The following is a 228,695-nucleotide window of genomic DNA, read 5'->3' as shown; positions in this document are numbered from 1 at the left end:
CAAAGTTAAATCAGAATATATCAGGGGGCCCATAGATATTCGGAGGAGCCACAGAAAATCAGACGCATTTGCAGCTTGATTTGGATTGGAGCTCAAAAATCAAGCTAAATGTTCGAGCCCCAGCTAAATTTGGGAAATTTACAACATCTCGGACCATACAGGTTACCTGTGTAATAAAGCTCAAGGACGGGTTCAAAATTTGGAAAACAGACATGACTAATGGGGCAGACCAACCTTGCAATAATTTGTGTTGGTCCATCCATAAAGATAAGGCGCATGTGACAATTCAGTTTACGGTGTGAATTTGCTCTAACGCTATTCACTTGCCACGTAATTTTCAATTATTTGTAACTAAATGATGTGATTTTTTTTATTAAAATTAAGAATTTAATATTTTATTAATAAATTATATAACTATTGATAAAAGATTAAAGAGTTTGATTTCAACTTTCCTTTTGTAGGAAATTTTTAGGATATAGAACTTGACTAATTTATTTGTCGGTTGTATTTGTTTTTCTTTTTTTTTTTTTTTCTAATTTATGGACCGGATTACGGTAAATTTTTCCCCTTGGTTCACATATTGATAAGTAATTGTAAGATATTTAATTTTTTTAATAAGATTATATATTAATAGTAAAAAATTTACTTTCTCCGGTTCAAAACTTTTGTCTTTTTTTTTTTTTAACGTTCACACATATTAAGATAAAAACATTGATTTTTGTGTATTTAATATTTTTAATTTAAATTTTTTATAATATTAATTTATCATACATTTTATTGGAAGAAAATAAAAAATTAATTTGAAATATAAAAATTTAGAGTGTTAAATTTTTTTTTTTGCCAAATAGATAAAGTATTCACAAATAGAAAAAATGATTTCATTTGGAAACATTCCAAAAAGATAACAAAAAAAGGGACGGAAAGAGTATAATCATGCTCATAATTTTTAATATATATAAAATAGTTAATAATTGAGTAAAAAAGCCAAATAAGAAAGTAAAATCTCTACGAAAGCTGTAAGTATAATCTTAAATCCCTAAAATTATATGTAAATATTAGATTATCAAATTTAATTATATTGCATATTTATTTAAATAGTCAGATAATAAATGGAACTAATTTTAATTTATGAAGAGATTAAATCTTTCTTTTCGCTTTTCTTTTACTACTAATTTTTAATAGGTAAATATAGTTAATTATAGGTAAAGAGGAGATTTTAGTCAAATATTATTAAAACCCTAAAAACTTTCTTATCAAAGATTTACTGAACTAAAAACATACATAATCGCTAAACTACGCTGATTCAATAATATATGCAAAAATCATACTTAAAAAATTATATTAAATTATTTGAGATCTTATACTTATCTTATATTAAGATTAAATTTACCAATTTATTTTATTAAATTATAAAATCACTAATTAATAATAATCCACTTGCTGAAAAATTTTAATAAAAGCTATAAGGGTATATAGAGCAGGTGTTGGAACTTTCCACCTCTAGAAGATAACAACCATTGCAATTATTATGTGATTTTCGAGTTTGAGTTCCATTTGTAAAAAAGTAGTAATAATCCACAACAAATGTTATTTTGATAATTTAAAAAAAGAAAGAAAGAAATAATTTTGGAGTAGTGTTTTTGATCTGCTGCATGGGCCATGCAGTGGGCATTATTGTAATTCTGTAGACCTCTTTCTCCTTTCCTCTTTATATATACGTGATCTGGTACTGGTAGCCAGCAAGAGCCAGTACTATCAGTTCAAAGCAAGAGTAACCAACTTAGCAAGAAAATGGCACGATTCACTCAGTCGCTCCTTTTCTTCTCTCTTTTGCTTTTAGTGGTAAGCTACCAAATTAACTTTCTCCTTTTTCTCACACCACTTTGTAGCTGATTCATTTAAATATTGGTATATTACTAATTGGTATTTATTTTGAAATGTTTGCGTTTGAAATCGAGCACGAATACGAAGATTTGATACTTCAAATATATGAAATTATTTGACAATTATGAATGTACTTTTATCTGACACATACATGTAAGAATGTATTTGTAACGTACTTGTAACAGACACATACGTAAGACTGAGTTGGATCTGAGTTGCATTAGTACTAATGAAACTGACATGCTGTAAAACATTAATTTTTACGTGCAGTGCGGCAATGGCATCGATGGAGTCAGGGACGTGAAGCCTGCTGCAGTGGCTAACCCAAAAGACCTTGACGGGAAATTTTCAATTTCCGACTTCCACAAAACAGTGAATATTGGGTCACTTGAAAGGACTTCTCTTCAAGCTCTTGTAGAGAAATACTCCCTTAGGGATCATTCCCATGATAACATGGAGAACGCTAAGGGAGGCTTGTTCACTGTGGATGAGCTACATAACAATTTCCATGCAGGGAAAATGCTACCAATCTTCTTTCCCAACAAAGACCCTGCTACATCTCCTTTCTTGCCCAAGAAAGTAGCTGATTCCATCCCTTTCTCATCATCAAAACTTGCTGAAATCCTCCAACTCTTTTCCATTCCTCCAGGTTCTTCCCTGGCCAAATCCATGGAAGATACAATTAAAAAATGTGAATATGCACCTGGTAAAGGAGAGACCAAGACTTGTGCCACCTCCTTGGAATCCATGGTTGATTTTGTTAGCGGTGCCTTTAAAGTGGGGCCTCAAGATACCAGATTCATTACTACCACTCACCCCACCATGTCAACTGCTTCATTACAAAACTACAGGGTTTTGGAAGCTCCTTAAGAGATTAAATCTTTCAGGAAAGTAGCTTGCCACCCCATGCCTTACCCTTACGCAGTATTTTTCTGCCACTATGATGAGGATTCAAGTGAGACCAGAGTTTTCAAGGTCTCAATGGTTGGTGAGAACACTAAAGACAAAGTAGATGCTGCCGCTGTTTGCCACATGGACTCCGCTAGTGCCGCCCTTCTTAACCTCACAGACAAGCACGGCAAATCTCCTATGTGCCATTTCTTCTCTGCTGGGGATCTGATTTGGGTTCAGTGATTGATGATGACCTGCCAATTATCGCCTAATTACTGGCTTGCTTATAATTTGCTGCTTCTCTGTCTTGTCATGCATGCAGATTGTCTGATATTACAAGCCTATAACGGTCCCGAAGCGTCTCTACTTAAAGTACGACTTTAGTTTGGTGTTTGTAGATATAAATATGATGTAATAAAATCTGATGATACATCCCTGAATCCTGATGTACAAGGAATTGAAGGATATCAGATTTTAAGGGGCTTGCTACTCTGCCAACTATTGTATTGTATAAATGAAACATGCATGGCACTTTATGTTGGAATATTTGTTGATTTCATGCAAGGCTGATTAATCATTTTTGCCTTTTCCCCCTCTTTTACAGCATACGGTAAAAAAAAATAACACCCAAAAAAATTCTTGAACTTTTATTAAAAATTTGAAACAAATTAACCCTTGATCTTTTATTACTTAAAATTTATGTTATAAAATTTAATTTAATTTTAATTATAACTATTAAATCTTGAAAATTGATGAATAGAAGTCCAATTGTCATAATTTTTACAATAAAATTTTCTTCAAAATTTATTATCCAACTCATCCAAATAAATTTAATCAAGCATCTTCAAAATTTTAACAAAAAAATTAATATTTTATAATATCAAAGTTTAAATTATAATAAAATATAAGTTCATAATCTTAGATTTATACAGTAAAAGGCTTGAATATTTAATCATTCTCATTTTGAATAAAGTTTTGAAGGTTTATTTGAGTATTATTAAAAAAAATATAATACTAGTAAACAAAGTTACTGCTACAATATGTTTTAAGAGATGAAAAGTTATCTTTATGTAATTATGCACATGGAATGATAAAGAAATGCTAAAAAGATAAATACATGTCAAAATTTCAACTAAATGATTGTGAGCTTGTTCAATCTATACAAGTACATATCACATCTTGTCTGTCTCAAAATAAAAAATTGTTGCCACAACTTTGTTAGCAGAAGTACACAATTAGCATGGGTCACATTTTTTTTCTTTTACATATAAAGATCAGTCCAATATTTGAGCCCCCGCAGGTCTGATCCCAAATGCTGTTATTGAATAAGAACAAATGGGAATCGAGCTTAGTGAAGAAGCCCATATATGAAATTAGTTGGGCTAATAGCAAAACTGCAACTTGATCCATTTAAGGTTCTTTTTTGTTCGTGAAGGCCCATTACTACAAGACAACCTTAACCAGCAGAATGGATGAACAGAACAAAGAACATGTCTTTGCTGCATGTTGGCCTTCTCAAATGCCTACTAAGTTCTATTCTTCGATCTTCCCATCTGTCGTCTTTCTTTCCTTGGTTTTCCTCTTCCTTTACTCCACTTTACTCCCTCTTTATACCAACAACCACTCCTCTTCACCGCCCATTAAAATGTTCCTTCGTTCGTTCTCTTCTTCTTGCAACCTTTTCAATGGTCATTGGGTCTTAAACTCCACCAAACCCAAGCCTTTCTACGATGAAACCTGCCCGTTTCATAGAAACGCCTGGAATTGTCTTAAGAACAAGAGGGACAACATGGGAATCATCAATTCCTGGAAATGGGTGCCCAAAGATTGCAGGCTGGAGAGAATTGATCCCTGGAAGTTCTTGGGTTTGATGAGGAATAGGAATATTGGCTTTGTTGGGGATTCTTTGAGTGAAAATTTTTTGGTTTCTTTTTTATGCATTCTTAGAGTGGCTGATTTAGGTGCTAAAAAGTGGAAGAAAAAGGGTGCTTGGAGAGGGGCTTACTTTCCCAAGTATAATGTTACAGTTGCCTATCATCGGGCTGTTTTGCTTGCCAAATACAAGTAAGTTTTTTTTTTTTTCTTTTTTGGTTTCATTGATAGTTTTTGATTTTGTGATTGATTGAAAATGCCATTGATGTAATTGTATGCTTTATCTTGTGATGCTTGAAAAAATTAGATGAGGAAAATGAAAGTTGCTGAAACTGTGTTGACTGTTGAGCAATGAGACGGCCATATTTGGATCAATCTACTAGAGGAAACTGGTAGAATTGCAGGCATCATGAAAATTTTACCAATTGTTTATGTTGTTTGGTTTTAACTTTCTCTTGTTGACAACATAAGCTAGACGTGCTTTTCATGATAAATATTCTTAATTTTTTTTATCTAGTGGTTTCTTGGAATTACGTTTTTCCCATCCTAATGATGTTATACTATTCTAGACCATGGATTGCATTTTTGAATTCTCTGGAACTTTTTTAGAATATGGGTTTTCATTGGGATAGCTCTATTTTTAGTATATGCAGCTTATCAAATTTCCTTCTGGTATTTAATTTTCCTTGTTGTCTTATAAGTTTTAAGACCAAAAGATATAGCTTGACAATGGAACTCAAGAGATCTGAAATGAAATGATGTGTCAGAGTTGATAATGCAGTTCCCATCCTTTGAGGGGGTATTTTGATCAGCAAACTAGCTTATTGACTTGCATGTTTCTCATTTTTTTTTTCAATGCAATGACTTATAACTGTTTTCTTGTTTTTGGCACAAGTCATTTTAAGTAATACATATTCTGCTGCTCTGTGTTGTTTCATTTATCTTCTATGGAAATTCTAGAAGTCTTGATGCCTGTATTTACTTTTATGTTTCTTGTGCTTGTGATTGACTATTAAAATAAAGGTGGAAGCCAAAACAATCAAAGGTTTCTGATCAAGATGGACTAAAAGGAATATACCAAGTTGATGTTGATACTCCTGCAGACGAATGGATCAGCGTTACCGACTTCTATGATGTTCTTGTTTTCAACACTGGCCATTGGTAATCTTCTTTTCTTTTTGCTAATTTATAGAAGATGCTGATCAATAAACAAATCTATTTTGTTATTATTTTCCGGCATCATATGTGGTTTGTATAATTTTTCTGATGTTTCATTTATGACATGTAGAGTGTCTTAATACATGTATAACACACACACACACACACACACACACACACAACTTTCATTAATGCATATGCACATGCAAAGCAATCATCTTGGGCCATTCCTCACTGAGAACATCTTGGAGTAATGCATGATTTGGTCTTAATAAGGTGGGGCTATGATAAATTCCCGAAAGAGACACCTCTTGTTTTTTATCGACATGAGCGACCAATAAGTCCCCCCTTGGGACTATCGGATGGCCTTCAAGTTGTTTTTGAAAATATGGTTCACTACATTCAAAAGGAAGTTCCTAAGAACACTCTCAAGTTCTGGCGGCTTCAATCACCAAGACATTTTTATGGTGGTGAGTGGAATCAAAATGGCAGTTGCTTGTTTGACAGACCCCTTGAAGAAGGCCAGGTATCAGTTGATAATTTTTATCCGCTCTTCAATTGCAATGCCAAGTTTGGTCTTTTTTAATACTCCATTCAATTTAGTCTCATAATATTGCCAACTTGTTTTTTTGAATTTCATTGACAAGCCTTTAGAGCAATTCAAATGCAAATCTAGTTTGGTTTGAAGATGAATTTCCTATTGGTTTAAAGAAACATCTTTTAGAATTTTAAATTATATTTGGAATATGCACTGTTATATTTACAGAGGATTTGATGCTAATGCCTGGACAGCTTGACTTGTGGTTTGATCCCAGCAACAATGGAGTGAATAAAGAAGCAAGGGCGCTTAACCATCGAATTAAAGAGGCACTGGAAGGCACAAATATTCATTTGCTTGATCTGACTTATTTGAGTGAGTTTAGAGCAGATGCCCATCCAGCAATTTGGTTAGGAAAGAAGGATGCGGTGTCGACTTGGGGCCAGGACTGCCTGCACTGGTGCCTACCTGGTGTCCCTGACACATGGGTTGATATACTGGTTCAACTAATCCATAATAACTTGGGGACAGAGTAATGAAATGTGAACAGAATCTGATCAAATTGTTTCAACATTCACTTCGGATAAAGCCAAGCAGCACCCTTTGCATGCACTGAGTAGGTGAATAGAGGATACAGGTGAATGGCAGTAGACTGGTCTGTTTGGAGATGAAAGACTGTTGGGTGTTTGAAAATTGATTGCTGCTGCCCTCTGAGATCTCTTTTTATGGATGCTTTCAGCTTTTCCTTTTTTCGTTTTTGGGTGGTGCGGAGTGGTCATAATACCAGATATTTGCCAATTATAACAGTGGATCAATCACATATTAGATGTCAATCAAGTTTGAGAGTGCAGGCGGAGTCAAAGAAGAGGATTGAAAAATGAGCTGAGAAATTCATCTACATTCCATAGGTTTAACATTCAAATGTGTAGAAAGAATACCCTTTTTGCTTTTGTACTTATTCAGTTAATTCTTTTTATGCCTTAACCTTTCTGAACTATGAAATTAAATGTCACTGCAGCTTATTTTTTAGCTCTTGTTCTCAGCAGTTATCGATACGCCATTCACTTGAGTTGAAATGCAGATCCTTTTTAAGCAAACATGTTTCATTGACAAGATACTTGCTCCCACTTTACTCTCTTCCATCCTTCTTTTTATTTTTTTTCTTGGAGAATCTTCAGCATGTAAAGTCCTGGATGGATACTTCAGCCTTTGGACAGATAAGAGGATCAAAGTCCTCTGAGAATTAAGAGTGAGGAGTCCAAACCGTGGCTGGAAACAGGGCTTATCAAATTCAAGACTTCAAAACGTGAAATTTCTTTACAGCTGTGAATCAAAGATTGCCAATCTTCAAAGGCATAAGAATAATCCTCTCACAGAGCAATTTCTATCCACTCTGCATAAGGATTGTTATGGCAAGCCATGATATATTTGATATTATTGCCCATTTAATCAACTAGGAAGGAATAAGATTTTTCCTTTCATATTTAGTTTGATAAGAATTGAAAAAAGCAGTTTATCTTCAAAATAGTAATAAATCTTGTTGTCAACAGAGATCTTCTTAAAACTAAACAAAAATTAAGAAAACAAAAAAAGTTACGACAATATTATAAATCACAAAAAAAAAAAAAAAAAAAAAAACATGATATTAAGTATTTGCTTTTGGTGGGCCGTGGATAATGAGTAAAGCCGGTAAAGGGCATATTAACCAAGCGTTAGGGCCTAACTCCCTCTGTCTTAAGAGCCTGTTCTTCTCTTTCAATATTTCCGTTTTTAATCTGCACGATTCAAAAAACGACAAAATCTCCTGTCCCTCCGACAACCTTTGCAAATGGCCATGAGGATCCCTTTGTTTCAGTTTTCCTCGAATAACCTCCCACGACCTCGGAAGTTGCCGAACCATCCTTTCACCAGCAGACCAAACAAGATCCACAACATCTCATGCACCAAAAAGAACCTCGGTGATACAGCCCTTGCATTAGATTTGGCAATATCTGTGGAAAAGATTAATACCCATTTGGAGCAAAAAGAGAAAGCCATGAAGAAAAGTATGGAGTTGCTGTTTTCAGAGCTGTGCCAGTATTTGTCATTGAAAGAAGAGGAAGTGAATATGAAATGGAGGAAGATGAAAGAAGAGGAGAAATGGGTTTTAGTTAAGGAGTTTGTTAATGAATGGGGTGTTAATTTTCATCCATTGTCGGTAAGGTCAGTCAAGGAAATGGTGGATGAATATTTACAGGATGACAAATCTTCTTCAGTATTGTTTCCTGGTTTCAAGAGAATGTTGGGGCTTTCCGAAGATACCTAAATTTCATTGAGAACTTGTAATAAACTACTAGTTTAATTGAAATTTTCTTTTCTGTTTTAGTTACCGTTCACTAACAGATCAAAATCATGGCTGGTGAAATGTTTACATTCACAGTTTATCCATTTATTTGAGACTCACTGTTGTGCATTGTTTCCTGTTCTTTTTTAAATTAATCTTCAGACTTAAAAACCTGACAAATCATATTCTTATCATTTGGCTTTAATGATTAAAAACGTTGCACATAATCAGTCTAAACTGTCTATTCAATGATTAAAAAGGCTTTCTCTCCATGGCTTCACACTTCAACCGGTGGTTTTTCTCTAACTTGCCTGGCAAAGTGGCCTTCCATGACTTTGGTTTTATGCAAATGATTAAACCTTAACCAAATAGACCATGAATGTACAAAGAATTTCTTTCTATGTATATACAATCTTCTTTAAAAAATGCTTAAAAAAGCACAAAGTTAATGACCACGACCACATAAGAAGCAGCTAACACTTGCTCTAGAATCTTATTAGACATCAGAAATAAAGTTGTCTGCATTGTGCAGCTGACGCCTCTGTTGGGCAGTAAGGACATTTAAATGTCCGAGAGCTGCTTTTTGACAACTTCATGATCGATTGCTTGCAGAGGACATGCAGACAAGGCATCAGCATTGGTGGATTCTCTTCACTGCCTTGATCTCTACTTACAGGACACACAAACACCGAGTGAAACTGAAATTCCTTACCTAACTCCACTGGCACTGGTAACTGTTTCATTGCTTGCCACTCCTGCCTCTTTGCAGCCATTACGTTAGCCAGCTTCAGCAGTGTAGGCAACCCTTCAACACCAGCTGCTATGGCCACGCTCAATGGGCTCTGATAGGACAGTCCCACAAGACTGCAAAACTGTTGGGTGATCTCCTCAGTAAATTCCTCCCAATGAGTTGGAGACATTAACTCGGCATGCGGGCATCTGTCAAGCTTTCCGACCCATATGATGCAAACCACAAGCTTCTGAAACTCATTCGTGTGCAGAGAAGCAAAAGGGGCAAGGTGAGTTCTGGCATAACTGAGTGCATCAGCTTTAGTTCCTTTCTGGATAATCTCCACAAATTGAAGCCTGTGAAGTTTTAGCTCAAGAGTTGAACCATTTTGGTTGAGCTTCTCGCGGTTGGCAATGATCCAGTTCAAAGCAGGCTCAAGGTTCTTAACCTTCAAAGCTTCAAGTATTTGATACATTTCTAAGAAATGAGATCTAATAGCAATCGCCTCTGGTTCTCCAGCTTCATTTATCAGGCAATCTCCTAGGTCAAACAAGCCTTGCTGGTAGAAGTGACTTGCAACTATCTGATTCACTATGTGGAAGTCAAAGTCAACATTTCTATATGCCTTGGATATGTCAGGATTGAATGACTTTTCAAGAAGTTTAGCGTACTTGCTGAGGTTTATGTTTCGTTCCTTCTGCAGTCCTTCTAACCGGTGGAGTGGACCGATAGCATTGAGCTTGAGTTCTAGCTCAGCAAGAATGGATTTCAGATCAATAGGGGACACGGGATCATTAATGGCCTTGATTTTTGTCAATGCCTGCTCAATTTCATAGCCAACTTGATCAACTACTTCTTGGGATTTAGAGGAAGACAATTTTTGCCTCTTAGCAACATGGTCAAATGCATCTTTTACAGTGCTTATTTCCATTTCTTAATCTTAACTTTATAACAAGTTCCTGCAGAGAATAGACAAAAGTAGTAGTTTTAGCAAAGTAGTAGTTTTAGCAAGGCATGGGGATCAACAATTTTTAAGTGCGAATATACCTCAGAAAGATGGAATTTAGACTCTATGAACATAGAACATCTAACAACTCAAGAAAACAGAAAACATTTATGGTCATTAAAGGGGGTAAATTGTTCAAGAAAGGAGAATGCTCCCTAAGCAGCTGGCTATGGTGCTTTACTAGATGATGCTAGACATACGCTTTCAGCTCTACCAGTCTATTCAACCTGAAAAACCACACCACAGGTATCACAACTCTTATTTGCTTGTTTTCAGATATGGCAAAAAGAGCGAAGAAAGTGAATCTGGGGCTTAGCCTAGATGGTTCACCCACCTCTCTTAGGAGGTAGATTCCTGCAAGGTTGAGGTCTGATTCTCAACAATTGCAAATTTCCCTTCCCTAATTTCCCTTAGGCCTTGGCCCTCTTTGTACCAGCAGAAAGAGTGACGTATTACTATGCTGCAGGTAGGATATTGTGATATAGGAAGAGACTTTTTGCAGTAACATGGAAAAATATTGATATGATATTAGTCATTGCAGTGATAAAGATTAGACTGAAAATTCCACATCAAAGCTTTAAACCTGGCACAGAGCAGAACAACAAAATGTAGCAATCACACATTTAATCATGCAAAAACAACACAGAAAAATGTGACATTTTCTTATGTTATATTATGTTCCCAGTCCATCAAAGGAAATTGGATGGTTTACACATGTGCTTGATTAAATTTGAATATGATCCTTATGCACCATTTTCTATAGGTTGACATTCTAAACGGAAACTTGTTCTCCGAAAGGTAAATTAAGATGGTCTGTAAGCAAATTGCTAACATCATATCAAATATAATTTCCTTTATCACACTCTACTGCTATTAAAAATACAAGGCAAAAGTAAAAACTTCATATCAGGTCAACTCATCTACGAAAATCCAGAACCACAAATTTCACCAATACCAACTGCAATCAATTTGAAAAGCCAGCAAACTGAACAGATAGATTAAAAACGAGGCTTTACTACAACAGTTGTCTGATTTTCTTTTTATTAAACGTGAACAATGAAATCAACTAGAAGGTTATCTTTGGAAATAACAGCACTACTTCAATAGCCTTCAGACACACAAGTTGTAGCCAACATCACAAACCAAATAGTCACTAGTATCAAAAGATGATTTTGAACAGGTTTGAAAGATTTCCTCCTTGTCTTAGAATAAGGTGAAGTTTAAAACTAGCAAAACCTAAAGCTGCCTGGTATACCAGTCCAACGCACGAAATAAAATCATCAGCATAGTCCATGCTAGATCTGATGTTCTGCAATATAGTAAACCCAACAAAAAGAAAAGAAAATTTCTAACTTCAACCACAAGATCAAAGTTTAATGTTCCTCAGCAATTGAAAAGAATAGAAAGTAACAGATTATATTTTCAATCCAACCCTGTGCAAACCAAGCCAAAATTGTAAAGGTTACTAAATGCTATCTAAAATTGAGATGAACAAACAATTAGAGAATCAAACCATCTGTAAAAACATCATGAAAATTGAAAAAAAAATTACCTTAGCTTGGAAGTTTCGGCTAGTCTTTTTCTGCATTAGAAAAAGAAATGCCACCAGTCAGACACTACAAAATGCGAAATTAAAAAAAAAAAAAAAAAAGAGGCGTTATTTGATTGATAATATATACAAAAAAAAAAAAAATTCAAAGTTTAAACCTTTTCCAATAACAGAATTCACAAAGGTTTAATTTTCAGCGTCAAAGATGATGTTTGTTGCAAAGAAACGATCCGAAAACAAAGGAAACAATAAAATAAAATTTTTTCTTTATAATTTCATTCAGTTCGGATACCAAAATTTAAAATGGTTAAGAATAAAGATGATAAATAATAACATACAAAACTAAAATTTCTTTTTGACATACTTTTTCCAGGGTTTTCTCGTGAAACAAACGGGGGGAAAAATCATGAAAATAAAAACCACAGTAAAAGATTTTCAAACAAAGATTTGAGGAAAGATACCTGATTTGAGATCGAAATTGAAGACAGGCAATCGCAGAGCGAAGAGAGAGCGCGAGAGTCTCTGGTTGGCTTTGATACCTGAGAAGGGAAGTTAAGTGAGAGAAGGGAGTCTCGAACAACGCACACGTGCGACAAATTCGGGTATCAAACAAACACTCGTGTGAAATTTTTTAATTTCCTCAAATACCCTTATTCAATAATTCTATCCTTTACTTGTACAACGTATCGTTTCGATGCTTTGGGTTTCTCTGCTCGTTATCCATCTGCCCGTTTTTTTGGAAAAGGGGGAAAAATCGATTTTTCTCTCTCAAATGGGCCTTCACATCCTCAAGGCGACACCTTTTTCTTGTTCGACCTCCAAAGCACTGCTCCTCACCACCACCACCACCACCACCACCACTGCAAAACCAGCAACTTTCTCTAGTTGTCTCAGTTCTTATTCGAAAACTGTTTCTAATTCTTTTCTTCGTTACAATACCCGCTTGAGATTTCCTTTTTCTTTGTCAAGGGCCATTACTTTCTCCCTTTCTTCATCTGGGTCTGGTAGGTTCCTTTACCAGAGCAAGCGTAGGTTTCGTAGGAGTGTTTTCGTGGCCATGGCTGCTTCTGGGTCGGTCCAGAAATCCGAGGAAGAGTGGCGTGCTATTCTCTCCCCTGAGCAATTTCGAATTTTGAGACAAAAGGGCACCGAGTAAGTTTGCTAAGCTGGTGGTAGTGTTGATTAGGACCTTATATTTCTCTCAAATTATTTAAAATTTGAGCTTTTATTGCTTTTGGACGAAATAAAGTTTGTAATGTGATAAACTGTATGAAATTGGAAAAGAAGGTAACTCATGGAGAATTGGCATTTTTGGAGAATTTCATTTGTGTCTGACAATTTTGGATTTAGGTGTTTATTGTTTTTTGTCAGAGTTTGATAGATCAATATGTAAAGATGCTTTTTTTTTTGGTTGTTATGTTCATGGAACACCTTCTGGGCAGTTTATTCAAATTGTGGTTGCTGTTTTTATTGTAATAATGTCACTCTACTCAGAGTGATATTAGATACTTCTGACAAATGAGGTTCACCTCTTAATTGCTCACTATAATTTTCTCTGAATTATTCTATGTAACACTATCCATTGATAATACCTAACATTCGTTTTGATTCTGTATAGGTATCCAGGCTCCGGAGAATATGACAAGTTCTTCGGTGAGGGTGTGTATAACTGTGCAGGATGTGGGACTCCTCTTTACAGGTCTACTACAAAATTTAATTCTGGTTGTGGTTGGCCAGCTTTCTATGAGGGTCTCCCTGGTGCCATTAATTGCAATGTGAGCTTCCTTCCTCTTTTGCTCTACCTGTTTGAACCTTCTATTCCAGTGTTCTGTATCATCTTAAATTGATCTATGGTTCAAGTAAATATTACTAATGAGAGTGACATGTTTAACCAGCCGGACCCAGATGGGATGAGGACTGAAATTACTTGTGCAGCTTGTGGTGGGCATTTAGGCCATGTATTTAAAGGTGAAGGGTTTCCAACACCCACGAATGAACGTCATTGTGTCAATAGCATATCACTCAAGTTTGTTCCTGCAAATTCTTAGGAGTAAATCCTATTATAGTAGTTATCTTAGTACTATTCATTCTGTATAAAATATGGCCTTATTGCGTAGACCATAATAAGAAGTGATGTAATTCTACCTATGGTTCCATTGTATTTGAACTTCATGCTTTCTTGCAATATATTTCAAGTAATTGTGAGTTTCTTTGTTGAGTTGCATATGGTTACCATGATGGTAATTTCCCTGGCAAAAGATGAACTGAAGATGGCTTTGGTTTACATTTAACCAGAGGAGTATAATATGTTGATAAATTTTTATTTTTAAAACAATAAAATAAAATCATATCTGTTAGTCAAAAAAAATCTAACCGTAACTTTTTAGTTTCTTCACAAAATTTAATCCATATCTTGCGTTGGGTTGACGCATGCGTTACATTACCATACTAGCAGAAACTGCCACGTGTACTTAAGTTTTCCTGTTGGACTATGTCGGTTTACGAGTTTTACTGGTTTTAAAATCAACCACTTCATTTATTTTTTTCTTAAACCGACCTCAGTCCTAAGAAATCCGCTTCTTGCCAGGCATTGCAATTCTTTCTAGGATGTTAATTCTTTCTGACGTGTCCAGTTCTTGCTTTCATACAGTGCTAACCCTGTTATTGGTCAGTTAGTGATCTGCCAGCCTCAGTAGCTGCTACGGCACCCTTTGTCATTTCTTTTCCGACTTGCGGCTCCGCGAGGAAGAAGCGAGAGAACCAAGTGGGCTGTGGTGATGTGAGAACCAAGTGGTCTTCCTTTTCCATTTACTTCAAATACTTCGACCTTTCCAGAAAAATTGACGGCCTACGAATGTGGTTTCGATCCTTTCGGTGATGCCAGAAGTTGTTTCGATATGGGATTTTATGTTGTTTCAATTTTATTTATTATTCCTGATCAGCAACCTTTTCCTTTCCTTTGGCAGTATCTCCCAACAAGATTGATCTGTTTAACGTGTTGTGGTCGCTCCCCCTTCCATTCAAATACCCACAAGAAGGTTTATATCTCCTTTTCTTTCTTTTTCAAGATTCATGAATTCTTAACTTGAATCTTTTGGGTTTATGCCTGTTTCATTTGGTTGTTGATTTTTGAGTCTTTAACAGTTTAACACCATGTTGGAGTCAATATCTTGTTGCCAAGATATGCAATCTCTTAATCTTGACATTTTCATTATGTCTTCTTGAACTACAAAGTGCAAAGCGTGATTGTTCTTTCTTTTCAAAATTTTACATTCTTGAGTTTCTTTGAAAAAGAATTTGACCTGTCTATGTTTGACATGTATGTTGTGCACCCACTTTTGAACTTTTTGTGAATCTTCCAAGACTAGACATTGCAAGTTTTACTGACTTTGTTAAATTTGAGAGGCTGAATAATGGAAAAGGTAAACTTCATAATTTTAAGTGCTTGAAGTTCTGGACATTATGCAAATTATGATGATTGAAACTCTTTTTATTTTATTTGGCTTCCTTATATTCTATTGGTATTTCCACGACACATAAAATCTGTGTATTTATAAAATTGTTTTCCAAAGTTGTTGTCTGGAAATCACTTTCGGCTTGCCAAATTTTTTAGAACTTGAATCTAGAGAAACTCTGGTTCAAGATAATTTATGGCTTCTAATATGTGAGTGTTATGTCATGGTTAAAAATTCCTAAAACGTTTATGATCAGCACTTAGATTGATCTGAGGTTTATGTTCTTGAATGGTTTAATTGCAATCTAGTTCATTTGTTTGTTATGTTGCAGGGTTATGACTTTGTTGAAGGAAAGACCCTGGGCGGTGCATACTCTCAAGCTATATCACGCTTTCCTGTGCATTCTTCTAATATGCCATATGTCAATAACATGCTCTTCTATTCTCGACCACTATCAGTAAAAGTCAGAATGAATAATTGCACTTCTGTTTTAAAGCACACATTTGGTGGCACACTTTCTCTAACTTCGTCACCATGTAATTTGAGGACTGTCTCATCTATATTCTTTTTCTTCCTTTTCTCATCTCTATGTGGAAATCTGGATGTGCTACTTGCTCTATTAGAACAAGATTCCAGCATAACAAATTAATACATTTAAAAAAAAAAAAGTAAAGTTCTTTGCTTTATGGTGCTTTTATGTGCAATGTGTTACCCGTTCATTAGATATGAGATCTAACTGCCTGGCATAGCATTATGAAGCTTACCATTATAAGATATAGCTTCTTGCAGAAAAGGGTGAGCTGCCAATATGATTTGGTTCAGCAACTGTGGAGATACTTCTTTTACATGTCCTTATTTTTACTGAACACGCTTGGCTTATTTATTCTAGTTAATTTGACATAACAAAGAAGTTACTATATTTGCTTTGACTTCCATTTGTGGATTTTTCTAGACTCATTATGAAGTAGACGTTAAAAATATGATGTCAATTATCTTTTTGGGGCCTACAGCTTGATATTTGCGGGACATAGCTGTTGTCCTCTCTTAGTCATACTTCCAGTGCTCAAGAGCCAGGTATAGAGGACTCTTTCTCTTCTGTCCCTGCTCTGTGGATTAGTTTTAGAATATGGATTTTAAAAACTAGAAATCATTTTTTTTTCTTTTTCTCTTTTTACTTTTCATCTTTAGTTAATGTGGTGTGACCTCTTCATTTGTCACTCTGAACGTTGTCTCATATGAATTATTATATATTCTCTGTGCTTATGAACTATATATGGGATGCAGCGTCATTCTTTGACCATCTATAAGCTCTTTTTCAACTATGAAGGTCAAATAGAGGAAAGCATTTGGCCAATGCCAGCTCAAGAGAGCCTGGAGGGCTTCATCTGCTTTCTCTCGGGGTATAGAACATTCTTAGGCAAGTTTTTGAGGTGTGTTGAGTTTATTATTAAGGACACAGGAAAAAAAAAAGGAAAAATAAGGACTCCAACGCATTTCATTTACTGCATCACTAAATTAGGTTTCTTAAATTTTCAGGCTGTTGCTGAAAACAAGGGGATCAGAGGCCTTTGTTGCTCTCTGGTTGCTAATGGTTGCTGGGACTTCCCTTGTCACTCAACAGTTGGGCTTCAGTGATACGGTCTGGTATTTATTCTCAATAGCAGATAATGTTTAACATTGTTGCATTTCAAGCCATTTAATAACTAAGCTGTAATATCTCTAGAAAATGATGTAAATTGAAGACAACTATTTTAGCTACTTTTTTCAGAGTTTCTTTTAACCTAAAAAGAAAAAGTACTATATCATTACAGCTGGTGGTGTTTAAAACATTTGTTACTGGATTTGCAGGCATCAAGAAAACTTGTTTTCCAAATTCTCTATGGGGATGGGTCAAGTCCAGCTGTTCTGCATTCTGCTTCTATCTCATCTCCAAAAGCTGTCATGATTATGTACAGAGGAAAAAAAGGACAATTGAAGTCGTTCAAAGGCTTCCGCTTGCCTACCTGCAGTAATGCCTGTCCCTTTCTGTCTCTCTCTCTAGTCCTGGGATGGATTTGTAAAAAGGAGACAATCAAGTATTGATGATAAACTGACAGCGAGAGCATAAAAATCCAAAAATTTTCACAAATTTGTAAAAATTTGGTTTTCTTTATCTAAATTCATTTTTCTATACTAACTGTGTATTTGAACTCATCGATCCCTTCACGCTTTATTTCATGTGCACCTCTGAAATTTGTAGCTCTGGTACGATGATTAGATTGCTATTAATTTCTATTAGTCTTTCTTCTTCTTCTTCTCCCCTTTTTTTTTTCTTGTTTCAAAAATGGAATAAACTTTTTTCCCTCTTGGACTGCTAATCTTCTCCTAAAACATGCTACTGAGAAGCTCCCAATCCTTGCAAGGGCTCAAGACCTCAAATATCTCTTAGATTTTGAAGTTTGATAGCTCTTTCTTTCTTTCTTTTATTATTGGTTGAGAAATTGATAGCTTGATTTCATTAACTAAATCAGAATTAGTAATTGTCTATAATTTGAATTTTTCTAGCAGCAGTTTACCCATTGAAAGCCGTCTGACTCATTTTCTGCTAATTTTGGTGTAAACCTCTTTAACATAGTTCTTCTTTTTGGTACAATTGTAGGTTAATATCAGTAGTGTTGATGAAGCAGCAGTGATTGGTGCTGCTCTATCTTTATCTTTTTCAGCTTTTGTTGTGCGGGAATTCTAATGTTAGATATCTAAGAATGCTTGTTTCATATTGCTGCCATTGTTGCTTTGGGTAGGTATGTATAAATCCTGGAAGTCAGACTAAAATCACGATGTGCTCATTTGCTTCTATATTTGCTAGTTTTGAGATTCTGGCTTTTTAAGTGAATACTTGTTTTCAGAAAGTGGACTTTTTCATTTATATTCTTTTTCTTCCTTTCGTTATCTTTGGATGTCCTACTTACTCCTTTATAACAAGATTCCAGCACAACAAACTAATACATATTGACCAAAAGAAAAAAAAAAGTTCTTTGCTTTATGGTGCATTTATATGCAACGTGTTTCCTGTTCATTAGGTAGGAGATCTAACTGCCTGGCTTACCATTGTAAGATATAGCTTCTTGCAGAGAAGGGTGAGTTGCCAACAAGATTTGGTTCAGCACCTCTTGGGGATACTTCTTTTACCGGTTCTTATTTGTACTTAAGATGCTTGGCTTATTTATTCTAGTTAATTTGACATACCAAAGGAGTTACTATATTTGTTATGACATCCATTTGTGGATTTTTCTAGGTTCATTACGAAGTAAACATCAAAAATATGATGTCAATTATCTTTTTGCGCCCTACAGCTTGATATTTGCAGGACATAGCTGTTGTCCCTCTCTTAGTCATACTTCCAGTGCTTGAGAGCCAGGTATAGAGGACTTTCTCTCCTCTGTCCCTGCTCTGTGGATTAGCTTTAGAATATGCATTTTAAATACAAGAAATCCTTTTTTTTTCCTTTTCTCTTTTTCTTTTCATCTTTAGTTAGTGTGGTGTGACCTCTTCATTTGTCTTTCTGAATGGAGACCAATCTATTATATGTGTTGTATCCTTCCCTTTTCCAAACAGCCGAGACAGACTACAGTCTGCATCCCTTTTTTTCTTTTTTTCTTAATTTGTGTATTAATCTTTTTTTTTTTTTTTGTTACCCTGTCTGAAGTTGTATGTTTTAAGAATAATGTTCAGTTGCTGTGCTCATCTTTTTTCTTGTTTTTTGTAATTGATACTTTCACATGTTGCCAACTTCTGTTTTTCATTTATCTGATTGGCAAGTTTACAAGCTTTTATAACTTGAGATCCTATTTCTTGTTTCCTGTTGCATACTCGAGAAATTGATATTGTGAACACCTCATATACAAGTATTATGACATTCTTATCTGAGAAAAGAGTCCAGCCATCTCATTTTTAGAATAATGTTTCAATAGGAGAAATTGATATATTCTCTGTGATTATGAGATGTTTAGAGGATGCATTGTCATTCCTTGACCAATTTTAATCTCTTTTTCAACTATGTGGAGTCCCATAGCAGAAAGTATTTTGCCAATGCTAAGAGAGTTTAAAGGTGTGAGGAGGGCTTGGTCTGCTTTCTCTTGGAGGAAAATACATTCTTAGGCGAGTTTTTGAGGTGTGTTGAGTTTATTAATTAATGAGAGAAAAAATAAAGGAAAAAAAGGACTCCAATGCTCTTCATTTACTCAAACAGTTGGGCTTCACTGATACGGTTTGATGTGTAATATCAATTGCAGATAATGTTTAAGATTGTTGCATTTGAAGCATTTAATAACCAAGTTTAATTTCATTTTCCAGCTTGGACCATTTCTGGCTGGAGCATTATTGGCAGAATCAAATTTCCGGACACAGATTGAAGCTGATATACGACCATTTAGAGGCGCACTTCACAGGCAATTTTTTGTGAGTACTGTAACTTCAATTGACATGCAGGTATAGTAATTATTTTAAAGTTGCATCTGTTTTCTTATATGCTTTTTTTTTTTTTTTGTGCATTTGAATGTTAGCAATTGAATAGCTGTTGCTTAAAAGAACTGAAAATTGTGTCAATTGTGTGATATTTCTGTATTTTTATCCTTCATCCTATGGTTCTTTCTTTTTTTTTTTTTTTTTTGGTAATAAGCACTATAGAATTTTCTGTCCTGAATTTGCTTCAAAGGAATTAAGGATACCACGCCAGTTATCTTAATTTTCGTGCTGTGGTGACTTTAAGCAGCTATGTTCTCTAGAAAGGCTTGAAGACATGAAGTTTTGTTGGCTTTACTCCTGAATGTGTAAAATGTAGCCATCATCATAAGTAATGCATCCAGTAATAATGCTTCCCAGCATTTGATTTAATGCAAGTTATATTTGTTTCTTTTGTAGCTTCTTTACTGAGGGTGGCCAAATGTACCAGTGTCACGGACGTAAGGAGAAGTATTGAATTTCACATCGGACATAAAAGGAGGGTCACTAGGATATAAAAGGGTTTACATTATTTTTTTTTTTTGAGGCGTCTTTTGTAGAACAAAATCGTGAAGTCAGGAGGGTCAGAACGGATAATATCACATAATGGTGTGTATTATGGTAGATAGGTTAATCTGAGACGTCAGATGAGTGGATGGTTGAGTTTCAAAGTCGTACGAGTTTGGAGCTTAAGTGTTGATCTGTGACAAGTGATATAGATGTATATCGTGACAATTAGGTTGATCTGAGACGTCGTATAAGTGGATGATTGAGTTTCGGAGTCGTGTGGGTTTAGAGCTTAAGTTTCGACTCGTGACAAGTGGTATCAGAGTTAGTCTTAAATCATTCGATCCATATCAAGCACCTTGAAGGAGGGAGGCAGGATGGTTAGCTTTCGTGATAAGGGTGTCCCGAGGTTAAATGGGGGAGAATGTCACGAATCTAAAAAGGAGTCTTGAAACTCACATCGAATATAAAAAGAAGGTCACTAGAATATAATAGGGTTCATATTATTTTTTTTTTGTAAGACGTTTTTGATAAGATAAAACCGTGATGTTAAAGGGATAGAGTGGATAATACATCACAAAGGTGTGAATCATAACAGGTAAACTGATCTGAAACGTCGGATGTGTGGGTTTTATAATCAGATTGATCGGAGTTTAAGTTTCGACTTATGATACTAACACTCTTAGCTGGTTTGACTGTCATCAAGCCATTGACCAGGAAAGCAAAGGTCCTCATGTTGGACTCACTTTGCAAGAAAGTATGAGTAAGATTTTTTCCATCACAGGGAGGCGAGTTTGCCTTTGTAGGTTTTTTTCTAGCTAACAGGTCGGTAAATCAATGGTGTAACTAGTGTCTTTATGAAGTCTTCTGTCATCCTGAAGCAGGCTAGGAGTGCTGCTTATTGTTGTGGTAATGTCAATGGCATTAACCCCGCTGCTTAATGAAGTTGGAAGAAGGGCTGCTGATTTCATTGATGACGAGTTCGATGCAGATGTATGTTCGTACAAGTAGTATTTCATTTTTGTCTCAATATTTTATTCTTGTTGGGATTTTAATTTATTATGTTTAAGCGACCAGCTAGTTCTGGTGGCTGAACCATTTTTGTATTCAAAACTTGATTTGAGGCTACTATCCTAGCTCTTTTGGCTGCTAAGAGTTTCATTCTCAGTTTTACAAAACCGCATCCCCCATTTATGTTTATTGAATATAAAGCAAAGGAGTAATGATTCTTGTTAGTCATTTTCATTCTCCAAGCTGATCTTCATGTTGGAAGTTTTTGTTGCTTTGACAAAATGAAGAGCAATAGTGTGTAGCAGTGATAAAAGGGAAAGCTATTTTTCAATCCTTCTCGTTGGCCATGATAAAGGGAAAGCCAGTTTTAAAGGCAACAAAGTGGACAGCAAGCGATACAATTTCCCTCGTTTGGTGGATGGAAGAACAAAACAAATGGAGACAAAAAATATCCAACATGCCTCAGAATCGGTAATCCTCGGGAAGAAAACATAAACGGAGAGTAATCTCCGGAGAAAAAAAATGGAGACAAAAATTATCCCAATTGCCTCCGCTGGAGAAAGAAATAATTACGGCCGAGCTGCAGAATCACTGATCCCGGCGAGGCTCGAACTCGCGACCTTCGGCTCATAAGACCAACGCTCTAACCGACTGAGCTACGGGATCAGTTTTGATATTTTGTTTCTTCTACTCCGATCAAATTGGCATGCTAGAAAATTGAAATGGCCCATTTTCTCTTGTTCTATAAAAGCCCAAACAGTTTACGAAGGCTCCTGAGTTGTAGCTCACATGCCACTAGACTTTCGCCAAACCGAAGTAACCAAAACAGCAAGATTCTATGTTTGTTGTTATTAACTACCATTCAAAGCCGAGTCAGGACTGGTCAGAAATCCACTTAAAACAAAACAAAATTCTATAAATATCAACGGCGGATTTTAAGTTGATGAAACAACAACAAGCTCCTTCTGCAGAGCCAAAGGCTTCCATAGATAATGAAATGGCGAGGAATTCAGTGTCATTGTCAGTTCCTGAGCCTTCCTGGTTCACACCCAAAAGGTATTTTCTTTTTTCTTTTTTTAAGCTGTTTGAATGTCGAACATTAATTTGGTGGCTGAGAAGATGAATGAGAAAGAAAATAAATGATGATTGTAGCTGTTGGAAGAGCTTCACCTAATCGTTTTGCCTTGTAAAATTTGTTGCTTAGCTGGCTTTCTTTTCTTTTTTTCCTGGAGAAAGTTCAGAAATTTCTATTGTTTTTCCCATTTTCTTTTGTCAATTCGGCTTTCTGGGATTTGTTTGAAGGTCAAGATTTTGGCTCAAATCTCTATGAGTGACCACATTCTGCAATTTATGTCTCTTTTTTTTTTGTAATGGTTAAGGTGTTCACTTGTCGACAAATGTTTAAGTTTTCATTTGTTTAGGAGATAACTGTATGCACATATACAGTTTATTTTATGACTGGGAAAGGAAAGGATGCTCTTTTTTCCTTCTCCAAGGACCAAGAATACTGGACTACCGAGAAACTGTGATATGCTATGTTGGTAACGGTGGGCACACAGGTGGAGTGACATTGAGCTCTTTTTAAAGCCAATAGTTATATATTATGGTTGTGAGTTGTAGATTAAATTTGTTAATTCAAAGTTAGGATTGATTGGCAGTAACAACTAAAGAGTTTGCTGATTTTGCAAATGATGAATGAAATTTTTGTGGTGCTTTGGACATTATGGCTTTTTTTTGCAGGTTGCTGGTTATCTTTTGTGTTATCAACTTGTTAAATTATGTGGATCGTGGAACAATAGCAAGCAATGGTGTTAATGGGAGTCTTGGAACTTGCACATCCAGTGGTACATGCACTTCTGGTAGTGGAATACAGTAAGACTCGGAGACCCTCATTTTTTTTCTTGCTTCCGAGCCATTTGATGGTGGATATTGATCCTTACTAGATTCCATTGGTGGATGGGACAACATTTGTAAATACCTGTTGATATCTCATTAATTTGTTTCATCTTCCCTCTAAATTCTTGGACATGGGAATCTTTTGAGATTAGTTTGTGATGAAGGAAAATTAAGGAATTTATAGTATGTGGTTTTGTTTCTTTTCTTTTTTTTGAATGTTAGACTTTGAGATTGTATTTCTGTTGGTTCAGTGTAAGTATTTATTGATAGAAAAGACATACAATACCAACTCATATATGTTTGATAGCTTATTATCCATTGACTGATGCAACACCTTTGACATAATAACTTGCCAGTTACTTTCTTGGACCTCTAAACTCTGACTTATTTGGAGTTCATTGTTCTGTATAGGGGTGAATTTAACTTGAATAATTTCGAAGATGGAGTTATGTCATCTGCATTTATGGTTGGACTTCTTGTGGCTTCTCCCATATTTGCATCATTAGCAAAGAGGTAAGGAATTTCAATCATCCGGAAAATTTATTAAATAAAAAATATATATGTAAATTGTAGAAATATGGGCCAAGCATCTTCTGATAATTATCATATATATATATATATATATTTAAGTTTCAACCATTTGGTTTGACTATACTTTTCATTTATAGCTTTAATGTTGAATAGAAGCCTCATTCTCTTATTGTAATGTTTTTTCAATATTTTTAAGGTGCTTGTGCCCTATGAGAATTAGTTAACTATTTCTAAAGGCTGGAATCAATCATTTTGTTTCCAAATTTATCAACAAAGATAATTGTGCATGCATGTGCACATGCATGTCTCAGATAAATGTCACTTCCGGGTATGTTTAATTGTTTTGTGCTCATATTCTTGTAGCCTCATCTGGTGTGATCAATATGAATATTGTGTTCAAGGCATCATAGTTTTCCATATAAGTTACTTAAGATTAGAATAAGAAAAGTTTCAGGTTGTAAATTTGTTTTGTATGTGAGTCCTTATGTATTCATAAAACTTTTGCAGTGTTAATCCTTTTAGACTTATTGGAGTTGGATTGTCAGTATGGACTTTGGCTACAACTGGTTGTGGTCTTTCATTCAATTTCTGGTCCATCACAATCTGCCGCATGTAAATGGGTTACTTATTTCCTTCCTTCATTTTCATTTTAATCTTTAATTATTTTACTTCTAAGATAATAATAACAAGATAATTGTGCTAATCTTATTCTTTCAAGGCTAGTTGGTGTTGGTGAAGCTTCATTTATCAGTCTTGCAGCTCCTTTCATTGATGACAATGCCCCTGTCACTCAGGTTGTTTTTCTTTGCTTTCTGATAACTGCACAGATCTTAAGTTTGTCTGAACTTTGGTGCCTAATGTAATAATAATACAAATGCCATCAGGTTTCTGGTATGAAATATAGAGGCAAGTGGGGGACACACCTGCCATGTATACCGGTTTTGAGATGTGTTCCATTTCAGTTATATAATATATATGTGTGTGTGTGTGTGTGTGTTGTGTGCATACATTTTGTCTATTTAATTTTCATCTAAATGTCAAAATTCTCAGTAATTTCATCTGATATTAATGTATTAAAGCTCTTAGAAAATTTCCATTTGGAACCAGTTTCTTTAAATTTTGGACTACTGCATTTGCAATGTAGATCACTGATCTATGGCAGAATTTCCTTTATTTAGTGAATCCTAAAGTTGATGTATGTTAAGGTAGACTTATCGGTTTGATGGAGCTATTATTGACTATTAAGTATGGAACTTATATGCAACATGCCCTTTGTGTCTATATTTCCCCTTTTATCAGAAACTTTGTGTTGCTGTTATCTCCTTGAATCTTATTCTTCTCCTGCCTTTCTATTAGAAAACAGCATGGCTAGCAATATTTTACATGTGTATACCAACTGGATATGCAGTCGGCTATGTTTATGGTGGACTAGTAAGTTTTCTTTTCTAGCTCTTTTATAGGTATTAAATTATTTTCTCTTTGTTAAAATGATCTGCGTAATTTCTTCCTAGTTTAGAACTAGAGGAACCATCCTTATTTCAAAAATGCCAAGTTTTGCTCCTGTCCATATTTTATGATGCTCTATACTCTGCCCGTAAGATAATTTGAGATAACTAGCTGACAGCAATCTTCCTTTCCTAACAGGTTGGCACTCATTTAAATTGGCGTTTTGCATTCTGGATGGAAGCCATTGTGATGCTTCCATTTGCTATTCTGGGTTTTATTATGAAGCCTTTGCAGTTGAAAGGTGCACACTGGACACCTAGCGACTTGCATTGGTCCTTTAGACTTTTTCTGGTTACTTTCTAATGATTCCTTGATACAGGTTTTGCTCCTGCTGAGTCTAAAAAATCACCGATCAACGTAGAGACAGCTGTACCAGAAGTTCAAGGTGCTTCATAATTGACATATCTGTTGCAGTTCCCTCTTGAAACTGTATTATTTTATTGACCAGATAAGAACATATCATGGCTTGTCATATGTAAATTAATTTAGAATGTCTTTACTTTCATTTTACATTCTAATTAGCTGGTCTTGCAATAACTAAATTCTAACATGAACTAGGCACTTATTTGAATTTAATGCCTTTGTGAAAAATGAGCTTGAGAAGTAATGTTCCCCTTCTACTTGCCTTGCCCGTTTTGTTAAAAAAAAAAGGATTTTTGTTGAAGTTCATAAATTTGTTTGTAGCATTGATGTTTTCTTAGCCCTAACGTGTGTGTTGTATAATCAATCTAACAGGAATTAGCCTCTAGGTTAAATAGCCCAAATAATTTATCTTAGGTGCAAAATTGTTTAATGAGTTACCCACTGTTTCTATTTTCAGCAAAAATTTCTGGTTAATTGCAAATTCTGGGTTTCAAGAGAAGTTAATCATTACATGAAGCCTCATTTCATGATCTGTCCTCTGACTTAGTTTCTTATATTTAGGTCTCTTTTTGTTGGTTGTGCTTAACAGTTTTGATGCTTGATGACTATACAGAGGCTTTCAATGTTAAAGGTAGTGCAAAATCCATTAAGGAAGAATTCAGCCACATGTTTTCCAAGTGAGGACCATTATATTGAAGTTCATATACAATTGCTTATTTATAGGCCTTTATGCTACTTGTTGTACTGAAGAAACTTCTTATTACACGTTAGAAACTGAACATAACTTTAAGCTGTGTGCCAAACTCTCTATAGCCTAGTGCATATTCAGTATGACATTCAGGACCCAGGGCAAGAACGGAACTATGCACAAACTATTCATAGCTTGAGCTTCAGTGGGTTAATATCTATGCTTCATTATATCTTTTCAAGCATAGCATTTTTTTCTTCTGTTCTTTCCCTACTACTACTATGATTATCAGCAAATCTATTCGTATGGGAAATCTATCACAGAGGTTTCTATTTGAAAATGTATCTGAATAATTTTCTCATCTTGTTTGAATATTTTTATCTGACCAGGATGAAATGTGCACCCATTAATTTGAATCAGTTTTCAAGATTTCTCAAAGACATGAAAGCACTCTTGGTTGAAAAGGTTTACGTTGTCAATGTTTTAGGTATGTTCTTTTATCCTGCTTCACAGATACAGATCAGTTCCGGTAATGCCTATTGTATCTCTGAAAAAAATCATGCGGAACTTCTATGTTAATTTTGCATGCAATCATTGTTTTTCTCCAGTTCAATGAGTTGTTTACTAGTTGAATTACTTACTCCTTGGTGAACTTTATTTTGGGACATGTATATTGTGTGTTATAATAATTTTACTATTCATGTTTTGACCAATCTCATTTATAGGCTAACTTAAAAACATCCATTTTTCAGGTTATTGTGCATACAACTTTGTTATAGGTGCATACTCTTATTGGGGGCCTAAGGCTGGTAAAAATATTTACAATATGGTAAGCTTTTAGTGTCAATGTGACTATAATATCTAAAATATCCCATAAAGCAATGTCTAAAATATCCTTTATTGTTTAAAATTGATGACTTTTCAGAAGATGATAGAAATTGCTAATGAGAAGAAGCAGCATAAAAATCAATGAATAAAATAACTTGGTGATGTTTTATCTCAAGTTAGGGTATTTTTGCAGAGTGATGCAGACATGATATTTGGAGGAATAACCATTGTCTGTGGAATATTGGGCACACTAGCAGGAGGCTACGTTCTGGATTTCATGAATTCCACAATCTCAAATGCTTTCAAGGTAGTTGCTTTTGCATTTTAAAGGAAATGCTCTAAGATGAATTTTCTTGATACATTTATATATCAGTTGCTTCATGCATAAATAGTATTACATTTTCTGCTTTCACCCTGATGCCACTTTTATCTTGTTCTACATCACCAAATTCCCTGGACTCCTTTTGCAGCTTCTCTCAGTAACAACATTTGTTGGGGCTATCTTTTGTTTAACTGCATTCTGTTTCAAGAGCATGTATGCTTTCCTAGCTCTTTTCTCAGTTGGTGAATTACTGGTCTTTGCCACCCAGGTAATAGAACCCTCACTTACTAGTTATCAATCTTGCATTCTTATTTAGATGAACTGAAATTCAATGCATTAGTTGATAGTTATCCGACCTGTAGTTTACCTGCTGCTAGCGGTAGATTCAATATCTGTCTACCAAGTCAAGGTCTTGATTTGGGAGTTAGAAACTGTTTAACTGAGGTTATAGTTTGCATTCTTAATAGAAGCAACCTAGGGTGACAGAGGTCAGATTAACCGTGTACTCTGCTTTCTTTTTTTTTTCTTTTTCATTCTATCCATTTTAGTTTTGCTGTGCTTGACACCGGTTAACTAAGGTTTTTACTCGCATAAATTATTTAATTATGAAAGATATATGGAATTATCTGGTGTATTCCATTTGCAAAGAAACTGAAAATTCTTGTTTGCTTAGAAATTAAACAGTTTGCCACTTACATTATTACCATAAAATGGCATGTTAAGAAGCCAGAACTAATCAACGAAAGACTACTTCCATAATATGAAGTTCTTAAGGTTTTCCTTTTCAGGCTCCTGTAAATTACATATGTCTCCACTGTGTTAAGCCAAGTTTGAGGCCAATATCTATGGCTATCTCTACTGTTTCAATTCACATCTTTGGCGATGTCCCTTCTTCACCGCTTGTGGGGGTCCTCCAGGTTTGTCTTTCAACAAATTCTACATATGCATTTAAGTTATACCACAAACTATTGGCAGATAAGCATTTGGTGTTTCTTTCAACCTTCTGTAACCTGTACAAAGTTCTTGGCTCTCAAAAAGTCTTTTTTTTTTACATTCATGTTTTGCCTGTGATATTGAAGACTGAACTTTAGAGAGATTCTGCAGGACCGTGTCAACAATTGGAGAGAAACTGCCCTTATTCTAACATCAATTCTGTTTCCAGCAGCTGGAATATGGTTTATAGGTATTTTCACTTTTCCAGTTCTCCATTTTGTGTGAAGTTATACACTTGGAAAAGTTCTGACTGTGGTTTTGGTTCAAATATTAATTCATGGTTACGAAATTTGTGTGGATGAATAAGTACCATATATTGCAATGGCAGGTATATTTCTGCATAGTGTGGATAGATTCAATGAAGATAGTGAAGGACAAGTCACTGAAGTTGACAGATCAAATACCACACCTTTGCTTGAACCTGAAGTTGCAGAAACACGATACTCTTCTGCTTGAACCTTGATACTCACTTCTCATTTGTATTATTTTTTGCTTTGATATTTCTTATACGTTTACAAAAGAGTTATAACTTTTTTGTAAATGCAAATTGTTGTATATCCATATTCCAAGATTACAAGACTCTTCTGCTGGTTAACCCTGCCCCAATCTTCATAGCTGAATAGTTTAATGAAGCAAGCAAAAGGCCAAAGAAAACAAGCTGCAAAAATAAGCCGACAGAGAAGTCTATTTTCAGGAAACAGTATCATTAAAAAACCAACGGCGTCCATTGGATGATGGGCTTAATTAATTGCACGTGCCTCTACTAATGTTGGTTCATCGCTTGGCTTACGTTCATTGGTCACAATTGGATATAGTCAAAATCAGCTACACTTTTGGAACAGTTACCATAATCTTGAACCCATTTGATTCCTGTTAAAATCCCAACAAAACCGACTGAAGGCCCACAGATTGTTTCCCTGGGTTCCCTTCCCCGCTAAACCAGCCTCTTTGCTCTCCCTTTATATAAGGTATCAACAGCTGACAATGATTTATAAAATACCCATTTGATTCCCAATTTCTTTAGTGTTCAGCTCCGATTATGGCACCTACAGCTGCAATGTTGATCCTCCGCCATCACAGTAAAACAACTTCACCATCTCTTCCTTCCCCGCCATCACCGCCTCTGAAGATGAAGCTCTCTGCATTAAAGTGGGTTGCACAGGGCAGTCTTCTGATGCAAGGAAGATCTAGGTCTATGAGCAAAGATCCCACGATGGAGGTTGATCGTGCTTTCTCTACTGATTCTGCCTTGGAAATGAGGTTCCTGGAAGCCCTTGAACTCAGCTGGTGGTAGAGTATTTATTAGGTTCAAAGCTGTCGGGCAGAGGCCTAACTACTATCAATTTATCATACAAAGCGTTATTCTGCAAATGACAACGTCAATTTTTCTTGTAAATTTTTTCTGCGAAATCAATTTCATATGCCCCTTGCACATGTTTGGATTACACCTGCAGATTTTATCATACAGTTACAACTATCCAGTTATCGAGATTTTTCCAGTCATTTAAATGGAAATGTCATCAAGTTCGAGCAATTAACAGGGTTTTCTTCGTTTCCCCGTACAAGTGATATTTGGCAACAAAATTCAGCTCCTATCCACATCAGAACAACCATATGAATAAGAAATGCTACCCCAATTAAAAGAGTTCTCTAATTTACTCAAATGATAAGCAGAAAGAAATACATTGGTATCAACTTATATGAGATTACCAAGACCTGCTTGCAAAAGGGCAAAAAAAAAAGAAAATCTCAAGACGATTATTTGAAATTGACAGCATTGCCGCTCTAATGCCCCTGGTAGCGTTTATACAAGTGAAAGCTCTCCAGCGGGAATCGATCTTTTGACAAGTTTAGCCCAAGACTCGTTAGTCTCCGTAATGACCTTGAGTGCATAGTCCTGTTTATCATACAGATAAAAAATTAAGAGACCAGAAGCAGGATGAAGCGGACAGGCCTTTCGGGAGCAGGGAAAAGGGTAAACCAAATACCTACCTTGTTAGCCGCCTTGTTGCCAAGACCAAACTTGTTGGCTGGTTTTCCATCAGGGATCTTATAGTCTCTAAACCAATCCCTGATTGCAGTGAGAGTCCCCTGAAAATATCACCAGATGGATGCTCAAAAGTTTTGCAATTGTAGGTGAGATAACCATGCTTAAGACTAGTTAAAATAACAAGTAACACTGACGTTTTTAAATGCTGGTAGTCATAGTAAATTAAGCTAGCAATTCAACAATCTAACTTATAATTGCAGTATAAGTCAGCTCCTGGCTTAACTATTCTTGCTGTTGACACGATCAATTAATTGGTGAAATTAAAAATTTAAAAACCCTGCAGAGTATAGAGAGAAATACCGGGAAATGCTTCTCAACATCATCGACATCATTCACAAGGGAAGCTCTTGGATCATCTAATGAGATGGCAACTATTTTCCAGTCAAGTTCCCCTTCATCAATCATGGCTAAAGCAGCCAAGGGCTTAACCTTCAGAATGTCACCAATCTTTCTCCGACTTTCACCAATCTCAACAACATCAACTACGAATTGAAAGAAACAAAAAATCAAGATTTCAAAAGCTACTTTTCACAACAAAAAAGAACGGCCTTGTAAGAAATACCAAATACTAAAACAAGTATTAAAATTACCAGGGTCATTGTCACCAAATGCTCCTTCAACTTCAGAGTTTGCCAAAGATGGGTCTTCCCATGTTTGTGGAAGCAATCCATAATTCCAGTTTATATTATACCTGAGGGAAAATGAATGGAATTATTCAGAAATGAAACCTCTTTGACACAAACTAGACTACGACAACTCACAATAGCAAGAAGTCGAAACAAAATGGATTCCAAAAATAAAGATCCTATTTTTTTTTTCTGTCTGTAACTTCATATTTACTAAGTAGAGGCCATGCTGGGTTTTTGGTTCTCTCACATGACCTTCGGATCGTTCATCACCTGAAGCCATTTGATGTGCCTTAATACAAATCTAATCTTACATCTCCTAAAATCACTTGCTCTTGTTAGAAGCAACTAAACCACTCTGGTATCTAGCACACAAGATTCTCTGGCTATTATATGTACTTGAAAGCAACTAAGTTATTTTCAATGTTCTAAGAAAATGGGTCATTTCAAAATCAATACAAGTTTCTATGGGTAGATTAAAAAGCATGGTGAAATGCAAAATCTAATTGCACAATTGTTAGAAAATTTAAACATCTTAGCACAAATTCGTGCTGAAAACAACCCAAGCATTAAAGTGAGCAATAAGCTAAACATTATCAAAACCAGAAAACCTTACGGGTAATATCGAAGCTTGCCCTTCTTTGTATCCTGCTTAATGGGAGTGTATAGCTCATCGGTAGCAACCTCCATTTTTGCATTTGATTCTTTGGGTATCTCAACAATGAAGTTAAAAACACCATCTCCCAAATGCAATGGAATACCATGCCAAGGAGAAACCTAAGCCACCACCAAATCTCAGTTACCATCAAAATATATTAAATTTCAAGGATTTTTGAGGAAAAAAAATGAAAAATACCCTTTTGCCCGAATCTTCGAAGAAGACTCTGTAGTCAAGGGTTTCGGGTTGGCCTTCTTGTTTGATCTGAACCTGAGGGTTATAAATGGCATTGCAAGAAAATAACCTCTTCGACAATCGTCTGCCGGTGGTGAAGGTAAGAGCGTTGCTGCCGCGTTTCAATGCGAAGGGGGCTTTAAGGAGCAAGCAGGAAGAGGCAGCGGCGCTCGAGTTACTGGCGACGGCCATCACTTTGGCTGCTGCTGCCATGGTTGGTTTATTTTTTGTGGTGGATTCTCAATCAGTTAAGGAAGTGTTACGGAGTTTGGTTGGTTTTCGAGTTTTTTGAGCAAAAGTGGTTTGCGTTGAGTGGCTTACCTTTTCAATGCTCTCGTACATTCCTTTTTTTTTATTTTTTTATGGATAAACAATTTTTATAATAAAAAATCAGAATTTTTCTTATCATTGAATATTTATGTTTATTTATTTTATATCTAATTAGATTATAACTCGGATGTATGAAATATTTTTATTTATTAATATGAATATATATATAAATTATTTTTTAAAAGAAAATTATATTCAAAATTTTAAAATTCACAAATATATAAATTTTATATATATAGATTTGTCATAAAAAATTAATTTTTTTTAAAAACAATAAGAAAAAAAAATATCTTTCTTCTAGATATTTTTGTTTATAATAATATTTATACACCTTTAAGATTATAACAAATAAAAATAAATTATATCTTTTTTAAAAAAATTAAAATATATATTATTAAATGATAAATTAAATAATAAAAGAAGTATTGATATACTTTTACTTTAGTAGTATTGACTAAATTATTATACAAAATATGAAAAATATTAAAAAATATGTAAAAGAAATATTTTTTAAAAAATATTTTTTTCATAAGAATGAAATGTTAATAATAATAAAATATATCTCAGAAAAAAGTTATAAACAAAAAAATAAATAAATTGTAATAATAATATAATATACCTTTAAAAAAATTATTGAAAAAATAAAAAAAATGATGTATAACATATTACATTTGTAATCTTAAATTTGTAGAAGAATTCTTTAATAGCAATTAGGATTAAATAGATAATTTTTAAATTAATTTTTTAAAATTTAAAATTGATATAATAAGTGATAAAGATAATATTAATTTTTTTTACATTTATTTGAAATATAAATTTGATAATTAGAGTTCGAATAGATATAATAATTTTGATAATCTTATTATTTAAAGATTTAAGATAAAAAATTTTTGAATTTTTAAAATTTTACATAAAATTGCTTGAATTTTTAATATCTTACATAAATTTTTTAAAAAGATAATTTTTTAAATCAAGATAAAAATGGCTGTTAAAAGATTTGTATAAACTTAATCTTTATAAGTTTTAAATATGTTTGACAGATTTTGATAATTAATTAATTTTTTAAATTAGGTTATTTGATAAACAACTAAAATTATTTATTAAAAATAAAAATTCATATTTCATATTTTTAATTTTAAAAAATATATCTCTAAATTGATTTGATTTTTAATTATAATTTGAATAAATTTAAAATTATCTAATTTGTAATTAAAAGAAAATATCTTATTCTTTTAAAAAATTATCCTATATATCATTTAAAAAAGTTGTCCACATAGGCATTCATGTAGCAAATTTATTTATATATGTTGTTATAATATATATATATATATATATATATATATATATTAGATTACATTTGTAGTTCTAAATTTGTAAAAAATCTCTTTAATGGCAATTAGGATTAAATAGATAATTTTTAAATTAAATTTTAAAATAAAAAATGGATATAATAAGTGATATAGATAATATTAAATTTTTCTGCATTTATTTGAAATATAAATTGATAATTATAGTTCAAATGAATATAATCATTTTGATAATCTTATTATTTAAATATTTAAGAAGAAAACATTTTGAATTTTCAAAATTTTACATAAAATAATTGCTTAAATTTTTAATATCTTATGTAAATTTTTTAAAAAGATAATTTTTTAAATCAAGATAAAAAAATTATTGAAAGATTTGGATAAACTTAATCTTTATAAATTTTAAACATGTTTGAAAGATTTTGAAAATTAAATAAATTTTTAAATAGGGTTATTTAGTAAACAACTAAAATTATTTATTAAAAAAATAAATTCCATATTCCATAATTTTAATTTTAGAAAATATATCTCTAAATTGATTTAATTTTTAATTATAATCTGAATAAATTTAAAATTATCTAATTTGTAATTTAAAAAAATATCTTATTCTTTTAAAAAATTATCTTATGTGTCATTTAAAAAAAATTATCCACATAAACGTCTATGTGACAAATTTATTTACGTATATTGCTATATAATATATATATATATATGTACAAAACACAAAATCTATTTTGTTATAATTGGTTTGATACATCAAATTCATTTTTTTTTATTTTTACTTAATTCATATATCATTTTCATTTAAATTTTAAAGTATTTTTGTATTATATTATTTAGTATTTAAAATTATCACGACTATAAAAAAAAGGCAATTGTTGGATAAAGAAGGTTAATAGGATAACTAGACTCAAATATGGACCTTAAGTTTTCATTATACTATAGTCAAAGAGCTTCTGCAAATACCAGCTGAAGTAATTATTAATAAACCCTAAACCCCTATAATCTTTTTTCCCGAAATTATAATATTTTTGAATTTAGAATGAATTCTTTCAGATTTTTCGGACATGGCTTCTTCAAAGATCCAGTTGGTATGGTCAGAATCAGAGCCCTAAACCCAACAACAAAACCCTGCCCAATCAATTGCTATAGTCGATGTCTTCTTGGACCTTGGAAGATCTCCGCCAACTGTTTGTCATATAAAAATAGTTTCATGGGAACAGAAGGGTTAACCCACTGTCATTGCCAACACATGCGCTCAAAGATTATGATCAACCAAACTAATATGGAGAAATATAAAATATAACTGCATATATGACCAAAACAACTGAAGAATTGCGGGCCGAAAGGGGGGGAAATAGTCAAAATTAGGATAATTATTATTTCAATCATACTCTTGAGACTGACAGTATGAAATTACCTGGAATGGATCCATCCCCGTAGGCATGGAGATTATTTGTCGTCTAAATAGTAGTATCATAGCAATAATATCGTTGCCCCACTCCTCAACGCGTTTCACAAATTGTGAATCAATAATTAATGTGGGGGAAATATGCATATGAAAATAAAATACAGGTGGATATTGGTCAGCTGTGTTGAATTCCACTCGGCCATGTCTGATTCTTCACGGGTTTCAAGATTGCTTCGACCTCGGATAGAGTTTCCTGATCTTTCCCAAAAAGTGCAACTTCTGTAGCAGCTGCGACATTCTCTACAACCTGATTATTGAAAAACTGTACGTTACTCACAGCTCAAGCAGCAAACTCGTGAAAATACAAAATTTATATATATATATATATATATATATAACCGTGTTTTGACAGGTATGAAGCAGTTGGATTATCCATATTATTTTGCTAAATGATTGAGTACGGAAATACTATTAGCAGGCATAAAACAGATTTCGGAAAAAGGAGGCTGTTAAGTCAAATGATGAACCAAAACCTGTTTAACTGAGTTCATGCCAACCAGCACTGACGAAATATCCTTATTTGACAAGCTGTACTGCATAGCTAACTTTGAAATATTCTTCCCTTTCTCTTTACAATAGGCAGCGGCAGCTTGGCAGGCAGACTGAAGAAAGAAACAAATTCCACAGCAATGACTGCTCAAACTTATGAAGATATACTGAAGCTTATATTCAAGCACATGAACTATGGAAATGACTAATTAAATAGATAATGTGAGTTCATGGTGGAATACATTTTTGAAGCATTAAATATTAGATGTGTTGTGGTGCTAACGAACTACATCATAGCTAGAGCCAAAGAGAACATGAAGCCAAATATAATCTCTCAACTTATGATGCAGTCCTGCAAACCATGTTTCCAAGTTTTACATTGATGTAAAAGTTGAAACTACCAGAAGATTTGTACTGCAACTTTCAATTCAATATGCAGTATGGTGCATCAAAATCTCCATCCACTTATTTCACATGAACACCACCAGAGGTCAGAAAACCATGCTCTTGTCAGTGAGGAAAAATCAACGTGCATATAATCTTGGATCTTGGCAATTCTTTCTTGCACTAATAGCAGATACTTCAAGGAAGGTGTTTGAATTGACAATTATTTGATTGAATTATATTTGAAATCAATTTTCATAACAAGAATTGTCACTCCTATAAATATCCTATAAAGGGTTTAAAGTAGGTACTAATGATTTGTCTTTTTCCCCCTAAAAACTTTTTCAGGTTAAAGCCCTCCATTCACACATCAATTAGATCCAACAGATTATAAGGGTATTTCATTTTCAGATACCAGATAATCAGACGGACAAGAATGCATAAATAGTTTTGCATTCTGCAGAGTGCAGCTGCTCTATCTTATCTGATGCCTAAAAGTCTCACCTTGAGTTCAGATGATGCTGGATGCCACTCTGGTGGACCAAGCTCAGTAAGAAGTCCCATGGCAAGTGGAGATGCACTTATTACACCAACACCTTTGTTCTTCAAGTAAGGCAATAAATCCTCCAATGTTGAATCATTAATGCTATAATGGCAATATGACAAAATCACATCAACTGTGCCTGGTGGAACCCTATCAAGCACATAAGTAAAAATTTCCAAAGGCAATCCCGTGATACCAATGAAACGAATCTTCCCCGCTTCCTTCAGTTTCTGAAGAGCTGGAATTGTCTCATTCACAATCTGTTACCATGAACAAACTAATCAAATTAACCAACCTTTCATTTCATATCAGATTTGCAAGACAAAATCCTTCCTAACACATCATCAGCTCTAGACCCAACAAATCATATAACATAAATGGGTCCACATTTTAATAATAATAGCTCTGTTGAATTAACAACAAGTGTGGATCCATGTCTATTGACATACCAAGTTCTAAAAACATGACAATTGGCATATCCAAATTTGGTAGTCCTGTATTCTGAGATAATAAGGCTTTTATACAGATATTATCAAATCACAATGATAATAAACCATTTAATTACTTAATTAAGGACCTGATCAAGAGAGCCGAATTCGATGTCATGGCATTGAAATATATCAACATAATCAAGTTGCAATCTTTCCAAGCTCTCATCAATGCTTTTAGTTACTCTCTCAGCACTGAAATCAAAACCTTCACGATATCTCCCACATTTTGTTGAAACTATATATTCATTTCTAGGCACCCCTACAGCTTTAAGTCCCTTACCCAGCATCTTCTCTGACAATGTCCCTCCATAATACCTTCAAATTAACAAAAAAATAATAAAATTCATTAAAAATTAAACAAAAAAAAAAGAAATTTGATTCTTTGAAGTAGACTTTATCTACTTCGTTTTGGATGAAAAAATTTAATCATTTATCCAAAAAAAAAAAAAGGAAATTTAAAAAAACCCCAATTTGTTAAATTCAAGAAAGTAGGCATTACGGGGAGGTGTCGAAGAAGTTGATGCCGAGGCGGAAGGCTTCGCGGACGGAGGCGACAGCGTCGCTTTCGGATACGGGACCGAAGACGCTGCCGAGAGGGGAAGCTCCGAAGCCCACGCTACTGAGTTTAAGGCCCGTGTTTCCGAGGGGTCTCAGTTCTAGTTTGGGAACTGCCATCGATTGAGTTCCTGGGCTTTTGTTTTCTTAGGAGAATTGGGAAATATTAGAAAAGCTTTTCCCGAGAAAATCGTAACCGTAACTACTAGAGCATACGAGTAGAAGGAGTTCGACGGTTAAAAAAAACTTGAACTTTGGGGAGTGTTGAAGGTGTGTCGTGTGGCCGACAATGATCTTGATTTTTTTAAAAAATAATTCTCCTTTTATTTTCTTTAAAATTTTGTAAATATAATAAATGAAAAATATAATACTACACATTAAAAAATTACCTGTGCTATGCGACGGGATATACAATCATTCAGATAAAATTTTTTTATTTAATTATTAATTTTGTTGTAATAGTATTTATATAATTTTTGTTAAGCATATAGTAAATGTGTATTTTTTAAAAATTTAATTAGAAAATAAAACAAATAATTATACCAATACCTTACTATTTTTTTTACTCAAATATGTTTGGAGGCACAAATTTTTTATTTTAAAAGAATATAAATAATTTGAAATTTTGTTTTAATAAAAATACATATTTATCTCAATTAATTATTTTTTTAAACTATCAAAGTTTGGATTATGGCCACTTAAACAAAGAATTTATTTTGTAACCATAAATTTATATAGTATTTTTAATTTTTTTTTGTAAAATTTATAATTTAAATAAATTTTATAAATTTATAATAATTATTATACTTTTTTCGAAAAAAATCAAACCCTACCATCCCAACCCACTAGCCAAAAAATTTCCAACCCCAAGTTTTCTTATAAAAAAACTCCAAATTCATTAAAATGAGAGTTGTGTCGTAAATTTATAATAATATATCTTAAACCTATTAAAAAATATGATTTCAAATTAAAGTTAAATTTCGAAAGAGTCTTAGTAGTAGTTTGTATCTCATGACATTTTTGATATAATAGAATTAAGTTTATCGTACTTTCATTTAAATTTAAATATCAATTTTAATAAAATTAAGTTAATATAATTTTTTTAAAAAAATAATTTTTAATCATAATTATAATAATTTTTTTCAATCTTATTTATAATAAATTTTATTATTATTTTTAATTTCATCGTAATCAATTTTCATGATTATTCAAACGAAACTTTAATTGATTTAGTACATGCAATCATTTTTAAAAATAATATTTAATAAAATTAAATGTTAAAATTTAATATTTATAATTTATTTTTTTATTCTGACTTCTTATGTACTTTTTAATAATAATAATAATAATAAGCTAAACTACTATAGATGTGAAAAGCAATAATATGCTTCCAGAAACACTGAAGAGCTGCTTCCTATAGGATAGAAAATCTTGTTTTCTTTTATGGATTCTGTAGTATAGAAACTTGGAAATGGAAAGTGGGAATTGAAAAAAAGCTTTTAGCAAATATCAAAAAGAAAGTGAGTCCCTCTCCTTTCTTTTCTTCATAATTTTGGCCGATAAGAAATGGGATTTTCTTCTGTTCAAGAAAAACACAACAAGATAAGACAATAGACATTCTTGTCCTTAATAATGGGGCAGACTAGGCAGGAGGCACTGGCCAACAACTAGACATGAAAATGCCATGGAAGGTATCTTCCAGGAAGGTTCATTAACTCACGAGCCAAAGCTGAATTCTTGTTCCTCCTTCATTCTTGTTTTTTTTTTTTTTTTTTTTGGTTTCCTTTAAATCATTGGGCATCGATATTCCAGAAATTCAACAAGGAAATAGAAATTAGACATGGGGCTGAACCATGATGAAGATAATAATAATTGAGCAAGTATAAAAAATTCTTATTTCTGACTGTGCCATAGGGACATGAAAGATTAACACTGAGCTTCAAGCTTAATCAATGCTAAATTAAGGGCAAGTTCTGTTAACGTAATTACGAGCTATTTTTTCCTTAAAATAATATTTTTGACATATGTTTCCCGACTCCCGTTTGGGATTTGAGACATTGATTTAACAGGCTGGTTGCAGGATAACCATCGATGCTTGTTTAGCCCTAGACAAACAAAAACGCCTTATTATTCAAAGAAAAACAGAGTTTTCGGTTTCATTTGGAATTCTATATCTTTCCTTCCATGCTGGTGATCTCATTTTTAGTCTTGTTTCTGGTAGCATTGTTACTGTTTTCATGTTGTAAACATGTATGATGTAATCATAGTTTATGGCTGAAAATTTTGAAGCTTCATGGGGCGTCGTCTTGATCTTGATCATTAGCCGACAACTTTATGGGTCGATTCGACGGGCCACATTGGCCCAGCTATACCTTTATTGGTGTAGTGTACATATCTAGTGCAGTAATGTTGGACAGATATCATCACCCCATTGGCTTAAAGGACAAAGAAGTCAACAGAAAGTTCTGAAGGAAAAACAGTCATCAACTTATAACTAAAAATGTAATGTTGGGCCAAATATAAGCCATATCTTCAATCACATGAATTTCATGTGAAAGACCATTGCTCATTTGCTTTGGCTTATCATCATTGTTTCCTTTGTTTTTCATTCGTGTAAAAATATTAGTAATTTATTGAGTTGGCTTGAATGATTGGGACCATAATTAATTTTGGGATCACTGGAATTTTATTTGGAACGTTGGAATCAATTTTCAATGACTGGTTGGAGATGCTCATAAAAAGTCTGCAAAACAACAAAAAGAGGGATTGTTTATGAGGCTTATTTGTCAGCAAAAACAACCATTAAGATGTAATATATGCTGTTAAGTTGTCATTAATCTACAGAAGTATAGGTTTTCATTGAGTGTGTCAAATGTCAATGGTCTTTTCACATCATCTACCCTGTGAGACTGGTAATGGTGGACTATATAACAGGCAAGAGCTCTAAAGTAGTTGGAAGAAAGTTGGTGCTGATTGGGCATTCCTGCTTTACAGGAGTTTTTTTGACATTAGAAAAGCTTTAGCTATCATTAAAGGGTGAGAATTCAGGTTACAGCTATATTCTCATTCCCTATGGGGGAATCCTACTTTCATACTTTGTTCATTCAATTAGTTCTTAATCCTCGAAAGGGTTTTGTTTTCTAGGCCTTGCGAAATATGTGTGCTAACTCATCAGCAACATAAGTGAACAAGCTTAATCATTCATATCTTTGGGTGACTGTTCCTGCCAGGGTACTTCAACAGGCTCTTTCTATCAGAAAGTGGATTCTTCAATGGAGATTTCATCAATTAGAGAGTTACCTGAACTGGTAAGACTCTTTTGAACTCTCTGGTTCATATTATTCATTGCTATATATAGGCATATCTTCTTAATTGTGCATGAATTACTGCAACACTTGTCGTATTCAAGAATGTTATTTTTATAGTCACTAAATCTCAAATCCACAGGGAGAGGAGGATCCTAACTTATTCAATCAGCACTGGCATATGAACTCTCTTGATGAACTCAGCGTCCTCCCTCTGGCGGCTGCGTTTGGAGAGAACTTGCAGCACTCTTTCTCTAATTACTATCCGGTCGCATGGAATTCATGCAAAGCTGATGCAGATGATATATCAAACCTTCAAGCTGCTTTTTCTCCAAATACTCTTTCCTTTGCCAGTTCCAACCACATGAATTCAGTGGGCATTTGGAAGCCTAAAGAAGAGGCATCATGTTCTAAGAGCATGGAGTCCTTTCCTTCTGATTTCTTGTTTTCTCAAAATCCCTTAATTGGAAGCCAAAACTATGTGCTTAAGGGTTGCCATGGAGCTAAGAGGGTTAGCACAGGCAATAGAATTTCTCAGACACAAGATCATATCATGGCAGAAAGGAAACGGCGAGAAAAGCTCAGCCAGAAGTTCATAGCTTTGTCTGCTATAGTTCCTGGCTTAAAGAAGGTAATTACTGGTATACATGTAAATTATCAATTGTTCTTTTTTTTTTCTTCTCGTTAATTTGAATTTTAGTTACACCAATGCCAATCCAATTTCTGATTTATATTGCAATGCGATGCAGATGGACAAGGCTTCTGTGCTTGGAGATGCTATCAAGTATCTGAAACAACTGCAGGAGAAAGTCAAGACACTTGAGGAGCAGACTAGGAAGAAATCAATGGAATCAGTAGTTTTTGTGAAGAAATCTCAACTATTCGATGACAATGAAGACTTTTCCTCGGATGAAAACTTCAGTTACCCCTTTGATGAGCCACTACCAGAAATTGAAGCAAGATTTTGTGATAAAAGTGTTCTTGTAAGAATTCATTCTGAGAAAAGAAAAGGACTTTCAGAGAAAATCATGTCTGAAATCGAGCAGTGTCACCTTACAATCATCAATAGCAATGTCATGACATTTGGGAGTTCAGCTCTTGACATAACTATTGTTGCTCAGGTATTTAAAATTTCTATGACAAGTGAATGTTTGTTTGAAACAAAATAATGAGAAGTCATTATTTCATCTACTTTTCTTCAATAATCTCCATTTTTTTTCTCAGATGGATATGGAATTCTGCATGACAGTAAAGGATCTTGTGAAGAAGCTACGAGCAGTTCTTAAATTGCTCATCTGAAAAATCACCCTTTTAACTATCAATCTATCATATACTATAAGCTTTAAAAGTAAGTAATAATACCCTTGTACGCATAATTTCAGACACTCCGAATCAATTGGCATTTTAATGATCCCACCACTCAAGACCATCAAGCCACTTTTAGCTGATCAGAGGTTCATTTTTGCAAGACGGTTCTTTTCAGTCAATCTTTTGCATGGTCCTACTGTTTGACCATGTTTAATTCCTTCTTGTTTTATAGGCTGATCTCATCTCAGCTCATTTGGGCTTTTTTTTCGGGAGGTTGAAAATTCAACCGAACATGTATATATGATGCATCCCTTTCTAACCTAAATTGGTTAAAAAGGAAAAAAATGTGTTTCTTTTTTTGGGTGTGTGGACAAACTGGCCTTTGTTGCAGCAGTGTTCTGTTTTGTTTCAGTGACTTAGAGGACTCCTGAATCCTGAGCCTCTTTCTCCTTGTAATTTCTAGCTATCTGGTGTTGTAATAGTACTTTGAATAACAAAAATGAACTACAGTTTCATCTAAATCATTTGCCTTGTTCTTTCCTGGATTTTGATAATGTTTGTGGTTGAGGAAATCCAAAATTTGTAAAAGCAAGACGTCAATTCGAATCAATTCGAGGCTCACAAAAGCTTGGCATGACTTGGAAGAACCCTAAAAAGGTGGTACATGATGTGGTGGTTGTACTACTCCATAGTTGTTTATGTTTGTCAAGTTGCCTTGAGCAAAGGACAAAACCAGACGCTTTAAAAGGTAGCGTTTGGCATGTTTTCATTTGCAGATTCATTGACATTGTACTTTCGTTTTCTGTTGAAAACTGCAGCTAACGTAGGATTTCTACATTTACCATATTAATCTTTCCTTTTCTTTGATCCTGTCAGACAATTGTTTAGGATAACTTTAAACCTATAAAAAAAAATATGCAATATTTTAAGACATAAGATTAACAAAAATATTGAAACAAATTCAGCCAATCACAGATTAAATATTAAATTTTGATAAAAAAATAAATCATGACCATAAATAGAGATATTATAACAGTGGCTGTGATTATTGCCGCCGGTGTAATGTTTAATTGGTTATTTTTTTTAATAACAGGAGTATACAGTACAACCTCGGACCCCACAAAAGATCCTGATCTTATCCTCCATTGTCCGAAAGATCTGCCTATCTCCCCATTAAACTGTCTTTCGTCCAATTATTTTTTTTATTTTTTATTTTTGGAATTGAGAATCATAATCAGGTTAGTGAAACTGACATCTACATGCTACAACTTCAACTCGTTTTGTTTTAAAAGTTACATACCAATTACTTCCTCTGACTACTTTTTTAAAGATAAATTTTAAAATTATTTTTTTTAAATATCTAAATTTTTATTTTTTTATATTTTAAAAATATATTTTATGATTTTTTTTTACTTTTTTAACATTAAAAATTATAAAATTTTAATTTTATAAAAAATTTAAATTTTAATATTAAACACATTAAAATCATTTTTTTAAATTTCGTAAAAATTAATATATGATAAGTATTTTGAGATAGCAGTAATATATTAAAAAAAATTTTGATGAGTCAATCTGTTTTGTTGAAGCAGAAAAAACAAAGAGTACTAGTGGGAATACAAGTCCCATACAGTAACTCATACAAGTTCAAAAGGAAAAACATCCATCATAAAAAAAATGAACTTATAATTAAAATTCAAACAAATCGAATATAAATGATTCGTGATTTATTCGTTTAATTATTAAATCTAAAATATCATTCATAAGTATTTATTAATTTTAATAAATAAAAATTAAATTTGTACATAAATTATTCATCAAATATTATGATTATTTATATCCTGTCAATAACCACGTTACCATGATGCCAAAACCCAGAAGACATTAACCAATAACCACGTTACCATGATGCCAAAACCCAGAAGACATTCTTGCAACTCCTCTTTCAAACCTTTTTCCATTAAAAAAGAGAGCACGGGTTGAAATTTATGATTAAAATATATAGTTGGTACTAATCAAATGAACTCGCTGCGATGTGAGAATAGTAGCTAGAACCGACCTACGATGCCTGGACAATTGGACATTTTTAACCCTTGGACTCCGTCAATTGAGTGTTATACTTGTCTATCAATGATTCCTTTGATCTATCCAAACACTATTTGTTCATTGAAATTTGCTTCCATTTTAGTAGCTCATAATATAATTTAACATATTTACTATATAATAGAAATACATGAATAAAATTATGCTAATTATAGCTCATCTGATTCAACCAACAAGTTACGTTACACCTGGAGACTCTCCAATAAAGAAAACAAAGAACAAGGTAAAGCGTAAATAAAAAATATATCAAACTTTTTTTTACTATAATATTTATTTGAACATAATTTTTATATTATCAATTTAAAAAAAAAATTATGATTCGTTGTTGTACTGTAGTTTATTTTATTACATTTTAAAATTAAAATAATTCAAGAAAAAGAAATCTACAACAACGACGAGATGTGATCTTACATACATAAGTTAGATATGTTTCACATTTTTTTTCATCAAATCATTGATAATTATTAAAAATTTCACTATTTAAGCAATTGCCAAATTGAATTTGAATACCTAGTTGTCAAAGCTAGAATACAGAAAAGTACAAGCATCCACGTGTCTACTATTTGCTGTTTTAACTTCTGGTTTTAAGCCATCACCCAACCCTCTCATGTCATTCAATTTATGTTAAATCCAACGTGATATTTGCATGACAGGAAGAGTGATCCGAAAGGGATGAATATGATTAATATTTATTTATTTATTTATTTTTGCTTTTAAATTTTTAAAAATTAAATTTTAATAATTGGATTTAAGTGTTTTATATTGGAACTTTTCTTTGAGATAATCTATCAATATTTTAAATTTATTTACCATATTTTTGTAAAAAAAGAAAAGCATACGAGAGTAAAAATACACAAATCATTAGTTATATTCATATAATATTTAATTTTTATTTATATAACAATAATAAATTAAGTTTTATATCTCATATTTTAAAAAATGAAGATTTACAATATTAATTAATTATTATTAATTTCCCAGAAATGCAAATCATTATTATCATTGGGGAAGACTGAAGAACAAAGTGTTATGCTTGAACGGAGCCGAGGCATAGGTTGGGCTGGTCCCAACAGAAAAGAATCCACTAAGGCCTATTACGAAAATTTTGTCGAGCAAAATTTCCTTATGGAACGCATGGATCCAGGCCGATATTCTTAAAGACAGGACCATTAGGCAGGCCTCAGTTACTCAAGGAAATAGCTGGCTGGAGGAAGTTGCTTCAGTTCATTGGACAGCAGGGTGGGACAGAAGTCAGGTATTAGATACCTAAGAAGTTAAAGGTTGGATGGGATAGATTGATTTGGTTTCCATTTCATAGTGCCAACCATGCAATGGTGTCTAATTGGAAGGCTATCCTATCCTCAACAGATTGCTTACCAAGGACTGACTGCAATCATGGGGAATGAAGATAAATGAATGAATGCAGGAATTCAGAAATAACTTTTCTTTGGGTGTAAGTTTTCCGAATGTATATGGCAGGATGTGCTTCAGCTCTGCCAGTTGAATAGATTGGGAGGAAGAGTTTAATCGGGTTAGCTGTCACCAGACTTAAAGGGCAATAATTGATATCCATCATTCTCCGGATAGCTTGGAGTGCATCCATGTATCATAAATGAAGAGAGATGGATCCTCCAAAGTAGCGTTAATGGTGTCGTGGTGTAGTTGGTTATCACGTCAGTCTAACACACTGAAGGTCTCCGGTTCGAGTCCGGGCGACGCCAAAAAATTATATTTCTTTTTCAATTTTTTTATCTACTCAAGCGAACGACGTCCTTCGATTCTTTACCTATTCCAATCACCCCGTTTAACACGGAGATGGCCAGCGAACGACGTCGTTCGCTTCTTTACCTTTTCCAATCACCCCGCTTAACACGAAGATGGGTCAATCACCCCGCTTAACATGGAGACGGGCCCCACACGGCTAGAATAATGCCAACAGAGCCAGACCAATCGCATTTGTGTTTCGCATCATTTCCTCTCTTCTGATTGGTCATTAACTCCACGTCACCTTCCCTAGATCCTCCACCTCTCATTATCTAGAAACCTCCTATATTTAAACCCCATAAAAAACCAATTTTTAAGACTTACGTCCATAAAAATAAAAAAAAAATCAAATCAAAATCTTTTAAATTTCTCCTCCAAATTCGAATCTCTCTCTTCCTCTGCGGAGTTGGTGTCGGTGGACGGACGACGACGATGGTTGCCAAATCTTCATCTTATATCGTGTCATTGATTTTCGTTTTATTTACGATTCTATCGTCTTCCGACGCCTTGGTTTCCGCTTCCTATCCTAAAGCCTTTTCTGTAAGCGTTCTTCTGCTATTTTGCAATTCATTGAATTTTTTTGTTTGTTTTTCAAAAATATAATTTGATGGGCTTTTATTATTTGGGTGTAGGATTTGAAAGAAGCAATTGTGAAGGGATTTGGATTCCAAACCGATGATTTTAAGATTTCAGGTTTTGATCTGAGGGATGCCCTTGTGGGCCATTCAGTGGCATATGAATTCGACGTTGAAATCGATAAGAAGGTGATTCCTTTTAAGCTTTTGGAGGATGTGAACCGATGGGAGTACGTTGATTTGCCCATTTTTAGGGTTGAAGACCCAGCTAGACCCGGAGTTGAAAATGGGTTGGTGGAGCATAAGAGGATATCAGATAATGGGTTACCCGTTTTAGCCCCGTTTCAGCTGGCTGGGCCGATGGAACTCTGGATTCAGGATGGCAATGATATGCGCATCTCCTTGCCCGTGAGTTTTATCTTTTCCCCGCTTTTTATAACAAAAAGTTTGTTCTTTGAAGTTTTGATAATGGGAATCTTGTAACTTGCAATCACAATATTCATAAATAAGTTGGAAATTTTAAAAAAGAAGGAACCCTAATTGAATTGGATATGTTTAGGATTTTGTTTTAGGGAATTTGCAGAGTAAAATTTTTAAGAAGGAAAAATCAGTCAAATAGTTAAAAAAAAAAGGTAGAGTTTTTTCTTGTCTCGAGAATTTAGATTTTCCCCTTCTTGGGTTGTGCTTATATAATTTTTTGAAGTCTATTTATTGATTTTGATGTTGGTTTGATTCTGCAGCATGATGTGGATGCTGGCGTCTTGAAGAAGGTAATTTTAGCTGATGGTGCCGTGGTAACTGTCAAGGGTGCGAGATCAGTTAGCCTGCGACATCCTATTGATCTTCCATTACCTCTGAACCGAACACAAAATGGATTTGCATCTGGCCTTATGGCCCTGGCTGAGCATCTTCGTCATGCTTCTCGCAGTCAAGAGGCTCCAATCCTCTCCCTCCGCATTGTTGGCCCAACTTCCCTTGCTGTCCCATCGTCTTCATCTTCAAATAATAAGTTGAAGCTTAAGCGACTTGCTCCTGGCCTTGTGGAACTGTCGTCAATGTCTAAAACTAAGGCTATGGATGCTGTTTCCACTACTGATCTAGAAGAAGAAGCCGCTACAGTACTAACCCCAAAGCACTTCGCTACAATGTGGCCTCTTGCTTCCATCAATGGTTCCAATGCCAATTTGATTGGTTTCGAGACACTGCTATCATCTGTACTGGGCCCAAAGGCAAACAAGAAAGGTTCCTTTAAGTTATTGAAGGCTGATGTGTCTGCTCAGACATTTGTGAAGATTGGTTTTGGGATTGAGAAGAAGTTGAAAGAAGGAGATGGGTTTGATTTGGAGGGTTTTCCTGAATGGAGGACAAAGCCTGAGACAGTGAGGATGCATTTTGAGGTATTGGCTAAGGTTGATGGTGAGAAAGTTATACCAGAGAGAGTGGTGCAGGTTAACCCTGTTGTTGTGGAGGATACTGTGGCACCAAGTGTGCTCACAGGGAACATTACCTTGTCAACAACTCCTGTTGTTCATCCCCCTTCCAATCCCTTCACCTTGTAAATTGTTAAAGAGGGAAAAGGGTTAAGATTTTGGCTTGTTAAAGAAACTTTAAAGATGAGATGAATCAATTATACTTAATTTTTCTTGTGATTCTGATGTGTTAGAAGAGCTGTAACTCTAATAAAGTTAAAGATGCTTTATCGCTACCCATTCACTGAGTATATAATTCTCAACTAGTTCTCAGTTTTGGATGGTTTCTTGGAGAATCTGTGGTAAAAGGTGTTAAAGCGTGAGATTGACTACATTAACCAGAAAATGAATAGATCATCATGCGATCTCAATTGATGCAGCAGTGGTTTTGTTAAATATTAGCAGATTCTTCAAAGTACCAAAACATATACAAAGCCCTGTAACAGATTTAAGCAGCTTATATAATAGAGATCCGCTCATCACCAATTCATTTCTTGATAAAGGCAATACCCTTTTGAATACTTCCTGCTAACTCTTTCTTTGCTTTCTCCAAACCAACCCTGTTAAAAATTAAACATGAATTAATTGAGTAATCTGGTACCAGTACTTAAAATAGTAAACATGTTTATATTTCTAACACAAAATATATTTGTATCTATACCTCTCGTACTCGTTTAGAGGCCCCAGTTGATAGACTTCCTCAGCTCCAGTACGACCAAGTCGTACCTTGGTTGCAAAGAAAGGGAGTTCTGTAACCTGTGATTGAGATAAGAGTATGTTGATTATAAAAAAAAATGTGAAAAATGCTAAACCAAGAAGATGTTGGCGTGAAATAAATGTTTGAAGAGGGTACCTGGGAAGCTACAAAGGCACATTCCACAATTCCTGCATCTCCTCTCAAGCCTCGGAGGCATGCATCTGCGAACTTGACAGCTGCATATGCCTATACATGTAAAGCCTTCCCTTAAGTTGCTTGTATTTATCCATTAAAATTTACAATAAAAATTTTGGTACAAATTAGAGTGAAGATAGATGGCCAACCATTGACAGTGTAGCAGATCCAGCCCCAGCTTTTGCCTGCGTAAGTGAAAAGATGCAACTCAATTTTGAATTTTTCAATTTGGATTGTGAAACTGAGACAACTTAAAATAGATAGGTCCATGTGAATCTAATACTGGTTGCCTGAACTCTGAGGTTTGAACTTGGAATCCTCTTGTTCTAACTTTATTTATTGATTCTGCATGCTCTGTGAGAAAAGGAAAAACATTATTATACCTCAACAACTTCTGTCCCACCGTTTTGAATGCGATTTGTAAGGTATTCAGTTTCTTCAGGGGTGAAGCTGCAGGGAGGTTTAACCTGCAAAGATTGACATCAAGTAAATTGAACTGATAACAGTTTATCAGAACTGAAAACAAGTGAATTTTATAGATTTTGTTGAAAACCTGTGACAAAAGAGGCAAAATTGTCACTCCTGAATGACCTCCAACAACTGGGACATTAACTTCTCTTGGATCAAGTCCCAGAACTTCCGCCTATACGAAAACATAAAAAAGATGCTTATGTAAGAAGTGAAAACTAGAAATGCAGTGCTCCATGAGCAATTAAATACATGATATGGCATGTTTTGGCCTGGTAAGAAAATTAGGAATGCAATGATGCAATGAAATGGTGAATAAAAACATTGATTATCTCATAACCATTACATTATATGGTTCAACATACCACAAAAGTGTTTGCTCTCACAACATCTAGAGTTGTAACTCCCAGAAGTCGCTTTGGATCATAAGTACCAGCCTTCTTAAAAACCTCTGTTGCAATTGGAACTGTAGAATTCACTGGGTTGCTGATCAGATTAACAATTGCATTAGGGCAGCACTTTGCAACTCCTTCACAAAGTGTCTTGACAATTCCAGCATTAATGTTGAAAAGATCATCCCTCGTCATTCCAGGCTTCCTCGGAACACCAGCAGGTATGATCACAAGGTCCATGCCTGTTAGAGCACTTTCAAGCTGCGGCTGCCCCAGGAAACCACGTACCTAGAACCCAAAAGGAACATTTCACTGTAATGAATATCAATTTTTACATGTCTAAATGTTTCTGAATTAACATGATAATGCACTCTTCATTCAAAGAACATCTAGTCTATCATATCCTAGAAAATTTGTGTTGAATAACTGTTAAAGTCTTTAGAAGAGAACAACGGGAGAAGAAATATTACCACTGCACCAGTGTCCATGTGACTGAGATCAGCTGTGACACCAGGGGAGTTCACAACATCATAAAGATGAAGAACCGAAACAAGTGGATTCATTTTCATTAACATTGCAAGAGGCTGGCCAATTCCTCCAGCTGCACCTAAGATAGCAACTTTGAATCCCGGTGCCCCTCCTTTTGCTCTGCAGTCAGCTCGCCTCAAAACAGAACTTTCCCCCATCTGTCATTTACAATCCACAAAATACATCAAACAACAGGAAAAGCTACGTTACTCATTGAAACTTGTACCTGTAGCTGTAAGGAGATAACATAGAAGAGAACCTGGGGATTTGGAGGCTGGAGATGGGCTGAGATCCTGGCAATGCGTTGGTTAGCCTCTGAACTAAACTCCATTTGATTTCTCTTCCAAGATATGGTAAGGGTTAAAGTGTAGGGTGGGTGTAATATTATGGTTCTACGTGCACAAAATGAATGGATTTAAACAGAAAAGCAAAAGAAGAGATAAAGGTGAAGTTGACGTAAATACACATATTTTCTTCGAAATTTAGTTTGTGTGGAAACTAGTCCAAGTCCTTATCCTATCTCTACTCGCAAAAGGAATGTGGCTCTCAAAAACTTGGTTTGGGTTTATTTCCAGGGTGATAAAAAACTTGAGATGTCTGTTTTTCTAATAAAAAACTAATGATGTTTGCAGTTGTTACTTGTTTCGGTGATACAAGTGGTAAATTCTATGGGTATTATTAGGAAAAAAATAATGATGTCTAAACACAAAATTATCCGAAACTATATTTATCAGCATCCATAACATTTTTCTAGCTCTCAACCAAGACCTCTTTCTTAATTTCTACAGGTTATCACAAAATTCTTTTCCTCTTTGGTCATGGAATGCCCAGCGCCAACAATTGATCCTTTAATAAAATACTAAACTTTTAATTCCAGTGATCGAGTTTGAATCTTGATAACTTCAAATATAAAAAAATGTGATCTAGATATAAATCTTTATAACTTTAAATATATAAAAACAAAACACACACAAACAAGGTACCTACACCTTGACTCACAGAATAAGGGGCAAACGTCCACGGTCGCCTATCAGCAATTGCATAATGTGAAGATGCAAGAGCTTCAGAAAACGTAGTCGTAGTATTCCAGAAAGAAGAAAAAAAGACCTTATCGTACATCAGAGAGAAAACATTCAATGGAGTGTAAACTACAATGCTGATGCAAATCCTCAGATATCATCCTCCTATTCTTGATCAAAATGGGATATCGTAACTAAACCAAATTTATAAAATTCCAACACCTTGAAACATCATGTAACATGCACATCACAGTATCAGGGCTGGAATTTTCTTCTGCAAAGTACTACAAAACATTTGAAAGGTGTACTCTGCCGTTGAAGGTTGTAGACAACAATTTTGGAGTAACAAAATTTAGTTTTCAGCCAATCTGAGCACTTGTTCCTTTAATTGTAACCAGTGGTTGTGTAAGCCACATAACTAGGACTTGGATTTCTTCCCTTTAGTTTCAGCAGCTGGTTTCGTCTTGAAAGGCAGGAAGGTCTTCCCACCCATGAATGGCTGTAAAACTTCGGGTATTTCTACACCATCTTCCTTCTGGTAATTCTCAAGGATGCAGCACATGGTCCTTTCTGTTGCTGTGAGGGTAGAGTTCAACAGGTGAACATGCTGTTTTGCCTGCTCATTGTTCTGCAACAGAAAACAATCACAAAGCATGAACCAAAGTTTCAACCAGTAAACTCAGGACTTTAGTTGATATATAATAAGGTATAAAAGTACTTTAAAGTTTAAATTAATGCTAAACTGATTTCTACTCTTATTAAAAGAAAAAAAAAGTATGAATCATGTTTATCTCCTACACACTTTAACTCTGCTGTTGGTATTCTGGCTTAAAACTTTACTCATAAATAACAAGACAAGCCAACAGGACCAACCTTTTTCTGCCCATATCTAATTTCTAGTCTCCTTGATTGATAATCTGTACAATTTGAGCAGGAAACCAGCTCTCTGTAAGTCTGAGATGCTGGAAACCATGCTTCCAAGTCATACTTCTTGGCAGCAGCATCATTAAGAGCACCAGAAACAATCACCACAACTTGATAAGGAAGCTTTAGCTACAAAACAAGATTCACACAATCCATATAAAGGTTCTTCAGCCTCAAAACTTCAAAGGAAAAATGTAAGTTTTAACAAAAAAATAGCACTTTATTTCTTATACCATATCGAGTGAGGAAGATTTTACATGCATGGTGAACTTTTATTAAAAGACAACCTAGCACCACTTTAAGTTGAAGGGCAAAGACCCCACATTCTTAATTTAACATGGGTTTGTTTCACAATAAAAACCAGAAAGATTGTCCACTGATAACCCCTTCCAGGTGGCATGGGAACAAATATGAAGCTAGCCTGATTGGGTTCATTGATACAGATAAACCAACATTCAAAGAGTTCTAATTATAGATACAAATGAGATTAGTTGAAAAAACAGGAACTATTCATGTTCAGTCATTTCATAAAAGTTATACCATCTGATAAAAATCCTCAGAGTTTTTAATCATTTCCTCGTGCATGTCCCAGGAATCATTGCCATTTGGGCTGGTAATGCAGAACTGCTCCACTTTCTCAAATTGATGAACCCGGAAAATTCCAAGAGTATCACGACCATGTGAACCAGCTTCTTTACGGAAGCAAGATGAATATCCGGCATATCTGGCAAAAAAATATTTTCATAAAAAAAGCAACAAAAAGATCCTTTACTAGAAATAGGCACCTTGCTTCTTTTTCATGATTAGAACCTTATAGGTAGCTCTGAGGGCTGGATCCAATCATCCAAGTGGTAAGCACAGAGTGGCTGTTCAGCTGTTGCAATAAGATATTTGTCATCACCTTCACCAGTCACCTATTGAACATCAACGAAACCAGTCATGCTTTCTTCTTATACAATATGAAATGCTTGGTAAAATAATGTCTGGCTAATGAAAGACGCATTCTTAACCATAAGGAACAATAACCATTTTCTTTTGTTTCTTTTTCCTAATATGTAAGGAGAATACTTCCTTGATAGGAAGTAAAGTCAATATCAAGAATTAAACCATCTCAATTCTCAAAAATAGTTAAAACTTTGAACTTGTAAAGAAATCAAGACCATCCCAGTACATGGAAAGAAGAAAGATTTCCAAAACAATTTCCACATGTTACCTTGTAAAGTTCCTCATCAAATTGTGCCAATTGAGCACACTTGGCCATAACATCTTTTCTCATGAAGAACGGTGTTTGCAATGCCGTGTACCCCCTTTTCTCCAAAAAATCTAGCCCAAAATTGATCAAAGCTTGATTGAGACGCACACCATCTCCTTTTAGATAGAAACCTCTACCTCCGGCAACATCAGCACCTATAGTACAAGACGAAGGAATTTCAGTTAAAATGATTCAACAAAGAAACAAACCAAGCCAATTTGCTAGCTAAATTCATGCATAAAACCATTCAAGATGAAATACAGCCTACAGTTCTACCATTTATCAAAAAATGGATCCACATTAGCTTAAATAGAGAATTTTCACATCTTAAAAACCAATAAGCAATGTATTCACTTTAAATACACAAAGCATATTAACCATGGAAAGTGTATTACCCTTTTTTGTATCTGCAATCCCAAGAAGCTCAACAAGCTCAACGTGGTTCTTTATCTTAGGCTCCAACCGCTTCTCATCCCAGGTTCTAATTACAGCATTATTTGCCTGCATTATTTTTTGTAAGATAAGTCATTACTCTGATTAAAGCATTCAAAACCACCGAAATGAATAAAATTTACTGCGTTATTCACCTCATCGTCACTGATAGGAACCGAATCATGCACAAGGTTCCCAATTTTCTCCAATTTAGACTTTAAAACAGCCCAAGCATCCTTAACCTCAACGTCTTTCTCAGCTATTCTCTGTTTAACCTCCTCTGTTTTCGCAATCGTCTCTGATGCATCTTGCTTAGCCTTTTCCACATCAATTCCAACACAAAAATGCAGTTAAAAAAAAAAAACCCATCACGAGTTTAAAACAAAACCAAAAAAAAAAAGGAAAAAAAACCCACAATTTTAAGTTGAGCAACTTGCTTGTTGATCTTGTTGAACTCTTTTCGCAGATTTTCAAGTTCATATAACACTGTACGAGAAATTTGTTATTAGAAAAAAAAAAAAAGAAAAACAAATCGAAACGTGAAAATGAAAGGACGGATTGGGTAATTACATTGGCGATAGACTTTGTCAAGGTCGATGATGACGTCGACATCTCCGACTTCGGCGTAACGACGGCGTAGGGATTCACGAATGATCTCTGGGTTGTAACCCTTTTCTTCTCTGAACAAATTGATGTCCAACATTTTTCTCTTTAACTTCCAGCGAAACAAGTGAAATAAAACCGAGACCGTCTAGTCTGAATGAAACCTTAAACAAGGCACGAAAAAAAAACCCTATGGTCTGTTTGTTTTCAAGGTTACCTTATTCTAACCCTGGATTTGTAGTTCTTTTGGACCCACAGCTGTTCTTTAGAAAGGGCTTTGTCCGTTTGAAATTGTTGGGTCAAGTTCACAAAATGAGGCCTCACATATTGGGTTTTGTGATGATTGGGCTTCTTGGGCCACTTTGAATCTAAATTAAATTAAATAACTATTAAATTAAAAAATGAGAATAATAATGAATCAAATTACATAATTTAATTTAATTTTTGAGAAATTATATTTGTGTGGGTTGTTAGTTGTTTCTCAGACTAGAGGCAAAAAGTCTAACTAGTCATTTGAGAATATTGGCAGGTAGACTTCATGTTATCCTTCATGTAGGGCTGGCATTGAATGGGATTCTCATTCAAGATTTGTCATCTTGTTGAGAAACAAAACATCATATTTCGTGGGTTTATTTAAAGGAATTATTATTGTATAGGTGAAAAATGGTATGTAAGGAGAAAATCATCTATATTAGTATTATTTTATTACAAAACTTTGAAAAGTGTGGCTAAAAACCCATTTCCAGATTCAAGATATACTGTATAAGTAAAATATTCATGAAAAAGCACAGTGGTGTGGCATGGATTTCAATCTTTTCCTTGCTGGGTTGGAATTGTTAGGTGGGACAATTGATTTAATCATCCATAGAAAGAAAAAATCACAACTATGAGTCAGCAATGCACTAAAAAACATTGACAGAAACAGTAAGCAACACGTTGCTTCCACACACACTTCCAAGGGTCAGATTATATTTTTTCAATCTTTGGGAACTTTTTGTCACTTTTCTAGTCGGTGACAATTCTAATGTCTGGACCCCAAAGGATCTGACTCTTCGAAAAGTTTTTAATCAAAGGAAATTTCTTCGTTTTGTCACTGACAAATTTTTCCACATGGCAGCCATAGAGACGTCAGTCAAACTCGGCGCCCGTTGGTTTTCCACTCTCTACGTTTCCTATTTCCTTACATGACGTTACGTTAACGTGACTTTAAGCTGAGATTCCGAGACTTTTTTTAGATTCTCAGAATATAGCAAACGTATTTACCTTTTTTTTAATCTTTTTGACTGAAAATGATAGAGAAAAAAGGGAAAAAAATCACAATGAGACAAGAAAGTATGTCAAATTTGGAACAGAAGACAATCAATACTTGATAAAGAAAAATATGTTTTCAATGAGATGCCTGAGATGCTGAGTGTTACTGTGATATGCCTATTATTGTAGTATTCAAAAAGTTTGGTCAAGTTAATTTTAATGTGTTGGATCGATGAAATTACAAGAAATGGTTTGGAATACTGAAGCAATCAGATCAGGGTTCACATTTGCCGACCATCTTTTTGTCAGATGAGTACTTAATTATCCTCGTTTCCCCATTTGACATTACTCTTTCGATGAAACCCTGAAACAAAGCAAAGATAGAGATAAATAAAATCAAGTTTGTAGATGGAAATGGGACAGCCAAATAAACGCAAGACAGTGGAGCATGGCCCTGTAGGCCTCTTAAAATATTCCAGTGAGCAAGTGTGAAATGTTGACCAAGAATTTAATATGATGATTATTATTTTTACTTCCTGAGATTAAACCCAGTTTTTCCCACCGAACCTGGTGAAAATCTTCATCGTGCTCTTAGATGTTAGCCCAAATTTGTTGAAGAAAAAGGAGGGAAAAGAAAAGAACCTGGCAGTGGGTATAAAGTTTTTACATGTACCTAACTAATTTTCTACTTATTTTTCTGTTTCTCTTTTCCTTCAGCTTACGTACCGTATCCTTTATTCTAATCACCTAGTGTATCTCTACGCGTGAACTGAGCTCATATTTTCAAACATTAAAGCCGCCCTCGTGTTATATGCCATAGTCTATTGCATTTCCTCATTTCTCTTACTCAAAAACTCCTCCTGCAGGCTCAATTAGCCTTCACTGGCGGCCATGTCGGTCCGGCAAATTTCCTGGCAATGGCCTCCTCCGGTGTTTCTATTTTTTCTTTTATTCATCATGATTTCTTGTGCAGAGTCTGATGAGCTGCAGATATTGCTAAACTTCAAGTCTGCTCTAGAAAGGTCAAATACTAATGTTTTCAGTTCATGGACACAGGGAAATTCTCCATGTAACTTCAGCGGAGTTGTTTGCAATTCGAATGGATTCGTCACTGAAATCAATCTTCCCCAGCAACGTTTGGTTGGTTATCTTCCTTTTAGTTCCATCTGCGAGCTACAATCATTGGAGAAGATTGACCTTGGAAACAATTCTTTGCATGGCAATATTACCGAGGACCTGAAGAAATGTGCACGCCTGCAGTACCTGGATTTGGCCCAGAATTCTTTTTCTGGAGAAGTGCCTGACTTGTCTTTTTTAAATGGATTGAAGTTCTTGAATTTGAACAATAGTGGATTTTCCGGGCTTTTCCCATGGAAATCACTGGAAAATCTCACAGAATTGACTTTCTTAAGCCTTGGTGACAATCCCTTTGCTTCAAGTCCATTTCCTCTGGAGGTCCTGAAGCTTGAGAAATTGTATTGGCTTTATCTTACAAATTGCAGCATCACAGGACAGATTCCTGAAGGAATTCAGAACCTCACTCAGCTACAAAATCTTGAACTCTCTGAGAATAGATTGTCAGGTCCAATTCCTGCAGGAATTGTCAAACTCAACAAACTTTGGCAACTTGAGCTTTACAACAACTCGTTGTCGGGAAAATTTCCAGTTGGATTTGGAAATCTCACTAGTCTTGTGAACTTTGATGCGTCAATGAATTTGCTTGGAGGCGACCTATCAGAGTTGCGATCCTTGAAGAACCTTGCTTCTTTGCAGCTACTTGAAAACCTATTTTCAGGAGAGGTTCCTAAGGAGTTTGGTGAATTCAAGAACCTCAAAGGATTAGCACTTTACCGGAACAAGCTTACCGGTCAGCTTCCTCAAAAAATTGGCTCATTGTCAGATCTCAAATTCATAGATGTTGCGGAGAATTTCTTGACAGGTCCTATTCCACCAGACATGTGCAAGAATGGCAAAATGGTTGAACTTCTTCTGCTACAGAACAACTTCACTGGCACTCTCCCAGAAAGCTACGCAAACTGCAAATCCTTGGTTCGTTTACGAGTAAATAACAATTCGCTCTCAGGTACTGTCCCTGCTGGTATATGGAGCTTGTCAAACCTCTCCCTAATTGATCTTACCATGAATCAATTTGAAGGTCCAGTGACAGCTAATATTGCTAATGCTAAGTCTCTTGCACAACTATTCTTGGCCAATAATAAATTTTCAGGTGAATTGCCCACTTCAATCTCTCAAGCTTCATCATTAGTCTCAATTCAGCTTACTTCAAATAAATTTTCTGGCCCAATTCCGGCGACCATTGGAGACTTAAAACGCCTTGGCAGCCTTTATTTAAATGGTAACATGTTTTCTGGTACAATACCTGAAACATTAGGCTCATGTGTTTCTCTGAATGATGTAAACCTTGCTGGTAACTCACTTTCTGGGGAAATTCCTGATGGTATTGGATATTTGCGTAATCTGAACTCCTTGAATTTGTCTGACAACAAACTCTCCGGTGAAATTCCAACTACTTTGTCATCTTCAAGATTAAGCCTTCTAGACTTGTCCAACAACCGGTTGGTTGGTCCCATTCCCAAATCTTTATCTATTCCGGTTTTCAAAGATAGCTTTAAGGCGAATCCGGGCTTATGCAGCTCAAACCTCGAGGGCTTTCAGCCATGTTCATCAAATCCCCGTACATCAAGTCATCTTCTAAAATTTTTATCCTGTTTGATAGCTGGAATATTAGTCGTGCTTTTATCACTGGGATGTTATCTGTTTGTGAGGGTAAGGCAGAGTAATCTTAATCATCCATTGAAGCATGGTTCATGGGACATGAAATCATATCACGTGCTAAGTTTCACTGAAAAGGATGTCATTGATGCCATCAAATCAGATAATTTGATAGGTAAAGGGGGGTCTGGAAATGTGTATAAAGTTGAATTGGAAGATGGCAAAGAACTGGCTGTGAAGCATATTTGGACCTCAGATTCTGGCAACCGTAAAAGCTGCCAGAGCAGTGCGGCTATGCTAACAAAAAGGAACTTCCGGTCACTAGAATATGACGCTGAGGTGGCTGCATTGAGTGCTATTAGGCATGTGAATGTGGTGAAGCTGTACTGTAGCATCACAAGTGAGGATAGCAATCTGCTAGTTTATGAGTACCTACCTAATGGGAGCTTGTGGGATAGGCTGCACTCATGTCAAAAGATGGAGATGAGTTGGGAGCTGAGACATGCCATTGCAGTAGGGGCTGCAAGAGGGTTAGAGTATTTGCATCATGGATGTGACAGACCTGTTATACACCGTGACGTGAAGTCAAGCAATATTTTGTTAGATGAAGAGTGGAAGCCAAGGATTGCTGATTTTGGACTTGCAAAGATTGTGCAGAATGGTGGTGGAGGAGATTGTACTCATGTTATAGCTGGAACACATGGCTACATGGCTCCTGGTAAGTTTCTTACTCTTTTGTTTCTTTTCATGTTTTTTTTTCTTCAGTGTTTTATGTTTATGTTAATTGATTCAAGTATCTACTACCCATCATTGTAGTATGAATAAATTGCAGTGAAAAATTTTATGATTTAGTTTGAATTGCTGCATAAATTTGATTGTTTTTATTTTTTGTTTTTGTGGCAGAGTATGCATACACATGCCATATAAATGAGAAGAGTGACGTTTACAGTTTCGGAGTTGTCTTGATGGAGTTGGTGACAGGAAAAAGGCCAGTAGAGCCAGAATTTGGAGAGAACAAGGACATAGTGTGCTGGATACATAGTAAAATGAAGAACAAAGAAAATTTGGTTGCGGTGATGGACTCAAACATCTCAGAGGTATTAAAGGAAGATGCCATCAAGGTGTTACGGATTGCAGCTTACTGCACGGCAAAGATTCCGGTAATTAGACCTAGCATGAGAACAGTAGTTCAGATGCTGGAGGAGGCTGAGCCTTGTAAACTTAGTCATATTACTGTTTATAAAAACGGTGAAAGTAGCCCCACTGGGGAATGGAAGAATAATGGCAAGTTAATCTGAACCTTTGAATTCATCATCGAGTAATGAATGAAGATTGATCTTCCAGCGAGTTTAAAGCAAAGGAGAGCAATTTTGAAACCCTGAGTAAGCACCAAGCACCAGAAAGATTGTTTTTTGTATATATAGCTCATAAAAGACAGCATAGTTACTTTCAACTGTAGGCTGTAGCTGCAGCAGATCTCTAGCTAGCAATAGCAGATGATAAATGCAGTTATGTTGGTGTGTTTTCTTCCTTTTTATTATATTTGCACCAGTTTTCTCTCAAAGCAAATAATGTAATCAAGGCTGTACTCTCTGTTCACCTGCAGATGTGAAAAACAAATCCTATCTTCAGGGACTAAATGCTAGTAGTATAAATACAAAGCTAAAACTACTGCATAAATCAGTGATTATGTCACTCTGGATTCCATGCCGGCCTAAGAAGAATCTCCCAATATTCTAATTCTAAAACTACTGCAACAGCTGGCATAAAAATAAAACCTGGTTGATTATTTCAAAGGGATATCAGATGAGAAAAGTAAGCCTTTTACCATATTAGTTGATATTCTTTCAACTTTAATTCAATGCAAGAATATTGGTGGTAATATTTTCTTGTGACTTAAAGTTTGAACATTGCATGTTTGCTTTGAAAGGCCAGCAAATTTGGCCGCAAGAAAGGGCACAGAGAAATATATTGAGGTCTGGTCCAACCGGTCTCTACAGCCTTCTTTAAAAAAAATCAGAAAAAGACAGTAACCCAATATTCCCAATTGGTTAATTTTATTTGCCAAGGAATCTAATTCGATGCCCCAATGCAATACTTATCAGTCAGCCTATGTGACAACTACCCATACAGTAAGAATGAGGTTAGGGTTTAAATTTGTCTCAAAATCAAATACTCTCTTCACTCACTCATCACTTCCAACAATTCCTTCTTCCCTTTCCGACTTCCCTCGATCCCTTCCTTCAGTTTCCAAAAATTTCACTTTCTCAGGTCTGCCGCTCTTGCCCCCTTTATTTTTTCATCTTTAATGAAAATATACAAAGATCTCTTTTTTATTCATTTGTGGGTATGGGTTTGTTGAAATTTGTTTGCTTTGACTCTTTGCAGGGAAAAAGAAGTTAGCTTTGTGCGTGCAAAGGGTTGGTTATAAGGCTGAGACTCAGTTAAGTGATATAATGGAGTCAGGGAAGGAAATTCAAGAACTTAACAGGAATCTTTATCCCTCTATAGAGCCATATAGCACAGGTTTTCTCAAGGTTTCTGATGTTCACACAATCTACTGGGAGCAATCAGGAAACCCAAATGGCCATGTGAGTATCCATTGGCTGTAGCTATCAATTAGGAATGTAGTGGGATATTTTTGCCTTGGTTTTGTTATCAATTATGTTCCTATTTTGCAGCCAGTTGTTTTTCTTCATGGGGGACCTGGAGGAGGAACATCGCCAAGTAATCGAAGATTCTTTGATCCTGAATTTTATAGGATCATTTTATTTGATCAGGTGACTCTTTGTGCCTTTATGTTAAAACTCATAACAATGTTTCTTTCTATTTTCAACCTCTAATAAGTTATATGTCCTGTTGCAGCGTGGTGCAGGAAAGAGTACTCCCCATGCTTGCTTGGAAGAGAACACTACGTGGGATCTAATTGATGACATTGAAAAGTTAAGAGAACACTTGGAAATTCCGGAATGGCAGGTATTGATATGTGGTTTTTGATTGCTCGATCAATGTCATGTTTGGTTAGCAATTCTTGGTGAGTTAGCTATTTTGTTTTATCTGTTTTCTGATTATCCAGGTCTTTGGTGGCTCGTGGGGAAGTACACTTGCTCTTGCTTACAGTCAATCACATCCTGACAAGGTGCTTGATTGGCTGTTATTTTGTTGGTTGGAATTCTGATACATGCAATCAAGTTTCCAGCAATTCCAATAATTCCTCCCCTTTAATTTGAATTGATAGTATCTCTCTCGTTTATTGTAAGGTCACTGGCTTGGTCCTAAGAGGGATATTCCTTTTGCGGAAGAAAGAGATTGATTGGTTTTACGAAAGTGGTGCTGCTGCTATTTACCCTGATGGTATGTTCCATGTGCATTCTTTGCTGGTCTAATTGCAAAGGACATTTGTTTTAATGTTGCAAGACAAGTTGCTAGTTTTCCATGATAATTTAATTTCAAAATACGTGGAAAGAGGTTTGATTTGAAACATTTTAATGAATTTCAAACTGTGCGTAGGAACTACTGTATGATTTAAACCCATCTCTTATTGTTGTTGTGCTGAGACTATTTTGTTTTATATTTTTCTTCCCGCTGAGTGCTGATTAAAATATTCGAAGGTAATCACTAACTGGTTATGCATGTCTTCTAAATACACAGCTTGGGAGCCGTTTAGGGATCTTGTTCCAGAAAATGAGAGGGAGAGTTTTGTTAGTGCCTACCACAAGAGACTGAATTCTGATGATTTCGAAACACAAGTAAGAGATGTCATCTGGTTTTAGATCAATTGATTTCCTTCCTGTACCGTTGTTAATTATTGAACTGGTTATAATTTGTTTTCTTCTGTTGGTTGTTTTTAAATGTTGAGAGTGAATATCAGAAATTATGCCTAAAATTATAAAAGAGTCTACAGGCCCTGCCAATAGACTAAGGCATCAATTGCACTTGGTTGGTCAAGTGGAATCCGTATGTAATTGGTGGTTGTGTCTTGTGTGAAATGTATGTCTTATTTTCTGTAGTTCTTTTTCCGTTGAGATTCTTTACTTAGTTTTTGCTTGTAATTTTATAGGCAGCGTGATGATGGTCCTTCTTGAAATGTTTAGGCTATTGGAGCATTTTAACTTGTTTTCTCCTAGTCAAATATATTACAAGAATTTTAGATCTGTTCAATCAAGCACTGTATGACTGTCTTGATATTTGGTCTTACTTCTTACTCAAATTTGTCTCTCAGTCTATTCTATATTTGTAATCATACCTACCGCTTACAGATCCATAAATTACTATTGTGGCAAGAGGTCTAATCTTTCTACAGCTCGAACTTATCCTTACAGCAATTGCTAATGGCTAGAGGTCTCGTCTTATTAGGTTAGATTTAGAATACTTGTCCAAATAAAAAAAGGGAAAATGAGAGTTTCTGTAGAACAGAGTTCTCAATAAACAGAGAAAATATATGAACATTTAGACTTTTAGGCCCCATTATGTTCTTCTGTTTAGAACCAATTGGATATTTATATATTAAACTTGCACTGATTTTGATCTTTATATATATATTTGAGCCTTAACTCCCACAGTATATGCAAGGATCTTTGTCATCAATGATCACAAAAACAAGTTAGATAACTCAAGATATAAGGATCTTTGCCCTTTTTTATTTTACACTTTCCTATAGTTCAAGTTCTGTGATTTTACTTTTGACATTATTTTCAGGACATAAATTCTGGAAAGCATTATTTTAAAGAATTCATATAAAAAGAAATTTGCGACTTAATATTGGAACTTGTAGAATACCCTAAGCAAGGTTGGGTTCTTGGTAGAGATCATTGAATGCTTGTGACTTGTGAGCTTGCATTGTTTGTTATGCCACCAATGGTTAATGCTCTCTGTTAACTCTCTGGTTAACTTCTTAGTATGCCGCTGCTAGGGCATGGACCAAATGGGAAATGATGACTGCCCATCTTCTACCAAATGAAGAAAACATCAAGAGAGGGGATGATGATCATTTTTCACTGGTAAGTTGAATGCCTAAGAAGACCTTAAGTTTGACCTAGAGCTGGAAATTATAGAGCATTCTAAGCAAGATGGCAAGGTCTTGTTGAAAATTTGACGCATTTGTCTCTTCATTGTTCTGTTTAGGCTTTTGCCAGGATTGAGAACCATTACTTTGTGAATAAAGGATTCTTTCCTTCAGATTCGTTCTTGTTGGACAATATTGACAAAATAAGGCATATTAACACTACAATTGTACAGGTATTTATATCCTTTACCACGTAAACATTGCAGCCAACCTGTCTGCTTGTTTTTAAGACACTTTAACTCAGCAGTGTTATGAACAGATGAATTTCAAGTTTCTGTGTGCTAAAATAGTTTACTTGAACGTTTCATTTGCTTTTCATGTTTTTCATATGGTATGGGTAAGCAGTTAACATTCTTTCAGTAGTTACATAGTGGCAGAAAATTAAGGACCCTAACTGCTTCCTGATAATATTAAAGGAGGTCTCAAGCTATTTTATCCTTAAAATTTTCAACTGTATGACATATTTGACGTCAGTAAGACCAACAAATTTTAGATTGTATTCTAAAAGTTTTTGAATGTGTAGCTTGAAGAATCGTTTTGAAAGGTCTACTATCCAAGTCTGATACCCTTGAACAACTTGAACAGGGAAGATATGATATTTGCTGCCCCATGATGTCAGCTTGGGATCTCCACAAAGCATTTCCAGAGGCAGATTTTAAGGTAAGAACTACTATAAGCTATTTGTCTCTTGAAGATGTGATTTTACATGTTGGGGTTGCCACTTGCCAGAAGGAATCAAAGCTTGCAATGAATTCTTGCTTGCGGCAGGCTACAATCTCATTGAGATTTAATGTTTTTGGTGTTTCTTGTTCACTCTGCATTTGCATGCAATCACCCAACTTTGGAGACTGTTCATAGGAATTTTATACCCCTTTACCTAATGGAAAAATGACTATTTTTCTGGTCAGGTTGTTTCAGATGCTGGGCATTCAGCCAACGAACCAGGAATAGCAGCTGAACTTGTGGCTGCAAATGAGAAGCTGAAAAACCTTGCCAAGAAGAATGGACCTTGAAAACTAGAGTCAGCATGGAGTTGCTGTGCCAGACTATCTTCCTAAATTGCATAGGATTGCATGTCAATGTTGAATAGACGTTCTTCATCTGTGTAGGCCTTTCATTTGTGTTGGTTTTGTTTCTTTGAACCCTGTTTTTTTTACTATTTTTTCTTTTGAACAAGAAATGTAGGACGCGGGAGAGAAATAAATCAAACAACCTTGAAATAAAAACAATATGACCTGTCTATCAGATTAGAAAAGTGATACACTCTTGAAGATGGAAATTGGTAGACAGAAATTTGATGAAGTGAATTTTCAATTTTAATGCTGATAGTGTCAGGATATGCTTCTATACGTCATTCCATAATACACTCGGACCTGGTGTTTTCTGTGTCTAGACTGAGTAGGAATTTTGAGACATTAATTCTATAAAACGAATTGAACTAAAAGGAAGCAACTACAGCTGTCATGTTGAACTTGGACGGTAATCATGAACTAGGGATGTATGGTAAGATATTGGACTATCTGACTTCAAAAGGTGTAGCCATGAAGCTCGTTAAGATCTCCCATATGTTTCCTTCAAGTATTAGCTCGGGCACAAACGATCACGACACATGTAACCTTTGAAAGTGTCTTGCTGATTCTTCTCAGTCTTGAACTTGAGATGGAGAACGCTTATTGATGGAACAATGAAGGGTTATATAAAAAATATTTATATCTTGTAAATGAATTAATACAAATCATTCCTGTATCACAAATGTTATAGCTTACAAACAATTGCTTAGAGGAACGTACCATTCCTTCAAGATAATTAATAAACGAAAACAAGGTGCTAAAAATGAATTCAAGCAGGCAAATCTAATTCAACAAAAACAGGGGTTGGCTTATGACCAAGGCGATTATGATACACTTGAGCTATAATACTCTCCTTGTGCAGCTTTTTGGCACATGAATGCTATGAAAGTTTGGCTCTTTTGGAATTGTTGTATGCCTTCTTCCCTGAGGTGATGGCCTCGAAGCATTAGAAACAGAAGCTTTAGTCGCTAAGGAAGTTCCACTCTCGTTAGGATCTGATGTTTTCCTTTGCGTATGGACACTGTAGGTGACATTTCCTTTATTACACCAAGTTGACCAGGCTTCATGGGAGAAACCAATTTCTTCCTACTTGATGCTACACTGCAAGAATTGGGAAAACAATTTAATCCTTTAGAGAACAATAAAAATTTTCAATTTAAGCAAAGGGTAGTTTCTGATTGCTACTCACCCTCGTGGTCTAACTAGTTGTTTGATGGATGGTAATTTATTCTTCTCAAATCTGCCCTCGGATTTTTGAGCTACCTTGTCTTGGCCTTTTTCCAGCAATGATGGAAATTTGGTTTTCTGATGCATAGGAACAGTACGTTTCTTTGGAGTGGTAGAAAGCTTTCTTTCTATAGTTCCTTCTGAAATCCCTGAGCTAGAGGTTTTGATAGTTTGCTGCAAAGCATAGTATCATAGAATAATTTCAGCAAAATTCCTATATGGTCTATAAACAGCCATGGAAAGCAATAGACGGGACTTTACTCTCTTTTTTCTTTTTTTTTTTTCTCCAGTTATTAGAAAATTAACTTACTGGTGGTTCCTTTAGTGTTCTTGTATCTGATTTATTGTCACTGCTTTCATGTGCACAATTAACATTTTCAATTTGTCCAGGGCAGTTTTCATTTATCTGTAATCAGGGGAAAAACCATTAGTTTAGGGCTTTATTTTATATAATAAGAGGTTTAAACTCAAAGCACTTACTTGTACATTCTGATGTTTTCTCCATGACTTTCCACCTTGGGATCCTGGAAAGGTGGTTGTTTCTTTCAATGGTGCTTGAAGATGCTTCTTCTCCAAGTTTGTTTCCTTTAAAATTCCTCTTTCCTAAACAGCCAGTAAATAATCAGATAACATGGAAAAATTTTCTGCCTTTTTTTTTTTAATATTATCTACTCAAACAATTTGCATACATCAGTTCTAAACCGAAAAGGCTTGGGATTTGTAAGCTTGGGTTTTCTGTACTTCATCCCTTGAGCACCTTTGACTGCAGATGTGGAGTTTTCTTTCAAAGTCTTGCTCATTACTTTAGTAACCTACATCATCATGAACAGATATCAGAAAAGGAGAATGACAAGGTGGCAAACGATCAAGAAACAGATATTAAACAAAGACTATGACTTTCTTATAAAAAAGCTACCTTTTGAATGCTTTTAGAAGTTTCATGTTTTCCAAGAACATCATTTTTCATCAACTTGCCGGTGGTAAAGTTCAATTTTCTGCAATTAATTGTCATGCGAATTCAATGGCGAATGCAAATAATTTAAGTGATTATAAACAAAAGCATAAAAAAATGTCATGCATTCCATACCTGTTTTCATCAGAAGCTGATGCATTTTCCTTATCGTCAATTTTGCTTTCACTTACTTCAATGTAAGATGCCAAAGCATTTTCTTTGTCATCACTCTCCGTGGCTTCAGGGATTTCCTTGTCCTTAAAACATGGTTCAATTTTCTCTTCCTGGCTACTCCTTGCATTAATTTCACCATGCCCTTCATTTTGGGATTTGGGAACATCATCATCATCTCCAGAATTCATTCCTTCAGAGTTTGAAAGGGAGTTCATGTTATTCCTTGAGGTATCAGATGAAAATTTGACTTTCTCGTCTATTACTTGCATCAAGCCCTCTGAAGGATTCTTAGAAATACTTGATGTAGAGCAAACTTCCAAAGAACAATCCTTTGATTTTGCCTCAATCTCCATCTCGGTTGAGTACTTTTCATTCAGTTTATGACACATAGGTCCCTTTGTCGGCAGCTGCAAGTCTTTTCCCTTGTTCTTTTTCTTCGAACACCTTACAGATTTGGCTTCCTGCTTCTTCTGATTCTGAAAATGCAAAGAATCATAGACCCGGCTTTTAACCTCTCTCCCTCTTAACTTTTTCCTTGAAGCATCTAAAGGTTTCTTACACCCCAATGTATTCTTCTCAGTGATCTCAACCTTCTCCATCCCTCTACATATCTTTCTTAACGAACTACTCAATTCTACAGACTTCTTCAACTTCACTGCCCTCTTTGGAGAGTGGAATACAAGAGCCTTTGCCACCACTCTATTTTTTGGTACCTCAATTGTAGTCGGTTTCGGGTTCCTAACACTTTGAAAAGTACCTGGATTTGAGAGGCCCTTTCTATTCCTTGGTGTAGTCAAGGCCTTAGTAGATGATTGCTTTGCTGCCTTCACATTTGGGGTAGTTGCACTCTGCTTAGGAACAGGTCTAACTTTCACTTTGGCTTCACCCATCTTTTGAGAAATGGATGAAATCATAGCCAATCTTGACACTCTAGACTTTGAAGATTTAGCAGGAACCGTACGGGGGCATTCCAAATTTGAACTAACATAACAATTAAAAACAAAATTGTAAATGTCAAAGCAAGCTGTCCTGTAAATCAAGAACATTTTTTTTGTAATACTTAAGGTTGTCAAAGATTCAACCATGGTTGCTACAACTAACACTTCAGCATTCCAAAACAAGAACATTTTCATATATATACCTTGAATCCTTTCTGTAAAGAGCTTTTCGAAGCCGAACACTCGGACTCCTAGCGGCCATAACCTGAAAGATTCAGTTGTTTAAGTTGATCAATCACTTACAAAATATGAGAAAATGGGAGGGAAGGACAGGGAAAATTTTGTAACTAACCCGAAGAACAAAATTTTTATAAATGGCTTCAGAATCCATTTCTTCTTCATGCTTTTGATCACATCCTAAGAAACAAGAACAACCAAAACATTGGGACATAAGTCAACGAACATTTGTTTGACTTAACTAAAACTAAGGAAACCCAAGTACAAAATTTAAGCTTATCTTATCTGCAAATTAATTACAGTTTCAGTTACACAAGAACATAAAACTGAAGTAGAAAAGTCAAAAGAAGAAAAAGAAACTCACCGACACGGAGACAGAACCAGTAACGGTCATCATTTTCGGTTCGGCAGCGATTGGGTGCGGTGAAGTCCACGAACTTAGGAGCCTCAATATTTTCGTAGAAGTCGTCGCCGATTACTTCTTCGCCGGGGCCGCCGTTGATCAGAGATTCGTCCATTTTGTCGTCGTCGTTAGATATGAGAAATGAAGGAGAAGAGCGTGGTAAAGGAAACTAGCCGTTAGAGAGTCAAAGGGTGTGGCAGTTGTGTTTTTTCTTTTTTCTGTTCGGTTCTTGGAAGCCAGATCCATACACCGAACCTGTTGTTTTAAATTTGTTGGAGGTTCTGTAAGTAGCCGTTACAGACATGATCGTAATACGGTTTGCATCACAAGGTTGTTTTGGTAAATTGCATAAACCGTAAGCTGGATTTATCTTTGCAATCGGCATGGGGGGATAACGCATACGACATGGAAGGGGGAAATTTATTTTTATATTTATTTAATAAATATGAATAATTTTCGGTGTTCATAAATTTTTAAAAAACATAAAAATCAAAATATAATTTTTTTAGTATTTTTAAATTTTTTTATCTTACATATTAATTTTTGATAAATATATTAATATATATTTTAAATAAAAATATATTAACTCTAATTAATATAAAATAATAACTTATATTATTTAATAAAAACTTATTTACTAAATATGTAAAATATATATATATATATAAATAAAGTATGAGTATAAATATAAAGCAAGTATTATATTATCTGTTTTTATTTTTATATTCAATAAAATTTAAAATTGTCCGTTGTGACCTTTTCAATGTAAGATAAATTGTTTTTCTTTCTTAATTTTCTTATCAACTATTATTCTATAAATATTCTGAACATGATATAAATTATGATTTTTTTATTAATAATTGAATAAAAATTTAGGAATAAATAATTTAATAAAATAAACATTAATATATTTTGGGATAACATGAATTTTTTTTTTATAATGGAAACATACACATTAATATACGAATATTAGATACTAATAAAACATAAATATTTTGAAAAGATAAAAAAATGTATCAATTGCGTATATAAATATATTCATTATATATATTATGTAATTTATGTATAATTATTTTTAATATATTTAATTGTTAATTTTAATTTTAAATGATTCGAATTAAATTGGTGTTGGTGACACCTAGTCCCAATGATTACACACAAAAGACAATAAATGCTGTCGTTGCCTCTCACCTTCTTTCTCCTGTTCTTTTTGATCATTCATTCCAATATTTTACAGTTTGTTCTGCATTGTTCTTAAATTAATTGCTTGCCAGTGTATAGTTGGGGGAATTGATAGCGTCTCTTCTGGGGTTTGGTTTCTTGTACTGCAATTCTTTAGCAAGAGGACTCAAGAAGACACGAACAGCTTCTATGGAGTTTCCGATGGAAAACTGTGGTAAAAAAACTGGAAATGGTGATCAGGTTGCTGAGACTACAGACATTATCATAGTCGGCGCCGGAGTTGCCGGTGCTGCTCTTGCCTATTCTCTTGGAAAGGTCTGAACATTTCTCTCTTTTCCCAGCACAGTTTTATCACCTTTTGTCTCGAGTTTCCATAAAAATCCTTTAAATTTGGGGTATGGCAATGAATCTATAATAAGTATGTACAATTTAATGTATCACAAACGTACAGTCTTCGATCTCTACTTACATTTTGCAGGACGGACGTCGAGTGCGTGTGATTGAGAGGGACTTAAATGAGCCTGACAGAATTACTGTTGAAGTTTTACTACCAGGAGGCTACCTCAAGTTAATTGAGTTTGGCCTTGAAGGTAAGCAAGAAAATGAACAATGTTTACAGTGGGATTCGTCTTCTTGTTCTTCTCTTTTTTTCCTGCCAAGTTGCTTACATTTGATTTTTGGCACAGCAGATTGTGTAAATGAGATTGATGCTCAGCGAATTGTGGGATCTGTCCTGTACAAAGATGGAAAGAATGCCAAGATATATTTTCCTCTAGAAAAGTTTCAGCCCCATGTGGCTGGAAGAAACTTTCATAATGGTAGTTTTGTACGAAGGTTACGGGAGAAAGCTGCATCTCTTCACAAGTACATATCTCCTTAATCTTCATCATTCTTCAAATATAATTTCAAAGTATAGGATGTGAGAACATTTGTTCTAATGGATTAAATAACTTGTGTCTGTTTCCATTGCTTTACTGGCCCCTGCCATTAATCACCTCCACCTTTTAGTTCTTGATTTTGAAAAAAAAAATCATATATTTTCTTCTTTTATCAAAATTTTGCCTCATACCAATAATCAACTTTGGACAAAACATGCAAAGCCAATGCAAGACGGCAGATCGATTTGGTTCGCAAAATGGAAAAAAAAAATCAAAACATAATTTTTTCGATTCTTTTAGAAGGAACGAAATTCGATCTTTTGGAACATATACAATCCACAAATTCATGTTCTTACCCTTTGATTATGCAGTGTAAGTCTAGAACAAGGGACGGTAACATCTCTGCTTAAAGAAAATGGAACTGTCAAAGGAGTGCACTACAAAAATAAGAATGGTCAAGAGCTGACAGCACATGCTCCCCTCACCATTGTATGTGATGGTGGTTTCTCAAATTTGAGACGCACTCTCTGCTACCCTAAGGTGAAAATCTTGTCAATGTCAAAGTTTTATTAAAATCAATCAAGCTTCTACAAAATAAATTAGGTTAAAAGAGATTTTAATTTTCATGAATTGCTTATTATAAAGTGGCAATGGAAGTTTTGGGAAAAGAAAAAGAGAAGCTTATGTGAGTCCATGAGGGGCACAAAAAATGGACATACAACCATCATAGATAGTACCTGAATCCGAAAAAGGTTCCCCAAAAACGACATCAAACCCATTGACTGATCTCTCTCCTAAATGGAGTTAAGGGTCCATTTGGATCTTGCTTAATCTTCTTAATTATGATGCTAAAGATCTTGATTATTTCTGAATGCAGGTTGATGTCCCCTCTTGTTTTGTTGGTTTGATTCTGAAGAACTGCAAACTTCCGCATGAAAATTTTGGAGCTATTATATTGGCAGATCCTTCACCTATCTTGTTTTTTCCCATTGGCAGCACTGAACTTCGTTGCATAGTTGATGCACCTAGCCAAAATGTACCTTCTGTTTCCGATGGTAAAATGACCCACTACTTGAAAACTCTGGTGGCTCCCAAGGTACTCCTGTCTTTGCCTTAACATCAATTTAGTAATTATGATTTTAACAATTTGGGGGATTATTTCAGATACTATCCGTAATAGAAAAAAGATGTTTCATGAAACTTTTCTGACATATTCAAATTTGGTTAGTCCATGTCTATAATAACGCATGCATGCATGCTTTTCTGAAATCAAACATTACTAGCTAGCTTTTTTCTCTTCAATTCTGCCTCTCCTGAAAATTTTAACACCGCCACTTATTTACTCCGATCAAACACATGCATTTCAGCTTCCTCCTGAATTGTACACTGCCTTTATGTCTGCAATAGAGACGAGGAAAAACATAAGAATCATGCAGACTAGAACCATGCCTGCAGCTCCACACCCTACTCCTGGTGCACTTTTGATAGGTGATGCATTCAATATGCGACATCCTCTCACTGGAGGGGGAATGACTGTTGCTCTATCTGATGTTGTTGTACTAAGGGATCTTCTTAGACCCTTGCACAATCTATATGATGCATCAGCCGTTTGCAAATATCTTGAATCTTTTCATACCCTGAGGAAGGTAAGCTAATAAATTTGCAATTCATTTTCTCTATACATTTTGTAATTTTGGAAATATAACACTGAATTTTGCCACTACAGCCAATGGCATCTACAATAAATACATCGGCTAACGCCTTACACAAGGTATTCAGTAGTTCCTCCTCTGATCCGGCGATGAAGGACATGCAACGGGTATGTTTCAACTACCTGAGTCTAGGGGGCGTCTTTTCTAGTGGACTATTAGCTCTCATCTCAGGTCTGAATCCTTGTCCATTAAGCTTGGCATTTCATTTCATTGCCATGGCAATATATGGTGTTGGCCGATTGTTACTTCCATTTCCTTCTCCCAAACGCATGTGGACTGGAGCTAAATTTATTTGGGTCAGTATCTGTATTAAACATTTCTCATTTATAGTCATTTTCCTTAATTCACCAATTGTGTTCACTGCAACTTGAGAATATTTCACGACCCAAGGATCATAATATAGAGATCTTAATTCTGATGTGTTACCTTTCCTATATTTGTCGTTTCAGGTTGCATCAGGCATCCTTTTCCCCATTCTAAAGTCTGAAGGAATCAGACAAATGTTTTTCCCTCTAACTGTTCCAGCATACTACAGGACTCCTCCCCTTAGGGGAGGTTCACAAAGAAAAGCTGAGAAGAAACTTTATGGATGAATTAGCAACATTTGTTGTGACATATGATCTGTTACTCCTAATTATCAATGATAATTGGCATCAACTCTATCTCTCATTATCAAAATTATTTGTTAGTCCTAACAATTTGTTGTGGAATATTTGATACCAAGGGGATAGCGGGGGCTTGAGCCTCATTAATCTCAAAAAATAAAAAAAGAAAAATTATGTGTTTTAAATAAAGTTTAAAAAGTTTTTATTAATTTAATTTATTTATTATTGAGATTAGTATTGATTTTATTAGATATCATTGTCACAATTGAAAGAGCATTTTCAATAATGAACATTTCAAAGACTTGTTGTGTAATTTATTGAAAGATCAATGGTTGAATGATAGTTTAGTTATATATACATTAAAAAAGATATGTTCAAAATATTAATAATTAAATTATTGTTTAACGTTTTTAAATATAAAATTACGTTAAAATAATTAAATTTTTTTTAATAATTATGATTTTATATAAATTTTTAAAATTAAAATTATTATTATTATCATTATTTTTATTATTATTGTTTTCTATAACTTAATATATTTAAATTAAATCTCCACTAAATAAAATTTTTAGCTTCCGATTTATAAGTAAATTAAAAAGTGCTTGTAAAAAAGCACAAATTAAGAATTCGAGAGAGTGAGCGTGATAAATACTTATTAATTTTTTAATTTATTTATGAAATCTAAAAAATTTCATGATTCATATATAGAATAATTTTCAATGAATTAAAGTGGGGTTCATAAATCATAATCAAACAATGTATTTTTAAATGCCTAATGGAGGACAGCCTACTTGAAATTAAATGGTTCAAGTTGTACCCACAACCGCCCGCCCACCGCTGTGTTAACCGATTCCTCCCTCCGTTTATTTCTTCATTAAATAGAGAAATTACTCTCACTCACTCTTATGGCATGGCACATTCCTCACCAACGGAAAACATACAATTAAAAGATATCAAATCAAAGGCCAAATTTTTTTGTAACTTGAAAAAATATATATATATATATATATTTATTAGAATTTAAACTCTAAATTTATTAAGAATTGAAATATATTTTAGATTCAAACTAAAAATAACGTATTTTATTTTGATTTCAATGAAAATCGTAATGGCCTAGTTTGACTTTTGTTTTTCCATTGCCATGATAAATGCATAAAGTAGTAGTAAATAGTAGTACTTGTGATCTTGGTATGCCGGAAGCTTATAAACCAAGATAAATAAGATATCATTGATTGACAAAATCGAGAGTTCACCGAAAGAAATGTATAAAAATGGCAGGTTTTATATGAGTGGATGCAGTGCTTTCTTGAACGTTAGGTATATAATTAGACTGGGAATAAGACATGTTTCACATTTTGTAAGAATTATTCAAGATTAAAAGTCAGCCAAAACGAGTATTAAAATGAATCTTGTAGGTTTTATCTTTTACCTACTACTACTACCCCATGCTTCACTTTCACAAAAGAGTGCAATCTTAAAATTAAGATTTCAATATTCTAACAATAAATTCTGCTTTTATTGGTTATTCAGATTTTTTTTTTCCTAGAGAGAGCATAACCCTTACAAGAAAAAAAAAATTTAATTCGAAACCAAGAGCTTTATCTTCTCATGAAACCTCTTTAGCCACTGAATCAAGAAACAGATGACATGACATTTCGACGTCTTTTTTAATAGTTCACTATATATCATGTTCCCAAATCTCATCAAAACTCTCCTTGACCAATTAATCCAGTCTTTCTCGGAGGGCCACTCCAATTGGATCATTTGACTAGCCGGTTTAAACAATATAAATTTTTTATATTTCAAGTTTCTTGCTCTGACAGACATCACACGTATATGTAATAGATGATTATAATTTTGTATTTTATTAAGGGTTTGAGTAATTCTTTTTCCCACTTCAATTAAGATTTGAATCTTTCTTCAATAACAAGTAAGAAAATGTTGGAAAACAAAACAATTTGACCCCATATTTTTTCAGCACAGAAATTTGACCCAAAAGTTTGATCAACTCAACTGTAGTAGAATTGGTAAAGACAAAACTATGATCCTTTACCATAATCATAATCTGTACTAGAATTGGTAATAGATAGCCCACATGGTTTATTAAGAGGCGGCAGCAAGGCATACTCAAATCACACGTAAAACAGAAAACAGAACTTCCTGGAATTTACAGTACTTTAAAAGGCTGGGGGGGAGTATAAAACTAGACGAAGTCATTCAAGTAGCCACACCTCCGACCTCTTTCCTCTATTCCCTCTTGATTCTTGATCATATTCATTGTTTTCCCATTTTTCTTCTTCCTATTATGGCCTACGAGTACATAGTTGAAGTAGTGGTAGCTTTTCTAGTGGGGCTTGTTTTCTTGTACGATATTTTAGTAAGAGGATCCAACAAGACAAAATCTGCCTATTCTTCTTGTTCTTCTTCTGAAGTGTTTCCAGGGGGAAATTGTTTGAAGAGAACAGGAAATGGGGAAGTTGATAGAAGTACTACAGACATTATCATAGTTGGCGCTGGAGTTGCTGGTTCTGCTCTTGCTTATACACTTGGAAAGGTTCATATATCTCTCTCCTTTCTCCCTCTTTAAAATCCTTTTAATTTGTCTTGAAAATTTACTCTGATTTAAACATTTTTATAAAGGGTTGCCTCTATAAGTACACTACTCCTATACACTCCAATTGAAAATTTTTTTGTTTACCTGTTTCAGGACGGACGGCGAGTGCATGTGATTGAGAGAGATTTAAATGAGCCAGACAGGATTGTTGGTGAACTTTTACAACCAGGGGGATATCTTAAGTTAATTGAATTGGGTCTTGAAGGTATCTGTGCAAGAGACTTTGGTGACACTTCTTGCTCTAATCTATATTGATTTTGCAGGATTTTCACGTTGGTTTTTGCCCCTGCAGATTGTGTAGATGAGATTGATGCTCAACGAGTTTTTGGTTATGCTCTGTACAAGGATGGAAAAAATACCAGGTTGTCTTATCCCCTGGAAAATTTTCACTCTGATGTAGCTGGAAGAAGCTTTCATAATGGACGTTTCATTCAACGGATGCGCCAGAAAGCTGCTTCTCTTCCCAAGTATTTTTCTTTCCCATAATAACAACCATTTTTACTGTTTCCCTTGCTCTGTATCTTCTCATGCCTTGGTTCCACTTTTGTCCAGATTACTTTTACTTTGCTGTTTTGACCTTTTCCTCCTGTTGTTACATATATTTTAATCAATGAAGAATTGAACATTTCCTTGCATTGTTGTAATAATTGGTTGACAAACATGAAATTTGATATATTACTATTAGCATTACTTAACAATCAAACAGTAGTTTTCTTTCTTTTTTTTTTTTTTTTTACTTTTTCATGCTAGGTTTTGTTTTGACTCAGTTTTAATTCATATGCTCTTTATTTTCAATATGCAGTGTAAATCTAGAACAAGGAACAGTAACATCTCTTCTTGAAGAAAATGGGACTATCAAAGGAGTTCAGTACAAAACTAAGGGTGGTCAAGAGTTCATAGCCTATGCTCCCCTTACTATTGTATGCGATGGTTGTTTCTCAAATTTGAGACGCTCTCTTTGTGAGCCTAAGGTGAAGATTCTTATTCAAATCTTGTCAAATATCAAACACTTACTAGAGATGAAAACTTTTATAATTTGCATGAATTAGTTAGAACAAAGTGGAAATTAATGAAATTCTTATGCAATTTGGTTTCAGTTTCTCTTAATCTTATTTTTACACTTGGAGACAACATAAAGATGTTCATTCTTTATGCAGGTTGATATCCCCTCTTGTTTTGTTGGTTTGGTTCTAGAGAACTGTGAGCTTCCACATGCAAATCATGGACATGTCATATTGGCAGACCCTTCACCTATCTTGTTTTATCCTATTAGTAGCACTGAGGTTCGTTGCTTGGTTGATGTACCTGGCCAAAACGTACCTTCTGTTTCCAATGGTGAAATGGCCCATTACTTAAAAACTATGGTGGCTCCCCAGGTACTTATGTCTCTCGTTTATCATTTATATTTCTTTACATCTATTTTGATGTTAAAGGGATGGAAAACTATGGGGGTTTTGAGATACTTTGTGAATTGAACAAGATGTTGCTTGAAATGATTCCAAATACTAACCAACTGATCTTGCATATATCAGATTCCTCCTGAACTGTACACTGGCTTTATCTCCGCAATCGATGAGGGGAATATACGAACCATGCCAAATAGAAGCATGCCTGCAGCTGCGCACCCAACTCCTGGTGCACTTTTAATGGGTGATGCATTCAATATGAGACATCCTTTAACTGGAGGGGGAATGACTGTTGCACTATCTGATATTGTTGTGCTAAGGGATCTTCTAAGACCCCTGCACGATCTATATGATGCATCTGCTCTTTGCAAATATCTTGAATCCTTTTATACCTTGAGGAAGGTGAGCTTCCAATGCATTGTTGAATCTTGATGCTCCAAAAACTAAAGAATGAGGGCAAATTATCTGCTTTATTGCTTCAAAAATTATACAATTTTCTGCTTACTAGATGGTTTTGGTGTTATGATTTGCAGCCCGTGGCATCTACAATTAACACATTGGCTGGTGCCCTATACAAAGTATTTAGTGCCTCCCCTGATCCAGCAAGGAAGGAAATGCGCCAAGCATGTTTTGACTATTTGAGCCTTGGAGGCATATTCTCAAATGGACCAATATCTCTACTCTCCGGTCTAAACCCCCGCCCCATCAGCCTAATACTACATTTCTTTGCCGTGGCAATATATGGCGTTGGCCGCCTGTTACTACCATTTCCTTCACCCAAACGCATCTGGATTGGGGCTCGGTTGATTTCGGTCTGTATCTCTATTAAACATTGTCATATATACCTTGTTTCTTTTGCCATTTTTGTCTGACCTTCATAGTTTCTTTGTATTTTCAGGGTGCATCAAGCATCATCTTCCCCATTATCAAGGCTGAAGGAATTAGGCAAATGTTCTTCCCTGTAACTGTGCCAGCATATTACAGAGCTCCTCCAGCTGATTGGGATTGAGGGATACAATGAAAATTCACAATATAACAAGTTGCCATATATATTTTTTTATTACTTTCGAGTTAGGAAACAAATCAAGTGTACAATAGGAATCATGTTACTTGTTTTGACATATCATTTTACTCTTTTTTTTTTTTTTTTAACTTAGTACATTCTTAATGTAGTAAAATTTAGACAGTATTTTTAATTAAATTCAAATGTTAATTTTAATAAAATTTATTTAATAAAATTTATTTATTAAATTTTTTTAATCACAATTATAATAATAATAATTATTATTTTTAATCTCACTAAAATTAATTTTTTCCATCAACAAAGCCTAAATCTGGTTTTGCATTAAACATGCATTGAATGTGCATGGTTGCAACTGCTTCATTGGAATAAGATTTTAATACGATGATGTTAACTGCTGAAAATCAGTCCAACTGATCTAATAAATGAGTTCTTTTTTTATCAGACAAGATTAGATACCAACTGAATTGTCCTGATGCCTTAAATTCAATTGAATACTTAATAGTTTTTTTTTTTTAATTATTGTTGCAATTTTAATTGTTTTATCTATATTCTTTAAAAAAAGATTGTTGTTATTTATTAAAAGTAAATAATAAAAAATTAAATGATTAAGAGCCAAATATAATAAATTTATATCAATAATTACGTAATTTATTAATAATAAATTGAGTTATTAATTTCGATAATTCTCGTAATTTCAAGTAAAAAAAATCAAATCTACCATTACTTTTGATTGTAATGATTAGATAATTGACGGGCTATTGTGCGTCATATTCAAATCTATTGAGCTTTTATCTTCATCAACTTCCCTTAATTGCAATGAATTTCCTTCACAACAAACCATTAGATTTGCTGATGTGACACTTACCAATTTTCCAATTACCAATATTCATTTCAATTGTAAATTGTAAAGTAAAGGTAGCCTTTTGTTAAGTCAATTTACATGAACTTCCCAAAGGAATTTTTTTTCTTTCTGAAAACCCGTGTTGTTTTTGTCATGATTACCCACCAATTCAAGAGATTTCTTCTTTCACGAGTAATATAATTAATCAAAAAAATTTTTTTTTAAGAAAATAATGTCACCATTAAGGTTGACATCGAATCATATTCGAAATAAATTTTGTTTGTTTCGAATTTGATTCAATTTTATGTATTATTAAATTCGAATTTAATTTTATTTAAATTTTTTTTATTTTTTCATGTCTGAACTTATACTATATAAATCGTACTCGATTTCGATCTGACTCGAAATTAATAAAATATTATTTTTTAAATATAAATATTTAAAAATATAATTATATAAATATATATATATAAATAAAAAATAATTTTTTATATAATATCGAATCGGATCAAATTTATCTAAAATTCGAACCCGACTTGACTTTGATTGTTTCATAATATTATCCAACCCGACCGAAAACTCAAATTTAAAAAAAAAAAAAATTGACCTCATATGGTCAGATCGGGTCGGATCGAAACCCGTCGGAGATTGATTAAATTACCGACCATAGTCACCATTGCAAAAAATAGAGTATTAGTAATCTAAAAATAATGATCACTTTAAGTTATTTTTTCTCTCAACAAAAGTTTTTTTTTTTTAATTTTGAATTTTTATCTTTAACAAGTAAAATTTACTTGAAATTAGATCATTTATCACTGAATCAACACTTCGTTAGATATAATTAATCAAAATTGAAAATTACCTTCAGTTACTTTTTTTTTTGGGGGGTTCAAAGTAGTGAGAAATAGTAAAAAAAATTATTAAAATGAGTTCAAATTAGTCAAAGTCAACCTCATCTTTGTCCAAAATTGGAGTGGGTAGTTCTTGTAGTAGGATTATCATGAGACAATTAGTAAATTATATTCAAGAATAGTGAGATTCAACAAGGAGTTTTCCTGTCCCTCTTCCATTTTCTATTATCTAAAATTTCCAAGATCATGTTTGTTCCTATATATGTGTTTTCAAGATCTTGACAAAGAGTAAGTATATAAAAGTTATTTTGGAGTTAATACTAAATAAAAATATATAAAAATTTTGTAATTGGTATCAATAAATAATATATATTTTTTTCAAAGAGTAACTAATAACTTTTATTGAAAAACTTGTAAGAAATTCATTCAATTCGAACTCTTAATTTATTTAAAAATTAAAAATAAAAATTAATTTTTAATTATTGAAAACTAATTTTTTTTAAGTATTGAAATATCAAAAAAAAAAAAAAAGATCGAACTAAAATAGAACTTTAAATATATAGAATGCATAAAAATAATTGTTATTTATGTCTAAAAAGTTTAAACGAACTCAAAATATTAATTTAAATGGCACTAAATATTAATTATATTTATCTATAAATAATTAAGTTCATAAATATCATAAATTTAAAAATAATTAGATTCATATAACTAAAAAAATAATTAAATTAATATAAAAAACTGTTCATGACTGTCAGGTGAACCTCTTCATGAGATGATTATAACATAATATATAGATTTCAACCTTACGTGAAAAAACATTGTTGACTAAGTTCAAAACACTAAGCAGAAGAGTGGACATTACTTATTATCCTTCATAATTACGTAAACAAAAAAATTAAAAGTGAAGCCTATGCGATGAGGAGATAAAATGTTGGATTCTTAATTTCGTTTATAAGGTCTTAAATCCGAGCAAGTTCAATGAAAATATTAGAAATAAAGATTAATAAGTCAAATAAAGCAACTGTAAAAATGAAAAGATTGACCATTAGCACTGCCTTTCTTTGGTGGAGGCTGACTTAACACAACCTTCATTCTGCCCAAATTTCCCCAACTTCATGTCAGTACTAGTTATGCTATGATTTGTTTGCTACTTCTTGCAGTGGAGAAATTTTTTTTTTTTTGTCTATTTTCAACCCCTGTTTGGCACCCATTGTTTTGAAAACTTGATAAATTATTGACTATACTTCACATTTAAATCCTTCTTTAATTCACTGTTAGCATATAAGTTTTCTTTTAATATGACCATCTGTAATCTGTCACCCCCTCTTTGCTCCCATGGTTTTGGAAAAAACCCTGAAAATCATTGTTGCTAAACATTTTATTATGCCAATCACACCATTCCCGCATGTCACTAAACTCTTAAGGAATCAGGATCAATAATTTGGATAGCTATTCTATTGCTATTCCTTTGACCAACAAGTTTAAATTATGCCAGCTATCATGTCTTCCATTTGAGACAAATACGGATTCTTTGTTTTAGGCACTTTTAAGAATTGTTTTGAGTTAAACCATACCTCTGGTTTTTACTTTTTCAACATTGAACACTAGCACAAACGCTGGTCGACAAAGGGTCGAAAGAAGTTCAAAAAATCCCAACGCCAAGCTTTTTCTGAGCTCGATTACAATCCTATAAAAGGCAACATAACTAACAAAGTAAATCACAGCACAAACAACCATAGAGAGAATCCCAGCAAGAAAAGAAAGGCCACATTAGACACTTTTCTTCATAACAATTTTTATTGCACTGATTTGAAGATGGTTGATCAGTTTATGCTGGGAGCAGTTATAGCCTCTCTTCTGTGGTTTGTTATGTTGTACCTAATACGAAGAAAAAAGATGAGTAGAGCTTCTTCAATGGGGATTCAAGGGAATGAGTGTTTGAAGAGTTCTCTGAATGAAATGTTACGGGGGCCAGATGTAACCACAAGTACAACAGATATAGTCCTTGTTGGAGCTGGCGTTGCAGGTTCAGCCCTCACATACACTCTTGGCAAGGTAATGATTCTAGAATCTATCTTCTACTGCTGTTAATTTATTAATTAATTACCAGAAAATAAATGCTTGTGCCTCATTGACAATGCTTTCAATGTTAAGATAATGCATCCAAAATCTCATTAGCAATATTTTTGGAAATAGTGTCGTCTGTTAATTGGATCAATTAAAAGTTGTTAATAAGACATCTTATATTCTTCTTCACTCTCCAATTATTACAGGAAGGACGTCGTGTGCGTGTTATTGAAAGAGATTTATCTGAGCCTGATAGAATCGTTGGCGAACTGCTACAGCCAGGAGGCTACCTAAAGTTGATTGAGTTGGGTCATGATGGTAAGCAACAAAACTTCGGTGACCAACATGAACTTAAAAGAGTTCTATTCTTGTGAAATACCAATAGTTTCTGTTGGTGAATAACTAAAAATTTTATTTTATTTTATTTTTTGTTTTATAATTATGGTTAATCGTGTACTTGTAGATTGTGTGAAAGAGATTGATTCTCAGAAAGTGTTTGGATATGCTGTTTACAAGGATGGAAAAAAAACTAAACTGTCCTATCCATTGGAAGGCTTTGGATCCGATGTGTCTGGTAGAGGCTTCCATTGTGGACGATTCATACAAAGGATGAGAGAGAAAGCTGGTTCCCTCCCCAAGTACTATTCCTTCTCCATGCAATCATGTATACCCATCTTTCCTGTCAAAATTCATATGGAGATTTCCTTATTTGGATCATATAATTCTTAATTTTGTGTGCAGTGTAAGTTTGGAACAAGGTACTGTAACATCTTTAATTGAAGAAAAAGGAACTATCAAGGGAGTGCATTATAAAACCAATGAAGGCCAAGAGCTGGCAGCAAATGCTCCCCTCACGATTGTATGCGACGGATGTTTTTCAAATTTGCGATGCTCCCTCTGCAACCCAAAGGTAAATGTGAAATCAATCTGTCAAGATTTTATTTCTTCATATAAATATTAGTGTAGTAGGTGGATTAATCATTCTATCTATAAACCTTTCAGGTTGATATTCCCTCTTGCTTTGTTGGCCTGGTCCTGGAGAATTGCGACCTTCCATATCCCAATCATGGGCATGTTATATTGGCTGATCCTTCACCTATCTTGTTTTATCCTATCAGTGGCAATGAAATCCGCTGTTTAGTAGATGTACCTGGCCAAAAGGTCCCTTCAATTCCTAATGGTGAAATGGCTCGGTATTTGAAGAATGTGGTGGCTCCACAGGTGTCTATTGACTACTACCATTTGCTCCACGGTTAAATTTTACATTAACATTCAACCAGAGTTTTTTTATACTGAATATGATGATTTAAGAATTTACCTAAAAGTATATTTTGATGCCTGATTAATTCCTACTAATGCTTGAGAGTTGAGACTTTAAAATGATTAATTTGAACATTTCGATCAGATTCCTCCAGAGCTGTACACTGCTTTCGTATCAGCAATTGACAAAGGAAACATAAGAACAATGCATAATAGAAGCACGCCTGCTTTTCCTTATCCCACTCCTGGAGCACTTTTGATGGGGGATGCATTCAACATGCGGCACCCTTTAACTGGTGGAGGAATGACTCTGGTTTTATCTGATGTTGTTGTTTGTAGAGATCTTCTTAGACCCTTGCATGATCTCCATGATTGTTCTGTCCTCTGCCGATACCTTGAATCCTTCTACACACTGCGAAAGGTAAAATCTAAAAAGGAAAAGGCACATATTTCCCATCATATACATCAGCTACAAGCACATTAACAAGATGGTGCATCATTGCTTTTTCCTGCAGCCAGTGGCATCTACAATAAATACATTAGCTGGTGCCTTATACAAGGTGTTCTCCGCATCCGCTGACCTGGCAAGGAAAGAAATGTGCCAAGCATGTTTCGATTATTTGAGCCTTGGAGGTGTATTTTCAAATGGTCCAATAGCTCTACTGTCTGGCCTAAAGCCTCGTCCTCTGAGCTTAGTTCTTCATTTCTTTGCTTGGGCTATCTTTGGTGTTGGACGCTTGCTACTTCCATTTCCTTCACTAAAACGTGTTTGGATTGGTGCTAGATTGATTTCGGTATGTATATCTCTAGTCTCTAATTTCTTTTCTTCCTTGTAACAGAAACTAGGAATTGTTCAATCTTCTATCTAATCTGATCTGATTACCCTTTTGATCCAATTTTCAGGGCGCATCAGGCATAATTTTCCCTATACTCAAAACCGAAGGAGTCAGACAGGTTTTTTTCCCAGTGACCGTCCCAGCTTACCACAGAGCTCCTCCCATTAACTGAGATTGTCAAAGCTGGAAAATGGGATAAAATCCAAAGATATAAAGAAACAGGCTAGTCTCTGGATAATGGAGTTCCTTCATTTTGTAATTGAAAAGCTGGGGTCAATCATCAATGTAATTGCTATGTGAAAAAAGAAAAAAGAAAAAGTGAGCATTTGCAATGTGCCAATACTGTGCAACAAAATTTTCCCTCGAATTTGAAATTGTTTTTTTTTTTTTTCCATTTATTTTTATTGTTATTGTTATTTCATACAAGATGAAGCATTGCGATTAAAAACTAATATTTGTATCCAAATCGTCAATTACATTATATATTTGGTCACCCCAATACACAGAGGATGGAGGATAAATGAATCGAGATGTTTCCCGACGAGTTCCTTTTTTATCAAGAGATTCTCATGGCATAATTATCATATAAACACATGGACGGCTAACCAGCTGAATGACCTTTTTGCTTAAACAAGAAACCATATCAGGCGACATTAATGGCTATCCTGAGGCCTGACCCATAGCTATAAGCCTACAATGGCTTGTGTATAAAGTCTAGACTTGGTCTGCTTCGTTTGCTCAAAAATATGCAAATCTTGGGGTCAGCTTTGCATGACTGAGCTAATACAGGTGCTCGGAACAACCTATTCCATTAACTTATTACATAAATAAAAGCAGATTTCCGTAGATGAAAATACAAGCCAGATTTACATGACAAACGCTCCGGTTTCTAGCATTTTCTAAACATAGAATCCAAAGAGGTATCATGATAAATGTTAATCAAAGAGAAGAGAACAAGAATCATAAAAGCAGCTGGTCTTTCATCTCAGGTCCAGAACCGGGACACCCTAAACCAGTCAGATGCTCTTGATTCAATTGTAAAGCTGCTTGAATCTTCTGCAGGCTTCCAAGACATTCTCCCGGTGACCAAATGCACTGACCCTGATGAAACCTTCACCCCCAGGTCCAAAACCACTTCCAGGTGTGGTAACAATGTGAGTCTTCTCAAGTATCTCACTAAACACATCCCACGAGTTTTGGCCAGGAAAGTGAACCCACACATATGGTGCATTCTTTCCTCCATACACTTTAAAGCCAAGCGAGTTAAAGGTATCTACTATAATGTTAGTATTTTCCTTGTAGAAGCCAATCACCTCCTGCATCGCCTGCAAGGAAACGGACAGCAAAAATCAGAGTGCTGGCATTGAGAACATCAGCTGTATATGAATTTTCAGAACATAACAAACTTGGTGAAGTAAAACAAAAAGCATTGGGAAATTTCATCTCTTGCATATTTTGATAATAAAGCCAGGCAAGAACACTAACCTCAAGCCCTTCAAGTGAAAGGCAAGCCAAGCCACCAGCTTGGGCAATATTAGAAGCACCATTAAAGCAAGTGCAAACAATCCGGTTGAAGTCCTTGGCAACAGGAAATCCATCTGAAAATAGAAGCTGTTTTGGAACTACAGTCCAACCAAGACGAACTCCGGTAAACCCAGCATACTTACTAAAGGAAGATGTTTCAATTGCGACCTACAAAGGAAATTTACACATTAAACATACATTTATCCTTTACCACTCTAGATAACAAGCAGTGGTGAATGAAAAATCATTAACTCCAGAATTACCTCTTTTGCTCCGGGAATTTCAAAGATAGAGCGTGGGTTATCATCTAACATATACAAGGCATACGCAGAATCATAGACAATGATAGACCCATTATCTTTAGCAAACTGAACCAATCGAATCAATTGCTCTCTTGTTGCAGCAGCACCAGTAGGATTGTTTGGTGAACAGAAAAATATAATATCTGTTCTAGCAACAGTGGATAAATCAGGAAAGAATCCATTCTCTGGGGTACATCTCATGTACTCAATATTTGCATACTTCTCAACGTCCTTTTGAAACTGTCCAGTCTGACCCATGATAACACTGGAATCTACATAAGCCTGCATAGAATAGCAAATAATTAGAAAGACACAAGAAAGCCATTTTTTTTCTTTTGCAGCTAGGTGTTTTCCTCTTCCCCCACTCCATTATTTGTTTCTGTATTTTTCTTTTCCATTGATTTCAATCAGAAAATAACTCTGCTTTGAAACTTGCAAAACAAACCTACCAACAGAATGTGAAAGCTGGTGCTAACACCATCCAACAGTTGGGACAGTGAAAAGATGTTTGCTTTCTTACCATCTGGTAATTCAGTCATTGTTACAGACCCATGACCCAACCTAACTAGTGCCAATGTGGTCTCACCCAGACAAATAACACACCTAACCTAGTAAGCTGTCAAAACCTAAAGGCATCCAAATTAACATGTCCCAATTTTAATGGGGTAAACTGAGTGACTGGATGTTTGCAATAGAGAAGGGAGCTGGAGTAGAAAAATGAGTATTTGACAGGTCCACCTCCCTTTCAAATAAAGTAACTGAAAAATTGTTGGTTGAAGCTTCATAAAACATAGGAACAGGGCAACCCAAAATCATCGTTTCACATAAGAATATGATAAAATAGATTGAAAAAAGATTGGCATGTTAACACAATAAAGAAAAGTCCTACTTCATATAAATGAGAATTACCGGGTATGATGGGTCTTGTACTGCCATTGAAACATTAGATCCAAAAACAACCTGGCCCAAGGTGAAAACAAAACGACCGAGATTAATTCTGATAGAAAAGTTAACATACAAAGAAACAACTAATTCAAGAAAGGAAAGGCAAAGTACTTGCAAAGAAATCTCATAACTAAACCAAACCTGAAGGCGTGATATATCACATTTAGCACCATCTGAGACAAATATATCATCATCCTCAATGCCAAGTTTTCTATAAAATGTTGAAGCAAGTGCTGCTCTCAAGGCCTGCAGACATTAATATTTTAGTTGTGTTTTCAAACATAGTATTTCACATAAAAAATACAATGAAATGCTGTGTATAACATTAGTGAACTTAAAAGTTATCACAGTTCAATCCACATTGTGTCCTAGTTTATAGTTGACAAATAAGCATTAGCAATTTTTTACTGCTCCCCCCGGCTATTGGGCATCTACTAGTAATGAAATCAAACAACTTTGTTAATCAACTTCCACTATGAAATATCTATAAAGACTCAAACTACAACGTACTTTTTCACCTTGTTCAGCCCCATAACCACTGTAACCCTCCAGCGTAGACAATGCACGAGATCTCTGCCAAATAGAAAAGAATTCAAATGGATATCAGCATAATATCTTATTAATTATAATCATCCATCCATTCAAGGACTACTTGAAACATAAATGCATTTCCTACGAGGTAGAATTGAATAAAATTTGTCAATAGTAGTGAGAAATCTTGGCTGGAACCAAAGAATAGAGATTAAACCCCAAAAAGAAAAAGAACATGGGAGACTTACCTTAGCCATTGCAGAGGTAATAACTTCTGGAATAGGTTCAGTAGTATCACCAATCCCAAGGCTTATCACTTGTGCATTTGGGTACTTCAGCAAGTGGGCCGCCCTTCTTCTGGCAACCTATTTCGGAAACCATTAAGAAAAAGTACTTTCACCAGCACATAGATAAAAGTATGGCAAACAGAATGGAGCAAGTATTATCTTCTTACTAGTAGAAAAAGGGAAAAAAAAAGCATTTGTTAAAACAGGACATAAGAAACATAATTTGTATCTCGCGGGAAAAAGTTGATGAATAACACTAAATGGCAAAAAAGACAAGCATTACAAATAATTGGAAGTGCCACAAACCTCCGGAAACAGGTAACCAGCTTGAAGCTTGGCGATGTTTGCATTGCGAGAAACATTAGTTTTGTAAGCTTCAAAACAAAACAACCAGCACAGCGCCATTTAGTTATAAAATTATCTAAATTCAAAAGTTACTACTCATGAATTGTCGCTCTTAGTACAGCACCAACTCAAGGCATCAGCTTTAAAACCAAAAAAAAAAAAATTAAATACCCAAAAATGTATTACAATAATAATAGAAAAGGCTCTAATAAATAGGAAAAAATAGAAAAAGAATAAGCACCAGTCTGCTGTTCTTGAGGAGTGGCAACGCATTTAACTATATTGATGCTTTTCACTGGAACTGAAACAGTCTGGGCTCTGTTGCATTATCACCAGAAAAAAAAGAAAACCCATTAAAGCACTTCAAAAACCGTAAAAACTAGGAACCTTGTTCAATTGAAATGATAAAAAGAAGAGAAGTGGCATTTTGTTTTCCCAACAACCACACATAGCCAAGAAAATGAAAATGAAAGAAACAAAGAAGTACCTCGAATTGAAACTAATTGGAGCTAAGAAAGCAGAGGAAGATGAAGAAATCATTGAAGTTGATAGATCGCTCATCAGAGGCATTTTCAGATTTTCCTTTGTTTTTCTTTTTTTTTTTTTTTTTGGAAAAAGAAGAGCCGCTTCCTTTGATGGCTTTGTTTTGTTGAGCAGAAGATTAAAACCCTAGCATTTGGCTCGAAGTCGAACGCAATCAAAATCAATTAATATCACTTAGTTTGTGCCACGTCATGTGCGGCCCATTTCTTTGGCAATTTATTAACTGACATGTCATGCACCCAACCATACCATCCGGGTCGGTTCTTCTTCCCGATCGACAGAGCTAGGGTAAGGGTTTTCGATTCCAAAGGAGAAACTGTTTGGTTACCTCCATTGAATCTGAATTTTAATTTGGCACTGCATCGATTCATTCTTAATTGGGTAATTTTTCTATTTTTCTTGTTTTTCACATCTATTTTACCGAGAAATCTATTGTCTATGCGAATGTCGGTTCCGGGGAACAAATTTTGGGAATATTGAAAAGAGAAGAAATCTAAAGAAAAATCTAGAGATAAGAAAAAGAAAAGGAAGGAGGCAACTCAAGATTTTCTTATTAAGAAATATTTTAAGAAGGAAAAGGGTGATATAAGAGTGCGAGCGGTCGTACAGATGAGATGAGCAGCCATATGCGATCAACAAACATTTATGATATTCACATTTATGCAAATCTATTTTTGCCCCTTATTGCTCAGCAATTTGTCTCTTCCATCTGTGATTATCCCTGCAAAAATATGGTTTCTCTTTTCTCACTCAACTGCTGATCGTATATGCCAAAATAGAAATAACAAATTTTTTTCATCACTATCTGTAAATAGAAAACTTCGCCACAATACAAAATGTCACGAGTCCTCGTAATGGTGATCCGTCTCGTCAAAGATCTCCTCCTGGCCAAGGTCGCACGTAAGGCAACTGAGTGAGAAACTGTTGACAACAATGAAATCAGAAGCTTGCTAAACATAGTCAGAGGTACCTGTAAAAGCTCTTCAATGACATCTTCCATTGTTATTATGCCGACGGCTTCCTCTTCCTCAGGGAACTTAGGGAGCGGTTTGCCATTTAGATGTAGGATGTCTGAATCAATATCCTTGGTCCACTTCTTGCTCCGAGAACCACCCTTAAACGAATTACTTGTAGCGGGAAAGCTCTTCCATTTCTTAAGAGAACGCTTAAGTCTTAAGGCATTCTCTTGTGGATGTTTGTCACCATCAATGTCAACTCTCACTTCCGGCAAGGGACCTATTTTAAGAGAGGAGAGATAAACAAATAGATAGAGCAATAAATATCAAGATGGCTGCCAGGCATAAATAGAGAAATTGCATCATAAATATGTTTCTATGGACTGTTGTCATGGTGTAATTGGAAATTCGGATAGAATATGCCAATGAGAGGCTGATACTTACTCCCGGCGGAGTTACTAGAAGGCGGCTGCTCCGTATTGCTGCACTGTCTTACAACGACAGCCATGTGGCTATGACCTTTTTGAAATTCATTTAATATATCATACAATGGCAATGTTTCTTGAACCCTATAACGTGCAAATGTATATATAGGATCAACCAATGAGCAAAGGGTGGACAGTGAATGCTTTGCAGAATAGTACAGATACAAGTTGTCCATTTACTATAAGATACCTTGGTATCCTTCGTATAGTAACACTCTTCACAGGTATTTCATCTTCAGGGTGAATTGTCAATAAATTCTTGACCTTTAAGATTAAAAGATAAATGGTTTAATAAATACACAATTAACACCCAGAAACTTGAAAAGAATAAAAGCCTAAGGAATAGGAAAACAAACAAGTAACAAAATTGTTAATATTCTTATATCAAGAAGAGGGCTCATATTAAATGTACTGCCAGATAATAAACACTTGAGGGGAAACTTAATAAGGGAGGATGCATGGGCAGTGGGGTGCATTACATAATTCATGCAACCATTAGCATCGTAAACTGGAATGCCCATCATATCACAGAGCATCATCCAGTTTCAAAATTTCATGTTAAAGGGAACACTTTGAAGGAGAGGAAAATGATAGGCTTAAATAAGTACGGAATAATACTTAACAAACTGTAAACAATATTAATGGTAGCCAAAGAAAAATGATTACCAGAATGAGTCCAATAATGTTTGTAGGATGCTCATAATAAACTGGCATTCTGCTATGCCCATTCTCCAAAATTAAACCCATCAATTCCCTGTCCATGTAAAGCATGTAATGGTAGCTTATCAATGAAAGCTGAAAAAGATATGCAAATGCTATCTTTCTTGATAATTTACAGAAAATCATACCTGTCAAGCTTGGCGTGAATATCAATCGTAAATGTCTCAGATATAGGAGTCATGGCATCTTTAGCTGTTTTCTCAGTAAGCTCAAGTGCTCCAGCTATAATTGTTGTCTCATCATGCGTTAGTTCTCCCCCTTTTCCAGCCTAATAAAGGTCCAATAAAAGGATCATAAATCTGAAACTTGCAATGAAAGAAAGCAGATCCTCTGAAAGAAGGCATTGCAATTCAGAAAGCAAAGATGCATCAATTACAAGGGCAGTTAACCAAAGTCAGAAACTAACAAGTGTAATAAATTAATGGCATGACGGGTGAAATTAATGATAAAAAACAAGCATTGATTCGATAAATGGCAACAGCCAGGTAATAACAACTAAGTTACAGAACAAAATGATGAACAAGACTATAGGAAAACTAAAAACCTTTTTATAGTATTTCTCAAAATATTAAGAAGCTGTTAAGCACACCTCATTGCCATGCAAATTTACTAGAGTTTTCAACTCAGCTCTTCGAAAAAGTGCTACATGTCCATGGCCCAGCAGAAAGTCTAACAGCTGAAAATGACATAAGATCAGTCAAGGGAGATATTTGCAGGAATTTAAAAGCTTGATTGTCTTTCTCACTGTTAAAAAGGCATTAATGGTGAGTAATTATAGCAAGATTCATCACCTTGCTTATTGGGTAGGCAACAGGAAAACAGATCCAAACAAGAACTTGAACGATTGGAGCCACTGTTGCACCAATTGCCAAACCATGTCGAGAACAAACAGATTGTGGTATTATCTGGACATACAATTAAATTGCAATTAGGACATGCACAAAACCTGCGGCCTTTTTATTAAAGCTATACCAAATTTCACCTTCCAAGAGCTAGTCTTAAGCCAAAATGATTGGAAGACAATTTTAAAACCAACCCTTTATGAAAAAGTTGCTCAGCCAAAATTTTAGCAAATAATATCTAACACACATCAAAATAGTCGTATCACAAATCATCATGTTCAGGGTCCAACAAGTATTTCTACTCGTGCTGAATCCAAAAGTGCTTTCAATTCAAATAATCTAAGGTGGATTCTCACCTCACCAAACAGAAGAATCAAGGTCACTGATATCAGGATAGCACCCCAAGCTGTGACCAGACTATCAAGGAAAATAGGAAGCGCCTGATAAAAGTAACAAAAAGTTGCAAAACATTAACATTTTCCAACACATGTAACCAAATCACCTGTTGAAGATGTGTTTACATTTATGTACCTCCATTGCGGCAGCATTGCATATAAGTAGAGTACAAAGCAACAAATGCTGTTTTTTGACAACCGGCAATATCTTTGCTGTTCCAACAAGGGATAAAGTTAGCATAAGCAGCATTTAATCTCAATGTTTAACATGGATTATATAAAGCAATATCTGAAAATAATTTAATTAACTTCATTATTGGATCAATATTCAGTTTTCTCATGTAATTCCTAAATCTATCCTTCAAAGTTTGCTGCATTTTAGGAACAAAATTTTCTATGCAGTAAAAACTTTACTACTTAAAATTCATAGATTATGTTACTTTATTTGCTAGAGTTCTTTAAAAAAAAATATGAATCATAAATTACAAAGAAATATAGATAACTTCACATAAACTCGCTCAAAAAGTAATTATTATATCATTCAATTAAAATAAAGCAAAGATTTCAAGTAAAGCTAAGGCATTTATCCACATCATTGCCATCGCCAACACAATAAAAGATATATTATCAACATTTTGATTCTTTTATTTTCTTTCCTTGATTCCAAAATAAATAAATAAATAAATAAAATCCGCATTAGATCTGATTCTCGAAAAGGAAAAGAAACAGAGGAAATACCAGCATGTTTACGATCCTTAGGAGTACCAGACTTAGCAAGAACCTCAAGATCAACAAGACTCATGGACATAAGGCCCAAAGTAAGGCCGGACATCATCCCAGCGAACACCACTAACAATACTATAATCAATATGTGAATAAAGAAATCCGCCTCGCAACATTTGTACTCCACCGCCATTCAATCTCTCTTCCTCAGTTTCTCTCTGTCGAAAAACAAATAAAAAAAAAAAAAGAAACGCTAGAGCTGTCGTTAGAGAAACGATAAACAGAGGTGAAAAACCACCTCCATTGCTAACAGCTGGTCGTTTCTTTTTTAGAAAATGCAAAAAAAAACCTCTTTTTTGTTTTTTTTCTTTCTTTTTTTTGTTAATAGAAAAGGAAGGAGAGAGAGCATAAAAGTATACGACTCGCCGGTAAAGTGAAAAAAGTGGAGTAAGCCGCCGATCTGGCGTGAAAAGGAAAGGTTGGAGTTTGGGTCCGGTTAGAGAGCGACCTGTGGCTAATGGCTTGTGCCTTGTGGATGGAAATGGAAATCATATACGGTTCCAATCTATCCGGTTCTGAGATTTGAGTTTATCGCTTTTCGTGTTGTGTAGTAATACTTATCGAGAGAGATGAAGTTTCTATTATAGGAAAACAAGGAAAGCATCTTTTTATTACCTAAAAAAAAGGTTAAAATATTTTATTAATTTTATTTAAGTGAATAATATATTTTAATTACATTTAGAATTAACATATATATAAATCTTTTTCTTTTTAATTAATTTTATTTATCTTTGAATTAAATTTAATATCATTAAATCATACATTTATTTAATATGTATTATTATTTTTAATAAAATAATAAAAACTTACATTATTTTTTAAATAGCGAAGAAGATTATTTTCACTCTACTAGCTTAATACCAGGAAACAAAAATACTAGTCCAACAATTTGACCCATTAAATTCGGGGATAAAATTAAACAAATTACTTACGCTTCTTCGCATGGAAATCACAATTACGCTAAATATAATTATCTTTTAATTTTTTATTGATTTTATATATTAATGCATTTTTTCTTTTTTTCAAAAATGCAATTTACAAACAATTTAATTTAATTTTAATTTTAAAGCATCTGGTTTAAACCATTTTATTATAGTTTATAAATGATTTAAAACATTTAGCTCTTTTTTTTTTTATGGATCAAGTTCAATGGGACTTAGAATGCAAGTGCAACATGGCACGAGACTTTGATTCTACACTCAAGTAGAACACAGGTGAGCCAGGTGGGGGGCACCGATAAGTGATGTGGATTATTAGTTAATAAGATTAAATTTTTGTAAAGCATGAAATGAAAAAGAAAGGTTACACAGGAGCGTGGCATAAACAACTCTAATGTGCATTATGGCAACAAGCAAAAAACAACAATTTGGTATTCTGTCGCCATTCACTTGCCTAGCGGGCCAGCCCTATCAGATAATCTTCAACAGCGACAACCGCATGGCTTTGCCTTGTGTGCTTTTTCTAGGGTCAAAATATGTTTTGTGGTGTCTTCTAGCTGATATCATACACAAACTTTATTTCACCTTTACCCTTGTGGTGATTAAGGCTAAGCTGTGGTTCCCATCAATTTCAGGTTTAAGATGATAAACGGATTAAATATGAATGGATAAATGTATATTTATGATTTATTTATTTAATTTTAAAATTAATTTAATTTAATTTATATTTGATAAAAAAATTAATTTAATCATTTGCATTAGTTTGTTTATAAATAATAAATAAATAAAATTTAAATAAATTTATTTATAGATATAAATACACTAAATAAATTTTACAGGCCTTTTTTTATATTCAACTTATTTAATAAATAAATATAAAAATATTATTTAAAATTATTTATTAAATTTAATAATTAAACAAAAATTAAATATATTTACGAATAATTTATTAAAAATTTTATTCATTTACATAAGTTGTTTTAAGCCGTTGTCAGTGATCTTTGTCACCGTTTTTTCTTTGATTCTGCAACGTTCGAACAGCCGGTTAAATATGCACCCAAAAACAAAAAAAAAGCCGGTGATGTGGGGACATCGTTACATACTATAGGTTTCTTTTGACGTATTTGTATTTTGATTGTATTCTGATAAACAGTTGATATGATAAAAAAGATTTTTATAATAATTTACTAGTAATTAGATATGATTAATTTTAATGTATCTATTAAAGGAATTATACAAATGATTAGCTATGAAAATACTTTGTCTTACGCCTTTGAGATTAATGCAATAAAAATTTTTAAAAATGGGATTATAGTTAAACATTAGTTATAAGACAATCAAATTAAAATTATTAATAATTATATGATTTATTAATAAAATATTAAAATTTTAAAATTAATAATCAAAATTAAATTTTAATAAACTCAAATAAAAAACAAGAATTACTATCAGCCACTGCCAAGATCTGTACTTAATTTACGTTTAAGAGAATCTTAAGTACCGTTTTCATTAATATTTAATGATTAATGATGTTACAAGGGAAATGGTCCAAGAAGATGGCTTGGCCGCTCAAAGCTGTAGCTCATAATTACACTATAATCGACTAGACACTTCGGAGTTGGGCGAACTTGCTTTGTAGATCCATCGATAGCATTAGTAGATATAACCCTACAGGTTGGCTCGTGTTCAGCATATTGATACAAAATGGTCCCTCTTTACAATTTAAGCTGGTGCATAGTCATTAATGATTAATCTCCATTTTTTTATTAGTATTAATCATACTAAAACATAATTATGAGTTTTTTATAAAAAAAATTATAAAATTTGAAACTTAAAACTATTAAATTTCATATCCAAACAATATTTATATAAATTAATTAAATTACATTTTTAATTTATATTTTTTTAATTACACCAAATATCCGTAATATTCAAAAACTAAAAATGTCACAATTAAATAAAATTAAAAAAAAAACACAATTATCAAATATATATCCAAATCTACTTAAAAATAAAAGTGGATAATCCATTAAAACTTTATTCACGCCTTAAACTATAAAATATTATTCGTTTTAATTTAATAATCTTATAATTTAATTATTACTAAAAAAAAAAAAAAGACAACAACAACAACGCTTCAGGGTGATACTAGATCTCTATTTATGCCACTGGGCCTTCGCCCAAAAAATGAAAAAAGGCCCAGTTAATGGTTAGCTCTTTTATGAAGTGTAAAATGGTTAATTGATAATCGCCATGGCAGCAACAAAGAAACTCTCATCTCTTTTTCCTGTATTATCTCTCATCTGCTTCGTCTCAGTCTTTTTCCTTCTCTCTCTTTCCAGAAAAGCCTCCATTTCCTCTTCTCCAACTCATTCCCAATTCCTCCAATTTAAACCCATCAACGCCACCAATAACGTCCACGCTAATGCCACCAGTGGATCCGACCCCTATGCGTCGGCCGATTCTTCATGCGATTACTCCGACGGGTCGTGGATCTACGACCCGGATGCGAGATTCGATAGGTATGACAGTAGCTGCAAGGAAATATTCAAAGGATGGAATTGCATTTTGAAGAACAAATCAAACGGTCGAGATATCGTTAAGTGGCGATGGAAGCCTCGTAACTGCCATCTCCAGCCGTTCGATCCGCTCAAGTTTCTTCACACTTACAGAGATACTAACATTGGTACTCTCCTCTCTCTATCGAGGGAAATCACATGTGAAATTTAGTTGCTTGTTAGTATACTTTTGAAGTTATTTAATTGAAGCAGTTAGGGTTCCATTATTAAAAAAAGGTTCATTTTTTTGAGGAAAAAAATTACATTTTTAGTTATGTTGGAGTTTATGTTGAGATATATTATGGTTTATTAGTAGGTTTAACCAATATTCAACAGTGCAGGGTTTGTTGGTGATTCCTTAAACAGAAACATGTTTGTTTCTTTGTTTTGCACTCTGAAACGTGTGTCTGGTGACGTGAAGAAATGGCGTCCCGCTGGGGCTGATCGCGGCTTCACCTTTCTTCGCTATAATCTTACCATTGCATATCATCGAACTAATCTTTTGGCACGCTATGGTAGGTAAGCTGTTTTAAGGCTTTTCCTTTTATTAATATTGCTAGTAAGGTGTTTCGGGTTTGTGTTTTTATTCCATGGTGTCTTGGTTGAGTTTAAAGTTGTTCTCCGTCTTGTTTAATGCAGTTGGTCTGCTAGTGGTAATGGTGGTAAGTTGGAAGCTCTTGGGTATAAAGAGGGTTATAGAGTTGATGTTGATATTCCAGAAGGCACATGGGAAAAGGCCCCAAGATTCCATGATATACTAATCTTTAACACAGGACACTGGTAATTTTCATTTTCCATTTTAGTATGTTGCAGACTGTTGATGACTTGTTGAGATTTTGGTTCTATATTTTTTATTTGCATGATATGGTAGCATATGTTTATGTGATTGTTTGTTTGTCCTAAGTTGTTTTTAGCATGTTAAATGAAAATGACCAAAGTGGATCCTATTGACGAGTTAAATTGCCTAAGTTGGATGTGGTTTTGTCAAGTTACATGCACTCATCAAAGCATTTTGGCACTAGCTGTGTAATTTGTGGATGTGTTATATATTTATGTTGGTTCCTGGTCACAATTTCCTGTGTTTCTAATCCATATGTTTCCATTTTGTTATTTGAGATTTCTTGAGTTAGATTTGCGATTTTGATTTTTCTTTCATAGGTGGTGGGCTCCTTCAAAATTTGATCCAGTCAAGTCACCCATGTTTTTCTTTGAAAAGGGTCTGCCTGTTATCCCTCCCATAGCCCCTGATGTTGGCTTGGATAAGGTTTTAAAACACATGGTATGTTATTGCACATTGTGTTTAATGGACTTTTTAATAAGATGCACGTAGGGTGCTTAGCTTATTTGGTGGCTGCTGCCTACATGAGCTGACATACAGCTTGAACTGGCTAAATGCTTCTATACTTTGTCAGGTTCTCTCAGAGGCATGCAAATTTTGTTTACAGAACACTCAGCTTTGGCGGAGTTATAGATACTATTTTTTCTTTGTTCTGATCATTATTTCTTAGTACTTTGGAAATAACAATATACTCCATTAATGTGAACATTACCATTATTTTTTTCTTTTGTTTGTGTGTGTTTTCCCTTTCATAACTTGTTTTATTGTTGATGGCAGATACAATTTGTGGAGAAAACCATGCAAACAGGTGCTATTAAATTTTTTCGCACGCAATCACCCAGGCATTTTGAAGGCGGCGAATGGGACCAAGGTGGTTCATGTCAGCGTTTACAGCCTTTGTTACCTGAACAAGTGAGTCTCTTTCAGTTATTACTACTTTTTGCTAGTTATGTTGAACACTATAATAGTTTAATCTAAATGCGACTTGCATCTTATTAAATGCTGATTGCTTCCATCTTTTTTTGAGGAAAACAAACTACTTTCTCTGTTGATTTTTTTCCCCTTTGGATCAAGGTTAAAAAGGTTTGATTCGATATATCCTTTTTTAGGTGGAAGAACTCTTCTCATTGAAGAATAATGGGACAAATGTGGAGGCACGCCTTGTGAATCAACACCTATACAAGGCCCTCAAGGGATCTAATTTCCACATCTTAGATGTTACTCGAATGAGTGAGTTCAGAGCAGATGCCCACCCTTCTACGGCTGGAGGAAAGAAACATGATGACTGCATGCATTGGTGCTTACCGGGAATTGCAGACACATGGAATGACCTGTTTGTAACCCATCTAGACAGTCTTAAAATTACAAGCTGATGTATTATACTAACATCTTGTTATTTAAATATTTCCAAAATTGTATTCCTTCTGTGTTTCTGAAGCAGTTTGTTAATTTTGATTCATTTTTGGCGATTGGTCTAGAGTTTAACCTAATCGGTGGGCCATTTTATAGGAGTTACAATTCTCAACTTGTATTAATTATACTCCTCTTTTTTTCATTTTCTTTCTCTACCTGGTTATTTGTAATTGACTGTTGAAGTTCTAAGATTTTGCCTTTAATGGGATTATAAAGAAGTCCTCTGAATCTGATGGGTTGAAGCTTTTTAAGATTTTGCTCTCTAATTGGATTGCATGAAGAGTGAAGGCCTTGATCAGTTTGTAGGCCAAATAACAAAGAACTTTTGATTTTCTGATTTTGGGTAATAGGATTTTTATTGCAATTTTTAAGCAGAGGAAACATGCAATTTTCATTCTGTCAAATGGTCAAGTGCTCTTATTTATTTTATTTTTTTCATGGTGGAAGTAGCTTAATTTTATTCATTGACGAATTTTAGGCTATTATAACATTTCTTTCAGCGTTAAAACTAAAGAGATGCTCTTTCTCCTAGGTACGATTCGGTATTATCATAAAGGAAGGAGGTTAATCGATCTCAATGGTCCATCCCATCTTGTCCTCGATAAGGCCAGTTTGAATTCCTGTTAGTGTTCCATACAATTTCTGAGCCTCTGTTTCTGCTCCCATTTTGTATTTAATCCTGCATTAATATGAACAATAAGCAAATTTGATATACAAATAGGAACTAAAACGAAAACCATTATCTCAGACGAGTGTAGTTACATGGAATGGAAGCATAATTGCAGATGCTGCGAATGTTTAATTTGAGCAATGGTTCTTAGATTTTTCCTTACCTTTTACCCTGGTAGGTTATGCTTGCAACAGACTTGAGAACCATAGCTGTCCCTGTGCAAAAGACTTCTTCAGCATCAAACACCTCCTCGATTGGAACAGGTCGTTCCTCAACCTGACAGCCAGAGGTTCACAGTTACTAGGTAGGTCAACAAATATGAAACAGCTTTTTATGAAGTTTAATTGGGCATAAGTTAATAGTAATCTCTGATCGGTTACCTGGTAACCAAAAGTTAAAGCAATTTCAATGATGCTTTTTCTTGTAATTCCTGGGAGAATTGTCCCATGAGCTGTTGGAGTTGAGATAACATTTCCCTGAATAAAAATACATAATGAGTTTTTTGAATTATCATATGAGACTGGATATGCTTCTTTTTGAGGAAAAATTCTCTATCTTTTCACTGAACAAACTACTCTTATACCTGTCAGTCTTACCTTGAGAATGAAGATATTGCATGCAGAACCTTCCTCAATGTTTCTTCTAGTCAATGCATCGAGAAATAAGACATCGGAGAATCCTTTGGCTTTTGCTTGAGTTAATGCCTTGTAAATCTGCATGTGCAACCAACTAGTATATTCGAGAAAGCCCCATTGACAACTTTGAAAATCATAATTCACATTAACCATTCCCTGTAAACGAGTCTAATATAACTTAATTATGCAGAAAAAGGAAATCATACTGGTGAGTAATTAGCGACAGCTTTGACGCCTCCTGTACCACCAGGAGTCGCTCGATAGAGATTGTCTTCAACGATCAGGTTCAGACCACCCTTCAAAATCAAAAGTTTTGGTACTTAACAACAAACCTCCTGATTTCTTTTCATTTTTGCTTACAAAAAGAAAGAGAAGTAAATAATAAAGAAAATTTCCATGCTTGTTTTCGACTTTTGATGAATTATCTGAGAGCAGCGTACCTCGTGATAATTGCCCACGGGGGAAGCATACGCTAAAAATGTGTACTCAGACGCTGGTTTCACTCCCAGGTTTGGGCCAGTTCCCACGAGCAGAGGCCTGATATATAGTGCTCCTCTCCCATGCGGTGGTACCTGTAATGGTATTCCCAATTTTTACTGCACAAAAATTCTTTGGCACGAACAAGAAATATATATATTTTCCTGGCAGGGTGTCACTGTCAAGTCTCAAGATTAATACCCAGCATTTGTTGGCCAGGACAGTCTTTTTGACAGCATCGATAAATTGCTCAATGGTTGGAGATGGCATGCACATTCTATCCGCACCAATCTTCATCCGCAGGGCATTCTCTTCTGGCCTGAATAGCAAAATTCCCTCATCTTCCTTCCTATACGCCTTCAGTCCCTCGAATAACCCCTGATGTCACCATTTTTCATATAATTTTAGCCTTGGGTAATTAAAATTGGTTGTAAACGATTTTTTTTCATCACAAACTTAATCGAAGCTGGTGATGCTGATGAGTTATCTCACCTGGCCATAGTTTAATATTCCAGATGAAGGGCACATCTCGATGTTTCCAAAGCGAGTTAAGATTCCTTGGGAAAACTTTTCTTCTTCTTTTGACCAATTCATTACATACATGTAATCAGTTTTAGTTAGAGCAAATCCAAGTTCATCCCAGTTCACATTGGCATATTCTGCCTTCTCCCTTCCGTGATAACAAAGGATTTAAAGGTTACAAAATTATATATAAAAAAATGAAAACCCAAACAACAGTGACAATCAACAATAGAAAATTATTTGGTCAACTTTCAAATCAATTATACACAAACCATGTTTTCAAATCAATTATACACAAACCATGTTAAACATTGAATATTATATTAGACTTAATAGCCAGCAAAGAGGTACTACTACAAAAATGCTAATGGTAGAAATCTTGGCCAACTATATTATATACCAACAGGCTGAGTCAAATGTTCTAATACAATTTTAATAAAAATTTAAGAACTCCAACCAAAGATTAATGAAGTCTTGTATTTTTTTTTTTTTTAATTTTGAAGCTTTCCTATATTTTGTTGATAATAGTACACAAAACGTGGGAATAAAATTAGGGTTGTTTTAATATTAAATAGAAGTAACTTATTTAAGAGTATAATGCTCAATTATGATTTAATTTGGCCAAATTTATTTATCTTTTGTACTCATAAGAATAGTAATTAATTATCTCACTGTAAGAATCATATAACACCTCCAATATTTGGCATCTTTTGTATAGGTGAGAAAAAAATCGAGAAAATTAAAAATCAATTTAAAATTGTAGTGTTTAGCTTGATTTGGATTTTTTTTATTTGATTTGTCTTAAGTTTAGATATTAAATATAAATATATATGAAATCCGGATTAAATTTAAAATCAAAAATTAAAAAAAATCAAACTAAACAGAATTATATATTTTATTAGTTTTGATATTTTTTTAAATTTTTATAAAATAAAAATAATTGTTTTATACTTAAATCTATTTAAATATATTAAAAATTATATTAAAATAATATATAAAAAAAATAAATTTAAAAAACTTATGAATCGAACCAAACTGATGAAATTTAATACGATTTGGATTAAATCACATGAAATTCGATTCGAATTCGAATTAAATTTTAAAAATTTATAATTTTATTTATTGTTTAGAAAAATTAAATCGAATTTGATCCGATTCATTGTCATCTTAATTTTTTTATACTTTTTAGTGCGTTGACTAGGAGAACAAATATATTGACTTTTCCGAATCACTTGAAAATGCAAATAATACAAATATTTCAAAGTGAAAAAGAAATGGCATATTAATTTTCATGGCATTACCTGTAATTTCTGGGTTCATAAGTTTCCATTGCACCTGTGACAAGTCCAGCCCAACATCTTAGCTGCAAAACAGAGGAATATAAAACAAAATTAAGACTTAAAAGAAGAAAAAAAGAGCATAAACATAAATCTAGGTGAGTCTATTTTTCACACATGTTTCGATTTCTTCAATGTAAATGAGTAAGAAGTATGATTGATTTGGGAGGAAAAAATGTGAAAATTCGAGCACTTTATACAAATAATTATTGTAATTTTATTTTTTTTTCAATATTTCATGATATTAGTTTTCTAAAACAACCGCAGGAAAAAATTATTAGAGTATTATATTTTTAAACAAAACCTGATAAACTATCAATTTAGTGATATTGAAAATCAATTTTAAAATTCAAGATTTCGGGTTTGAAATCTAATCATGACCAAAAAGAGATTACTTTTTGAAGTTTAATAAAAAGGCAAATTATTTCATAATTTTTATGGCTTTGGCATCAAAATAAGAGCAAAAGAAAGCGAAAAATTAAGAAGTTTTTTAGGTTATGAAATTGAAGGGCCAAAGGGATAACAGAGGAATAGAAAACCACCAACACAACTTTAATAAATCATTGTTGACTAATATTAACCACAAATAAAACTATATGTTAGGAGAAAAATAACAAGACACTTACTTACCTCTGGCTTTGAGATGAGGGTTTCAATTCTTGAAAGTTCATTCAACTTTGTTGCACAAATGCCTACCCTGAACATGGCTTTTGCCTACTTCAAAACTATTGAGTTATGCAAATGAGATACGAAGTTCCAACACACCAAATGCTACGCATGCAAACTTCTGGTTTATAAATTTATAGAGTCAAGTTCAAGAAATAAAAATTTATAGACCTTAGAATTGTTAGGAATGTGGGGTCCAATTTCAGTCATTTTAGCCGATTAAAGGTCGTAGGTTTGGTTTTTTTTTTTTAATTTTATGGAGACCTAGCTAATAACTAAAAATGGGGGCTGTTTAGGCATAAAAAGAAAAAGTCAAAAGTCAAAAAAAAAAAGAGAAAATAGAGAAGAGAGTTGATTAAACAGAAATCGATTTATGGTTTAATTGAGTTAAAATTTTATCAACAAGTTTATGATTTAGTTTTTTATATTTTGAATGGTGAAAATCGGGTTTGAAACTCTTTAGAAATAAATTCAAGGCGCATTTAAAAAGTCATCTATTTGGTGAAATTTTTGTAATTGTCTCTCTAGTTTTAGCTAGAGGAGAACTTTATATATCATTTATTTGATAGTAGAGATTTTTGTGGTGGTGTATGATTTTTCTCTCTACATTAGAGAGTTTTTTAGGTAAATCTTGGTGTGCTTTAATTTTTTTACATTTTGGATTATTGATTATTGTTTATTGCAATAGGTTTATTTCGATATATTATTTCTGCATTATTGTGTTTATTGCTTTAGGTCCAATAAGTGGTATTAGAGCGAATGTTATTTTTGAGATATCAATACAAAAGCAACCTAAGACATAAGTTAATTCTATTTGAGATCATGGAGAGTGATACATGTTCCATGATAAAAATGATAACATCAAATTATTCAATTTGAAAGCCTATAATAGATGATCATTTATACTTCAAAGTTTTTTATATGAGTTGGTATTGAGTGATTCGACTAAACCAATAGATATGAAAGATAATAGCTAGAAGAAGTTTAGTAAAAAGACGCTGGTTACAATTAAAAAATGGGTTAATATCATTTGTTCCATCATGTAGTATAGAAGACAGATGCCCATACTGTTTGAAAAAAATTAATAGTATTGTATGTGTTAGCCTTGAATTGATCCTTATTTTGATATGACAAAACATTAAAATTAAATAAACTTGATCAAGATTTAAAAAAATGATTTATTTAGTACATGTTCTTAAGTTTTATATTTTGGTACTAAATAAATAATATGATTTTCAAAGTTTAAACAAACATTTCTTGGTGTCATATTTCTCAAACCAAATCTATCTTTAAAGATTATTTATTTGAGCTTAAATGAAAGTTCAATTGTTGTTTTTAAAGTGAACTTATTTATTTTGGACTTAATACAATTTTGATAAAATTGGTTTTAAGAAATAGATTAACTTAAGAAAGCTGTTTTACAAGAACAAAGTTTTTCAACATTGAATGTTTTATTTTTCTGTATTAATTCACAAAGTCTTAATATTTAAATTTTATATGGTTGGAAAGCTATTTGAGTCTACTTTCTAATGTATCGAACAAAATCAAAATCCAAATTTTCTAAGAAAAGATTTTGAATTTTTACTAGACACTCTGCAGTTGTCAGAAAAACTGTACAAGGTGTAACTTTTAAAATTCACTATAATTCGTACACAGTGAATTAGGTGACGAAATTTATATGATAGAAAGCCTTGTAAGTCTAGTTTCCAAATCATCAAACGGTTTGTAATTTGGATTTTTATAACTCAAGTTATGGTCAAATTAGTTAGTAGAGTACAAAACAGGAAACAACCACCCAACAGCTGATAGGATCGATCCCCTCATGGAAGGGATCGATCGATTATGGGCGTGGGCACTCCGACGATTATTTTTTCATCATTCCAACAGGCATTTCTTCTCCCAAACACTTCCAACGGTTACCTCTTCAATTTGTCTATAAATTGGGCACTCCAACACACCAAGAAGATTGATGAATCAAGAGAGCAAAAGCCAATAAGCCACATTTTCATTTTTTCAAAGAATCAAGAGTTTTTAAAGCTTCAAAGTCTATATCTTTGTTTTTATTATATCCAATTTTTATTTGTTGTTCATTCATCATTTTCTTGTACTTAAACTTAGCAAACACTTAGCCTTAGAGAGGCTGTTCTATTGTTTGCAAAATTACCTTTGATATACAAGGGTGGAAGAGAACAAGAGGTGAGGTATCCTCTTGAGAGCTTTATAGTGAGATTGGGTAAAATACTACAAAAGGTAAAGGTTTCTATCTTAAGCCTTAGAAAGAAAAAGATAGGTTGTATTTTCAATTCAAGAATAGTGGATTGAAGCTTTGGTGTGGACAAGAAAGAAGAAAGGACGTAGGTGCCTTGAGGAGAAGGACCGAACCTCTATAAATCATTATGTTTGATTTCTCTATCCTTATCTCCTTACAATTTATTGTTATTTATATTTGATTTTAGATTCATTAATTGTTATTGTTTTCATTATATTTTCATCAAAAGTGCTTATTATTTTAATTTTCATTCAATAATATTGAAATCATTTGTTTGAAAAGAATTTAGAGAAATTCAATTCACCTCCCTTCTTGGATCACCATCTAACCTATAAAGCTAATAATATGAAAGGAAAACAGGCATGAATAAAGTCATGCTTGTTAAAAAGCTTGCAATTTTACAATACAGGGATGAACGATCGATTACAAAGTACTTGAGTGATTTTTAAAATATATTTAATCGAATGACTATTATGGAGCTCAAGATGGATGAAGAAATGAAGGCGATATTTCTTTTGGGTTCATTGTCAAACAGCTGAAACACTCTTGTTGTGATTGTTTTTAATTCAATTCCTGATTATAAGATGACATTAGAGATAGTAAATGATAGTATGCTTAATGAAAAAGCAAGGTGAAAAGATTTAAACATTAGGAATCAAGCTTTTGTCACAAAAAATAGGGGTTGAAACATTGACAGAGGTTAGAACTCAAAAAGTCATTGTAAATCTAAATATAGATCTAAGTCTAAAGATAAAGTGAAGTACTTTCATTGTGGTAATGCAGGTCATATCAAGTGATATTACAAAATCTTAAAGCAAAAGTGGAAATATGAGAAAGACAAGAGTTTAAATGATGACAATATTACAATAGTGAATTCATATAGTGATTCAGTTATTTTAATTTGTACACATGATGACTGTAATCACGTTAGTGATTTTGACATTGAGAGAATAGTTGACATAAGAGCAATATATCATTGTGTTTCTAAAATGGAGTTATTTATAACTTATAAAGCAGGAGGCTTTGGTTGCACTAAGATGAATAACAATAGTGTGTTATAGATTGTTGGGATCAATGATATTGTTGTACAAATTATTACAAGTTACATGTTAACTTTGATGGATGTCAAATACATTTTGGATATGAAAATGAACTTGCTTGCAATTAATATCCTTGATAAGAAAAGATATGAAAGTCGACAAAAGAATGGGTAATGAGAACTTCTTAAAAGATCTATGATAGTTACAAAAGGAAAACCATGCAGCACAATGTATAAGACATACATGTAATTGAACGATAACTGGATAAATACTGTTGAGGATGATGTTTCAATAAATATGTGGTACAAGAGGTTGGTACACATGAGTAAGAATGGATTATAGGTTTTGGCAAGACGGTCTCTCATTTTCTTAACTAAATGTATGTCTCTCGATTCATGTGATTATTGATTGTTGGGCAAGTATTACAGAGTTTCTTTTTATAAGTGCTCTCAAAGAAAAGAAAATAAATTGGAATTGATTCATTTTGATGTATGTGGTCCCATTGAGATTGAATCATTGAGTGATAGTAGGTATTTTATTATTTTTATTGATGATGCTTTTACATAAGATTTGGATATATATATATATATATATTGAAAAACAAAAGTCAAGTATTATAGTACTTTTAAAAATTTTATGCAATAGTGGAAAAGATGATAAAATTGTCCTTGAAGTGTATTCGAACTGATAATGGTAAGGAATACACATCCAAAGATTTTAAAAAATATTGTTCAAAGCATAGGATTAGGCATGAGATGACAAAACCTAAAACACTACAGTATAATTATGTAGCTGAAAGGATGAGCCACATTATTGTGAAAAAAAATCAGATGTATATTGAGGATGGCAAAATTAGCAAAGCCATTTTTGACTGAAGCAGTTAACATAACTTGTTATTTGTTTAACAAATCACTATCAATTCTTTTGGGTTTTGACATTCTAAGAAGAATGTGGACAGGGAAAGATGCTTCATACTCTCACTTAAAAAGTTTTTCAGTGTAAAGTATTCATGCATATGTCGAAAGAGCATAGGTCAAAACTTGATAGTAAAATCACATAATGTGTGTTTATATGATATGATGATGAAGAATTTGGCTACAGGATATAGGATCCAGTAAAGAGAAAGATAGTAAAAAATAGATATGTGATCTTTCATGAAAAAAAATCATAACAGATCTTAAAAAAAATAAAAAGACTACACAAGTTATTATTGAATATGATATTTTAACATCGATAAGAGTTTCATTGAAAATAGCCACATATGGTGAAAATGAGCAAGAGACAGAACATATGGATATGAATGAGCCAACCACAGTTAATAATGAGCTAGATACAATCAATTTTGAGTAAGGTGAGTAGTCCTTTCCGTCAGAAAGTGTTGAGTAGAAGAAGCTACTTTTGACATCAGGTAGTGTAAAATTTTAGCCTAAAAAATCTACTTTAAAGCATAGGCCATCCATCAGATATCTAAATTCAGATTTTATTTTAGTTACTAGTGAGAGAGAGTCAGAAAGCTTCCAAGATGTGCAAATTACTTTGGATAGAGAGCACTGGGTAAAAATAATTAAAAAAAAATATGGACTCATTACAAAAAAATGGTATATATGATCTTGTTAAACTTTTGAAAGAGAAAAGGCCATTGAATAATAAATGGGTGTTAAAGCTGAAAAAGGATAATGACAAGCTAGTAAGGTACAAAGCTAATTGATAGTGAAAAGGTTTTTTCAAAATCTTAGTATCGATTTTGATGAGATCTTCTCTTCAGTTGTGAAGATAAGTTCCATTAGAGTGATACTGAAATTAGTAGCTAGTTTGAATATTAAGCTTAAGTAACTTGATATGAAGATTATATTCTTGCATGATGACTTACAAAAAGACATTTATATGGATTAACATGAGGGTTTTAAAATGAAAGAAAAAGATCACTTAGTTTACAAATTGAAGAAAAACTTGTATGGCTTGAAACAAGCTCCACGATAGTGGTATAAAAAGTTTAATTTTTTTATAGTAAGCCATAGTTATAAAAGAATGGCAGTAGTTTCTTGTGTGTATGTCAAAAAATTCTCTGATAATAACTTCATTATTCTATTATTATATGTTAATGATATATTAAATGTGAGACAAGATATTGGTATAGTTTACAGGTTAAAAGAACAATTGTTTAAGTCTTTTAATATGAAAAATTTAGGAACAGTAACATAGATTCACGGTATGAATATTATTCAAGATAAGATAGCTGAAAAGCTATGGTTATCACAAGAAAAGTAAGTTGAACAGGTGCTTAGTAAATTTAACATACAACATACTAAATCGGTTAGCAGTTCACTTACCAACTATTTTTATCTAAGTAAGAAATCATGTCCGATGACTAAAGAAGAGCAACTAGTTATATATAATATTCCTTATTATTTTACAGTCAGTTTGTTGATGTATGTTATGGTTCGCACATGGCCCAATATTACTCATATAGTTGGTGTAGTGAATAGATTTCTTTCTAATCTAGAAAAAGTTCATTGAAAAACAGTGAAAGAGATTTTCATATATTTGAGGGGTGTTTTAAAAAAGTGCTTGAGTTATGAAGTTTCACAACTAGTTCTAAAAGGGTTTATTGATGTTGACATCATAGGTGATCTTGATGGTAGAAAATTTACTTAAGGTATTTGTTCACTTTTATAGAAAGAACTGTGTCACTGTAGTTTAGATTAGAAAAGTGTATATTACTTTATCAACTACAGAGGCTGAGTATATTGTAGCAATCAAAGTAGGTAAAGAAATGCTTTGGATGAAACATTTTTTTTTCTTGAATTAGAGTTGAATCAAAAAAGTATGTGGTATTTTGTGATAGTCAGAGTATTTTAAATTTGAGTAAAAATACCATATACCATGCTAGAACAAAGCATATTGATGTTGGATATTACTGGTTATGTTTGGTGAATGAGAAATAGCAGATGCAATTGAAAAAAGTTCATACTAATGAGAATGCAATATATATGTTGACTAAGATACTTATCAGAGAGAAGCTTAAACTCTGTAATAACTTAACTGGAATGGGTTCTTTGGTCAAGGTAAGTTTCAAATGAAGTTGTTATGGTAACAAATATATTTCTAATAGGGTTAGAAGGGAAGAAAAAGTGTGAGTGGTGAGCAAATCAAGAAAAGAAAAACAAAAAAAAAATAGAAAGAAAAGAAAAAAAAAAGAGTTAGTTGAACGAAAATCGATCCGTAGTTCGATTGAGTTAAAATTTTGTCAACTGATTCATGATTCAGTATTTTACATTCTGAATAACGAAGATCGAGTTTGAAACTTTTTAGGAACAAATCTATGGTGTATTTGTTGATTCAACTATTTAATGAGATTTCTCCAATTGTCTTTTTAGTTGTTGATTAGCTTTAGTTTTAGCTAGAAAAAAATTTTTTATATCCATTATTTGATAGTAGAGATTTTTTGATAGTTTGTGATTTTTTCCTCTATACTAAATGATTTTTTATGTAAATCTTGGTATGCTTTATTTTTTTTTATATTTTAGATTATTTATTGTTATTTATTATTGTAGGTTTATTTTGATATATTACTTTGACGTTATAGTATTTCTCACTTTGGACCTAATAAAGATTCTACTAATTTGCATACCAAACAAGGGATTTTAGCCTTTTTATGTTTTTCTTGTATTCAACGTTTCTGTTTAGTATTTATTGCCACATCGTTGTATTGTTGGATTAGAATAATGACAAAAGCCTAATTTATCATTGTTGTTGTGGTTAGAAAAAGTTTAGGTTTAGAAAAAATCAATACCTACTAATTGCTATATGATTATATCAAATAGGGGCATTCTGAAAACAATGATGTTTGATGATTTCCAGTCTTTAATTTTTTTTTCTTGTCAATAAATCTCTTAAACTTCTCGAGAAAAAGGATGATAAGTCATGTAGTTACCCAATTTGGTCCAAGCTCGGATCAATTAGGCCTGGTCCAAATGGGTAGGCCCACTTCATTTTGTATTTTTGTATTTATTATATTTTTATATTTTATTTTACTTTATTTTGTATTTTATGTATTTATTATTTATTTATTTATAATTACTATTTATTAATCTATATTTATTTTATTTTATTATTTTATTATTTATCTGCTGATATATATATATGTATTATTATTTATCTATTTATCTATTATTATTATTATTTATCTATTTATATATTATTTATCTATTAATTAATATGTTATCCTTATTATTATTATCTTTTTTATTTTATTATTTTATTATTTCTTTTCTTTTCTTCTTTTTTTTACCCGATTGAAGCTGGATTAGGATAGAAATTTGAGTGTGGGATTCAATCAGAATCTAGATTGGATTCAAAGATTGAATCCCAATCCAAAAGGGAATAGAGATTGATCAAAAATTCTTCTGATCAATCCTTATAAATAGATCCACGGATCAAAGGACTGGAGGACAGAAAAAAAGGCAGACAATGAAGAAACAGAAGCTTAAAAGGGTTTTGGTGCATTAGAACAGAAAAAAAGGCAGACAGTGAAGAAACAGAAGCTTAAAAGGGTTTTGGTGCATTAGAATAGCTCTAGGAATCAGTGAAAAATTTTTGAAGAATTTTTTACGAATTTTTTTTGAAAATTTTTGAAAAATTTTCAGATTTTGATTGAATTTTTAGGCGAAGATTAAATTTTTCGGTGACTATTCCGACCAAGTTTAAATTTTTTGACCAACTTCCCAATTTTCGGTAACCATTTCCAAAAATCGATCAATTTTTCGACAAACTTTCGACAAAAAACCTAGATTCTGGCAAAAATTTTCAAAATCCGACGGACATTCAACAGGAGTTCTTCAGGTTTTAGAGGGAAGGGAGAGAAGAGGAAGGGAAGAAAGAGAGAGGGAAGGAGGGTTCTGCTGAAAAAATGACGTCATTTTTGCGTTAGTAACCCAAAAGATCCGTGCGTTTTGTCAAGATGCGACCTGACCTGAGCGTCGACCTGTTTTCGAACCACGTTCAACCTGAGTGCGAGTTGTTTCTCGAGCCAAGTCGATCCAAGCCGAGCCGCGTCTCCAATCCGTTTTTCTTTCTCAAGCTGAGCCGAGCCAAGTTGTTAAGCCGAGTCGTTTTCAGGTTTTTTTATTTTTTTATATATTTATATATTTATTATTATTATTTATTGATTAGATTAGATTTGTTTAATATTTTTTTTTATTTTTATTTATTTATTTATTTTTATTATTTTTATTATTTTCTTTAAATAAAATTCAAAAAAATATATTTTTGAGGAAAAGTTGAAAGCATAAATTTTTCTTGAAAATAAGCTTTCTAAAAAATATATTCTTGGGAAAAAGTTAAAAGTATCAATTTTTCTTGAAAATAAGCTTTCTAAAAAATATTTTGAGAAAAAGTTGAAAGTATCAATTTTTCTTGAAAATAAGCTTTCCAAAAAAAAAAATTTTGGAAAAAGTTGAAAGTATCAGTTTTCCCTGCACAAAAGTAATATATTTTTTTATTTCTTCCTTTTTATTTTCTTGAATTTTCCTTTAATGTTAAATAATCCGACGATAGAGCCTCTGCAAGCAAAACAATAGTTTTCTTACATACTCTTGAGGTGAAGAGATTTTTTCAATTTTATAGTAAAAGTATTAGAGTCAATTAAGAATAATTTCCAATAACTAATTACTTGGTAAAATTTTAAAGCTTATTGGATAACACAAAATTAAGTTGATACCATCTTTTGATGGGCGTTGTGAGGGTGCTATAATCTTCCTCACACGTAATCGAACTCCCGAACCCTATTCTAGTTATTAGACCCGAACATATTCTTTTAGGGACCCTTAAACTTAGGTGTTCCCTAAAAGAATATATTTCTTAGGTGACCAATCAAACCTAGATTAAAAAGATTGGTGGCGACTCTTTCAAGTTAATGACTAGCAATAGATCCCTAGATCTAGACGTTACGACAACTTGACGACTCCGTTGAGGACCTCTGAGAGTCAGGCCAGCAAATAAATTTGTGTTATCCAAAAGCCTAATAAAATTGAACCTTTTGTATAGATTTTTTATTCATTCATGTTTATTTACTTTATTAATTATGTCATTCATATGCATATACATAACATGAGCTCTATACCCAAGCTCCGTCCCTCTAGGAGAGAGTAAAGTACCTATTGCTTTCGTGAGGTTTAATGCTTCCGCAGTGACTAACGAAATACTCCCATTCAAATTGAACATTTTTCGTTTGTAGCTTGTAATGGGTGAGGATTAGGGTGCCTTACTAGTCTGTGATGGACAATGATGTAAGAAGTAATTTGAAAACATTTAGATTTTAACCTTGAACCATATATAGTGAACCTTAGAAGTGCCTAAACCTAAGATAGAGCCATTTTCACCAATGATAGGTATACCTTGAAACTAGGACACAAGAAGAATGTTTATCTAATCATTTTGATTGTCTGGCTTTGTGCATCATTTTCATTATCATATGTAATATTATGCATCGACTTTACTCTCAGTTCATCTGTGAAACTAACCATGTTGTTAGTCTGATTTTGTGCGTCTGTATTATTTTCATGATCATGTTTTAACATTATCATTTGCATCCATTTCATATTAGATTTCATTCATGAAAATGTACATTTCATTCGTACATCAACATATTATACATAAAGCATAGCATAACATTTTTAATCATAATTGTGGTGCTAAAGGTTCAAGGATAGCTTTATCTAGCGAGAACTCTGTCTATCGATACAATACAAGAGCCAGAGCCAAACAAATGGAGCAGAAAGACTCTCATAGATTTGAAAAGCTAGAAAAAGCACAAGAAAAGATTGAGAATGAGTTAAGTAAAATTTTAGATGCTCTTAACAAATTAAATAAAGAGAAAATAGTAAAAAAAAACAAAAGCCAACAAGGCTCTGTATCGTAAGAAGTCACTAACCCCCTATATCTACCTGGTTTTAGTCCACCTCAAGCTCAGTCTACACAAGAGGTTCCACCACAACATTTCACATATCCTACATATCCTGAAATACCATCAGCTTCTGATCCAAGACATTACCATAGCTATGTGAATCCTATCTTTACTGAAAAGATAGTTGAACCAATTTAAATCCTTGATTTGGATGAACTGAAAAGAAAAGACAAGAAAAAGATAAAAGTGAAAGCTCAAAAAAACTTTAAAATTAGTATGCTAGAACAAAAGCTACGGGCTATGAAAGAAATTGGTTTCTATGGTTCAGTTGATGCTGTTGGGCTTTGCTTAGTCCTCGATGTGGTCATTCCTCCTAAGTTCAAAATACCAAAATTTGAAAAATATGATGGCATAAAGTGCCTAAAAACTCATATTACCATGTATTGTCGAAAGATGGCAACCCATGCTTATGACGAAAAGCTACTAATGCATGTTTTTCAAGATAGTTTTACTGGTTCTGCTATTAGGTGATATATCCAGTTAGACAGAACTTGCATCCGTTCCTAGAGTGACATGACCCATGATTTTATCAGTTAATATCGATATATCATGGATTTGACCTCTGATCGTTTGTCTTTACAAAACTTGGAAAAAAAGGCCAATGAGACTTTTAAAGAGTATGCCCAGAGGTGAAGGGATATTACTTCTCAAGTACAGCCTCTTCTGACTAAGAAAAAAACTACAGTGCTGTTTGTCAGCACTTTGAAATCACCGTATTATGAAAAGATTATAGAGAATGCAACAAAGAATTTCGTCGACATGATAATCTCTGAAGAAATGATTTAAAATGCCATCAAGAATGACAAGTTGAAAGGAGGAAAAACTAAGAAGACATCAAAAAAAAAAAATCAAAGCTCAAGCTATGAGCTTTGATAGACAATAATTCAGGGGTTATCAACTTTATCCATCCTCAGGTTACTCTCTGTACTATCTTACTGTGAATAATGCCTCATATTACCCATACCAGCTAGTTTCACAACCACCTTATTCATCCACACACTGATCAATTTTTAGCCCTCAAGATCTTATATATAGCCTTAACATTCAAGCTCCTGTAAGAACTCAAATTCACCCACTAACCCAGCAAGTGGTTCACGAGAACAACGGATTACTCGAAAAAAATTTATATTTGATCCAATCCCTATGACTTATACGAAGTTATATCGAGAACTCTATAATAGCCATTTGATTGCCCCCAGCCATGTGGAGTCGCTTAAGCCATTCTATCCTAAGTGGTATGATCTTACAGTTCACTGTGACTACCACTATGAAATTACTGGCCATTCTACTAAAAATTACACTGCTTTAAAGCATAAGGTGTAACGGTTGATCAATGATGGAATGGTAAGTTTTGATCAAGGAAAAGCAACAACACCTGATGTTAGTGCTCTGAGTGACAATCAAGAAAACATTGGTAAAAAAGGGTCTGGAGAGTCACAATGAATTGAGGGGCAAGATGTCAATAGAGATTTTTCACCTGATCGCATAGGGGGACAATTTTAAAGAATGAAGATAAGGCTAGTTGAAGTTTTTTTTTTATCATTTTAGGATTTCTTTTCGAGTAATGTTAGATTTTTCTTTTCAATATGACTTCACTTGTTATCATTTTAATAAAGGCAAGTTAAGGCATTTCATTACATTTTTTCTTTCACTCGACCATTACTCCATGCTCTGTTACCTTTCATAAATTTATATTCCCATTCTCAAATTTCAGATGATGAATAGTTAGACAATGATAACAATAATTTTGAGATTTAATTTTGAGAACTCATTTACATTAATATGAGGAGATGATTTGAGCAAAAAAGTAAGCTGTTATCGGAGGTAAAATTTATATGTCTTGAAGATGTGTAATCTTTTATATAGGTTCATGAGCTTTGTTCAATATATGATGTTCATGAAAAGTATTCACAATTGAAGTGAAAAATGACAATCTTTCTTTTACCATTTGAAAAACCATTCATTGTTACCCTTTTGAGCCTATTATGATTTCTTTTTCTAAAGAACCCTAACCAAGGATCACCTTTTACACTGAGGGGGTAATTTTTGAAAAAATATCACAAAAGGTCTCAAAGATGGAAAGAGAAATAAAAGCAAAAGAAAGAATAAATGCTACACATGATTTGGGGTAAAATAATGAAAATCTTTTGTGTGAAAAAAAATAGTGAAATGATGTGGGGGTAAAATACTAAGTTGCATCAAATGATCTTTTGGTCTTGAACCTTTTTAATACATGTTTTGACCCTATTATATCCATTTCTTTTATGAACCCTTACCTTGAACAACCTTGAAAAGTCCATTTGGATCAAGTGTGAATACTCAACTTGAATGATCATATGTTAGGCGAATGCATGCTCATGATGAAACAACGAAATCATGCTACATTGCTCTAAAGTTTTATGTGTGGAAAGACATCAACAATTGATGAAAAATGAGAAAAAAAGAAAAGAAAATGATGAAAAATGAAAAAATGAAAAAAAAGAAAGAAAAAAAAGAGAAAATAAAAAAAAGATTCAAATTGAAAACCTGAAAAGGTGATTTAGGTAGAAAAAGATCTAAATCAAATGGTTCACATAGATGGAAGATCAAAGATGATTGAAGATCCCTCAAAGACTGGGGTAAAGTTCGCTAAGCTCAAAATGACTTTAACAGTAAATGAAATAAGTTTTTGAAAAAGAATCCTAGATTAATGTTGAGAGTTGTTTGAATATTCATCGTTTGGACATACCATTCATCCCAATAACATGTATCCAATTTATTTCTTTTCCCATTTGTTTTGTACCAAAATAGATCTTCATTGATTATCTTTACCATAATTCACCTTGTGTTCTCTTATTGTTGCATTCCTAGAATAAATTGAGAAAATACTTGATTGCATTGTATTTGTCAAGAATTGAAATGATAATGAATGAATGAATATGTGCTTAAAAGAGTCTTGCATTTATTTTAAAAAAAATCTAAGATGATGGTGGTAACAAAATGAAGAAATGGTATAAACCTAAAAGAGATGATTTGAAAAGACATATGATGTGACCAAATGAAAAATATGATGATGGATTGGACAATAAAATGAAGATGGGGCAAATCTTGAAAAGTGGTATAATCAAGTGATGAATATGGGGATGTATTGGTCGATATAACGTATGAGTTATGATTAAGTGATGAAAATGATATGGAGCAATAGTGAAACTGGTGCTGAGAAGCTTATAAACGATAACCAAGTGACAGAACATTAAATTTATTTTGAAATGGTTAGTGCTGATAAGCCTGGCATATAGGGTAATAGGTAAAATTTGTTAGCGCTAAGAAACTTTCGGATGGTGATCAGGTAATGGAAACAATGATGATCAGTTGATGAAGCTTGTTTCAAAATGTTGAAAAGCTAATAAAGGGAGAATGTGAGATGGTAGGGTCTTGAGGATCATATTCCATAATTATTTAAGATTTCATGACATTATTGACATTCGCATTACATGTAACATGTTGGCATCATTGCTTAAATAGTACATTCACATAATTTGATGTTTGGACATGCATCGTACTATGAGAATCTAAGTTGTTGCATTTGCATCATTAATAAGGCATTTGTATTTTTGATCATAACATTCATTCATGCAAATTTTTGAGTCACTTGAAAAACAAATTGTGAATATTTGATGAGCATTTTTGAGAATTCAAATGAGAATATTTGAGTTTCAAAATGAGAATCTTTGAGTGAAACTCTAAAGTTCATCGAATGTGAATTTTTGAACAAATGAGAAGTTTAAACTTTTGGATGTGAATCTCCAAAATACAAAGCCTCAACTTTTTGGATATGAATTTCTAATGTTTTAAATGAGAACCTTTGAACTTAGGTGCGAAACTCTAAGTTTTATTGTATGTAAGCCTTTGAACTCAAATGAGAAGCTTTGAATTTTTAGATGTGAATCTCCAAAATTCAAATGAAAAGCTTTAGACTTTTGGATATAAATTCCAAGTTTGCCAAATAAGAACCTTTGAAAAGCCTTGAACTTTTGGATGTGAATCTTCAAAATTTAAATAAGGATCTTTAAATGTTGGATGCAAGTCTTGTAAGTTGCAAATGCAAATCTCGAGATATTACAAATTTGAATGAAACAAAATTTTGAGAATCAAATTTTAGTAAATTCTTATGAAGTTGAAAGATTTGTGCAAATCTGAACCTTTGAATGTCAAACTCAAATTGTGAATCTTTGAGTTCCCATTACAAAATTCCTTCAATCACGATCTATAACTCCTTTGGACATGATTGTCAATGAGCAATTTATTTTTTCAAAGTTTCATTGCCTCTATTTAGATGAGCAATTTACTTTTCAAAGTCATGGTTGCCTCTATTTAGAGGAGCAATTTACTTTTCAAAGTTATTGAGCCTCTGATTAGAGGGGCTTTTTTTTTTCAAAAGTCGTTGAGCCTCTGATTAAAGGAGCCTTTTATTTTTCAAAAGTTGTTAAGCCTCTGATTAGAGAAGCCATTTATTTTTCAAAGTCGTTGAGCCTCTTATTAGAGGAACCGTTTATTTTTCGAAGTCGTTGAGCCTCTGATTAGAGGAGCTTTATTCATTTTCAAAGTCGTTGAGCCTCTGATTAGAGGAGCATTGTTTATGTTTTTCAAAGTCGTTGAGCCTTTGCTTAGAGGAGTTTTGATCAAATCTTTAATATAAAAAAAATAAAAAAAAAAGATCGAGTTGAGTCTTGAATTGGTATCTACATTTTTGCGCAATTTTTGTTTCACAGAAAATGTGCAAAGAGAGACAGTTGTAGACACCCAATTTGGTCTAGACCCAGATCAATTGGGCCAAGTCTAAATGGGTAGGCCCACTTCATTTTATATTTTTGTATTTCTTATATTTTTATATTTTATTTTACTTTATTTTGTATTTTATGTATTTATTATTACTATTTATTAATCTATAGTTATTTTATTTTATTATTTTTATTATTTATCTGCTGATATATATATGTATTATTATTTATCTATTTCTATATTATTATTATTATTTATCTATTTATATATTATTTATCTATTAATTAATATGTTATCCTTATTATTATCTTTTTTATTTTATTATTTCTTTTCTTTTGTTTTCTTCTTTCCTTTACCCGATTAAAGTGGATTAGGATAGAAATTTGAGTGCGTGATTCAATCAAAATCCAGATTGGATTCAAAGATTGAATCCTAATCTAAAAGGGAATAGAGATTGATTAGAAACTCTTCTGATCAATCCTTATAAATAGATCCATAGATCAAAAGACTAGAAGATAGAAAAAAAGGCAGACAGTGAAGAAACAGAAGCTTGAAAGGGTTTTGGTGCCTTAGAATAACTCTAGGAATCGGTGAAAAATTTTTGGAAAATTTTTTACGAATTTTTTCTGGAAATTTTGAAAAATTTTCAAATTTCGGTTGAATTTTTTGACGAAGATTGAATTTTTCGGCGACTATTCCGACCAAGTTTGAATTTTTCGACCAACTTTCCAGTTTTCGACAATCATTTTCAAAAATTGATTAGTTTTTTGGCGAACTTCCGATGAAAAACCCAGATTCTAGAGAAAATTTTCAAAATCCGACGGGCATTCAACCGGAGTTCTTCAGGTTTTAGAGAGAAGGGAAAGAAGAGGAAGGGAAGAGAGATAGAGAGAATAAGGGTTCTGCTAAAAAAATCGACCTTCAACCTTATATACCCTCCCTAAAACGACTTTGTTTTTGCGTTAGTAACCCAAAGGATCCACGCATTTTGCCAAGATTCAACCCGACCTAAATGTCGACCCGCTTTCGACCCGAGTGTGAGCCGTTTCCCGAGCCGAGCTGAGCCAAGCCAAGTTGTGTCTCCGAGCCATTTTTCTTCCTCAAGCCGAGCTGAACCGAGCCGTTTTCAGGTTTTTTTTTTCATTTTATTTTTTTATATATTTATTATTATTATTTATTGATTAGATTAGATTTGTTTAATATTTTTTATTTTTATTTTTATTTTTATTTATTTTCCTTTATTTTATTTTTTTATTTTATTTTCTTTAAATAAAATTCAAAAAAATATTTTTGAGAAAAAGTTGAAAGTATCAATTTTTCTTTAAAATAAGCTTTCTAAAAAATATATTCTTGGGGAAAAGTTGAAAGTATCAATTTTCCTTGAAAATAAGTTTTTCAAAAAAAAAATATTTTTGGAGAAAAGTTGAAAGTATCAATTTTCCTTACACAAAAGTAATCATTTTTTTTATTTCTTCCTTTTTATTTTTTTTAATTTTCCTTTAATGTTAAATAATCCGACGATGGAGCCTCTGTAAGTGAAACAATAGTTTTTTTATATATTCTTGAGGTGAGGGGATTTTTTTAATTTTTTGCTAAAAGTATTAGAATCAATTGAGAATAATTTCCAATAACTAATTACTTGATAAATTTTTATGGCTTATTGGATAACACAAAATTAAGCTGGTACTATCTTTTGATGGGCGTTGTGAGGGTGCTATAACCTTTCTCACACGTAATTGAACTCTCGAACTCTGTTCTGGTTAGTAAACCCGAACCTATTCTTTTAGGGACCCTTAAACTTAGGTATTCTCTGAAAGGATAGATTTTTTAGGTGGTTAATCACATCTAAATAAAAAAGATTAGTGACGACTCCTTCAATTTAATGTCTAACGATAAATCTCCGAATCTAGACGTTATGACAAGTCATATTCTTATTGGTGGGGACAAGAGGTGTTACCAATTTATGGACTTTTCGAGAAGATATGTATGCTATTATTGCAAAAATTAACGAACTTGTTTGTTATCACTAGTATTACGTCCAATTGCAATAATGGTTAACCCTGGTAATAAGCCAATTAAACCCATCACCCACCACATTTATTGGAAGCCAACCAAATTAGGTTGGGGCCGTTGTGGGAATTAATGCTAATTGATCAGATTCAAGAAATCCAAGAGCTCTGTGAGGCAGGAGAAGTTAGCTGCAATGGAAATCATGATAGATGCCAGTGGCTACTGGCTAGAAGGCATCTCAGCGCCTGCTGATACGCACGTGTTTGTTGAGCTTTGGTATTAACCATAGTGTTTGGGGAGTGAGATTTAATAAACTAATTGTAATCTTTGATGAAAAGGGTATATAGTGTAAATAAAATTGAACCCAACTAGAATGAAGTAAATAATAAACAATGTTCATTTCAATATGATGGATTTATTAAGTCAAGCTGTTAATAGTCTTTTGCTGATAAATAGCCTCAAAACAATCAGATAGAGAGAGCAGTTTTCAACTCTGCATTGCAAAAAGGAGAAGGAAGAGCTCAATCAAGAACAACAGTCCATCCCTTCTTGTCCTCGATAAGACCCATTTGAATCCCGCTAAGCATTGTCCGCAGCTTATTTGCTACTGTTTCTTCTCCTGTCTTGTATTCAGCACTGGACAATATTCACACAATCATATCCATTTAGGCAAGAAAATCCAAGATTAAAAGGATTTGGAGCAGCAGAAGAGGAAGAGAAACACTAAAAAAAAAAAGAACTGCAAAAATGCTAGCTTACTGTACAGTATCTCTAGAATTTCATGATATCTATTTTGTACCTTTCATATTGAGAGGTTATGGTACCAACAGGAGTAACAATCACAGCCGTTCCTGTGCAAAACACTTCATCAGCATTCATCAAATCCTCAACTGGGATATTCCTCTCCTCAACCTGACGCAAATTCACAAAATAATTTCTAAAAAATGTTATTGTCACATAACAATATGTAAAAAAAAATCCATGAAAACTCTCTTAATTAATCAAATGTTGAAGTTGAGAGAACTTTTCTTTGGTTAGCAGAGAATTTGCCGGTTGTAAGAAAGGATGATCACCTGATAACCCATGTCAAGAGCAAGTTCTATGATGCTTTTTCGAGTTACTCCAGGCAGAACAGTTCCTTGTATTGCTGGAGTTGAAATAACATTGCCCTGTAACATTGAGGATTTTAATTTAATCCGAATTACTCTTTTTATTTTAATTTCAAACAACCTTTAGAAATTGAGTATATGGAAAAATCACAGAAGAAAATTAAGCATAAAAAAACAAATTGGGAGGGAGACATAGCAATTAGCCTAGATATGTATTACCTTCACAATAAAGATGTTGCATGAAGAAACCTCCTCAATGTATTTTCCAGTTGCTGCATCCAAAAATAGCACATCAGAGAATCCTTTGGCTTTGGCTTTAGATACTGCTTCGAAAACCTATAGCAAAGTGGGGGAAAAAAAGCCAACAATTACACATAATATTACCCTAGTCAAAAACTGTGAAGGCTGAGTGCGGAATTAAACTTACTGGTGAGTAATTGTTGATACTTTTGATGCCCCCAATGCCACCAGGAACAGCACGGTAAACCGTATCCTCCATATACAAGTTTGCAGCTCCGCGATTGGTCTGACATAACAAAATCCAGAACTAATTAAGCACTTTAGAATGAGAATCGACTCTGTTTTAGGTCCAACCGTCCAAGTATGGCCAACAACCTACCAAATAATGGTTACCAATAGGAGTGGCATATATCAGAAACGTGCATTCAGGAGCTGGAACAGGTACCAGAACAGGTCCACTTCCCAACAACAGAGGCCTAAGATACAATGACCCTTTTCCATGAGGCGGGACCTATTTCCAGTCGAAGCAAAAATGTTCATATATACACAATAAAATGTCAATGAAAAATAGTACTAAAATTAATAGAAGGAATAATTAAGGAAGGGGAAGGTCTAGTACCCAATGCTTGTTGGCAAGTGTAGTTTGCTTTATGGCTTCAACAAATTGCTCAACAGATAGGGATGGCAAGCACAATCTTTGTGCACCAATTTGCATGCGCTTAGCATTCTGATCCGGCCGGAACAGAAAAATTCGACCATCTTCTCTCCTGTATGCCTTTAGACCTTCAATCAATCCCTGAAGCCACAACCAGATTTGGGCTTGTCAGGATTAATAATGGTTAATTTGACATAAGACAATCTTCTGAAAGACAACGCTATAACGTTGATGGATGCAATATATACTTGTTACTTTCATTACAAGTTTGGCTGTGTGCTTACCTGTCCGTAATTCAGGACTGCAGCGAATGGGCTTATCTCAATGTTTCCATAGCGGACAAGATGTCCTTGAGAAAAGTTCTCCTTGTTAGAGCTTTTCATTACATACATGTAATCTGTTGGAGTTGGAGCAAAACCTAGTTGGTCCCAATCGATGTTAGCATATGTTTCGTTACCATCCCTGCTTTCAAAGAAGCACACCCAGGAAAAGGTCCAAAAAACTTAGATGTAGAGCCAAACCGGAGGAGACAATACAGTTGTAATAGATAACCTTAGGTCCTTTTGCTTGTCTGTTTTGTTTTAAAAGCAAATTTTGGAATGTAAAAACAAGCTTTGCCTACTGTCTTCAGCTTAACTTAAAAGACCAAACAATGAAAGATACCTGTTAACGGGTTTGAGTGAGACTGACGATGGAGCCATAATCTTAGCTGCAATGGAGAGAATTAGGTTAATATCCTCAATGATACTTCAGGAAGCAAACAGGTTGCTTTGATGCAGAGTACGAAATTAGAAATAAAAAACTTATGGAAGGAGAGTATTATTAATACATGTTAGAAAATTTTAAAGAAATAATAAAATAAGAAATAGGAAGAACAAAAGAAATTTGGTTTTGAACGGTTAAAACACTTTAAATTTATTTTTCACAACCTACTGCGAATTTGAATTTGGATAATAAAAAAATGAGTACACTATTTTTACCACCTGAATAAATCATTTGTCCGTGAGTACTCATATGATTAATTACAATATTCTAGTGACCTCAATGCACTTGAGTCTTGACCTATTCCACAGCACTTGGTCTAATTGCTAAAGGCAAAGAAATTATCTTATTTATAGCTCTTATAAGTAACCTTTCATTTTAATATGAGATAGAGTATCCAACACAACATTTTGAAACTATCAACAATTAGATTCAAATTTGATTAAAAAATGTGCATGGTTGATCTGATCCACTATAATCTACCAAGCATTATGGCTAGAAGTAGAATTTATTAAAAAAAAAAAAAGGATCTATTTTTATAGTAGATATTAATGATAATTTATGGAAATACCCTACTACTAAATCAAAGTTAATTTCTATTTGGAAATAGTAATCTAACTAGATATAAGTTAAATACAAATTTCATCAAATTACAGATATTATGATTAGACCAAAAAAAAAAGTTGAACTGAACAACTTGCATTCAGAAAGCGAATGCTATATATTTTGTTGAAAAAATATTGATAAAAATTTTTTATCCATACTTTAATTAAAGATGAACATGATATGTATAATTAACTATGTACACTCTTTATATAAGATTTCATTGTTTCTTTGAAGACTCACAACCCTGGAAATCGATCATGAAACATAGAAAATTGCATCAATAAACTAAAACCAGATTGAGATGAATGACTCACCTTGGAGAGAATGGAGACTCAAACCTTGAAGGGTGTCCCAGAAAAGAGAGATAAAAATTGCAGGACTTAGTGTTTACTAATGAAAGCAAGCCATTGACATTTTAACTTTGTAGGCGAGGAGATCTCGAAAATGAAATTGTTCCCTTGATTTTCCCTGCTTCTAATGTCTAAAAGTGTAGTAGAGAATCTGAAACAAAAATCCCTTAAAATCAGGGAATTTGGAGATTCTGAAGTTGAAATTTATGCCACCAAAAACTATTGCATTAGTGATTAATTGCTGTTATATTTTGTTCTCTGTTCTGGGTTGCTATTTTGGCTCCTGAATTGATCATAGCAAAGACTTTTTCATGTTATTACTACAGGAAATGTGACAAAATCCCTGACAAAAACTTTCATCAGATCATCCGTGAGTATATTATATAGTAGTAGTTCATATATATATATATATATATATATATTTTTTTTTTTTTTTTCTGAAGAAGTCAAAAGAAGCATAATTAACCCCAAAATTGTGTTGAATTTTGTAAAATTACCCTTTTCATGATTAATTCAAACATTGACCTGGCTGGTTAGTACTTGCTTGTTTAAAAGTTTATCTTTAATTATTGGGGAAAAGGACCTAATCAATAATCCAACCATTTGTTTGGGGTTCAGAATGAAGAGAGAACATGAAACAAAAGAAAGAGTCATTACCTGGAAAAGGAGAAAAAAAAATAATGATTTGCAGCTCACCTGCCACATTTTTTAACTTCAAAATCCTTGAAATTTAGTATCCACCGATTTTTCTCTTTTTTTCTTGTAACATTCCCATGGTTTAGTATCCTTGAGAGCTTATTCTTAAAATTGCAAGTCGTCTAAGCAAATTGTAAAGCAAACAATAACCATTTGGTCGGATATTGATTATTAGTTTACCTTCTATGCGTTTCAATTATGAAATGATAGAAATCAATGGAATTATAAATGGGTACCATCTTGAAAATTGGTTATAAAAATTTGTTTCCTGAATTTCAATCATTTGGAAAGAAGACCGATACATTATTCACCGAATATAGAGACCAAAACCAAATCTTTTATTAGAACAAAAAGAAGAGAGAAAGACTTGGAAATTAGTAAGAGATTGAATCCTTCTTTATCATTAGTAAACAAATAAAGATCAGAACTGCAAGAATAGTATATATAACCTTTCACTAATTAAAAAAGGTTGCCGAGCAAATCGGCATTAGAGCCAGACCAGACAATAGGACAAAAGTTGAACAAAAATGGATCGGCCGTGGCAAAGAAACTGACCCATACTTCGGTGCGTGGCCTGTGCCATCCATAAACCATAACCACACTCATTTGGGTTGTCAGAGAGCCCAATGAATCAATCTTCGACTTGCATTCCAGGTAGCGTTCAAAACGTGGGAGCGTTTCAATCATTTAGAAGCCCAAGTTTAAAGTGTTGAATTTCTGACATCAACCCATCGTCATTTAGATTGTGGCAATTGCCCTTTTCTTTTTTCGGCTTAACAATGGAAAAATGAAAGTGTTGCTTGTAAAAGGACGTATCCTGATTTCATGCATCAAACTGCGGCATCACATGAGAAGTTCTTTACTTACCATCGGGTCAAAATGTAAACTTTACTAACTCATCAAAGCCTTTTTCTTTCTTTTTTAAAGGGGGAGAATTAAAGTAGAGAAATCAAAAAGCCGGGCATCGCCATCTTATAGCCGCTAATTCTGTAATTACTTACTTACTTAATTCATTAAGACTAATTATATTTTTAGTCTAAATTCCCTTTTATTGTTAAAATAACTGAAAAAAATCCAAAATTTTAAAATCTATCATCGACCAAAATTCAATATTCATCCGTGAAATGATGGGTCTAAATCATCGTGTTTAATTTTGTCTGTAATCACTTGCTTCCTCAATATGCTATGAAACATTAGAGCTCCTGATCATACTTAAACTTATTAATCATTAACTATCTACCCTTCGATTTCTATAATTTTAATTATAGAGTGAGATAGTGAAATGTGTTCACGTGATTACACTGTTAGAAGAGTGACAAAAGATCAGGCTGAGAAGCCTGAGATTTTTGACTTTTGACCTGCATTCTTTTTTCTTTTCCTTGAGCTATTTTGAAGGCCCAAGATTGGCCTTCAAATCCAAGCAAGGAATGGGAAGGAAAGTTTGAACTCTACCGAACTTTACCATGAATTCTAACCACATTGATTGGAAAGTTAATTAATCGGAATCCTAGCCTAGCTAGAGAGTGGATTTGGCCATAAAACTTTTTCTAGAACATATCTTTCCAATTAAATTTATGAGATTACTATTTGATTTATAGACTGAAAAAAAAAAATCAGATGTAATCTTATCTTATTTTTTTCAGTTAATTTTGAGTGAAGCAATTCGGTCCAAAGTGGACAAAATGCTAACTGTTCTTATACATTGCATGTGAATTCTGATTCATATTTTAATCTTTCGGAAGCCCTGTTTGCTTCTTCTTCATTATATTTTATTGATCAAATCACGGCAAGATTTATTGAGCACAGTCAGGTTTCTTAACTCCCTTTTAAGCTATGCCTTCCCTAGCTCGGATATTGCCTATAAATACCCTAAACCACCACTCATTACATCAAAAAACATCAACAACTTTGTTCTGTTTCTTTGTTCTAAATACTAGTGAAAATGTGGTTCACCAAGCTTTTCTTAGCCATATGCTTCCTGACCCTAACGCTAGCTCACTTCTCCCTAGCCCAAAATGCCCCTCAAGACTTCGTGAACGCACACAATGCCATTCGCGCCAAGGTTGGGGTCGGTCCGCTCGTTTGGAACCACACGGTGGCTGCCTACGCCCAAAATTATGCCAACAAAAGGATTGGAGACTGCAACCTGGAGCATTCCTATGGACCCTATGGTGAGAATCTTGCTGAAGGCTATGGCAACCTTAACGGCGTGGACGCTGTGAAAATGTGGGCTAGTGAGAAGCCAGACTATGACCATGGTTCCAACTCGTGCATTAGTGGTGATGATGAGTGCCTGCACTATACTCAGGTTGTTTGGCGCAACTCGGTTCACCTTGGATGCGGCAGAGCCAAGTGTGAGAATGGGTGGGTTTTTGTTATTTGTAGCTATGATCCTGTTGGAAACATTGAAGGGCAACGCCCTTATTAAGAGCCGTTGTTCTGCTGTTTTTCTTCTTCTAAATCTCTCCTGTGTTTCATTCTTTGTATGCTACAGAGAAGGAGGAATTAATGGTGTTTGCCATAATTGTCATGTTAATTACTTTCCTGTCTTTATTTCCTCATCTCCTTTCAAATTTCTAACATTGTTGGGGACATTATCAATAAAATCCGGACATATAAACCTGGAACATACTCCAGACAAGTTCAGCTCCCAATCAATTCTTAACAATTTTAATTTAATCGAAGAATATTGAGTATTCTTTACCTAATCTAATACTATAAGATGTTGGTTAAACACATTTTGAATAGTGTTCTGTTGCACAGGTGACAATTATTTTAAAGCCGTTTTCTTTCTTGAGAAAAGACAAATACTTGGTTAGTAAATTAATAATAGAACATCATATTTGATTTGATTTTTAATTAAAAACTGAAGAACACTTTAGGCACCAGAGTTCTTTTTGCCTCCTACCACATGGGTTGTCTTGTTATATGTGTGATATGACGAAAAAGCAGCCAAAACTGTGGGAGAAGTCTCCATATCATGGAATCTGTGGTCTCCATATGCATGGAAAAACATAAGCATAAGTATATATATATATATATATATATCTGTGTGTGTGTGTGTGTGTGTGAGAGAGAGAGAGAGAGAGAGATGCTGTTTTGGATAATTAAGTACATACAGATGAAGAATGATTGGTATTAGAGGGGTGAAAGAAAAGCCACAAATGTCAAATTCATGCAAACTTTTTCCATGTGCTTTTGGCCGGCAAACTTCATAATCTTCATCTCTCCTTGGTCATTTGCACATGGGACAGGAAAGTACTGACATCATTAGGACCATGAAAAATTTATGGTAATTGTTTGACGTTTGGAGTTAGTTGATGTTGGAGTTGGGTTGCTTAATTTTTTGTATCCGTGCAGCAGGAAGAAGGGGGCTTTACATATCGGCTAGATATATATAATGTTTGAACACAAATTAACTTTATTTTTTTATAATCATTAATAAAAACAGAAATGCTTGCCTCAGTATATAGTAAATATTTCTTAGAATTATTATAATTAAGATCTATCAGTATTCAGCAGTGAAATCATTTAACTCTACACAAGCAAATTTAAAGAATTGACATGTCTAATTCCATTTCACCTTGAAAAATTACTTAAATTTTGTACATATCATTTGTCAAATTGTTTATTGGTGCATCATTTATAGTCAAATGAAATCTATCAATCACTTAATATTTATCATGCATATAATTTATATAAGATGTATGAAACATACGTGTACTATACACATGGACTTTCTAATATTTTAAGATAAACCAATGATTTGGAGAATATGGAAGGCTTAATCAAGAGAAAGGGGACAGAATTAATTAGGAAGAAAAGAAAGAAATTAAGAAACAAAAATGGTGCTCTAGCTGGAAAAAGAACATTCCATATTGAATATGGAAATGGAAACATTATTGCTAAAAGAAAGGATTTATAAAAGGGAACATGGATCCTAGATATCTCTTCATGATTTCCAACTGTTAATAATTTGGAAAGGAAGGATGGAGTAACATTAATATTTAATTAATGTTCATTGACCAAGTTCCATCACTAATTCATTTGATTTCACACATTAGAAAAAATAAAAACAAAAAGACTGAATCATAATTTTATCAATTAGATCACCTTTCCAGGGAAGATGTAGAAATTAGGGAAGAAGGGTTGAGAAATACAAAAATTTATTGCTGAAATTCTAATTTCAAGGTTCTTTTTGATACACAAAAATTTTCAATTTAGAAAGAAAAGGGGAAAAGGGAAAAAATTCGATGCATCAATCTATATATAGTAAGCTATCTGTATATATAGTAAGCTATCTATCGGTAGGATAATTAAATTCTTTTGGTGGGTCACTGATATTACAAATTTCTTTATGGAATGTAATATTTCAGATAATAATTGTTAATCTATCCCTATATAAACCAAAATTTGCATGTAAAATTGCAATCATTGCCTTTTCGAAAGACTGGAAAATGGGATTAACCAAAGTTTCATTAGCTATTTGCCTTTTAGGTTTAACTCTAGCTCATGTTTCCATGGCCCAGAACTCCCCTCAAGACTACCTTAGCGTTCACAATGCAGCCCGTGCACAAGTTGGGGTTGGACCAATGACTTGGGACGCCACTGTTGCTGCCTATGCACAGCAATATGCTAATAAAAGAATTGCAGACTGTGGATTGATTCATTCAAAAGGACCCTACGGTGAGAACCTTGCCGAAGCCTCTTACGCCATTACTGGTGCAGAAGCAGTGAAATTGTGGGTTGATGAGAAGCCTCACTACAACTACGCTGCCAACAAATGTGTTGGTGGAGACTGCTTGCATTATACTCAGGTGGTTTGGCGAAACTCAACTCGTCTTGGGTGTGCTAGGGTTAAGTGCAACAGTGGCTGGTGGTTCGTGACCTGCAACTATGATCCTCCAGGGAACTATGTGGGAGAACGTCCATACTAATCATTTAGCTAGTTTGTTTGTTAATTGATCTTTTAAGATATTCAATTAATAAAGTAACACAATGTTACGTTTAATTTTCTCAAGAAGGGGCGTCGCTTTAATTTTCTTATTACTTTGGTCTATATTCAATGGTATCAGAAAATGAAACTTAATTGATCAAATTAGCCAATAAATTATATTTTCAATATCCCGACATATAGCATATTAGATTTGTGAAGATAAATTCAAACTCCAGTTGAATGTATATGTCCATGATAATCCCTTCTTGCCAAGATTCGTGTACCTGTTTAAAGAGTCAAATTTCGGCCATCATGCCAATGACTATTATTCTAAGCAGGTTTCAAATTCTTTGGATAGGATACAAAGTAGACCAGCTCAAGACCCGACCGTTTGTCCAAAACCTCGAAATTTTATCCAATGCTAAAAGAAATTAAGAAAACAAAAATGGTGCTCTAGCTGAAACAAGACATCCCATATTGAATGTGGAATTGGAAACAATAATGCTAAAAGAAAGGATTTATAAAAAGGAAACATGAATCCTATGTATCTCTTCATGATTTCCAGTTGTTAATAATTTGGAAAGGAAGGATCGAGTAACATTAAATCTGATACATCAATCTATATATAGTAAGCTATCAATTTATATATAAGCTATATTATATAGTAAAGGAGAAAAGAGAAAAAAATCTGATACATCAATCTATTTATAGTAAGCTATCAATTGGTAAGATAATTAAACTCTTTTAGTGGCCCTGACATTACAAATCTCTTTATGGAATGTAATATTTCAGATACTAATTGTTAATCTATCCCTATATAAACTTCATGATTTATGTAAACTTGCAATCATCGCCTTTTCGAAAGATTGGAAAATGGGATTAACCAAAGTTTCAGTAGCTATTTGCCTTTTATCTTTAACTCTAGCTCATGTTTCCAGGGCCCAGAACTCCCCTCAGGGGTACCTTAGCGTTCACAATGCAGCTCGTGCACAAGTTGGGGTTGAACCAATCACTTGGGACCCCACTCTTGTAGCCTATGCAATGGAATATGCTATTAAAAGGATTGCAGACTGTGAATTGATTCATTCAGATGGACCCTACGGTGAGAACCTTGCCAAATTCTCTTACGCCATTACTGGAGCAGAAGCAGTGAAATCGTGGGTTGATGAGAAGCCTAACTACAACTACGCTGCCAACAAATGTATTGGTGGAGACTGCTTGTATTATACTCAGGTGGTTTGGCGAAACTCAACTCATCTTGGTTGTGCTACATTTCAGTGTAATAATGGCTGGTGGTTCGCGACTTGCAACTATGATCCTCCAGGGAACTATGTAGGAGAACGTCCCTACTAATCACTTAGCCAGTTTCTTTGTTAATTGATCTTTTAAGATCTACAATAAAGTAATAATACTATGTTTTGATTGATGCAATATTGAAATATATTACGTTTAATTTTTTCAAGAGGAGGCTTTCGCTTTAGTTTTCTTATTACTTCGGTCTATATTCAAGAGTATCAGAAAATGAAACTTTACTGATTAAATTAGCCAATATATTTTCAATATCCCAACTGTGAAAACTGAATGTATATTAAAAAATTGCTTATTTTTAATTATACAAGAATCTTAGGTTTATATACAACTAACTAGGGGTTAAACTAGGAAACTAAATATTTCTTAATTCTAGGGATACAAATACTTAATTCTAGAGATACAAATATAAATATACAAATTACAATATTATAATCAGCTGTAAATAAGTATTTTCTCACACTCCCCCTCAAGCAGGTGAATAGGTGTTGTCCATTCCCAACTTGAAAATAATTTCTTGAAATGTTGAACTGCTGAGATCTTTAGTCAACACATCTGCAAGTTGACCCTTGGTTGATACATAAAGTGTACAAATCAACTCACTATCTAGTTTCTCCTTTATGAAATGCTGATTTACTTCAATGTGTTTTGTTCTGTCATGTTGCACAGGATTGTGTGCAATGCTTATTGCAGATTTATTTTTAATTATACAAGAATCTTAGGTTTATATACAACTAACTAGGGGTTAAACTAGGAAACTAAATATTTCTTAATTCTAGGGATACAAATACTTAATTTTAGAGATACAAATATAAATATATAAATTACAAGATTATAACCAGTTGTAAATAAGTATTTTCTCACACTCCCTCTCAAGCTGGTGAATAGGTGTTGTCCATTCCCAGCTTGAAAATAATTTCTTGAAATGTTGAACTGCTGAGATCTTTAGTCAACACATTTGCAAGTTGACCCTTGGTTGATACATAAGGTGTACAAATCAACTCACTATCTAGTTTCTCCTTTATGAAATGCTGGTTTACTTCAATGTGTTTTGTTTTGTCATGTTGCACAGGATTGTGTGCAATGCTTATTGCAGATTTATTTTTAATTATACAAGAATCTTAGGTTTATATACAACTAATTAGGGGTTAAACTAGGAAACTAAATCTTTCTTAATTCTAGGGATACAAATACTTAATTCTAGAGATACAAATATAAATATGCAGATTACAAGATTATAACCAATTGTAAATAAGTATTTTCTCACACTCCCTCTCAAGCTGGTGAATAGGTGTTGTCCATTCCCAACTTGAAAATAATTTCTTAAAATGTTGAACTGCTGAGATCTTTAGTCAACACATCTGCAAGTTGACCCTTGGTTGATACATAAGGTGTACAAATCAACTCACTATCTAGTTTCTCTTTTATGAAATGCTGGTTTACTTCAATGTGTTTTGTTCTGTCATGTTGCACAAGATTGTGTGCAATGCTTATTGCAGATTTATTATCACAGTAGAGTCTCATTGGTCCATCCCACTTAATCTTCAAGTCTTCTAGGATAATTTTTAACCATAGTAGTTCACAAATTTCTTGAGCCATTGCTCTGAACTCTGCTTCAGCATTTGATCTTGCCACCACATTTTGTTTTTTACTCCTCCAAGTCACAAGATTATCACCTAAAAAAGTGCAGTAGCCTGAGGTGGATCTTCTATCAGTTACTGAACTTGTATAATCAGCATCTGTATATGCTTCTAGAACTAACTTCAAATTTTTTTTGAATAAGATACATTTCTCAGGATTAGCCTTTAAATAGTATAATATACAGTAGACAGCCTGTAGGTGCACTTTTTTGGGACTATGCATAAATTGACTTATCACACTCACAGCATATGCTATATTAGGTCTAGTATATGAGAGATAAATGAGTCTTTCAACTAATTTTTGATACATCTTTTTATTTACAGCAGCATCTTCATTAGCTTCTCTAATTTTGTGATTAGGATTTATAGGGATATTTGTAGGTTTACATGCAAGCTTCTCAGTTTTTTTCATAAGATCCATCACATATTTCTATTGTGAGATAAAAATATCATGCCGTGAGTGAGCTACTTCAATTCTTAGGAAGTACTTCAATCTTTCTAGCTCTTTTATCTCAAATTCTCTAGCCAAACACTATTTTAGAGATTCTCTCTCTTTTTCATCATCTTCAGTTATAATTATATCATCAACATACACTAATAGAACTGTGACTCTCTTGAATTAGAGTGCTTGATAAATAATGTGTGATCTCCTTGACTCTGTTTATATCCCATTACTAGCATCACTTTGACAAATCTCCCGAACCAAGCTTTAGGAGACTGTTTAAGGTCATATAAAGTTTTTTTCAACATGCATACTTTGTTTGCTTCTAAATGACCTTCAAATTTCGGTGAAACCTTCATATATATTTCTTCTTCCAAATCACCATGTAGAAAAGCATTCTTTACATCAAATTGTTGAAGCTGCCAATTGTAATTTACAGTCAATGATAACAAAATCCTAACTGTATTCATCTTGACAACTGGAGCAAAAGTTTTCTGGTAATCCACTCCATAGGTTTGAGTATAGCCCTTAGCCACTAACCTGGCTTTATACCTTTCAATAGTACCATCTGCCTTGTATTTTACAATGAAAACTCATTTACACTCCACTAAATTTTTTTTTAGGCAACTCTACCAGTTTTCATGTCTAATTTTTTTCTAAGGCCTCCATTTTTATTTTCATGGCTTGCCTTCATTTCTCACTAGATAATACCTCGGATAATATAGTTGGAACATAAATAGTATTTAAGCTCACGAGAAAATTTTTATGGGATGGTGAGAATTTTTCAAATGACATAAAATTAGATATTAGGTATAGTGGATGCTTGGTACATTCTCTGGTTCCTTTCCTAATGGTAATAGGCAAATCATAATCACTAGTTATAGTTTTAGGAGATTTAATGCTCATTTTGAGAAACAGAGTCAAAAACTGTAGTTACCTCATTTTCAAAGTTAGGATCAGGTTCTTGGACTGGCATTAGTTCAGGATCTGAAACTTTCTTTCTTGAGTATACTTGTAATTTCTTCATAGAATCAAGAACAATATTATCCTTTGTCACATCTTCTGTATTTGGAATGGGTTCAGACTCAAATTCAATGTTTGACTTGGGCTCAGCAGAAATAGGTTTTGACTCAAAAGAATTAATGGGTGTAAATGTTGAAGAAGGGGGCAAATCAAGCAAAAAGAAGTCTTTATCCTTATCTTCCATGAATGAAGTATCCCCCTGAAGATAAGGTTGAGTAAAAAATAATTTATTTTTTTCAAAAGTGACATCTACAGACACATAAAATTTTTTGGTAGGAGGATGATAGCACTTATATCCTTTTTGAGTTGAAGAATACCCCACAAAAATATACTTAATCGCTCTTAGATCCAACTTTCTCCTGTTATGACTGTGAACATGAATAAATGATGTACAACCAAATATCTTAGGCGTGAGATTGTTTGTGGTATTGAGGTTGAGATAAAATTGTGAGAGTAGTTTCATAGGAGTTTTAAATCTCAAAACTCTTGAAGGTAACTTATTTATAATGTGTGTGACAGTGAGAACAGCTTCCCTCCAATAAGATTTAGGTACATTTGGTTGAAAAAGAAAAGCTCAGGTCGTAGCTAGTAAATGGCTATTTGTCCTCTCTACCACTCCATTCTGCTGTGGAGTATTAATACAATATGACTCATGGATAATCTCTTCTTTTTGAAAATAGGTGGATAGACTCTGGTTGAAATAATCTCTTGCATTATCAGACCTAAATCTCTTGATTCTCATTTCAAATTAATTTTGGATCATGTTTTGGAAGCTTAAAAATATACTATTCACATCTGATTTGGATTTAAGTAAAAAAACCCAAGAAACCCTAGTACAATCATCTATGAATGAAACAAATCATCTCGCACAAAAAATATTAAGAATTGTAGAGGGACCCCAAATGTCACTATGAATCAAGTAAAAGGGAGTAAAACTTCTTTTGTTATTGATTGAAAAAGACACACATCCATGTTTTGTAAATATCACAATGAAAATCTTTAACATTTAATCCTTTGAACAAAGAAGGAAACATGTTCTCAAGGTTCCAAAAGAAGGATGTCCAAGATGAAAATGATAAAGCCAGATTTTGTCTTTATTGAAAGATTTTTCAGAAAGAAATGACAAAGGTAAACTATTTTTTATACTACTTGTGTTATTTAATGTCTCAAGATAGTATAGTCCATCATTCTCCTTAGCAAGTCCAATCATCTTTTCCGAACGCTGGTCCTGAAATTCACAATAAGATGGATAAAAAGTTACTTTGCAATTCATATCTCTGGTAAGTTTTTGTATAGATATCAGATTAGTAGACAATCTAGAAACATGAAGAACATTTTTTAGAACAAACGAGGGATTAACTTGAACATCTCCTAATTCTACCACTGTGGTAAGTGAACCATCAGCAACAACAATTTTCTTATTATTAGGACACATGTTATATGTACTAAACTTTTATGAGGAATGTATCTTGTGATCTGTGGCTCCTGAGTCAATAATCCAAGAACTCGTAATAGGCTTAGTCGAGACATTTAATCCATGAGAACCAGAAGCTTTACTTGAACTAGAAACTTTATCCAAAAAACATACCATAGTAGGCTTTTTAAGGATTTTCAATAAGTTTCTCAGCTTTTTAATCTCTTCCCTGTTGAACTCTCCTTGTTTCTGAGACATCTGTAGTACTCCAGTAATTTTTTCAGTTAACATTTCTTCAAATTGGGTGGTAGTGATATCTTTCTTTGAAATGGTTCAACAATGAAGGCCTAAACAGGATTTGGCAATGAAGGCTTAAAAAAGTGAGCAATGAAGGCTAAAAATTTTGCTTTCCAAGAAGAGCCTAAAACTCTGATACCATGTGAAAACTGAATATATATTGAAAAACTATTTATTTTTAATTATATAAAAATTTTAGGTTTATATACAACTAACTAGGGGTTAAACTAGGAAACTAAATCTTTCTTAATTCTAGGGATACAAATACTTAATTCTAGAGATATAAATATAAATATACAAATTACAAGATTATAACCAGCTGTAAATAAATATTTTTCCACACCAACATATAGTATATTAGATTTGTGGAGATGATAAATTCAAACTCCAATTGAGTGTATATGTCCATGATAATCGCCTTATGCCAAGATTCATGTACCTGTTCAAATAGTAAAATTTTGGCCATCATCACGCCAATGACTATTATTCTAAGCAAGTTTCAAATTCTTTGGATAGGACAAAAAGTAGGCCTGTTCCAAGAATCAGACTGTTTGTTCAAGCTCGAAATCTTGTCCAATATTTAGAAGGGTTGGAGAAACATATTATGCGCGAAAAAATGGGTTTAAGCAAAAGAAAAAGGCTTCGCTTCAGGACTTCGTTATTTTGACATTCAACATCCAAATCCAATATTATTTAGATCAACCCAAACTTGGTCCAATCCTACCTTTTTTCAATTATATGATTTATGATTTATAATTATTATGTAATTTAGATCATATATACGATAAATATATAATATTGCTATGTAACTATTTAAAAAAATGTTAATCTATCCATGTTTTAAAACTTAATATATGAAGGTAAAATTACTAAAAATTAAATAAATCAAATAAAATAACTTTATTTTTAATTTTTTAGAAAACAAAAGTAATCTCGATTGGCTCTACTTGAAGAGCCGTATCCAGTTTATACAAATTTGAGTTGACATGAGAAAATTTTGAGGTTCAAATAGTATGATTCAATCGAATTTAAATAAATATATATAATGTTGATATCATATTTAAATTTAATTCAAATTCAATCTAACTTAAAAACACTCTTAGTAAAAAATCTAAATCTTAATAAATTCTTTTTAAAAGCATATAAAAATTAAATGGAATTACAAAGTGGTAATAGATTTTATCTAATGGGCGGCTATAAAAAACTCATCTGAATAATAATAAACATGCAAATTTTCATTTGAAACCTATTATATTTTCTCATATTTACTTATTTGGACCCAAAAACCTCTCATTTGGTTGGGTTAGCCCTTATAAGGCGGCTTTTCATAATCTGATCATCAATTTTTTTTTTTTTTTTTGTTAATTTTAGAAGAAAGGAATTCAAACTCACATGTTGAACGGGAAATACATGTATCTATCATTAAGTCTTTAAACTTAGACTATAGTGCATTGACCATAAAAAAATTTCTATCTTCACAAGTCTAACATGTATAGCCATCCACGGGGATATCCGTGGGAAACAAAACAATTTCGTTGCGCCACCAACGTTTCTACACATGTGTTTCCTGTGTTTAAGATGAATCTGTCTAAAATTCTCCCGTAATTAGCGAGCGGCGATGGAGACCCTTGTGGAATAATAAAAAGTTTTCTAGAATTCAAGCTCCGTAAAAGCAGAAACCTAGCTTATTTTATCTGCATTAATTAATACTATCTTTTACATTTTTTGATGTAACAAACATAAATTTATTTACAGTTTGAGTTTGCTAAAAAAATGAATCAATTTATGAACCCTAAATTCGCAAGTATTAGATGTTGCTAGAGGTGTTGGGGAACTGCATAATCGAGCCTGTTAGGTTCGGATTACATTTTTTTGGTTGTTGTAATGGATAACAAAGCAAATGATAAGAATGACATTTTTCGTACGAAAATGACAGAGAAAGAATATTCAGGGCTTAATTTGATTTGGAGCAGACATGAGCCAAGAGGGAGACTAACGATCTTTTCGTTTTCGCAAAAGCCAAGAGGAAGACTAGCAATCCTTTGGTGTTAGCAAAAAACCCTTAACTGGAAGATCATGATCATGACCATGGTCATGAATTTGCTGAGATGTGTACAATTCTAAGAACGTATTTGCAGAAATATGAAGGATCATGAAAATCAGTAGAGAGGGAAAATGGCACACCAAAGTTGCCCAGTATTGCCCTACCGGAAAAGTCACATAAACTCAAGGTGTAAGGCTCTATTTTTTCAACCACGTCACTTTTTGCGTGCTTAGATTATGTTCCTAAACTAGACGGTAACATGTTTTTCATACAAAGGTACAAATATCTTCCTTATTTTCCTTTTCCTTTTCCATTTTGGAAAAAAAAAATTCAAAAAGACTTTTCAGTTAAATAAAGTTAGACCAGCCAATCTCAATATATGCCCACAAAAAAAAAAAAAAAAAGACTTTGGTAAAATCGATTTTTGTTGCAGCCAATAGAAATGTAACTTGCAGGTGGGTGTTAAATTTTTAATTGTAATCAATAAATTTAATTTTTGATAATTTCATTTGTAAAAAAATTATTTTTTGTTATGCTGAATAGAAGATTAACTTAAAAAATGTGATTTGCCTAATTACCGGATGATTATATGCAGGTAATGAAGCAAGGCAACCAAGTCATTCTATCCTTCAGGGAACGTGGTGCAACACTTAACCTTTTTTTTCATATGAAAATCTAAAGGAATGACATCATGCCATTCTTATCGTAAGAGAAAAAAAAAAAATCAACCATGATAATTAATTAGGCCAAGTAAGAGAATATCCTTTTCCAGAAGGGAATATATGACCACAAAAATAAGATATTTGGGTTTTGAAAATGACCGGTGTCCATCCTATTTGTAATTTGGTTCAGAAAATCGTTAATACAGGGCATTTACATGTTCCATGATAAAGACTATGGCTTATAAATAAAGACGAAACAATTATACTAAAGAGGAAACTTCGCAATTAGGCAGTTTACATATAAAAAGTAAAATATATATAATAGTAATTTGTATAAAAAAATTTAAAATTTAATTTAGTTGATTCTTTCGATTATTCTTAAAAAATAAAATTTAATAAATATATAATTAGAATTCTAGTGCTTGTAACTTTTTTTTTTTAGACTACAACCTTTTTTATATTAAAAAATTGTGTAAAGAGAAATTGGAAGCAAAATTAATAGAAAAGGAGAATGATAGGTTAATTGGTGCATGCATGTCTTCCAATTATTAGAAATTTTTTTGTGTGTAATTCTTATATAAAAATTTGAAGGTAAATAGGTTGCCATTAATCTTGTAAATTAATCAAAGTAAAATGTACTGTAAGTTATAAAACTTAATTATTTAAGATTAGTGTCAAAATCTGTAACATCGTAATTTAAAGGCAAGTAATAGTCAACATATAAAACTACCTCCACACTTTTTTTCCGATTAAAAAGAAAGTTTATTGGCTAAAAAAGTTTAAAATAAAAGTAAAAAATCAACGGTCGCATAAGCTATTCATATAGTGCTAAATTTTTAATTTGTATAATTAAAATTCAAATTTTAACAACTTCAAATGAAAAAAAAAAACCCTTAAATTACAAAATACTTGGAAAGCATCAACCGTATATGTCATTGATTTTATTCCAGATAAGAATTGTTGAACAGTAACCATGGTTTGAACATTCAACTGCCAAACTAATTAGTTGCCTATAAATATCCCCCTCAAGCGTATTCATCTTTCACATCAATTGCTCAACATTTCTGGATTGCAATCTTAGTTATAGAATACAAACCCCTGGCCCTGATGGAGTTTTCTAAGGTTTCTTCCTTAGCTGTTACTTGTCTTATGGCCTTAGCCATAGTCCTTCCCTCCCATGCCCAAGATTCGCCACAAGACTACCTCAACGCTCACAACACAGCCCGAGCAGCGGTTGGTGTTGGCCCTATGACTTGGGACAACAACGTAGCTGCCTATGCACAAAACTATGCTAACCAGCGCATTGGTGACTGCAACCTTGTGCACTCCAGTGGACCTTATGGTGAGAACCTTGCTTGGAGCAGCGGTGGCCTTTCGGGCACCGATGCTGTAAGAATGTGGGTTAACGAGAAGGCCGACTATGATTACAACTCTAACACCTGTGCACCAGGCAAGGTTTGCGGTCATTATACTCAGGTGGTTTGGCGCAAATCGGTTCGTCTCGGGTGTGCTAAGGTCAGGTGCAACAATGGTGGAACTTTCATTGGTTGCAACTATGATCCTCCAGGCAATTTTATCGGCGAAAAACCTTACTAAAAAAGGTTCCAAATCCGAATACAAATTTCCAATCGCTTTTGCTTAAAACCCTTCCAAATCAACTTATACATCTACAATAAATATGCTATGTACTGATCAGCCTACTGCAAGGCTAATAATTATGAAGAAATGCAATTTTGTTATTACGAGTTGCTATTCTGATTTCTTATTGAAATGAAAGATGATAATTATATCTTCTTTGAATTTTTTTTTTTTTCAATTTTGGATGAGTTGATTGTACAATTAGGCGGACGTTCAAAAGAGAAACCATGCAAATATTGCCATATGGACCAAATGAAAACTGGAAAAATCTTAAATTTTGTAAGTCAACTACGATTATAATTTAATTTTCTAAAAGAGAAAAGGTGGTTCATGTATATCTTAAATTGCTAATTTTTCTTTTTCCTAAAAAATTTTATTAACATTAATTAAGCCTTAAATATTAATTAATGATCACATTCACATCCTTGGGCATTTGGTCTATATTATATGCAGCAAAACAAAATCGCTTCCCGGTGGAATGAGCTTTGACTCATCGACATTGCAAGCAAACTACAAATTAAAAATATCTTTCAATTTTCAACTCTTCACCGTTTGGTAAAGTGATTTTTGCTTTTGATTTTTAATGATTTCTTAAGATTGATATCCGAAAAACTATGAGATTGATGAATTTATTCTATCAAGTTATTTGATTTATCGAGTTATTTAAATGTAAGATAGATTAAAAAAAATTAGTTTATTTGAGTTATTTATAATATTCATGATATTATTAATTTCTTATTAATTAGAATAGAAAACTTTAGGTTAAAAATAAATTTTGAAAAATATTCCTCACCTTAAAAAAAAACGACAATAACAACGTGTAACATTCGTATGTATGTAGGACACTCATTAAAGGGGATGTGAATCTGAAATGTTTTGGTCAATCTAAGACGACATATTTCATGTATGCCTTTTGCTTTGATTGGAGGAAGACTTAGACTTCTAATAGGTAATCCATTAAACTTGCTGTTTCAGGGAGAATCAAGACTTGAACAAGTGTTTAATTACTTCGTTGATTAGGCTATTTGGGGAAATTGGTGGGGAAAAAAATTTTCTATCTGGAAGAACATTAACAAGAAAGGAAATTTTTACAACTCTTGGTAAATTAAAAAATTAAGATAAAACAAGGCCTATTGAGTTTGAATTTAGGATAATGATTTATATTTTTCATCTTAATTTTTAATTTAAATTTGGATAATCTTTTTCGTTTTTATAATAAATACATGATAAATCCAAACACTCATATATATGTATAATATTAAAATGATACCTAACTTATGTCATAGTACTCTTGATCACAAGTCCAAAGTCCACATTCACATTGGCTTTGTGAAGTGATTAAGTCCAAGCGAGGATAGCAGTCTTACCAGACTTTAACATAAGTCATGCCATCATTTTAGTAGAAAATGAACAGGAAATTCAGGATCTGGACATCTACTACATCAAATAAAGCGCACTAACTAGCCAAAGTTTGTCTTGCACTTATCCAAAGACGACCATAGCCAGTAGTTTTATTTTTTGTCCAAGATGAAGGTTATTCTGCCAGCCAAGAAAATTCAGAAACAAATTAAATTAGTTTGGTTTAATGTACAAATGGAACGTTCATAGCAGCTGCTGCTACTACTTTAAGTCTCTAAAACAATCAATGACAAACAAGGGAAATAAACTGGTTAACTTGATTTAATTCTAACATTACTGTTGTTTTGTAGGTACCAACTTTTCTTAAAATTTGGTTTGGTCCAAGTTCCTCAGGATGACCAAATTGGTCTGCTTTTGATCTCATCTTTGATTTTTCTTCAACATGTCACTATATATATAAGCCCCTCAAGCTTTTCTTTCATATCACTTCATTTCCTTTGTAGAAAAAGAAAAAAAAAAAACCAAAAATGGGGATAAGTAGAATTTCATTGGCAACATTCTTCTGTCTCATTGGCTTAGCAATAGTTCAACTCTCCCAAGCCCAAAACTCCCCACAAGACTACCTCAATGCTCACAATGCTGCTCGTGCAACGGTTAACGTTGGCCCCATGAAATGGGATGATAAAGTGGCAACCTTTGCAAGCAACTATGCCAACCAACGTAAAGGAGACTGCAAACTTGTGCACTCTGGTGGCCCTTATGGCGAAAACCTTGCAGGGAGCAGCGCTGATCTTTCGGCAACGGCTGCCGTGAACATGTGGGTGGCGGAAAGGCCTAAGTATAACTATAACTCTAATTCATGTGTTGGTGGGGAGTGCAGGCACTACACGCAGGTTGTATGGCGCAACTCTGTTCGTCTAGGGTGTGCCAAAGTACGCTGCAATAATGGCGGTACTATCATCACTTGCAACTATGATCCTCCAGGCAACTATGTCAATCAGCGTCCTTACTGATTTGGAGATTCTAGCTCTCCAAAGTTAATCTCTAATGAAAGTTATACTACTATACATGAGAGCTTTTGAATGTTAATTCTTACAATAAAATAAGTATGTATGTTTTTAAACAAAAACTCATGTATTAACGATTAGCAATAAAACGGATATGATAATTTGCTTAACTGGAGTTAACCATGGCTCCATAGGAGTTGGTTCAATCAATATTGGTGACCCATGTTTTTAAACCCAGATGGATGACTGGGAATCTCGACAGATAAGTCAGTTCTCTTTATTCTCTACGGCATATCATATGAATGATCCCACTTTTATCATTTACCATTTTGGTAGAACTACTTCCAGTGTTTAGTTTATCCAGTTTCTCAACGTACGCTTTCCTCATTAGATATCTGCATTCTCAAATCATCTGAATAATAATAAACATGTAAATTTTTATATGAAACCTATTATATTTTCTCATACTTCACCCAAAAACCACTCATTTTGTTGGCCTTAAAAGGCGGCTTTTCATAATCTGATCATCATTTTTTTTCTCTTTTGTTAATTTAATAATTTAAGTAGAAAGGGATTCAAACTCACTTGTTGAACGGAAAATACATGTATCTATCGTTAAGTCTTTAAACTTAGACTATAGTGCATTGACCGTAAAAATTTTTCTATCTATACAAGTCTAACACGTATAGCCATCGATGGAGAGAACCGAGGGACACAAACAATTTCGTTGCTCCACCGATGTTTCTACACATGGGTTTCCTGTGTTTAAGTTCAATCTGTCTAATATTCCCCAGTAATTAGTGAGTGGCGATGGAGACCTCCTGTGGAAGAATAAAAAGTTTTCTACAATTCAAGCTCCGTAAAAATATAAACCTGACTTATTTTATCTGCATTAAAATTTTCTTTTTCATTTTTTTTATGTAATATACATAAATTTCTTTACAGTTTAAGTTTGCTAAAAAAAAAAAGAATCAAATTATGAACGCAATTCACAAGTTAGATGTTGCTAGAGATGTTAGGGAACTGCATAATCGATCTGTCAGGTTCAGATTACAGGATTTTCCCCCGGCAGCAAAGGTTTCTCTTTGTCAAATTGTAGATTTTTCTTTTTGGTTGTTGCAATGGATAATAAAACAAATGATAAGAATGACATTTTTCTTATGAAAATGACAGAGAAAGAATATTCAGCGCTTAATTTTATTTGGAGCAGACATAAGCCGATAGGAAGACTAACGATCGTTTGGTTTTAACAAAAGCCATGAGGAAGACCAGCGATCTTTTCGTTTTAGCCAAAAACCCTTAACTGGAAGATCACGATCATGATCATGATCATGAATTTGCTGAGATGTGGACACTTCTAACAACGTATTTGCAGAAATTTGAAGGATCATGAAAATCAGTAGAGAGGGAAAATGGCACACCAAAGCTTCCCAGTGTTGCCCTGCAGGAAAAGTCATCGAAACTCACCGGTACTAGCAATTGCAACGGGTTGGAGCAAGATTTTTCTCGTGGATCTAATTTTATATTTTTAATTTTTTAAATTTATTCCACCTGATTTTTTTATATTTGATTCAACATTGTATAAAATTGTAAACTTGATCTAAAATTAATAAAATTTTATTTTTAATATAAATATAAAATATATATAATTAAATTAAAAAAATTTATATATATTTTGGATCGAATCAGAATAGATTTGTCTAAAATTTAATTTTTTTTATTTAAAATTTAATCTGATCTGAAACTTAATTTAAACAAAAAAACCTTATAAAACTTATTGAGTCATAACCTAACGGATACGAATTGGACAACTAATCGTAACTAGCACTAACCTTTCGAGAGTCTTGATGCAGGGCTCTATTTTTTCCACCACTTCACTTTTTGCGTGCTTAGATTATGTTCCCAAACTAGACGGCAACATGTTTTTCATACAAAGGTAAAAATATCTTCCTTCTTTTCCTTTAAATTTTTGGGAAAAACAAATCAGTTAAATAAGTTAAACCAACCAAGCGCAATCGATTTTTGTTGGGGCCAATAGATATGTAGCTTGCAGATGAGTTTTAAATTTTTTATTTTAATCTATAAATTTTAATTTTTGATAATTTCATTTACAAAAAAAAAAAATCGATTTTTGTTATGCTGAATAGAAGATCAACTTAAAAAATGTGATTTGCCTAATTAATGATTATATGCGAGTAATAAAACAAGGCGACTTATAAGTCGTTCAAGGAGAATTTGTCCAAAGTTGAGTGGTATCTTTCAAGGGACGTTTTCATATGGAAATCGAAAGGAATGGCATCAGACCATTCTCATCGTAAGAAATAAAAAAAAAAAAATCAACTATGAAAATTAATTAGGCCAAGTAAGAGAATATCATTTTCAAAAGGGAATATACGACCACAAAAATAAGGAATTTTACTTTTTTTTTTTATTATTATTAAAAAAATAACTATACAAAAGAGGAAAATAATTCGCAATTAGGCTGCTTCCATAAACAGCAAGATACATGCAATAGCAATTTGTAAATAAAATTCAGAATTTAATTAAATTAGTTCATATAATTACCGTTAAGTAATATCTAATAAATTTATAATTAAACTCTTAATATTTATAATTTTTTTTCTATCCCCAGTCAACCATGTCAATCAGCGTCCTTGCTGATTTGGAGATTCTAGCTCTCCAAAATTAATCTCTAATGAAAGTTATACTACTATATATGAGAGCTTTTGCATGTTTATTCCTATAATAAAATTAGTATGTATGTTTTTAAACAAAAACTTATGTATCAACGTTTAGCAATAAAAGGAATATGATACTTTGCTTAATTAACTGGAGTTAGCCATGACTTTGGTCAATCAATGTTGGTGACCCATGTTTTTAAATCCGAAGGGATGACCGGAAATCTCGACCGATCAGTCAGTTCGCTTTATTCTCTACGGCATATCATATGAATGATCCCACTTTTATCATTTACCATTTTGGTAGAACTATATCCAGTGTTTAGTTTATCCAATTTCTCAACGTCCGCTTTCCTTATTAGATATCTGCATTCTCAAATCTATGAGTTGGCTGCCCTTGAGCAATTTGAATGTGCAAACGGTTGCAGTACAAGTGCATAATCAACTCAATATATACTGCATGAATGAATGATCAACATTAGCAACTCAGTTATAACTTTCATCTCAATACTTCAGTTTAAGTTTAACACAAAACTAAAATTCAAGGAAACTGCAATTTCAAATAGATCATTCCCCAACAGTTTCTACATTACTTCTTGATCGACTTCTTTCAACCAAAAAATTGTTTTCAAGAGAGCTCGACTATCCTTGACCTCTTTTTTGATTGATTCTTTCTTGCTACTTCATTAACATTGCAGTCTTTGCCTGTGTCGGATTTTTCAAGTTTCCTACGAGAGGATGTTTCGTTATCACCAGTATCATCATTATCCCTTTCCTCATTATGATCAGTATCATCACTGCTATCATCTGATTCTGTTCCACTGCTACTACTACCAGCTAACATAATCGCTGGCTGATTACCAGCAATTGCAGATTCAGCAGCAGCTAGAGCCTCTGGGGTGTGAAGATCAGCTACACCCAACATCAAATCCTGTTGTACAAAATGCAACAAAAAATTACAACAAACTCAAAGACCACATGATTTGCACAATGCGAGAGAGTGCCAATTATAAAGTTACCATTTCAATGACTTCAGAGTGATTTCCATTGAGTACTTCAATATCATATGCTTGAGAATTATTCTACATTTTGATAAATAAAAAGATAAGTTAGAAATTAAAAGAGCATTTACTGATGTCCAAAATTTGACAGAAATTCTAAACAAACCTTTGCATCAAGCTCCAGCCTTTTATTAGCTTCTGACATGACTCCCAAGAAATCTTTCACTTTTCCCAAAACTGCAATATTCAGAAGCACTCAACAACAGCTACTAATACCCAAGAAACATTTTCCTCTAGAGATGTTGAACCTCTTATAGTTTCAGAAATTGCCAATTATGTATCATAAACAAAATGCCAAAAACAGAATACTAACAATTTGTAGTTTTTATACTCCTCAAGAACCTCAAGGCTCAAACAATGATCAGTATCCAATTCCGCCAAGATTACATAACATCAGTTTCAGATTTTTACAAAATTAAGCAAAAATACTAGTTCTCAACAATCCATAAAACCCAGATATTTCCAGATAAGTACTTCTAACAAAAAAAAAAAGATGGAAAATAGTTTACCTTGGCTTTTAGGCATAGAAGTGATGTTGGGTTTCTTGGTAGGATTAGACTTATGGCTTTCAGATAATGAGTCCTTTTTGTTACAAACAAGCAGCGCAGATTCTGTTGTACAGTTTGCAACCCCCCAAACACAAAACACAGTCAGATGATGAAATTTCAATGGCTAAGACAACAAAGTGAGTAGAAATTTACATTTGGACAAAACAAGAAAGAAAGCACAGTACCTAAGGGTGAAGTAGAGGAAGTCTTGTGCTCAAACCGTAGGAGATCTTTGCTTGTGCTTCCCATCTCTCTTTAGTTGGGGGACTACCGCTGCCGACTGCCGAGGTTTATGGGAAGGGAATAGGGCTTTCGAAATTGAGTAAAAAAATATCCTGTCGGTTGTTGATAGGCTTTGGAAAAATCTAAAAGGCCCAAGTGTTTGCTTTCTGGGTAGAGCATATAAGCCCAAGTTTCTGACCTAGCTCTTATTCATGGGCTTGAATTTTTGTTAAGAAAATGTAAAATAATTTAATTAGATTTAGAGAAATTATTTCATTAATTGTCATTAGAGGTGTTAGTGAGGCTTATATTAATCTTTTAATTTCGTTTGTGAAGTTAAAAATTACACGAAATATTAAAAAATGAACTTTTACGTTAATAGCTTAACAAATTGTTGCTTCTTTTTATATTTTTGAGTTAAAAAAGAGATTAGATCATGCATACAAAGTTACAAGCTGTTGGGTGGTGATTGTTGGATTAAGATCATTGATATTTCACCATTTATATAATTTCTCTACATCTATAGGGAATCTAAGTTTGAACCTTGGCCAATTTATTCAACAATCTGAGCCCTTCTCCACCCATTGCCATGAAAATAGCCAAATAAGTTTCCATTGCATACATAAACATTTGGATCAAAATGTCAAAATTATTATCTAAATTTTCCTGACAGAGACTAATGATGCATTTGAAAGCGCAGTGGATATATATTGCTTTACTTGTAAGGATTGACATACCGTTAGCCAATGAAGCTTGGAATTAATTGGAATGGAAAGGGTTCTATCTATAATACTTAATTCATAATCAGAAGAATTTTAAAAGAAAAACAAAACAAAGCCTATGCTGAAACGATGTAAAAATGATGTACTGTTTGTATTAAGAATACTTGGGAAGGGAGCATTCCTTGGGAAGATTGTATTGGAATCTCCGGTAATCTTGGCAATAGTCATAAACCATGTGGTACTTCCTAACCCATTTGAACCATCTCTTCTGGACCCTTGTTAGAGTTCTAAATCTGCGTCTGTTCCACCAATTGGCTGAGCTATCTGCCCTACAAAATCTTGGATTCCCATTCCATACACAGGCATCAATCTTGTAATCACTGAATGAAGCTATGAAGGGACCCTTAGACCAATCAATTTTATCCTGACCGCCACGTGTCGCCCAGCTGTCCCCATTCCATAGGCTAATTTTGATGCTCATTGGCTGCCACCTTGGGTATGCCACTCCCTTGTCTGCATTGTTTCTATATAATCTAATAGGAATTGAATCTACCATAAACCTGAAAAAGAAGAAAATCATACCATCTAGATGAATAGTGATGAACAAAAGACCAAAAATGATAGTATTCTAAAGGGTAACTTACACAATTTGGTGAAGGTTCCATAGTACAGAATATGTATGGAAGTCCTCTGTTGGATCAAACCATAAATAGATCCTCTCTTCACGGTTGTCCAAACCATCAGCATAAATATTTGTTTGCACGATATATGGCTGGCCACTAACATTGCCAAGAAACTCAAAATCTATCTCATCTCGATTAGGCTGATCTGATGTCAACTGCAATGTCAAAGCTATTTGGTTAATCGAATTAGACAAAGGATCAGAAACACTGAAATGGAAGAAACAAAGAGTTAAATGTCGGTTACATAGTAGGCCAACACTGTTCCTGCTGAATTGCCAGGTACTAGTTTAATTTGCATGTCTATTTGACCAAACAAGAACATCTGGGTTGATGTAAAACCGGACCCTGTATCAATTAAAACTAATAAGAAATATGAATACTTAAAAAAAAAGGAAAAATCAGAAGTTTCCTTTTTCCTTTTCCATCATACCAGATTCTTGATCAAGTTTCAAGCTTCTTTCTCTGCCATCAGTTGAAGTGTTGACGTGACTAGGAGCCCACATCACAAAGAAGTCATTGTTGAAATTTCCGGTGGAAACAACCGAAGCTACTGAAATTCGAAGAAGATTCAAGTAAAGAAGACTGATGATTAAGGCTCTCATGTGTTTGAAACAATGAGTCATGGCTCTATTAGTCATGACAATATGGGATGACAGGTTGCTGCAGGATATATATATATATATATATATATATATAGGCATTACATGGGATTACAGTGAAAATATAAACAGGAAGGCAATGCTTTGTCTAAGCAAGAATATCTTTAGGAAGAAGCAAAGAGGAATATTAGGCTGTTAGAATGTGTCAATATGAGTTCTTAAGGGGCTTGCTAGGCTTACCATTTTTCTAGCTGTTGGTGTTTGAATTTCTATTAGAAAGTGCTGACAAGTATTCAATAAAGTACTTGCATAACAAGCTCATCCTTCTCTTAGGCTTGGACCAGCCTGAACAAAGATGTATTTGGCAAAGCCAGCAACCCCTTGCCGCCTAAAAAAAAGAGCATTTGCTTATTGAATTTAAAGGTCTTGTTTAGGTGATTGAGGATTGAAAATCCAATAAATGTTTAAACTGTAACTTAATAAAATCCCATAAGAGTTCTAGCATATGTGAGTAAGCATTTTATTTTAGATCAGGGGCATCAAAATAAAGTTTTCTTCAAAAAGTAAAAAGACTATATATAATTAATATTTGTAAGGCACTATATTCCAAGCTTTGGGAATACCCTAAGGCTTTCTAGACAAGAACCTTTTTATCTGTTTGGTTAGCAGAAAGTTTGCGAAAGTCAAGAAACTGACAAGAGTTTTGGTTTTCTTTGTCCTGTGTTTTTCCATTTAGAATAACTTGGTCTTTCAAGCTACCTTTTGTGCATCTCATAAGACTTTTGAGTTTATTCCTTACCTCCTCGTGTTGGGGTATGTGTGGTTTGTTAGGCCATAGCTGGCAGTGATTTTGGTTGTTGGATTAGATGACTGTGGATTATCTTCAAAGCAAAACATTAGAAAATCATTAGTATTACTGCAATCTGATTGATCCATTAAGTTTTTTATCAGCTGATCTTTGTCCATGAAAACATTCAGCATCATGAGTTTAAAATTCTTTATTTGTTGGCTAACCGTTCCTTAAATCCAACTTCAAATAATGAGCGGTTTAAACAAATCAATTACTCCAAACACTTTCACAGGCAGAGTTATATATATAAAGAGAATGCATGGATAGATGTCTCAAAGATGGTTAGGCTCTATTTTATTTCCCATGGCAGTTGAAAACCACATATCCATCTATGACGATGGATTGCTCTTGTTTTCTTCTTTCTTTTTTTTTAAAAAAAAATCTTACCGCATTCTTAAAAGCAATGGCCTGAATAAGATGGGGATCATAGCAGAAGGAAACTGATACTACATGGGACAAGTTCAGTCCATTATGTGGCCCATGAGATAAAGGCTTGAACATGAATCTTGATGGTGATACTTATAAAATTTGCTCTTTTTTTTTTTTTGTTTGGAGTTTCAAAATGGAACATTTCAGATCCAATGAGACAGCTGTTTGCCTGTTTATGGTAGGCCTTTGGCCCTTCATTAATATGTACAAACAAAGTTAAATAAATTAGTAAATGTTGTGATGGTGGACCTATGGTCCTGTCCCGTGGGACATAAAGGCCCAAAAAATAATAAAATTTCTAGTTTTATAATCTTAAATAATCACTTGTTTTAACATTAAAAAAAAAAACATGTACCATGTCGATGTCTGTCGATGTGGGTCTCTTATAAACATGTTCCAAATCTTACCAAAACTCTGATTTTATCAAAATATTCAAAGCTGTTTCCCCTCCTGTAAAATGATGATGATGATGCCGAATTTGGTAATGTATAACATCCAAAGAGTTGGCCAAGAAAAACTCAAGTTGAAAAGAAAGATGAATTTTCAGGCTGACTTTAATCCAAAACTTTTAATGTATGGTCAGATGACCACATTTTAGGTGGTGAAGAATAAGTTTTTTAGTTCCTTGATTGCTCTCCACTTTAGAGTTTTTTTTTTTTGGTTATAAAACTTAACTTTAGGTGACTTGATAAGGATTTTTTAGCTTCATTTTACACGAAATCATAAACCCAATCATATAATCATCTCACTCATGTAACTCAATAATTTAAATGGTATCTCAATATTTGATTTAATTGATTAATGTCTAATTTTTTATTTTTAAAAAATTGAATATTTTTGTCTTTCAAAAAATATATATTTCACAATTGAGTAAAAAAAATATTTAATATAATTAAAAATTTGTTTCACCTTAATTTTATATAGTTGAGTGATTTTATTTTCTCAAAATGAAAATTTATTAAATTTAAAAATTTTATAATGTAATTAAAGATATTTATTAGACAACAATTCAACATCCACAGTAACTTGGGTATCCAATGCTATTAGTTTCACAAATTACAGCCACCATGCTTATATTCAGTTTTTGAATTTCAAATGTAAATTAAATTAAAATTAAAATTAATTAATTTATATAATTATTTTAAAAAATAATATATAACGAATTTAAAATTAAATCTTAATTTTTGTAATTTAAATTTTTTCTAATAGCCTTCTTTATTAAAATTTTTTTTAATAATATAAAAATTAGATAATCGAAGATCATTCTTAAGAGAAGAATTAATAGTAATACCCAACATAACAAAATAAATTAAAATAAAATAAAACAAGACCACAATGAATAAACAATTAAAGACATCAGATATTTTCCAAAAAAATTAAGACATAAAAAAACGTTTTTGTCTTAAAAAAAAAAAAATCGATATGAGCAATAAGTTTTCACCATTTAATGATCAATTTAACACCTAAAATTGGAAAAAATAAAATCATTTTTGGGTGAGGGACCAAAAGGTAAATCTGGTGGCCTAGAATTGGGGTATGGTAGAGGCCATTGTTGCTTTTGTATTGGATCCGTGAGAAGGCACTGAACACTGAAGACTTTCTTTACCATCTCTCTCTCTTCTTGACAACTTCAACTGCTGCTTTATCTTTTGTCTGATTCTCTTTTTCTCCAGGTATTTCTTTGCTTTATCAACCTTCTTTCATTCTAGGATTAGTTTGTTAGGTTTTGTTTGAACCTTGTAGTTTGTTCATCTTAAGCAACTTCTTTATTTGTAGCTACAGCATGTATTTTTATCTTTTCTTTCTTTGTTTTATGTTTCCTGCTGTTTTGGGCAAATGGGTTTTGTTTGTAAATCTCAAATTTTGAGATTTTTCATTCAAGCTTGATGGGTATTGTTTCATTGTGTTATTTTCCTTTTTAGTTAGGGCTTCCATGGATTTTCCTCTTCGTGGTTTCCTTTCATTTGAACAAATGTGTCGTCTTTTTAGTAAATTTTTTTAATAGCTTGGGATAGGGATTTGAACTTTTGCACATTCTTTATAGGGGGAGGTGTGGTTTAATTTCGTGTTTTTTAATGAGAAAGAAAGGGGTTTTCTTCATTTGATGAGGAACTGTTATTTCCCCCGATTTTTTTTAGGTAACCAAGCTATTTATCCATATCTGAGCTTCTTTTATATTCTAAAACATTGTCTTATTGCATGAGAAATTAAGAGAGTTTTATATTCTTTCCCCTGTTATTTTATGGGAGTTGGTCTTTATTCGGTCAATGTCATGCATGGTGCCAAGATTAAGACAAGAGGGAACCTAATAGAATCTGGATTAGTTGGATTCTTTGATTGTCAAATGGGATGACTTGATTCTATAACAGTTTGGTCACTCAAAAACTATGAAATGACATGAAAACCTATTTGTTAATGATATTGAAAATATTTAGACAAGCAGAAGGAGAGATAGTTGAGAACATGTATGGCTGGTTTTAGCAGAGCTAGGATTTTCTAATTGTTTCTGTTTTCTATTTCTGTTTCTTCCTTCTCTTTTGAAGGATTCAGGAAGTATCAACAGAAATGTTAAAAGCACAATTTTCTAATATCCTCCTCCCCATTCCCCCCCCCCCCCCCATTCCAATGTTTTGTGTGTTTATGCCACTAATGGGTGGTTAATAATGAGCTTAGAAAATAGGTGGTTTCAATTATATAAGAAAGAGGCTAATGTGATAGGTTTCCAAAAGATGACTGAAAACAATTTGGAAAGTTTGCCTTCTTTTGAATTTTTCACATTTTTTTTCTTGAAATGGACAATTCCCCTTCAGGAAATCATCTTCGAATCTGAAATCGAACATGTTATCTTTTGTTTGTTTGTTTGTTTGACCTCACTTGTTTTGACTCCTAATTTCACAAGTAACTCAAGAACAAGTACACTTTTCCTTTATATTTTGCCAAAATAAAGTGGAGCATTTTGAATTCAACTGGTTGTGGTATTGTGGTCTTAAAGTCCATATTTTTTTCATCCTTCTTGATTTTAGTTTTTGAAAGTTTAGACTTACTTCTGAATTGGTTATCTTAATAACATTGCTGATGTTTTGGATTCTTTGTCATTTAGCATTCAGGTTATGATTTTGGTCACTGGGGCATGGATGAAAAAATTTTTTTTTTCTTTTTGAGAAAAAGAGTAATTTTGAATTATGATTATTCTTCAGGTATGCAATTTTATGTTTTAAATGGTTGATTAGTCTCTTTTAATCATTCAGTATTATATGTTTCATCCTAGGCAGGATTCAAGACAGCAACTTGATATTTATAAAGAGAGAAAGGAATCAGAGTAGGGGGGATCTTTGGATTTCAATCATGTTCAAGAAGTCACCTAGTAGAAACCAAAGATCCAAAGGTATCAAGGCAAGGCATGTCCTTCAGATTTGTCTGCTACTTGGGGTCTGCTTCTGGTTGATCTACCAAGTCAAGCGCTCCCATGATAAGAGAAAAGAATTTGATGAGAATGATGCTAATGCCTCTGTGAAAGCACAAAGTGATGATGTGATTCTAAAACTTGGGAGGAAAGACCTTCCTCATGAGCAGGAAGTATCTAAGAACTACAAACATGAGGAAGAAGAGGAAGAAGAAAATGGAGCAGGGGATGAAAATAAGCATGATGAAGAACAGGAAGAGAAAGCTAAGAGGCATGAAGAAGAGAAGCAAGAAGGAGCTAGCAAACATGAAGAAGAGGGGCAGGAAGAAGCAAGCAAACATGAAGAAGAGGAGCAAGAAGAAGAGCAAGAAGAAGTGCGGGAAGATGAAGGCAGCAAGCATGATGATGAAGAACAAGAAGCTGAAATTAAGGATGAAGAAGCAGAAGATGAGGGAAGAGGAGATGGAGATGATGAGGTCGATGAAAATGAGCAAGAAAAAGTAGATGGTGAAGCTGATCATGAAGAAGAATTTCTAGATGAGGAGAAGGAGAGAGAAGCGGAGGGTGATGATAAAGAGAATGAGGAAAAAGAAAATGAAGAAAAAGAGGGTCAAGAAGAAAGTGACAATTTATCAGATGAACAGAATCATGATGGAGGCGGCAGGAATGCACAAGAGGCGAGAGAGGAGCATTACAAAGCTGATGATGCTTCCAGTGCAGTGTCCCATGACACCCATGACACCCAAATTATTAACTCTGAAGCCAATAAATTAGATATGGAAAATTCTAATGACAACTCGACAGTGAATGTTTTGGAGCATGAGAGCAAAGCCAATACAACTGAGGAAACTAATGGTGATGAAAACAAGCCAGAATTGAAGGTTGATGAAAGTAAACTCTCTGAAGGTGGTGGTTCCTTGAATGAGACTGGATCATCCAACTCTGAGTATATCTCTCTTCCAAATACGACAAACACAACTGTCTTCATTGACCAAGCAAGCAATAACTCTATGGAAGTGAGTAACGAAACAGGCAATAATCCTGCAGTATTGAATACAGAAATACCAGGTGCACTGCAGAATGGAACTTCAGCTCAACATACAACAGAAGATGGTCTGGTAACTGAAGAAAAATATAAAGAGCAAGCCAATGAGGCGATTTCTAATAACAAGCAGCCTGATTCCAATACAGTAGATTCAAGTAAAATTGAAAATGTAGATTCAGCCACAAGAGATTCCTTGAATTCTTTTACTGATGCAGAGTCTGGTATGTCTGAGGATATCACCAAGATAAATACAACAGCTAGAGGGGACAGTTTTGGGTCTTCCATGACTAAGGAGATTGCTGATTCAACTCAGAATGAGAAATCTGAAGGTAACAATGAATCAGGTGGAACAGATGAAAACTGGGATGGAGGTCAGCATGATCCCATTGATTCTTCTGACAATAACCTCCCCCAAGAAGAGAAAGATGCTCGTGTGGATCTGAGTACATTGCCAGATATTAAAACTGAAGGGAGCAACAACGAAGAAGCTGCAGCTGAATGAAAAATCTGATTAATGGCTGTCCCGTTTTCATGAGTGCTCTAAAGTTGCTATCTTTGCACTCTATTTTGATACATAGACAGGTACTGGTTTTTAGAGTGTTTTACTTTATTAAAATATCAAACTTTGTTTAGAGGATACGGTTTCAACTTTGAAGGCAAATTGTAGGCTAGTTGATGTTTTCAGTGGATGCAATCTGTATAATTTATGGCAACTTCCTGTATGTCAATATTTTTTTAATTTTCTACTTCCAATTTCTGGCATGGCTTAATGCATGACCAAAACTAGTCAGTTTATGAATGTTGGAGGCCTCCTTTATGGAAGAATATTATGAATGCTGAGAATTGACAAACGTCTTTTGATGTCTTTGAATGCAATGTAGCCAAAAACAATCCAATTTCTGAAATGTCAGTTTTTCTTGTAGTTTTAATGGATTCATTGACTGTAGTTGTAGATTGTATAACATGAACATGGACTGCTGAAATAACTTTGTTTTGACCCCCGACTAAATTCTTGGCATATGCAAGGAAACAAAATCCTTTTTGCTGCTGACTTTGCTCTGCTGCTAGCGGGAACTGGGAAAAAATGCAAGCAAAAGTAACTTTTATGTTAGAAGTAGGATTTGAACCCACGCCTTCTCACGAAAACCAGAACTTGAGTCTGGCGCCTTAGACCACTCGGCCATCCTGACGTCATGCAATGTAAATTAAAATTATCCTATTTCTGCATTTCATTGTGGCTACAAATCCAATATCTACTTGGTTTGGCAGCAGATTTAACCTGAGATAATCTTCACCAAAATCTTACAGGTCAATTGTTGTAGTAGGTCTAATTTTTATTACAGTATAAGATACAAAATTCAATTTCAAAGATGTATCATACAAAATTCAATTTCAAAGATGTATCATACAAAATTCATGTTTCATAGCAATCAAGTTTAAATTTGTTCAAATTTGATTTTTTGACTCAACCTGTAAATGAGTTCAAATCAAAACTGAAAAGTAGATGTTTTTCATATAATTCTTTTACTTTGATCAAAAGCCTTTGGCTTTCACTGAACTCAAGGAAAGAGTTCAACAAAGTATTTGTTTACTGCAGTTGGGTGCTCTGCAATATCTTATCCAATAACCACATCAAACAAATGTTTCACCCAGTAAAAGCCCCAAATAAACTTGATGAAGACAAATCAACTGTTTGCCTTATCTTATATTTATTATCAACATTCATAAATCTGAAAACTTCAGTTTTAATGAAATTCATGAACATTTGGTTCCCTTGCTTGTACTTGCAGGAAACAAAAATTTCAAGTTCTTGCAACAAAAGTTGCTAAACATGACTAACAAATGGTACCTAACTAATAAATGTTGCATTATTAGATTGAAGGAGCTTTGGAGGAAAAAGAACAAGAACATATTTAAAACATTGATGTTAATCTATGGCTTGCCAATCTGCTTCAACATTATTATTATTATTATTATTATGAAAGGAAATTTCTCCCTTTGAAATAGAAAGGCCCTGGTCATATCCAACTTCAACTATTAATGCATATAAAATCCAATAAAAAAAAAAGTAATAGTGCATAACACCTGATAACCCTTCCTTATTGTCCTTATCCAGACCAATTCTATCATGAACATGAATCTCTGCATCTTGAAAAATGGATTTACTTCAATTCAACCCTTCCACATTTCCAACATAGGATTCTCAGACGAAAGAAAGCACACACACATATATAAACAACAAATATAAAGTACAAAAAATGAATTAAACAATGAATAAATTTACCAATCACAAGGAAATTTAAAAGAAAAAAGAATCCTGCCTTGTCATTTCGCACTGTACAAAGTAATCGTTTACATCCAGCTCAAAAACTGCTGGTAGTTATCTGCCGAAAGAATCCCAATCCAAAAACACCTATCCAACTCATCAAATCAGTTGATCACCGAACAACCTAAAACGACAAAACCCCACCACATTAAACGACAAAGTTCTGAGTTTGCTGCCTCAACTCTTTCCTTAGCTTTTGAGAGAAGGACCGACAGGCATCCATGCTTAGATCCATAGCCGCAGCCAATGCCACAAAAGCTGCTGCATCCTCCGTGCATGTCACATGCTGTACCCCTACTTCCACTTCCGGTTTACTGCATTTCCCCACACCTTCCACCGTCGATGACATTACGAACCCACCCCTATACAAACTCTTGGGGGAAAGGGATAGCCCAAACCCGAAATCTGACCCTGATCCAGATCCTGGTCTTGACCCTGAACGTGAGCTTGACCCGAAGTCACAGCTGCTTTGCCGGCTTGTTGATGGGGTTGCTATGTTGTTAGTTGTCATATCCATGCTGAATTTCCCGCCAAGTTTGGTGCTGATGGTGGAACTGGCGACAGCGGCGGTTGTGCCTGTGGTGGCGATATCGTCGTCGAAGAGATCAAATCGGTATCCAAGGGCGTCAATGAAACCAGGCTCACGCCAGGCCTCAAGACGGCCCCATGGTTTCCAGGTTCCATATCCTGGACGGAGAATTAGCCAAGCTCCTGGATTGGACCGGCTGACCCTGTCCGAGCCAGGGGATGGGACAAATGGGGTCACCATTGATGCCATTGCTACGGGAGAGCCTGAGAGGTCGTGGACTGTAATTGACCATCCTTTTCGTTCTTTGGAGGATTGGTCTTTATCTGTTTTCAGAGAAGGTAACCAATTTCTTGAAGTGTTTGATTCTGGCAAAGATGATCTGCACAATTATATAACAAATAAAAAATTTCAGAAACACTTTTGACAGCAATAAATTAAACAGCAAAGTCAAAGCTTTTACTACTACTTAAAATACTTAATTTGTTTAGTTCATAATGTAAAAGAAGATCTTTCGAACTTTATATAGTAAAAAATTCACTTTGGAAGAATGAGAAACGTCTACTAGTCACGTTTTCTGTTTCCTAGAAACGAAAACGATTTTGAAAACAGTGTTAATTCCTGTTTTCCCCTAAATCTCACTAATCAGCCAAACATAAATGAAATTAACAGAGATCGTGAGGAAAAAACTAACCTTGATCCCAAGTTCCGATCGCTCGAATTCCTGAAACCAAACTTGCAAGTGAAAACTGCCTGTTTAACACTCCCTTGAACCTGCAAAACCTGAGGACTACACTCAGGCTCCCCACCGAACTGGAATACAAATCTCGGATCAGGTTCAGTCCTGACAGTTAAACACAACTGTGCAGATGATCCATTCTTGTTGCTTCTATTTCGGCCTATAGCTATCCATCCATTATGAACAACAGACGGCCTTGATTCCGCTCCACGAAGATCCAACGGCAATGAAACCTTCCCCAATAACTTCCCAGATTTTAATCCACAAGTACTGCCATCAGGGTCAGCGTAAACTTCGATAGAAAGTTTATATGATGAACCTCCTCTCGAGATGATTCTATCGATCTGGGACTTGCTTAAACTGAAACAAGCAGCGGGCGATTTATGAAAAGAGTTGTTGCTGTCTGGGTTTATACCGTTTCTGTCTTGTTGTGATTGGATAAAAGGGATTGCAGCCACTTGATGAGGGAAGTTCTTGAGTTTAATCTTGCAATAACATGAAGAAGTAAAACGGTGGATTCTTGAAAGTGAGGGCTTTGTTGATACTGGGAATTTCAGGGCCAAATTACCCACCAGGATCCGTACAAAAGGGCACGGATCCATTAAGTTCTTGTTTCAGATATTGGTTGGGGGGTTGAGTTTTTTCTCTTCTTGTTGCTGCTGCCGTAGCTTGTGAATTACTCGGTGTTGAGGTATTGGGGCTTTCAAAATAAAGAGTTTGCCGACCAAACGTAGAGGAAGAGATATCTACAAGCAAAGGAAAGTTGAGAGAGACGGAAAAACTGGCTGTAATATAGCTGGGTTGCTGCAGACAAGAGAGAAGAATATGGTGCGGTCAAACTTAAGTCACGCTCACACCTTGAAATCAAATACTTAGATTCAATATTTAAAATTACATTTATTTCGCCAGCCCATTATTTTTGTTTCTCATTTATTTTTTACAAACAAATGTGACATACATGAAGAAAATTCTTAATTGACACCTCAATATTTTTCTGTCAACAGCTATCCAACCTTTGCTTAGTTATAAAGAAAGCAGAAACTATATAAATGGTAATATAAACATAATCATCTTAATTTATGGACTGGCAAATTGAAAATAGAATTACTGTATTTAATTTTTTTTCTTCTAAATTGGTTGGTTTTGACATTTGAACATATGTTTTAGTATATTAATCAAACGTCTTTTTGCCATTCATAAATGATGACAGCATTTGTTGCCATCAAATGCAAAATTTCAAGATATTAAATCAAGAAGCTCAAGATTAAATCTAAATTTTAATTTAATTAATTTATACATTCATCACTAAAAATTCAAATCCAACAAATATAAAATTTAAATTTAAAGATTTACAATATCTTTTTTTTTTATTTTCAAGTTTTAATCTCTTTTATAAAAGATACTATATTACCTCTAATTAATAATGAAGAAAACATTCACTTTTTTCCTCAATAATTAAAGTTTCCTGCATTCAAATGAAGATAAAAGAATTCAAATAGAATTAATTAATGTAATTAAAGAGAATACAACAACATAAATAAAATTTTGACAGTGAAATTTCATCTAAATAATTCTAATGATTTAAGATGACTTCGAAGATCAAATTAAGAAAAAAAAAAAAACCTCAAACTAGAATCGGCCACAGAATATAATTTCTGGTTGGGCATGCACGGAGTTGATTACAAAAACATGAGCTGGCACGTACAAGAAGCGCACGTACAACAACAAGATGCCAGCGAGGAGCATCAATGCTCAAAAACTATGCTAATCTTCTGTATCTTTTTCTGTCTTTCAGTTTCCCCACGTAGGGATTTTTTTTTAAAAAAATTTTAAACGTTTGGTCGTTTGATCATCAATTTTTTAGTGTGGGAGGTGCGATGTGGGCTGTCGGGCAGTCTCAACTCGACTGGCTCACAGCTGTGACCACTGAGAACATTGAATGGACGTTTGGAGCAGTGGGTCATCATTCTGACGGAAACCAGCCACATATGATGAGGTCCCACATTCCCACTCATCTCAATTGCCTCTAAAGAGATATTTTGATTAAAATATTAAAATTATTTTTAATAAATTTTTATATTTTTACTATATACAAATGAGTTTTTATTTTCGATTTGTATTCAACTAAATTTTTATTTCAATTAAAATATTAATCTATGTTAAAAATAAATTAAATGATAATAATTTATTTTCATACAAATTAAAAATAAGTAATGTATGGAGCCGATGGGTGGGTTCTGGGACCTTAAAGGTTTGGGCCTTAGGCTGATTATAACAAACATTATTACTTCTGGGACAGCTGAAACATGTTGCTCGTGCCACATGTTTCCTATGGATGGGTTTTCTGGAGCCTTAGACATTTGGGCCTTAGGCTTGATTATAACAACGGCTATCATTATTCACGTAAAAAAAAAATAAAAGTTATTAATATTATTTAATAAAAGTAAAATTAAATATTTTTTGTGTCAAATTTAAAATTTAATTTAATTGATTTATATAATTATTTAAAAAACTTTCATTATTTTTTAAATTCAAATATCAAATTTTTTTTTATCTTGATATTGTGGCATTTTAAAAAAAAAAAACCATACTTTGTGCGGCAAACAAATTGTTTAGAAATACCAATAGGAACTTTGTTTCAATGCAGAATTTCTCTTAAGATTCTCTAAAATATACGATTGTTAATTGTCAACTTTATGACTTTTTTAAAGGTCAACTTTATGATCTTGATCTTACATTTATAGTGCCAAAATTTTCTCTTAAAACTGTAACAATCTGCAAACCAACACTCACTACCTCTTGATTTTCGATCTGTCGATCTCCCAACTTTATGCTTGGTTTACGACAAGATAATTAAAAACAAATTAAACTAAAGTAAGACCAATTTAATTCGAAATAAAAATGAAATACATTTCAGTTAAGCAGCTCCAATTATATAAAGATGTAATAATTAAAAAAAAAATTTGAGTACAACAGAGGTCGAAGCAGCGAAGTTTTAAGTAAAAGAAAAAGGAAATTATTGTAAGTGGTAGAAATTAAACTTTAATCTTATTTATTTCTTAAAAAAGTTGGACGAGTCACTTTTAAATTTTAATAAAAATACATCAATTTTTATTTAAAATTATCAAGTATTAAATATAATAAAGATTGTCAAGTATAAAATTTTAATCATTAAAATTAAAAGTTTAATATTTTATCGAATATAATCAAAATACTATTTAAAAAAAGAAAGAAGATAATCAAAATGAATGACTATGTAGTTGGCACAAATTTTTCGTTACTATAATATGCTATATCATGCAATTTTAATCTCAACCTAATTCTACTAAAAGGATCGATCATACAATCCTACATTCTTTATCAGCTGTAATTATTCAAATGGTTCGATTAAATCCTTTTATTCCCTACATGCATGCATGAATCTTCTGATAACTTTAATCCAAACAAAATGTAAAGCCATATACAAAAAAAAAAAAATTGCTCATTGGAGACCAATAGATCATATCAAAGCTATATAAGCATATCCTACCTTCAATGATTAAAACAAAAATAAAATCATGTCCAAATGGAAAAAAAAAAATCATCGCCATTTCAAAATTGTCCCCCACCTCCAAAATGTAAGCCAGGACCATGACCAAAATTAAAACCATCACCTCCAAGACCAAAATCACCATAACCACCACCAGAGCCAAAACCACCATTTTGATCAGCGAAACGATGCCCCAAACCATCAGCATTAGCCACGGTAGCCGACGCGAAAACATCTCCCATCAATTCATTAGCCCTCCTAGCCACGTTATTCCTCAACTCCTCCATGGCTTTAACGTACGCCTCAAGTTCCTCTAACCCCATATCATCAATAGGCTCATCCCACCAAAACTCTCCCTTGTTTTTCTTCTCTTCTTTCTCTTCTTCAATCTCTTTAGTTCGCTTCTTCTCTTCCTGTAGCTTCTCCAATGCCTCCCGGCACTCCTCATTGAACTCTTCAAAACTTGGGGTAGCGCCGGTTGTTGCTGAACCATCCTCCTGGTCATGCATAGCTGGGTTTCCACTAAGATAACGATCCACTATAGTTTCAACATTAGGGTGACCAAAGCAAAAAGGTTTTCCTTTGGGAGAGAAGACGATGATGCCAATGTTTGCACCACACAAAACGCAAAGCTCACTGGCTTTCTTGAACAAACCATTGCGGCGCTTTGAGAAAGTGACTTGGCGGCTGCTTTCGTCTTCAAGTTTCTTTATCTGAATCTTCTGGCGGCCTCTCGTTGCCTTGGTGGTGCTGCTGCTTTTGTTTTCTTTGTTGTTGGTTTGCTTTAGAGTAGCCATTGTATAAAGGGTTCAGAGAATTCGGATGCTTTTAACTTTTCTTTGGCTTCCAATGGGAAAGAAATTTCAAGTTAGGAGATGGCTTTATTATGGGAAAGATGTTCAATGCTTAATTGGGTTTTTGTTTTGAAAAAAATTCCAAAAGACAATTAATTGTATTAATTACAGATTCATAAAAAAATTCTAAAAAAATACAGATTCTTTTAATTTTCAATGAAATAAATATTAATTACTTGTCAGTAATTTAATTATTATTGGTTGGGTGTAAAGTTGCGGTTTTTAAAAATTAATTTGTAAAATAAAAAAAAATCTCGGATTAAAATATTTATAAAAATGGTAAGTCAGAAATATATTATCAATAGAATAAACCTATCACCCAAATATAAGGAATTAACTAAAAAATTTTCAACTTCAATTTTAATAATATCCCTAAAATTACTATATTAACGATTCTCATTAATATTTTATTTTCAAACAACATATTTATATATATGATCATATGTATTGTTTTCCCTTTCAAATAAATAACAATTCTCAATAAAAAAACAATTCAGAGTTGTTTTAAAAGAAGTCTATGACATTGTAATGCTGTAGTGATCGAAATGGGTTGTTTCTTGTTCAATTTGTAACGTTGTAATAATAGAAAACTTGTGAAAAAAAACTAGCAAAGATCATCTATATTCATGGTGTATGAGGCCCACAAACTAAAGTTCCCTTGCTTGCTTTCTTCTGATCAACATAATATACAAATAAATGAAATTAACATTATTAATTCCTTCAAAAACTCGTTATATTATATTTCCATTATTTTGCAATTAATACAAAGTTATTTAATACCATTGAGTTACTATCTTGTAACTGTCTAAATAAAAGATAAAGGAGAGACTTAAAAATATAGCCTATGAGGACCAAAGCCATACGCTTGATGATCAGTGACACTGCAGTGGAGATTGGTCTCATTGAATTTGTTCTCAAAAGGATTAACGTGTCGTCCAATGCCATTGACTGCCAGAAATTGCCACTGATTATTAGCTGACTCAACCAAAGCCTTGTTGGCTTGCTTTGCTACAATCTTCTTCAGCTCTTCAAGTGCAATTCTCAGCTGTTCTAACTCATCCAATCCAAGTTCATTAATAGGAGCCTGCCACCAACATTGATTCTTCTGGCTAGCTTTCCTAATCTTATCAACTGCTTCTCCCCTCCTTTTTTCAATTTCTAGATGTTCAAGAAGCTGAGTTAATTGGATGTTCAGTTCATGGATATTAGCATTTCGATGTGCTTCAACCAGCCGGCTAGTAGTAGAGTTTCGAAAAAGAAGGTTTCTGGAACTGAGAAAGCGATCAATGATAGATTCAACTCGAGGATGTCCGAAGGAAAATACCTTCTTGGCAGGTGAGAAGATAATTATTGCAACATCAACCCCACAAAGTGTGCAAAGTTCACTAGCCTTCTTAAAAAGTCCAGCACGACGCTTGGAGAATGTTACTTGTAGATTATTCTTCTTGGCTATTTTTGCCATTGTGATCTTTTGGCGACCCATGTTAGGATTCTTGGTCATGGTGAACAAAACAAAGGAAGAACTGAAAACAGACTGAAAAAAATACCAAATACAAGATGATTTTGGATGTGCAAAGGGAGAAACATGGAGGGTATTTATAGACTTGTTTCCCTTGTATGTTACTATAATCATGTTAATTATTGTCCTAAGCTATCTTTAGTACTAATAATTAAGTTACTTTGTATGATTAATCCCTGATTTTGGAGGTTATCAAAATCTTTAGTCTTAATGTAGAATTACTATGAAAATAATTGTATGTATATTGGTTGGCATTATGAAATATAAGCGTTTGATCTTGGAAAACACATTCATGATCAGCTTTTAGTTCCTTTTTCAGTTTCAATATTGCTTTGTCAGAATTAACCATTTATTCCTTCAAAAGACACCAATGAATTTATTGATTGTATTTTACATTAATTTGCATCGAATTATTCCAACGCATGGCATTGTAACAACAAGCTAACTGGTTATACTTTTTCCTGGAATCATTAAAGGCATGCCACAACCTATAAGGGGAAAAAGAGAAGTGTCAAGATTATTGATATAGTAATATCAGAAATGAATTTAACTCTTCAATAAACAGAGAACTCTTATTTGCAAAGTGACCAAAAGAAAAGGCCTGGCCTAGTCTGGGGAAACGACCACTATTGCAATATCATTCCCAACTCAACTATGACTTTAGAAAATGTACCTTGCAGTTATAAACGATTTTCTTGGTTATGTTTTCCATTGCCATCATTTTTTGGGCCTGAATCCAGCTAATGAACCACAGCAACATGATATAAGTACCAATTAATTCATTGTTGAATAGAAATCACCCATTAACATCAAAGGAAAGTTTATCATATATGGATATGCACAAGGTGCAGACAATTTAGACTACAACCGGGCACCAAACACCAAAGATTCACCTTTCTTTCTTTATTAGTTCATACCATTTCTGGATGAAATTCGTTGTAGAAGTACAGAATATTTTCCCATTTCAAAAAAGAAACATTGATACTGAAAAAAAGTCATATATGGGATATACAAAATGTTTTCATTTTACCTTTTCAGAGCTATTTAAAAACAATGCCAATTCTTATCTCTTTTACCTACCGATTCAAAGCTGGCTCCTAATCATTAGAAATTAAATTATATTTTTGGAATCTAAATTTTGGGAAATATATAAATTGGAACCTAATGAAATAAAATATATAATTTATACCTTAAACTTTTAAATAATGTAACATTTTAATCCAAATTTTAATACTATTAACTTAACTTACTTATATGATATCAAATTAGTATAGTTTTGTTATATGCACGTTATTTATTAAATAGAAGTACTAAATATTTTGTAAAAAACTCATGTGAATGTCATGTAGATACCATATAATAAAAAATAATTGACTGATTTCAGATTATTTTTATAGCTTAGGTAAAAAAATATTTTTTAATTTATATTAAAAAATATTGATAGTACGTGTGGTGAGTACATAACTTGATAATATTTGTTAAATAACACATATAAATTGATATGATTAGTGAGATTAAAGTTTGAGTTAACATTATATATAATTTAAAAATTAAAGGTGTAAATTGTACATTTTATTTCTTTAAGTACTACTTTATACACTTTTCCAAAATTAAAGTACCAAAAATGTAATTAACTCAAACTAAATTAGGCAGCCAAATATAGAATAACCTAATTATATTATGAGGTTAATGCACGTGAATGTCATAATTTTCACACAATCAGGGCTGCAATGGGGAATTTATACCTTTCAAGAACCATTTGTATGTAATTCGTACAAAAGCAAAGTACAGCATTTTATTTGACATAAAATAAACACTGCGTTCCATAATTCTAATCCAAGAAAACTAATGGGAAAAAAGTTTGTAGGTTCAAATTGATACTTGAACAATAGCAACTACAGAAACAAATTAACAGGACTCTTAGTATATCATAACCATCTCAGTCAAACAGAGATTACCGTCTTGAACCAACTTAAATTTATCCATAAAGAACAAACTCAGAGGCCAAAATACATGAAAGATGCAGGAAAACATAAACTGTGACTACAACTGTGGCTACAATTCCTTGTTCATTCAAGGCAAAGCAACTCAATTAATTAGAAAAACCCACGTCCAAAACCAGGAGGACCAGGACAGTATCCATGAGGGTTCGGATAGTATCCTTCAGGATTGGGGCTGTATCCTGGAGGTATCAGATGTGGAGCACTGTATCCCTGAGGCATCATATTTGCATCAAATGCAAAATTCTTTGTCTCATAATTAGGGTGCACCCCTGCGCTGGAACTTCCCATGAATAACTGCTGGGAATTTGCACTCTGAATAAGAAGCTTCTCTGCTTGCTTTGTCACGTTCTTTTTCAACTCCCCCAGGGAAGATTTCAGTCGCTGGAGTTGTGGCAGGCTAAGTTCCTCAATTCGAGCCCCCCACCAGTTCTGGTTGTTTTGGCTTGCTTTGCTCATTTGGTTAAGCTTTTCAGCCCGAATCCTTTCAGCTTCTAATTGGCTGACCACCTAATACAAAAGACTTGTTTGTGTTGCTTAAAAGAAAAAGTAGAATTTAATCTTATTCAATAACACAAAGCAAAGAAAAAAAATTATATTTAAACTCTAATCAAACCTCAGTAAGATGCATGTTGAGCTCACGGACATTAACATTACGATGAGCCTCAATGAGCTGTGAAGTTGCTGAAGTTTCCGGAGGGTTGCTACTGAGATAACGATCAACAACAGTTCCAACGTCAGGGTGGCCAAAGGAAAATACCTTATTGCCAGGTGAGAAGGCAAGTATGCCAATTTCAGTACCACAAAGAGTGCAAAGTTCACTAGCCTTTTTGAAAAGACCAGACCGACGCTTTGAGAAGGTTACTTGGAGATTGCTTTCATTTTTAATTTTCTCCATCTCAACCTTTTGGCGACCTAAACATTTCTTCCCCATCAGAAAAAAAAATTTTTTTTTTTCCACAAGGGGGCCTTTGGAGTACGAATGGCAATTGATTGGTAGAAAAAACAAGTATTTATATGGACATCTTTACCATGTTTTAGGTACAATTCTGTACGGTTCTTAGCGTGAATTAAATTATATACTGGATTAGGAAGTTTTGGAATCCCTTTTGAGTTTATATATATGGAATAAATATCCAAATAATAAAAATGTAATGCTATTCTTTACTGGTACGTTACGCTCTTTTCCATTTCATCTCCCATGTATACAACTCAGACATTTCTAAGAAATTTTCTTGGCCATAATTTCTTGCGAACAAGTGCATGGCATTGTTATCATGCTACAATGAGTAGGAAGCAGCTGGTAATCATGAAAGAAACCAATTTTCCAATGAATCTGTTAGATGGATTTCTCAACTATAATTTTGGTTTATGTTTACTTCAAGTGAAAACTGCAAATTATATGTGCAATGCTTAGGATCTTAATTCTTGAACAGGACATGATGTCTAAAACTATATTTCATTCACTTCATGAATTTGTTAATGTTTAAGTGCATTTGTTAATCAGTGGATGAGGAATCTAATTCAAGAGCACAATATTATCAAAGTTAAGCATTTTCTTATATTGAACGTGCACATAATTATAAATGAGTTCTGAACTTTCTAGGTATGGATGGAGAAAATGAACTCAACAGGTTTCAATTATGCAGTTGACACAAGATTATAGATCATTTGGCAAATTTGGAAGGGAAAATAACAAGTTCCCTCAGTTTAGACTAACAGTGACTATCACTATCCTATATGGAGTAGCAAAAAATGTACAGAAATATGTGCTTTATTATTAATAAATGTGGAAATCTAAAATTTGATTCTTTGGATTATGAATTTCCTATTAATTTAAACATTTGTATTTGTTTTCGAATCTTTTCCAATCAAGCATGGTCAGATGCATTTGTAGATTTGTTTCCAAAGGAGGGGATGTAAAGCATCCAGGGAACATGAAACCATTTTTTAAAAATTCCATATTTGAAAGAGGCGTTTTTCCGTACTGGTTCAGGATTTTTTTAGAATGTTTATTTATAATATAGACAAAAAAATACCATCGGATTTACTAATTTTATTGATGAAAATGATGAAAAAGGTGTCTAAATAAAATTTTGGAGTGTTCAGAGAAATTTTTTCTTAAAAAATTTTTTTTATTTTTCAATTTTGGAGGTGTGCATGAACATCTTAGTGCCCCGTTTGGATGACGTTTTAACAATTATGCTGTCAAAACTGAATCTTTGTTGGATCAAATCTATACAAATCAGCCACAATAATTCGGGTCTTTGAAAAATAAAATGTGGATCAGTGGACGATAACAAAGGAGAACCAGGATACTTTTCAAGTTTCGAGCATGCACATGCAATAGGCAAGACTCAGGAAGGATTGGAATCTTATATATACCTTGCTGACTGCTACTATATCAAAAACAGTTTCTTTTTTTGGCCAAGATCAGAAACAGATTACTTAGTTAAAACTCTCTAAAATTCGAAATGAATCATTCCTAAACATAACTGTTAGGGACATTTTAGAATTTAAAAGGTAAAATAGATATTTTATCTTAGAACATAAATCACATTTCATAAAAAGATAATTTAATTAATTTGATTGAACTGACGTATAGAATTAACAAAAATTTTGAAGTTTATGTCAACTCAAATCACTCGATGACACATAAAAATACTGACTTGTCATCTCTTAATTGCATTATTAACTATCAGCTAAACTCGGATCGATGATATCAGCTTTAGCCCCGTTACTTGAAATTGAGCCACCTAAGCTTAGTACCCATATTTCATAGGTATAAGTATCCCCTTTCAGTTACTCTTAAACCAACTTGAACTTCTCACATCTACTTTATAATTTCCTCTCCTTTTCATTCCCTTATCAAACACTAATTCGAAAACTGAAACACAATCGCCAAAGAAACCGCCGGCCTTTATCATTGAGCAACCTCCCTCCCTTATGTTTTCAAGTTTTTACCCTCGCATAGAAAGCTCGGCACCAACAACAATCTGAAAAGATCAAACTAACTATCAAAGAAAATCAAGTAAAATTAAAAAAAAAAATAAAGAAAAAAGGTATTGGTGTAGCTTTTCTATTTGGACTGTCACATTTCAGTGGATGTGCATGCGTTTCAGCAATAGTATTTTTCTAGGAAAAATAAATAAATTGAACCCTTGACTGTATAGTAGATAATAATTAAACTCGACACTCATCCATTGATGATAGAACAAGAATGTGACAAAAAGGTTTAGTTCCACATATACGGCTATAATTTATCAAAACAAAATTGAATCATGTATTGCAACGTTTTGTTTTGTTTTTAAAAGACAGGATACAAGAAACAAAAGCTTTATGATGAACCAATGGTGATTAATAGAATGGCAACCTAGTTGGCTTTTCTGATATAGACAGGCAAAACAAGAAGAAACTATAGGGTCTTCAGTGAGAGATCTTTCAACTGTTGGATATCCACTTCTGATGGGGCTCGAGTAAGGGCACACTGAGCAGTACTTGTCTTTGGGAAAGCGATGACATCTCTGATAGAATTTGCATCTGCTAACAACATAACCAATCTATCCAAACCATATGCGATCCCCCCTGCAATAGGAAAATAGATAAATAACAAGTAAACTTTTATTCCAAACAGAAAAGTCATAGTTTTGTTGCCTAGGCATGTCATACCATGTGGAGGAGCACCCATGTCTAAAGCTTCCAGAAGATAGCCAAACTTATCTTCAGCCTATAAATAAGTAACATAAAACCACATTATTTGGACAGAGAATTGAGGACTCAAACAAAGTAATCTCTGCTTTTCTAAGATTTATAACTATCCCGATTCATTGTTACTTTATGGTATTTATGTTTCTTTAGGCCAGTTTTCTGTCGCATGAGACTACCGAATTGACACTAGTTAGAACAGAACTAACCACTACCTTGGTTTTCTTGGCAACAACAACTCACTAGGAAGATGTGTAACACACAAGACTTCCCCAGTTACTCGGCACAAACAATAACTATTGGTTTAATTTTTGAATAACTTAAGGTTCTCCTCACCTGTTCAGAAGAGATGCCAATAATTTCCAATACTTTCTGTTGGACATCACGTTTATAAATTCTCAAACTTCCTCCACCAATCTGACAATGCAAAAGATGGTAGTACATTCAGTTTCCATCTATAGTAGGTGGGCAACCGAATCATTACCCTAAGAGCTTCTAGAAAGCAAACAATATAAATACCTCAACTCCATTGTAAACCATGTCATAAGCAAGGGCACGTGCAGAAGAAAGATCTCCCATGTCTTCGGGGTTTGGTGCAGTAAATGGATGATGCAAGGGCTACAAGATAAGTAAATTTTCAACAATGGACAGGTGCAAGAAACAATAGAGTATTTAACAAAACTAAAACTTCCATATACATTAATTTAACAAGCTAAGGCTTCCACCAACATTATGTTGTGTGAGCACGTATGTGAAAACAAAAAGAAAATTAGAGAAATGATAAAATCTACATTTTGAAGTATCAATTGCCTAAGAAAAATTAAATCTTAAAATGCAGCTACTCTGTTAATTCCTTGAGAATAACAGAGAAAATCACACACTGATAATAGAAAACTATCATAGGGATGAATTATATGGTGTAAAAAGGGGACCTTCACCATACAACAATGCTAATTCTTTCGGAAGAATAGAATATACATCGATTATTTCACTAAAATCACCAAAGACAAAACATGAGCATGAGACAGACCTCAAGTCTTTGCTCAGAATCATTCCACTCAAACATTGGGAAATCAGTCACCCACAAAATTGAATGCTTAGACTGCATTTAAGAATTGAAGAAAATGCTTAAGTTAGAAAAAATAATTAGAGAGCAAGAATTATATATATTTCAGATAGAAGACTGATCAGGAACTCACATGGTCAACCAAACCCAGTTCATGGGCTATGAAAACCCTAAGTCGATCTAAGGTCCTATTAACTGATGTATTATGACCAACTGCGAACAAGATCAGATCACCTGGTCCTGCAGAGCATTGTCTCAAGAATTGCTCTCTGTTTGTTGGACCCAAACTAGATACCAATGCAGGGATTCCCTCAATCTCCCCTAAAAGAGTAATAAAGACCATCAATACCAACTTTATAATGAGCAAATCAACTTTTCCAGGGTGGGGAAAGGAAAACGGGAACTAGATAGAGAAGAACACTATTTACCATCATCCAAGACCTTTAGGAAGGGTAAACCCTTTGCTCCAGACTTGATTGCTTCATTATAAACATCACCTTTCTTAAGAGCTGTGTTCGAAAATCTTTTAGCACCAGAAGGCACACACAATGTTTTGATAATTCCGCCATTTTTTAATGTGTCTGCAAAGAGCCTGAAGGGAGAGTCTAAGAAGACATCAGATACCTGCAGCTCCAATGAGAGCAAAGGATTAGAAAATATTAGACAATGAACTCTAAGTAAATCAGCAAACATTAGAAAATATGTGCTAAATAAGTGAACAATGATCACTACATTTTTCAACTCAAGATCAAATCTGATGTCTGGACGATCTGAACCATATCGATCCATTGCATCAGCATATGTTAGTCTTGGGAAAGGGTTAGGTAGCTGGATGTCTTTAATCTCTAGAAAAACCTGCAGTAAATAAGCTTTCTTAAAACTCCTATAATGTGAAGATATGAAAAAGGTCGAAATTCGTGTAAATGCATAACACCACTTAAAATGTTGCTGAGGGTGAGGGCAATACCTTTGGTCCTTCACCTACATTCGATGCAAAAAAGCAGAGTGCCAAAAGGCCTTCTGATGAATGCCTTCAGCATCTACCTACACCATCATTTAGCATAGCTAGCTTGACTAACCAATGGGACATTGGACAGTGTAGAATGAAGCCAAGCCACTTACAAGGCCCACAAGACGAGCCTCATGAAGCTCATCTCAAGAGTGCGCTGAAGACGAGCAGGCTCGTACTTAGTTAAACTTGAATATTTTATTTACTAATATTTACTAATGGCTACAACAACCCCCCCCCCCCCCCCCCCAAACTTTAGGTAAAAGGAAAAGTCATAACTTATTTTTTAAATCCTATTCAGACACATCAGCAAATACTTATGAATAATTCCTCTTGAAAGAAATTTCCAAGCTAGGACTCATATCATCTTAGCATATTGGCCCCCAATTTACATACCTTTCTAATTAAATCTTCATTAAGCCTAAGCATGTCCTCAAATGGGGTGAAAGCCATTTCCATATCAAGCTGTGTAAACTCAGGCTGTCTATCTGCTCTCAGATCTTCATCTCTAAAACATCTGAAACAAAAAAAAGAGAAGAATTTATACACTGGTTATAGCCCAGTAGATTGTCACAGTAACTAGTGTCTGGATACCCCAATTCCTAGCAGGAATAGGATAATGCAATCCCCTATGTTTTTTATTGTTTTCTTAGCAAACTCAGGAAAATAAATCAAACTGCGTCCATTAACACCACAGGCTTATCCTTGCTCTCATCACAGGGGTTGAGAAATGGGAAAAAATGTGCATGAGTAAATCAGTTCTTTGAAAAAAAATACACAGAAAGCTTAGCAGATAGGAGACAATCATTGCAACACTGTAATAAAATGCCCTGACAACAAGTAAAAAACTTACCTTGCTATTTGATAATATTTATCAAAACCAGAAACCATTAACATTTGCTTGAAAAGCTGCGGACTTTGAGGCAAAGCATAGAATGTTCCTGGCTTCAAAATAGACAGTAGAGTGAATCAGACCTGTTCCATTGTCCCAATGATATATATAAGTGATGAACATTTCTAAATTTAACACTTATTGACTGAACCAGAAACATTTAGGATGCGAAGCTCTCTGACATCATAAAAGTTGTTACATGCTGTCTTAAGGACATTCAATAGGCTGAAAAATCATTAATACCTGGATTCTTGAGGGAACCAAATAATCCCGAGCACCTTCTGGAGTAGATCTAGAGAGCATTGGAGTTTCAATCTACCTTATAACCATGAAAAGGTCAGAACCACAACAAAAACTGAACATGAATCAGTAGAAAATAACAGAAAAAATAATAATAAAAAAAATTACTATAATAGAACAAACTTCATTGTGTTATACCTCCACAAAATTATGCACATCCTCTAGATATCGTCGAATGAGTTTCACCACTCTATGACGCAGCATGATATTGAAATTCATTTGTTGCCGGCGTAAATCAAGGTATCGATATCTATGAAACAGTAAACATCAATGCAAAGTCCCCAATATATCATAAGGAAAACATCTACAGCTTGTCACCAAACTGGAATGGCTTGCAATAATTAAAAAAATTAAAAGCAAAACTCCAAAAACAGACCGTAAAACTAATCTAGGCAACTCATCAGGAACAATGTAGCTCATTTATCTCTCCCTTCACATGGTAAGGACAATACAAGTTTTATCAGCTACTCAAGCGCTCGGACAAATTGTAGACAAGTAAATTCAAAGCGGGCTACCTTAAACGAATTTCCTCCTTGACAAAATCATTAGCATCATCTGCGCTAGTAACCATTAATGGTAGCTTTGATCTTACAGCATTCAATATCTGAACATGCTCTGCAGCGACCTGGCAGACATAATTGACATCAAATAAAGATTAAAAGCACAAGCTCAAGTATAGTTAAATACCTCTATTGAGCCGGTTTTCATTTTCTTATTAACGGACTCACTGGGACGAGAACGGACAACACCATCAACAGCAATCACATACTCAAGCCTCAAATCCTTAATAGCAGCATGGGCATCAGGAAACTCACCCGGAAGCGATGTAATCTATAATTGAAAAACATCCAAACAATTATTCTAAAGAAACCGACATCATAAATATAAAAAAAAAATTGCAAGTTAAAGTGAATACCTGGACAATGCCAGAGTGGTCTCTAAGATTAAGAAAGGTGAGACCACCATGAAGACGGTGAAGAGCGACCCACCCGCAAAGACAAACCCGAGAACCCACATCATCATTTGACAAATCACTGCAAACAGCGGTGCGAGAGACCCAATGGAGAGACTCCTTGAGAGGAGCTACTGGGGTAATGGGGCTAGGAATTTCAGAGGAATAGGAAGGGGATTGAAAAGTGGAAGCCGAAACAGAGGAAAGGCTTCGACGGTTCCTGGAAAGTGATTTTGGTTCTAAAATGGAAGGGAAAACAGCGAGAGGTCTGGCTCGAATGGAGAAGAAAAGGAAGGATTTGAGAAGCAGAGACATCTTTTTTTGATGTTTTTTGGGGAAGGGAGACAAAACAGAGGGTTTTAAGTTTAACAGGATAGATTTGGTGATCACGTGCGAAGCACGTGTCTTGTAGGTTGGTTTGTGTAGTTTGGAACTTTTTAGATTCGTTTATTGTAATGAATACTGCTTGCGTAAATGTCGGCCGTTATATTCCGCAAATCTCGAATTTCTTTTATTTTTTCTTTATTTTTTTATTTATATGAAATGAAATATGCGAATATTCTTCTTTATTTTCCAATTTAGAAATAATTTTAGAATGTGTGTTTATTGAAAAATAAATAAAAAGGTAATTTATCTTTTTATAAACAAGTAATTTTATTTACGAAAAGATAATAATATTTGTATTGAAAAGATATTTGTATTATTTTAAATACTTTTAACCATTTTTTATTTAAAAATTGGAACGTATCACACTTTAATTAAACTTTGTTTGATAAATTAAACAAATTTAATATTAAAAATTTAAGTACTAAATTTTTTTGCTTTAAAAAATTTATATACCAAATTTAAGTTATAAAAATGATTTGTTATGCTATTAAAAATTAAATGCTTTGTAAAATTTCTATTAATCTTTGATTAAAAAAGGGATACAATTTTATAATTATTTTTAATTGGTGAAACTTGAAAATATAAATTATTAAAAGTAAAAATATGAAAATTAATGTGCATAATTTTTTAAAATAAAATAAAATTAATCCATTAAATAATTAAAAGTTATTTAATATTTTTTATTAAAAACTATTTATTCAATATTTTTAAAATTATTTATTCAAAACATTAAAAATATAAAATCATTAAAAATTTTAATTTTTAATAATTTATCAGACACGTCCTTTAATATATCAAAAAAGAAAGTGTGAAAGAAAATAGATTAAACAAGCAGTAGAATAGAGGGATTAAAGGTTAAATTAGAAAGTGAAAAAAAATAAGAGGAAACAAAATCGGACAAAAATGAAACGGCATCATTTTATCTTCGATCAGTCCTCAGTGTTCGTTTATTGCTACGCTGGCAAGCATCTACAGTTCTACGCCGCCTCTATTTCTCTCTCACAAATTAAATAAAATAAAATAAAGAAGATACAAGTCAATTTTATTGGTCGTCTCTTGCACAATAAAAGGATTTCTGTTCTCCTTCTTCTTCTGCTCTTTTACACTCTTTTCGCCGGCAAAAAAAAAAAAAAAAAGTAAAGCTTTTGCCGGAAACTAATCGTCTTTTTTTTTTCAGCGATCAATTAAAAATTTTAACAAATTCATCTTTATAAATAATTGTTTATGATCTTTATTTAAATTCGCTTTGAAAGTTATCTCTTTTTTTAGGTTTTGAGATTTTATAGCAGGAATAAAAATAATAAATAAATTGGAATTGTTTTGATTGATCGATCGGCCGATGGAGGATTGCGCGAGCAGCGGTGAGGATTACTACCATTCGTCCGATGGAGAGTCCCTTGACGGTCTCGAGAATGAGGACTCCGTTCTACTACAGTGGGCCCCAACCAAGGGTCCTTCTACCAAGGTCAAAATTTGTTTCTGTCTCTCTTTCTCCCTCTTCTTTTCTTGTCTTCTTCGGAATTCAAATTCTCGTTTTAATTTCCCTTGATTTATCGATTCTTGGTTTTTCGTTTATTTTTTCAGTGTAAAGTTGGGTTTTTTTGTTGTCTTTCCCTTGTTTAAAAGAGAGTTTTGGGGTTTGAATTAGTTGTGAATTACTGGTAAATGATTGAGAAAGAGAATTTTTTTTTTGTTTCCTTTCTGGGTTTGTGGATTTTGAGAGGGTAGAGTAATTTGAAGCAGCTTTGAGGTTCTATTGTGGGGGTGGGGGTGGGGTGGTTCTTGCATGCTCACGAATGCTTTAATGTCACAGGCAAAGGAGCTGCTGGTCATCGAATTTCATGGACTTTTTTCTATTTTATGTGTATAACCTCTTGCTTGTGTTTTGGGCTTTTGTTATACTAAATGGCATTGTGTGCATTGAAGCTTTTCCCCCTCAGAACATAGGAAACGTTTAAGGTTTAATCTTAATGGGAAAACCCCTTAAAGAAGAACAGCATTCATCGTTTCTATGAATTCTTAATCTTTCTCTTCTTCTGGCCCCTATTTTATGCTTAATTTGAAGAATGGGCATACCTTTTTGTGACCCTTTTTGGCATATGCAGGTTATTACTAAAGAATCACTTTTAGCTGCACAGGTAAAGATTTATTTCCCTTCCTTTTTTTTTTTCAGGTTTCCCATGCATGTATGTTTTATTTTATAGGATTGAATTGATCGTTTTGGCTTTTTGGGTAGAGGGAGGATTTACGGAGAGTAATGGACATGCTGTCTCTAAGGGAGCACCATGCTCGGACTCTACTAATCCATTATCGATGGGATGTTGAGAAGTTACTTGCTGTACTTGTGGAGAAGGGAAAAGCATACTTGTTTGCCGAAGCAGGTGTGTCCGTTGTTGAGAGTGAGGATACAGGAACACCAGTGTTGTCTTCATCTATAGCAATGTGTGGCATATGCATAGAGGAGTTACCTGGTGATAAGATGACGAAAATGGACTGTGGCCATGCCTTTTGCAATGACTGTAAGCACTCTCCTTAGTCTCCACTTTTTTATTGAAGCATGCATATGTATCACATTACAACATAGCATGAGCACGTGAACAATGCTGAGAACTCTGGAAATTTTCCTTTAGCAATCAACTCAGAGATGCATATTAATTTCACATTTTAGTCTTTTGAGTTGATTTCTTTCCCTCTGTTTTTCCTAGGCTGGACAGAGCATTTTGTTGTGAAAATAAATGACGGTCAAAGTAGGCGCATTAGGTGTATGGCACACAAGTGCAATGCTATTTGTGATGAAGCGGTTGTTAGAAATCTAGTTGGTAAAAGGCATCCTGATCTAGCTGAGAAATTTGATCGTTTTCTTCTTGAGTCATACATTGAAGATAATAGGATGGTTAAATGGTGCCCTAGTACTCCTCATTGTGGAAATGCAATACGAGTTGAGGATGATGAATTTTGTGAGGTAGAGTGCTCTTGTGGTGTACAGTTTTGTTTCAGTTGCTTATCAGAAGCACACTCGCCATGTTCATGTATGATGTGGGAGCTTTGGACCAAGAAGTGCCGAGATGAATCAGAAACAGTTAATTGGATCACTGTTCATACAAAACCTTGTCCAAAGTGTCACAAACCTGTGGAGAAAAATGGTGGATGTAACCTTGTGAGCTGTATCTGCGGACAAGCATTTTGGTGAGGGTTTCCTTTTATGTTAATTAGCATTTCTCAGTTTGCAAATTTGTTAAAGGTGTCTTAATCTCATTGTTGTGACAATTACTTCTCAAGAATTACGTGTTTGGTTCTGGCATAAATGTTCGCTTGAAAAAAAAGCTTTTGAACGTGCACAAGCTGCTGCATTAGCAAGAGCATAAGTGACTTTTTTTCCTCTTTCATTTTTAATTTATTTATTTTAATTATTTTGTACTAAGTACTGTTATTATTTAGCTCGTTCTACATGATTTACACACTGCTGAATATGGATTACTTGAGATTCTATTTTATTATCACATTTTCTCTCTTTTTGAACTGGTGCAGTTGGCTGTGTGGTGGAGCTACTGGACGGGACCATACTTGGTCAAGAATTACTGGTCATAGCTGTGGTCGCTACAAAGAAGACAGTGAGGAAAATACTGAACGAGCTAAGCGAGATCTATATCGATATATGCACTATCACAACCGTTATAAAGCTCACACAGATTCATTTAAGCTTGAGAGTAAACTCAATGAGACTATACTGGAGAAGGTATCAATTTCTGAAGAGAGGGAATCGAGGCTTAGAGATTTCAGCTGGGTAACTAATGGACTCTGTAGACTTTTTAGATCAAGGCGGGTTCTTTCATATTCGTACCCATTTGCCTTTTACATGTTTGGAGAAGAATTATTGAAGGATGAGATGACAAATAAGGAAAGGGAAATAAAACAGCTTCTATTTGAGAATCAGCAACAGCAACTTGAGGCAAATGTTGAGAAACTCTCTAAGATTTTGGAAGAGCCCTTTGATCAATATAATGATGATAAAATTATGGAGATACGAATGCAAGTAATCAATCTTTCTGTGATCATCGATACCCTTTGTAAGAAAATGTAAGTATAGCTACTATGTATAAATTTGTGACTGATGTTAATGAGAGTTTTTAAATTCATATGGTGAGACTATGGCTTGCAGGTATGAATGCATTGAGAATGATTTATTGGGTTCTCTCCAATATAATACCCATAATATAGCTCCGTACAAATCTAAGGGCATTGAGAAAGCATCAGAGCTTGCTATCTGTCAGAACAGTAAACCCAGTACTGCTACTGATAAATGTCTTCCCTCTGATTGTGGCAGTAGTGGTATGTTTAACTTCACTTTTTGAGGATCAACACACACACACAAGCACGCATGCACACATATTTATAGTTTGAAGACTATTAAAACTTGTATATGTTGTAAAGATTTTACTTGCTCATTGCAATTTAGGCAAACGAGATCGACCTTTCAGCTTTGGGAGTTCAGATGACAGTGGTTGCACATCCCAGAAGCGACACAAAAAGGAAAGTTATGGAGGTGGATTCTTTGATCTGAACTTGCCAGCGGAAGTTCTTGACAGGAATTGATCTCTGATAGGCTTTTTCTAAGAAGTACAGATGTACAGATCTAACTGGAGACCCTCATTTGGTCTAATGGGATTTGATCATTTATGGATTGAGCACCACTCAAATGCTTTCCTTTCCCTGCCTAGACTCTTTTTTGTCCCCTCATCATGCGCATCCTTTCTATTTTAGCGATATCCCGGAAGAGTAATACTGGAATTCCATGGGTTATTTTTTTATCTTTCAAGGCTCTGTGAACTGAAAATAGATATACTGTACAAGTGTACATAGGCCTTATGTTGAGCTTTTGAATATATATGTAAATTCTTAACCTGTGATTTGAGTGGTGTAAAATTTGTCCTTTTTAATATATATATTTTTAGTATATTGGAGGCTTGCTGCATGGGATAAGCTGGATTTGAATTCTAAACTTAACAGATGTTCTTTTTAAAAATGATTGCATAAATCAATGGAGATAGTTTTAAGATAGTTTCAATGTTTTAATCGATTATCTTTGGTAAACCTTGTTTTTAGTGACTATGGAGTTTCATTGGATAATTTGCTTAAATTTTATTTACAATGCTACAGAAAAGATTACTAAACGACGTCGTTTTTTCATTGATTTCGTTTGCAATGGCAAAAACGGCACCGTCTCTTGTTCCTAAACCAAGTACCAACGGACTTCGGACTTCCGCATTCTAACAATTCAACAAAGTGGAAGGAAACCAAACTTCCTCTCTTTCCCGCCAGCCACGATGTCCTCAATATCCATCCAAATCTCCGATGACGACTCCGACAACTGCGACTCTCCGTCAATGCCTCCCACGTCGAGCCTTCTCAAACCCCGCAATATCCGAAGCAGACAACACATTTTACAAGACTTTCATGAAAATCAAAACCAATGGCACCAATCTTTTGGACAACATAGCAAAAAGAAGAACGAGACTCTCATCAGAGCCTTCCTTATAATCATCAAGAACCGCTGGGGCCTACTCGTATTCTTCCCTCTCTTCAGCTTCATCCTCTTTGGTCTCTGGAGAATTTTCTCTATCACCCATCAAGACATGGGTCGAGTTGACCCGAATCTCCGGGTCTCCGTTAAACGTAAACAAAGTAAGTTCCTTTTATTTTTATCTTTCTCTTTCTTGAACCTCTGATGTAAGATTACTTTGGCTTTTTTCTCAAAATTGTGTCTTTTTATAGGTTGCTTGAAGCTTTTGGACCAAGAAGAACTGGAGAATCTGGAAATACCTTCAATGGTAACTCCTCGCTTTCCTGTTAAAAGAGTGGTGTATTTATCAGACTCTGATGGATCTGATATTGGTGCCAATATCACTTCACCGCGTCAGCCATCGGAATCTACAAGGTTTAACATGTTTACAGGGTATCAAACAATTCACCAAAGAGAACAAAGTTATAAGGTTGGAAAATTTTTGATAATTTAACCTTTTTGATTTGCTTAGTTATAAAGCTTGATTTTGAAGTAATAGGTTGTTCTTAGTTGGATAATGTTTTCAGGTGAATGAAACTGCTGCGGTGCATTGTGGTTTCTACAGTGAAAATGGAGGGTTTAAGATATCTGATGAGGACAAGAGCTATACGCAAACTTGTCAAATTGTGGTGTCAACATGTGCATTTGGAGGTGGAGATGATCTGTATCAACCTGTAGGAATGTCTCTGTCGTCGCTTAAAAAGGTTGTTACTCTCATGCAAAACTCTTAAGGCTCTAAGCATGTAGTGCTTTTTCGGTTCAAGATGTGTTCATTTAAATTTAATTACTTATACTTTTTTCTTATGTTCAGGTTTGCTATGTGGCATTTTGGGATGAAATTACTCTCCAAATTCAGGAGGCAGACGGACATAAAATTGATGATAACCATATGATTGGAATATGGCGAGTTATTGTTGTTCAGGAGCTTCCTTTTGCAGACCAACGATTGAATGGTAAAATCCCAAAGGTATGCTGCAATGACTACTTTTTCATTGAGAATTTATCTTCTCGTAAACAGAGAGTTATTGCTTTGAAAATTAATCTTCTTTGCATATAGTAATTATCTTATGCTACGATGATAAGAGTAGCCTCTAATTGCTTTGATAATTCCTTGGTGGTTTGATACTAGTGCAGATTTTACTTCTATGGTTAAACTTTTATTATTTCCATCTGCTGCCAAAGCTTTAGTTTGAATTTTATTTATTATTGTTCAATCAGATATTGGCACATAGATTGTTTCCTCAAGCTAGATATTCAATTTGGGTAGATTCTAAGTCTCAGTTTCGGCAAGATCCATTAGGTGTCCTTGAAGCACTTCTCTGGCGTACAGGTTCTGTATTAGCAATTTCTGAACATGGAGCTCGTAGCAGCATCTATGATGAAGGCAAGGCTGTGGTTGAGAAAAATAAAGCCACCTCAGAGGAAGTTGAAGCACAGTTGTTTCAGTATCGCCAAGATGGTTTTCCCAATGAGAAGAAGTTTAATGGAAAGAAAGGTATGGTTCTTGGTAAAGTTTGACATAATTTCTGCTGGAAATAAAGTCTACGTCATTTTATCTCCTTCATTTATTGTGAACTTCTTATATGTTGTTCTTTTCTTCCTGTTTAAATCTCTATTGTTTATTGTCTCAAAATTTCCTCTTATTATCTCAGTGGTAACATCTTCTGACCTGAGATATGTGTAGCATCATCTCACAGGTTCCAATGTTCCCTTGTCTATAATTTCTAATATCCCTCAACTCGTCAAGCAACTTAGTCTTCATTGGCAAAAACTTTTTTGCACCTACAATGTTTTGGCACATACTAGGCTGAATAATTTTGGTTAGATGGTGACCAAGATTGGGTTAGGAGCTGAAGTAGAAGCTATAAATATGCTCCTGATTGCAGAGAAGGGAAGGTGTTCAAAATCAAAAAATCAGATGAAACTTACAGAACTGTTTTATCTTGTAACCCTTATTACTGTTTAGTATTTTTAAAAAATCTTCTAAGTAAATTGCAAAAGGTTTTCAGAGAGAAACTGATAAAACAATGAAGAAATTGATGATTAAGAAAGGATTTTGGATTTATCAGTTTCTTGGAAAATGTCATTAGATAATCTTATTGCATTCCCCAACTCATACTACAGAATATTGTTTTCTGCAGCTTTAGTAGAAGCTTCAGTTATTGTTAGAAAGCACACACCATCGACAAATCTGTTCATGTGCCTCTGGTTTAATGAAGTGGTTCGTTTTACCTCACGTGACCAACTCAGCTTTCCATTTGTGCTCAGGCAATTGAGCATACTGACGAATATAAACATGTTCCCTGTCTGTACTCGCAAAGAACTTGTGAATACTATGGGCCACAAACGCAAAGCTATATCTCAGATAAGTTAAGATGTTATGTTGGTAACATAATTCTTTGATAGTACATACTTTTTCTTGTATAGCATTTTGTTTTTTTTTGGGTGGGAAGAGGAAGGGTTGTAATTTGACTGCTTTGGATCCATCATTATCTGCTAGCCTATTTACTTATGTAAGCATTTATTTAAAGAAACACCCAAAAGACGAAAAGGAAAGAAATTGAAACTTTACTGAGTGGTCCTGGTTCTTTCTCTCTATCTCTCTCCTTTTCTTTTATGTACCTTGAAAAACTATATATATAACATTGAGCACTCGGGAAGCACAGATAGTGCTCAATTTTAATATAACTAGTGAATTTCTTGATGTACATCCATCGGTGAATGAGGTAAAGTATATTTAACGAATGTAATCAAAGCTATCAAGCACTTGGCTGTAGTCAAGTTGTTTGATATTTGTTAGGCTGCATACTCTTTTTTAATTGATTATTGAATTACAATAGTTTGATTTTTTCAAAGGTGGGGTTATCTAACTTGTGAACAAGACTGCATCTCCTGGACCCATGAGAGAAAGTAGTCAAGTTATAGCATAATAGAAGCTAGTCACCTTCTCTGCATGAATCTTGCTTTCCGATGAAACTCATTGAAGCAAAGATAGAGATTGATAGTATGCATCACCCATATAAGATTATGCAAATCTTAATAAGAAGAGAAAACTTTCTAGTTGATTACTATGTATATATATACTTGCTATATAGGAATAGATTGTTCCAAGATAATTGGTAGAAAAGTTTTGATTTGCAAATCTTCTATGGCTTTCAAGTTCTTAATAGAGGAGGCACATATTATCATACTACACAGATGGGAAGGTTCAAGGTTGGTTGAAAGAAATGATAGGAAAATGAGATTAACCACTATAAGTTTCTTGAATATGCACCAACTGTATTTAGGAGTGAAATGGATTGATAATACCATGGAAACCTTACTGGTCTTGCAGATCTTGTTCTGGTTCACTGACACTACTATTTTATCTCCATGTTGGCCTAGATTTGGAGCAATAGAACTAAAGCAGGTTTGGCACTAGCTAATTAAGACCATGCCATTGAAATCCCCAAGCACACAAACTTAGGGTTCTTGTTTTTGGCCACACACAAAATTTGAAGTTCATTTGCTTATAAAATTCATAAGAAAGGTTAGACTATGATGTCCATCAATTTAAAATGGAGAATATGATTTGTTGTCTCAATCTAATGGACAAGAGCATATGAAGAAGAGCTCAGAAACTAGCAGATACTTTTTTCTCTTATCATTAGTATTGACTATGCTGCTCATTTTAGCCTTTGGAAAGTTCAAAGTAACACTTTTTCATGTGTCTCTTCTTGGGTTTCTAGTTAGACTCTCCGTCCAAGAGACTCATCAGTTTTTGCTAATCTCGACGTTAAGATTCGCTTCTGCTTCCTTTAAAGAAACTTCTTGCTTGCTTTGGGGCTTTGACTCTTGAAAATTATGTTATATATAAATGTTATGAGGTTCATTTCACATAGTATTTTTCTGACAATTAAAAGTGCACGATTATCAAAATGCATTTAGCTATGCTGAGAGTTCAAAAGTCCTAACCATTCAAAATGCAGTATTGTCACATTGCGAAGGTATATCTTCCATTTTCAGCCAACATCATGAACTTCCAATTGTGACCTTGAGAGAAGTATTTTTTTTTAGAGTTATTTGTTGACCTTCCAATGAATTACTGATTTAGAGCAGAAGGCTTTCACATGGATCCTAGACAAACTTTATATAATCCTGAAGACATGGGGCATCTTCTAATCCATAGTTTTTCAAAAATAGTTATATTTTGCGCTAAATCAACTGTCTTTGAAGTTTGTGGAATATTTGTTTGTTTTGGATTAAACAAGATAATAAATGAAGCTCTTAGTTTTTTTAATTCAACTACAAGCATGTCTGTCAACTTCCATCGACAGCTGATGCTTGACTTGCTTTAAAACGAGGTTATTTTCTTGTTTCTTTACATGTTTTAATCTGTTTTCATCTGACTTCCTAGTTGGCATCTTTGATGATGAAAAACAAGTTTCGTTAAAATTTTCTCATGATTGTCTGATTCTGACAGAAATGCAGATTCCAGTTCATAGATTTTCCTGGTTGACTCTTCGCTTTGAACCAAATTAGAAACTTCTTTCGAAACATAAACATATTATGATTAAATTAGAAACATGGTCTAAATTTCTTACATGCATTAGTAGTGCATGTCATGTACTTTAATGCTATAATTATGACTAAAGTTTTAAGTTAAACTGATCAATCATGTACAATGGAACACCCTTGACATAATGAAAGTACTCATGAATTTGGCAAATGATGTTTTGAAGCAAACTATATGATCATTATAAACTTCATAGAAAAATTCATGGTAAGTTTTAATTATCAAATGCTTGGAGCTCCATTTTTTTTCTAATATTTCTCCATTTGTAGCACCATACCCCATGAAAAGAAAAGGTAAGAAACTTTTCTGAGAAAAGAATCGAGAAAAGCAGAGTCTTTCATGTTTGTATTCTAATTTCCCTTTTCGCAAAGGGATTAGACAAAGGAATGCCCACCAAAGCTGTCATTTCATATCAAAACATTGATCTATTGTATTTATTCTTTGACCTTCAAACTTTCAGCCCTTTCGAGGTTTTGGGGTTTCTTTTTCTCTTAAGTGCTGCCTTCCTTTTGGTTATTTTAAAGGGAACGACACCCACCAACCATTATCTCTTCACCAGCCATACGTGTTATATTGGACATGACGCAGACATGATTGGAAAAATAAAGATTTTAATATAAAAGTTAGCTCAGTCAAGAAATGATTTGCATGCGTTCATGCACTTATTACTCGCTGTAGCATATCTCTTTCATGCGTTTTAAAAGTTATTTCCATGCACAAATTAAGCATGAGAAGCTAAAAAAAAAAAAGCAGGGCTCAAAATGATCCAGCAACTAGTTCCACAAAATCAAGAGGGAGAACAAATGCGAGTCCAAATCCAACAGTAAATGTAGTTTTAAAAAACTACCGTTAAGTTAATTAGCACCATATTAAAGACTTGAATTTTTTTTGATAAAAAAATTTAAATATTTGAAAATATAAGAAAATGGATTGTAAAAATTTGAACCTTTACTTTTAAAAAAAATTGTATAAATCAACTGAATTATATCACATATTACAATTTATTAATAATAATAATAATAATAATAATAATAATAATAATGTGATTTTAGAATGAAGAGAGATCAAAAAATAAGAATTTGGTATATGTTAAAAGAAATAATTCAATTGTTACATATGAATATCATTGGTGATTTGAATTGAACGAAATTAAAGCGGGCATCCTGAATGGTTTAGAGATGGCATAGGAACAAAATGAAATGTACAGTTTCCAGCTGCATGGAAACCAATGAACTATTGCTATATATAGTTATATACCCTAAGTCACCTCCTTGTTTCTTGTCCGTTTGTTTTCTTTTTGAATGCCTGAGTTTAACTTTTGATGGCATCGCCCTGATCAATCAAAAGCCACACAAAGGCACTACAAAAACTGATTTACTTCTTTTAATGCAAATGCAAAAAAGCCCACCATTCCAAAAGCTATCTTCAAAGGTGGTATAGCTTTCTAAGACAAGGGACTAGTCAAAAAAATGGAAACCCTTTTAGGCATTGTATACAGCTCATATATAGCTCTTCTACCTATGCATCTTAACCTTGCACTATTCTTGCTTACTACCTAACCAATGTTTCCGTATGCTAAGAGAACAATTATTCTTTGATAATAGTTTTTTTTTTTTTTTTGAATTATAGGTAGAATCAATTCAAACAGGTTAATTTGGTTTCAGCTTTTCAAAAATTTATCTGTGTGAGTAGTCTCATTCCATCATATTGTTTCTTGTGTGCCTTATATAAGCAGATTTTATACTATATTCTGTTGCAATTAATGCGGATTTTGGATGTTTCTTCTGGTTATTTTGTTTTATCGGGTTAAGATTTTGTCAATATCTGATGGTAGTATTTGCTGCATTTAATGCAGTTTCAGTGAATTTTCTATTTTCTTTTAGTCTAAAGCCACTTGGGAGGTACCATTTTCATTACCATGCCTGAAGTGAATTGGCGGGGTTATCATCTGAAGCAGTTCGAATTCATGGAAGCAAGACACAAGCGCACCAACAGGTAGCTCTGATGAGTTCTTTATTCATTAATTTGTCTTCTTCTATTAGTCTTGAAATGTAAATATTACTTGTACAAGACCATAAGTCAATAACGTTGGACAAACGTTTTGCCTCTATGTTTTCATATGTTTTATGCTGGCAAATTCCGCTCTTAACCATTTGCCCACGCAATAATCTGAACTGGGTTTGTTTAGGAATGAGAATCTGAGCTCTGTCTAAACTCAAAAATGGCTTCTTAAAAGCTTTCTTTTTCCATAAAATTGCAATGGTCACCTAACTCTATTTTGAGCCGGTAACAGTTAGTAAATAATTTTTGTATTGACAGTGATCCACTTCAGAAGAAAGTCAAGAAGAACAAGTTAAACACTATCTTTGAAGCTTCTAATTGCCCTGTAAGAATACCATATCTTTGCTTTTCTCTCTTGTGTTCCTTGTTTCTAGTATGTCCTAGTTGTTTCATTATATATTGTTTTGTTCCACAGAACGAAATGGGACAAATAATGGGCAATGTCGAAGCAAAGAAGAGTCAAACTGAAGTTCAAAACTTGTTAAAGCAAGAGGTAAAAATTCCCAACTTTTCCAACTTGTCACCTTGGTGGGATATATATCTGCAAAGCTTATGCAGATTTGGGATATAAATACAAAGCTCAGTTACAATATTTCCCATTTTCATTTTTCTGCAGATTCTACACCTTCAAGAACGATTGCAGGATCAATTAGTGGTTCGGCGTGCATTGGAGAAGGCATTAAGTCATAGGCCTTTTACCTATGATGTAGCAGTTGAAAATTTAATCCCCAAGGTTATTAGTTACTTAAATTTGCCACAATAAACTCCGCTGACTTTGTTAGTTAATTGGTACTTCATTTATGTAATTCCAGGCTGCTAAGGAACTAATCAAGGATATTGCAGTTTTAGAACTGGAAGTTGCCTACTTGGAGAAGTATCTTCTCTCATTGTACCGTAAAAATTATGATAAAAGGTTCTTGTCTTTAAAGAACATAGATGAAATTTTGAAATCAACTTCAGTGGTACATAAAGAAATGTTTCCAGAGGTTCAGGCACATGGCATCATTGGGGAGAAAGAAAATCTAGCTATTCAATCTAGTGATCTGGTGTCCTCTCGAAATTCAATTGGAAATCCTCCAAAGGAATGCAATGATGTTTGGGGTACAGAGAAACTGTTAGATTCTAGCATTCATCGGAGCCATTCTTCGCTCTCTCAGCGATCGGCATATTCAGTTACTTCTCCGCAAAAAGCTGTAGCCAAAGCTGTAGATTTATACCATTCTCTGCCTTTGTCCATGTTGGAGGTAAATTTAATCAATGTCAATTCAGTTGTACATGCCTTCAGATGGAAAAAAACATAGATGGCAGTAAAAGTTAGCTGGCCCTTCTGGCTTCTGATATGCAATTTCTCTTTTTTTTTTGTCCTTTCCAATGCCAGCAATCTCAGATGGATACTTCAAATGGATTCAGCTTGGCAGAGCATTTACGGACCAGCATTAACGATCATGTTACCGAAACACCAAACTGGCTTTCTGAGGAGATGATAAGGACCATTTCAGCCATATATTGTGAACTTGCAGACCCTCCTTTGATTAACCATGATTACTCGTCTTCTCCTATTTCATATTCATCATCAGTTGACGTTCTTTTTTCACAAGGTCAGGGTGATATGTGGAGCCCTCAGTGTGGGAAATTTTCATCCCTCAACTCACACTTTGATAACCCTTTTAGCATTGCGGAAAATAAGGAATTCAGTGGACCTTACTGCAAAATGGTGAAGGTTCAATGGATTTGTAGAGATAGTAAGAAGTTACAGGATATTGACCATAAGCTGCAATATTACAGGTGAGCTTTCTTTACAAATCCCGAGTACATTTGATTCTCATGTCAATTTAATTAAAATACAGAACCTACTGCTTTATAGGTCACTGGTTTACCAGCTGGAAGAAGTTGATGTTAGAAGGATGAAATGCGAGGAGAAGCTAGCCTTCTGGATTAATGTACACAATTCTCTGGTGATGCATGTAATGTTTCCAGTTTCCACATATCAAGCTTCATTATATTTTTAATCTTTGTTATACTTAATACCCTTTTCCAATAAGATCCTTGAGAAATGCAACCTGCTTTGTTCATACAGGCATTTTTGGTTTATGGCATTCCGAAAAACAATCTGAAGAGGCTGTCCTTGTTACTCAAGGTGAGAAGAGCTTTTCTGGTCACTTAAACAAAAGATCTTGGAATGGATGTTTGCATTGACAAGCCTATGGATGATCCAGGCTGCTTATAATGTGGGGGGCCAGACCATAAGCATCGACACAATACAGAGTTCTATTCTGGGATGTCGTTTGCCTCGTCCAGGACAGGTACTATCCATTCCCTGAAACTTTTATCAACGATCCCAGCCAGGCTTCGCAGCTTAGATATTGTTTAATTACTTGTTTTGCTTGGCAGTGATACAGCTAACATCTTACATCTGCTTGCAGTGGCTACGGTTTTTGTTTCCTTCAAAGACCAAATTTAAGGTTGGAGATCCTCGAAGAGCTTATGCAGTTGTGTCCCCAGAACCTCTTCTGCATTTTGCACTTTGTTCAGGAAGTTATTCAGACCCTGCGGTACAATTTTTCCCTGAATCAATTCATATTACAGCCTTCCCTTGTATCATATTTTTTGGCTTTATGGTATTAAATAGTAAGTTGATTCTCAATTTATATTACTCTCTGACTTTGATGACTCTCTAGGTCCGTATATACACACCCAAGAAAGTGTTCCAGGAACTGGAAGTTGCAAAAGAAGAGTACTTCCAGGCAAATTTGCGTGTCAACAAAGAACAGAAAATTCTGTTACCAAAGGTTGTGGAGTATTTTGCAAAAGATTCAGATGTTTGCTCAGCTGGATTATTGCGGATGATTGAGCAATTTATGCCTGATTCAGTGAGGAAGAATCTTCATCGGTCTTGCAACAGGAAAAATGGGAAAAACATTGAGTGGATCTCTCACAACTTTGCATTCCGATATCTATTTTCAAAAGAATTAGCTTTGTTGATCTGATAGCTGTAGAAGGTGGGATTGAATATGGAAAGGGAGGGATTGTATGAGTAGGCTTTGCAGGTTTCGAATGACAGATGAATCATAGCTGCAACCTTTTTACAAAGCCTGTGGCTTCAATCTTCAGGTCCAGGTAGATTTATGCACTCAAATTGAAGTTTCTTTAGAAGAATGAGGATCAAACGAGCTGAAGAAACAATTATGCTATGGTTTCAAACCTTACTCTTGATCCTGTTTGATCACTAATTTCTCCATTGACAAGGTCGTGATTTGGCTGTCGTTCCTAATTGTCTTTTGAGTTTTTCCGTGTAACTAAATGAGAGAATTAATAGACAGGTGTATGCATTGTGTATAATATTCTGAAATCATCTTTGATAATTTTTGTCATTACAATCTCTGATCTTAGTTCACATTCATAGTTTGGTGATTCAATTTCTTCTAACACTATAATACATCAAACTATAAAATTCCCAAACCATGAAACAGGGTACTTGCTTGTTATATTTAAAAAAGAGCCCTTTAACTTTGAATTCTTATATCTCAACTTAACGGTAAAATTATGAACAAAAAAGGAAAAACTTAACGTTAAAAAGGTGGACAAGATTCAAAAATTTTTCCATCTAAAGAAGGGAAAGAAGAAACAACATTTTAAATCACAATCTAATTATCAAAAACTCTTGAATGAAAAGTAGAATATGACAAAACATTTTATAAATAGCAGTTCTCATAATGTGTAGCATTGTCTATGGTGAAGAAATTGCAAATCCCAATGGACTTATATGGCAGGAAAAAAAGGAAAATTTTTATTTTTAAAAAGGAGAAAAGAACAGAAAATGACCACTTTCATCATTTCCATACGCACCACAAGAACCATAGGTACCAGAGCCCACATAATCTTGTTTTGAAAAGTAGAGGTTAGATTGCTCTTTGAATTGCTGTTAGGGCTTTGGGTTGATCAGCTCAATTTCTTGGCCTTATGCTTATGCACCCCAAAAGAAAAACAAAACCCAAGAAAATGAAATGGAAGGAGTCATTTGGATTTAGGCCGAAACAAATGAAAAAGGATCCAAGATCCAACCCCATCCATTTGATGACCAAGAGCTCAGTAGAATCACTTGTATACATCACAGCCCAAAAAACTATTTTTGCATCGCTTCAGTTGATCACTTGATTGTAGTTGTTTACTTGTTGCCTCTCTCTTATTGACTAAGTAAATAAATAAACCAGGAAACAGAAGAAAAAAAAGGGGAGAGAGGGGGAGGGAAAGAAATGGAAGAAGAGAAAGTAGGGTTAGCATTAGCAAGGGCTACGGAGCTTAGATTGAAAATCAGCAACAACATCCAAAATGCCACCGCCGGCAAGCCTGTTTTTCCAGACAAACTAAGCCCACAAAAAGAAGAAGAGGAACAAACTGATAAAAAGGGTAGCTTTAATGGAGACAAAATCCCTAATTCTCTTCAAAGTCTCAGTGAAGCCGTTGAAGAAGAAGAAGAAGAAGAAGATGATGATGATGATCATGATGGAGAAACTGAGAGGTTATTGAATATTCGAGATGCCTTTGAATCCCTTGAATCCCAGCTCGTTGCTTTACAGGTTTGTCACCTCAAAAGTCTTAACTTTTTTCCTTACCATTTTGTTAAATATTAGGTTTTAAAAGCCCAGACCCTGATTTTGTTTCAGACTTTTAGCGTTTTAACATTGTTGTTGACATGCATGCATAAAAATATGTGAAACTAAATGGGAAGCTTAAAGAAAATTACCCATGGAATCCAAATTTCAAGTCCCAATTTTTATGTTATGGAACATAAGAACAAATCTTTGAGGTAAAGATAACCCTTATATTGATTCACAAGCCATTAGCTATAATTAATAGTGGCCGTTTGAAATGCATTTTTTTTTTTTACTGAAATTAAGTGTATTCTAAGATATGGAATACATTACATTGCATTTTGTAGGTTAGAGATTACTCTTGGTTTTGTTGTTTCTACCTATTTATAGATTTAGTACCAAATGCTCCAGTTTTCTTTTTTCCTATATTAGTTGTACTTTTTGATTCTTAGTTTAAGTAATACAAGAAGAAAGCAAAATGGTTTCCTTTTTTCTTTGTGGCTTTATTAGATTGCCTCGTGATAGTGAAACTAAACAAACAGCCTTAGAATTTGTCATCTGATTGAATTGATCATTTCCACCACATTCAACTTTTCCCAAACATATTCTTTTGATACGTGTACTTGGACCACTTTAAAAAATTTCATACTTCCCATTTCAACATCATCAGATTGCTGTAGACATCCGCTATTGGGTAATTTTAATGAAAGCTCTGGAAACTATGTTAGGGAGGTTGGAGGTAGTTTACGAGCACGCAGCATTGGAAAAAGCTGTTATATGATTACACTGCACTTAGTACTTGCCTTTGGTATTGGCATTTCTTTATGAAGCCACATGATACTGGATGTATTTAACAACAATGATTTGGTGGACTGCTTGAATTTTTTGAAATTAAAAAGAGTTTGAGAAGGCAATTATCCTGCTAAAGGTAATGTGAAGAGAAGTATGGAAAATATCATTTAAGATGGCTGCATCCTCTGATTTGTGAGTGAGCACTTGGTCATTTTCAAGAACAAGAAATTTGGGCTTAACCACATAGACATCTTTAGCATGTTTTTCTGGAATGGGGCAGAATAACACATTTATATCTTTACGGACCTAGATTAACACATTTATTTTTATATCTTCATGAAAACTAATGACATGATCTCATTTGTTGGCTTGTGGTAGGCCTCATGTGTTGACATGTGTATTTTTTTGACAAATTACAGAAAAGGTTAAACTTTAATAAAGACATGATCCCATTATGCCTTTGCATGCATAAAAGGGTATGCCTACAAAATAGACATTTTTGTTGATAACATATTTCTTGAAAAATTAACAATAGTAGGTATCCATAACGGTTCATAAGTTTATTCTTCTTTGACTTTCCAGGATCTGCGACATCAGCAACAGTATGAAAAGGAAGTTGCCCTTGGTGAGGTTGATTATAGCCGGAGAATGCTCTTGGAGAAGCTCAAAGAATATAAAGGGAAAGACTTGGAAGTGATTCTCGAGGCTTCTGCTTTTGTTAGTAAAACAGTGGAGAACAACAATGATCTCCTCCTTCCCCCATATCCTAGTTGTCCCCCACAATCTTTGCTTTTGGATAGTGGCTATTTGTCACACTTACAGTTGACACACAAGTCTTTGCCAAATGGGGTTACCAATGGTGACCCAACAAATGAAGCAAAGAAGAACCTGAACGAACATGAGGAGAATAAAAGGCTAGAGGAATCCAAAAACTCAACAAAAGGATTGGGCTACTTCATAAGTTCTGCAGTCAAGACTGTGCTTCCCCTTGTGGGTGTAATATACATATTAAGCTTGTCTAATCTTGTGCCAAACCTTGGGAAAAGTACCTCTCTCAAGATTTTGCGCATGCCTCAGCAACGTGCAACTGAAGAAAAGAATTCGACTGTTCCATGTCCACCTGGGAAAGTCCTGGTGATGGAGGGTGTAGAAGCTCGATGCTTGGTGAAAGAGAGGATTGAAGTACCATTTGAGTCGATTGTTGCCAAGCCAGATGTAAATTATGGGTGCGGTTAATTTGATATTGCTCCCCAATGTGTGTATAACTCTACTTTTATTGCTATGTAGGTGTAATAAAGTTCTATTTTCGGCAGCTTTTGATTTTTGTGATTTTTAATAGTTCTAAAATGAGGTTGATTTATACTTTGTTGAAATAGGATAATAGTGGGATGTAAAAATGAGAGAAATCTTCAATTTCAAAATTACGAAGTGTTTGAGAAATGTCAAGGCTGCTGATGTCTTATGGTGACGAGCAAAAATGGGCTCCCCAATCCTCAAGAGTTAAACTTATCTCCAAAGCATTTAGTATATAAACATTGTGCAAGAGTGACATCAGCATAATACAACTCCTAAAATTCAATATTCGTGCTAATAAAATCCCAGAATTGAAGAGCAATGACTACCTACGAAGGTAAACTTTTCACTGAAGAGCAAGAAGCTTTGGTGGTCAAGTTATGGGATGCAACGAAGAATAATGTACCAGAATTGGGTCTTAAATTCTTCTTGAAGTAACCTATTTTTTTTTTTTTTTAATTCCTTTTCTTGTTTTGGATCAAGTAAAATTGATTTGCATTCAATGGGCAGGATCTTTGAGGTTGCAGCATCAGCCCAGAAGCTGTTCTTATTCTTGACTCAAATGTTCCACTGGAGCAAAACCCAAAACTCAAGCCCCATGCCATGTCTGTCTTTGATATGGTAAGCCATTTGCAAGAAAGAAACGAAGTCGTTTCTTATATCTAAAGTCTAAACATAACTAGAAACAATAATCTAAACATTCTAGGAGGAATTTTATTGCGTATTAAATTTTCTCTTATTGCAGATATGTGAGTCTGCAGTTCAACTCCGTAAAGCTACCAAAGTTACTGTGAGAGAGTCAAGTTTGAAGAAATTAGGGGCTGTCCACTTCAAATATGGAGTAGTTGATGAACATTTTGAGGTATCTATGCAAATTATTAGAATTGTTAAAAGAAATGTTTTTGACATCTGATAGCTAGCGAATGTGTTTCGGATCACAAAATTTGCTCTTTTGGAGACCATAAAGGAAGCAGTTCCGGAAATGTGGTCAGCAGAGATGAAAAATGCATGTGGTTAAACTTATGATAGTTTGGTTTCTGCTGTTAAGACAGAAATGAAGGCCTGCTCTCAAGCTTCTTGATTTAGAAATTCCCACTTTGGATTCAATAAGATTAATTGCTGATGACTTCTTCAATTTTCACATGTGTTTTCCTATTTATTCTTTTTTTTTTCTTCCTCACCTGACTTCTTTTGCAGTGTAATCGACTTTTCCATATTATTGAGCAATTAATTTAAACATCATTTCTTCAATCTTATCCTTTTGGAATCGTTTCTCTTGAAATGTTGATATATCCATATGACATAAAATGTCACATGTAACATATTGGAATTAAGCTGAGTCCATATATATCTATATATATATATATATATGCAGTTGTGTTTCTGAATCTAAAGAAGATTATATCAGATGCTTTGCTGCATATAATATTCATATAAACTGGTGTTCACGACAAGCAACTTTCAATTTAAAAATAAACAAGCTTATATTATAAAACTGGTGATTTTGTAACAAAAATTGAATAAAAGCACTGGTATACAATTTGGCCTTGATTGAAAAACATGCATTTCACAATATATGTTTTGCCTTAATGCGGAAAAGAATGATTAGAAAATAAAATACTTGAACATACAGTGGATATACAGCGCATTTGCTTGTGCAAGATAAGGCTACTATATTATATATTTAATATAAGTTTCTCTTCCAATTCCAAAGCTTTAACAACCCTTTTAAGTGTAGTAACCAATGTGGCAACTGTTCCAAGGTTCAATACTATAATTTTTTAAATTTGGACTCTAGCAAGCATGAAACGATGCCTACTAAGTACCATGATGTTCCGTTACAGACTAATTAGAGGACTTTGTGAGAAAAATTATGGGATTTAGAAGACAGTTTTTGGGTTGCCTGACCTCCTTGGGAATTGATTCCAATGATGTTGAATCCGATGGGAACTTTACAACATCCTTGAGTTTCAGCTGCAATGAATCCTGCACCATTTTGATCCGAGAACTGCAAAACCTTGTTGAAATGAGATAGTGCTGTACTAGCCTTAACGGCAAGTGAACACAATTCTTGAAGAGAAAGTGGTGCTTGAGATTTAGACCGTGGCATGAGAAAATAAATTTGATCCAGTTGAAGCTGTTCATCTTCATGTGCGTGCGGCAGGGGTAAGTTTACATTCATTAGCTCTGAGTTGCAAAGGAAACAGTTTGGATTCTGGGAGAGAACAAGGCTGGCTTTGATGGGTTGCCTGAATTCCTGAAGCCTTCCATCGGGGTATATTATTTTCGTTGTGGGTGGCGTCCAGCTCAGGTTGCCACCCTTTGTCGTATATTGAGCAGATGCACAAATACCCATATTCTAATAATATTTCCTGCTCTGTCAAAAAAGGAAGACAAAGAGCCTGGGAGATAGGGAGATGAAAAGAGAGTTAAAGTGGGCAAAGGATTGTGGCATTGAGCTTTATATAGACACAGAAAAGCAAAGGCAATGGATGCTACAAGACCAAGATCGATTACCCAACGGTATCTTACATTTTTTATATAGTAATTAACGAAAAGTGCACTTGTTTTAAATAAAACTTCTAAACATGCAATAACTTGCTAAACAAAGTAGGGAACTCAACTCTACAAGCCTTGCATGTTTGCCTACAGGATCAACCAGAAATTAATAGATTTGAAGGACTGATACCTAAGAAACTCAACTGTACTTGTTTCTGGCTCCAAATGCTTTAATTTTTCTTAACATATGATACACCTTTTGAATCTCACAATTTTATGGAGAGAGAATGTGGCTTTAAGATACCCAAAAAAAAAAAAGAGAGAATGTGGCTTTATGGTAACATTTTTCAGTCCAATACCCAAGCCCATTGACTCATTGCACACCTGTCAGATTGAGAAACAGAAAAAATTAAAGAGAGATAGGAAACGGCATGGTGGGTACAACAGCTCTGAACACGTTGCTAACTCCATTGCCATACGATGACTGCTCAGATGGTTTCCCAGCATCCAAGTCATTCCACGGAAAACATATATGCCACCCGGTGAAAACATAATGGGAAAATTATTCATTGCCACCCGGTGAAAATAGAATCTATGCCACTGTTTGAAAGATTGCTTTCCATTGATTGAGACAACAAAGATCTAGCCTGCTCGATTCATGGTATGTCTTCTCCACTCTATCAATAATTAATTAGGGAAATTATAGTTTTTTATATATTTATAGAACTGGGTAAATTATTAAAATTAAAAAGCAGTTTACTCATAATTAATATGATTGGAATACCTAAATAGCCACAACTAGTGCGGTCATGTGGCTATTAACAAAGTACAAAATTGAAACTATTAATCTTTTAAATTAAGGCTGATTTTTTTATATGCTCACCGACTGATTTCACCAGTGTGTTTGTTCAAAATTATTTCAATATCATCGTCCTTTTTAAGAATATTAAATTTTGTTAGCTATAGGCTATTGTTATAGATTAATTTTGGTTATTATAGATATTATATATAATTCATTTTGGAGAATAATTCATGGGTTATACTCATATATTTATAAAGTCAATGGTAGGTAGATCCCATACGCATTTTAACCAATAGGAAAATTGATTCATGGATCGAATCTATAGGTAAATTAATCGTTGAATGCTAATCAAACTTTTTTTTTTGTTAATATGGTTGAAAAACTGACAATTGTGTATATGAGGACAAAATTTTAAGGGAATATGCTTTTATAACTAAATATTTTTATACTCCTTGTTTTAGTAATTCCAACATAGTCATCATGTACCCAATTGACAATCTAACACTATCTATTATGCTTATTGAAACAAAAAGCAAAAACCCAAAAAAAAAAAAAAGAAATTGCAAAGGAATATTACCACATTTTCCTTTTTATTTTTGTCAATTTGGCAATAATATAAGCTTACAATAACTCTATTTATTGCCCAAATTCCAAAACTTGAGAGATCAGCCATGAAACTGCAGGATGAACAGACAACATTGGATTCAAATAAGTCACACTTCCTTCTTGCAACCTTGCCTTACCAAAGCCACCTAAACCCTACTTTTGAACTTGCTCAGCACTTGATACAGGCAGGAGCACACGTCACTTTTGCCACCACCATCGATGGCCAGCGGGTTATCGAAAGTTTCCCTTCTCTCGAGGGCTTAGCCTATTTTTCAGACGGGTTTGATAATGGAATTTCTCTATCTGATAGCTGGGATGATGTTATGTCCAAATGCAAGCATGTCGGCTCCCAAGCTCTAACCATCCTCCTACTGAGCTTGTCTACCATGGCCATCCGGTAAATTTCTTGATTTACTGTCCCATGCTGTCTTGGGTCGCTGATGTGGGTCGTTGCATGTCTATACCCTCTGCTTTTCTCTGCATCCAAGCTGCTAGTTTGTTTGCAATCTACCACCATTACCTCAATAGTCAAACAGGTACCTATGATTCTAAAATCAATTGCCCTTCAAGCGTCATAAAATTTGAAGGGTTGCCTTCATTTGAACGGAAAGACCTTCCTTCTTTTCTCCTACCAAACAGTTCAGATTCTTTCATCATGACTAGCTTTCAAGAACATATTCAAGCTCTAGAAAAAGATCCTACTTCTTGTGTTCTTATAAATACCTTTGATGCTTTAGAAGAATATGCAATCGAAGCCCTGGCTAATTCCAATATGAACTTGATCACATTGGACCCTTGACTCAATCAAACACATTCTTTGGTTGTGATTTATTTGAGAACTCTAGTCGTGATTGCTATATCCAGTGGCTGAATTCAAAGCCAGATTGTTCAGTGGTTTACATTTCCTTTGGGAGTTTTGCTGCTTTTACAGTATTGCCAAGAATTCAGATGGAAGAAATTTTGGATGGAATGGTTGATAGTGGCTACTCATTGTTATGGGTAATACGACCAACAAAAGATGAAGATGAAGAAGGATTCCATAATTTGATAAAGAATAAGATGAAAGGAGAACAAGGGCTGATTGTTCCATAGTGTTCACAAGTTGAAGTGTTGAATCACAAGGCAATAGGTTGTTTTGTCACTCATTGCGGATGGAACTCTTCTATGGAGTGCTTGGTTGCAGGCGTGCCAATGATTGCATTTCCTCAGTTTTCAGATCAGCCGACAAATGCAAAGCTGGTAGATGAGGTATGGGAAACTGGTGTTAGACTGAAAGTAAATGATGGTGGAGTTGTAAGGAAGGAAGAGATTATGAGATGTTTGGAGATAGTAATGGGAAAAGGAGAGAAAGGGGAAGAGATGAGAAGGAGTGCTGAGAATTGGAGAGCACTAGCTCTTGAGGCCACAAGAGAGGGAGGTACTTCAACCAATAATTTCAAGATTGTCATGAAAAGTTTGCCAACGGAAAAATGATTGTCATGATGAAAGAAACAATTTAATGAATAAGTAAAAACGTTGTTTTCAATTCAATATTCATGTTAATTAAATCAGTAATCCTGCTCTTCCTTTTGTTTTCCTTTCTTTCACTTTATAAATGGTTATTCCTTATACTAACTTGATCTAATTATTTGCCCAATTTTTTAATGTTTTTTTTTTTCAAAGAACAAGATTGGAATCTCAACTTGATCAAAATGACTTTAGTTAAATCTAAAATAAGATAGCCAACAAAATCTGAAAATGACAGCTTCATGACATTGGATTAACATATATAGAATTTATTCACAAAAGATCATAGGGGCAACGGCTACCCAAAAGTTAAACATTCTGGACGTTATTGTTTTCTTTTTTTTTTTTTTTTAACACCTACATTAAATTGCATCAACCAGACAACATTTCAATTGAACTCATCCTCTTGACACCAAAGTTCCGATAACCCCAGCAATAAGAGTAGTTGGATCCCCAAGCACAGCTGATATAACAAATTGCAGAGCCAAACCAGCCATCTCACAACCTTTCTTCACCTTACCTTTACTCCTTTTATGAGGGGTTTGAAGTGTATTTTTCAAGCTTGGGATTCTAGTCTCCAATTTCCTAGTACCCTTACCATGACCAAAGTACAATTCATGCCAATTCTCCACTAACATTTCCCTAACACAGGCAACATGCAAATTATATTTTTTGCAAGCAGACCGGTAACTCCAACTCCTCCCTTTTCTCCCACATCTATGACATGGTGCACTTACCTTCCTATACAGATACAGTTTCACTTCTCCATCATCTAACACCATTGGTAGCTTTGCACAACATGGATGAAGATCAAATCCGCATGATTTGCAATGATAAACAAAGCCAGTAACATCCTTTTCGCAAGCATTGCAGTAACGAGGCTTGTCACCAGGTGGCCTTGAGAGGAATTGGAAGGAACATTTTGTGTAGAAAGGATGAGAAATTGAAAGTGAAGGTATGGCACAGTGCATGTGGAGATCGAAATCACAGTAGGAACATCGATAATGTGAGCCTATGCCAACTTCCATGCATCCATCACACTTAAATGGAACTTCAGTGTACTCAAATTTTAGTACATGTTGGGGGTGGCTGAAATGGGAAATCTCATTGTATTTCATGGCGTTTTTTTTTTTCCTGTGGCCTCTAAAGAAACGACCGGAAATGGTGATATATAAAGGTTAATAGGTATGCTTTTGAGTTCTGATTTAAAAAAATAAAAAGGCAATTGAGAATCTGGAAACTATGGTTAGGTTTTTAATTAGGGTAATGTAGTTTTTGCTTGAAATCGAAGCTAAAGTAGGGAATTATGCTTGAAGATGGTGGTATGGTAAGTGGATATTGTACATAGAATCCTGATGGCTAGAAGGGAAAGAGCATACCTAAGGCACTTTTGGTCCTGTCCCACACAAGAATACGAATTTTCACTTTGTGTGATCCATTTTATCAAGTAACATTGAAATGGTTTCACGCAAATTATTCATGCGTCCGACGTCAAGATAACAATTAATCTAACTTATTAACTCTGCAACAAACCAATAATTCAAAAATTATATATGTACTTAGTTTCTTCAGGTGACTAGAAACCTGGCTAGCTGTACTCTGTCTCCATTGGAATTTTCTTTATTTTTTCTCTCAAAGTCCGAAAAGTTGTTAAGCTTAGCTTAATTTGATCATGCAATCAGTAGGAGTATGTTAGGTATATAATCTTGACCAAAAAAATTAGGTATATAATTAATGAAGGGATTTATGGGAAGATTTATCCAGAGGGATCGTATACTTGCTGAAAATCCAAGGATCCAATGATCGAATAAGAATTTTAGCATCTTAAAAAGATGATTTTAAGACATAAGCAACATTATCAAGGCAGTTTTCTGGGATTTGAGTCTCTCTCACACATAGGTAAAGCATCCAACAGCATTGCGTGAAAGAAACCTAGGAATGTTTCCATCCTAAGTTGTAAACTACAATTAAAATAAACAAAGCAGTTATTGTTTTTGAATTTTTAAGGATAGAATAGGATAGCAGGAATTGGTCATCAAATCAAATGCTAGAATGAATAGAATCATAATCTTGACACACAATTCTGTTTGAATTCAAGATGTAGAAGATGATTTGGAGGATAATATCTTCTTACTGCACTTCTTTTCTTCTGAATAGAAAGGATGACATATGAGAACAAATTCCTGTCCATTGCAGTATTTCCTGATCACCATCTCCAAAATTGTTTAAGATGATATGATATCCATTTGCATGATTGTTTCTTCAACTTGAGTATCATATGTTCTATGCTTGGCATCTGTCTCCACACTGATGTGGCATGCGATTACATGGAATTTATTCTTAGTTTAATTAATATTCAAGTTGACAATCAACTACATTTCTTGACTGTTCGTGCACTGTCTTTTGTGCCAAGGGAATAATATTAAATTGATAAGTTGAAACTTGACAAGGCTTCAGCATATTCAATTGTCTAGGAGAAGGTTTTTCCTTAGAAACTTTATTCTTTACTGCTGTTAGGCTATTGCCACAAACAACCCAATTCTTGGACGACACAGCAACTTATTGACACCTATTAAACTGGTAATGGCAATAGGACTATCCCTCTACCACTTGCAGCAGGTGGCCCTAGCCATGTTCCGGTCGTGGTCCTACTCGATCACCTAAAGTCACGGTCAGAGAGACAGAGACTTATTGAATGTTACAGGCTATATATTCTACTTGCATTAGAAGAAAAACCCTTTTTTTTTGTACTTCATGTTTGTTGAAAATGTAGAATCGGGTCAAGAATCTATGCTATCCAGGTCAACAATCAATAGTTCTGAATACAGAAGGAAAAGATCAAACAATCAGATAACAACAGAGACCAGACCAAACAACATCATGGTAGTTTGTTCTTTCTCTTTATTGTTTTGGTTTCTTTTGGAACAAAAACGAAAAATATCTTGAATATTCGAATAAATGCTAGTGACTAGTGAATGAAGTAATAGTCCACATCTAGCTATTGCACTATTGTACTTGCAACAATGGAGAAAGGGGACCATGAATTTGATGCTTTTTTCTTTCTTTTGCTTTATCCACAGGCTTTCTTAAACAGATCCCTCCATTTGCTTGCTGTTACTAGGTCATGTGCGCACAATTTTAAATTTTCCTTCTCAGTGTCCTTTTTTCGCTGATGTAAATTTGAAGCATAGTTCGTCAGATTATCACATACCACTAGTATTTAGTAGTTTCTCTGGCTTTTGAAACAGGCTCCTTGTTAAGACAAGGAAAATGGCAGTAAAGGCTTTGCATTCTCAAATCAATAATCAGAATCAGATGATCAGATCATAAAAGATTTTTCCTTTTAATTTTTCTTACCTCATTAAATGCATAAAAATTAAGCCTATGTCGCAAAAATATTGAAGCAGAGAAAATATTTGGACCAGGTGGTTTGTACTATGTACCAAGAAACAGAGTCACGTGAGAAAAATGGAGATACTTTAGGGAATAAAAAAACTACCTTTGGGTAATAAAAATTAGACATTTCCCTGTTTTCCTCTGTTCTTTTGAATGGCAAACCAAATCCTTAAACCCCATGTCCTCTCCAAAAGCCCAAAACCACTCTTTTCCCTATCTTCCTTCTCCTTCTCCACCACCTCTTCTCCTCTGTCCGATCAACCCGATCAAATCACCGTCGTCACTTCCATCCTCACCCACCAGCGCTCCAAATCCCGCTGGTCCACCGTCCTCACTCTCTTCCCTTCCGGTTTCACCCCCTCCCAGTTTTCCCAAATTACCCTCCGACTGAAAAACAATCCCCACCTTGCCCTCCGCTTCTTCCTCTTCACCAAACAAAAATCCCTCTGCAACCACAACCTCTCTTCCTATTCCACCATGATTCACATCCTCTCTCGTGCTCGCCTCAAAACCCGTGCCCGGGAACTCATCCGGGTCGCAATTCGGACCCCGGGTATTGAAAATGAACCCACCCATTTGAAACTATTTGAATTGTTAGTTAAAACTTATAATGAGTGTGGTTCTGCACCTTTTGTTTTTGATTTGTTAGTGAAATCTTGTTTGCAAATGAAAAAACTTGATGGGTCTATTGAGATTGTTAGAATGTTATTGTCAACAGGGATTCGCCCTCAGGTTAGTACTTGTAATGCTTTGATTTGGGAGGTTTCCAAATGCCGTGGAGCAAATAAGGGATATGAGGTTTACAAAGAGGTTTTTGGAGGAGGGAATGGTGAGAGAGAAAGTAATGTGAAAAGGATTTTAAAGGTTCGACCAAATGTGCATACTTTTAACGCTTTGATGCTGTGTTTTTATCGTGAAGGCTTGTTGGAGAAAGTGGGAGAGGTTTGGAATGAAATGGAGAGTTTAGGGTGTGTTCCAAATGGTTATAGCTATAGTGTTTTGATGGCAGCTTTTTGTGAGGAAGGGAAGGTGAGAGAAGCAGAAGAGTTATGGGGGGAAATGAGAGTTAAGGGATTGGAGCCTGATATTGTGGCTTATAATACTATGATTGATGGATTGTGTAAAAGTGGAGAGATTATGAGAGCTGAGGAGTTGTTTAGAGAAATGGGATTGAATGGAATAGAAGCTACTTGTGTTACTTACGAGAATCTTATTAATGGATATTGTAAAGTTGCAGATATTGATTCTGCAATGTTAATATATAAGGATATGTTTAGGAAAGATTTTAGACCGCAGGGTTTAACCGTTGAAGTGTTGATTAGAGGACTTTGTGATGGAGGTATGGTACTTGAAGCTTTAGAAATAATGAAGGCATTGAAAGAATTGGGTGTTTGTCCTACAGGGAAAAGTTATGAGCTTTTGATAGAAGGTTTATGTGAGGAGAGAAAGATGGAAGAGGCATTAAAGCTTCAAGCTGAGATGGTGGGGAAAGGGTTTAAACCGAATCTGGGGTTATATGATGCTTTTATTGACGGTTATTTGAGACAAGGAAATGAGGAAATGGTAACAATGTTGAGAAAGGAGGCTTTAGAAACTCAAAAAAGAGCAGCAGAAGAATTAGATGTTTATTGTTCTACAAGTTGGAGCAGACCTGTGTAATAGTGGTAGTTGTCTCAACAAGCATGAATGCTGCTGGTAAGTTGTTCTTGATATTAACATCTTATTTGTGCTTTTGATGCAAGATAGTGATTGTCTAAGCATTATTGAGATTCATTTTGGATAATGCAGGTCAATTTTTGGGGAGGATGCATCAGAAATTTTGGTCCCATGTAAGGGCGGATATCTTTTTCTGTGTGCAAAAGGGTTTAGTCATCTTTTATGGTGGCCCTCTGTTATATTCAGTAATAAAACAAATTAACTCAACTTATTTGTTAAATTCTTAGCAATGAGGTCATTAAGATGGGACAGATCTGAGCTGCTATCAAAATTTAAGTAATGAAATAGTATATTAAGTATTCCATCTAGACAATGACACCAAGAAATTCCTGGTTGTGAGAGTGAGGCTGTGAGGTTTGGGTTTCTAGTAGTTCAATGACTTGTATCATTGTTGCGGAGCTTTGTTTATTACAGCAAGGATATAGAAATCTAAGCTCTCGTTTTGTTTCTGAAATTGGACCAGATTAATTTGTGGCAATCTCAAATGAAAGTGCACAGGAAAGAGCTCAAGTTGGAAGTGGGCATGGTCCTAGAGCACTGGAGTTCCATGGAATCAAATTATTCATTTATTGGTGTATCTTTCGTCTCTTTTCCTTGGATTACTATTATATTTGAAATTGATGTACAAATAGATCTTCTTTATATTTTTGCTCAAGTACCATTTCCATTCACTATGTTTCTCCTGCAAAATTACTTACACTGCTTGTCTATCAAAATAAATACTAACTACTCTCAAGTTTTTTCTTTCATCATGTGTTTAGATTTATCCACCATAGTCTAAGTTCATCAAATCACGCAGATCTTAATAAAGTATTTATGTAGGTACTTCTATGAAACAGAAAGAAATCTATATGATATCTTTGATTTAAACCTAACAAAATGTCACTTGATGAGAAGGAATGATGTCTTTTATTGCCGTTGCATAAGTTCTGTTTCCAACTATATGTTTAAAACTATGTTTTTCATTCTTTTCTCAGCTAAGCTTTGTTTGGAAACTTTAATGCAAATATTGATAGCCACTGTTTAATTCCCGTTTTGAACATTACATGATTGTAAGCTACAATCGTTTATCTGATCTAACGGTCCTCGTTTCCGCCAGTATAAGAGATATTATGGCCAGCAGGACACCTGAGCTGTAAATGTTGGGCAAATCAGAGCATCCCTGCTCATGATAGAAAAGCCAAGCCCTTAAGTACTTCTCTTTATGGTCCAAATTCAGATAATCTGGCTCCATTTTTTTCAGCTTTTCCCGCACAACTCCACAATCAACCGCATGAAAAATTTCAGCCGAAGTCCATAGAAGCATGAAAATCTGTTTCCAGAACATAAAATGCATGATTAAATTCAATTATAATCTTTGCCATGGTGCCTAACATTAAGATGCATCTGTTTCCAATTTACAAATTGTTCACTGAAGTTTGTGATTTTGTAACTATCAATATACAAAACTAGCTCCAAAAAACCTCACAATAATCTATATTTTTACCTTGAGATGCTAAAAAATGTTAGGCAACAAATACTCAACCGAGAATTACAAGGAAGGGAGTAACCAAAGATTGAGAAGAGCCGAAGCCAAAGACAGAAACCAACTGAGAAAAGCCATAGCAGCAGACATTTGATATCTACTGCAACACTTTGGCGGGCAATAGGACCCGCCTGAGTGGAGGAGTAGATCCACAACGCTAGCCGTGGAACTTGCCGCGGCTAGTGTGAGAACCGATAAAACCTGTCATGCAAGTTTATCAGTTTGACTCATTCAAATAGATTCAACAAATGCAGCAAATTTATCAGTTAGAAATACGTAAAAATTGGCATTACTAATAAGCCGCTCGTACCCAGTCTCCTGCAGCTATTATGAGCAGTATTCCAGGCTGACGAACAGGGCATTTAACCAGAACAGAATACCCATCCACCAACGCCAAAGTGAAACTCCATGGAATGACCAAACCCATGATTGTTACCAAGTAGCTGAAATGTTAACGTGGGTACTGACAATCAAAAGATTCTAATAACAACAATTGCCAAAATTTTCCAACTATCGTTTGATTGAGAAGGGAATGGAAAAAGATATAATCAAGAAAGAGTGATGTCTTGTTTTTGTCAGAAAGTTGACGCTGATGAGAATGACTTATTGGTAAATTAGCTCAAACTTGTTTCACGTCCATTATACCAGTCCAAAAAATGCAATTTCAAGCGCCTTGACAAACAGAATTTCTATTAGCAGAATCTATAGAGTCTGATTGTTTTTTCTAATAGATCAGATGGAATTTCATAAAGGAAAATTCAAATTTAGAATTCATGGGAAGCCAGGGCAGATTTTATTCATAATTTTCCCTAACTGGTTGGATCAAAGATAAGTTAAACAGGGTTGATCATTGGGTACAAATATCAGATCAAACAAGCAGAAGAAATGAAAACTAGAGACATACCAGAATGAAGTGTAGCTGTAGAACTCCACTCCCAAAGACATGAAGAGAAGAGAAGCAGAAGAAAAGATGGTTTGTCCCAATCTCAAAGAAAAGCCAGCACTAGTGCCCACGGAGCCTGGTACCCTCTCCATGATCTTGTTGCATCAAACCTTCTTCTTTGATATCCGTAAATTCTCTGACTCATCTTAGCACCAAACTTGTCATCTAAATCAATCCAAAAAGTCTACCATACAACATATGTATAATCAACGATTCATGTGATCCCATGAGTCCCAATATTGGCACAACATTCTTCTCCTTCTTAATTTCCTTGCATGAAATCAATGAAGCTATGAATGTTCCTTTGCTTTGCAAGAGAGAACAAGCGAGTTGTTAATTTGTAACCACCGGCAAGTTCTCAGGTGTTGAGTTTAGACTAGTAAGGAAAGATTGCTTTTGGATTGCTTTAATTATGTTGAATTTGACACTGGGGTTCTCTTTGTTATATTGGCTGGCACGTTCTCATGCTCAAGGCACAAATTTGAGACACGGGGAAGAGATTATTATGGCTGAAATTTGTAGCTTTGTTGTTTTCGAACGGTCACTGCGTCATAACTTTGTGATTTCTTAAGATAAGTCAACTTACAATTAGATTATTGTGTTGAATTCAAATCACCACTTTGTAAATAATGGACAGCTCTGAAAAATAGAAATAAAATTATTATGCTTATTTTATATTATTTTCACGTCATTCATGCATTTTTTCTTTTTTTTTTCTGATAAATTAATGCATTTCTTTTTTTATATTTAAAACTATGAGAATTTAATTTTAATTATTGAAATTAGGAGTCTAACATGCTATCAATAGTGAAAAATACAAATACCAATTGTAACTCAGGAATACGATTCTCATCCGAATTACTAAGTTGACTGACAAAGAACTTCCACTTTCTACAAGCAAAACGATACTAATGAATCACAATCGAGCTCAATGGCAAGTGGAGTAAACTGTGTTTTAGCTTGACTTTGGGAAATTATCTTTCTTAAAAAGCAAGAAATAACTCAGAATTTCACTAAAAAGAAGCTTAGATTTACCATTCCCCTTTCGTGTTGTAAAAGAATATGTTCAAAAGGAAGATTAGTACATTTTGACAGCCAAATATTCTTTCCACCATTCTTATTCTATTAAAATGGGACCATCATGAGATGGGGCCCAAAAGCAGCCACTTTATCAAGGCCAAGAACATTAGAATATGATAAAAATGTAAAATCATATTGAAAACAATGTGCATAGGGCTAAAGGAACATGGTAAGCCGATTTAAAAAGAAGGGCTGTGAAATTTCCACATGTCATAGCATTACAGACTCCCTTATTAGTGGGGAAAATGATGCCACCCCCTTAAAGAAAACCAATGTGGCGGTCGTTGTTGGAGAACCCCTTTTTCTCTTTTATTTCCCATAGCATACATAACTTGTTTGGCTATATGAACAGTGGTTACCCTATAACTATCGAAGCAAGTAGTTGCTGATAGAAAAACCAGAGTAGATAGATACTTTTGGAGATTCTCAAACTTCCTAGCAAAAGAGAAAATTCATTAAAATATTTTGAATATATACGTACTCTGGCAAATCAAAATGTGTTCAAGGAACGTGCAATGGTAAACAGGGGTTAGGAGGCAACCAAAATTTATTTTTGCATTATCTATTTCTATGCTAGGGTCATAGGCTCATCCTCTGCAAATTTGATCCATGACTGCATGATCCAGTGCTGTCACTTTCAAAAGTCAAATACCGACAGATAACCAGATAAATGTGGGTGAGGCCATTGCACAGATGGTTCAGAAAACTAGAGCAGCTGCATATGATATGTTTCTGAGTAGCTGCTGTGTCATCAGATCTAAACCCCACCTCTTTTTTTTTTTTTTTTTTTGTATTTTTCCAAATTTGCCAATTTTTTCCCCCACGTAAAATGCCAAGAAATAAAATAAAATCATAGGTTATTCAGTAATTTGAATTTTGGGGGGAAGGGCAGGAAAAAGAAAATTTCCCCCAATTTCACCACTGGCTCAGCCCTCAAAGGCAATTATGGCATAGCAGATGCAACTAGCAAGAAATTCAAAAGTATATTCATTTAGATATAACCAGTCATGGAGTCATGGCATTATATGGAAGTAGTCAAGCCTCCATTTCAACAAAAATGCTAACGATCAAAGAAAGCGCACAATGTGATAACACAATGGCCTCAAATTAAAGCTGAAACGAATCTGGAACTTGCATACTCTTTTACATTCCAACCCAATTCTCTCCTTGTAGACCCACTGCACCACGAAAGGAGGAAAAATCAGCAACAAACAAGACAAAAATAATTTTTGGAAAAGTGAATGAGGGGGGAGACATGCTAAGGACTAAAGTTACTACTTTAACAATAATTCATCATATAAAAGACAACTAAAATGTCTTGCATCAACTGAAGTTGCACTTGTTCTCATTGTCTTACGCAAAGATCACAGTAAGAAAGGAAACATCAGTATCTATTTGAATTGCCACCACAAAAGTAGTCATCATCATAAACAAAAATTAGTGCATTATGTAATTATACAATGACAACACAACTATTTTTAACAATGTTATCATTTGGAACAAATGAAACAAAGAAAGATCTAAAAACCCATAATAGAACTGATCAATGAAATGGGATGTATTTACAGCAACGCAAAGTTAAGCAAAATAATCATTCATGCATATGTCATTCTACTCTTATTTGCCAAAGGGAAAGGCACTAAGGAACTTAACTTTCAGAGTTAGTATAACACAATATACTAGTAACTAGACAGTAATAGCAACTTTTAAGGGAATCAAACAGATTGGTGTACACCAAATGTTGTTAATAAAATATCATCCCAAGCCAATGATTCTGCTTCCAACATTTAATAAAAATGAGATTCAGTAAATTAAAAGTGCCCAACACCCCATCGTGGAGGGTAGTCCACCTCAAGGCTCAACCCCTAATACCTTCATATGGTCAGAGAGGGATACCCTAATCTATCTTCCAAAATTTCAGTGTCTTCTAGAAATATACTATTTACAAAACTTTCACTCCATTGCCATCACTCCTTAGATTAATAATCTTCCTACACATCTTGAGCATACAAATATTAAAGCTGCGTTTGGTTGTTGCTTCTGCTAATAACAGTAAACTCCATTCCAGATATAATAATTCGTATCTGAAAGAACCCACATCAAAAACAATTCCCAGTCCCCAAAACTGACCTTTTTATAAGAGAACAATCGTGATCAGAATAAAAAGTAAAATAAAGTCGAAGTGTTTAAATTACCAGGTAAGAATCAGAGGAGGCATCTAGAACTCGAGCTTGAGCTCTTCCTTATCATCAGAGAGGTAATGAAGAACGTAAGGAGTGACACGAATCACAGCTATCCACACTCCAAACATAGCCACATGTGCCTTCAGCTGCTTCAAGGCCACCGCCTTGTCTGGTTTGCGCATGAACATTCCTGGGAACATCGCGGCTTTGATTTGATTTTTTTTTTTTTTGCTTTCGATTGGAGTCTGGATCGATGGAGAGAAGCTAAAACCCTAGCTGCGTTTGGGATCGTGGTGGTTTTATATACTTGGATTTTTCGATTCGGTGGGTTTTTCGGGTTTTAGGGCATAAAGGGAAAGGAGATATGGCACGTGCCTCTTTTGATCTCTGGACCAACACGTGCGTGGTCAATGACTTTCCTCTTTTATTTCATTTTCTTTCTTTTTTTTAAACCAACAATTGAGACATTTTTTGCTTTCTTGGATTAAAATTAAAAAAAAAAGTTTTCAATAATAAAATTTACGAAAAACATACTCAATGAAATTTATAATTGGGTGAATATTCAAAAATAAGTTTCCTCGACGTCATTATCATAAAATTCAATAAAAATTTACATTAAATTTATAAATTATTAACAAAAATAAATGTCAGTAACAGAAGACTCGCGCTAAATAATTACTGACAAAAAAAATTAAATTTAAATTTTAAACAACATATTTAATACTATCAACTTAACCAAACATGTAAGTGAAAATCAATAAACAATGTACTATGTCCTATGACACTGAATAACCTATCAAAACACTTTCTACACCTTGGGAACCTCAAAGCCAAGGTACTGTATTCTTCTAGCATTAAAAAAAAAAAATTTCAAAGAATGATGTTTGCTATTATCTCCATTAAAGCATTAACCTACTATATTTGCTGTTTGCTGAACATTTATTGTGGTTCATTATTTTGTGCTTATCTCATATTATTACCAAATTTTAAATGAAATTTCCAGGTACCAGGTACAATATTTTGGAATGGGGGCTTTTAAAGCCAAAATTAATGTCTCCAATTCTCAATTGAAGTCATAGTAGAAAAGTGAGTACCAAATTGAATAGACAAAAAGAAGCCTTCATGATTCAATCAGAGTGCATAAATGAGCAGAACAGAAGAAGGTGACTAGACTGCCTCATTACTCTCTCTGCCCAATACTTGCATTTGTTTTCCTTTCCTTTCCTTTCCTTTCCTTTCTCATCAATATTCAATAAATGAAAACAGGTGCTTGCGGTCCATGTCCACATGGCAAGCACATGAGAATAAGATCTCTGTATCAAATGCAGCCCATGTTCGCATCCCAACATGGACCTTTGTCGGTGGAAAACTCAGAAAAATACATATGAGGACAGGGAAAACACCAAATCAAACCAATCCAAACCCAACTCAACTGCAAAACAGCATCATAGCCGAAGCAACATCAGTTAACATTGTGACTTTGGAAACCCATACTCTATATAAGTGCCCTTCAGAGGTCCAACGTCTCGGCATTTGTGAACCTTTTTCTTCTCCCATAGACTAGGACTCGGACAGCGAGAGAGCTCAAAAATCGTGTCTATCTCTTGTCAATTTTCTCATTTAATGCCTCTCCCCACCTCCCATTAATACTTGCCCTTTTTCGAGTCTCACTCGCCAGAGCCACAATCTCTCTCCATCTTTCATACATTTACTCTTCCTTGCCAATTAATTCACCGGACCCCAATCCCCTACCGTCCCTTTCCCGTCGATCTCTCTATCCAACCTTCCTCGTGTCTTTTCTTTCATCTCCCGTTGAACCTCTCCGGTGACAGTAGTGCCTCGGGATCCCCGCACCTGAGCCGACTAGACGAGAAAGCCGCCACACTTGAAGCTGCTGATCTTAAGAACATGGGACTCGCCATTGACTTGCTCCTTCTCGACGAGCCCCCGCCGCCGCCGCTTCCGGAAAACCTAACGCTTGATTCCGAAAATGGAAAAAACCCTCTCCGGCGAAAAAATGGCGAAGCTTTCATCCCTCTGTAATACCTAAAAGAGAAAACTTTCGGTTTCATCATTAAAGACCCCAAAGGCGACGCCCTTTTGCTCCAAAAGCCATTCCCTCCTCTCCTATACCTCCAAGGCGATGCCGTGTTGGGCTCCGTAACCATCCTCTCCGCTGCTAAACTCCTCTCGAAACCAAACGAATACGACCTTTTCAAAACAAAATTAAACCTTTCCTCACGATTACTATTCCCATTCACTCGTCTCGGTGACGACTCTTCGGTTATTTCAGTTATGGTGTTATTTGGTAGAGACTGGAGAGGAGTTTCCCTCAGGGATTCCAGAGTGCTGTTGAGTAAAAGAGTGTCGTCGAGGCTGGGTCGGATTCTGGCTGCCATTAACGGAGTAAAAGGAGATTCTGTAGAGAAAATTCCAGCTCTACAAAGAGGGCAGTTAGCATGTGATTTCAACCAAACATCGATGCAATCGACGTGGAAGATATGGGAGCAAACGGGGAGTGTTCGAACGTATTCGTTGTCTTCGAACTCTAACAAACAAACGGCACAGTCCTTGGGGCTGTTGTTAGGTTTTGTTTTTGAAGTGTAGAGGGAAAGAGGCAGGGTTTTGATGGCAGAGTTATCGAGGCCATAAGGGGAAAGAGGGAGTTCGAAGGGATCAGAGGGTGGAAGAGAGTCGAGGTCAGTCGTGGTGGATGGGAGGTAGCGACGGCGGCGACCACGACGACGGCGGAAGAAGCGGAGGATTGGAGGGACGAGTCTTTTGGAGATGAGACGTGAATAAGTAACGATTAAAAATGCTGCCGCGACTACTACCACCATGGCGATCAACGGTGGGCTGAAGTCAACTGGAAGCTGTGAAGACGGCGGTGATGATGATGACGATGACGACGCAGATGATAATGAAGATGGAGGCGATGATGATGAAGTGGGAGAGTGGAAGGGGAAGGGGGTCGGAGATGGAGTTGGAGACGGGGCGCAGGTGGTGAACCCCATGATCCGCGATGGAGGTGTTTCGCTAGAGTGGCGGTGGGGTGGTTGTTATTTTAGAGTAAGCGATAAGTTCTGGGGGATGTTTGAGGGGTTTAATGTTTTAGAGAGTTGATTGTGTTGTCTGGTCTCACCGAACGACTTGTCGATGCGGGATGGCGGGTACACGACACGTAGGCATTGGTGAATTTATGGCCCTCAGGAGGTTTTATAATCTGCGGATGGGCACATCTTACAATTAGATTCCCATGTTCTGTTGTTGCCACGTAATGAATTCAATCAAACATGGATTCGCTCGTGATTAATTTCATATTCCTATAACGGCGTGGCGTGTGATTATAGGGGGATTCGAGATTAAGGTTCGGTTTTGTAGCGCAAAGGATTTGGGTCCACAAATCATAAAAAATGATGGGAAGATTTTAAAGAAGATTTGATGTGGTGACCCACATGGTGAGGATCTTCCAAGAAATGGAAGACAGAACCTTTTCATACGTACTAGTGGCATTTTTTGACTTCTAACTCTGTTTCCTCTTTCAAACTATTAATTAATAAATTGATTAATCTCACAGGCATTGTGGAAAAATTAATTCTTTGGTAATTATTCAAAGGGTTTTTCCAAAGCAGTCTAAAGAAGTAAAGACTAAATTTTGTTATTTAAAAATATATATTATAATTTGAGGAGAAATGATCACTCAGTGGATTAAGAGCTTTTTTGGTCATAGTAAAGAAATACAAATAATAATTAAAAAATTTTACTCTCAGTGTCTAAAAATCAACTTTTATTATATATATATAAAGGATTAATTTTTTATTTTTACAAGTGAAATGATATGCATTATCAATTATCATATATTTATTTAATAATTAAATTATTGTTTTGAAAATGTATTTTTAAATAAATAGCTGTCAACGCCTTAAATCATTTGTTTAATTGTTAATGTTGAAAATAAAAGTTTTTGAGTCGAAATTCATAAAATTATGGACTCAAAGCAAGTCAAATTCTTGAGACTCTGTTATGGATGGTATTCGCTAACTTGTTGCTCTTAATATTTTCATTATAGTTCAAAAGCCTAATGAAAACTTGGGCTGGGCGGTCCTGAAATACAGAGCAGGCTTGGTCCAGTCCCATTGGCGGTAGCCCAACCAAATTCCCTGGTAATTTTTTTTTTTTTTTGGTCAAGAAAAAACAAAAAAAAAAAAACAAAACAAAACAAAGCCTAAAACATTTTAATAATTCAAACCAACCTGTCACACACCATAATAAATAGGAGGGCCAAAGTTATTCCAAAGTCTTCAATTTAATTTCAAAACATTCCAAAGTTCATCTTAGAATTTATTGCGGCAGTTCAACAAACTCCCACCACTGTCCGCTCTTTTACTTTTTCCACTGGAGTATGAAGGTTCAATAATAAAATATTACTATAATAAGTCCTTTAAACAAGGAATTCTTACAAATGCAGAAAAAGCAACACAGAAAAACCATGTCTGATGGCCCAACAATGACAATGAATTTGTATGTCTCAACAAATTAATGGTACAGCGAAACAATTCATGAACTTCACAAAACTAAAAACAATGATCTAAACCTACAGGATGTCAAGTACCAAAGCCCAAGCAGGGTAGACCAACAGAATAATTATGCCAATTGTGTTCAATATTCCATGCGCTTGTGTGAAAGAATTTCGAAACCCACCCGATGCCCTGATGTGTTCCTGGAGAAGGTAACAAGCAATGGCAAGGCATATCACCACACCAATCCAGTCGTTTCTTATGGTGCTTGAAAATAAGCTAGGAGCCACCACTATTAGAAGAATCAAAGCAGCAGGAAGCTCCAGCCAATCTGCAGTTTCAAACTTTCAGTATCAAGTAATAACTGGTTACCACAAATTTTGAATATCATCATTGTCGGACATTCAATCAAATTGTAGATGGCAAAGCAAACGCCAAAGCCACCAACCATTTTACTGCATATTCGTTCAAAGATGATAAAATCAAGCTCAAGCCTGACCAGGTAATTTATAGAGGGATTAGATCAATATTATACCAGGGAAACGTCTAGGGAAGAACAAGCGCAAAACAACAGCAACAAAAGCAATCCATTTTCCAACCTGTCCCCTGCAAGACCAAACAATTTATTAAAATTGAAAAGAAAAATGGAACACTTAAGCTACAAAAACGAATGCTACCCACAGCATGGATTTACCTGAAGATGTTGAACAATAAGGAAGGAAGACTCAAGAAGATATATGGGATTAATAGTGCCGTAAGAATATTTGTTTTCCAATTTGTTCGGTCCAAGATCAATAGATAACTGCGTTAAGTACAACATAGGACAGAGTAAACCATCAGAATTCATGAACTGCTTGAGAAAATCATGATTTTAAAGCTACTCAGAATAGTGCTCTCTTGTTAAAAAGAAAAGCAGGATTTTACAAGATCAATTTATTTTATAATACTAATAAATAACTGAAAAACAAGCAACTTTTAAGACAAGGGAAAGAACTCATCAGAAACGGTCGAACAGAATCATGATAATGACTCAGAAAAGGGAAAAGTTTACTAGCAAAAATATAGAAATAATGGATGGAATCCTAGAAGGTTTATACACGTAAACATTCCATGATTCCAAAAGGAAAACTAAAAAGCCTTCAAATTTCAATCCAGTTCAACAATTACAGTATTATTAAACTGTCAAATCTGAACAAACCCTTCACTCGTAACAAAATCCACAACTAATTACATTCGATCTACTGATTGATTTGGATCACCATGAGCCTAACAGCAGGATAAAAAAAACCTACTAGATATCTAGGATTAAGTGCAGAGAAAATTTGAAAATGAACATATGAAGAAAGAAAGGAAGAGATAAAGAGAGTTACATACATTGCAGCAAAGGAAGCGATCCATTCAAGAACCGATGTCCCAAATCCTAAAGAACCCAACTTGAAGGCATGATGAGCAAGCTTCTTAGCAGCAAATACTAGCTCTTTGAAATCGGAACTGATAAGATCACTTGCTTCTTGCCCAGCCCTCGTTGCCACATAACTCTTCTTTCCCATCATTTCCTATTCCTTCACCCTCTTGATTACAAAATACCCAGGCAAAAGAGATTCTTGAAACCAGAAAGAGAAAAATAAGAAAAAAAAAAAAAAAACAGATAACAAAGAAGCGAGGCTTACAAAGTTAACAATGCAACGTAGACAAATAACGAGTGGACAAAACAAGCTGCAACTGTTGACTTTTGGTAAGAGAAGCCTAGAAAGTAGTAACCAATGGAAACCTCCAAGTGTTAATTAAGGGGCCAATGCCATCAATGCTTACACATCTGCTATGCCAGCTCAACTTGCATTATTCTTATTCTTATCCTTGTTCCTCATTACCGTTTGCTGAAACAAAAAATTTCTCTTTTATTAATTAAATCTTACGGAATTTCATTTATTTTAGGTCCCGTTTTAATGGGATTAAGTAACACTATTCCATCATCAAGAAAAACCCAACTTTGGGCTCTTTTTCTTTGGTAAGAAAAAAAAGCTTTGGGTTTTATTTTCTGGAAAATGAAGCCGAATCTATCGCTGAAGAGTCAAGACCAATAAAATGGATCTCCTGGGCTCCGAACATATTTTGTTCTAAATCGCCAAATTGGGCTTGAAGTGGGCCTACAGACTGACCTTTTGTTTCAACATTCATGCACCCAACTAGAGATGTAAATAATATATTAGTACTCATAAATTATTTGAATTTGATTCGAATAAAACTTGAAGTTAACTTGATTATCATTGAATTGAGTTTGAGTTCGAGTAATTCGACTTATTGATTAAATTAAGTTCAAACATTCTTATACCTGATACAAGTAGCTCACGAGCTTAATCGAATTTTTATATTTAAATATATTTTTATTATTTTAATTAACAAAATATCTGAACTTAAGCTATAGCATAAATAATCAAACTTTTATCAAATATAATAATTGAGTTTATTTTTACATGTTAATCGAGTTTAATTGAGTAAACTTAAATAATTTGATTTCTATTTTAAATCGGACTCAAGTTAAAAAAATAAAACTTAATCGAATTCGAACCAAGTTTTAAATCTTAAATTTCGAATTAAGCTCGAGTTCAAGCTTAATATTTTATTAGTTCAAATTCAATCGATTACATTTTTACACCTAACAATACATTATGAAAACAACATTCATTTTAAGTTTTATGACGAATTGATGATCTATCATAAAACCTAATTAATTAATGGCATGCTTTTTTATAAATCTAAGTTATTTTATTCATCCAAAGAAATAGATAAATCTTGTATGTAAGAATGGTAATGCATCAAATCAAAATAGATTTTTGTTCATCTTGAATTTGATTTAACTTGATATATATTTTTTATACTTGAATTCGATCCGATTTAATATTATGAAAAATTACATATAATTTGATTCGAAATTAATAAAATATTATTTTTATAATATAAAATATTTTTTTAATGTAAATATAAAAATTAAATAAATAATTAAAAAATAATTATATATATTAGGTCAGGATGAATTTTTCTAAAATCCGATTTTAATTTTATTCTACAATTATCTTACTCAAAACTCGATTTTAAAAAAAACGATCTTAAGAAGTCAAGTTGGATTAAATTTTGTCAAACACGAATTAGATTGTCATCTCAACTTATATGTCCCAAACAATCTAATTAATAATAAAAAAACAAAAAATATAAAATTAATTCAATTAATTTATACAAGCATATTAAAATTTAAAATTTAATAAATTAATAAATTTAAACTTTTAATTCCAACATCCGTCATCCTTCCATTATCCTTTATGTTAATTCTATCATCAACAATCTTTTTGCTGTCCTTAGTAGCCTACTCTTGCCAGCTCCGTAATGCGAGAAGAATTGAATTATTGTTACCAGCCTAGCCTTATTACATGAATCATGGCATTTTAATTACAGAAAGATGCCCTCCAAGCAATTCTTAAGACGCTGCCATCAATGCTTTTACTTTTAAGACACTGCTATTCTTAGGACACAACACACAATTGATGATCATGCTTTTAATTTTCTTCATAATAAACAAGAATTTGTTGATATATATATATATGATAATTATTATTATTAAAAAGAAAATTTAAATTAAATTATTTTCAAGTATCAAGCTTAAGATGACATGATAAGTATAACTAATTTCTACTTTTAACTTGAAAAAAAAACGAAGCAAAAGACGGAAAAACCAAGCCTCACGTTTAACACACCTCATGACTTGTATATGTAAATCAGTTTCCATCTAACAAATTGGACTTACATGATCATAAACCATATCAACTGTTCACTGAATTTATAAAAAATGTATATAAAATATCATCAAAAAATTAATTGATAGATTCAAATTGATTGTGGATCTCCCATCTCTTCCCTTGCGCTGGCCCCCTTGCTTTCAATTATTCACAAGACCTATCAGCATCTACCATACCGACAGACGTGCCCCCAGATATGAACAAACAATAAAGAAATGACAGGATCATTTGTCAGTTTGCATTAAAAAGTATTGGGAATCAAATCAAAGTCTCCGGCGAAAATTTTGCATTGGAAACCATACTTATTAATTTAAAATACGATTAGATAATATAATATGATTTATAATATCAAAATTAAATATAAAATTATAATAATTATATATGTATTTAATATAATAAAAATATTATATTTTATATTTTTATATCAATATAAATTATAACATATAAATTTTATAAAAAATATAATTTAAATATATAAATTTTAATATTTTACAATTTACAAATATATTAATAACAAAAAATGACACCATTGTTTTCAAGTATATAGATAATTGATTTGGTCATTTTTATGATTAGCTTGCATTCCAGACGCTGTCTTGAGATTTGTGGTTTTAACTACCAAACAAGCAGTCCAGCCTGGTAATTCTCCTTCAACAGCCGGGGCTTTTGAAGAAACTTACTTTATTAGACACAAGAAAAAAGATCATCATCATCACTGGAAAATTTTCATCATTGCACTCTTTTCTTTTGATTCATGGTTGTTTTCTTTTTCAAAAGATAAGCTTTAAAGGAAAAGAAAAGAAACATTTGCTGACAAAGAATTCATATTTATATTATGGTTATACCAATACAATTCATAAATCACAGCAAAAACATGGGTGACTGTAGTTTGACGTGAATGATGGCGATGAGCACTAAGCAGCAGCCAACATTTTTGGCCATTTTTTCCTTGAAATTTCTTTATTCCCTACCAATAACAGTACAACATGGTAGGAAGTCTTTTTCAATACCTTGAAATAGTGTGGGACGATGCCAATCCTTTATGATCCTAACAAAATCTTGCAACCCAAACTAGAAACCAGGAGACACCTCCACTGCCAAATTGAATACAAAACAATAGTAGAATGATTGTTTAAGCTACCAAAGGAAAACAAAGGAATTCAAATTGGTCTTTTCTCGGCTTTGAAATGAGAAATTTCCAATTGTTATGACGCCAATAAACAGTGAAGTTATTTGCACATTGGTTCAGTTTGTACTTTTGCGGTAAAGGGCCTTTACCCTTGCAAGGGAAGAAGTGGAAGCTACTAAAACACCCATCCACATTAAGAATATATTGATCACCTAAACCAAAGATTGAAAAAAAAAAAAAATGCACCCAAAAAAAGGATAAAAGATTATTTAAGTTACAAGTACCAAACTTTTGTGATTTTACTTTTATTTATACTTATGTGTTATTGCAATTAATAAGGTTTAATTTATTTTTAAATTGATTACTAAATTTGTATTTAAATCAATTCCTAATTTGATGTTTGACATAAAATTTGATCTATCATATAATATCTAATCAATTCTAATAAATCTCAAATAAATTTTTTATCAAATTAATCTTTTAAGATTTGAATCAATGTTCGAGGAGAAACTACAATTCTAAAGTATAAATAATTCAAATTAAGTTTTCTTATATTTTAAAGAGTTTACATTTATTATATTATTTATGTATAGTTTACACATTGATAGTAAACCATAAGATGTTACTTTTATTTATTAAAAAAAATTTTTAAATCAAGTTTTTTGTATTTATTTGAAGGATTTATAAAAATTTATATTTATTCATTAATGTAGTGATATCATATAATTTATTAATCATGCATTTAGTTAAGACTAATAATATATTTATTTTAAGGATGATTAAAAATTTATATTTATTTTAAGGACTAGTATGTCAAATATAATAAACGGAGAGATAATTTGATATTTTCCAGATCTTATTTGCTATAATAACAACCTTAGCAAGAAATATTTATTGTTTATTTCTTTCATACATGTGAAACTCATTTGTAAAAAATACTATTTTATTTCATTGGATCTAGAAAAATATTTTGAATGGATCTACAGATCATACCATTACCAATACTGTGTCGTTTATATAAAATCGAAAATTGATGTACGTTGGATTTGAATAACCTCATTTAGTCAGCCATGTGAAGGAAGAATTCCGATTATTGCTTTGTGTTTTCTATATTACTCTCAAATCTCAATCAGTCGTCCCCCCCATTCACAGGAACTTGAACCCGCCACCAAATATTTGCTTAACAGGATCATGAAATACCCAGATATTTAAAACCAGGTTTGGTTTATTAATTTGCTTAGAATCCAACAATGTTTCTTTGCATCGATTCCTTCTTGTTGCTTTTGTAATTCTCTAAAGTTGTTGATATTGTGACTTTATTAACCTTTTTGTAACACAAATAAAATTTACTTAAAATTATTATTTTATATATTGTCAATAGAGTTTAAAAATATTTTTGCTTGTTGTATAATTATCATAATTAAAAATTTATTAATTTTTAGAAATATATTTAAAGAAAAGGTGTAAATTTTTTAGCCCACGTATGAAACTAATTTGAAAACTCTACTGTGATGAATATTGTTTACATGGTTAAATGAATGGTCAATTGTGTTATGCCGATTATCAAGTAACACTTAAGGCTCAAGTCGTGAGTCCATAACCAAAGAGTTATCCCGGTGGCTCCAAGATACAAAAACTACGGACCCAGACAAAGTTTGATGACGTATTGACCAGTTGGTAACGACAACCACTATCACCAGTAACTCGAGTCATAAAGTATTAGGTAAAAGCTCAAAACTGTAGGTCAAATTACTGTTCTTCTCTACTAAGTCTCTCTCTAAGCTTCCAATATATCATCTATGCTCCTCCTTAATGCATATTTGATTATTTAACGTCGGAAAGCACCTCAAAGCTACAACTCAACTCTTTTGAGGGGCTCAAGAAAAGGTTGTCTTACAAGCTTCTCCCACCTCTCTCCATAAACCCCCAAAAAATCAACAAGTTCAAATTGATGTCCAAATTTCATATCAGCATGCAGTACTATCATTATTCTTCTAATTATAGAAAACAATTTTAATAAAACGATGTATTGGTAGCAACTACTTACAAATAGGTACATGAGATAATTGAAATACAGTAGAATTGAGAAATCAACAGGATCAGAAGCTGATGATGAAAACACCCTTCAAATATAACTAAATTTTATGATGATCTATCATGGCTAGCTGGTCAAGTACTTGATGCTTTAGTCAATGACTTGAACGTCACTGATGCTGCGAACATAAACGTCCCAACCTCAACCTCAAACGTGTCATAACGAAGGAAAAGCTCCACCAACAATACTCTACACAACAGCAACACCAGATCTTTCCCGGCACATTGCTTGTTCTCCGCCGTGGAATCCTCCGTCTCACGCCCGTTTGACCAATACACATACTTCAAAAGCTTCTTTCCTTCCCCAAGAAATCTGTCTGCCACAAACTCGTCAGGATTCTCAAAAACCTTGGGATCCTTCGTAGCAAATGGCTGATACCCAAAGATCATCTCACCTTTCTTGATCTCAAAGGCTGCATCGTGGCTTTGGACTACCAAATCAACCTTAGCTTTGCCGTATTGGAACGGAACAGGAGGATCGATCCTCAGAAATTCATAAACCACTGATTTAGTCAAAGCCATCTTGTTCAAGGCAGATAAACTGACCCCACCTTCAGCTTTGACAATGGTCCTGATTTCATCAGCTAGTTTCTTGTGCAACTTTTGTCCTGCTAAGGCAACCCACTTGATCAGTCCAGGGAAAAGAACTTTCATGCCACCATAAGCATTAAAACCAGCAAGGAAAACCAGGTTATGACAAGCTTCATCTCTTTCAATCCCGAACTTATTTTCAGCTTCATCCAAGACTGAGCTCCCGAACTCATAAAAGACATCGTAAAGTTTTTTGTAATCAGATTTAACTAGAAAAAATGGGAAAGTAAATGTACGCAACAAGAAATCTTCCAAATAACATAGAAGATTTGGCAACAACCCTAGTGATCCAAGTGGTGCAAGCTGAAACAATAACCATTTGTCAACAAGTTTTGGTCCTTTTGATCCTATCTTTGTTTCAGTAGGGTTTTTGTCACAGAAAAGGTGAAAAACGTAGTTGAAAGACATGGTATCGCTAAGGGTGTTAAAATATGCTTCTTTTTTGGTAGAAATTTTAGCTTCCAGCTCGTCGAAAAGATCTGATAAGCCTGTTTGAAAGAGCGGTATGAACTTATTACGACGGGCTGCAAGAGTAGACAAAAAGAAGGATTTTAGAGAATTGTGCTTTGGCTCGGAAGCGTCAAGGTAGGCACAGACTCGATGCCCACCGGTATAGGCCAAAGAAGGCAAGTAAGTACCATCAAGAACATCACGTTTTTCGACTTTTGAAGTGTCAAAGAGGACGGGAAAAGAGATAGCATCGAGAAGACAAATAACTCGAGGGGAAGAGGAAATGAAAGGCCCAGGAGGCATATTAGTTCTGAAGATTGTGGATTGGTATTTTTGGATTCGGTTCTCAAAGAACTTGTCCCTGCCTTCATAATAAAAGTATGCTAAACGGTCTCGAATTGCACCAAAGAAGTGATGGCCACAGTCGCCAGGAACTGGTTTCACTGGCAGCTCCGGCGACTGTGAAGAAGAAGAAGACATTTTTGGGGCCTTTGATGATTCGGAGAGCTAGGCCTTGTTGATAATATATAGTACTACTGACAGGTAGGACATACAACCATGTGATAGTTATGCTACATCTTTAATTTTCTTAGTACTGACTACCGCGTTGAAAATAGTTATTGCGCTTTATCCAATTAGCATTAAACAATAAAAAAAATGTGATTTTTAAAATCTCAAAGTTTAGTTTTAAAATTCAAATTTAAAAACTTTCAATAGATACTATTACAGTGAAAAAATATGCTTGCATAAAAATTTACTATATATTTTTTTTATATTTTATATATATAATATTTTAAAATTATTCAATTACTCACAATATTTTTTTTACAATAATATCAAATATTTTAAGTTTTTAAGACTACTGTTGAAAGTAACTTTTGCGTTTAAAATCTGCTTTCCACTCAATTTCAATTCTAAATAATAAAAAAAAATTATTTTTCAGTTTAAAAGCCTAGTTTTGCAATTCAAGAAAAGAATAGCTTTTGTAGTAAAAAAGTGCTTTTGAGATAAAAATTATTATGTTACTTTATATTTTAAATATTTTAATTATTCACAATATGTTTTCATAACAATATTACATACTTTAAATTTTTAATCACATTTTTTTGCAGCTGCAAAAATAACACCAAACTAGCCTTAAAATTACTATTCTCAGCACACGTTTTAAACATAATTTTTTTCAACTCAATTTCTTTTGGCTGTAATAATAATACTAAACCAGCTTTTCGTATTCAAATGTAATTGTTCTTTCTGTGGCATCACGGGCGGTCAAAGTTAGGAAAATATTACTTTTCATATGGTCTAAAGATGAGTTTCACATGCCGTCCATCCACGCCTCACGTTTCAGATTTAGAAGCAAATGTGTCATATTTGCTTGGTAAAAAATTGATTGATAGAGAATTTTATGGTAATCAAGTATTTATAGTAATTAAGAATATAAATAATATATTAATACTTTCAAATTATTAGATTATTTAGATTCAATTCGAATAAAATTTGAATTTAATTCATATATTATCAAATTGAGTTTAAATAACTCAATTTATTTATCGAATCAAATTTAAATATTTTTATATCATCGAATCTAATCAAATTTTTATATTTTAATTATTTTAATTAATAAAATATCTTAAACTTGCATACAAATAATCAAATTATTATCGAATATAAAAATCGAATTTATTTTTACATATTAATCAAACTTAATCAAACAAATTCAAATAGCTTGATTTTTATATCAAATTGAATTTAAATTAAAAATATAAAATTCAATCAAACTCAAACTGAATTTCAAACTTTAATTTTGAAGTTAAGTGTTACATCGAATTTAATATTATATTTAATATTGTATCGACTTTGATATTGTATAACTAAATTTCAAACTTCAATTTTGAAGTTAAATGCTACATCGAATTTAATATTATATTTAATATTGTATCGACTTTCATATCAATTACACTTTATAGGATAATAAATGCAGAATTTCTTTTTTTTTTTTTTTCGAAAGAACATCTACCATCTCCTAGCTTTGGCTTAGTTGAAACATCAAAGTTCAAATTGAGTATTTTGCCTGCAGAAATGAGGATGAGACAGTCCGGGTTTTCCTCAGAATTGTATGAGAGAATTTACGTCTGCAGATAACAAATTTTGCTACATTTGTTATTTGGATTATTAATAATCACTTTGTCTGGGCTGTAGAGTATAGTCTTTGTTAGCTATTTTTTTATTGGAGATATCTCTCCCATTTTACTTGTCCATATTTGATTTTTTTTTTTCAAACAAACTCAGTTTTGATATTTAAAAAAAATTTATATTTGAATTAAAATTTTTGAAAAATATGTTTGAAAATCAAAATTTACAAATATGTTTGATTTCTTCGTGCCTCCTTTCAATAATAATAAAACTAAATCATAAGAAATATTTAAAAACAAAAATAAATACTACTAGTACTGTTACTGTCACTTCAAGTCCACCAATTTCGAAATTACATATTTCGCCCTCACAAAATTTAATTGACAGAACCACTGGGTCCCCTCATTAAGGACTGTGTTACCTGTAATACCCTTATTGGATTGTGAACTCAAAAAAAACAAAAGTTTACTGTACTTAAATTAGTTGGAGCAAATCTTCTCAACTGTTTACATCAGTGCCAATACAAACAGATTCAGCTTTTACTGGAATCCAAGCCTAAAAGATGGAAACATCTGGTGGTGGTCCATATACAGTCTGCCATGAGAAAGGGATAACCCAACTACCACTCTCATTACATGAAAACATTACATTGAAACAAGTTTTTGAGATTAGCACATCTGAATCATAACTAAAAGTTATCTTGTAGATGATAATGTGAGAGTCATGGTCAAAAACTCCAAATTCCCCCACAACATCTTTACTTATGAAGCAAACACAACAATAATAAAAGAAACAGTACATCATTTTAAGGAAATTGAGACAATAAAAGCAAAAAAAATGACATATTCCTCCAGCATTACGATCATCTCAAATGACTGGAGAAACTTTAAAGCTCCATATGTAAGTACATGAAAAAGTAATATATACAGTACATTCTTGCAATCTAGTGCATTTGAAGAAGTTTGTGATAACAAAAACACTAACAATTTGTAAATTCCAAATTGCTTAGAAAATGTGCATAATCAAGGGTGGAAGGGTACTATTCAACAGTATATCGAGTCTAGCCTTATTCCCCTTACCTATTGATCTTGGGATCGGTCACCGGTGTCAAAAGATGTCACAGAGTAGCCATTGCAAGCAATATTGTTATCTTAAGTATGAAGGAAACTTACCATGAAAAGTACTAGGACTTAGCCCAAAAAGTTTGCATGCTGCCTCAGCCAAAAGAAAAACATCCTGTATATTATCCCCTTCTGAACAATAGCATAATAAGCATGTAACCTTCAAACCTTTGGCATACATATAAAATTATAAAGTAAGCCACAGAGAAAATACAGAAACTTTTGCATCGTACTTCATTATCAAATGGCTCTGGACTAAAAATAGAAGAGGAAAAACTGCTGCAAAAGGCAGACTCACAAACATTCAGTACTAAACAATTATGCACTTGAGAGAAGAATACCTTCAAACAAGAAAAAATTGCTGCAAAAGGCAAACTTAGGTAATAGTCTTCCTCTTCCGGCTCATCTTCAAAAGGTAAATTGCTTTCTAACATAGTATTTCCTTCAACTAAGGTGCTAAAATACTTCCAACATCTCTGAGCAGGGTTGTATTCTTGCAGCCTTTTCCATCCAAGCTGTTCACAGTGATCATCTCTTCCATCAGGATTGGAGAAGGATAGGTATTATATCTGCGGACCACAGAAATCAAAGCCAAAAAATCAGCGTTGACAAAATGCTCAATTGCTTGTAAACAATGGCATAGCAGGCTGCCAAGGTGATTTCCCAGAACAGAAGTAAATCAATAATCCATACAGCTTGAAATACCTCAACATGTCAATTTTCAGCCATTTTCCAAAATCAAGCTAGAAAGCAAAACAACATGCTTCTTTCCACTTGCCGCAGCAAAATTTGCCAAAATTTTGGCAAATTCAACCACCATCCCCTGTATAGATGACCATTTAAAAGATCAAATATTTCTATCAATATTCAAATTAAGTATAGTTATAGCATTGAAAATAAAGAAAACTTAACAATTGGGGAAAAACATGCATGCAAACTTATCCCTCATGGAAATGGGAAAACAAAAAACATATTGAAGACAAGGTCAAAAAATATACAGTTAGTTCACTAATGAATTTCAAATGGCATGCTAGATCCCTTAGTCAAGACAACCATGAAATGAACTTCCAGGTACTATTGCAGAAGATAGTCAAGCATGTATTAACAGCACATTCAAAGTCCAAGGAACAAAACATTAAGTTTTCATTCTTTGCTTCAAGAAGGCAATTAAAAGTTATAAAATCCTTTAGCATGCAAAATATGAGAGTAATCCAAGTAATTGACTATCTAAATTGTGAAATATGTATTATTTGGATTCACTGTGTACGAGCCTTTAATTATTTAGTTATATACATATGCTTTCTATAATGACCTATAACAAAAAGAATTACAAGTGCATTCCTAAAGTGAAAACTGGCAAGAAAGACAAAAGATAGTAGATCTTGCTCAAAACACTTTAATTAAAATAACGAAGTTACGTTCTGTGTAAATCCTACTATATGCATGTAGTCAATGAAAGCAAAGATGCAATACTCTCTAGAAGAGGGAGAAAACTGGCTTTTCCATCAAATGGATATTCTTGTTCTAGTTCAGTTTAAGCAGTGGAACTAGCTTGTGAAATCCTCAAAATCCTACTTTAGTAAGTCAACAAAGCACGTTAATTTTGAAGCATCAAGAAGATTATTAAACTTAAAAAGAAAAAATCATTACAAAAACTTGTAACTTGATAAGACAACTAAATCAAAAGATTATCCTAGATGGATAAGGACTACTTAACCATCATAAAGGTCATGCCAGCACATAGTTGCAACAGGAACATAAAATTGAATCAATATAACTATAATTGAAGTGATACCTTAACGACCGAAGACTGCTGTTGGAGAAGAGTGAGCCGACCAGAAGACGATTGGTAAGCTGCAAGAGCAAGAAACAACAAAATTGAGTTCAAATACATTACCCAAACTTCCTAAAACAAAGAATTTGAGGAAAATGCGTGTAAGAAAGAGCACCTTCAAGAGGGAGAGCAAGGTCGCCAAAAGGAATAGGGCCATAAGCATCATTTCCAATGCAGGGAAGCACAAAGGGATAGTCTAAGCGTCCAATTCTCTAGGCTTCCATTGATGATACTAATAAATCCACTGCTAGCTGCCCCACATTCCCAATTGACAACGCAGGCTAAAGCAAAAATCAAAATTAAAATATAAGTATATAAACCTAAGGAATGGAATTAAACGGGAAAAAGGAAAAATAAAAAATGTGAGCGAACCAGAAGCAAAGTAGAGCATTCTTCGTGCGATTGTTTGCCTTGTTCGAATAACAAATTCCATGTCTGTGACAAAAATTAGGGGTTTTTGTTTTAATTTACGGGGTTCCGTTGCTTTCACAAGATTGATTGAGGCAGCTCTCTTCTCTTTTTGATTGGAAGCTTTGATCTTCTCCGGCTACTTCGTGTCGTGTGTTTCACCCTTTTTGAGCCTGAGGAACAAGAAAGCTTTGTGGGCCTGAGATGCGATGGCATGGGCGGCGGAGGTTTTTCTTGGGCCATTGGGTTTCGGATTTTGATGAAGAAGGCCAAGCCCAATGTTGAAAATTTGGGCATTTATTGAAAATTAAATGGGCCAACTTTCACGCTAGCCCAAACCCAAAATGATGATTGTTCCGAAAGCCTTTAAAGTTAATTTTCTTTAAATTTTAATAATACTTATCACAAACAAATATATTATCTAATACTCTACAAAGAAATCATAGAGAGATTAAAATTTTATAAAAAAATATTAAAAAATATACATAAATCTATGTTTCTTAATTCATGAACTAATGTATACTTGAATATGGTTGAGAGAGAACTAATATATCATCATGATTTACAATCTCTTAATCATTAAGGCCAAGTTCTGGGAATTAGATCACCAAATCAGAATTGCTGTTATTGCTAACGTTTCTGACTGGACAAATTTCCCCTTAAACCCTGTAATCTTACTACATCTGCTACAATTGTCCTGGGTCATGCTCTTTAATTGTAGGTGTTAATGGTTCTGGAATCACAATTATTGGTTTGGTCAATGTACATCTACGTTCCTGCCCTCCGGACGCCTCTTGCAAAGTTGTTTTTGTCCAACAACTGTTCTCATTGGAACCTGGAATGGGTGTTAACAAGTAGCTAACACGTAAACGGCATAATCCCTGAATTTGATTCAAATCCATTATCCAATGCCGCCAGATAATGCATGAAAGAAACATGAAACTCGAAATTAATTAACCCAATTATCTTCCTTTTTTATATCTTTTTAGACGTGATGATATTTTTCCCTAAGAGATGTTTGATTTGATAGTGTTAGCTAGGAAAACTTGTCTGTCTGATGGTAGCTGTTGGATAGTCCTTGCTTTTGTTTGTTTCTGAATTCTGATATATGTACAGAAGCAAACCATGTGTACAGCACTAACTGTGGCGGCAAGTTCTTGATGTTTAATGTGTCTGCTGCTGCCATACTCTTTGATCACTCCAGACTCCAGAAATAAAAAAATATGGTCCAATTAGTTGCAGAAGCAAGCAAAGTGTACAGCACTTAAAAAGGACTTCCATTTTTGCTATACATGTTCTAGAAATTCTAGAGCTGATCTAATGAATCTCTGATTTTTTTTTTCTTTCACGCGTTCTCTCACTTCTGGGGATCAATAATAGAACTATGGAAGACCGACTGATTACTGTTGGGCCCTTGTTTTCATTTGCATAAGAAATATCAAAGATCTGTGAAATGGGCTTGGAGACAAAATATTAGAAGCAATTGTAGCATCAGCACTTC

At 34.0% G+C, this 228,695-nt stretch overlaps 48 protein-coding genes, 3 non-coding genes and 4 pseudogenes across 81 annotated transcripts; 28 read left to right on the top strand and 27 right to left on the bottom strand.

The window, feature by feature from the left end:
- Positions 1-1,748: 1,748 nt before the first annotated feature.
- Positions 1,749-3,319, top strand: LOC149519857 (protein RAFTIN 1B-like). The gene is made up of 2 exons (XM_089744721.1): positions 1,749-1,842; positions 2,155-3,319. The coding sequence occupies exons 1-2, from the start codon at positions 1,792-1,794 to the stop codon at positions 2,752-2,754; spliced, it is 651 nt and encodes a 216-aa protein (XP_089600847.1). The 5' UTR covers positions 1,749-1,791; the 3' UTR covers positions 2,755-3,319.
- Positions 3,320-4,232: 913 nt separating this feature from the next.
- LOC111308648 (protein trichome birefringence-like 12) lies at positions 4,233-7,458 on the top strand. Its single transcript, XM_022907128.2, has 4 exons — positions 4,233-4,839; positions 5,671-5,808; positions 6,082-6,331; positions 6,598-7,458. Exons 1-4 carry the CDS (start codon positions 4,244-4,246, stop codon positions 6,877-6,879), a joined length of 1,266 nt encoding a protein of 421 aa, XP_022762863.2. The 5' UTR covers positions 4,233-4,243; the 3' UTR covers positions 6,880-7,458.
- A 474-nt stretch (positions 7,459-7,932) lies between these two features.
- On the top strand, positions 7,933-8,707 carry LOC111308646 (uncharacterized). Its single transcript, XM_022907126.2, has one exon. It carries the CDS (start codon positions 8,172-8,174, stop codon positions 8,646-8,648), a length of 477 nt encoding a protein of 158 aa, XP_022762861.2. The 5' UTR covers positions 7,933-8,171; the 3' UTR covers positions 8,649-8,707.
- A 339-nt stretch (positions 8,708-9,046) lies between these two features.
- Positions 9,047-12,565, bottom strand: LOC111308641 (protein RMD5 homolog pseudogene; annotated as a pseudogene). Of its 5 annotated transcripts, none has more exons than XR_016328258.1 (5): positions 12,413-12,565; positions 11,955-12,018; positions 10,737-10,862; positions 10,444-10,629; positions 9,047-10,355 (listed from the first exon to the last, which is right to left on the bottom strand). The product of XR_016328258.1 is annotated as a protein RMD5 homolog pseudogene, transcript variant X5 (transcript). The 5 variants fall into 5 exon arrangements; XR_016328248.1 differs by having other exon boundaries at positions 11,955-11,984; positions 12,413-12,564; XR_016328249.1 differs by having other exon boundaries at positions 10,737-10,827; positions 11,955-11,984; positions 12,413-12,564.
- An 82-nt stretch (positions 12,566-12,647) lies between these two features.
- LOC111308644 (peptide methionine sulfoxide reductase B5-like) lies at positions 12,648-14,159 on the top strand. Its single transcript, XM_022907124.2, has 3 exons — positions 12,648-13,103; positions 13,570-13,726; positions 13,847-14,159. The coding sequence occupies exons 1-3, from the start codon at positions 12,724-12,726 to the stop codon at positions 13,997-13,999; spliced, it is 690 nt and encodes a 229-aa protein (XP_022762859.2). The 5' UTR covers positions 12,648-12,723; the 3' UTR covers positions 14,000-14,159.
- A 209-nt stretch (positions 14,160-14,368) lies between these two features.
- LOC111308647 (uncharacterized) lies at positions 14,369-21,645 on the top strand. The gene is made up of 10 exons (XM_089744716.1): positions 14,369-14,538; positions 14,628-14,730; positions 14,918-14,989; positions 16,691-16,836; positions 16,943-17,045; positions 17,255-17,414; positions 18,517-18,576; positions 18,681-18,803; positions 19,739-19,873; positions 20,306-21,645. The coding sequence occupies exons 4-8, from the start codon at positions 16,760-16,762 to the stop codon at positions 18,794-18,796; spliced, it is 516 nt and encodes a 171-aa protein (XP_089600842.1). The 5' UTR covers positions 14,369-14,538; positions 14,628-14,730; positions 14,918-14,989; positions 16,691-16,759; the 3' UTR covers positions 18,797-18,803; positions 19,739-19,873; positions 20,306-21,645.
- Positions 21,646-21,789: 144 nt separating this feature from the next.
- Positions 21,790-29,128, top strand: LOC111308639 (Major facilitator superfamily protein). Of its 4 annotated transcripts, none has more exons than XM_089744672.1 (17): positions 21,790-22,459; positions 22,850-22,962; positions 23,144-23,275; positions 23,711-23,812; positions 24,338-24,442; positions 24,549-24,624; positions 25,187-25,261; positions 25,475-25,577; positions 25,656-25,721; positions 26,289-26,376; positions 26,777-26,874; positions 27,140-27,216; positions 27,409-27,522; positions 27,686-27,805; positions 28,326-28,454; positions 28,642-28,720; positions 28,859-29,128. In XM_089744672.1, the coding sequence occupies exons 4-17, from the start codon at positions 23,748-23,750 to the stop codon at positions 28,984-28,986; spliced, it is 1,323 nt and encodes a 440-aa protein (XP_089600798.1). In that variant the 5' UTR covers positions 21,790-22,459; positions 22,850-22,962; positions 23,144-23,275; positions 23,711-23,747; the 3' UTR covers positions 28,987-29,128. The 4 variants fall into 4 exon arrangements, with proteins under 4 accessions (XP_089600798.1, XP_089600789.1, XP_022762848.2 ...); XM_089744663.1 differs by having other exon boundaries at positions 22,825-22,962; XM_022907113.2 differs by lacking the exon at positions 22,850-22,962 and having other exon boundaries at positions 26,313-26,376.
- Positions 21,996-22,069, bottom strand: TRNAI-UAU (transfer RNA isoleucine (anticodon UAU)). Its single transcript has one exon. It is a non-coding gene; the product is annotated as a tRNA-Ile (tRNA).
- A 927-nt stretch (positions 29,129-30,055) lies between the features above and the next one.
- Positions 30,056-32,452, bottom strand: LOC111308643 (soluble inorganic pyrophosphatase 6, chloroplastic-like). Its single transcript, XM_022907122.2, has 6 exons — positions 32,063-32,452; positions 31,823-31,983; positions 31,171-31,271; positions 30,881-31,062; positions 30,523-30,621; positions 30,056-30,427 (listed from the first exon to the last, which is right to left on the bottom strand). The coding sequence occupies exons 1-6, from the start codon at positions 32,309-32,311 to the stop codon at positions 30,335-30,337; spliced, it is 885 nt and encodes a 294-aa protein (XP_022762857.2). The 5' UTR covers positions 32,312-32,452; the 3' UTR covers positions 30,056-30,334.
- Positions 32,453-35,093: 2,641 nt separating this feature from the next.
- On the bottom strand, positions 35,094-37,964 carry LOC111308642 (NAD(P)-linked oxidoreductase superfamily protein). The gene is made up of 5 exons (XM_022907121.2): positions 37,614-37,964; positions 37,201-37,429; positions 36,584-36,883; positions 35,680-35,808; positions 35,094-35,453 (listed from the first exon to the last, which is right to left on the bottom strand). The coding sequence occupies exons 1-5, from the start codon at positions 37,787-37,789 to the stop codon at positions 35,322-35,324; spliced, it is 966 nt and encodes a 321-aa protein (XP_022762856.2). The 5' UTR covers positions 37,790-37,964; the 3' UTR covers positions 35,094-35,321.
- A 2,466-nt stretch (positions 37,965-40,430) lies between these two features.
- LOC111308181 (transcription factor bHLH25-like) lies at positions 40,431-43,063 on the top strand. Of its 2 annotated transcripts, none has more exons than XM_022906500.2 (5): positions 40,431-40,705; positions 40,900-40,977; positions 41,117-41,605; positions 41,724-42,095; positions 42,199-43,063. In XM_022906500.2, exons 2-5 carry the CDS (start codon positions 40,942-40,944, stop codon positions 42,271-42,273), a joined length of 972 nt encoding a protein of 323 aa, XP_022762235.1. In that variant the 5' UTR covers positions 40,431-40,705; positions 40,900-40,941; the 3' UTR covers positions 42,274-43,063. The 2 variants fall into 2 exon arrangements, with proteins under 2 accessions (XP_022762235.1, XP_022762234.1); XM_022906499.2 differs by having other exon boundaries at positions 40,814-40,977.
- Positions 43,064-46,029: 2,966 nt separating this feature from the next.
- TRNAV-AAC (transfer RNA valine (anticodon AAC)) lies at positions 46,030-46,103 on the top strand. The gene has a single exon. It is a non-coding gene; the product is annotated as a tRNA-Val (tRNA).
- Positions 46,104-46,462: 359 nt separating this feature from the next.
- On the top strand, positions 46,463-48,426 carry TIN1 (tunicamycin induced protein). The gene is made up of 3 exons (XM_022907110.2): positions 46,463-46,686; positions 46,779-47,129; positions 47,462-48,426. The coding sequence occupies exons 1-3, from the start codon at positions 46,579-46,581 to the stop codon at positions 48,278-48,280; spliced, it is 1,278 nt and encodes a 425-aa protein (XP_022762845.2). The 5' UTR covers positions 46,463-46,578; the 3' UTR covers positions 48,281-48,426.
- Positions 48,427-48,524: 98 nt separating this feature from the next.
- On the bottom strand, positions 48,525-50,888 carry LOC111308638 (malate dehydrogenase, glyoxysomal). The gene is made up of 9 exons (XM_022907111.2): positions 50,730-50,888; positions 50,413-50,628; positions 49,916-50,230; positions 49,636-49,725; positions 49,466-49,549; positions 49,232-49,267; positions 49,044-49,133; positions 48,852-48,946; positions 48,525-48,750 (listed from the first exon to the last, which is right to left on the bottom strand). The coding sequence occupies exons 1-9, from the start codon at positions 50,799-50,801 to the stop codon at positions 48,678-48,680; spliced, it is 1,071 nt and encodes a 356-aa protein (XP_022762846.2). The 5' UTR covers positions 50,802-50,888; the 3' UTR covers positions 48,525-48,677.
- Positions 50,889-51,379: 491 nt separating this feature from the next.
- Positions 51,380-54,840, bottom strand: LOC111308636 (serine--tRNA ligase-like). The gene is made up of 9 exons (XM_022907108.2): positions 54,668-54,840; positions 54,513-54,583; positions 54,253-54,414; positions 54,061-54,166; positions 53,627-53,820; positions 53,224-53,327; positions 52,954-53,137; positions 52,363-52,542; positions 51,380-52,117 (listed from the first exon to the last, which is right to left on the bottom strand). Exons 1-9 carry the CDS (start codon positions 54,798-54,800, stop codon positions 51,908-51,910), a joined length of 1,344 nt encoding a protein of 447 aa, XP_022762843.2. The 5' UTR covers positions 54,801-54,840; the 3' UTR covers positions 51,380-51,907.
- A 1,927-nt stretch (positions 54,841-56,767) lies between these two features.
- Positions 56,768-60,480, top strand: LOC111308632 (receptor-like protein kinase 7). Of its 2 annotated transcripts, XR_016328224.1 has the most exons (3): positions 56,768-59,402; positions 59,588-60,066; positions 60,291-60,480. XR_016328224.1 is itself a non-coding variant. In XM_089744617.1 (2 exons), the coding sequence occupies exons 1-2, from the start codon at positions 56,843-56,845 to the stop codon at positions 59,980-59,982; spliced, it is 2,955 nt and encodes a 984-aa protein (XP_089600743.1). In that variant the 5' UTR covers positions 56,769-56,842; the 3' UTR covers positions 59,983-60,221. The 2 variants fall into 2 exon arrangements, 1 of the variants encoding a protein (XP_089600743.1); XM_089744617.1 differs by lacking the exon at positions 60,291-60,480 and having other exon boundaries at positions 56,769-59,402; positions 59,588-60,221.
- Positions 60,481-60,631: 151 nt separating this feature from the next.
- LOC111308634 (proline iminopeptidase-like) lies at positions 60,632-64,978 on the top strand. 2 transcript variants are annotated; one of them, XM_022907104.2, is made up of 11 exons: positions 60,638-60,955; positions 61,073-61,275; positions 61,366-61,464; positions 61,550-61,660; positions 61,761-61,823; positions 61,945-62,038; positions 62,336-62,433; positions 63,583-63,684; positions 63,809-63,922; positions 64,335-64,409; positions 64,658-64,978. In XM_022907104.2, the coding sequence occupies exons 1-11, from the start codon at positions 60,766-60,768 to the stop codon at positions 64,760-64,762; spliced, it is 1,254 nt and encodes a 417-aa protein (XP_022762839.2). In that variant the 5' UTR covers positions 60,638-60,765; the 3' UTR covers positions 64,763-64,978. The 2 variants fall into 2 exon arrangements, with proteins under 2 accessions (XP_022762841.2, XP_022762839.2); XM_022907106.2 differs by lacking the exons at positions 63,583-63,684; positions 63,809-63,922 and having other exon boundaries at positions 60,632-60,955.
- Positions 64,979-65,441: 463 nt separating this feature from the next.
- LOC111308633 (uncharacterized) lies at positions 65,442-69,007 on the bottom strand. Of its 3 annotated transcripts, XM_022907103.2 has the most exons (10): positions 68,712-69,007; positions 68,463-68,527; positions 68,314-68,375; positions 67,134-68,153; positions 66,963-67,041; positions 66,736-66,858; positions 66,527-66,649; positions 66,357-66,452; positions 66,009-66,220; positions 65,442-65,920 (listed from the first exon to the last, which is right to left on the bottom strand). In XM_022907103.2, exons 1-10 carry the CDS (start codon positions 68,863-68,865, stop codon positions 65,788-65,790), a joined length of 2,067 nt encoding a protein of 688 aa, XP_022762838.2. In that variant the 5' UTR covers positions 68,866-69,007; the 3' UTR covers positions 65,442-65,787. The 3 variants fall into 3 exon arrangements, with proteins under 3 accessions (XP_022762838.2, XP_089600749.1, XP_089600752.1); XM_089744623.1 differs by lacking the exon at positions 66,357-66,452 and having other exon boundaries at positions 65,639-65,920; XM_089744626.1 differs by lacking the exon at positions 65,442-65,920 and having other exon boundaries at positions 66,005-66,220.
- Positions 69,008-69,899: 892 nt separating this feature from the next.
- Positions 69,900-73,309, top strand: LOC111308496 (squalene monooxygenase SE1-like). Its single transcript, XM_089744628.1, has 8 exons — positions 69,900-70,247; positions 70,411-70,522; positions 70,622-70,796; positions 71,182-71,350; positions 71,688-71,906; positions 72,178-72,456; positions 72,537-72,818; positions 72,972-73,309. The coding sequence occupies exons 1-8, from the start codon at positions 70,122-70,124 to the stop codon at positions 73,113-73,115; spliced, it is 1,506 nt and encodes a 501-aa protein (XP_089600754.1). The 5' UTR covers positions 69,900-70,121; the 3' UTR covers positions 73,116-73,309.
- A 2,027-nt stretch (positions 73,310-75,336) lies between these two features.
- On the top strand, positions 75,337-78,385 carry LOC111308631 (squalene monooxygenase SE2-like). Its single transcript, XM_022907101.2, has 8 exons — positions 75,337-75,681; positions 75,835-75,946; positions 76,034-76,208; positions 76,544-76,712; positions 76,899-77,117; positions 77,274-77,549; positions 77,681-77,959; positions 78,046-78,385. The coding sequence occupies exons 1-8, from the start codon at positions 75,433-75,435 to the stop codon at positions 78,154-78,156; spliced, it is 1,590 nt and encodes a 529-aa protein (XP_022762836.2). The 5' UTR covers positions 75,337-75,432; the 3' UTR covers positions 78,157-78,385.
- A 3,097-nt stretch (positions 78,386-81,482) lies between these two features.
- On the top strand, positions 81,483-84,490 carry LOC111308627 (squalene monooxygenase SE1-like). The gene is made up of 8 exons (XM_089744609.1): positions 81,483-81,921; positions 82,140-82,251; positions 82,397-82,571; positions 82,675-82,843; positions 82,936-83,154; positions 83,339-83,614; positions 83,709-83,987; positions 84,097-84,490. Exons 1-8 carry the CDS (start codon positions 81,682-81,684, stop codon positions 84,199-84,201), a joined length of 1,575 nt encoding a protein of 524 aa, XP_089600735.1. The 5' UTR covers positions 81,483-81,681; the 3' UTR covers positions 84,202-84,490.
- Positions 84,491-84,819: 329 nt separating this feature from the next.
- On the bottom strand, positions 84,820-88,646 carry LOC111308628 (LL-diaminopimelate aminotransferase, chloroplastic-like). Its single transcript, XM_022907096.2, has 10 exons — positions 88,451-88,646; positions 88,205-88,281; positions 87,925-87,992; positions 87,580-87,696; positions 87,311-87,373; positions 86,942-87,046; positions 86,765-86,815; positions 85,817-86,137; positions 85,515-85,721; positions 84,820-85,354 (listed from the first exon to the last, which is right to left on the bottom strand). Exons 1-10 carry the CDS (start codon positions 88,531-88,533, stop codon positions 85,061-85,063), a joined length of 1,386 nt encoding a protein of 461 aa, XP_022762831.2. The 5' UTR covers positions 88,534-88,646; the 3' UTR covers positions 84,820-85,060.
- Positions 88,647-89,027: 381 nt separating this feature from the next.
- On the bottom strand, positions 89,028-93,269 carry LOC111308630 (DUF21 domain-containing protein At2g14520-like). Of its 2 annotated transcripts, XM_022907098.2 has the most exons (11): positions 92,643-93,269; positions 92,041-92,117; positions 91,866-91,949; positions 91,459-91,572; positions 91,257-91,343; positions 90,796-90,935; positions 90,614-90,701; positions 90,138-90,211; positions 89,907-90,031; positions 89,477-89,742; positions 89,028-89,390 (listed from the first exon to the last, which is right to left on the bottom strand). In XM_022907098.2, the coding sequence occupies exons 1-11, from the start codon at positions 92,818-92,820 to the stop codon at positions 89,346-89,348; spliced, it is 1,278 nt and encodes a 425-aa protein (XP_022762833.2). In that variant the 5' UTR covers positions 92,821-93,269; the 3' UTR covers positions 89,028-89,345. The 2 variants fall into 2 exon arrangements, with proteins under 2 accessions (XP_022762833.2, XP_022762834.2); XM_022907099.2 differs by lacking the exons at positions 91,257-91,343; positions 91,459-91,572 and having other exon boundaries at positions 92,643-93,233.
- A 2,589-nt stretch (positions 93,270-95,858) lies between these two features.
- Positions 95,859-98,667, top strand: TBL13 (TRICHOME BIREFRINGENCE-LIKE 13). Its single transcript, XM_022907094.2, has 6 exons — positions 95,859-96,311; positions 96,525-96,702; positions 96,823-96,963; positions 97,342-97,462; positions 97,799-97,933; positions 98,131-98,667. Exons 1-6 carry the CDS (start codon positions 95,879-95,881, stop codon positions 98,392-98,394), a joined length of 1,272 nt encoding a protein of 423 aa, XP_022762829.2. The 5' UTR covers positions 95,859-95,878; the 3' UTR covers positions 98,395-98,667.
- A 199-nt stretch (positions 98,668-98,866) lies between these two features.
- LOC111308626 (branched-chain amino acid aminotransferase 2, chloroplastic-like) lies at positions 98,867-102,877 on the bottom strand. Of its 5 annotated transcripts, none has more exons than XM_089744583.1 (10): positions 102,706-102,877; positions 102,040-102,101; positions 100,709-100,886; positions 100,418-100,594; positions 100,180-100,311; positions 99,946-100,035; positions 99,701-99,817; positions 99,485-99,580; positions 99,268-99,380; positions 98,867-99,113 (listed from the first exon to the last, which is right to left on the bottom strand). In XM_089744583.1, the coding sequence occupies exons 1-10, from the start codon at positions 102,778-102,780 to the stop codon at positions 98,999-99,001; spliced, it is 1,155 nt and encodes a 384-aa protein (XP_089600709.1). In that variant the 5' UTR covers positions 102,781-102,877; the 3' UTR covers positions 98,867-98,998. The 5 variants fall into 5 exon arrangements, with proteins under 5 accessions (XP_089600709.1, XP_089600707.1, XP_089600721.1 ...); XM_089744581.1 differs by having other exon boundaries at positions 100,709-100,890; positions 102,041-102,101; positions 102,706-102,854; XM_089744595.1 differs by having other exon boundaries at positions 100,709-100,794; positions 102,706-102,846.
- A 17,282-nt stretch (positions 102,878-120,159) lies between these two features.
- On the bottom strand, positions 120,160-122,609 carry LOC111308180 (branched-chain-amino-acid aminotransferase 2, chloroplastic-like). Its single transcript, XM_022906497.2, has 9 exons — positions 122,453-122,609; positions 122,074-122,251; positions 121,754-121,930; positions 121,514-121,645; positions 121,322-121,420; positions 121,114-121,230; positions 120,859-120,954; positions 120,585-120,697; positions 120,160-120,421 (listed from the first exon to the last, which is right to left on the bottom strand). The coding sequence occupies exons 1-9, from the start codon at positions 122,488-122,490 to the stop codon at positions 120,307-120,309; spliced, it is 1,065 nt and encodes a 354-aa protein (XP_022762232.2). The 5' UTR covers positions 122,491-122,609; the 3' UTR covers positions 120,160-120,306.
- Positions 122,610-126,007: 3,398 nt separating this feature from the next.
- Positions 126,008-126,764, top strand: LOC111308179 (basic form of pathogenesis-related protein 1-like). Its single transcript, XM_022906495.2, has one exon. The coding sequence runs from the start codon at positions 126,146-126,148 to the stop codon at positions 126,629-126,631; it is 486 nt and encodes a 161-aa protein (XP_022762230.1). The 5' UTR covers positions 126,008-126,145; the 3' UTR covers positions 126,632-126,764.
- A 1,852-nt stretch (positions 126,765-128,616) lies between these two features.
- On the top strand, positions 128,617-129,223 carry LOC111308178 (basic form of pathogenesis-related protein 1-like). Its single transcript, XM_022906494.2, has one exon. It carries the CDS (start codon positions 128,661-128,663, stop codon positions 129,138-129,140), a length of 480 nt encoding a protein of 159 aa, XP_022762229.2. The 5' UTR covers positions 128,617-128,660; the 3' UTR covers positions 129,141-129,223.
- Positions 129,224-130,012: 789 nt separating this feature from the next.
- On the top strand, positions 130,013-130,589 carry LOC111308177 (basic form of pathogenesis-related protein 1-like). Its single transcript, XM_022906493.2, has one exon. It carries the CDS (start codon positions 130,013-130,015, stop codon positions 130,490-130,492), a length of 480 nt encoding a protein of 159 aa, XP_022762228.2. The 3' UTR covers positions 130,493-130,589.
- Positions 130,590-138,999: 8,410 nt separating this feature from the next.
- Positions 139,000-139,769, top strand: LOC111308176 (pathogenesis-related protein 1-like). Its single transcript, XM_022906492.2, has one exon. The coding sequence runs from the start codon at positions 139,077-139,079 to the stop codon at positions 139,563-139,565; it is 489 nt and encodes a 162-aa protein (XP_022762227.2). The 5' UTR covers positions 139,000-139,076; the 3' UTR covers positions 139,566-139,769.
- A 1,676-nt stretch (positions 139,770-141,445) lies between these two features.
- Positions 141,446-142,143, top strand: LOC111308175 (pathogenesis-related protein 1-like). The gene has a single exon (XM_022906491.2). It carries the CDS (start codon positions 141,494-141,496, stop codon positions 141,977-141,979), a length of 486 nt encoding a protein of 161 aa, XP_022762226.1. The 5' UTR covers positions 141,446-141,493; the 3' UTR covers positions 141,980-142,143.
- A 2,973-nt stretch (positions 142,144-145,116) lies between these two features.
- Positions 145,117-146,590, bottom strand: LOC111308174 (uncharacterized). The gene is made up of 5 exons (XM_022906490.2): positions 146,446-146,590; positions 146,222-146,323; positions 145,819-145,889; positions 145,671-145,733; positions 145,117-145,582 (listed from the first exon to the last, which is right to left on the bottom strand). The coding sequence occupies exons 1-5, from the start codon at positions 146,507-146,509 to the stop codon at positions 145,280-145,282; spliced, it is 603 nt and encodes a 200-aa protein (XP_022762225.2). The 5' UTR covers positions 146,510-146,590; the 3' UTR covers positions 145,117-145,279.
- A 519-nt stretch (positions 146,591-147,109) lies between these two features.
- XTH10 (xyloglucan endotransglucosylase/hydrolase 10) lies at positions 147,110-148,552 on the bottom strand. The gene is made up of 4 exons (XM_022906489.2): positions 148,318-148,552; positions 148,132-148,232; positions 147,849-148,042; positions 147,110-147,764 (listed from the first exon to the last, which is right to left on the bottom strand). The coding sequence occupies exons 1-4, from the start codon at positions 148,523-148,525 to the stop codon at positions 147,359-147,361; spliced, it is 909 nt and encodes a 302-aa protein (XP_022762224.2). The 5' UTR covers positions 148,526-148,552; the 3' UTR covers positions 147,110-147,358.
- A 2,784-nt stretch (positions 148,553-151,336) lies between these two features.
- LOC111308622 (uncharacterized) lies at positions 151,337-154,983 on the top strand. 3 transcript variants are annotated; one of them, XM_089744558.1, is made up of 3 exons: positions 151,337-151,438; positions 152,866-152,962; positions 153,038-154,983. In XM_089744558.1, the coding sequence occupies exon 3, from the start codon at positions 153,111-153,113 to the stop codon at positions 154,713-154,715; it is 1,605 nt and encodes a 534-aa protein (XP_089600684.1). In that variant the 5' UTR covers positions 151,337-151,438; positions 152,866-152,962; positions 153,038-153,110; the 3' UTR covers positions 154,716-154,983. The 3 variants fall into 3 exon arrangements, with proteins under 3 accessions (XP_089600684.1, XP_022762826.2, XP_022762827.2); XM_022907091.2 differs by lacking the exon at positions 152,866-152,962; XM_022907092.2 differs by lacking the exon at positions 152,866-152,962 and having other exon boundaries at positions 153,034-154,983.
- A 336-nt stretch (positions 154,984-155,319) lies between these two features.
- On the bottom strand, positions 155,320-155,403 carry TRNAL-CAA (transfer RNA leucine (anticodon CAA)). The gene has a single exon. It is a non-coding gene; the product is annotated as a tRNA-Leu (tRNA).
- A 1,108-nt stretch (positions 155,404-156,511) lies between these two features.
- Positions 156,512-158,664, bottom strand: LOC111308623 (uncharacterized). The gene is made up of 2 exons (XM_022907093.2): positions 157,760-158,664; positions 156,512-157,447 (listed from the first exon to the last, which is right to left on the bottom strand). The coding sequence occupies exons 1-2, from the start codon at positions 158,404-158,406 to the stop codon at positions 156,688-156,690; spliced, it is 1,407 nt and encodes a 468-aa protein (XP_022762828.2). The 5' UTR covers positions 158,407-158,664; the 3' UTR covers positions 156,512-156,687.
- A 2,331-nt stretch (positions 158,665-160,995) lies between these two features.
- LOC111308495 (agamous-like MADS-box protein AGL61) lies at positions 160,996-162,297 on the bottom strand. Its single transcript, XM_022906820.2, has one exon. It carries the CDS (start codon positions 162,128-162,130, stop codon positions 161,396-161,398), a length of 735 nt encoding a protein of 244 aa, XP_022762555.2. The 5' UTR covers positions 162,131-162,297; the 3' UTR covers positions 160,996-161,395.
- Positions 162,298-162,921: 624 nt separating this feature from the next.
- On the bottom strand, positions 162,922-166,721 carry LOC111308172 (uncharacterized). The gene is made up of 8 exons (XM_089743417.1): positions 166,323-166,721; positions 165,524-165,601; positions 164,787-164,803; positions 164,624-164,690; positions 164,380-164,436; positions 164,295-164,332; positions 164,101-164,194; positions 162,922-163,721 (listed from the first exon to the last, which is right to left on the bottom strand). The coding sequence occupies exons 1-8, from the start codon at positions 166,638-166,640 to the stop codon at positions 163,017-163,019; spliced, it is 1,374 nt and encodes a 457-aa protein (XP_089599543.1). The 5' UTR covers positions 166,641-166,721; the 3' UTR covers positions 162,922-163,016.
- LOC149519856 (uncharacterized) lies at positions 165,620-166,317 on the bottom strand. The gene has a single exon (XM_089742321.1). The coding sequence runs from the start codon at positions 166,163-166,165 to the stop codon at positions 165,803-165,805; it is 363 nt and encodes a 120-aa protein (XP_089598447.1). The 5' UTR covers positions 166,166-166,317; the 3' UTR covers positions 165,620-165,802.
- Positions 166,722-168,265: 1,544 nt separating the features above from the next.
- Positions 168,266-174,032, bottom strand: LOC111308621 (aspartate--tRNA ligase, chloroplastic/mitochondrial-like). 4 transcript variants are annotated; one of them, XM_089744538.1, is made up of 16 exons: positions 173,595-173,999; positions 173,366-173,509; positions 173,194-173,303; positions 172,817-172,928; positions 172,622-172,693; positions 172,340-172,431; positions 171,883-172,003; positions 171,210-171,332; positions 170,906-171,101; positions 170,611-170,798; positions 170,442-170,513; positions 169,931-170,029; positions 169,748-169,828; positions 169,376-169,433; positions 169,080-169,291; positions 168,266-168,702 (listed from the first exon to the last, which is right to left on the bottom strand). In XM_089744538.1, exons 1-15 carry the CDS (start codon positions 173,943-173,945, stop codon positions 169,122-169,124), a joined length of 1,989 nt encoding a protein of 662 aa, XP_089600664.1. In that variant the 5' UTR covers positions 173,946-173,999; the 3' UTR covers positions 168,266-168,702; positions 169,080-169,121. The 4 variants fall into 4 exon arrangements, 3 of the variants coding, with proteins under 3 accessions (XP_089600664.1, XP_089600663.1, XP_089600672.1); XM_089744537.1 differs by lacking the exon at positions 168,266-168,702 and having other exon boundaries at positions 168,884-169,291; positions 173,595-173,998; XM_089744546.1 differs by lacking the exons at positions 168,266-168,702; positions 171,210-171,332 and having other exon boundaries at positions 168,884-169,291; positions 173,595-173,998.
- Positions 174,033-175,023: 991 nt separating this feature from the next.
- On the top strand, positions 175,024-178,971 carry LOC111308619 (putative E3 ubiquitin-protein ligase ARI2). The gene is made up of 7 exons (XM_089744507.1): positions 175,024-175,482; positions 176,123-176,155; positions 176,254-176,536; positions 176,723-177,203; positions 177,546-178,094; positions 178,177-178,346; positions 178,474-178,971. Exons 1-7 carry the CDS (start codon positions 175,357-175,359, stop codon positions 178,608-178,610), a joined length of 1,779 nt encoding a protein of 592 aa, XP_089600633.1. The 5' UTR covers positions 175,024-175,356; the 3' UTR covers positions 178,611-178,971.
- Positions 178,972-179,046: 75 nt separating this feature from the next.
- LOC111308620 (putative hexosyltransferase MUCI70) lies at positions 179,047-182,192 on the top strand. Of its 3 annotated transcripts, none has more exons than XM_022907089.2 (6): positions 179,047-179,699; positions 179,790-180,007; positions 180,105-180,281; positions 180,389-180,544; positions 180,796-181,072; positions 181,719-182,192. In XM_022907089.2, the coding sequence occupies exons 1-6, from the start codon at positions 179,342-179,344 to the stop codon at positions 181,949-181,951; spliced, it is 1,419 nt and encodes a 472-aa protein (XP_022762824.2). In that variant the 5' UTR covers positions 179,047-179,341; the 3' UTR covers positions 181,952-182,192. The 3 variants fall into 3 exon arrangements, with proteins under 3 accessions (XP_022762824.2, XP_022762825.2, XP_089600653.1); XM_022907090.2 differs by having other exon boundaries at positions 179,111-179,699; positions 181,702-181,861; XM_089744527.1 differs by lacking the exon at positions 181,719-182,192 and adding an exon at positions 181,275-181,694 and having other exon boundaries at positions 179,111-179,699.
- A 3,475-nt stretch (positions 182,193-185,667) lies between these two features.
- On the top strand, positions 185,668-189,564 carry LOC111308618 (uncharacterized). Its single transcript, XM_089742315.1, has 12 exons — positions 185,668-185,816; positions 185,988-186,127; positions 186,452-186,518; positions 186,609-186,686; positions 186,810-186,926; positions 187,006-187,437; positions 187,572-187,978; positions 188,058-188,157; positions 188,271-188,330; positions 188,410-188,496; positions 188,617-188,745; positions 188,872-189,564. The coding sequence occupies exons 2-12, from the start codon at positions 186,051-186,053 to the stop codon at positions 189,178-189,180; spliced, it is 1,863 nt and encodes a 620-aa protein (XP_089598441.1). The 5' UTR covers positions 185,668-185,816; positions 185,988-186,050; the 3' UTR covers positions 189,181-189,564.
- An 804-nt stretch (positions 189,565-190,368) lies between these two features.
- Positions 190,369-192,889, top strand: LOC111308616 (plastid division protein PDV2-like). Its single transcript, XM_022907083.2, has 2 exons — positions 190,369-190,770; positions 192,160-192,889. Exons 1-2 carry the CDS (start codon positions 190,447-190,449, stop codon positions 192,811-192,813), a joined length of 978 nt encoding a protein of 325 aa, XP_022762818.2. The 5' UTR covers positions 190,369-190,446; the 3' UTR covers positions 192,814-192,889.
- A 129-nt stretch (positions 192,890-193,018) lies between these two features.
- LOC111308617 (anaerobic nitrite reductase HB1-like) lies at positions 193,019-194,121 on the top strand (annotated as a pseudogene). The gene is made up of 3 exons (XR_016328130.1): positions 193,019-193,304; positions 193,381-193,491; positions 193,616-194,121. The product of XR_016328130.1 is annotated as an anaerobic nitrite reductase HB1-like (transcript).
- Positions 194,122-194,458: 337 nt separating this feature from the next.
- LOC149519855 (uncharacterized) lies at positions 194,459-195,634 on the bottom strand. Its single transcript, XM_089742309.1, has one exon. The coding sequence runs from the start codon at positions 195,224-195,226 to the stop codon at positions 194,720-194,722; it is 507 nt and encodes a 168-aa protein (XP_089598435.1). The 5' UTR covers positions 195,227-195,634; the 3' UTR covers positions 194,459-194,719.
- Positions 195,635-196,577: 943 nt separating this feature from the next.
- Positions 196,578-198,451, top strand: LOC111308493 (phloretin 4'-O-glucosyltransferase pseudogene; annotated as a pseudogene).
- An 82-nt stretch (positions 198,452-198,533) lies between these two features.
- LOC111308171 (uncharacterized) lies at positions 198,534-199,456 on the bottom strand. Its single transcript, XM_022906486.2, has one exon. It carries the CDS (start codon positions 199,399-199,401, stop codon positions 198,682-198,684), a length of 720 nt encoding a protein of 239 aa, XP_022762221.1. The 5' UTR covers positions 199,402-199,456; the 3' UTR covers positions 198,534-198,681.
- A 2,042-nt stretch (positions 199,457-201,498) lies between these two features.
- LOC111308607 (uncharacterized) lies at positions 201,499-204,144 on the top strand. Of its 3 annotated transcripts, none has more exons than XM_089744439.1 (3): positions 201,499-202,232; positions 202,398-203,374; positions 203,468-204,144. In XM_089744439.1, the coding sequence occupies exons 1-2, from the start codon at positions 201,833-201,835 to the stop codon at positions 203,336-203,338; spliced, it is 1,341 nt and encodes a 446-aa protein (XP_089600565.1). In that variant the 5' UTR covers positions 201,499-201,832; the 3' UTR covers positions 203,339-203,374; positions 203,468-204,144. The 3 variants fall into 3 exon arrangements, 1 of the variants encoding a protein (XP_089600565.1); XR_002692283.2 differs by having other exon boundaries at positions 201,500-203,374; positions 203,468-203,508; positions 203,859-204,144; XR_002692284.2 differs by having other exon boundaries at positions 201,501-203,374; positions 203,468-203,542; positions 203,859-204,144.
- Positions 204,145-204,378: 234 nt separating this feature from the next.
- On the bottom strand, positions 204,379-207,764 carry LOC111308615 (CASP-like protein 5C1). The gene is made up of 4 exons (XM_022907082.2): positions 205,825-207,764; positions 205,231-205,363; positions 204,882-205,121; positions 204,379-204,707 (listed from the first exon to the last, which is right to left on the bottom strand). Exons 1-3 carry the CDS (start codon positions 205,953-205,955, stop codon positions 204,927-204,929), a joined length of 459 nt encoding a protein of 152 aa, XP_022762817.1. The 5' UTR covers positions 205,956-207,764; the 3' UTR covers positions 204,379-204,707; positions 204,882-204,926.
- Positions 207,765-207,907: 143 nt separating this feature from the next.
- TOM6 (translocase of the outer mitochondrial membrane 6) lies at positions 207,908-209,326 on the bottom strand. The gene is made up of 2 exons (XM_022907081.2): positions 209,139-209,326; positions 207,908-208,121 (listed from the first exon to the last, which is right to left on the bottom strand). The coding sequence occupies exon 1, from the start codon at positions 209,324-209,326 to the stop codon at positions 209,162-209,164; it is 165 nt and encodes a 54-aa protein (XP_022762816.1). The 3' UTR covers positions 207,908-208,121; positions 209,139-209,161.
- Positions 209,327-209,724: 398 nt separating this feature from the next.
- LOC111308610 (RING-H2 finger protein ATL65-like) lies at positions 209,725-212,839 on the bottom strand. The gene has a single exon (XM_022907068.2). The coding sequence runs from the start codon at positions 212,138-212,140 to the stop codon at positions 210,929-210,931; it is 1,212 nt and encodes a 403-aa protein (XP_022762803.2). The 5' UTR covers positions 212,141-212,839; the 3' UTR covers positions 209,725-210,928.
- Positions 212,840-213,535: 696 nt separating this feature from the next.
- On the bottom strand, positions 213,536-215,461 carry LOC111308612 (cold-regulated 413 plasma membrane protein 1-like). Of its 2 annotated transcripts, XM_022907078.2 has the most exons (5): positions 215,314-215,461; positions 215,018-215,214; positions 214,338-214,445; positions 214,179-214,249; positions 213,536-213,974 (listed from the first exon to the last, which is right to left on the bottom strand). In XM_022907078.2, exons 2-5 carry the CDS (start codon positions 215,194-215,196, stop codon positions 213,721-213,723), a joined length of 612 nt encoding a protein of 203 aa, XP_022762813.2. In that variant the 5' UTR covers positions 215,197-215,214; positions 215,314-215,461; the 3' UTR covers positions 213,536-213,720. The 2 variants fall into 2 exon arrangements, with proteins under 2 accessions (XP_022762813.2, XP_022762812.2); XM_022907077.2 differs by lacking the exon at positions 215,314-215,461 and having other exon boundaries at positions 215,018-215,298.
- A 5,100-nt stretch (positions 215,462-220,561) lies between these two features.
- Positions 220,562-222,244, bottom strand: LOC111308608 (allene oxide synthase 3-like). The gene has a single exon (XM_022907066.2). The coding sequence runs from the start codon at positions 222,176-222,178 to the stop codon at positions 220,733-220,735; it is 1,446 nt and encodes a 481-aa protein (XP_022762801.2). The 5' UTR covers positions 222,179-222,244; the 3' UTR covers positions 220,562-220,732.
- Positions 222,245-224,703: 2,459 nt separating this feature from the next.
- LOC111308492 (uncharacterized) lies at positions 224,704-227,437 on the bottom strand (annotated as a pseudogene). Its single transcript, XR_016327479.1, has 6 exons — positions 227,357-227,437; positions 227,159-227,221; positions 226,902-227,067; positions 226,748-226,806; positions 225,658-225,775; positions 224,704-225,521 (listed from the first exon to the last, which is right to left on the bottom strand). The product of XR_016327479.1 is annotated as an uncharacterized LOC111308492 (transcript).
- Positions 227,438-228,695: the final 1,258 nt, after the last annotated feature.

This window comes from Durio zibethinus, chromosome 2 (genome assembly GCF_047325235.1).
Source record: "Durio zibethinus cultivar Kanyao isolate XHJ-2024 chromosome 2, ASM4732523v1, whole genome shotgun sequence".
In the NCBI taxonomy this organism is placed as follows: domain Eukaryota; kingdom Viridiplantae; phylum Streptophyta; class Magnoliopsida; order Malvales; family Malvaceae; genus Durio; species Durio zibethinus.
The sequence above is the reverse complement of the archived record's forward strand: the minus strand, read 5'-3'. Positions and strand labels throughout refer to the sequence as shown.

What these genes read in the sequence shown, in the direction of transcription:
- LOC149519857 (XM_089744721.1), top strand. Translation starts at nt 1,792, where the DNA reads ATGGCACGATTCACTCAGTCGCTCCTTTTCTTCTCTCTTTTGCTTTTA. An exon ending in TCTCTCTTTTGCTTTTAGTG is followed by an intron (nt 1,843 to 2,154) that starts GTAAGCTACCAA and finishes TTTTACGTGCAG; the next exon opens with TGCGGCAATGGCATCGATGG.
- LOC111308648 (XM_022907128.2), top strand. Translation starts at nt 4,244, where the DNA reads ATGGATGAACAGAACAAAGAACATGTCTTTGCTGCATGTTGGCCTTCT. An exon ending in GTTTTGCTTGCCAAATACAA is followed by an intron (nt 4,840 to 5,670) that starts GTAAGTTTTTTT and finishes ATTAAAATAAAG; the next exon opens with GTGGAAGCCAAAACAATCAA. An exon ending in GTTTTCAACACTGGCCATTG is followed by an intron (nt 5,809 to 6,081) that starts GTAATCTTCTTT and finishes GGTCTTAATAAG; the next exon opens with GTGGGGCTATGATAAATTCC.
- LOC111308646 (XM_022907126.2), top strand. Translation starts at nt 8,172, where the DNA reads ATGGCCATGAGGATCCCTTTGTTTCAGTTTTCCTCGAATAACCTCCCA.
- LOC111308644 (XM_022907124.2), top strand. Translation starts at nt 12,724, where the DNA reads ATGGGCCTTCACATCCTCAAGGCGACACCTTTTTCTTGTTCGACCTCC. An exon ending in TTGAGACAAAAGGGCACCGA is followed by an intron (nt 13,104 to 13,569) that starts GTAAGTTTGCTA and finishes GATTCTGTATAG; the next exon opens with GTATCCAGGCTCCGGAGAAT. An exon ending in CTGGTGCCATTAATTGCAAT is followed by an intron (nt 13,727 to 13,846) that starts GTGAGCTTCCTT and finishes ATGTTTAACCAG; the next exon opens with CCGGACCCAGATGGGATGAG.
- LOC111308647 (XM_089744716.1), top strand. Translation starts at nt 16,760, where the DNA reads ATGCCAGCTCAAGAGAGCCTGGAGGGCTTCATCTGCTTTCTCTCGGGG. An exon ending in AGTTGGGCTTCAGTGATACG is followed by an intron (nt 17,046 to 17,254) that starts GTCTGGTATTTA and finishes CTGGATTTGCAG; the next exon opens with GCATCAAGAAAACTTGTTTT. An exon ending in TGGGGATACTTCTTTTACCG is followed by an intron (nt 18,577 to 18,680) that starts GTTCTTATTTGT and finishes GGATTTTTCTAG; the next exon opens with GTTCATTACGAAGTAAACAT.
- LOC111308639 (XM_022907112.2), top strand. Translation starts at nt 22,347, where the DNA reads ATGAAACAACAACAAGCTCCTTCTGCAGAGCCAAAGGCTTCCATAGAT. An exon ending in AGCTGTACCAGAAGTTCAAG is followed by an intron (nt 25,722 to 26,288) that starts GTGCTTCATAAT and finishes TGTGCTTAACAG; the next exon opens with TTTTGATGCTTGATGACTAT. An exon ending in TTACGTTGTCAATGTTTTAG is followed by an intron (nt 26,875 to 27,139) that starts GTATGTTCTTTT and finishes TCCATTTTTCAG; the next exon opens with GTTATTGTGCATACAACTTT.
- LOC111308643 (XM_022907122.2), bottom strand. Translation starts at nt 32,311, where the DNA reads ATGGCAGCAGCAGCCAAAGTGATGGCCGTCGCCAGTAACTCGAGCGCC. An exon ending in ATTTGGTGACAATGACCCTG is followed by an intron (nt 31,063 to 31,170) that starts GTAATTTTAATA and finishes TTCAATTCGTAG; the next exon opens with TTGATGTTGTTGAGATTGGT. An exon ending in ATGTTGAGAAGCATTTCCCG is followed by an intron (nt 30,622 to 30,880) that starts GTATTTCTCTCT and finishes TGATATTTTCAG; the next exon opens with GGGACTCTCACTGCAATCAG.
- LOC111308642 (XM_022907121.2), bottom strand. Translation starts at nt 37,789, where the DNA reads ATGGCAGTTCCCAAACTAGAACTGAGACCCCTCGGAAACACGGGCCTT. An exon ending in AATTCGGCTCTCTTGATCAG is followed by an intron (nt 36,884 to 37,200) that starts GTCCTTAATTAA and finishes TCATGGTAACAG; the next exon opens with ATTGTGAATGAGACAATTCC. An exon ending in GCATGAACTCAGTTAAACAG is followed by an intron (nt 35,454 to 35,679) that starts GTTTTGGTTCAT and finishes TTCAATAATCAG; the next exon opens with GTTGTAGAGAATGTCGCAGC.
- LOC111308181 (XM_022906500.2), top strand. Translation starts at nt 40,942, where the DNA reads ATGGAGATTTCATCAATTAGAGAGTTACCTGAACTG. An exon ending in TAGTTCCTGGCTTAAAGAAG is followed by an intron (nt 41,606 to 41,723) that starts GTAATTACTGGT and finishes AATGCGATGCAG; the next exon opens with ATGGACAAGGCTTCTGTGCT. An exon ending in ACATAACTATTGTTGCTCAG is followed by an intron (nt 42,096 to 42,198) that starts GTATTTAAAATT and finishes TTTTTTTCTCAG; the next exon opens with ATGGATATGGAATTCTGCAT.
- TIN1 (XM_022907110.2), top strand. Translation starts at nt 46,579, where the DNA reads ATGGTTGCCAAATCTTCATCTTATATCGTGTCATTGATTTTCGTTTTA. An exon ending in CCTATCCTAAAGCCTTTTCT is followed by an intron (nt 46,687 to 46,778) that starts GTAAGCGTTCTT and finishes ATTTGGGTGTAG; the next exon opens with GATTTGAAAGAAGCAATTGT. An exon ending in ATATGCGCATCTCCTTGCCC is followed by an intron (nt 47,130 to 47,461) that starts GTGAGTTTTATC and finishes TTGATTCTGCAG; the next exon opens with CATGATGTGGATGCTGGCGT.
- LOC111308638 (XM_022907111.2), bottom strand. Translation starts at nt 50,801, where the DNA reads ATGGAGTTTAGTTCAGAGGCTAACCAACGCATTGCCAGGATCTCAGCC. An exon ending in GATCTGCTACACTGTCAATG is followed by an intron (nt 49,134 to 49,231) that starts GTTGGCCATCTA and finishes TTACATGTATAG; the next exon opens with GCATATGCAGCTGTCAAGTT. An exon ending in CCTCTAAACGAGTACGAGAG is followed by an intron (nt 48,751 to 48,851) that starts GTATAGATACAA and finishes AATTTTTAACAG; the next exon opens with GGTTGGTTTGGAGAAAGCAA.
- LOC111308636 (XM_022907108.2), bottom strand. Translation starts at nt 54,800, where the DNA reads ATGTTGGACATCAATTTGTTCAGAGAAGAAAAGGGTTACAACCCAGAG. An exon ending in AAGTTGCTCAACTTAAAATT is followed by an intron (nt 54,415 to 54,512) that starts GTGGGTTTTTTT and finishes GATGTGGAAAAG; the next exon opens with GCTAAGCAAGATGCATCAGA. An exon ending in TTGATGAGGAACTTTACAAG is followed by an intron (nt 53,328 to 53,626) that starts GTAACATGTGGA and finishes GATGTTCAATAG; the next exon opens with GTGACTGGTGAAGGTGATGA.
- LOC111308632 (XM_089744617.1), top strand. Translation starts at nt 56,843, where the DNA reads ATGTCGGTCCGGCAAATTTCCTGGCAATGGCCTCCTCCGGTGTTTCTA. An exon ending in ACATGGCTACATGGCTCCTG is followed by an intron (nt 59,403 to 59,587) that starts GTAAGTTTCTTA and finishes TTTTTGTGGCAG; the next exon opens with AGTATGCATACACATGCCAT.
- LOC111308634 (XM_022907104.2), top strand. Translation starts at nt 60,766, where the DNA reads ATGCCCCAATGCAATACTTATCAGTCAGCCTATGTGACAACTACCCAT. An exon ending in TTAACACTACAATTGTACAG is followed by an intron (nt 63,923 to 64,334) that starts GTATTTATATCC and finishes CAACTTGAACAG; the next exon opens with GGAAGATATGATATTTGCTG. An exon ending in TTCCAGAGGCAGATTTTAAG is followed by an intron (nt 64,410 to 64,657) that starts GTAAGAACTACT and finishes TTTTCTGGTCAG; the next exon opens with GTTGTTTCAGATGCTGGGCA.
- LOC111308633 (XM_022907103.2), bottom strand. Translation starts at nt 68,865, where the DNA reads ATGGACGAATCTCTGATCAACGGCGGCCCCGGCGAAGAAGTAATCGGC. An exon ending in ATAAAAATTTTGTTCTTCGG is followed by an intron (nt 68,376 to 68,462) that starts GTTAGTTACAAA and finishes TGAATCTTTCAG; the next exon opens with GTTATGGCCGCTAGGAGTCC. An exon ending in CAACTAGTTAGACCACGAGG is followed by an intron (nt 65,921 to 66,008) that starts GTGAGTAGCAAT and finishes CAATTCTTGCAG; the next exon opens with TGTAGCATCAAGTAGGAAGA.
- LOC111308496 (XM_089744628.1), top strand. Translation starts at nt 70,122, where the DNA reads ATGGAGTTTCCGATGGAAAACTGTGGTAAAAAAACTGGAAATGGTGAT. An exon ending in GCACTCTCTGCTACCCTAAG is followed by an intron (nt 71,351 to 71,687) that starts GTGAAAATCTTG and finishes TTCTGAATGCAG; the next exon opens with GTTGATGTCCCCTCTTGTTT. An exon ending in AAACTCTGGTGGCTCCCAAG is followed by an intron (nt 71,907 to 72,177) that starts GTACTCCTGTCT and finishes CATGCATTTCAG; the next exon opens with CTTCCTCCTGAATTGTACAC.
- LOC111308631 (XM_022907101.2), top strand. Translation starts at nt 75,433, where the DNA reads ATGGCCTACGAGTACATAGTTGAAGTAGTGGTAGCTTTTCTAGTGGGG. An exon ending in AATTGAATTGGGTCTTGAAG is followed by an intron (nt 75,947 to 76,033) that starts GTATCTGTGCAA and finishes TTGCCCCTGCAG; the next exon opens with ATTGTGTAGATGAGATTGAT. An exon ending in CCTTTTATACCTTGAGGAAG is followed by an intron (nt 77,550 to 77,680) that starts GTGAGCTTCCAA and finishes TATGATTTGCAG; the next exon opens with CCCGTGGCATCTACAATTAA.
- LOC111308627 (XM_089744609.1), top strand. Translation starts at nt 81,682, where the DNA reads ATGGTTGATCAGTTTATGCTGGGAGCAGTTATAGCCTCTCTTCTGTGG. An exon ending in AAAGCTGGTTCCCTCCCCAA is followed by an intron (nt 82,572 to 82,674) that starts GTACTATTCCTT and finishes TTTTGTGTGCAG; the next exon opens with TGTAAGTTTGGAACAAGGTA. An exon ending in CCTTCTACACACTGCGAAAG is followed by an intron (nt 83,615 to 83,708) that starts GTAAAATCTAAA and finishes TTTTTCCTGCAG; the next exon opens with CCAGTGGCATCTACAATAAA.
- LOC111308628 (XM_022907096.2), bottom strand. Translation starts at nt 88,533, where the DNA reads ATGCCTCTGATGAGCGATCTATCAACTTCAATGATTTCTTCATCTTCC. An exon ending in TCCTCAAGAACAGCAGACTG is followed by an intron (nt 87,993 to 88,204) that starts GTGCTTATTCTT and finishes TTTGTTTTGAAG; the next exon opens with CTTACAAAACTAATGTTTCT. An exon ending in GGGCTGAACAAGGTGAAAAA is followed by an intron (nt 87,047 to 87,310) that starts GTACGTTGTAGT and finishes TAATGTCTGCAG; the next exon opens with GCCTTGAGAGCAGCACTTGC.
- LOC111308630 (XM_022907098.2), bottom strand. Translation starts at nt 92,820, where the DNA reads ATGGCGGTGGAGTACAAATGTTGCGAGGCGGATTTCTTTATTCACATA. An exon ending in TAAGGATCGTAAACATGCTG is followed by an intron (nt 92,118 to 92,642) that starts GTATTTCCTCTG and finishes TTGTTGGAACAG; the next exon opens with CAAAGATATTGCCGGTTGTC. An exon ending in TGATTCTTCTGTTTGGTGAG is followed by an intron (nt 91,573 to 91,865) that starts GTGAGAATCCAC and finishes TTGTATGTCCAG; the next exon opens with ATAATACCACAATCTGTTTG.
- TBL13 (XM_022907094.2), top strand. Translation starts at nt 95,879, where the DNA reads ATGGCAGCAACAAAGAAACTCTCATCTCTTTTTCCTGTATTATCTCTC. An exon ending in ATCTTTAACACAGGACACTG is followed by an intron (nt 96,964 to 97,341) that starts GTAATTTTCATT and finishes TTTCTTTCATAG; the next exon opens with GTGGTGGGCTCCTTCAAAAT. An exon ending in AGCCTTTGTTACCTGAACAA is followed by an intron (nt 97,934 to 98,130) that starts GTGAGTCTCTTT and finishes ATCCTTTTTTAG; the next exon opens with GTGGAAGAACTCTTCTCATT.
- LOC111308626 (XM_089744581.1), bottom strand. Translation starts at nt 102,780, where the DNA reads ATGTTCAGGGTAGGCATTTGTGCAACAAAGTTGAATGAACTTTCAAGA. An exon ending in GAATATTAAACTATGGCCAG is followed by an intron (nt 100,595 to 100,708) that starts GTGAGATAACTC and finishes TGGTGACATCAG; the next exon opens with GGGTTATTCGAGGGACTGAA. An exon ending in CTTTAACTTTTGGTTACCAG is followed by an intron (nt 99,381 to 99,484) that starts GTAACCGATCAG and finishes TCTGGCTGTCAG; the next exon opens with GTTGAGGAACGACCTGTTCC.
- LOC111308180 (XM_022906497.2), bottom strand. Translation starts at nt 122,490, where the DNA reads ATGGCTCCATCGTCAGTCTCACTCAAACCCGTTAACAG. An exon ending in CACTTGCCAACAAGCATTGG is followed by an intron (nt 121,646 to 121,753) that starts GTACTAGACCTT and finishes GACTGGAAATAG; the next exon opens with GTCCCGCCTCATGGAAAAGG. An exon ending in CTCTTGACATGGGTTATCAG is followed by an intron (nt 120,698 to 120,858) that starts GTGATCATCCTT and finishes AATTTGCGTCAG; the next exon opens with GTTGAGGAGAGGAATATCCC.
- LOC111308179 (XM_022906495.2), top strand. Translation starts at nt 126,146, where the DNA reads ATGTGGTTCACCAAGCTTTTCTTAGCCATATGCTTCCTGACCCTAACG.
- LOC111308178 (XM_022906494.2), top strand. Translation starts at nt 128,661, where the DNA reads ATGGGATTAACCAAAGTTTCATTAGCTATTTGCCTTTTAGGTTTAACT.
- LOC111308177 (XM_022906493.2), top strand. Translation starts at nt 130,013, where the DNA reads ATGGGATTAACCAAAGTTTCAGTAGCTATTTGCCTTTTATCTTTAACT.
- LOC111308176 (XM_022906492.2), top strand. Translation starts at nt 139,077, where the DNA reads ATGGAGTTTTCTAAGGTTTCTTCCTTAGCTGTTACTTGTCTTATGGCC.
- LOC111308175 (XM_022906491.2), top strand. Translation starts at nt 141,494, where the DNA reads ATGGGGATAAGTAGAATTTCATTGGCAACATTCTTCTGTCTCATTGGC.
- LOC111308174 (XM_022906490.2), bottom strand. Translation starts at nt 146,509, where the DNA reads ATGGGAAGCACAAGCAAAGATCTCCTACGGTTTGAGCACAAGACTTCC. An exon ending in GGCTGGAGCTTGATGCAAAG is followed by an intron (nt 145,734 to 145,818) that starts GTTTGTTTAGAA and finishes ATCAAAATGTAG; the next exon opens with AATAATTCTCAAGCATATGA. An exon ending in ACTCTGAAGTCATTGAAATG is followed by an intron (nt 145,583 to 145,670) that starts GTAACTTTATAA and finishes TTTGTACAACAG; the next exon opens with GATTTGATGTTGGGTGTAGC.
- XTH10 (XM_022906489.2), bottom strand. Translation starts at nt 148,525, where the DNA reads ATGACTAATAGAGCCATGACTCATTGTTTCAAACACATGAGAGCCTTA. An exon ending in GAAACTTGATCAAGAATCTG is followed by an intron (nt 148,233 to 148,317) that starts GTATGATGGAAA and finishes TAATTGATACAG; the next exon opens with GGTCCGGTTTTACATCAACC. An exon ending in GAACAGTGTTGGCCTACTAT is followed by an intron (nt 148,043 to 148,131) that starts GTAACCGACATT and finishes TTGACATTGCAG; the next exon opens with TTGACATCAGATCAGCCTAA.
- LOC111308622 (XM_022907091.2), top strand. Translation starts at nt 153,111, where the DNA reads ATGTTCAAGAAGTCACCTAGTAGAAACCAAAGATCCAAAGGTATCAAG.
- LOC111308623 (XM_022907093.2), bottom strand. Translation starts at nt 158,406, where the DNA reads ATGGATCCGTGCCCTTTTGTACGGATCCTGGTGGGTAATTTGGCCCTG. An exon ending in GATCGGAACTTGGGATCAAG is followed by an intron (nt 157,448 to 157,759) that starts GTTAGTTTTTTC and finishes ATAATTGTGCAG; the next exon opens with ATCATCTTTGCCAGAATCAA.
- LOC111308495 (XM_022906820.2), bottom strand. Translation starts at nt 162,130, where the DNA reads ATGGCTACTCTAAAGCAAACCAACAACAAAGAAAACAAAAGCAGCAGC.
- LOC149519856 (XM_089742321.1), bottom strand. Translation starts at nt 166,165, where the DNA reads ATGAGCAAAGCAAGCCAAAACAACCAGAACTGGTGGGGGGCTCGAATT.
- LOC111308172 (XM_089743417.1), bottom strand. Translation starts at nt 166,640, where the DNA reads ATGGGGAAGAAATGTTTAGGTCGCCAAAAGGTTGAGATGGAGAAAATT. An exon ending in ACGAATTTCATCCAGAAATG is followed by an intron (nt 164,437 to 164,623) that starts GTATGAACTAAT and finishes AGCTGGATTCAG; the next exon opens with GCCCAAAAAATGATGGCAAT. An exon ending in ATAATTCGATGCAAATTAAT is followed by an intron (nt 163,722 to 164,100) that starts GTAAAATACAAT and finishes TATTTTTTTCAG; the next exon opens with TCTGTTTTCAGTTCTTCCTT.
- LOC111308621 (XM_089744538.1), bottom strand. Translation starts at nt 173,945, where the DNA reads ATGTCTCTGCTTCTCAAATCCTTCCTTTTCTTCTCCATTCGAGCCAGA. An exon ending in AACTGGGTTTGGTTGACCAT is followed by an intron (nt 170,514 to 170,610) that starts GTGAGTTCCTGA and finishes TCTTAAATGCAG; the next exon opens with TCTAAGCATTCAATTTTGTG. An exon ending in TGGTTTACAATGGAGTTGAG is followed by an intron (nt 169,829 to 169,930) that starts GTATTTATATTG and finishes TTGCATTGTCAG; the next exon opens with ATTGGTGGAGGAAGTTTGAG.
- LOC111308619 (XM_089744507.1), top strand. Translation starts at nt 175,357, where the DNA reads ATGGAGGATTGCGCGAGCAGCGGTGAGGATTACTACCATTCGTCCGAT. An exon ending in CCAAGGGTCCTTCTACCAAG is followed by an intron (nt 175,483 to 176,122) that starts GTCAAAATTTGT and finishes TGGCATATGCAG; the next exon opens with GTTATTACTAAAGAATCACT. An exon ending in AATCACTTTTAGCTGCACAG is followed by an intron (nt 176,156 to 176,253) that starts GTAAAGATTTAT and finishes CTTTTTGGGTAG; the next exon opens with AGGGAGGATTTACGGAGAGT.
- LOC111308620 (XM_022907089.2), top strand. Translation starts at nt 179,342, where the DNA reads ATGTCCTCAATATCCATCCAAATCTCCGATGACGACTCCGACAACTGC. An exon ending in CTCCGTTAAACGTAAACAAA is followed by an intron (nt 179,700 to 179,789) that starts GTAAGTTCCTTT and finishes GTCTTTTTATAG; the next exon opens with GTTGCTTGAAGCTTTTGGAC. An exon ending in AAAGAGAACAAAGTTATAAG is followed by an intron (nt 180,008 to 180,104) that starts GTTGGAAAATTT and finishes TAATGTTTTCAG; the next exon opens with GTGAATGAAACTGCTGCGGT.
- LOC111308618 (XM_089742315.1), top strand. Translation starts at nt 186,051, where the DNA reads ATGCCTGAAGTGAATTGGCGGGGTTATCATCTGAAGCAGTTCGAATTC. An exon ending in AAAACTTGTTAAAGCAAGAG is followed by an intron (nt 186,687 to 186,809) that starts GTAAAAATTCCC and finishes ATTTTTCTGCAG; the next exon opens with ATTCTACACCTTCAAGAACG. An exon ending in GAAGTTATTCAGACCCTGCG is followed by an intron (nt 188,746 to 188,871) that starts GTACAATTTTTC and finishes ATGACTCTCTAG; the next exon opens with GTCCGTATATACACACCCAA.
- LOC111308616 (XM_022907083.2), top strand. Translation starts at nt 190,447, where the DNA reads ATGGAAGAAGAGAAAGTAGGGTTAGCATTAGCAAGGGCTACGGAGCTT. An exon ending in CCCAGCTCGTTGCTTTACAG is followed by an intron (nt 190,771 to 192,159) that starts GTTTGTCACCTC and finishes TTGACTTTCCAG; the next exon opens with GATCTGCGACATCAGCAACA.
- LOC149519855 (XM_089742309.1), bottom strand. Translation starts at nt 195,226, where the DNA reads ATGGGTATTTGTGCATCTGCTCAATATACGACAAAGGGTGGCAACCTG.
- LOC111308171 (XM_022906486.2), bottom strand. Translation starts at nt 199,401, where the DNA reads ATGAAATACAATGAGATTTCCCATTTCAGCCACCCCCAACATGTACTA.
- LOC111308607 (XM_089744439.1), top strand. Translation starts at nt 201,833, where the DNA reads ATGGCAAACCAAATCCTTAAACCCCATGTCCTCTCCAAAAGCCCAAAA. An exon ending in GGTCGCAATTCGGACCCCGG is followed by an intron (nt 202,233 to 202,397) that starts GTATTGAAAATG and finishes TATTGTCAACAG; the next exon opens with GGATTCGCCCTCAGGTTAGT.
- LOC111308615 (XM_022907082.2), bottom strand. Translation starts at nt 205,955, where the DNA reads ATGGAGAGGGTACCAGGCTCCGTGGGCACTAGTGCTGGCTTTTCTTTG. An exon ending in TACAGCTACACTTCATTCTG is followed by an intron (nt 205,364 to 205,824) that starts GTATGTCTCTAG and finishes TTAACATTTCAG; the next exon opens with CTACTTGGTAACAATCATGG. An exon ending in TAATAGCTGCAGGAGACTGG is followed by an intron (nt 205,122 to 205,230) that starts GTACGAGCGGCT and finishes CTTGCATGACAG; the next exon opens with GTTTTATCGGTTCTCACACT.
- TOM6 (XM_022907081.2), bottom strand. Translation starts at nt 209,326, where the DNA reads ATGTTCCCAGGAATGTTCATGCGCAAACCAGACAAGGCGGTGGCCTTG.
- LOC111308610 (XM_022907068.2), bottom strand. Translation starts at nt 212,140, where the DNA reads ATGGGGTTCACCACCTGCGCCCCGTCTCCAACTCCATCTCCGACCCCC.
- LOC111308612 (XM_022907078.2), bottom strand. Translation starts at nt 215,196, where the DNA reads ATGATGGGAAAGAAGAGTTATGTGGCAACGAGGGCTGGGCAAGAAGCA. An exon ending in ATCGCTTCCTTTGCTGCAAT is followed by an intron (nt 214,446 to 215,017) that starts GTATGTAACTCT and finishes TACTTAACGCAG; the next exon opens with TTATCTATTGATCTTGGACC. An exon ending in CTTCCCTAGACGTTTCCCTG is followed by an intron (nt 213,975 to 214,178) that starts GTATAATATTGA and finishes TTGAAACTGCAG; the next exon opens with ATTGGCTGGAGCTTCCTGCT.
- LOC111308608 (XM_022907066.2), bottom strand. Translation starts at nt 222,178, where the DNA reads ATGTCTTCTTCTTCTTCACAGTCGCCGGAGCTGCCAGTGAAACCAGTT.